General features: G+C 45.5%; 1 protein-coding gene across 1 annotated transcript; it reads left to right on the forward strand.

Annotated features, from left to right (window-relative positions):
- Positions 1-26611: 26611 nt before the first annotated feature.
- Positions 26612-209326, forward strand: LOC138264479 (uncharacterized). Its single transcript, XM_069212585.1, has 5 exons — positions 26612-26884; positions 63611-63768; positions 94538-94706; positions 143217-143352; positions 207938-209326. Exons 1-5 carry the CDS (start codon positions 26836-26838, stop codon positions 208191-208193), a joined length of 768 nt encoding a protein of 255 aa, XP_069068686.1. The 5' UTR covers positions 26612-26835; the 3' UTR covers positions 208194-209326.
- The last annotated feature ends 10021 nt before the right edge of the window (positions 209327-219347 follow it).

The following is a 219347-nucleotide window of genomic DNA, read 5'->3' on the forward strand; positions in this document are numbered from 1 at the left end:
GGGCAATTATAGAAGATTAGGAAAGGAAAGCCCTTTGGTCTCCCTTAGAGATCATTCAGTCCTAAAATTGTAAGGAACTGTTTGCAGTGTAGAAATCTATTTCGGTATTTCACCCCATGCTAGACAGGAAGAGGGTGGTGGTGAGACAGGACAATCAAGTAGCAAGATATTACTTGAAGAGGTGAGGGACAGGGAGTGATTGAATTAATCTAGTGGCAACTCTGATAAGAATTTTTTTTGGCTTTAAAGGCAGGTTTCATCTAGGGCACATTAAATAACTGGGCGGACAGCCTCATTCGTAAACTTCCACCATCATCTGTAATGTATGCTATGTCCATTCAACAATTCAATCAGATATGTGTCACCTGGTTGGATGTCTTTTCGCTGCAGCTAATGCAGTGTCCCAGACTTGTGCATGGAAATCTGATGCCCACAATCGTGGGTAGTTCATGCCATGTTGGTTGCTTGGCTTCAAGGGTTACTGTATGTCTGCACCCTGATCCCTCTTATTCCATGCTTCCTTCAGAAGATGTGAGAGGAGGGAATGGGGTGGTGCTGATAACACCCTATTGGCATACATGCTGTTGGCTGTCTCTTCCGCTAGCTCTATCCAAGAAATAGTACTTTCATCTCCCATACAACCCATGTCCATGACAGTTTTCAACTCTGACCATGGCCCATTACCAGTGCCTCAGATGCACAGATTGGCTCTTGAACAGTTAGCTCTGGAAAGGTTGAGTTGTTCAGAACAGGTTGCTCTGGAAATCTAATTCTCCCAGAAGAAATCAACCCTCTCTTCATATAAAAGGCATTGGTGTACCTTTTCTAAATGGTGTGTGGTTAAATCATAAGATCCTACTTCCATTAATCCCTTTCAGAGTTTAGATTTTCTGAGGGAGGGCTTTCTCCTGGGGTTGGTTCCATCTACATTATGGTTCCAGTGGGCTGCAATTAAAGCATTTTATCTTTTTTTCTGGGACCCTGGATAACGTATCTCCATTGGGGACAAGAATTAAAAGGAGATTTAGGTTGAAGATACTCACTGTTCATAGTTCATTACCATCTTGGGATCTATTCAGAGTACTCAAGGGATTACAGGGAAATCCCTTTGAACCTTAGGAGGATGCAACTCCTACTTGGTTACCAGCTAAGACCCTATTCCTTGTGGCTATAACATCAGCCTGTCCTTTAGGGGAGTTGGGGGCATTATGTGGGATAGAGGATGTGGCGTTTAGAAATGGCATCTCTATTTAGCAGTGGTTTCTACACTGTCCAAGTAGGGACCCTCACTCTATTCAGGGTAAGGGAGCCACACAGCTAAAATAACCCCTACTCACCCCTTTGGTAGCTTGGCACGAGCAGTCAGGCCTATCCCAGATATGTGTGTAAAGTATTTGTACATACACACACAGTAACACAGTGAAAACATCACAGAAGCACTCCACACCAGTTTGGAAGAACAGCCAATATTTATCCGAGTAGAAGAAGACCAAAACAGCAACAATGCAACATACACAAGCTAAAATGTGAATTTCTAAAGATTAAGGTGGCCATTATGACAATGGCAGTGACTGTTAAAGTGGCGGTAACACCGCCAACAGGCTGGTGGTAATTACCTCCAAATTATGACCATGGTGGTGATAACTCCCATAGACAGCCAATGTACCACACCAACCGCCACGGTGTAAACACCACTGACCATGGTGGCAGCCATCAACAGCCAGGCGGAAGACAAGATACCACCCACCATATTATGACATAGCAAACCGCCACGATTTCTGGGGTGGGACCAACGCCATCAAAAGCCTGTGGAAACAGAACACAGAAGACGAAAGACTCACCATCAGAGACACAGAGAAGATCAATGTTGCCATGGAACCAGAAATTCCCGTCTTCCCGATGATCATCTATGCCATGCTCCACCTCGAACACCAATGCTGATGAAGAAGATGAAGGGGAGTACAGCCGCCTAGCACACAGGGAGGGAGGGAGGAAAAGGAGAGTGACACACACACACGCACAACACACACCATCGACACACAACCCATCCACACAACCAGCTGCAGAGGAAAACCAATCTCACAGGACACACGTCATAATAATGCAAAGGACAACGAATATTAGAATTGATATATATATATATATGTATATATATATATATATATATATATATATATATATATATATATATATATTCTAAACAACTAATAAAACATTAAAAAAAGAAAAACCTACCTTAAAACTTGTTGTTCAGGCAATCGTTATTCAGGCAAAATTGTTGTTTAGAAAGTAGTTGTTCAGTACTTCATTGTGTAGACTTTTTAGTTGTTTAGCACTAGTGGTTTAGGCAAGTAGTTGTTTAGGACCTAGTTGTTCAGGATGTTTCCCAAGAACAACATTTACCCATAACTGATAGTGTAATTTGATGCCAACAGCCACCATATTGTCCATGTGATAAGAGATATTTGAGTCACTGATCAGAAAGGGCCAATGGCCAGTCCAAAGTACAAAATGCCCACATGGCCATAGGGCACAGTCCAAGGCCCAACTTGTTCCCTGATGAAATCCGCACTACACTGTGCAGGGGCATCATGTTGGGAATGGCCTGGCACCTCAGTGGGGAGGGGGGTTGGGGGCACCTCAGCTGAAGTGGGGAACTTGCCCACTGGTCTGGAGGGGGCTCCATGCCCATTTCCCTTTGCTGGGGAGTGCAAGGTCACAGTTTCTTAGGTAGAGAACCACTGGTTCTGGAGGGGGCTCTTTGTACTACAGTCCCTGGAGGGTGGCCTACATGCACTCTGATGGAGGTGAGGGCTGCTGTGTCCCAGCTGGAGGTGAGGGCTCCTTGCCCACTGCTGTTGGAGGGGAAACCCTGCCAGCCTTTGCTGGATGTGAGAGCTCTTTGCCCACTGCTGTTGGAGGGGAAACCCTGCCAGCCTCTGCTGGAGGTGAGGGCTCCTTGCCCACTGCTGTTGGAGGGGGCCTCTTACCTCTCTTAGTTGGTGGGGTGGGATCCTTCCGTCTCTTGGGTGGTGGAGTGGGATCCTTTCCTTTCTTCCCTCCACAACTAGGAGGTGCCTCACCTGTGCCTGTGGACTGTTTGGCTGAGGTGCTGGGCTGGGTCATTGTGACCCTACTCTTACTGGCAGGAGGAGGGGGGGGGGGGTGGAGGGGTAGGGAAGAGGTCAAGTTGGGCAAGGAAAAGATTCTTAGGAACTATGGGGCCGGATGAGAGAGGAGGGATGGGAGTGGAGGTTGAGGGAGTGATTGTTGGAGGTGTATGTCTGCTGGACTTGGGTGCAGGTGCATGGGCAGGGTGCTGATGTGAGGTGGATGGCTGTTGGGAGTCTGAGTGCGTGCGTTTGTGTCTCTTGGGGGGGCAGATAGGGTAGGAGAGGACACAGGGATTCGTGGATGTTTGTTGTGGAGGTGTCTGCAAGTGAGGTGTGTGTGCTGCTTGGTGTGGTGGGTGCTGATGCAGTGCATGCAGGTGTGATTGTGGATGTGGATGTGACTGTGAGGAAGGAGGAAGATGGGGAGACAGTGGAAGCAGTAGATGTTGTTGTGTGTGCAACTGACTGTTGTTTGTGTGAGTGCTTGTGGCCTGAAGTATGCTGTCTGTGTTTGTCTGTGCCACTCTTGTGATATGTTTTGTGTGCATGCTTGTCTGTATGTGTGCGTGGGATGGGTTGGGGTTGAGGAGACTGGGACTGGGAAGTGGTAGTTAGAGGGGGACGGTAGGAACAGGGACAATGGCTGCTGTCAGAGAGGAGGCCAGAGCCTGGAACGATCTTTGTTGGGCCGCCAATCCACCGTGAATGTCCTGCAGGAATGCACTGCATTACTGCATCTGGGATGTCAGCCCCTGGATGGAATTCACAATGGCTGACTGCCCTAAAGAGATGAATCTCAGGAGGTCAATAGCCTCCTCACTCATGGCAGCAGGGCTGAATGGGGCAGGGCAACTCCTGGGTGAGCGGGCATGGGCAACTCGGTGAGGGGCTAGTGGGAGGCGGTGCTGGTACGGGGGTGGCGGCTGTACCTATAGCTGTGGTGGTCCCAGAGGTGTCCGCCACAAACAGGGAGCTTCCATCTGAGGAGGAATCAGTGTCAGTGTTGTCACCTTCTGTCTCCGCCGTGATGATCTCCTCGCCCTCCATCCCACTGTTTCACTTGGTGTCGGTAGACTCTGCCTCCTGGGTCCTGTGGGATGCAGCTCCCTCTGTCGCCGGTGCCCCTGCTTCTCCGCCAGATGATGCTAATGCACACATGGACAGGATGACAGAAGAAAAGGGGGGGGAGAAAGAAAGGGAGCACTGGGTCAATTACAGCACCAACACCACAGATGGCATACACATTACCCTCACACACAGGGATCAGGATTGAGCACCATGCATCGCTCTGACATTCCATTGGCTATATATCACAGCAAGATGTGAGCCAACCACCGCCAACTGCACCTCTACTGGGAGTCACTAAGCCCTGTCTGACATGGAATGCAACCTAGTTAGGTTACCAGATTTTGCAATACACCCATTACCCTTGAGCTGGATCACGCTGCAAAGTCTGAGCTGGCATTAAGGGGCACCCACCACCAGGATCCCATGCCACCTACCAATTATAGTTGCAATGCCCACTGTACTCACCCCCTTGCAGCTGCTGTGATGCCCTCAAGCTCCCATCCAGCTCTGGGTAGGCCACCGCCAGTATGCGGGCGATCAGCGGGGTCAGGTTCCGATGTGCACCCCGCCCTCGTTGGGAGGCCATCCCCCGCTGGACCTCCACGGTCTTCCGGGCCCAGCATGTCAGGTCCTCTAACCTTTTACGACAGTGGGTGCTCTGCCTGCTGTAGACCCCCAGGGTCCCTACGTCCTTGACGATGCCACGCCACAGTCCCTTCTTCTGATGGGTGCTGACCTGCAGAGGAAACACAGACAAGAGGTCACCATTACACATACAATCCAACCTGTCACACATATGGCCCCCAAATCCCATTTCCATCTCCATTGGCACACACATCACCCAGCACCCACCATGTACACTACCACCACACATACCACCCCCCCAAATGGCACGCTGCTTGCACACACATCTCCAAGCAAACTTGTCACATGCATTGTGCCTAAGGTGTACTCACCTGTTGGTCCAGAGGCCCATACAGCTTTCCATACTGAGGTAGGACCCCATCCACCAAGCGCTCTAACTCTTCTGAAGTAAAGGCAGGGGCCCTTTCCTCAGTCACACGGGTCATGGCAGGATCCAGACACAGGTCACAGCAGCACACGCAGTGTAAGTGTTGTCCTGTGGAAAGTCAGGAATCAAGTGAGGATTTAGATAGAAAATGGTGGTCACGTCCGCGGAGGTGTACACTGTCACAGCTGCCGATGATCCCCATTGGCCACTGTACTCCATAGAGCCCCATATTAGCCAATGAAATATTGCACGGCAGTACAACACCCCCTTCCGCCATGATGCACAACGTTGATGAAGTTACCTCACTTCCACCTGTCCCTAGATACAGGACAGGTAGTCGTCATTTCATGGTGGTGGACTACATTCAGATAATCCATTACTGCGTCATTGCTACAATTTGCACAAACAACGACATTCCCATTGTCCCATCACATCAATGTTCAATGTACACTGAGGAGGTGGTTCCATTGCTCAAATTGTGACAGCCTACTCTCTCTTGTGTCCCTTAGATACTTACCACTGCGGATGAATAGGAGGAGGAGACAAGCCTCCTGTGTACAGACCCCTTGTGGAGTTGGCTACACTGGAGGAGAGGCATATAATACTCACCTATAGACTGGACCGGACCACAATCATAGAGCTGTGTGCTCAATTGGAGCCTGATTACATATCAGCTATCTGTCATCCCACTGGGATCGCCCCCTCTTGTGCAAGTTCTATCAGTGCTTCATTTCCTGGCAACTGGTTCTTTCCAAGTGACAGTGGGCTTGGCAGCAGGAATGTTACAGCCAATGTTCTCAATCGTGCTGGCAAGGGTTTTGTCTGCTTTGCTCAAACACATGTGCAGCTATATCGCTTTCACCCAAGTGGAAGATTTGGCCACTGTGAAGGCTGGATTCTATGCAATGGGACATATACCCAATATGATTGGGACAATTCCCAGTACACATTTTGTGTTTGTCCCCCCCCCACCCCCGTACAATGAACAGGTGTTCAGGAATCGGAAGAGTTTCCAGTCACTCAAAGTGCAAATGGTGTGCCTGGCAGATAAGTACATTTCCTATGTCACAGCCAAATATCCTGGGTTGGTGCATGACGCCTTCATCCTGAGGAATAGCAGCATACCAAATGTGATGGCACAACTACAGAGGCACAGTGTGTGGCTAATTGGTGAGCCTGACTCCCCACCCAATGTATGTCAGTGTATAGCTTCTGGTGTTAACCCCATACAGGCTAAGGCTAATGTTTGTCCCTCAATACTTGCAGGTGTCTCTGGCTACCCAAACCTATTGTGGCTCCTGACCCCTGTGAGGAATGCCAGGACAGGGGCCGAGAATTGTTATAATGATGCACATGGGCGAACCAGGAGAATTATTGAAAGGACCTTCGGCCTCATGTAGGGCATGTTCAGATGCCTCCATCTAACAGGTGGATCCCTGTGCTACTCACCCGGGAAGGTCTGCCAAATAGTAGTGGAATGCTGCATGTTGCACAACCTGGCCCTCAGACAACATGTGCCTTATCTGCAGGAGGAGGAGACTGGAAATGCCCCTGTGGCAGCAGTGGGCCCTGAAGACAGTGAGGATGAGGAGGCAAAGGATAAGGATGTGCACAACAGAACATCAGTTATACGTCAATACTTCCATTGACACACAGGTGAGACAGTAGAACTGACCATTCCTCTGAATATTGATGTGTTCTGTGTGGCTGTAGCAGGATGACATTCACTTCCTTTGCAGCTCAACCTACTGTCACCTATGGCTTCTCATTTTGCAGCTGTTCGTGATATAACACCTGTGTACTGATTTGATGACTACAGACAGCTACAGGTCATTAATTGTATGCTATCACAGAGTTCAGATCATTTGCACAAGATGTGACTATTTCCATAAATGCACATTTTCATCACATAAAACACCATCACTCAAGTTGTGTTCAAGGGTGTTTATTGTAGTGCAAATAATTGAAGGAAAAGTGCAATGGAATGCAGTGATAGTAGAGGAAAGTCCAGGGTTCTGTCCCAGTATATTTGTAGCACAGGTCCAGTGTCGTAGGAAAGGGTGCAAAGGCAGTTCCAAGTGGACAAGGTGACAGGGTGGAACACAAGGGCGACATTCAGGAGGGTCTCATTTCCTGGCAGTGGTCTTGGTCTTGGCAAGTGTCTCTGGCTTCTGTCGGAGTCACAGGGAACATTTGCGGGGTGGTTCACCTTCTGCAGGGGAGGGGTGCTGGTGGCCTGTGGGTCCTGTGGCAGGGCCTCCTGCCCACTAGCTGCAGCAGAAGTGGTAGGCTGGTCAGTAAACTTGATAGTGGTAGGGGCCCGCTGGTGTGCTGCCCATTCCTTCATGATGTTGGCCATATCTGATAGCACCCCTGCTATGGAGACCATGGTGGTGTTGAGGGCCTGAAAATCCTTCCTGATCTCCTGATGGTGTTCCTCCTGCAGCCACTTGTTTTCCTGCATGTTGGTAAGGATCTGGCCCATCTTGTCCTAGGATTGTTGGTAAACCCCCAGGACATTAGTGAGTGCCTCCTGGAGAGTCGGTTCCCTGGGCCTGTCTTCCCCCGGAGCACAACTGTCCTCCCAGTGTCCCTTTTCCCCTGTGCCTGTGTCCCCTGAATGGTGTGCCCACTGACCCCAGGTCCCTGATTGTCTTTGGGGTTGAGGTGTGGACTGGGGTCCCTGTACAGGTGGGCAGACAGCTGATTGACGTGTCCTGGGATAGAGGTGTGGGGACATTGGGAGGGTGCTGTGGCTACTGATGGGGGAGGCTCTGTGGTGGACTGTAAGTGGGCTGGGGTGGCCGACTGACCAGTGGTCCCTGATGGGCCAGGTAGTTCATCCAGATCCTGAAGTCCAGAGTTACTGTCATCACTGGGGGAATCTTCTGTTGGGGGACTGGATAGTCTTGGCACCTCCTCGCTGCTGAGATTGGCTGGGGAACCTGTGGGGATGTAAGTGATGTATTATGCTTCATGACTGTGACATATTTTACATCCCTAGCTTACCCTCTATTGTTGCTGTTATCCTGCCCCCTTTGTTTGTGTATGGTGATGTATTGTGGGATTGTTCTCCATGCTGTGCATGCTTTGGTGATGGGTGTACATGCAGGGCTGGGAGGGCTGTCCATGCATTAGTTTAGTATGCAGGGCTTGACATTGGGGTTAGTCAGATGTGTATGTGCAGTTTGTGGGATGGAGTGGAGTGATGGGAGTGAGGGGGTGTGATGGCATGCAGGTATGGGGGGTAAAGAGTAGTAAATATTGACTCACCAGTGTCCAGTCCTCCGGCTACTCCAGTGAGTCCCTCAGGATGCAGTACTGCCAAGAGTTACTCCTCCCACGCTGTGAGCTGTGGAGAAGGGGGTCCACCGCCAGTCCTCTGGATGGCGAGCCGGTTGCCTTGCTGCTACGGAACGTACCTTCCCCGTAGGTCGTTCCACCTCTTCCTGATGTCATCCATTGTTCTTGTATTCTGTCCCACGGCGTTCACCCTGTCCACGATTCTCCGCCATAGCTCCATTTTCCTGGCAATGGATATTTGCTGTACCTGTGCTCCAAACAGCTGTGGCTCTACCCTTAGTCTTGTGGCGATTACTGGTGTTCGTAAAGGGTTGTGTGTAATGTGGGTGTTTTATAGTGCTGTTGGTGGGTGTGGTGTGTGTATCAGTGTCAGGTGTGTGAATTTCATTTAGGCCAATGTTGTGTTGTTTTGTATTTGTGGTGGCCATGCTGAGCGCGCCGGTGGGTACCGCCAATGGTTTACCGCCATTGAATGTCCGCATTGGTAATTTGCGGGTCATAATTTGGTGGGCGTTGTTTTGTTGGTGTAATGGTATGGGTGTTCGTACCAACACTTTACCACTGCGCTTTGGGCTGGCAGATTTGTGTATGTGGCAGTATTCTGTCAGTATGGTGTGTGTGTGTCATAATATGGAGAACGGATATTTGCCACTGCAGCAGTATTTTGGCGGCCGTCATTGTGGCAGTAAGCGGCATTTACCGACAATGTCATAATGAGGGCCTAAATGTAGTATAGCGTTTAGAATCACAAGAGATTTAATTCGGGCTACCATGACATCTTGAAGGAGTCGTTTCCAACAATTCAATGTCACTCGCGAGGGGTGCGGGCCGGTCACAGAGTTGCACGGACCCCAAGTACAGTTCCTTGGAAAACGATGAGGAAACATAGATGGTGCACGGAATCGGGGAGGTGAGGAGTTGCTGAAACAGGTGCAGCATTGGTTCCTTACTGCTACCGGAGAGGTGAGGCATTGGTTCCTTATTGTTTCAAGGGAGGTGGTGTGGCGTTGATGGCAAGGTGTTAGTTCCTCACGACATGGCAGGTCGATAAATCCAGCAGGTCAAGAGGCAAGGCGTCAACTTCACGGTGCCATAGGTGCTGCGTAGAATTGGAGCCAGGTGCCATGGACGTCAGTGACACAGCGCTTTTGACTCATGGCTGTGGCGGAACTTCGGGGCGCTGCAACGGCATCGGTCAGGGTCACTCCACTCAGCATGGACCACAGTTCCAGTTCAGTCAGCGCTGTGGAGTTGGACAGCTGCGCTGGGTCAGAAGTTGCTCGAGTCAATGTGTTTGGTTTCTTCTTGGTTACAGCAGAACTCACTCCCACATGCCCAGGAACTGGATTTGGCACCATTGGCAAGTCAGGACTCTCAGCAAGACTGCTGAGGTGTCGGCAGATTAAGTCTTTGATGTCCCTGAGACTTATTAGCAGGACCCAAGCTTAGTCAAAGCCCTTGGAGAACATTTGTAGGCAGGATGCAGAAAGCAAAGTCCAGTCCTTTCACTCCCAGGATAGAAGCAGCAAGCAGCATGGCCAGCACAGCAAAGCAGCAGGCAGAGTGGCAGTCCCTCCTAGAGCATCCAGTCCAGAAAGATTCTAGCGCTGTGGTGTCAGAGGTCCAGTGCTGTATACCATTTCTGTCTCTGAAGTAGGCAAACTTAAAAGAGAAGTATTTGTAGTGCACAATACCCTGCCTGTCCCTGCCCTGATTCCATACACATGCTAGGGGGTTGGAGACTGCTTTGTGTGAGGACAGGCACATCCTGTTCACGTGCGTATGTAAGCTCCTCCCACCACTCTAGCTCAGGAAGAAACATCAGCCTGGTGATAAGCCATCGGGATATGCAGAGCACACCTCAGTTCCCTTTCTGTGACTGTCTAGAGTGAATACCCAAACAGCCTAACTGTAATCCTGACGTGTATTCAGCAGACAGGCAGAGGCACAGAATGGTTAAGTAAGAAAATGCCCACTTTCTAAAAAAAAAAAAAAACTTAACTGAAAGATGTATTTTTAGATTGTGAGCTCAGAGACCCCAGACTCCATATCGCTATCTGCTCCAATGGGAAGTTACACTTAAAAGATATTTCAAGGCAATCCCCATGTTACCCCATGGGAGGGATAGGACTTGCAATAGCAAAACAATAATTTAGTAGTATTTCACTATCAGGACACACCAGAATGTGTCCTACCTTTTAAATACACTGCACCCTGCCCATGGGGCTGCCTTGGGCCTACCTTAGGGGTGACTTACATGTAGTAAAAGGGAAGGTTTGGGCCTGACAAGTGTGTGTACTTGCCAGGTCGAGATGGCAGTTTAAAATTGCATACACAGACACTGCAATGGCAGGCCTGAGACATGTTTGCATGGCTACTCATGTGGATGGCATAATCAGTGCTGCAGGTCCACTAGTAACATTTGATTTACAGGCCCTGGGCATACCTGGTGCACTATACTACAGACTAACTAGTAAATCAAATATGCTAGTTATGGATAAACCAATCACCAATACATTTTAGAGAGACAGTATATGCATGTTAGCACTGGTTAGCAGTGCTAAAGTGCCCAGAGTCATACAGCCCACCAAAACAAGCCAGAATAAAATAGAGGAAGAGGAATAAGGCAAAATGTTCAGGGCTAAACCTGCAAAAAGGGCCAGGTCAACATGGAGTTACAGCCAGGGCTAACGACTTTGTAACTGGGGAACAAGGTTTGATTCTCGGCATTGGCTCCACATCCTGTGATTTTGGGCAAAATACTTAATCTCCCTGTGCCTAACACAAAAAAAATAATTTGTGCAATGAAACTGGTGCAGATGTAAAGTGCTTCAATATCTTCTGGTCAAGTTCATGCTATAACAAACTGCAATAAAACCCTATTTCCCACCTGTACTTAAAGTTTCTTTCAGATGGGGTCTGTATAGGGTTGATCCTTAAGTTTATTACTAAGACTTCAACAAGAAGTGTTTTTACCAGAGTTACAAGATGACAGAGGGGGAAATAGTCTTTCTTCATTAGATGTAAGAAGAGCCTTACTCATTGACTTGGGGCATGCAAAAGAGCCTAAAACATCAAACTACCTCTTTAATGCTCATGGTTCAGTAGCAAAGGGCAGAAAGGTATCTGCAGCTACTTTAAAGTAGGTGATCTGCCATGACAGGCAATTTCACAGTCTTACAAACATTAAGCACAGTCTCTCCCTGGTAACATTCAAGGACGTCCAAACTGGGCAGTCCCAGTCCTCCTGGAAAGAGGATTGGGGTTATATTTATTGGAGATATGCAGAACAGGCACCTAGTCATCATGCCACACCTTTGTCATGCATTATAGACTCAATGTTAGACACGCTGGGAATGAAAATACTGGTTCAGATGTTAGTTCTTCAGCAATTAAGTAATTGTTTGTAAAAAAAATAATTATTCTGTAGCTATGGTGTTGGTACAAGTTTTATTAGCTTGTGCGATCCGGGCTGTAGCACTAAAAATTTGGTTTACTGGAAGTTTGCATTAATGGTCGTTGCGGGTGAGAGAGTCTCAGCACAAACAGTCGTGAAAAGCCCAAAACTTCAGGATTTGACCTTTTCTTGTAGAGGAGTGCACTCTGATATTAGCCAAGGGTTCAGGTCCTAGGAAGACACCTCTTGGGGATTACAGTCTCAATCTAGCAGAGGCCAGCATGGGTCAAGTAGGTCCATTTGCTGGTCCAGACAAGTCCAGTCGTAGCAGGTCAGCTGGGCAGTTTCAGGGAACCCCCTGGAGCTTGTTGTCTCCACAGAGCTCAGAACAGGAGGTCAGCCAACTGACCCTTGGAGTCACTCAGGTAGCCTGGATAAAGAAAGCAGGTCCACTCTTCCTTCTCAGAGATCTGGGCAGGTCTCAAGCAGCAGGACAGTCCTCTGGGAGACAAGGCAGGCCAGAACCAGCAGGGAAGTCCCCTGGGGAACAAGGTAGACCTCAAGCAACAGAGCAGCCCTCTGGGGAACAAGGCCATCTTTCCACTTGTAATGTCTGCCGTTCCAGGAATGTACTGATGAGTTGCTCTGGAAGTACAAGAATCATACCTGGTGCCAGCCTTTGAAGTGGGGGGTTTCCCTATACTACCCCCACACCTTGCTCTGAGAAGTTCTTCCTTGCCCCTGTCAAGGCTCCGAGAAGTCTGGGGTGACAAAAGGCCAGTGTCATGTTCCTTTGTGTGTGCTGGAGGCACACAACTTTGAAATGTAAGTGCAGTAGGGTACAGCTCCATCCTCAACCATCCTTGAAGGATGGCCTATCCTGTCCATACCTATTCCCCTTGTGTACCTGTTTGGAAGGAATACACAAACCCCAACAGCAGAGCTATTCACATTCATGTGACCCAGGATACTGGCAGAAGGCACACAGAAATGGCAAGTTTCTAAAAGTGATACTTTCAGAATTGTGACTTAAAACCTAACTTTACCATTAGGGAGGATTTGAAATTGCAATTCATTTGAGTCTAAACATCACACTCTATCTGCTCCTAATGTAAAGTTAGCACTTATTAAATGTAATAAGGTATTCACATGTTAGTCAATGGGAGAGACAGGCCTTACAGTAGTGAATAGCCAGGACAAGTAGAACTTAAACACACATATCCTACTTCTCAAATAAAATGCACCCTTCCCTATCAGCCTTTATAGTCTAGCTTAGGGGTGAGTTGTAATTATTAACAAGCATTTGCAATGCAACGGGTCTCATGTTTGCTTGAGTTAGAGCTATGAGCGTTGTAAATCCTAACTGGACTTTTCTTGCCTTATACATTGAAAATGAAAAGTAAAACAGTTGACAGAAGGAAGCCGATTCAAAGCTCCAACGCTGCCATGAGTGTGAGTGCAGGAGTTATTGGCTCCCTGCCTGAATGTCTACAAAGGATCGCGGCTGGGATGAAAGGCAAACCGAAATCAGAGGAGGGGCCATCACACGTTGTAGCAGGAGGAAGTGTGACGTAGTGTGATGGCTAACAAAAAGGTTCATTTAGTTAAAACACCTGGGGAGGGAACTCAGCAGACAAAGGAGGGACATTTCACAAAATGCACCAATAAAAATGCTGCATTTAAGACAAGCACATCAGAGAATGAATAGCAAGAGTGCAAGAGTGGGCGTGGTTAAATGCCCACAGAAAGATTACAACAGGCTAGATCGCTTGCACACTCTACCCTAAAAAGAGAGGTTTAGGCCTGGCAAAAATGATTTTTTTGCCAGGTCGAAATGCCAGTTTAAAACTGCACTGTAGGCTGCAGTGGCAGGCGTGAGACATGTTTTAAAAGACTACTTCAGCAAGTGATGAAGAGTGCTGAAGGCCCACTAGTAGCATTTAATTTACAGTCCCTGTGTTTATGTAATATCATTCACTAGGGACTCACAATTAAATTAAATGTGACAGTTATATATAAGCTCATTTTACCATATTTGGAGGTGGCACTGCCATGCAATATCAGTAGAAATGTGTAGTCTGCACTATGGTAGTTATCTCACCCTCTGGAAAATGACTATTCCTTTGTGGCACTTTCCTGCAGTGATGACTACCAAGGAAAACACAGATGAAAGAAAATCATTTTTTTCCATTAAAACATATGGCAGGACAACAGGGAGAACTAAGTACAGAATATTGTCAATAGTAAGAGTACGAGGAGAAATAAAAGCGCGGAATTTCTAAGAGTGAAAATGATTTGAAAAGCCTTGGTGGTTAATGTATCAATGTGGAGAAGGCACTGTATCACACAGAAGTCCAAACCTAAAGAAACCGGTGACTTTCGGACTGTGCATACACATTCATTCCCAAACTGGAATCCAAGGTAGACTTCCTAGAGAATGAAGCTAAGGCATTAAAGATTAATATCTTGTGGATGCCTTTCAATATCTCCAATGGCCAGCAGGCTGATGTACAGTGCTTTACAATGCAGCGAGTAGGTCTAAAAGGATACACAAATGAATGCTGTGGAGGTCACTCGGATTCCTGCAAAAAGCCGTTCTGGTAAGTAGTCTGTAATGGGTGTGTTAACAGCAGAGCTGAGAAACATCAACGACATGAGTTGGAGACCAAGTGATAAATAGCTGAAAAAGAGGAACGTGCCCAAGGCAAGCCTAGAATTTACATATGAGGAGTCCTGAATGGACCATCAAGCAGGAGATTATAGCTGCAACTATGTTACCTCCTTATGCATTGGTGGCATTCTCAATGTAAGATCTATCCAAGTGCCCATGCACTCAAAGTAAAGTAATTGATTTAATCACAGACTATGTTTTCTTAAGATTTGGAGATATTTTTTGATAGAGAAGCATGGCAGTTCTTTAGCATATGGACATCATTAAAAGAGTTCATGAGAGCTTTTGACAAAAAAATATTGGACATCTTGTTTATCTGCACTGATAATGAATAGCAAATATAAACAGACAGAATCATGTCCAAAACTATGATCACACCATTATCATTCACATACTGGCCAAAAACTGGTAATGGCAACAGCATGTTTACTTGATATGCAATCCCTAAGAGGCCTTCAGATAGATCCATCCTAAGGAGCTTTATTGAGATAGTAATGCTTAAACGAAAATTACTTTTCCATAACATAAACTCGAGGGCATCAGAGTACTTGTTAATGACATCCGCTCGTAGGTTTAAAATAGAACAATTTTCATATTGTATGCTTGGATTAGTGATTACAATGACCAGCTGCAGTGTGGCTCCTAAACTTCTTTAAGCCACCCATGGTGGATCCAGCAGTTCTTTTTTGTAGTCAACAAAGCTTTCAAAGAGTGCGGATTATCCAATGTACGGGTGAATTAGTATGACAGAAGTATTCAGTCGTCACTTTCTGTTGTTAACCACCAAAAAATCACTGTTTAACCTCAGCCTTTCTTCCAAACTGCAAGATCATATGGTTGATCAAATTCATCTTTAACTTGTGGCATTCACAATAGGCTTGTCACCAGAACACATGAAGTCCTAGCCAAGGATGGTTTAAAGAACCATATCATCCACACAAGGCGAAGTTCAACAAGCCCATAACCCAGTTGTGCCATGTGACGGGCCGATCGGAGTCAGCCCGCACACAACACCGACTTGTGCTGCCCCAGATACCTGGGAACCTCATGAGATGGGGGCCAATCCGGAGCCTTGGCCGGCCGTGACCCTCCATTCAGGAAGCCGCACCGCGAGACCTGAAAACGAAGAAAAGGCGGCACCTCAGGGGAGAGCGCCGCACAATAAGGAGACGGAGGAGAGCGGAGTCATGGAAGTCCAGGCGGATTGCAGCGGAAAAGAGGACAAGAGGAGTGACGGAGAAACGGAGATCACCGCTGAGAAACCCAGCCACGCTTCTGGAGAAGCGTGGCAAGACCAGGTGTGTGAAACTATAAGAACTGAGGGGAACCAGGGTGGCGGGAGGACAGGAGTGAAGAGAGTATGAAGTAAAAGGGAGTGAGTGGTGGGTATAACAAATAGGGGAGACAATTCACTCAATTCTAGGCAGATTTGGGAAAAATAAGAAGGCATCCAGGTAGTGAACTGCTACAGTCTGAGATCCTATAATAGGGTACCACCGAGAATAAGGACAACAGCAATACAGAGACAAGAAAAACAGCAGAGGCAGGGGAAGGAGCCATTCAAAGAAAGAATACTTGAAAAGTAGAGGAGACCATAATAGGGTAGCAAAGTCTACGTGAAGGAAGGAAGAGTCGGTATAGCAGAAAAGAAGGGATACAGAGATTTAGTAACGAAAGATATAAAAGAGAGATAGAAACAGAATACCCAGCAACAACGAAATAGAAAACAAGAGGAGAGAAAGAGAGACTGAAAACAGAGGACGAAAGGAGAAGCAGAGGTAGAAAAGGAAAGAGACAGACAAAATACAACTTACTTACTGTGAGAAAGTAGCCTATTTCTAGCCTTGTTACCCCCACTTTTGGCCTGTTTGTGAGTATATGTCAGGGTGTTTTCACTGTCTCACTGGGATCCTGCTAGCCAGGGCCCAGTGCTCATAGTGAAGACCCTATGTTGTCAGTATGTTTGTTATGTGTCACTGGGACCCTGCTAGCCAGGACCCTAGTGCTCATAAGTTTGTGGCCTATATGTGTTCCCTGTGTGATGCCTAACTGTCTCACTGAGGCTTTGCTAACCAGAACCTCAGTGGTTATGCTCTCTCTGCTTTCCTAATTTGTCACTAACAGGCTAGTGACTAAATTTACCAATTCACATTGGCATACTGGTACACCCATATAATTCCCTAGTATATGGTAGAGGTACCCAGGGTATTGGGGTTCCAGGACATCCCTATGGGCTGCAGCATTTCTTTTGCCACCCATAGGGAGCTCTGACAATTCTTACACAGGCCTGCCACTGCAGCCTGCGTGAAATAATGTCCACGTTATTTCACAGCCATTTACCACTGCACTTAAGTAACTTATAAGTCACCTGTATGTCTAACCTTCACCTGGTGATGGTTGGGTGCAAAGTTACTTAGTGTGTGGGCAGCCTGGCACTAGCCAAGGTGCCCCCACATCGTTCGGGGACACCATTACACGCGTGCACTGTACATAGGTCACTACCTATGTACAGCGTCACAATTGTAACTCCGAACATGGCCATGTAACATGTCTATTCTGCCATTCTGGCATTGGGGGTGACAATTCCATGATCCCCCGGGTCTCTAGCACAGAACCTGGGTACTGCCAAACTGCCTTTCCGGGGTCTCCACTGCAGCTGCTGCTGCTGCCAACCCCTCAGACAGGTTTCTGCCCTCCTGGGGTCCAGGCAGCCCTGGCCCAGGAAGGCAGAACAAAGGACTTCCTCTGAGAGAGGGTGTAACACACTCTCCCTTTGGATAATGGGTGTGAGGGCTGGGGAGGAGTAGCCTCCCCCAGCATCTGGAAATGCTTTGATGGGCACAGATGGTGCCCATCTCTGCATAAGCCAGTCTACACCGGTTCAGGGATCCCCCAGCCCTGCTCTGGCGCGAAACTGGACAAAGGAAAGGGGAGTGACTACTCCCCTGACCTGCACCTCCCAGGGGAGGTGCCCAGAGCTCCTCCAGTGTGTCACAGACCTCTGCCATCTTGGAAACAGAGGTGTTTGTGGCACACTTGGACTGCTCTGAGTGGCCAGTGCCAGCAGGTGACGTCAGAGGCTCCTTCTGATAGGCTCTTACCTCTCTTGGTCGCCAATCCTCCTTCCTAGGTAGCCAAAACTCATTTTCTGGCTAGTTAGGGTCTCTGCTTTGGGGATCTCACGAGATAACGAATGCAAGAGCTCATCAGAGTTCCTCTGCATCTCCCTCTTCACCTTCTTCCAAAGGATCGACCGCTGACTGCTCAGGACGCCTGCACAACCGCAACAAAGTAGCAAGACGACTACTAGCAACCTTGTATCGCTTCATCCTGCCGGCTTTCTCGACAGGTGGTGCATGCTCTGGGGGTAGCCTGCCTCCTCTCTGCACCAGGAGCTCTGAAGAAATCTCCCGTGGGTCGATGGAATCTTTCCCCTGCAACCGCAGGCACCAAAAGACTGCATCACTGGTCCTCTGGGTCCCCTCTCAGCACAATGAGCGTGGTCCCTGGAACTCAGCAACTCTGTCCAAGTGACTCCCACAGTCCAGTGACTCTTCAGTCCAAGTTTGGTGGAGGTAAGTCCTTGCCTCCCCACGCTAGACTACATTGCTGGGTACTGTGTGATTTGCAGCTGCTCTGGCTCCTGTGCACTCTTCCAGGATTTCCTTTGTGCACAGCCAAGCCTGGGTCCCCGACACTCTAACCTGCAGTGCACAACCTTCTGAGTTGTCCTCCAGCGTCATGGGACTCCCTTTTGTGACTTCGCGTGAACTCCGGTTCACTCTTCTTCCAAGTGCCTGTTCAGGTACTTCTGCGGGTGCTGCCTGCTTCTGTGAGGGCTCCCTGAGTTGCTGGGTGCCCCCTCTGTCTTCTCCTCCAAGTGGCGACATCCTGGTCTCTCCTGGGCCACAGCAGCACCCAAAAACCTTTACCGCGACCCTTGCAGCTAACAAGGCTTGTTTGTGGTCTTTCTGCATGGGAACACCTCTGCAAGCTTCATCGCGACGTGGGACATCCATCCTCCAAAGGAGAGGTTCCTAGTCCTCTTCTTTCTTGCAGAACTCCAAGCTTCTTCCAACAGGTGGCAGCTTCCTTACACCCTCAGCTGGCATTTCCTGGGCTCCTGCCCACTCTCGACACTGTCGCGACTATTGGACTTGGTCCCCTTGTCTTACAGGTACTCAGGTCCGGAAATCCACTGTTGTTGCATTGCTGATGTTTGTTCTTCCTGCAGAATCCCCCTATCACGACTTCTGTGCTCTCTGGGGGTAGTAGGTGCACTTTACACCTACCTTTCAGGGTCTTGGGGTGGGCTATTTTTCTAACCCTCACTGCTTTCTTACAGTCCCAGCGACCCTTCACAAGCTCACATAGGTTTGGGGTCCATTCGTGGTTCGCATTCCACTTTTGGAGCATATGGTTTGTGTTGCCCCTATACCTATGTGCTCCTATTGCAATCTACTGTAACTTTACATTGCTTGCATTATTTTTCTTGCTATTACCTGCATAATTTTGGTTTGTGTACACATATCTTGTGTATATATCTTATACTCATACTGAGGGTACTCACTGAGATACTTTTGGCATATTGTCATAAAAATAAAGTTCCTTTATTTTTAGTACTTCTGTGTATTGTGTTTTCTTATGATATTGTGCATATGACACCAGTGGTATAGTGGGAGCTTTACATGTCTCCTAGTTCAGCCTAAGCTGCTTTGCCATAGCTACCTTCTATCAGCCTAAGCTGCTAGAAACACCTCTTCTACACTAATAAGGGATAACTGGACCTGACACAAGGTGTAAATACCTCTGGTACCAACTACAAGCCAGGCCAGCCTCCTACATTGGTTGTGCAGCGGTGGGATTAGTACTTGTAACTACTTACCACTTTGTCATTGTGTACTTTTCATAAGAGAATAATTTACAAAACAGTTCAGTGTATGTACACATAACCAAAATATTTTGCTTTTCTCCTCTTAAACTTTCTACAAAGTTCTGAAAAGTTTCTCTAAACTTCTAAAAGTTTTCTAAAAGTTAGAAAAAGTTTTTTCTCTGTTCTTTAAAAAGTTCTGAAACTTTTTCTTCCTTCTCACTGTCTCTAAACTTTTTGCTATCATGTCTGTAGAAGACTCTACTCTAAGAAATGGTCAATACTACTTATGACAATTTAAATTACAAGAGCCTAAGGAGTCTCTGCTTAGATAGAGGTTTAGTGATAGGAAAGAACCCTACAAAAGAGTTTTTATTTAACATGCTTATTGTGAATGATGAGTCCCAAGCAGGCACTTCAAATGAGAGGTTAATAGAAGGTTCCCATTCTGACTCAGGGGATCTCCTTGAGGGAGGTGGGGAGGGTTCTGTACCAGATCTGCCCCCTAGCAGGACACCTAGTAATGTTGCTAGTAATGGAGGCTCCCATCATAGTAAGGGAGTCTTTATTCCTGGAGGCCAAGTTGTTAGGGTTCAGTCAGTTAGGGACAGATCCCCCTCTGTTGTTTCCAATGTATCTTCTGTGTCCAAGCATTCCCAACCCACCCACCCTGAAGACAACATGTTAGAAAGGGAACTAAAAAAGTTGAGGGTTGAAGAGACCAGACTGAAGCTTAAACAGCAACAGCTGGCCTTAGATAGGGAATCCCTAGACCTAAAGAAGGAGAGACAGAGATTGGGGTTAGGACCCCATGGTGGCAGCAGCAGTATTCCTGATAGTAATCCTGTTAGAGAGCATGATTCCAGGAATCTGCACAAGATAGTCCCCCCTTACAAGGAGGGGGATGACATCAACAAGTGGTGTGCTGCACTTGAGAGGGCCTGTATGGTACAGGGGGTCCCTCAAAGACAGTGGGCTGCTATATTGTGGCTATCTTTCACTGGAAAGGGTAGGGATAGGCTCCTTACTGTTAGAGAAAGTGATGCTAACAATATTGCAGTTTTGAAGGATGCACTCTTGGATGGATTTGGCTTAACCACTGAACAATACAGGATTAAGTTCAGAGACACCAGAAAATAGTCCTCACAAGACTGGACAGACTTTGTAGACTGTTCAGTGAAGGCCTTGGAGGGGTGGTTACATGGCAGTAACGTTTCTGACTATGAAAGCCTGTATAATCTTATTCTGAATAACTGTGTGTCTGACTTCTTACACCATTATCTAGTGGACTCAGATCTGACCTCTCCCCAAGAATTGGGAAAGAAGGCAGACAAATGGGTCAGAACAAGAGTGAACAGAAAACTTCATACAGGGGGTGACAAGGATGGCAAGAAGAAAGATGGTGAGAAATCTCATGATAAGCATGGGGATAAAGGTAAAACCAAAGATCCTTCTTCAAACCCTAAACACTCTTCAGGGGGTGGGGATAAATCAAATTCTTCCTCTTCTTCACAACATACACACATTAAAAAGCCTTGGTGCTAGGTGTGTAAAAATAAAGGCCATTGGCAAGGGGATAAGTCCTGTCAAGGTAAACCCCCTGAACCAACCACCACTAATACATCAAGCTCTAGTGCCCCTGGCAGTAGTGGTACTAGTGGTGGGGCTGCTGGCAACAGTCAAAGTAAGGGTGTAGTTGGGTTCACTTATGGGTCCATCATAGAAACTGGGGTAGTCGGTCCCAAGACAGTTTCTGTCACACCTAGTGGCATTGGCCTTGCCACACTGGCTGCTTGTCCCCTTACAATGGATAAGTACAGGCAGACAGTTTCAATAAATGGAGTTGAGGCCCAGGCCTACAGGGACACAGATGCCAGTGTCACTTTGGTGACTGAAAACCTAGTGCCTCCTGAACAACATATCATTGGACAACAGTACAAGATTATTGATGTCCATAACTCCACTAAGTTTCTTCCCTTAGCTATAGTTCAGCTTAGTTGGGGTGGAGTTACTGGCCCTAAGCAGGTGGTAGTGTCACCTAGCTTACTTGTAGACTGTCTCTTAGGTAATGACCTGGAGACCTCAGGTTGGGCTGAGGTAGAGTTTTATACCCATGCAGCCATGCTGGGTATCCCTGAGGAATTGCTTCCTCTCATTTCTACTAAAATGAAAAAGCAAAGGAGAGGAACAGCCTGAAAACTCAGGATCCTTCTCCAACAACAGGTAAAAAAGGGAATCACAGTACCCACTACCCACCCTGCCATTCAGGATACCATTTCTGTGATAGGGGAAACCTCTCCTAGGGTGGCACCTGTACCAAGGGAACCATCAGCTGGCACAGCTGTACTCCCTGAGGTGGAAGTACCTCTCTGTGGGATAACTAATATTGGTGAGAAAAAGTCCACCATTGTAGTTAACATGGAGCATCCCTCCAACCCTCCCAGAGAACCTTTAGTGCAGCAACCCTGCACTGCCTCAAAACACTTAGGACAGCAGCCCTGCCCTAGTGTGGAGCTCATTGGACAGAATCCCTGCCCTGCTCCAAAACAAGAGAAACAGCATCCCTGTTCTCTCTTACAGCCATATGGACACAGTTTTTGCCCAGCTATGGCTTTACTGAGACAGCATCCCTGTCTGGCATTCTCATCACTAGAAATAGGTCCAGTGGACAATTTCCACTGTTCTAGACTAAAACTTGCTGATAGGAACTCTGAGAATATATCTTCACATTGTTGGTTAGCTAAAAAAACTTCAAACAGGGTGGTTCACATCCCCACAGGGAAGTAACCATATAGTGGATGATAAAGGGAGTAACCAGTCTATTGCAGAGCTACTCTCCACTTGTCACCACTTAGACAATAAAGACTTAACTGGCCAAGGTTAGCCTTATTGTCCTTCGTTTGTGGGGAGGGGGAGGTTTGTGTGAGAAAGTAGCCTCTTTCTAGCCTTGTTACCCCCATTTTTGGCCTGTTTGTGAGTATATGTCAGGGTGTTTTCACTGTCACACTGGGATCCTGCTAGCCAGGGCCCAGTGCTCATAGTGAAGACCCTATGTTGTCAGTATGTTTGTTATGTGTCACTGGGACCCTGCTAGCCAGGACCCCAGTGCTCATAAGTTTGTGGCCTATATGTGTTCACTGTGTGATGCCTAACTGTCTCACTGAGGCTCTGCTAACCAGAACCTCAGTGGTTATGCTCTCTCTGATTTCCAAATTTGTCACTAACAGGCTAGTAACTAAATTTACCAATTCACATTGGCATACTGGTACACCCATATAATTCCCTAGTATATGGTACTGAGGTAACCAGGGTATTGGGGTTCCAGGAGATCCCTATGGGCTGCAGAATTTCTCTTGCCACCCATAGGGAGCTCTGACAATTCTTACACAGGCCTGCCACTGCAGCCTGCGTGAAATAACGTCCACGTTATTTCACAGCCATTTACCACTGAACTTAAGTAACTTATAAGTCGCCTATTTGTCTAACCTTCACCTGGTGAAGGTTGGGTGCAAAGTGGCTTAGTGTGTGGGCAGCCTGGCACTAGCCAAGGTGCCCCCACATTGTTCGGGGCAAATTCCCCGGACTTTGTGAGTGCAGGGACACCATTACACGCGTGCACTGTACATAGGTCACTACCTATGTACAGCGTCACAATGGTAACTCCGAACATGGCCATGTAACATGTCTAAGATCATGGAACTGTCCCCCCAATGCCATTCTGCCATTGGGGGACAATTCCATGATCCCCCGGGTCTCTAGCACAGACCCCGGGTACTGCCAAACTGCCTTTCCGGGGTCTCCACTGCAGCTGCTGCTGCTGCCAACCCCTCAGACAGGTTTCTGCCCTCCTGGGGTCCAGGCAGCCCTGGCCCAGGAAGGCAGAACAAAGGACTTCCTCTGAGAGAGGGTGTAACACCCTCTCCCTTTGGAAATAGGTGTGAGGGCTGGGGAGGAGTAGCCTCCCCCAGCCTCTGGAAATGCTTTGATGGGCACAGATGGTGCCCATCTCTGCATAAGCCAGTCTACACCAGTTCAGGGATCCCCCAGCCCTGCTCTGGCGCAAAACTGGACAAAGGAAAGGGGAGTGACCACTCCCCTGACCTGTACCTCCCAGGGGAGGTGCCCAGAGCTCCTCCAGTGTGTCCCAGACCTCTGCCATCTTGGAAACAGAGATGTTTGTGACACACTTGGACTGCTCTGAGTGGCCAGTGCCAGCAGGTGACGTCAGAGGCTCCTTCTGATAGGCTCTTACCTATCTTGGTAGCCAGTCTTCCTTCCTAGGAAGCCAAACCTCCTTTTCTGGCTATTTAGGGTCTCTGCTTTGGGGATCTCACGAGATAATGAATACAAGAGCTCGTCAGAGTTCCTCTGCATCTCCCTCTTCACCTTCTGCCAAAGGATCGACCGCTGACTGCTCAGGACGCCTGCAAAACCACAACAAAGTAGCAAGACGACTACTAGCAACCTTGTATCGCTTCATCCTGCCGGGTATCTCGACTGTTTCCAGGTGGTGCATGCTCTGGGGGTAGCCTGCCTCCTCTCTGCACCAGGAGCTCTGAAGAAATCTCCTGTGGGTCGATGGAATCTTCCCCCTGCAACCGCAGGCACCAAAAGACTGCATCACTGGTCCTCTGGGTCCCCTCTCAGCACAACGAGCGTGGTCCCTGGAACTCAGCAACTCTGTCCAAGTGACTCCCACAGTCCAGTGACTCTTTAGTCCACGTTTGGTGGAGGTAAGTCCTTGCCTCCCCACGCTAGACTGCATTGCTGGGTACCGCGTGATTTGCAGCTGCTCCGGCTCCTGTGCACTCTTCCAGGATTTCCTTTGTGCACAGCCAAGCCTGGGTCCCCGACACTCTAACCTGCAGTGCACAACCTTCTGAGTTGTCCTCCGGCGTTGTGGGACTCCCTTTTGTGACTTTGCATGGACTCCGGTTCACTCTTCTTCCAAGTGCCTGTTCAGGTACTTCTGCGGGTGCTGGCTGCTTCTGTGAGGGCTCCCTGAGTTGCTGGGCGCCCCCTCTGTCTCCTCCTCCAAGTGGTGACATCCTGGTCCCTCCTGGGCCACAGCAGCACCCAAAAACCTCTACCGCGACCCTTGCAGCTAACAAGGCTTGTTTGCAGTCTTTTTGCGTGGGAACACCTCTGCAAGCTTCATCGCGACGTGGGACATCCATCCTCCAAAGGAGAAGTTCCTAGTCCTCTTCTTCTTGCAGAACTCCAAGCTTCTTCCAACAGTGGCAGCTTCCTTACACCCTCAGCTGGCATTTCCTGGGCTCCTGCCCACTCTCGACACTGTTGCAACTATTGGACTTGGTCCCCTTGTGTTACAGGTACTCAGGTCCGGAAATCCACTATTGTTGCATTGCTGATGTTTGTTCTTCCTGCAGAATCCCCCTATCACGACTTCTGTGCTCTCTGGGAGTAGTAGGTGCACTTTACGCCTACCTTTCAGGGTCTTGGGGTAGGCTATTTTTCTAACCCTCACTGTTTTCTTACAGTCCCAGAGACCCTCTACAAGCTCACATAGGTTTGGGGTCCATTCGTGGTTCGCATTCCACTTTTGGAGTATATGGTTTGTGTTGCCCCTATACCTATGTGCTCCTATTCCAATCTACTGTAACTTTACATTGCTTGCATTATTTTTCTTGCTATTACCTGCATAATTTTGGTTTGTGTAGATATATCTTGTGTATATATCTTATCCTCATACTGAGGGTACTCACTGAGATACTTTTGGCATATTGTCATAAAAATAAAGTACCTTTATTTTTAGTACTTCTGTGTATTGTGTTTCCTTATGATGTTGTGCATATGACACCAGTGGTATAGTGGGAGCTTTACATGTCTCCTAGTTAAGCCTAAGCTGCTTTGCCATAGCTACCTTCTATCAGCCTAAGCTGCTAGAAACACCTCTTCTACGCTAATAAGGGATAACTGGACCTGGCACAAGGTGTAAATACCTCTGGTACCCACTACAAGCCAGGCCAGCCTCCTACACTTACCAGTTCCTCTCTTGTTCTTTTCGCACGCATGCGCTTCCCGGACGAGCCCTGAAAGAGAAGAAAAGAACATAGAAGAGTTGAAGAACCAGAGAAAAGCAACAGACGATAATCAGGAAACAAAATAAGAAAAATAAAGAAAGACTTATTCACCACACTATTATAATCTTCAATAAAGCACAGTACTAAAGATAACCAAAGCTCTGTGTCGTCCTTTAACCCGACCAACCACATGCCAGTACTATAAGCATCAGGTGCACTGATAGAAGCTGCAGTAGCAATTGTAGTATTGGCACCAGAGGGTCAAGCAGTAGTTGGCACAGGCTTGCCAAGTATTTGTTTATGAGGATGACAGTGAGGATTAAAAATGGTCTAAGCCTTTGAAGTGTGTGGGGAGGGGTGATCGGAAGAGCCAAGAAGAATGAGGCGTATTGAAGGCAGGTAGCAAGATTAAACGCACATGAGCACAAGTTGCCGGAAACTAAAATATAAAAAAACACTCTGATTTAACTTCTTTACTGTTAGAATACATCTACATGCTGTATTCACTGATCTCACTTCTTGCTTCTTCCATAAAAGTAACAAAATGGCGAACGATCAAAAGCTTGCAATAAAGGCTAAACATTAGCTGCACGGCAAACGAAAAAAGTGTGGATATAAAATTCAGTAGAATTTAATACTCTGTCAACGTACGTTGCTTTTGTGATTACTTTCCGTCCTCTTTAACGTGAAGGGAATTCCAATGGGAGGAAATAAAGTCTGATAATTTTACCCTGTTGTGTGTTGATCTAAACCCCAAAACAGTAGGCAGTCGTGGAGACCTAAACACAAAAGTAACAGGAAAACCCGGCGTCTTTGCTTCGTTTGGCCTGCAGGCTTCTCTCAGACCAGAAAGATAACACGACCCCCTGCTATAGAGCTTGCGTGGTTTGGCGGCATGGTGACAAGCGAGTGGGGCTGTAAATATATCAGTCACAGTATTCCGAGCTAGAAAGCCACCAGCGATTTAGCACAAACAGTTATAAGTTTTGTTTTCGAAAATGATTGATTTCTCGTTCAAATCTATCCAAAGCTGCACTACCCAGGCATCGCGATGCTGGTAATCATATGCCAGCGTCTTCCCACTTCTCGTAGCAACGGGTTTACCTGCCTCGCCCAGGGAACTGGAAACCAAACACAGCACGATTACGTGCTTACCACGCCAGAAACCAGCTTCCAGTGTACACGTGCGTACGGAGGAAAAGAAATTGAGATAGAAAATTAAAATAAAGAGATCAAAGAAGATGCAAGGGGTACTACAAGCCAGTCGGATGCCGCCAACAGGAAGAGCAGCTGGACAACCCTGACCCCTGACCTGGCGGCGGGATTTCCCCAGCCACTGCCCAGTGTACCAAGAAGAATGAGTAACTCAAAAAAGAAAGTCACTTTCAACCAGAGGCCGATTTACGGTGAGTACTGCACAATAAGCACAAAAACGAGCCCCCAGGCAACAATATGAAAAGAGAGACGTATCTTTATTTCGAATTTCAACAAGACCAGTCGCTAGAGAAAACACATTTTATCGTCATTTTTTGTAACCGTACTTTTGTAGCATTGTGTGGCAAGAGAACATTTTTATGTAACCATTTAAAAAAATAATTTTTGATCCAGTGTTGTGGGATATGCAAGGTGGTATGACTCAAACAAATGAAAACAAGGTAGATGAAAATTATACAACAGTAAAAATGCTCGTGCGTTACTTACCACACCCGTTTTATGAGAATAGGAACTGTTACGTAATATCGGGTCAAGCACCCTAGTATTTTATGGCCACCAATCTGCTCCCGGCTGCGTCACTGCGTATCAAAATGGCAGCAGACTGTATTCATTTTGACCGATTGTGAGAGTAAGTCACCCAATTTATTTTAATAGGTTAAAATAAACATAAAATTAGAGAATATTATTCCAGTAACAAAATATTTTGTTCGAATTTAAGAATATCCATACAAATCTAAACTGAAAGCAGCGTACACTCATCACACAAAGCAATACAATGTATTACATACATTTAGACATTTAGATTTTATAAGATCAGTCTTTTTCAGGTACAGTCCCACAGCCAAACGTGATCAAATGCAAGGTGATATTATTACACAGATATGCTTACATCAGTCTTGATCATGTGAGCTCCACTGCTTCGACAAATGAATAAAGCATTTACTAGTTTTGCTGGAAAGAGTGGAAAACCAGGAAAATGGAAGAACTTAAAAAGGTCATCTTGTGGCAATGGCAACCTAAAAAGACATCATTTCACAAAGAAACTTTGTGATAGAAGATGGGAGAGTGAGGAAAGAAAACATTTTTTCCTTTACAATGGCTCGTTTTATTGAGTCAACATTAAGCAAAAGGCAGCAAGTCCGGATTGACTGCAATTGTCTCAGTGAGCTACAGGCCAGGGAGCTGCCTTGAGAGCAGGATGGGCCACTTCCACTTGAACAAGAAAGCAAGCATAGCTGCAGTCTTGTCACGACCATACTGCGGATGGCCCCGTCCACAGAGTTTGATGTGTTTCTTTCATATATAGGTGTCCCACCACAGGTCTGTCATCTTTTGTGTGAACATTTTCCTGGGTATTTCTCCTGGCTGTTTCCAGATTCTTTCCCTGCATGATCTATATTTTTGGCACCATATAACCTGTTCATTTCTAGAACTAGTATTATCAATGTCCCATGGGAGCTTCATCTTTGATCACTTGGCTCAGGTGTGGTAGGAGGGGCTCTGAAAGAGGAATAGGGAAAAAGACTGTGATTTGTTGAACTTTAGGTTCAATTTAATTTGATTTAGTTTCATAAAGCGTGCAAATAACCACCAGGGTGTCCTGGTACTGTCAAAGTAGGAGAAAATATCCGACTTATAACTGAAAAAGGTGAGTTTTCAATAATGTGCAAAAACGCAGCAGATGAAATTCGGCACACATGGTTGTTGGAAGATTGTTCCAGCCTGGGCAATAAAAACAGACAAAGCACATCTGTCAGTATGCATCCTGCTCAATTTTGGAATGCTTGCGAGATGTAAAAAGCTGGAACGAAATGATCTGACAAGTAAATATCAAGCGAACAAAGATGTCATAACTTCTAGGAACAGACCAATGTAAATATTTATGGTAGAAACCGAGAGCCTTGAAAAGACGTTGTTTCCATACAGGGAGCCAATGAAGTGTTGAAAGATGAAAAGAAATCCTGGTATATTTGCGATGATCTAAAATGAATCCGGCTGCCACATTCTGTATAAGTTAGAACCTACAAAAAAGTGTAGAAAGTCTTATAAACAGAGAGTTGCAATAGTCTAACCTGCAAGTAATGAGGGATTGAACCAAAGTTTTCTCTAAAGAACTAGGCAAAAAAAGCATCAATTTCCTCGAGGCCTTTTTGATAAAAAACAGGTGGTAGTTAATTTATTAATATGTACTTAAAGACAGTTTGGTGTCAAAGATTACTCCGTATATTGTGGGCACTGGAAGTAGGAGTAGGACAGGCAGCTTTTGGTGGAACAAATGAAGAGGTTGCCTACGGCCGGGACCTCAGTCTTAAGCCTTAGTAAAGTGGTGTTCATCCAGCCATTCACAGACTGCAAGCAGCATTTAAATTGGCCCAGGAGAGAAAAGTCCTGTACTTCTTCTAAACTCAACATAATTTGAGTATAATCTGTGTAAAAATAAACTTGAAAACCAAAGGAGTCAATGAGATTGGCTAATGGAGCTGCATACAAACTAAAAAGCGTAGAGCTCAATGAACAACATTATGGAACCCCGCCCAACTTACCTTTACACCTTCATTGCTCTTCAAGCTATAATCCTCCAGGGGGTGTGGATTACGAAGTAACAGAACAATACATGCAGAAACTGTGTAAGTAAGGGATTATATACATATATATAACCTAGTGGAGGTCGCCATTAGGTAGTTATAGTTAGGACCAAGTTTCTATAGGAAAAGCATTTTTTGTTTGGCGAATAACTTTGGCGCCCCTTGATGAATCTTCACAAAATCTTCCAAGAAAATACGACGCTCACTTGAGCTGCTGTCTGTAAAGTTTTGGGGTGGTCCATCTTGGAAAAAGGGGGGGGGGGTCCCAAAACACCTTTTCCCCATTCATTTTTCCATAGGGATTTTGAACAGCGATAGCACGAAGACTACTGGATGGAATTATACCAAATTTTACAGATTGGCAGATCCTGTTCCAGAAAACGAGATTTTGTTGTTTTGGTGTAAATTAATTCAGTAGTTTTAGAGAAATGAAAGAAAATCCACATTTTTATATCTAGGAACACAAAGGATTCCCGACTCCTTCAGATGTTGTGCTGAGATCTGATTGACTGCCAACACTTTAACAAGGAAGCTGTTGACATGTTGGCAGCCATCTTGGGACTCGGTTGAAGCCGAGTCCCAGAAAAAAAAGAATAAAACTACAAAAGGGACCAAGGTACGAACACCCTGACCCCTTAGCTCTGGTGCTGAGGTCCCAAAGGACCCCCTCAGGGCTAAAAAGCATATTTTAAAAACATTTTTACTGTGATTTGCACCAGGGTTGCAAATCTGCGGTAAAAAAAAAAAAAAAAGCTTGGGCTCCCGTGCTTTTTCTTAACTAAGGTCCTGGGTGGGCCAGGTCCTGGGGGAACTCTTTTCTTTTTAATAGGGGGGAGATCTCCTGCCCCCCCTGCACCCTAGGGATCACTGCCCACCGGGGCAAAAATGCTTTTAATAAGTGGGGGAGGCCCCGAAGATCACCACCTCCCTGGGGCTATAATGAAATATGAGCGGGGGATCTCGTGTCCCCTCTGTGCCCAGGGGACCACTACCCCCGGGGCAAAAATGCTTTTAGTAAGTTTGGGAGGCCCAATAGTCCCCCACCGACCCAGGGACCAATGTTCCCTTTAAGGTGCGCACACCATGCCTTTCTCCACTGCGCAGACACGTTTGCAAAGCACGCAATTTCCTACTACGTCACAGCCTGCATCACGCGAGAGCGTAAAACCGTTCGTCAGTGCTGCATTTAAAAAGCAAGCAGCATGAAAATATGCTCTTTTTGCAGCAGCACAGGACAATTAGCGGCAGTCCACCCTGAGGAGAAATCACTGAATAACGTTTGTGATTTTTCAGGGCTTCAGAGTTACAGCAGGTCACGGAATTTAGCTTCTTCTGGCTGGAGGGCATCGGGCAGCATTCAGGGCAATAAATCATGCTTATCAGCAGGCTGGCTGGCTTATACAGCTTGGGGTGATCGCTTGCTAGATAAAATGTTTATTTTGACTACAGTGCTGAGGGCATTGTGTTCTCTCCAGTGCGTAATTTGTAAATAAAAAACGTGCCAGTGCCCAAAGCCCTCCTCTTAAACATGCGGCTGCCGCAACTAAATGTGCGAACACGGAATACTAAGGCAGCATGATCCTCAAGCCATCTCGGGCCTCTTCAAACAATTTAAAGCCAGTCCCTGCCCCTTCATCTCACTCTTGCAGCTTTCTGTTTTCTCCCATTGTGATGCTTTTTTGTTTTTTCTCTTCCTCCATTTTTCCCATTTTGTCTTTTACTCACAGTAAATGCTTGAGTAAGAAAAATAAGTGCCGGCCCTCAAAAATAAGTGCCAGTGCTCTGCACCGGAAACAACAATCTGTGATATCATTCACCATGATGTCACTTGTATACTGCCCCACTTGGTTAGTCCCCCCACCTCTTATTCTTTTAGGACTTGTGTCCTGCATTTAAGAGATTTGAAAAACAAATTTTTATTTTTCGGCTCCTTGGTAAACTGTGAACATTTATTTTCAGCGCAAGACACTTGTACTATATAAATCAAGGCAACTTATTGAAGGACATGTTTGAAAGGCAGAACGAGTGACGTTTTAACCTTTGCTAGAATTTACATCAACTGGTGTGCTCTTATGGAGATGTGGCAGTTAGTACCATACGCTGTTCTGTCCCATTAAAGCTTGCCCGGTTTTGAAGCTTAGCGCAGCAGGATTGACACTGAACCTTCAACCCTGCATCTTAGTTACGGCTGAATGGAGTATACATGCCAATAGACCATGATTCAGGCGGAAGGCTCCATGTTTTCAAAGGATAAAATGGCTTTATAATAGCTGTTTTGCGCCGGAAATTGCCTCTGCTTTCATAGAAATGAGTGGGAGAAATACATTCTCATGATTATATTTTTTTTAAATCTGCCTCTTCTGAAATGCTGGCATTTTATGATGAGCCGTGCTAGAGTTAAGATAATGTGGAAGTACTGCAGGTGGGTGGCTGTAGAGAAATCACGTGCTACACTGGAACCTAGTTGCATTCTTCTTTTCTAGTGTTTTCAATTTTTTATCTTGTGAAAGAACAGCAAATGTAACTGTCCCACAGCCTGTCTGTTGCACATTATATTAAAGTTCCCCGATCTTCACATGCTGCAATTTTGCTAAGTGTGGATGATGGTCTACATTTTGTCAGGCTAGTATAGGATGCTTATTGGCAGTTCTGTGAAAAAAAGCCATACCAGAAAACAAAACAAGATTAAAAAAAATATCAAACGTTGCCCTTTCAGTGGTTTTTGGAGTGCAAGTGATTCCTAGCATGTTAAAAAAACAAAACTTTCCTTTCTTTGAATGGTGTAGTAAGGGAAATGTGCAGCACAAGGCCAAATGAAGGGAAAATGAAGCATTGCATAGTAAGCAAAAGAACAAGGAAAAGAGGATAGTGGAGTTGATGATGATGGAATTAGAGTTACAGACGAATCCCTGTAATTAACAAAAACACAAAAGGAGGATCCTCTTCAGATTACAAGCTTTGACAAAGTGTTTAAAAATGTAATGACATTTAACGTCATGTGTGGTCATCTAGAATATGACGTCACTTCCGCTATTCCAATTTGGAAAAGTCACCATTTGGAGAAGAGGATGATGTCTCTCTTTTCTTACAATGTCACTCGTGCTTTATTTCCCTGGTTGTGTTTTACCCCTGCTGCTTGTAATAACTTGTGCACAGCTGTTAAGATGGCACTGCAATTGTTTTCTTTCTTAAAGACTCTGGCGCCCTCAAGGCTTGGACCGTATGATTTAAAGACTATAAAGAAAGGGCGATAAATATAAGGGGTTTACAGTTTGGGATGGAAATATGCTTTTGGCTATTACTTTTTTAGATATTTTCTTAGAAACGTTTGCGCTTCTATAACTACAGTGCTTTCTGAACTGGGTTATTTGTTTTTATAAACAGTCCTTCTAATTGACTGATTTGGAACCGCACTATGGATAATCAGAATGCCTAGCCTTAATAACATGCTGCAAAACTGGAGAACACAAGAAGGATAGGTGCCAAATGCTGTACTCTGTACTTTAGGTCACAGATTAGGTAGCTGGTTATTGTGAGGAATTCCTAGGGTTATGGACAGGCTGAAGTCACTGTCCGCATTAGCGATCCTGGGACTAAGAAAACTACGCCTTAATTTTGTCTGTTTGTTGAGCCCCCACAGTGACATCAGTTTGTAAGATGCACTATATTCAGGGCCACTAAAATTATGCAATTGGTTCAAATGGTTCAAATGTTACTAAAATGCACCGACACATGAAGATGCACAGTGGAAGGCTGTTCTTATCACCTTTCTGTTGATTATAATGCTATTACAAAATGAGCTGCATTATGCTGCATAGTGTGCCTTTCCTTGCTGCATAATTTACTCATCTCTGGCATATAATTAGTCCCTCCCGTACCACATAAATCCAGGGACGCGCTGATTGGAGCAAGGTGGCAGGGGCGGGAGACGAGCCCCCTTTAAAACTGAACGCGCGCCCGCGGGACGTGCTGATTGGAGCAAGGCGTCAGGGGCGGGAGACGAGCCCCCTTTAAAACTGAACGCGCGCCCGCTCCCGCGGGATGCGCTGATTGGAGCAAGGTGGCAGGGGCGGGAGACGAGCCCCCTTCAAAACTGAACGCGTGCCCGTTTCCGCGGGATGCGCTGATTGGAGCAAGGCGGCAGGGGCGGGATACGAGCCCCCTTTAAAACTGAACGCGCACCTGCTCCCGCAGGACGCGCTGATTGGAGCAAGGCGGCAGGGGCGGGAGACGAGCCCCCTTTAAAACTGAATGCGCGCCCGCTCCCGCGGGACGCTCCCGGGCAAAGCCTGGGCCAAGTGCAGGCGAGCCAATCCTGCACCCGTCTGCGACCGGAGGAGGCCGGGCCGTCCCATTCCTCTTTATTTCTTCATCTTTGTGCCCAGCATCGCTAACCTTGACCTACAATAGCTGGGTCTGAGGAGTTTTAAGTTCACTCCAGGTGAGGGGTTCCATTGTAGTGTGCCAGTAGGGCCACAGCCGGTGGGATTAGAGGGGCCAACTGCATTTTTACCAAGTGTTCGAGTGAGGGGTTTGTAGAAAAGTACGCAGTTGGTCTGAAATAAGAGGAAAAGATGGGCAGATGGAAGGGGGCGGGAGCTCAAGATAAGCATGAGAACAACAAAACCCTATATGGATTTCTTCAAAAGGCCGTTGGAGCACTAGAAAAAGAGATAGAAATGGTCCAGCGTCACTTATCTGCCCCTGCACCCTCAACCCCTAGCTGTCAAGCCCCACAGCCACTTCAGTCATTAGACTTACAGTCTGGACCGACCACCCCTCCCATTATCCCCTCCAGAAACCCTCAGGAGCACCCAGTTGAAACTCCGGATGATTCCACTGCTCTTTCTGTATCGATTCTGCTAAAGGTGGGTCACAAATTATTGTCAATTCCAATAACAAAGGGAAAAGGAAACGAAGGGAGTCTATTATAAGGAATAAACGAACCTGTATTTCGAGCTCCCATAATCCGGGCTTGGTTTCTGGTAATGATGATATTACAATTCCCCAAGAAAGTGTAAATGGACGACCGGCAATTGATTGTATAATGGAATCCATAAAAGAAGTGTTTACCAAGATGCTTCACCCTATAGTAGCCCGTCTCCAAGCGATTGAGGAGAAATTGGAAGGGCTTATTAAGACCCAGTTGCCGGCATCTCCTCCCCCTGCAGAATTTCAATCTTACTCTCACCCCTCCCATTTGAGTCAGCCTTGCGTCAGTGATGCCAGACTTTCCGCATTAACGAGCAAGGGTCTTATCCTTTCCAAGAACCACGAGGGGGACTCACTTGACAGAGCGGTTAACATCTCAAAGGATAAGCATCCTAAGGTCCCCGCCCCTCTCTCAAAAGGATCTGGAGGCCCTGCTTTTTATAAGGATATTGCAGCAAATGTTAGTGCAGCTAATTCCATTTATGAGCATTCTCAATCAGGCCTTCCGAAGTCGGTGCAGATCAACGGCGGGACTAGATCAAGAGTGTTACATCTTCCACCGGATTCATGCTATACGTTCTTGTTATCACTAATGTGCCTGAACTCAAAACCAACACCCCGGAATCTTTCACTGAACTGAAAAACAAGGTCATACATTGGCTACATGTAAATGCTAGGTTTGCATTTCATATGATACCTTTGATACTGATGGTGAGGAGGGTGAGGTGGGTGGGATCGTTGGAGAACCTCGGCACAGGGGGCTGTATTGTTATTAATTTTAATTCACCAGCTCTTGTCCAGCAGCTCTCTTTAAATGTTCACAGACCCTATCCTACAGCAGGGGAAGTTTCCCTTTGTAGATTGCAAGTGTTCTATCCCCCAGCAGCCACAGCTGCTAATAGTGAGCCGTTAATGGCGCACAGAGTCTACCCCGGCATCCAGCCACAGTCTGCCCCCGAGTCAGGTCGTAGACCTACCTCAACCTCTCTCTCTGAGGTAGATTGACTCAGTGATGGACTACGGGGAGCAGGAATGAGTTGCTATGAGACTGAGCATATCGTCTACCCAGTTCCTAGTGGACTTACTCCATTCATACCATCCACTCTGACAGATCCCTGTATTCCGAGAATTAGTGAGAATATCGTCTTTGGAACCAGTGAGGAGGGGGGGATCCTGCAATCCTGGGTCTATTTCTCCTGTCAAGCTATTGGACATGAATATGACTGTTTTCGTACCTAGCGGGTGAGTAATCCACAGGGTAAGAAAGAAAAGGGTCAAGTCATGATCATGGGGGACACCAAGATTTTAAGCTGTATTCCCCCTATCAGAGCGCAACCCCCGGGTAAAACTTGGCAAGAAAAAACAGACGCATTTGATACTGTTCTTAGTTGGAACATAGCAGGGCTGGGGAGCAAAATGCAAATTCCAGGATGGGGCCAATTTATAGACGAACATCAGATATGTCTATTCCAAGAAACATGGGCATTGGGGCCCAAATATAGATCAGGCTTTAAAAGCTACTGGGTTGCAGCGCGTAAGGCGTCTTCTGGGAGACCATCGGGCGGGCTACTTATATGGCTAAGCTGTTCTCTAAGGTGTAAGGTTGAGGTTGTAGATATGAGCTGCCCTGATTTACAGGCCTTACTAGTATCGACCCTCAGGGAGAGATCTTTACTAATAATCAATATCTACTGTATAACAGGAGTGTGGCAGTAATTATGATTCTGACGCTCTGACCATACTGGACAGCTTTCTTCATAGCAACATTTCATCCTATTTCATCTTAATTGCAGGGTACTTTAACTTTACCTTCGAGTCCTACCCTTTGGTCCAAGAGTTATATAAAGAAGAGGACGCCTATTGGAGCATCCCTCAGTTAGTGTCAAGTAAAAGACCCAGATTGAATAGAATAGTGCACCAAGTTGCTGATATTACATTAACACATGGTCTCCGAGCTTGCAATGGTCGCTCCCGTTCAGATGGCAACTTGTACTTCAACTTTAGGCGTGGTGCTCACAGGAGTCAGATCGATTATATTTTATTTGACATCCGTCTGTGGGGCCATATGTCTGACATGAGGGTGCAAGAACATGAAGAGAGTGACCACGATCCACTGATCTTATTGACTAGGGGTCTGCTGCCTTCGCTTGAAGTTCCCCACACTAAGGCATATGCACAACAGCTCGCCCTGACAAATAATAGACGTAATGTCAAATGGGAGTCTGTTATTACCTCCTCTGGTTCCCTTTCATTAATATACAATTTATTAGCAGACCAAATGGAGCACATGCTTTTGCATCTAGAGGACGTTGACGGGCTTTTAGCAGCTCACACTGAACTGTTCAACTCTTTAAAGTACCTTCTCACAAAAGAGATTATTAGTAAACCTAGGAAAAAGTACAGTGCAAGGTGGTTTAGCAACACATGCAGGGAAGCCCAGCGTAAGCTATTGAGAACACTGAAAGAGAGTCATGCAGAGCATATAAGACAAGCAAGGAAGGACTACAAACAGGAATGTCGTAGGGCGCGCAGGAGCTGGGAGGAGGCCAGATGGGTAGCTGTCCTGGAGACTGCAAAAGTAAACGATATTTCCAGGTTCTGGAAATTGATAGCAGATGACAGTAGAGATTCATCCCCCCGCCTGGTACCTCAATCCTCTCTGCAGTGTGGGCTGAGCATTTTGGTCGACTATATGAAGGGCCATCCGAAGCTACCTCTAGGAACCTTGACGATAGCTCGATTTCCGGGGCCACCCCGATCAAATTCACTCTAGCTGAAACTAGAGCTGCAATAATTTCACTGAATTGGGGAAAGGCCCCGGGTCCTGATAAGATCCCGGGCGACTTATATAAGACAAGACATGATATATGGGCCCCTTACTTAAATTTAACATGTAATGCAGTTGTGGCAGGAGCACCTGTCCCACCCTCTTGGAAAGGGGCCGAGATAGTTCCCATCTTCAAAAAGGCAGTCCCAATGATCCTGCCAATTACCGTATTATATGTCTTCTTGACAACTCCCAAAAAATGTTTTGCAAAGCAAGTTTTGTTCCATCTTGACAAATTGATTTCAGAGTCCGAAGCTATATCCGATCTACAGGCAGAGTTCAGACCCGCAGTCAGCACCATAGATCAAGCCCTGAGGTTCCTGGCAATCAAATGGAAGAATGTGGACCTGGGGGGGGTAATCTGTGTGTGGTTTTCATTGACCTCAGAGCTGCATTTGATTTGGTCCCCAGGAACTTGCTATGGTTGACACTATCCAATATGGGTGTTCCTATAGGCCTCCTGAAACTCATTGTTCGATTGCACGAGAATACCTACGCACAAATTAGGTGTGGTAAGGGCGGCAAACTGACAGACCCTGTAGCTATCAAAAGAGGAGTCAGACAAGGTTGTGTTCTAGCCCCTACCCTCTTTCTCCTATACATAAATAATTGTATTCAGTATTTAGAGAATTGCACCAACGATTCGCCCAAGCTGGCTGGGAAGAAAATACTGTGTCTGCTATATGCGGACAACACTATCCTGCTAGCCAAATCACCGATGGGAATTCAAAATTTGGTTAATCAATTCTGTGTCTTCTGTAGAGACTACGGGTTGGATGTTAATGCTAAGAAAACAAAATTTATGGTATATAGTGCCTCAAGAAAAAGATTACGTGCAAGAATTGTAATGAATTCAATTCCGCTGGACAGAGTCTCAGAGTTCGATTATTTAGGCATTAGGCTAACGGACTCTGGCAGTTGGGAGGCTGCTATTTGGTAAAGGGGCACTCATTATAAGCCAAAGAGGTGTGGCATTAGTGCGCAAGGCTAGAACTGCAGCGAGCCCCCCCTTGAATCCAATCTCTGAGATTTATAAAGTCCAAATCTGTGCTGCGGCCCTGTACGGAGCAGAACTTTGGGGTTCCCACAGAAAATTGGATATTTTACAAACCAAAGAAAATCACTTCCTTAGACACATATCCAGGTTAGGGAAGGGCACACCAATGACCCCTCTCAGACTCGATTTAGGATTAAACAGCATCAAAGCCACAGCGGGTCTGAGACCGCTTTTATACTGGATCCGTTTATGGAAAACTGACGAACTTGAACCATTCAGGGTGGCAATAAGAGAACTTATAATATCCTCACAGGGATGGGAAAAAATCCTTTGGCTGAAGAAGACGAAATCTGCCTGGGATAAACTAGGTTTCCCTCACTATTGGAAGTACCCCGAGTTGATCCCTGCTAACGCTAGACAACTTGTCAAAGGGAGATATTGGGAGAAAACCAACGAAGAGCTTTTCCACCGTAATGGGATGGGCAGGTTAACAGTAGAATTTTTGCAAGTCAAACATGAACCCCGGCCCGAGAACCTCATGGACCTCCCTATACTTGCACGTGCCCGCTCTTTATTTCTCCAGCTAAGATACGGCACTTTGCCCGTTAATAGCTTTACGGCCCGTTGGTCAACAACCAATCCCACGACTGATAGATGTATATTTTGTCACCAATGCAAGGAAACAACTGAGCATGTGCTGATCTTCTGCCCCCTATACAAGAGCTCCAGAGGGAGGTGGATCATTCCTCTGTGTAAAGTCTTACTACTGCAGGACCGAGCTAATGCTTTCAGAATATGCAAATATGATACATCCACACTGGTTGTAAGCTCAGTTACCAAATATCTGTCTGTAGCTTGGTCCATTCGTCATAGGTTCACCTTAGCCCTGGGGCTCTAAGCCGGTCAGGTATTCTTTTGTCTATGGATGAGGATTTTAATTAGATATATCTATTTTCTCTTTTTAACACTTAGACGTGTCATGTATCTTAACTCTAATGGGAATTTCACTTAATTATTGTGTGGTTTTTAGAAAAACTCTCGGATCACTAGGTCTCTCTTGTGTGAAGTTAAGGCCTTATTAGTCCATATCGATGAATTTTTAGTTCAGTTGGCATGGCATCTTATTAATTATATATTGATATGATAAGAAATGTATCAGTCCACAAATCGATCATGTTACCGGTTTCAGTTTTATGGAATGTATTAACTGTATTTATTCGAATGATGGACATAAGTTTTTATTATTGCCATGTATGATTGTTTTAGTGTATCTACAAATCGATTACGTTATCGGTTTTAGTTTTAAGGAATGCACTAACAGTATTTATTCAAATGTTGGCTACAAGTTTTTATCATTGTTATGTATGATTGTTTTATTGTATTTTAATGGTCTAATTTTTTTAATCGAAAAAATAAATAAAATAATTCCAGTGAGCCTGCCTCACTATATTCTGACAAGGTGTGTACATGAAATGGGGAAGAAATGCAATTCCTTTTTTTTTTGTTTTTTTTGCTGATTACATTTTTAGGGTCGAGCCTGTGAATGCATGTGCTAGCGCCTGTGTCTTGGTTGGGAGACTCTGTTGTGTACATTAAAGGGCTTGGAGCCTGCCTGTTGCTTACTATTTGTTGGCTTGTGTGGCACTCTTCTCTACAGCCTTGTAATTTGTCCCTGGAAGCCAAGCATAATTTCCATTCCTCTGTGTGGAGCAGGTACCAAGCACTGATTGATTCAACTTAATCTGTGCCCCTCCTCTGCTCCTGACGTGATTGAGATACTATTTTGTTCTTTTTAACTTCTAATGCCCTGCAAAAAGTTGGCTTGTGACTGACAAATAAAATTGCAAAGGTTTATTTTTTAGAGCTAACTTTCTTTTATTTTTGGCAAGTCATCTTTTCTCACTTTGCACTTATGTTTTCTTTTGTTTTTGGTCATGGGCACTTTTCTCAAACTTTTCTCATCTTCTTCTCAGTATTGCAAAGCGACATTGTTTCTTTATTATGTGTAATTTCTGAAATGGTGGTTTAACACATAATCGTGCAGTACACCCCAATTCACCCCAATCCAATCCAGCCCACTCCAATCCAAACCACTCACCCCAACCCAATCCACTTCAGTCCATGACACTTCAATCCTCCCAACCCATCCCTATCACTCCAATCCATCCACTCCACCCTAATCCACCCCACTCATTCCAACCCACCCACTCCAATCCAGTCCACCCCACTCAGTCCAATTCACCCCACCCCAATCCAATGCACCTCACCTCAATCCAATCCACTCCAAGCCACCTTACCCCAGTGTCCCCCACCCCAGCCACTGTTTCAGGTTAAATGGCAGCAACAAAGCATATATTACACTTGTGAAACACTCATAACCGTTTAGAATATCACACCTTACTGAGTTTCAATTTCCAGAGTCTCCTTGTGGTTATGTCATACTTACTTCTTTTATTACCATTCTAACATAATAACCTACAAAGTTAGGATAATTAAAAACATATCTCCGTGTCAATGTCTGCCTGAAGGAGTTAGTATATTCTGGGCACAAAGCCCTGTGTACCATTGTGAGGAAATGGGGTTTCACGTTAAATATGCTGGATGTTAGCGATAAAAACTTTTATGTGGCCCACCCATCCCCATGAAGTTTCTAGTTTGCCTACCTCAACCACTCATGCAGAACAAATTCCAGGTCTATCATTTGCACATCACCAAGTAAAGTGTTCTGGTTTGTTTTGATCCTATTAAAATGATTGTTTCCATCACACAGAATTACCAAAAATGTGCTTTAGAATCTACTGAAATATATTTCAAAATATTTGTACAGTTGATTTGCAAGCTATTTATATGAAGTATGCTAGAAAAAAAACCTGACATCCTGCAGCTTTTCATTTCACACTCCCTGAACATCACGTTTGTCAGAAGGTTCACTTTACAAAATACTCTAACTTTGCAGTCAGAGACAGAAAAGTAACCACTAAACTCCAGGATGAAAAATCAGCAAATTGTAAGAAGAAATAAGCATTGGACTTCTGTCTTTGAACTCACAGCAAACGTGACAAAATAAAAACAAAATTTAAAGGCACTTTTCTTGCTCATTCAGTTTCTGTATGAACCGAATACCTGTTCTTTGTCAGCTCACCAAAAAGGGTCAGTAGGACCGAAAAATAGCTCATCCATATAAAAATTGATTAGTCCTAGCGAGTGGGCGAGCAGATCTCTCGAGGCCTGTAAAGGCTGCATCACAGAAGGTCTAATGCATGATGCCGGTTTTTAAACAGATGGTAATATGGAACCATGACCTCACCTGGGTTCATCTAAACTGAAAACCCACGTTTCAGTTGCTTTTTCTAGTGGAGCCTCTGGAACTGGCGTGCACATTGGGTTTGTAACTCCTATAACTTAAGCTAAATATCTTGCTTACAATTGCAGAGGGTAAACATTTAGATTTGAATGGGCAGGCATGAGTACCCATGAAGACCAGGTAATCTGTAGACATTCCAGGTGGGATTAGGGGACTCCTGATAAACCAAGTTCATGATCCACACCTCTTCTTCTCTTACAGGATGGTCGGACAGTGCAAAGTATAGATTTGAATGAGCTGGCGTATGTAGAAGAAGGACCAGGTAAATATTTGGTACACCCCATTCTGGGTCACCTGGCACTTATTAATATGACAACGTGCTTTAACCAACATTTAACCACTTTTTCTTCTATTGCAGGCATCTCAGATAGTACAGCTCATAGACCAGAAGAGGCAGACGGGAGTAGTAGCAGAAAAAGCTGGTTATTAGTTGCTAGTTTTTCCTTGTGGTGCATCTAAGAACCATTTTTAATTCTTTGCAGGCATCTCAAACAGTGTAACACAAATTTAAACAGGCACACGTGAGTAGAAGCAGAAAGACAAGGTAATTATTTGGTAGATTTCCCTTGTGGTGCACTTTGTGTATTATAATATGACACCATACTTCAACCATTTTGTCTTCTTTTGCAGGCTTCTTAGACAGTACTACTCATAGTAGATTAGAAAGGGCAGACATGAATACAAGCAGAAAGACAAGGTAACTATTTGTTAGATTTTCTTTGTGGTGCATCTATGAAATTGGAACATAACCATGTGTTTTAACAATGTTTTATCTTCTATTGCAGACATCTGAGACAGTGTTACAACTAAATTTGAAAGGGCAGGCGTGAAGCAGGCAGACCAAGTAATTATCTGGCAGACTTCACTTCCAATGCATCTGGTAGAATACAAACTGGCAACCTGTTTTAACCATCTTTTCTTCCATTGCAGGAATTACAGACAGTATTCATACAGAGTTGGACGGGCAGGTGTGAGAATAAATAGAAAAGTCCAGGCAATTACTTGCTACATTTTCCATGAGGTAGTTCAGGACTGTCTGACAGACAGCTTTCATGAGCATAAAAACCAACTTTAAAAAATCTTCCTTTTTTGCAGGCTTTGCAGCATAGTGGACTCAGGCTGATTTCCACCAAAATATTAATGCGCAAAGTTGTCACTTCTGTAGAGGACAACTCTTCACCACAAAGAAAGAAATGCTTTCTTGTGTTCAAAGAAGAATAGATTAAAGAAATTGTGGAGATTGAATCACCAAAGTCACGGAGCAAGATTTGCGTGCAATTGGGAGAGCTATTGCAATACAACCCAGATGTAGGCCTGATTTGTAAAGTATGTGCCTAAGCAAAGATTGCAGGAGACTTTTCTACCGGGAAGAAACGGAGCGATGGCTGCAGCTGGACTACTTGAAGCGCATCTATCTAGCAAAGTTCATGAATCTGCATTGGTGACCCTAAGAAACAAAAGTGCTGCTATCAGGCTATGTTTTGGAGTGCACATCATGCTGACAGAAACTGCCGCTGACAGAGCAAACAGACTCGAAGTGGTTTAACACAAAGATCCCTGCCTAAAGAGATAAAGATTCTCATCAACAATGTGTTGCAAGTGGTCAAGATGAACACTTCAGTGTTGTCTGTGCCAAGCTCACACAAGCTCCACCCCCTTTCACCAATGACCCCAACATTGCTGCTCACAACCTCACACAATGGCTAACAACCTGCACAGACTCCCTCGCCCCACTGAAAAGTAACAAAAACACCCGCAACATCAAGACCGCACCCTGGTTCACCACTGAACTCCAAGCGTGAATGCCGCAAAACTGAGAAAGCATGGCGCCAAGAGCCTTCCATGAACAACTTCTCCACCCTCAAGCACCACCAACCATCCGGACCACCAAAAGGGCTTCCTACAAAGAACACATAGATAGTAATTCACATAACAGCAAGGAACTCTTTACCATCATCAAAGAGCTCACCAAACCCAAATCCTGTACCATCGACCCCTCTCACACACAGAACCTCTGCAACTCCCTTTCCAACTACTTTCACCTCAAAATCTTAGACATTCACAACAGTTTCACACCATCCGCACCCACCATCACCACCACTGACACCACCGACATGACCAACAACACCACACACCCCACACCAACCAACTCCACACTTAGACCCCTACCGACGACGAAGAAACTGAAAAAAACATGAACTCCATCCACTCAGGCTCCCCAACTGCCCACTGCCCCCACCACATCTTCAACAAGGCCAGCCCAATCACCGTTCCCCAGCTCCGCGCCGTAATCAACAGCTCCTTCGACGCCGCAACCTTCCCAGACACCTGGAAGCACACCGAAGTCACTGCACTCCTCAAAAAACCCAAAGCAGACCCGGAAGACCTCACAAACTACCGCACAATTTCCCTTCTCCCCTTCCCCGCCAAGGTCGCTGAGAAGATAGCGAACGCCCGACTATCTCACTTCCTAGAGGAAAACAACGCACTCAAGTCTGGATTTCGCAAGAACCACAGCACTGACACTTGGCCCAGCAAATCAACACCATAACATCCTCCTGTTTCATTACGCTTCACATGCTACGGAAGACCTTCAAATGGATTCCCATAGAAACCAGAAAAACCGTCACCCAGGCACTCATCAGCAGCAGATTAGACTACAGAAATGCCCTCTACGCTGGTACCACAGCCAAACTTCAGCAGAAACTCCAGCAAATCCAGGATGCAGCCTCACGTCTCATCCTCAACCTCCCACGCCACAAACACATCTCCGCTCACCTCAGATCCCTTCACTGGCTGCCCATCAGAAAAAGGATAAACTTTAAAGTCATCATCCACGCTCAAAAAGCGCCCTCCCCAACACTGGACCAGCCTACCTCAACGAATGAGTGAACTTCCACACACCCACCGGACTCCTCCGCTCTGCTGACCTCACCCTCGCCACAGTCCCCCGCATCCAACGCACCTCCTCTGGAGGCAGACCCTTCTCCTGCCTTGCATCCAAGACCTGGAAATCCCTCCCCACCAACCTACGCAAGACCCAGGACCTCCTGACTTTCAGAAAGCACCTCAAGACATGGCTTTTTGAGCAGTAAACAGCATCCCTCCCTTCCTCACCCCGACACAGCGCCTTGAGACCCTTTTGGGTGAGTAGCGCGCTTAACAAATCTTTTGATTGATTGATTGATTCAAGACATCCATGACCACCTCATATTTTATGTGAAGATACCAGACAGCTGGAGGAGCAAGAACTATGCCTTTGAGTTTTTGGAGGCCATCAACAGCATGATACGCTCTGACACCATGGCAGAACTTCGCAGTGCTCAATATCATACATTGATAATTGATGAGAGCACAGCAGATATTTCAGTTACAAAAATGCTCATCGTCTACTTTAAGTCCGATCTGTAAGATCAACAGAACACAAAACGGTGTTTGGGGGAATAGGAGCTCTGAGTACATGTAATGCGGAGGCTATCACTACAGCTGTAAGAGACTTCTACATTGCCAATAAACTGGAACTTACAAGAATGGTCATGTTTACATCGGATGGTGCATCAGTGATGCTCGGAAAGAACAATGGTGTTGCTGCCCGTCTTGAACAATCCATTCCCCATCTAGTTGAGCAGCACTGTGTTGCTCACTGAGAAGATTTGGGAGTTGATGATGCCTGAAAAAAAGTGCAGATGATCCGGGAAATGGAGATGTTACTGTGGACTGTCTACACTGTGCTCTCCCTGTCTCCTGTAAAGAAGTCCAAGCTGGACGAAATAGCATTGGTCACCGAATGTGAAGCAGTCTCCTTTCAGCCACTAAATGAAGTGCAGTGGCTTTCAAGGCATTTTGGAGTTGGTGCACTCTTGCGTAATTATGAGTTTGCGCTTAAATATTTTGAGCATGAAAAGGTTGAGGAGAATGACCCAATTGCTAAGTATTGCTACAAGAAACTATCTGACTCAAACTACTGTATTTCACTTGCAGCACTGTACGACATTCTTAGTCAACTTGCATCTTTATGCAAGTTGTTTCAGAAAAGCTCTTTGACCACTGTATAAGCTGTGCAGTATTTAAAAGCAAACATTGACCAAATCAAGGAACAGTAGTTGGGCAACACTGTCTTTTGGAGTAGCTCAGTAAGAAATCTGATGGATTTGTACAGAGAGGACCGAGAGTATAACAGTGAGCTGATTTTATCTTTCATTAAACTTCTTTGTGAGCATATGGAAAGAAGGTTCCCAGCAGACAAATTGAAGGAATGGACAAGCAGCAACAACACAATCACAGTTTGATTTTGGGATTGAGAATGTACAAAGACTTGTTGAAAAGTATAAGAATGTCTTGGTCCTGGGTGATTGTGACACCCCTGATGACATTGTTCAGCAATACAGATAATTATGTGGTGGCAGAACATATAAAAAGTGGATTGTTTACGACCTTTCAAGACATGGTGATTTTCACTCTGTGGAATGCTGCACAGTATAATGTTGTATGTCAGCTTATTGATGTCTGTGCACCCTTTTCAGGCTTCAAGTGCAGACTGCGAATGAGTATTCAGCCTCATGAACTCAATCAAGTCCAAATTAAGAAACAGACTCGAGGAGAGTCACCTAGATATGCTGATGATGACCAAGGCCTACCTCTCAAATGTGAAAGTTGACTTAGACCGAGTTTATCAGCACTGGAAGAATGGCAAGGAGCAGCAAGAGAAACAAACATGTCACACATCTGATGTTGGCACCTGACTTGTCTAAACTCTGATGCGGCTCCTCCTACAGTCCATGTGTGGGTTGGGTAAGAACATTTCTCAGCCTGTCTCTTAGCAGGGGCATCATGGTATTTATTAGTAGTGTGTTCATCAAATTGTAAATGTTAACTAATTGTACAACTTGCTCTGTTTGATGTGCATGGCCCTCTGCAGCACTTTGAGAGTATTCATTAAAGTTTCATAATGGTTCAACCTCCTGATTTCTGTTTTCTCTAACTGAGGTGTAGGTGATACTTAATAGGTCATGTTCTTGGGGTGTGCCACCAGGTTACAAAATTGTCTTAATGCCCTATTACATGGAACAGTGTTTATAAAAATATCCCATATTTGCTTTAGTGGTAAAATAAAGCTATGGAGAGGCAAATGCCAAAGATCTTGGTAGTTATGCGCTGCGCTTGCGTGAATAGTCAATTTCTTGGTGCACGTATCCTTGGCTGCAGCGCACAGAGACCTTACTCTGCTGCACACAGAGACCTTACTCTGCTGCACACAGAGGAAAAAAATTTGAAGGAACATTGCCAGTGACCACAACCTCGCTGGGGCGAATAATGAAACATGAGCGTGGGCCGCACGGCCCCGTCTGACCCCAGGGACCATCCCCCCCAGGGCAAAAATGCTTTTAATATGTGAGGGAAGCCCGCTGGCCTCCCCCACAGCCCTGGCGACCACTACCTCCCCGGGTCTATAATGAATTATGAGCTGGGGCATTCGGCCCCTCCGCAGCCCTAGGAATCACTGTCTCCCTAGGGCACATACTAAATAATGTAAAGGGGTTATGTTACAGACCCCCATTAGCCCTGGAGACTACCACCTCCCCGGGAAATGCCTATGTTGGAGGGGAGCCTGCGGCCCCCTTCAAGGAACCACTGATAGCCCTGGGCACCGCCCACCCCCGGGATATAACTGTGTGTTGTAGCTTGGGCGCACTTTTGAGGCCTTGAGGCTTCCCCTGCAGTCCCAGCTAACCCATAAAGGGTTTGTTATAAAATAAAATAAAAAAATGCAGGGACCACAGTGGTGCCTTTGATGGCTTCCCCCGTTGCCCCAAATAGCCCATAAAAGGCAATTAATTTAAATAAAAAAAAAAAAGCTATAGCTGAAGTGTGAAGATCACAGACCTTCACATTGAGCGTTCAGGGTTCGAGTCCAGCCAGACTTAAGGTTCATACTGAAAGGTGAGCTTCCTCTTTTTCAGTACAATGTTTCTTTTCAAATTGTGCAGAAATATCTAATTCTAAGTATATCATACATCAAAGCCTAAAACACTTGCTATCTCTCTCCCTCCCTCTCACTTACTCTGTCTCTTTCTCTTTCAGTCTCCTTCTCCCACTCACACACCCACTCAAACTCTCACACACCCACTCACATATCCACTAACAGCCTGATGCACCCACTCACAGACCCACACACACACTGACGAACCCACTAAAACACTGATGTATGCACTTTCACACCCAGAGACTCTTACAGCCACCCTCACCCCCAGCTACACCCTCTCACACCCATGCTGACACCCAGAGAGGCCAAGGCCAACTAATGATGCACACGGCCAAAGGGCCGTGCACAGCATGGGGTTGGGCGCAGGTTCTGGCTGCAGGCCAGGTCTTGCGGGCAACTGCCGCTTCACACAGGCAAAGGCTGTGCACAGTGTAAGGTTGGGTGATTATAGGGGGTTGGCCTCAGGGCCTGGCCACAGGGCAGGCCTTGTGGCCAACCGCCGCCGCCCACGGCTTGGTGGTTGGATTAACATATCGTAATGCAAATTACTATACGTTAAAAAAAAAACATAGAAATTCACTGAAATTGTGGTTTCAGGGGCGTTATAGTTAGGAAATAAAAAAAAAAAATTTAACGCTTATATAGCTTCCTTAGGGCACAAGTTATAGTTACTTGAGATAACTATAACTATAACTGGTGAATTTCTATGGTCTGGTATGTTTCAAATGTGAGCCTAATTATAACCCCCCTGTAACCTTTGGTTGTTTAAGTGAAAAAAATAATAATATATATATATATATATATATATATATATATATATTTATATTACCTACTGGCAGTCGCCAGTTAGGACCATGTTTCCATAGGAAAAGCGTTTTTTGACTTGCCTATATTTTTGGCACCGTTTGAATAATCTTCATGAAATTTTCAAAAGAAAGTGTGCCAGTGATTCTAGTTGTGCATGGAAAGTTTTGGGGTGGTCCATCGGGGGGGGGGAGGGGGCGGATAGAAAAAGTGTTTTTTCCCATGTTAAAGTGTGTTTCCTATGTTAAATACCATAGGAGTTTTGAACATGGCTACAGCCCAAACCGCTGCATGGAACTTCACCAAATTTGGCAGAAAGCTAGATTTTATTCCGCAGATTGTGTTTTTTTTGTTATTTAGTGTAAATCCGTTCAGTAGTTTTTGAGATATTAAAGGGAAAATAAATTTGTATATCTAGGGCCACGGATCCGTCATGACATTTTTGCAGCAAATTCACAAATGTGCATACCAACATGGATGCTGTGATTCGCTGGTGGTAACCTGACCAGAAAGTTGCGGCCACCATTTTAGGCTATGGGACACAGTCCCCAGGGCTAAAAAATAAAATAAAAAGTGGTATAAGGGGTCAGGGTGGAGGTACCATGACCCCAGGGATGTGATATAGCGGTCTTTCAGGGTCAAATTATGACTTTAAAACAATTTTTTTACACCATGTGAGATATTTGCAAATTCGTCGCAAGGGTGAATTCACGAATATCAGCGAAAGCAATAAAAATAAACATTCACGAACAGCCCGGTTGCTCTTAAGCGCGACAGGTGCTTTTGCACCCCACGCATCTCAACATTGCCGCTGGCTCAATTATGAGTCGGCATCAATATTGTGGGCTGTTCCTCACTGGGGTGGGCGGAAACACCGCTTCTAATGGGGCCCATGGGAAGACGGCCGCACTGGCAGCAACCTGCCCGCGGGAGTTTGGCAGGAGGCCTTTTTCACCTGCCAAACTCTTAATGACCTCCTTAATCTCCAAAAATCTGATATTTACCATTTAAATATATTGTTTTAAGCTATACATCTCTCTGTGTGTACTTAAACTGTCTCCACATTCCACAAAGTATTTCGAGGTAATGCTTGTTTTTTTTAATTTGCATTAGGCATGTCCGAAAACATGCCTCAACGCGCATATGAAATATATAGACAATAACAAACAGGCAGACTACACACTAAAATAAACTTTTTTTTGTAAATCTATTTTTATTGTCAAAGGCAGTGACAAAGAAAAACATACATCAGTCAATACAGTTGAACAGTGCTGCCAAGGTGAGATTGCTGTGGTGAGAGAGCATAGTATCGTCAGGGGATTATCGCATAAGTATAGGAGTATGTGTCTGGGCAGAAATGAGTGTGTTAATCAGGAGCATACTAAAAGCTGTGTGGCCTCATACTCAACAGTAGGCACCTTCCTGAAGGGCACCCTGTGTTACTTACTATTCTCGGGGAGCGCGTGCAAAAGTGTATCGAGGATTTAACTCTGGCACAGTTGGTATCTTGCTATCAGCGGGGGAACTTGGGATAGCAGGGGAAGGACTCATGTGCGTGACCAGCCTACTCACTATAATATATAATGGATATATAGTAATTGCGCGTATGTGCTCATGGAGAGCGCATGCCAATTCTGGATTCCAATTTTACAACAAACATAGGGCCTGATTACAACTTTGGAGGAGGTGTTAATCCATCCCAAATGTGACGGATATACCACCAGCCGTATTACGAGTTCCATAGGATATAATGGACTCGTAATACGGCTGGCGGTATATCCGTCACTTTACCGTCACTTTTGGGACGGATTAACACCTCCTCCAAAGTTGTAATCAGGCCCATAGATTGCAATTGGCGCAACGTCAGCGCTTCCGCTTGAGACCACTGCAGCAAGTCTTGAAGCCATTTAGCATGGGCTGGGGCGTGTGGCGCTTTCCAGTGTGTGGCTGTCAGGCACTTAAATGTGACAAAGTCAAGGTCAATAAATCTGTGAGTTTGCTTGTCGCCCTTAGCACGTTGGCGCAGTCCTAATAGGCAGGACTCCGGGTTAAGCGCTAGGGCGTGATCAGTTATATCGGACGTACATTCAATTATTTGTTGCCAAGCTGCGTGCAGTGGCGGGCAATCCTATACCATGTGATAAAAATTTACTACTGGAGCTGTACATCTGGGACATGTAGGATTAGTCATGAGAAATATGCACTTAATTCTCAGCGGGGAGAGGTAGGATTGATGTATATAATTCAATTGGGTGTAGCGCAGCCAAAGGTTGCGTGAAACATGTTTGACTGTGGAGAGCGCTGCAACCCAAGCTTTCTGTGACAATTCAGTGGTGAGTACGAACTCCCATCGAGCACGAGCTGGCTCTAATCTCAGGCAAGCTGCAGATAACAGAGCACTGAGATATCACATGTTTGGTTTCAGTCATGGAGAGCATCAGTGTGAGTAGCTGGGAGGATTGTGGTTCCGTGTCCCCCATGTTCTATGTATTTTGTATGAGGTGTCTGATGTCAAAAAAACGCCTGTGTTTAAGTCCGAATTGTCCTTCAGCTCATCAAACGTCAGTAGTGTGTTTGCAGAGAAGAAGTCCCCCGTCCTCTCCAGATTGGCTGTCCTCCACGGAACCATACTGTGATGTTTGAGTTCAAGGTGGGCTGTAAGTAAGTGTGATATTATTGTCAGCGGTGAGTAAGGTATGTAGGGCTGATTACGTGTACGTATCTCCGCCGGCACATTTTAGCGGCATCCATTAGGATGTTTCCATTAACGTGGGGCCATTTGTTATCAGTTAACCAAGTATATATTTGTATCTACGCCAGGGAGTTGTGTACAACACTTTGTTTAACTGTGCGACGGTCTTGTAACCAATGGAGTGGCATTGTAACTGCGCGGCTACATAATAGAGTTGAAAATTGGGCATACTCAGGCCATAACCATCCTGTGGGCACTGCATTGTGGCTAGTGCCACACGTCATCTGTCCTTCCCATATAGAAGATCAGTTAATTAGCTCTGTAATGTTTTAAAAAATGAATGAGGGAGTACTATGGGCAGTGCTGTGAAATAGTATAATAATATAGGTAGAGTCAGCATTTTGCCTATGGCTACTCTGCCCATTGGTGACAATGGTAGCGAGCCCCAGAACACAAGCGAGCCCCGTATAGAGCGGGTGGAGCAATCAATGTTGCCCTCCTTAAGATCTTTAATAGAGTGATATACTTGTATCCCTAAGTATTTAAAGGTGGTGTGACACCACTTTAGGTTATAGTCCGGCAGAGTAGATTGTCTATCTATTGGGATAGGTGATAATGGGAATATGCACTATTTAGTCCAGTTTACCTTTAGCCCGCAAATTGCGGCAAAGGAATCCAACAAGGACATAACTGCTGGGACTGAGGCAGCATGATCCCTCAAATATATTAAGGCATCGACTGCATATAAGGAGACAACATGGAACGTTTGTAGCTCCAATATTCCCCATTGACGTGCACACTGCCGCAACCAGGCCGCCAGGGGCTCTATCGCTATTGCGAACAGCAAGGGAGAGACTGAGCACCCCTGTCTAGTGCCCCGATGTATAGTAAATCTGTCTGATATAATTTGCCCAGTCTTGAGTCGAGCCATCGGGTTAGAGTATAGAGTAGTGATCCAGGATATGTACCCTGAGCTGAAGCCCATCTTGTGCAAAATTGTGGTGAGGAAGTTCCAGTTTAGGGTTTTGAATGCTTTTTTGATATCTGGTGATATGGCCACACTGTTGTGGTTGTCTTTGCGGAACCATGGATAAGACGACGCAGTCTCCTGATATTCAGGAAGGTGTTCCATCCGTGAATGAAGCCAGATTGGTCCTCATGTATCAGGTGAGTAATTAATGGGGCAAGTCTGTTAGTATTTTCCCCAGAATTTTGCAATCTATGTTAAGTAGGGAGAGAGGGCGATAAGAACGCACATCCAGATCATCGCGGGCAGCCTTCGGCAAGACTACTATAAGAGCCTCGCGCATCGACTCCAGTAGACGGCCCAGTGCGTGTGCCTCCTTGAACACATCAAGCAGGGGATGTAGAAGGTGGTTTGCATTTGCTGCATAATATTAAACGGGCAGGCCGTCTCTTCCAGGGGCTTTGTTATGGGCCATTTGCGCTAAGGCTGTTCGGAGTTCCTCCATGCTAATGGGTTCATCCAGGGCCTGTGCCTGCCCGGGTTGTAAACTTTGTAGGGGTAGTGTATCTATGAAGGCAGACAATTGCCCTCTTGTGGGTGCTGGGGTAGCTGCAAATAACGATTGGTAGTAAGTGTAGAAGGCAGTGTTTATGGCCCCTGTGTATTAACCATTGTGCCTGAGTCTAGCCTGATTTCCCCAATAGGGGAGCGCTGTGGCGTGTCCCGCAGGAGCCATGCCAGTAGGCGGCCAGATCTATCTCCCTCTGCATACTGTCTCGTTATATAGTGTCTGTAATCATATGTGCCCAATCAAGTATCTGCTTCCCTGTACGCAGTCCGGATATCACGAAGACCCACAGGGTCATCTTTCCCACTGGCTACTTCCACCTCTTTGTCACGCAGTTTAACCTCCAATGCTGAAACCTCACGGAGCAATACTTATCTGACTCCCAAGGAGGCAACAAGGCGGTGTCCGCGCACCACTACCTTATGTGCATCCCATTCAATGGCACGGTGAGGCGTTGAGTTATTATTCTGTGTAAAGTATGTGGAGATACATTCGGCTAATTCCACATGAAAGGGAGGGTCCCCCAGCTTCTCCATACGCAAGCACCAAGTAGGTATTTTCAAAATCGTCCGGCCCCAACAGAAAGTCACCCTTAAGGGGCAGTGATCAGAAAAGGTGCGAGCCAGATAAGCAAAGCCATTGACCCTCTGAATCATGGGCACCAGAGCCAGCAAGAAATCTCTTTTAGTCTGGAGGTCGTGGAGGGGGAAGTAGGAGTAGTCACGTCTCATTGGGTATCCCTGTCTCCATAAGTCTTACAATCCACTTTCAGACCTCCAGGCTGTGAACTCTTGAGTGGTGTATGTACTAAGTGCATTCGGTAGCGGGGAAAGGAACGATCCAGCATAACATCAGGTACACAGTTGAAGTCCCCTCCCGTTAGACTGTCCCCAGCAGGATCACGGAGCACACCAGGAGTCAGTGTATTTGGGAGGCACCCCTGATTGATATTTGGCACGTATAGTCCTACAAGTGTCAGGGGTGCACCATCTACATGGCCTTCAATTACACCGTACCGACCATTAGAATCTACTTGAGTGCGGTCCACCACATATGGTACTCCAGGTGCTACTCACATGGTCACGCCCTGTGCAAAGGTGGAAGTCGTGGTGCCAAATATTTGCCCCTTCCAGCTGAAGCACAGCTTCTTGAGGGTGGCCTCTGATGTGTGTGTTTCTTGCAGCATTGCTGTATGTATCTGGTGGCATTTCAGATATGTGTGAATGCGATGCCTTTTATGTGGTGTTGCCATCCTCCGCACATTCGATGTCAACACATTATAACGCGTCATGATCGGTTGTGCTGGTGTAGCCATGAGTGTATAATGATCCAGTGGGGCCCTGACCTCGCCAGCCCCCTCCTCGCTCGAGTCTAACAGTAATGGAGTGCACTCCACATGATGCGTCACCCCTCAGCGTGTGCCCATCCTTTCTCCCCTCTCTTAATTCACGTACAATGTATGGCTGCAGTAACAGAGTAAAAGCAATAATGTGAAACAAGTATAGAGGACAGCTGAACAATGGCCCCAGTGAGAACTTCAAATGCAAATTTATACTATAGCATTGTGGCCTGGAAGCAGGCATAAGGGTCAACTGGTCCATATGGTATAATTCGGGGGGGAGTGCCCTGCATACTGTCCCGTGCGCTCGGCCCAACGAATAATGAGCCTAGCCCTCCCACCCCTCCGCGTCCATCCATGAAGCCCGGGACACACCAGCCAGTTAAAAGGAGTGCGCCCCCGGCCACAGAGCATCCACTATGAAGTAATGCAGTGGTGTCCGCAGAACATCAGATACCAAGCACCAACAACCTATGGGGATCTTCATTCCCCTAGAGATATGACAATGCCGGCAATCAGAGGGACCATGCTTTTCTTCCGTGGGGTTGAGCATATTGGCACCAGTCAACATAAAGCTGGAACCAGAGCCTGTGTTCTCAGGGATCATCGGCCGATCGTGGTGTGAGTGGTGGCCCCTGGGTAGAGCTCTCTGAATCACTGTGAGCTCTCTGTTTGGAGTCCGAGTCTGGGGACTCCCGCAGTGTCACAAACGTGTTAGAGATAAGCTGTATGGTCTCCAAAAGTGCGCAGATTCGTTCATCCTCAACTTGCGCTGGAGTGAGCCTAGTTCCAGCCCCCGTGCAACGTTTTTGTTTCTTCTTGGAAGTCAGCCATTGCTCACTAGTGTCTCCGTTATGCAGTGGCTCGGCCAGGCCCTTGGCGTGGAGCCAGGCCAGACGTCCGTAGTAGTCGTTAATATGTGGGTTTTTACACCGTTTTGCACTCGTAGTTTCGCAGGAGATAGGAGAGCATACTTGAAATGATGTTCTCAAAGATGTTTTTTTCGCCGCAAAGAAGGAGCTACGTTTCTTTTGGACGTCTGCCGTAAAATTGGGGTAGGCAGCAATGTTCGCTCCTTCAGTGTTCCAGAGCTCTTGCGACCGGGAGAGCTGGAGCACCAGGTCCCTGTCGCGATAATTAAGGAGGCGAGCTATCAACGGTCTTGGGTGGTCACCCGGTGGAGGTGGTCTGCCTGGCACTCTGTGGGCCCTTTCGATAGAATAGAACTTCAGCACTTTATCCCGCAAGACCTTTTCTGTGATCCATTTTTCCAAAAACAATTCGACGTTAGGCCCCTCCACTCGCTCCGGGGTGCCCACCAATTGGATATTGTTGCGCCTTGATCTCCCTTCTGCTTCTTCAGCTCTACGTTGTAATGAGGTCACCTCCGTGCTCAGTTGTTGCATGTGGTCCTTCAGATCCCAGATCGTAGGGCGACATGCTGCTATATCCGATTCAGCTTCCCCCACTCTCTCGGCCAGTTTACGGTGATCCGCTCGCAGTAAATTAATGTCTTGCGTGACGGCATCTATTTTTTACTCTAGGGATAGTTTGGTGTCTAATGTGGTCTGCAACACCTTATCAAACTAAGAGGAGTGATTCCAAAGGGTAGCTTCCATTTGTTGCAAGGCATGTGTTGTCCCGTCTGTCATCCTTGAAATATTCGGGGTTCGCATCTCCGCTGCAGGAGTTCTGGACGCCTTCGGTTTGCCCATCAGGTACTCAGCGGTGGGAACCTCTCCCAGCTGGTAGCTTGATGGTTGAGAAATAGGAGCAATTATCTCTTAGGTGCAAGTCAACAACCACTCTCAGTGAAACGCAGTACGACCAAACACCCCGCCAGCGTTCAGGGCTCCCCCGTTCTCACTCTCGTCCCATGCGCATCAAGATGCAGTTGAGAGGGCCAGAGGCAGCCCAGGGGCGCAGCCCGGGGGTGGGTGTGAAATGTTGGGCAACTCACTGTCCTGCGATTGGCTCACTTCCATTTGTGCGTCTTAATTGCCACAGAGGTCTCAGGAGTATGGGCAAGCAGGCCACATGTGCACCGGGCACCAAGTCACAGATGCCCCATAGCCACACCGGAACTGCGTGCCCCACGGATGCGTGGCTCTGCCACCATCTCCTTCTAAGCGCCATAGGACATCCAAGTCCCCAGTCCGGGGGCAAACACAAAGGCAGTGAGCTCTGTTACTGGAAAGGGAGTCTCGCCGCCACCCACCTCCAGGATCCAGCACCGATGCCTGCCCTCCGTCCAGGCACCAGAAACCACGTGGGGACCACCAGGCAGCGCCTCGTGGGTCCCCAGGAGTCAGTCGCCCAAACGGTGAGGCCTTCGTCCCCTAAGCCATCATGGCTCCCCCTGCCGGGACACAAGGCGGCGAAAGGCAGCCGGGACGTCACGCCGCAGGCCGATGAGTCCTGCCGGGAAGACGCACCCAGGCTCACGCCGCCACCTGAGGGGCGCCTCGGAACCAGTGCACTACCCAATGCTATCGGTTGTGGACCATCGGGTCCGTACTTGCCCAGGGGGGGGACTGGGTGCTCTAGAGCGGGCAGGAGGGCGCAGCAGGCTCCGTCAGACAGGATATTTATTGCAGCCGAACGCAGAGCTCCGAGTTAAGCTTCCGCTCTGGTCGCCATGTTGGACACGCTCCCACACTAAAATAAACATCACTGATGAAGTCACAATCACTTTCCACTGGTGATGCAATGCAATTTCAATGTCTGACAGGTAGCAGAAAAAAATGAAATTTGACCCCACAGATATTCTTTGTGAGGGGCCTTTCTAAAATATCAGAATACAAACTGAGGGCATTCGCTGTCAAGGTGCATAAAGAATAGTAAGAAATGCTTCTCCATAATTAACCCTACCCGGGGAGGTATAGTGATTAGAATTAAGATGACACCCCTACCAAACTGTTTTATATTTTTATTAATCCTCCTCTATGCATATATATGAAAGATGTTAATGATTATGAGAACGATTTCTGTATTTTTCCTGGGATAATAGGGAGTGAGCTCATTTGTCTTGGAAAGCACTCACGGGCAAGTGACACTTGATTGGATTTATTTTCTTTCCTTGATTTAGCAGTGCTTCATAAAGCTTTTATATCACATTCCATCCTTTACTGATTGAATAACACTGCAGCGAAAGAAAATATGTCAGTGGAAATTGAGAATTAATTTTTATCATTATTCAGAAGGAATTCGAATTGAAGGCGAAGATTACAGATCAATGCCTTAAATACTGCTTTAGCGACAGTCCAAAGTTATAAAGACCTTCTTAGAACATCCGTGCTTGTAGATCAGGTTTATTCTAACTCTCCATTGATGAATTCCTCAACATTGCAAAATCAGTGTAAAACATTATACTGGAAAAATGGGGTAAGGAATACATTTTCTCCTTGAACCAGTTTACAGAGAATTATCCTATTGTTACTTTTAGTTTTGAAAGTGTGATTATAATCTTCCTCAATGTGAATAAGTTATATGCTAAATCATAAAACAGTTATTAGTCATGATTTCCAAGAGGTCTGATAGCCCCTCAAAGTATCTCAGTCCTTAGAGCAGCTGAAAAGTGTTATATCCCTAAAATATTTATAAATTAATACACTTTTTTTTCTCACTTACGTTTTTTTCTTTTATATAAGAAAATAATGGGCTACAGCCAGGCGCGGCCTGTCCTTTACGGCGGAGGGGCCACCCCCCCCCACCTTTTGCCCCTCAAAAAGAGTGTCTGTCAGCCTGACAGACACTCTTCATGTTCAGGTCAGGCAGCCAGGAGCAGACATGCGCGATTTACGCAGACTCCTGGCTCCCCGATATGAACTTTGCTAGGCTGAGGAGGTCACAGCTCCTATGGGCGTGACCTCCTCGGCTCAGTAAAGGTGCCTCGAGGCCCTCCCCTGGGTGACGAGGAAAGCGTCACCATTGACTGCGACCTGGGCGCTTCAGGTTTAAGCCCTGAAGCGCCCAGAGCGAGTGTCAATCAGTGACACTTCGTCACAGAGTCGGGTGGGGTGGGGTCAGCAGTCTCACTTACCCCATCCCACTCTGTGAGGAGGCTGAGACTGCTGCCTTCCCTCAGCCAATGAGGAAAGGCAGCAGTCCCAACCCTCCTGGGACCTATGAGGCTGAAGGTAAGTGTGTGTGTGTGTGTGTGTGTGTGATCTTTTAAAATGAATGTTTGGTGCGTGCGCACATGTTTGAAGGTTATGAGTGTTGTTAATGGATGTGCGTGCATGTGTGTGTGAAAGAATGAGTGTGTGTGATCTTTTAAAATGAATGTTTGGTGCGTGCGCACATGTTTGAAGGTTATGAGTGTTGTTAATGGATGTGCGTGCATGTGTGTGTGATAGAATGAGTGTGTGTGTGTGTGATCTTTTAAAATGAATGGTGTGTGCGTGCATGTTTGAATGTTATGAGTGTTGTTAATGGATGTGCGTGCATGAGTGCGTGTGAAAGAATGAGTGTGTGTGTGTGTGTGTATGATCTTTTAAAATTAATGTTTGGTGCGTGCGTGCATGTTTGAATGTTATGAGTGTTGTTCATGGATGTGCGTGCGTGCCTGTTAGAATGAGTGTGTGTGTGCTTCCTGCCCACCCTCTCCCTCTTAAAACTGCTGGCCGACAATTTATTGACATTGGTCAATAAAATGTGGAAAGCTAACAGGTTACCATTTTCAACTATTCTCTCAATCAGGCAACATCCTGGCCTGATTCACATCTAAAATATATTTGAATCCCAGCTACAATGGCCTGTGTGGGTCAGATATAAGGATCTCAGCAGAGCATGTAGAAATTATATTGTTCCAAAGCTACTTCATTGTAAATTTCCAATTGCTAGGACATCAGGTTATGTAATTTTAGGGTATTTTGTGAGCTGCAAAAAGTTCACTCTTCAAATGTGGTGCTTACACCTAGTCCCTAATATTGGTATCTTTCTCTGGTAAATAATTATGCTTGTATGTTTGGAGATCCTTATCCTTAAAAGAAGAAAGCCCACTGATATGTTTGATAATGCCTGTAACAAATATTTGTATGTGTGACTGCATAAATACGTATGCATATTGGGTATGACTCTAATGTGTTATTGATAGCTGTTGTGTAGGTGTTAATAAATGTTTTGCATATGTTCCTTTATTTTTCCATTTCCTTTGCATTTCCACATTTGTGTTTTTTTCTTGTCAAATCAGAATTTTCTCGCAGTGTCTTGTTTTAAGTTTCGGCTTGTTAATAGTATGTTACTCATTTGTTGTAAAATGTTTAGATCCTTATCCTTAAAAGAAGAAAGCCCACTGATATGTTTGATAATGCCTGTAACAAATATTTGTATGTGTGACTGCATAAATACGTATGCATATTGGGTATGACTCTAATGTATTACTGATAGCTGTTGTGTAGGTGTTAATAAATGTTTTGCATATGTTCCTTTATTTTTCTATTTCCTTTGCATTTCCACATTTGTGTTTTTTTCTTGTCAAATCAGAATTTCCTCGCAGTGTCTTGTTTTAAATTTCGGCTTGTTAATGGTATGTTACTCATTTGTTGTAAAATATTTAGATATCTTCAATCTGCTGATGATATTTATGCCACAATATAACTACTCAATACAGTCTGAAGATGCATGTCACTAGCCCTATTGTATTTTTCTCTGTGTGGAAAACAGTGCCATTTAGGTGAGTCATGAATCGGAAAAGTGCCTGCAGGTTTTGCTAACTTGGCATGCCATTCAAGTTATGAAGGATTTCTCACGTTTAACAAAAAGCTTAAACATCACTTCATTTTAAAACATGGCTTTACTCTGATGATATGTGCTTACATCTACCATTACGATCCTCTTGTGTGCCTGAAAATATATATATATATATATATATATTTATAAAGCATAAACGTATTCTGGAATTCCCACTCCAAGTCAGTAGAGTCTACTTTGTGAATACAGATAGGCTTAACAGTCTTTTATTGGACTTCAAGCTAATTATTGCATATTCATTATTAGTTAATTATGAATTATTATTTAAGTCTCACTAATTAGTCATTGTTATTGTTATTATAATTGTTGTTGTTATTAATATTTCTACTTAACTATTAGCACTAATTACTTCATAGCTCTCTTCATTCTTATTAGCACATTGCATCACAGGCTACCGCTAAAGGCAATATGATTTATCAATTCTTATCCATTTATTCAACTAATATTATTTTACAAATACCTTAATCTAAAAATCTGTACAACTACCAAAGCACAGCATCAGCCCAAGGACTACACCTTTGTTTGCTAACTTTATCACACATAATCATGGGATCTACTACCACCGTTTTTTTAAGTGTCGGGCTAACAAAATAATTAATAGTTTAAAGCTTATTTAAAAAAAAAAAAATTCCATAAAATGTTATTTTCAATCAAATATATTAATATTTAATTTTCAACCTTAAATGTCTATTTACAATACTCCATTATAAAACAATTCTAAAATCACAATAAAAAGTTAAAACAATTCTATATCTAATTGGCAACTAATCACAAAAATAATTCTCCTTGGATTTACAATATACCCATGTATAAAAAAAACTTCCCATTTCCATCTGCTCTGCCATCTGGTAGTATATAATGTTATCTGGTGGCACACTTGCATCACACATAGGGAACATCCGAGAGGGATTTAAAGGTAATTAGATATCTTAAATAGTCATGTTCTTAAACTAGAGAATATACAATATGGCCAAGATATTCTAGCCTAAATCCCTAGGCCCTCACTTTCCTTATTAAACCCACTGAGAAAAAATACTTTTGATGAAAACAGTGTGACCCCCATATGCCTCCCGATCCCAAGAGATTTACACAGTTGACATATCCATTTCTGTCTAGGCTTTTTATACGCTGGGCAAAAAAACATTATGTGAGGTAGCCTTTCAGTGGCTGACAAGGAACACAGAGTGCAGACAGACGAGGATGCATCATTCCTCCTAGCTTCACATGATGTCATAAATGTTCCAATTGCAAGTTTTGCCATTTGCTGCAATGGGATGTCTAGAAATGGTTCATAGGATGGACTGTCCTTGGTTAACAAGAATTGGTTTGTCAATCTACCAAATATAAGGTTACATTAGAGGCTAGCCTGAATGTACTATCAGTAACAAGTTTTTAACTGACTTTTTGAGGATGCCTCCAGTGATTCAGGATCTATCCAAAATGAATTGAGATCCAGCTTGTCAAACCAAGGCTGGACTTACTTGAACCATGGGTGGTACAGTGACTATCAAGGGTCAAAGGTTCCTTTAGTGCACTCCGGTATGGCTTGAGCTTCTCCGTGGGCCAAATCCTCACCCAATATAGTAGGGGCCTTAATTTAGCGAGTTCCCCCACTTTTTTTTAGATCAATGCCAAGAAACATAGGTGTTAACAGAGTGCTCTTAGGGAGATGGAGGAGCAAACTGACAAACTTATTTTCCCTTACAGAACGCAGATCTATATTTGCATGGCCCCATATTTCAGCCCCATAGAGGGCAGCTGATTGGGCCTTTAATTTGTATAATTCTAGTGCTGGGAGTATTATTCCCAATACTCAAACCTAAACATACGCTCCAGACTTTCTTTACCCAGTGACAGGGCTTGTTCAAAAGATTTATAGGGTTTGACTGCCATGAATTTCATTTTTGAGGTATTAATCTCCAGGCTGTTGGTGGAGCAAAAAGTACTAAAATTCACCAAAAGCTGCTGCAGTCTCATGGGGGTCTGTGAGATTAGGAGGGTATTGTCAGCAAACAGTAATGCAGACACCTTATACCCATTCAGTTTTGGTGCCTTTGTGTTCCCCTGCAAAAGGGTCTCCACTACATCAATAACATATAAGGAAAAGAGAGTAGGGACTAATACACACCCCTGCCTCACCCCTCTAAATATTGGGATTTGATCAGTTAATTGCCACTGGGTACCCCATCAGACTTGGGCATAGTTTTTATTACGGGGGCTTATGAGTTGAACAAGGATGACTTCCTGGACCCCTTGCACCTTTAGAGATTCACAAAGCAGCCTTCTAGGAACCAAATCGAAGGCTGCCTTGAGGTCAACAAAGTTAATGTAGATATGACCCTCTTTAAGTCTAGTGTATTTCCAAATAATAAGCCACAGCCTTAAGACGTGGTCAATGGTGCTGATTTTGGGCCTGAAACATCATTGGTATGGAGTCATAACTCCTGTTTCCTCAATCCAGTCATTTATTTTACTAAGCAGCTGTCTTGCATAAACTTTCTGGAGGGAAATAGCAGGGTTCCCCCATCCCCTTTTTAAAGATAGGAACAATGTCCACCCCTTGCCATGTATTGGGGATTAGGGCTCCTGAAGCATTGGTCAGACAGTTAACATTGTGTACCCATACACAGTTATCATGACGCAGTAGATCTCCAGGGATTTTGTCTGGCCCAGGTGCCTTGCCCGGTTTGATACAGGCAATTGCTACCATAGTGTCCTCAAGCGAAAAGTGAAGCACAGGTGGGGGGTGTTGTTCTTAACGGAGCGAGGAGGCACTGCAATTTGTATGGGGGCCTGTTTATATAATTGAGTGAAATGATCTTCCCAGACCCTTAGGTTCGGGTGGCAATCAGGCTGAGGACATGAGGACCTACTGCCATGGACAGACATTTTCCAGACTGCCTACTGTCCTCCTTCTTTGCAGCCATTACTAAGTCACCCCAATAGACATCCTCCCATGCATGCTGAGAAGAGCTTAACATATTTTTACATGCTCCCTTATTATACAAACCTCTTGCATAGTGCATCAACTAGGCCTTTTTTTTAGCTTTGTGACAGTCCTTCGAGTACCATGGATTGCTTTCCTCACTGGGGGTCTTGACCAACTATTTTGTTGTTAAGGGTTTGGTCAAGATCGATTTCAAGGATTCTGCCAGCTCAATATGTATATTTGTCATAGGAATTGTAGAATTACCTGGAACGGGGGCTTCTGAGAGGGCCTTCACAAAGCATTATGGCCCTCATTACAACCCTGGCGGACGGCAGTAAAATGGAGAAAAGTACTGCCAACAGGCTGGCGGTACGTTTCCCCATAATATGAGCCAAACCGCCAATGTACCACACTGTCCACCACGGCAGTAATGACTGCCAGGCTGGAGACTGCAGTCTCCAGCCAGGTGGCCAGCACTAGCCCGCCTGCGGGATTATGACCCCGCCATGGTTTTCGTGGCTTCCTTACCGCCACAAAAACCATGGCGGTAGGCACTATCAGTGACAGAGAAATCCTTCCCTGTCACTGATAGGGGTCTTCCCTGCCTCCCTCCCCATCCCCTGGTTTCCCCCCTCAACCCCTTACCGCTCCAGACCCCCCCATGACATACACGCACCATCTAACACACGCGTATACACACTCATACCCACCGTCATCCATGCATGCATACATCCATTCACACACACATCCACACAGACATACATACATGCACACATGCATGCACACAACATACACGCACTCACACATACATACATGCACACACGGACAACACGCATCTCAAACCCGCATACACGCACGGACAGACATCCCCCCACACACACACAACAACCCCCACCCCCCCCGTCAGAGCACCCGACTCACCTGATTGCAGGGGGTCCTCCGGCAGGAGACTGGACGGGGCGCTGCTGCCAGCAGCAGCATCAGCCAGCAGAGCACCGCCAGCCCATATCATGTGTCATGATATGCTCTGCGGCTGCCAGCAGCACCGCCACCTTACCGCTATCCGCCACCATGGCGGCAGCCGGAATTCCACCATCCTTCTGGTGGTTTTCATGTAATTTTTCCTCTTGAGAATGTCTGCAGCCATTGTAATCTGAATTACTTTTGTTTTTTCAGTTGGAGCACGCGAAGGGAAGGTTGGGAACAATAGACACACCCAAATTTTACAGCACAATTATGCTTACATTGTCAAGAGTCTCCCTCTAAGTGGCTTGCTGTACAGAAGATTGAATGAGACAGGCGTTTTGACGACAGACCAGATAGGCGAGATTGAGGTAGGGTAAATAAGAAAATGTTATGTTTTTTTAACGAAATGAGAAATCGTTTTTTTTAAATGTTAGTACACTTCCTCTATCCTACACAGAGCTGACATTTACAGTTATTTTATACACCCCAATTAAATCTGAGTTGATTTATGTTTGCACTAAACTGAGTTCATAGTACATCATGAAAAGGCATAGTGAAAAAGTTACCTAATCACACTGGATTAAATCAGAAAATGCACCACACAAATAATTTCTGCCCCAGTTGTGAGTCAGGCAACGTTATTACCAATGTTCCCAAATAAATGGACAGTTAAGGTAACAAAACAGTTGCATCACCTGATAAGTCCTCCATCAATTAATGTAAATATTGCCAGCCTCCCAGGCAGGGCTGGCTTTAGGGCGGTGTGAGCGGTGCACCGCACAGGGTGCTGACCTGGATTGTGGGGGGGCGCTTTGTTTACCAAGAACTTACGAAACTTATGATTTAAAAGCACCTGCTGAAAAGTTCATTGTGCGTCCAGCCTTCAGGAAACAAATAAACGGTCAAGATACCTTTTGTGATTAATGTTTCTGCTAGGGAGAAAGATGGAAGTTTTGTCTAGCAGCAGCTTTGACTCGCCATAACGTAGCCTAGATGGTTAATATGCCTGTTGCAAAGAACAGGTCTATGTTCTGTGTGGACAGCTAAGTTGATTAGTAAAGCCAGTCTTTACAAGCGCCTTAAAACAAATGAATGTATGTGAGAGCGGCCATGGAGAGATGAGGGGCACATTTGCCAAGTGGTAGTGAGTGAATCCGAGGAGGTGGTCCAGGAGTGGAGGGGGGTACCTACAAAAATGTTGCACAGGATGCCACCTGCGCTAAAGCCAGCCCTGCTCCCAGGATCAACTGTACTAGACTCAGCATGCCATACAATTTCAAATAATAGAGAGGCAGCATCACTGTACACTAATTTGTAATAATCAGTTCATTCATGAATTCAATAAAATAAATCTTAAAGAACTTCCCAACTCGTTGGTACTAGTGAAAATTCTTTATTTATCTTCCTTGGGAAAAACATCAGGCAGCCAATGTGTTTCGCTCTCTGACATTAAGCGCTTCATCAGGGCTCCCAATTCCATAAGAAAGAATTGCTTATTGTTTGACTAAGCATAAGGTCCCTCATCCATTCTGTATATTGATTCCTATTGTATTAGTGCGTCATGGTAGACATCAGCTTGTTGCAGAGATAGATGGTGGAACGTTCCTTTAGTAAGTTTGTTAATGGGTAGAATGAAGAACAGCTGTTGTGATATATAACACCATTAAGGTCAGATTATGGCATCCACTGAATATATCCTGCTTGTTTCTTTCTGGGTTTCATCTGCTGAAGTGTGAATTCCCATCTCAATTTAACTGTTTCTTAACACTGGAAGACTTTCACTTTGAGAGAGTATTTAGTTTCTTGATTCTTCCTCAGCTACATATGAGTTCCTGTGTCTATTCTCGGAGCAGAAACCTGTGCAGACATAACGAGGCTGTCTCCTCCTCCGGGGGCTGGAGTGGGGCAGGCGCAGATTTAGGGTCTGAGGGGGTCTGTGAGGATCTCATAATGAATATAAAAGTACAAACCGGGGTTCCTCCCACCCCTGAACACAGACCAGGACTCCTTCCTTCTGTGCACAGACAGACAGGAGTTCTTTCCTGGACAAAAGAAGAGATTGGAGTGGGAGTGGCAAATTACTGTTCAGTGATGTTTCCTCACCATTAGTCGAAAACATTATCAACAATCATTAGCAAAGGCAATAGGTCTCACCTTTACAAAGTGTTGGCCAACCTTTTGTCTTTGCCAGTACTTGGTGGCGATATTAAATAACATCAGGGAAAAAATGGATGTTGCTTATTCCTGAACAGCAATGGCATATAATTAAGCCAGAATGGCTGGACCTAGCTTGAAGACGTATATGAATGTGTGTGTCTCTACATATGTGCGCATACGTGTCATGATGGTGCTGTGCTTGAAATATACAACAAAGAAAAGTGATGGTTGGAATGCTTACACTAATTTCAGTCTCTGGGCCGCATCCCAGTTCATCGATATCTTGCAACCCAGCCAAATGCATATGCAAATTAGTCTCAACCCTGTTCCAATAGGAACAGTCTCAACCGAAACACAAGCAAACCAAGGCAGATTTTACCCATATTGGGGCTTATCAGCTGGGTTTAGCATGATTCCTATGGCATAGTGTGCACAGGACCAATGTCTGGACATACTCGTCTCACTTAGGGTGTCACATTGAAGTATAGAAAAAGGGATGGACTGAATGCTTCAATTAATCTCAACCACTCGTAATTACGGGTGGCCGCATCCCAGTCCATCATTATTTGCATTCAGTGCCGCCTCAGTTTGGACCGAGCCATATGCAAAACATTCTCAGCCATGCTCCAATAGGAACAGTCCAGCCTGAACTGCCAGGCCAGGTCCTCCCTGGACTGGAATACAAGCAACCCAAGATCGTGTTTACCCTTTTTAGGGCTAATCAGCTGGGTATAGCATGGTACTGGGTCCATGCCTGGACATACCCATCCCACTTAGGGTGTCACACTGAAGTATACAAAACGTGGTGGCTGTAACGCTTGGATTAATCTCAGCCATTGGTAACTACTAGGGCCACTTTCCAGTCCATTGTTATTTTGCACACCATGCCACCACAGTTTGGACCCAGTCATATTCAAATCAGTCTCAACCTTACTTCAATGCTTCAATGGGAACAGCCTAGCATGATCTGCCTGGCCTGGTCCTACCCAAACCGTAACACAAGCAACTTAAGACCCCTGTGGCCATATTTGTTTTTTTAGGTTTAATTTATGATTTTCACATGGTGGACTCCCATCTTGAAAAAAGTATGCAAACGTGCATAATAGGTATAGGAGTGGCCCTGTAGAAAATTGCAGCAGCAATGCCTTCTGAAAAAAAAAAAACAATATAAACAGGATTAGGAAAAACAGAACAGGGTTGAGCAGGGGAACACTGGCTGAGCCAGGGAAGCACCACAGATAGTGTGGAGGGGGCAGAGAGCAAGAAAAAACATGCACTCCTTTGAAGTGCTGGACAAAACGTATTGCCATAATGTCAGCCATGAAAAGATACAAGTCACCCAGTCAAAAGGATGGTAAATACCCTATGCTCTAGGACAGACACAAAAATAGGAAGGAAAGCAATCAATCACAGCAAGCAAATTTGGATGACAAGAAACAAACCAGTGATAAGCTGTGGGCTGACTCATTGCTCACTTTAGTTATTGGTATTGTACACTATAGGTATTTCGATAACAGTACTGTCTGTAGGCAAGACTTAAACAAAAAAGGAGGTATTTCTTTTCACATTTCTTCCTGAGCATTGCTACTTTCAACTCACCGGGTTACAGATGGTTGCAGTGGTGGCAGTGATACGTGAATTGTGGCAGGGCAAGCCTTTTAAAAAGGTATTTTTGTCTCCTGCTAATGTGTCCTATGCCCATCTCTGGGGGGGTATCGATGTTGCATGTGTATACGCTATTGCGGTGCATGGACGATTTGTGAGGACCATGTGTGATGTATGTGGCCATAACCACGCTGGAATCCGTTTGTTTTCTCCTACATCTAAGTTGTACCTAAGCCAGAGGGTTGGTGGGAGCTCCAGCCAGCAATGTGAACAGCAGGGGTTTACCAGAAATTCCTGGGAACCTTTGTAGTGGGTCAGACGTTTTGGTGTCGAAAAAAGGAGACAAATGGTTCCTTTGAAACTTATAAAATTGTCCCTGCAGCGTTCTGCCCCATTGTTCACTGAAGGGATGCCCATCAAAGGTTAACAGTCGATTAAGTGAGGCGGCCTTGTTTTCTTTTGTACCCTTCTTTTAAGTCTCTTCTGACAGGGGACTTCCAACTCCACTTCATCTGCTTGCTAACACCTTACATCAAACTCCGTGGCTGAACCACTCTATGTAGACTAAGCAAAAGGGTCAGAACTGCCCATACCAGTTTTAGAGCTGACTGTTGGCCTATACAACAACTGTCTGCAAATGTTAGTATAAGGATGAGACAGAAATTTTCAACCAGAGTGCCAAGATTACTCTACCAGACTATGGGATTTCCACTCTAGTGGCAATAGAGAAACTCTGTACTCTGGTGATGAGAAAACTGTGCCAACTCCGTTTACCAGGTTTAGGACCAGTAACCTGGGAGTTCTACCAATTCTGCCAGGAGAGGCTGCCTTGACCTTGCTTGAAGGGAGCAGGCTGACCGACTGAACTAAAGCTGCCTGCTGCAATTCAGAGGAAGGACCTGTACTGCTGTGTCGAGGGTGAGGCCTGCAGAGCCATAAAGCATCCCTGATGTAGAGACTGAAGCATGTGCACCTGGAACCCAAGGGTATAGTAAAACATGATCCCCTTGCGAGTCCTCATGAAGTACATGAATTCCAAGATATTTCAATGGATAAAGAAACCAGACCACGGATATGGTCTCCTGCACAAAGACCTAAAGTGCTCTACATCGATGGAAAGGACCTCATCCCACCTGATATACTCCCTGCAGAGAGCCGGGGAGGGCATCTAGTTTGTTTGGGAGGTGTTTTGTGATTAGGTTCGAGGAAGTACTCAAGCAGCAAAATCAATCGTATTGCGAGTAGAGCTACTGAGGTACAACCACTCTTTCAACTGCAACTGTAATCGATCATGACAATATCAAAGGGGTTGGGGAAGAGACTAGTGTCTCCGCTCAGTGAGCCATGCCAAACACACGACGCATGTGCATTGTGTACAAACAAGACTGAGGTGGGCATAGATAAAGATTTTGTGCAAGAAGGGAAAAGATATTGAAGTGGGGAGATCTCATCCATATGGGAAGGACTGATTACCCTTCTCAGCAAAGGCCAGGTCAGTCTCCTCACAGACTGAACCCATCTCAAAACCCTGGAGAGTCCCAGAGACTGTTACTGCTTGCACTAAGGGTACCATAAGAATTGTTCCATGGGGACAGCCTCAAACGTTTTTCAGAATAATAATTGATGCCTTCTGCTATTCACGAATGGTAGAAAGTTTTGTGTGAACAGCATTTGCTGTTAGGTCTCGGCTAGATAGCGCATGTTCTGTCCCTTCGGGACATTTTATTTACATATAGGGGCTTAGGGTCTGCCCGTTGCTTACCATTTACTGCCTTTACAGTCACCCTCATTTGCTTAGTTGTTATTGGTCAGCTGTCTTAAGTATCTGCCCTCTTTCTGGGTTTGACTTTCGACTGGAGCAAGGATGCATTACTTGAGTCCTTCCACGGCACATTTTTGAAGCACTACTTTTATCTTTGAGTTGAAGCACTGTACCAGAGTGCATCTTTTCAGCTGGCTCCCGCGGGCACTTTTTCCATCGGTGTTCCTTTCTGGGCCGTCTGCCTGACCCCACCCGCCCTCCCTGTTTTAGTTGTTTGTGGTGCCCTCATCCCACGCACACCCTCTGTTGTCCCTAACCGCACCCTTCTCCCTCAATTGTCAGTTTTGGCCCCGTATCTGTCATAACAAGAAAAGCGCTATGACGCTGGCCGCATCATAGCACGTTTCCCCCTTCCGCATCTTCTACTGTTCTACTTGTCTTTAGTGGGAAGTCTGCTGCCAGACATTGCTGTCAGCGCTGCTCGTTAACAACGGGCAGCATTTAAACTGCTTCAGCTGGGGGTAGTCACCTTAATCAAGTTATGGTTGGATAGTATACCTTTTTGAAGACGCTCAGTTATTCTGTTCTGTCCCACGACTCTCTCTTCACTAGAAGAAAAGGCATTCATGGACGAAACATGATTTGCCTTTCGTTTGAAATGTTTTGAATCAAAGGCATTTTGGCAGCAAACATTTTAAACGAATATGTGTGTCTTCTAAAAACAACCATATTTTCAATTTATGTTTGAAACAGTTGTGATTAGTTAGTGCAAAAAGCTACTGACAGGACGTTCACTGTGAATGATATGATGATGCGTTTTTATGCACACCTTAGACATTAAATTAAAAAAATACATATTAATACACATATTTGCTTAGCTGGTTTTCATTATTAAACCAGTTTAATTTACTTTATTTAAAAAAGCATTTGGGGAAAAACTATGAATTGAAACTTAAATAATGCTTTAGTCTTCTGAGGTGGCCACACCAGTTGAAATAACACCGCACATAACGTCAATGGAACTTAAAAAACAAGCATTCGCAACGCAATGGGTCTCGCAATAGTTCTAGTTAGAGCTATCAGATCAAATTTCCTAACTGGACTTTTCTTGCACATAAATTAAAAATAAAAAGTAAAACATTAGTTGACATAAGCGAACCGATCCAAAGCGCCATGGCCTCCATGAGTATGAGCGCGAAGGAGAGACACAAAAGAAAAAAGAAGTTCGCTCACAGTCAAACATATCGCCATTCATGGAATTATCCCTGTAACAGGGTCAGTCTGCAAGGTGGTATCAAAACCTCCCCATGGAGGGACAAAGGTAAAGCATTTACCAATAATAACAAAGGATTTTTGATAGGCAAGCCCACGAACGAGTGAAAGTGATGGTCGTGTGGTGGGCGTGGTTAAAAGCTCACAATACTTAGAAGAGGTCAAAGCGCTTGCGCGCTCAACCCAAAAAAGTGGAGTGCTTCAATTTTTTTTCTTGCGAGTAAACATAAAACTATAATGCAACCTCTACAAATCTCATTATGTCTTACCTCTCTTTAGAGACCAGCATTCCTGCATCAAATGTAAAAACTGTTATACTTTCAGAAATGAGTTAGCGAAATTAACTGTAAATGTGCCACTCTTCTCACTGAGATTTTCAACTAGTACATGATAAAAATGGGCCTGACAAGCACCACTGCTCCTGAGGCCGAAATAACAAGCTCACTAGACATGTTGTCATCATTCTACTGTAAACAATTCATCTTTTTGTGTGTTGTCCAATGGCTCCGACTGCACCCCGTTTGGGACGGCCCTGGGGGTTGGGAGGTGTCTGCAGGTCTATCCTATGGACTTTCCAGAATTTTATGTGTTCTCCCTGTTGGGCCATTATTTAGTCCCGTGCACAGGGAACAAGTAACAGGGCTTCACCATAAGAGAAGATTATTTTCTTTGCCCTCACCTCTCTCGATATGAGATCTGTGAGCCCACCGGGCAGGGCCTGGCAATGGAGGGCTCGGACTCCAACGGGCTGCCATCTGTATCAGAAACCACATGTTGTTTGTTCCTCTCATCTCTGTCGCAGCTTGGTCTACTCGTAACCTACAGGCCTGCGGGCGCAGTGAGAACATACCCTAGGTCTCAGTTTTTCCTTCTCTGTCCTCTCTTTTTTCCAAAGGCTCCCAGTCACTCTACTTTTTGTCTCCTAGTATCTGCTTTCCTTTCATCCACGCTCTCTGCTTTCCATTCTCGTATGCTCTATTTTTCCATTCTGCTAAGTTCTATACTTTGGTTTCATTTTTCTACGTTCTCTGTCTTCTTTTCTACTATGTTATCATTTGTTTTTTCCCACACCAGTATTCTTTGCTTTCCTTTTTGCCACATAAGCTGCCTTCTTTTTTCACATATCTTCCTTGCTTTCTGTGATAGTTTGCATCCTTTCTCCTAGTCTACCTTACATTCTTTCCTATGCACTTTACCCCATGGTTCCCATGCACTCTACCATCCTTTTCCCCTTGTTGTTTGCCTTCTTTCTTGCCTATGCAGCCAGCCTTCCTTTTTTCTTGCTGCCTTTCTTCTTTTTAGGGTCAAGCCTGCGATAGCTTGCTCATGCGCCTCACTTGCAAGACACTGATGTCAACAAAAAGGACTTTGAGCCTGCTAGTTGCTTACCATTTGTTGGATTGTGTGGCACTCTTCTTCACAGCCTCATAATTGGTCACTGCAGGCCAAGCATAATTTCCTTTCCTTTCTGTGGAACAGGGACCAAGCACTGATTGATTCAACTTAATCAGTGCCCATCTGTTGCTCCCAATATGATTGAGGTACTGTTTTGTTCCTTTTATCTTTAACTAGTGCCTTGCAAACAGAAAGCGTGTGACTGCAAAAAGATGCTCAGCAGGACTAACAAAAGTGCAAAGTTTTATTTTCTATTTTATTTTGTCTAATTTTCTCACGTTGCACTCATGTTTTGTGTTTGTTCGTGGGCGCTGTTCTCTAAAGATGACGATTATCTTGTTCTAAATATTGCAAAGCAACATTGTTTCTTTCATACGTGTAATTTTTAAAATTATGCTTTAACACATTATCATGCAGTGCACCCCACTCCGAACCACCCCACTTCAGTCCAATCAGCCATACTCCCATCCATCCTACTCCACTCCAATCCAGTCCACCCCACTCTGATCTATTCCACCACACTCCAATCAAACCCAATCCACCCCAGTCCACCCAATACAATCCAGTCCAATCCACCTCATTGCAATCTGCTCTATTCATTCCACTCCACTTCAATCCACCCCATCCATTCCACCAAACTCCAATCCACCCCACTCCAATCTAATACATTCCAATCCAGCTCACCACAATCCATCCCACTCCTATCCACACCAGCCTACCCACTCTACTCCAATCCACCCCACTCTACTCCATTCCACCCCACTCAACCCACCCTGCCCTACCCCACTACAGTCCACCCCACCCTACTCCAACCCATTCCACTACACTTCCTCAATCCACTCCAACATATTCCACTGCACTCAACCCACTCTACAACACCCCATTCTACAACACTACACTCTGTGGCACTCTATGCCACTGAACCACTGAACTCTACCCCTCACCATACTCCACTCTACTCCACTCTACAACACTCTATTTCCTCTACTCTACGACACTACTCCACTCTGACACTCTACTCACTGTACTCCAATCTATGACACTATACCCCCCTACTCCACTATGACACTCCACTACAATAAATCCACTTTACAACAATCTACTGTCCCTACTTCACTCTATGACACTGTAACAAATCCACTATACAATACTCAACTCCCCCACTCCACTCCCTTCTATAACACTCTGACACTCTACTCCCCTTACTCAACTCTATGATACTATACTCCCCCGAATCTGCTCTACTATACCCCCCACCCTACTCCACTGTTGGACCTGGCCCTTTTTATAGGGTCATCCCCAAACTTTTTGCCTTTCTCTTCCTATTTTTTTAAATCTCTTTTTGTTGGCTCTAGCACTCTACGCACTTTATCACTGCTGATCAGATCAGTGCTAAAGTGGATGTGCTCTCCCTTCTAAACTTGGTTTGATTGGCTTACACCTGATTGGCACATTTAATATACCTACAACTCCCTTGTACAGTGGTATCCCTTATACCCAGGGCCTGTAAATTACATGCTACTAGTGGGCCTGCAGCGCAGCTTTCACCACCCACAGATGTAGCCTTTCAAACCTGTCTCATGCCTGCCACCGCAGGGCCTGGGTGTGCAGTTTACAGTCACAGGGACCTGGCATCTAAGTTTACTTGCCAGGCCTAGAACTCCCCTTTTACTACATATAAGTCACCCCTAAGGTAGGCCATGGATAACCTTATGGGCAGGGTGCTGTGTATGTAAAAGGTAGGACATAAGTCTTTATGTACTACATTTCCTAGTAATGACAAAAGGCATATTTAGTTTTTCACTACTGTGAGCGCTGCTCCTCTACCTGGATTGCATTGGAAATACCCTAACATATGTCTAAATGGTATTGTTTGATCTATGAAGGGTGGCGTAGGCATGTTTGCTGTGGTTGAAATGGTAGTGAGAAATGCTCCTTACTGGTGTAGGTGGATTTTTTACTACCATTATTGAAATGCCACTTAGAAAGTGAGCATTTCTCTGTGCTTATGACTCTAGTGTTTTGCAGCGTGACTCCAATCCATGTCTGGGGCAGAGGGACAGCTGGGCTTTGTCCATACATCTCAGACAGCCAGTACACAGGAAGGATGGACGTGTAAAAGGATTGCCTCTACATACTGAATGGTCTTCCTGTGCTGGGAGAGGGAGAGGCGGGCGCACTTACATTTGGATAGGCTGTGTCCTCACACAAAGGGCTGGTTTACCCCTTACTGATGTCGGGAGCCAGTGCTGGAGGAGAAAGAGGACATTCCTGAAACCGGTTAGTGCTGGTTGGAACTCCCTCAGCCCTTTGTGGAAGCTGTTCAAAATGAGTATAAGAACAGGGGGTGTCCCCTACAATTTTAGAGAAGAAGAGACACTGTAGTGACTTGTCGCCAGATGCTACTGGCTGGACGTGCTGCTCCTGAGGACTGTGGTGCTGTCAGGAAGGAACCACCATCTGGACTGCCGGGCTTGTATTGCTGCCTATACTGGTAGGGCTTCAGAGGGACTACTACTTTGCCTGACTGCCTTATGTGCTGGTTCTCTGCTGCTGTTCCTGCATTTGGTGTACCCCAGTTATCTCCAGGGGCGAGGTGGTGCCCCCCCACTGCCTGTTTCCTGTTTTATAGGGTGGAGTAGAGCGCTTTAGTAGCGCTGGAAGGGTGCCCCAGCTTTGCCCTTCAGGGCTCCCAGCGCGTGGAGAGAGCTGCCCTCTTGGTCTCTAGAGAGTGCGTGGAGAGTGTTATGGCCTTGATGGCCCTGGGGACCGTGCAGCAATGGTTTTCCCCTCTGTGAAGAGGCTGGGGTGGAAGGAGGAATCTCGTTGTGGCTCCTGGAGGCTGCAGATGAGCGCAGATGAGGCATGCTCTCTCAGTGCCCCAGGGCACAAGCTGGCTTTCCTTTCCTAGGTTGAGCCTGGGAAGACGATGACACCCCCCTCTGCTGTACAGCGTGTGTTCCTTTCACCGCCTGGGCCCGGGTGAGCCCGGGTCCCCTCTGTAAAGGGGAGTCCTTCTGCTTAATGGAAGATGCCGGAAAGCAAGAAGGAGCCAGTATCCCCTTTTTGCATTTGCGCCTTCAGCTGCCTCTCCACAGCCCCAGGAGAGTGGACCCAGCGTCCATTGATGTGAATCAATCAGAGCAGCGGGAAGCAGCTGCTCTGCCTGCCCCGGAGGTGAGGACGTCTCAGGGCTCCCTGAAAGTGCCCGTGACGGCAGGGAAGACCGAGCGAGGTTTTCCAGCGGAAGTCTGCCTTTCTGGGCATTTGGTGGTGGGCAATTATTTGGCCTTACTGGGGTGAGACAGAGCTTGCTGGAGCCACCCCTCTTCTCAGCCACAGTGCTGCATTCCTGGCGGTGGCAGCCCCGGCCGGGATCACTCGACAGGGAAGCCCAAGGAGGGTTTCCGCCATCATCCCATCCATACGAGAAGCAGGGCTGCTCCACCAGGAAAAATTACCTAATTGTTTGCATGAGGAGCACAGGAGCTCCTAGGCGGACATGGTGGATGGCGATCCACTAGCTAGCTCACCCACGGAGTGCAGGGGCACAATAGTGGACATGCGATGAGCATTGTTGGTGATTACCCTTTAGCCTGCTGTTCAATCTTGTGTTCCTTTTCACTTTTAGTGTTTCCTCTGTATTTAATCATGACCGAATACATATTACATGTCGCCCTACCATGATTGGGGTGATGTTCATACCTGCAGGATCTGCCTAACATACATTGTGGAGGTGGGTAATGTTTTATAGGATCTATGCCTTTTGGTAATGTTTTCATGATATGTGCATTCATGGTGATGTCTTGTCATTCATGATAAGGTGTTTATTATGATACGTTAATTTTTTGTGATAATGATGATCGGACTACTGCTTGTGTTGCAGAATAGTAGTAACCTATGTGTTACCTGACGACTGCTTACTTGTAGTAACTTTGTGGTGTATTTATTGTGTCATGTGTGTTGTGTGTGTTGTGCAAACACTTTACACATGACCTCTGGGATAAGCCTGACTGCTTGAGCCAAGCTACCAAAGGGGTGAGAAAGGGTTATCTTGGGTTTGTAGCTCTCTCGCCCTGACTAGAACGGTGGGTTCTTCCTGGCTGAGGTGCCTATCCTAGCCAACCAGAAACCCAATTTCTAACATCACGAGACAGTCCACACCACTAACCTTTAGCCATGCTGAACAGCAAGCACAGTGGTGTACATAATGGCTAAAACACATTGCCACTCCCAATAGCTCTTGCATAGGCCAGACCTATTGGCTTTGCCAATGCTTGTTTTAAGATAAGGCATTGACTGGACAATGAGTTAGTAACTTGTATTGGATAGTTTGTTGAGTTTTTAACCTCACACCGCCTCCCTGAGTAAACTAAGACAGTTAATCTTCCCTAACCTGAGTTATTTTGATTCCAAGACTGGTATCCCAAACATGGGGAGAGTGTAACTATTAAAATTATACTTGTTAACAAAGACTATATTGAACGTTCTGACTGTAAAAAAATCATACGAAGAGTAACTACATAAAGATACTCATATGAACACAGCGGCTGAAACATACAACTTTCCATCTAAGGACACAGTTCAGACAAGTATTTTTATGTGTCCTAGGCAATTTATGACAGCTATAAATTCAACAAAAAATTTACAACTCTAAAAAGGTATTGGAGATACTTTAATATAAAAACGTAAAACTAATGAATAATTGTATAACAAGAGGTATAGTAAGTTAGAATGAATAGTGATTTTAAATGTATACATTTGTTAACCAGCTTTTACCATTAATGTCATGGACAATGGTAAGACCAAATTGAATAGCACCAAGTGTTCTCCAATAATTTCACCAACTATAGATCCTCAATTACGCAAGATAAAAATATTCTATAGCACTAAACAAGTGGTTTATTTCCCCAATCATCTTTCCCTCACAATCTGTAATCAATAGTGGAACAAATTGAGTACTCTTAATCGTGTAGGATACAATACTTTTGGGAATTCCACCTCTAGATGTTCCAATAAGGCACTCCAGATCCTATCAAACTCCTTGTAGAGAGTATGTCTGACAAGTTTGCCATTAGTAATACTATCCAGTAATAGGTGGTGGTTCCCTCTTATTCCAAGTTGCCTCCATTGTGTTTTCTTTGTTGCCCCCAGGCTGGGCCGGGGCGGAGGCCTTGTTGGGGTCCCGGCTGACCACCGATGGAGTATTCCCACGTGCCCGACCGAGCTCGACTGGCAGGGTGGAGCAGAGGCACATGAGATCACGCGGCCTGGCTCTGATCCCGGGGGGGGGTTCCCAGTTCGGGCTCAACGGGGCATGTTGGGGGAGATCAGAGCCTGCCCTCCTCCTCCCCCCCTTCTGCCCTCATTGATGCTGGGAGCGGTACCACGGAGGAGCAGGGAGCCTGACCGGCACCCAAGGACACCTGTGGCAATGCTGGGGGCCTCCGGCGGGGGCCACGTGACTGTGTGGCAGCCTTCCTGAGCCCCAGGCCAGAGGAGGACACGAGGTGAGCGGCAGTGATTTAGGACAGCAGGGGGAGATAGGGAAGTGGTTGAATTAAAGTGGGGCGGTGCGGGCCCCTCGCGGGACAGGGAAGCCTGGCCTGGCAGAGGGCAGGTGACTAGGAGAGAGATACCCTGTGCAGACTCACCAGACAAGAGGCTGCAGGACAGCGATAGGAGACTCTGAGGCCGCAGGAAGCCGTCTGATGTAGTGGTCACCTGCCCCCCCGCCCAGCCGAGGCAAAGATATATTGGTAAGCGGGGCAGCCAACATAGGTGGCAAGCGGCCCCCCCTTTCCTTCTTTTCTAAATGGGACAGCCAGCGAATGTCCACGACGGGGGCCTACGCCCGGATCACATCTGTCGCTATTACCCCACAGCTGAGTCCAGGTATACTGAATACGAGAACTGACACCTTCAGTTGGGACAGTGATAGATAAGAACGGGGGACCCGCTGATGTTTTGTTCGCGACCATGCTTGTCTGATGCGCTTGGCATAGCTGTTTTGCGGCTGGAGGTCTTGGGGGCAGAGAGACGTTAACTGACTCGCTGGGGGCTGGATTGGAGGCCCCCATTGGAGCTCCTAGCTACGTCATGGATGACTACCAAAGGCAGGCAAAGAGCTAAATCACAAGGACAGCACCAGGTGAGCAGGATGGAGCAGCCAGATGCACAGGACCCTATCCCTGCCACTCTACAAACCACCCTGGATAAAATTTTGGGGCCATTGAGGACACTAAAACAGCACTCCAGTGCGAAATTGGCCAGGTCTCCGTCGAATTGGGCTGGCTGAGAGCTGACCACCTGAAATTAGCTGATAGGGTTGGGAACACTGAAACTGTGCTAACTGACCTTAACCCACCACATCAAGACATGTAAGCTCAACTAGCGCTGGTGACTCATCACGTCCACCAGTTGGAACGCAGGGCAGAAGATGCAGAAGGCTGTAACTGAAGGAACAATGTGCGCATCATTGGCCTCCCAGAAGGCACTGAGGGGCCAACATGGTGTCTTACCTGGAATAGTGGATGAGGACAGAGGTGGCACCAGCGCAGCTCACTCCTTTTTTTGCGTTGGAGCGGGCGCACTAAGTGCCGGCTAGACCGCTGGCCCCAGGCTGACCACCCTGTACAGTGGTGGCAAAACTGCTGCATTACAGAGACAGAGATGCGTTACTGCAGCGCGCACGGGGAACCAGACCTTTCAAAGTGGACAATGGCCTTGTGACCCTGTTCCCAGACTTTACTGATGAGGTCCAAGCCCGACGGGCCTCATACACGGAAGTGAAGCAAGCACTCCGAGAGGAAGGCATTAATTACTCGTTCCTATTTTCACTTCTATCAAACACCAGAGGAGGCATGGTCCTGGCTGGAGATGTACAAGGCTGGGACAGACGGCACCTATCGAGCAGAGAAAGAGACCAAGCGAGGGTGCAGGAGGTACTGAGGGCCGTGGGATTGTCTGCAGCGGGGACCAAGGCCTACCCCAGCGCAAAACGAGATGGATAGGAGGGCGGCCCTGAAAGCAGCGGCAACACTGCAGAGTACTAAATTGAAAGGTGACTCAAGTGGGGAAGATACCGATCGGCGGGCACCCTCTTCTGATTCGGGCTCACACCACATGAACAAGACCCCTGTAGTGACTCCCCAAACTGCAGACCAATTGGTATGGTCCAGCCTCTGCCACCATAGACTCCGTAAGTGGCCCTTGGTGAGTGCCTCTCTTAAATCAATGGGCTGAGACGGTTACGCCTTCCCCTGATTCTGGCCAAACAACTAGCTAATGGCGAGATTCCTACATGATTTGTTTCAACTGTTCAGTTTAACCTTTATAGTTTAGGCATCTGGCAGTTGCGGGTTTGACCTGGGATGTGGGAGTTGGGTACTGTTGTTGAACTTTCAATTGGCGCCTGTGGGGTTGAATATTGTTGAACCAAAGGAGATCCAGGTGGGCAGTGGGAGGGTATGGTTGACGGTAGAGGGGCTCTGTCTGGCTGATTATAAAATAGTGATGTGGAATATCAGAGGGATGGGGACCATTGCTAGACACCATAAGATCCTGCCATATTTTAAAAGGAAAGGGGTCCACATAGCACTACTCCAAGAAACACACATTACTGCACGCAAGGCTGACTGTCTGCGGCTCATGTGGGGGGGCCAGATATACACCACCACATAGTCTGCATTTGCACGGGGCACACTGATATGGGTGAGGGCGGGGTCCCTTTCGAAGTTATTACCACAGACATGGACCAGGATGGCCGATATGTACTGGTGGAGGGTAGATTGCATCGAAAACACGTTACCCTTGGATGTATTTTTGCGCCCAACAAGGACAAGGTCCTGTTTTTACATGCCCTCTTGGGCTGGATGGCTAGACTGCCAGGGGGGCAGCTACTGCTGGGCGGGAACTTTAATTGTACCCTTGACACTGAAATGGACCGCTCTATCCCCGCTGCCTGGAGCTGTGGCTCACAAGGCATCAAAGGGACTGGTAGACTGGGTAGCGCACTGGGGTATGGAGGACATCTGGCAAACACAGCACCCATAAGATAGGGATTACTCCTATTACTTGGGCCTCCACCGCCTACACACTAGAATAGACCATTTTGTGTGCACTAAATCTATCAGCCCTGATGTAGTGCATACTTAATAACTAGGGCTCACACTATCTGACCACAGTCCTTTATTATTAACCTGGCGCTGCACAAGCGATAGTCCCCTGAGCCTCATGTGGTGGCTCCAGCCGGCGGCACTGGAGGATGTGGCCTTTAGAGACTCTCTCAGGTCACACTTAACAGAGCACATAACTATTAACAAGGAGTCCACCGCATTCCCGGAGCATAGAGTGGGAGACTTTAAAAGTAGTGACACAGGACACTGTATGAGCTAGACTGTAGGGATCCGGCGATCCCTTGAGCGAGATCTTACCCAACAGGAGATACATGAAAGAGACAATGAAGAAGGTGCAAGCGAGGGGTGCACAAAGGCTGCTTCATACACACGAGGCATACAGTGAGACCTTGGAAAGACTAAGATGTCACATCTACCAGAGGCACCTGGCCTCAGTACATGAAGAGGAGGGTAAAACTGGCAGGGTGCTTGCCTGGCTGGTCCACCCAGCGAGTGAGAACGCCCCAGTCACTAGTCTGGGAATGGCGGATGGGACATGTGAGTACTCCCCTTCAGGTATCAATGCAGCAATTAAAAACCTATTATATGTCCCTCTACTGGCAGCCAGAAGACGGCCTGCCACTGACGTTGGAGCATCACGTGCGGGCACTACCGTTGCGATCCCTTTGCCCCGAAATGAAGGACTCCCTGGGGAGCCACTAACATTCGATGAGGTCAAAGCAGTCATTAAACAGCTGTAAGCGGGCAAAACCCCAGGTACGGACTGGCTTCCTATGGAGTTCTATAAGTCGTTTGTCGACATCTTAGCGCCCAAGTTGGTTGAGCTATATACGGAAGCGTATGCAAAAGGCGTTCTTCCAGAGGCAATGAGGGAGGCACTGGTGGTCCCCTTGCCCAAAACTAAATCTAAGGAGGCTTCAGTGACCAATTTCTGGCCATTATCCATGCTGAATTATAGTACAGTTCCCAGTGGCAAGGGTGTGTACCAGCAAGGAGATATAGTAGTAAAAAACATGTGTATTTCCGCTGCTCACGGATGCAGTCTGTCCCACCACCTGCCCCCTGATATTTCCTGGTCCCCTCCACATTTGAATACTTGGGGATACAAATATTCCACAACCTCGGGACCTTCGGGATGATGACTTGGGTAAAGCATTCAGATCTTTGAAATCCTGTCCGGCATTCTGGCTCTCCCTTAAGCTTCACCTGATGGCTCGGGTGTCACTGTCTAAAATTATTATGCTATCCCGTTTATTAAATTTTTTATTAACCTTCCAGTGTCCATTCCAGTATGCTGGTTCAGGGACATTGGTGCCCTCCTTAGGGAAATACTTTGGGATGGAGGTTGGCAGCGGACGTCTCTATCCACACTTCGTTGTCCTACAGACGAGGGCGGGCTTGGGGTGCCAGATTCGAATTATACTATCTGGTGGCCCAGCTTCAGCCCCTACTGTCAATGGTGAAGGTTCTCACTTAGTCACCTGGATTTATAGAGCCATAAACGAACTGGCCCTAAAGTCATTGCAGGCGTTGAGAACCAGATGGGAGGTGACCCTGGGTAAGGAGCTTACACATTCCAAGTGCAGAGAGTACTGGCTAACCCCCACAAGGTTTCTCATAACTCACAGTTTAAATACCTCCAATATAACTACATCCAGAGGATGTACTTAACATCACACAGGGTCAGAACAATATACGGAGGGGAGCCCAGGGGATGTCCAAGACGCAACGCTCCGGACCCAGACTTTGACCACATGACGTGGGAGTGCCCTGGTGTACAGCAGTTCTGGCTTAAGGTTCTGGGACTACTAGGGGACACTTTGAATGGACAGTTGACAACTGGCCTCTCTCTCTGTCTGTTAGGATTATTCCCTAGACCAACCCCTTAGAAGGTTGGCAACAGATTTCTGGACCTGGCATTGGTGCTAGCCCGACGCAGGATAGCCATGGCCTGCAAATCTCCTGTGGGCCCGACACTAGAGGACTGGCGGCGAGATGTGACGAAGTGGGCAGAGGCGGAGACACATGCATTGAGAAGGGAGGAAGCACTGGGGTACGTATGCGCCCCATTGTCTCTATGTGGTCTGAGGTGCTGGAGGTATGGGAGTCATGGGAGCAGAATAAGGACCGAGAGACAGAAGCTATAGTGCGTGCACCCTCGATAGACCTAGACCAGACTCCTGAGTAGATGAGACCCACTTAGCAGACACCCTATAAGTACACACTTGCGCGACCGGCAGCGGTAACAGATGAGTGGTGCCCACCGGTTGTGTGTTGTTGTGTGTGTTAACTACGCGCACAGACTTTGAATACGCATCACAATCAGCTAAAGTGGACACCCTCTAATATTAGAGATTATTCTGCCATAAAGTGATAGCTCCCCAATCTGGAGCCTTGCCCCCTAACAAAATCTACCATAAGAACTCCTGCAAGGATAAGACCCATAGGCGCTAGGTTTAGAGTTTTGTTTAAAGTTATGATTGGTTAACATGGGACAATGTTGTGCCTTTGTTCTCTGATATGGCATCCTCTATGTTATGATGTGCAGGTGTATGCATGTTATATGACTGATCCTGAATTGCTGCTCTCGCCTGCTGTGGGCAGGATCCCAATGCAATGCCACCCTGTGGCTAATAATACTGATGTGTATGAAACTAGTACTACACCATATGAATATTGACCATGAGATGTAATGTTTTTGAAAATGCCAATAAACAACGTTTAAAAAAACACACTGGCATTTGGATAGTATTTATGCAGTTTAGATGTAGGTAGCAGTATAGAACTGTTTAACAATATGGTCAGTTACCCGGTTTCCACCGCTCAAATGGGCTCTATTTTAGGGCTGATATGAAATCTGAATTGTGTTAGACAAGATTATGTAGTGAGGAAAATGTAAGTAAGAGTGTCCTATACTGCCAGGGTTGTGTTTGTAGGTGTACTAATACAGGCATTGAGAGGTCTGTCTCTTTGTGGCTTCCAAATAAGATCCCGAATGGTTCTGCTGACAACTGCCCTACCCATATATGTCCACAAATTGTCTGTCTCCCTCAGAGCTCAGTCTGTGATGACTTTAAGTTGGGCGGCTTTGTAATATAGCAGAAAATTTGAGGGAGCTAACCCTCCTGCCTGTGGTGTAACATAAGCCCCACAGCCCTGCGGTGCAGTCAAGCTCCAGGGGGCCCTCTCAGCAAAAGGGGTAGGTGACGGGATGGGGAGGGTTACCCTCGCCATGTACTTTGCAGAGGAGCCTCCTCAAGTTTCGGTACGCCACTGCCTTCTGCTACTTTAGGTACACAGAGGACTCTGCAGGCTATTCTGGCTCTTTTCCACTGCCAAACAAATTGCATTGTTATTTTTTGCGTTCTGTAAAGAAGGCTTCGGTAAGATTCACAGAGAGTGCTTGCAAAAGACACATAATTCTCGGAAGCACAATAATTTTAACTGCATTTATTCTACATAGCCAAGATAAGAAAATGGGAGACCATCTTCTAAAGTCACCTCTCCGTGAAGCTAGATGTGGGACATTTGCCTAGTAGAGATCTGCTGGGTCTTGATCGAAATATTTAATTAATTTAGTTATCTATTTAAATGAGGATTTAGCAGCCTTCATGGAAGGAAGTATAAGATTTTGGATCTCTGACCTAGATTAACCGGTTTTAAATTCAGTTGTGGATTCATATTTCATAAGATACATCTGTACACATGATAATGGTTTATGTGGAGATTTTAAGTCGAAGATCTCCTCTGCAAACAATGTGATTGTATATTGATCTTACCCACATTGAATGCCTTAAGTGTTCCTGTCTCCGTTTATCCTTCCCACAGAGGGATCAATATACAGAGAAAGGGAAAGGGGAAAAGTGCGGGTGCGGGCCAACATGCCAACAACATGGAAGTAAATCTGTGCCCAAATCCAAAAGCTTTATTTTCTTTGCTGAAAACTGCTAATCCACCCGGTCAACATCTTTCTCTGCATCTTTAGGTGCTAATACAGCCGGTATATCCTTCCTCTTGACTTTTCCGACCAGCTGGACTGTTTTGTGGATAGTGTTATTTGTTTGCCTTTCTTTGATAAAAAGAGCAGCCTAGCCTGAATGCATAAGAGCAAAGTATGAAGATTATTGGGCAATATTTTCACATTCAGGCCAATACTTATACTTTTTTAGCGCCGCATTTGCGTCATTTTTTTACGCAAAAGTGGCGCAAACTTTCAAAATACAATTGTATTTTGTAAGTTAGCACCGTTTTCGCGTCAAAAAGCAGCGCAAATGCGGCGCTAAAAAAGTATAAATATGGGTTAGTTTTGTGCCTATATTGAGTGGTGATATGTGTCTATAAAACTGACATAGGTGGTATCCTACAGCAGTTTACGTATTAAAGTAACATGCTTCACCCATGGATGGTGTTACCTTCCCCTCTTTTGTGATTGTGCTAAAAGAAAGATGTTAGGTGTGAGGCTAGAATGGAGACAACACCTGGTAAAAGTTGCCAGTAAAATCATCGTTGCATGCTTTAAGTTGGCAGTAAAATCATCTTTGCATGCTTTAAGTTTGATAACAATGAGGAGTTCTTCCCTGGTTCTTCCTGCTGATCTGGTGTTAATTTGATAGAATAGAAATAAGGCATTCTGTTTGGGCATCTTCATGTATAGCTTTAGTGGAATATAATATCTTATAATATTCTCAAAAAGCTTCTAATTTCTTCTCCCCTTTTGTGACCAGGAGATCCCTATGGTAGTGTTTTACACCTATTTATTTGCTCTCTGGGTTTGTAATAATTGTTTTGCTAGATGTGTGCCTACTTCATCATATGTCGTTTGTTGCTGTCAGAGGAGAGTTAAGCTCTATTTGTTGCTATGGCACTGAGTTAGCCCTTTTATGCCATGACCTGCCATTTTAGGGCTCTGGAGTGGTATTCTTTATGTGCCTTCTCTTCTTTTCAGAACTCCTCTTCCGGAAGGTCATGTGCCTTATATTGTATTTTAAGTGTGCAATTTGTAATTTTGTAATTTGTGTAATTTGGAATTGTATTTATATAGTGCTTACTGCCCCTGACGAGGCGTTGAAGCGATTTTTTTTAGTAGCACTTAACTTCAGAACCCAAAAGGATTAATGGTAGATTAGTATTGAGAAATTGCAATATAGTATTAGTATAGGGAGGTATGAGTTAATTTGAGTGGAGCACATGTGAGTCTGTAGTTGGATTGAATAGAATAGTGGAGGGATAGAGGCGGGAATAATCCAGAAGTGTTAATTGAGAGATCATAGTAGTAAGATGAGGGTTGGGATGAGTAAAGAAGAGATGGAGGAGGGAAGAGTCTGTAGAAAACGATTAGGGAGATTACAGTAGTAAAATTAGGTTTGTGATGAGTCAAAGGAGAGATACTGGAGGGTTGTCAGGGAGATCATAGTAGTAAAATAAGGTTTGGGATGAATCATAGGAGAGATACATGAGGTAGAATTTAGTAGGCTTGTTTGGGAGATCATTGTAGTAAACTGAGGTTTGGGGTGAGTCAGGAGGGGTAGAGGACGGAAGAGTTTAAGAAGGATTATTTTGGAGATCATAGTAGTAGAATGGGTTTAGGATGAGTCATAGAGTGGAGATAGAGGATATATTGATAGAGGTGAAGGGTAATGGTGAGGCAGAATTAATTTGCCATACTTAGTAGGTCATTTTCAATAGAATTGTTGCCTGCACGAATCAGCTGGTCCCCAACCTTTGATGTGGCTCACATCACATCCCCAAGTCACATGGAAGACATCTCCTTTATGATTCTGGCATGTGAAGCATTCCAAGGAAGAGATCCTTCCCATTTTTTAGAGGCACTCTAGCATCAAATATACTCTATGCATGTAGGATCAAGTGGAGCCTGTTTAGCTCCTTTGTGCTTTAGAAGTGTTATCTTCAAAAGAGCTGAATAATAGTTAAGTGAGACCTCGATGTATCCCACGAGTGTGGTGAGCATCCTAATGTATTTCTCTCACATGACCACCTTAAAGGTATCCTTGGTGCAAGTACAACCTGTTTCTGCTGGGGTGTTAAATTAGAAGTTCTCTAGAATATGTGGTTTTGGCTATTCTCTTTACTCAGCGCCTTTATAGATGGAGGGATGGATGAACCATCTACTTTGAGGTACCGCTCTAAAATCTCTGGTCAAAGGTAATTCTGTTGGGGCATGATCCACAACTATTATCAGGTGGCTCTTGCAGAACATCACTATCTTTGAGTAGGATCTACGCACAGGTAAGAAAAAGTAGTAATCTCCCAGGGGTTGCTTTCTCCATGGGCCTCTCAGTCTAATAGCACAAGGGATGTTTAAAGAATTTAGAGGAAGGTCCTGCATGTGGGCTGTTGCTACCTCATCTACCTGAGTTACATACTGAGTTGAGGTCACCCCCTAAAAGGTCATCATCTGTTGCAAATTCTGCCAGTTTGTTGAGGAACGATACTAAGTATGTATCCTGCATGTGTTTGGATTGTAAGATGTGACTATGGTGACTTGCATATTTTGTAGACATCCAAATACCATTATATATTTACCAGTCTTATCAGATGTATAAGCAGTAGGGTTAAAGCCCAAAAATCTATAAAAATAGAAATCCACCTAAAAAAAAGCTTCAATCTAGCTGAGAATCGAAAAGAAAGAGGATAAGATTTGAGTTTATTTAGCATTCATCCTGTTTTTGTGGAAGTGCTTTTTTTTTTAGCACTGTAGTTCTTTTGTTTGGGGGCATTGACTCCTTTCACATTTAATATTATCCAGAGTTTGTGGTCATGTGGGAAAGGTGTATGTTTATGTTATGCACTCCCCTGTCAGCTTCCCCCCTAATTCTCTTTTATGGTGAAGCGATTCCTGACAGTTTGATTAGAGATCTCTATGTTAGAGTTTGGTAACTTGTCTGAAAAGCCACCCAACCCAACCCCTAGCCAACATAAACAAATAGTGTAAAAACAAACACATCTTTTGACTCAACCCTTAAGATAAACTACGAGCTAGTGTGAGATGTGTCTATTCCTACTAAAGGGTGATTACAATCATATCTCGTTGTAGTCAGGTCCTTTTACCAGACTGAAAAAGGTGCAGTAACTTTGTCCTTCTCCCAGATACCTGAATAGGTGTCAGTCAAATGTGATTATGGTGCCTCTTTCTTAACATTCAACTGCATTAAAACTGAACATTCTGCTGCGTGGGATGGTGTTCTGTGTTATGGCAATCGAGAGAAATGTCCCTTTTTTACATAGAGTTAATGATCTATTCCAGATGAGGAAATCACTGTCATAACTAGTACCTATCCTTGTTTTATCTGGTCTGGCATCTTTCCTCCCTTTTTCACAAACCCTTGGTTTCGTTCATGTATTTGTGAATGTGTTTCTTCACCTGTGCTGCCCTCATACTGTGCGGGGTCCATACCATTATTCTTCAATTGGATTTCCAACAACTGTGCTGCTCTGCATATATCTGTAAAGTGATGTGACTTGTTTCGATATTCAGAAATGTTTCAGTTGGTTTTTGATCTATTCTCTCCTCAGCTTTCCAGCGATAGGGCAGAACTGATGTAGCCAAAGCAAGGTAGCAGGGGCAATATCTGAGAAATAATGTACATCTTTACCCCTGGTAGGGGAATGTTTCTTTGCACCATGATGATGTTAAAATATTTCTTTATCTTTGGAGCTATGCAGTTTGACCAGAACATCTCTAGGTCTTTCAGTTTCACCATTGTTTCATGGGCCGACACTCTCTGCGTTTTCTAGACAGATGTTGACTTGATCCTCTCGTAGTACAGACAAGAAATGGCTCAGTATGAAGGTTTTGAGATTAGCTCCCTCTGTTCCTTCCATCAGATCTTTATGTAAATATTTTTCTAGATCTCTAGAACTGCTGAGTCTGCTTTGACTTCTTAAAGTACCAAGGTCTGTATTTTGGTCAGACTCAAATCACTCCAGGCGTTTCAGTCTCATATCAGCCTTTAACACTTTTGTACCAACTGTTTATATATCTGTCTACAACTGGGTGATTTTGAGGCTAATGTCTGTAATTAGGTTTGTAAGGCTTTTGTACATATCTGATTTGATGCATTCCTTTAGTTCTTGGAGGATTGCAGCCTGTGCAGGAAGTCTTTCTTTGTTAGCGCCATTTTGCATGAGTCTGTGATAGTTCCAGCAGTATCAGTGCACCACACTTGGGAAGATAGTTTGTTGTGTTGGCAGCAGTATAAAAGCTGGCTGCTTTTCCTCATACTTGTTTCTTTGGAGGCATGGAATAGGACTTCTTCCATAGTCCATTATGACTTTCATAAAGTATCTCTTGCAACAATGTCAGTTCAGTATAGGTTACTGAGCATCTGGTTTAATGGGTCAAGTGATGTGTGTTGGATACTTCTTTGTCCTGAGTTAAACAAGCCTTTTTCACATAATATATCTCCCACAGTGAGTTCCGTCAACTTACTGTGGTCTCAGTTTTTAAGTCTGCTGTTTGTCTGGTATGCCGTTTCCCATTCATCACATTAAAGTCTCTTCCTATGTGCAATTCTTTTGTAAGTGAGTGCTTAGCGTTTCTTTTGTCCTCATACATTGTTGCCATTAAGGTTATTCAGGTGCGCTAAGCTCACAGGAAGCCCATGACCATCTAGATCCTGGATTGAGACCTAGTTCCAGACCTAGCCAGGTCCAGATGAATAATCATTGGAGATTAGGCAATAACCGTTTCAGTTCTTTAAGAGATCCCATATCCGATTACCAGTCCTCCCCACTTGGCTTTTATCTATATCTTTAAAGAAGAGAACAGAACTTCTCCATTCCTTCCAATTAGGGGGGGTGGTTTGAACCCAGCTTCTGCACACTTCCCTTTTCGCAAGTAAAATTAGGATAAACACCAACCCTCTTTGATAGAGGTTAAGCTTAGTTGAAGAACACGTGGGGAGTGGGGAAGAAGGCACATCAATATCACTAGCTGATACCCCAAATATGATTAACCGAGGGGTCATTTCAATCGAGGCACCTAGGGAGTTAGATATTGTCTTACCCACTTCTGACCAGAAACCCTGAAGTTTCAGACATGAGGCAAACATATTTTCATCATCTGCCCCTATACCGCCACACCGCTTACACTCTGAAATCACACTACTTCTCTTTATCTTCGCCATCCTTTCTGGGGTCCAATATGCCTTATGAAGAGTGAAGAGATGATTTCTCTTTAATACGGCTACTTTCACCACCGAATACAATGTGGCCAAAGATGTCCGCCAAAGGTTTTCCAACTCACCCTCTGGCAAACATCTGCTCCATTTCCTGTAAAGCGGTTGAGATACTGACTCGACTCTTAACAGTAGATGTTGGTACCATCGGAGACTTTTTTCTTTATGTCAGTCGTTAACAGTAAGTCCTGCTCCAATTGAGTCGGTTCCGGACCCAGGTCTCCCTGACTTTTGAGCCACCCATTAACCTGGAAGAACTTAAATCTAGACAGAGACCCTTGTGTCTTATGATTCCAGAACTCCCAACTCAGTGAAGACTCATCCCTGATTAACTGCCCCCATCTTATTACCATGCTATTTTTAAAGGGCAGTGCCAAACTGTCAAGCAGACACTCCGGGGTCCCTGGAGAGTCCCAAATAGGTGCTAGTGTGCTGTAATAACCAACACCAAGAAAGGATCGTACTTCATACCAGCTAGTGGCAGCAGCTCGTAAGCATTTCAGCCTAACTTTCTTAAAAAGTTTTGGAGCCCCAAACTTGTACAAGAAACCGTTTATTGGGTAGCCTGTCAACATTGCTCTAAACATAGATCCCCTTATTGAGGTGTCTGGGGATAACAGTAACATCCTAGTGTTTTTTAGTAAGTAAGACCAGCAATACAACTGGAGATCGAGAAGGGCCAGGCCACCCACGCCGACCCTCCTCCTCAATTTCTTCCAAGATAACCAAACTCCTTTGCTGGCCCATATAAAGGCTGTAATCTTTGCCTTTAAATTTAAAATAACTTTTTTTATCAAAATACAAAGGGATGCTATCAAATAAAAAAGTAATCTTCGGTAAAATAGACATCCTAACCAAGTTGACTCAACCATAGATAGTAAGCGGCAAATTTCCCCACTTTCTCAAGACAGCCCTAACCACCTTGACCACCTTATCTAAATTTTTAGAGACTAACTCTCCCAAATCTTGTGTTATCATTATACCCAAGTACCTCATCTCTAAAACCTTTCTGGGGCTTCATAATTTTGATTCCAGATCATTAGCTCAGTTTTTCCCTCATTCACTTCATAACCTGTCAAACTCAAAACATCATTACTTCTTTTTGAAGATTTCGGATTGCTGATGTAACATCAGAGGTGAAAACCATCAAATCATCCGCATACAACATGTTTTTCCTATAAAAAACTCCGACCACAAAAGGTCTTATATAGGCATTAGACCTCAAACTTTCTGCGAAGGGTTCAATGTACAGATCAAAAAGAATCGGGGAAAGAGGGCACCCTTGCCCAGTACCTCTGCCTATCTGCACACTCGATGATAGGATGCCATTAACCAGAATTTTTCGCAGTCAGAGCCCTATATATCTTTAGTAGCATCTTGATTAAAGACTCATCAATTCCAAGATGGGTCAAAGTAGCCATGAGATATTTCCAGTTCACTCGATCAAATGCCTTAGCGGCATCCACCGTCACAACTGTCAAGGGAAGATCTGAAGTCGTGGCCAGGTCAAAACTCCTATTAAAGTATGATTAAGATCTCTCATGTTCCTGCCCGGTAGGAAGCCCTTCTGATCCTGATGTATCAACTGACCAGCCACTCTATTCAGACGTCCTGCCAAAATACTAGTAAAAACCTTATAATCACACAATTCAGCAGAGATATCGGTCTGTAAAAATTGACATTCCACAGGATTCTTACCCGGTTTCAACAGTAATGTGATAACCGCCTCATTCCAGGAATATGGGCAAGGAGAACCCTCCAATAATATAGCATTGAACAACTGCACCCAAACTGGAATAATAACTTCTTCTAATGCTGCATAAAGCTAGCTGGGGATCCCATCAGGACCTGCCGGTTTCCCTTTCTTAACTTTTTTAACGGCGGCTAAAATCTCAGAACCAGATATTACTTGACCCAGACGCAGGGCATCCTCACTAGCTAATCTTGGAAGATGCTTCTCTCCCAACCATGCGTTTATAACCCCAACATCTGGGTCCAGGTCTTCCTTATAAAGCTTCTGGTTGAAAGATTTGATTGTGGCGACTATCCCGTGATTATCTTCAACCTCCACACCTATATCCTCGTCGATAACCCTCTTGATATTGTTCTGACGCAACTCCAGTCTGCTCTTCCATGCTAACAATTTTCCACAACTTTCACCAAGTATAATATTCCGCGCTCTGCTATCTTCACACTTCTGTTTGATCTTTACCTCCTGCATAACCCGGAATCTTGTCTGCAGATCTCCTAAATGTTCTAACACAGCCCCCCTAGCTGCCTCACTAACTGTACCTGCCTTTAACACCTCCTCTACCCTCGCCATCTCCCCCTCCAATTCAAGTTGAAGAGACCTCTTGTGCTTCACCCAGTGCACCGCCAGACTGGTTATAGACCCTCTCAACCACGTCTTATATGTATCCCAAACCACGTGAATTGGGGCTGAAGCAATATTACAGTGAAAAAACCCCTGTGACTGCTGTGAAATCTTATACACTAGTTGAGGCAGAACTAACATCCTTCTATCAAATGTCCACCTCCTATCCTCCCATCCTCCCTTCTGCTGAATTTTTAATAATAACTGAATGATCTGATAAATGGATTGGCGTCTGGACCAAGTCTATGACCCTGTCTAAAATTTGGCTCTCCATCAAAAAATTATCCAACCTTGAATAGTGACCATTTTGTTTTTGCTATGGAAAGTATATTTCCTACTTTCCGCCCTTAATTTCTGCAGCACCTCACATAACCCAAAATGTTCCATCATGTCTAGCAAGTAAGATCTCATTTTTGGAGAGTTCATTTGATTTGTATTCTCTCCGAGCACCTATCCAAGCTGTTATCCAATAAAATATTTAGGTTCCCCACAAAAATAATTGGGGCTTTAAAGCCAAGACGGCTATCAAATAATTTGGACAATGGTGTAGTATCATACACATTTGGCCCATAGTAACTAACTACTGTATAAACCGCCTCATAGACTTTTATCTCCGCGATTATCCAGCGCCCTCCTTCATCCACCTTACACCGAACTAAGCTTACCCCAGAATTTGCTTTAATAACCACAGTTACCCCTTTAGAACCACACATCTGATCGGTGGCAATTATGGGCTCCACCCACCCCAGCTTAGAGAAAAGGTCCTTACATTCCTGCCTCAGAAGAGGGGTCTCCTGCAGTATCATTATCTGGGCTTGACTATCTTTTAAATATTGCAAAATTTATCAACGTCTTTTAACAACCTGAAGTCTGTTAACATTCCAACAAAGAATAGCCCATGATTTCCGCATGTTTCTGTCAGACAGACCCATTCAAACCAGGCAGATATCAACTGCGTCCTTCCCCCAAACAACCCACTATACATATCACACCTACTATTGGGCTTCCTACTGATTATCTGAGACATCATCTCACTTGAATAGAGGACATTCAATAAAAAAAAAAAAAAAATTCCCACTGCTCCCCACCTCAAGTGCCCCCACCAGAGAACCCTCCCATCTAATATTAGGCATCTCCTGATGCCCGTTCCACCCACCTCCACCGCAGATTAACTTCACGTCTAGACTTTACATTTAGCTGCTACCCGGGTGCCCTTCCTTGGTTATCTGAGCAATAAAAGTGTCCAAAGCTGCAGGCTCAAGAAAATTATGCACCTTATTTCTCCACATGGCTTTCATTATAGGAGGAAACCTCAGTCGTGCTGTAGCCCTCAGTGTTTCTAAGTGTAGTTTGTGAGCGGCAATCCTCCTTTGCTAACCATTGCCTTTATTGTTTTACTTTAATTTCGCTAGTTGTCTGCCTTAAGTTCATTTGCATTCCTGAGTAAATTTTATGTGGGTTTTGCCTGGTTCTTGTGATGGTGGTGACACAAAAGGTGGACGGAGCACTGAAACATTTCAAACACTCACCCCTGTCACATGGCCGGGTTTAATCCATTGTTCTTTTGCTCACCATGCCACCTCAGTGTGGATCCAGCCTTATGCAAATCAGTCTTGACCCTGTTCTCCATGGGAACAGTCCAGCCCAAACTGCCAGTCCAGGTCCTCCCTAGACTGGAAACAAGCAACCTGGGACCAGTTTCAGGGTATCACCCTTCATCAGCCAAGGTAGCTTGAATCCAGTGGCACAGTAAGCACGGGACCCATGTCTGGGCATACTCTTTCCACTTAGGGCAACTTTAGCAACACAAAAGGATGATACACAGAGTGCTGAAACTTTTCAAACACTCCCCCCCAGTCACAGATCTGGGTTTAATCCATTGTTCTTTTGCTCACCATGCCACTACAATTTGGACACAGTCATATGCAAATCAGTATTGGCCCTATTCTCCATGGGAACAGTCCAGCCTGAACTGCCAGGCCAGGTCCCTGGACTGGAAACAGGCATCCTGGGACCTCGAGATATATAGCATTTCACCACACACTAAAGTTGAATTGCAGTCTTCAATGAAAAAGGTGCATCTGAAAAACCTAAGAAGTAAAGTAATTTTCTAATATTCCAGTTTTCTAATATTTCAGCGGTTTTGGTACTTCTAAATGCTTTGCACTTGTTCCTTTGACAAAACCTGACTACCCAAAGCCGCAGCCAACCAGGGCCGAGTTAAGGCTTTACAAATGAGCCTCACTGGGCCCAAGACAGGTTGGTGAGTGAGGGTATAGGGCCTGAGAGTACTAAGAAAGCTGGAAACGTATGCACTTGATGGAAATAGGTAGAGGCAACAATAATAACGAAAAAAAGCCAAGAATAAAGCTGGAGATCACATATGTTCTTTGAGCGAAGAATTGGCAGTAGCGTAACAAAGGCCCCCACAACCCCTGCAGTGCGGGGGAGGTGGGGTGAGCTCCAGAAGGCCTCCTCAGGCCAGTACCTGGGCCTGAGAGCTCCTGAGTGAGTTTGGACGGGGGCCCCTCTGTGTACTTTGCAGCAGACCTCCTCAAGGTTCGTTACGCCACTGAGAACTGGTTAGTAGAGGCTGGACAGCTGCAATTCTCAGTAAGACAGCTCACGGAATGTGTGTTCTCTGTAGCAAGAGCACACTGTCAGTATCTGTGAACTGATATATGTCACATGATGTGATACTATTTCCTGTGATGTCATCATAATGATAATTAGCATATTTGAAAACTGAAAAATCCTACCGGTTTTGGTCATAGAAAATTGGCAAATATGCAGTAAAGAAAGTCATAAACTTAGGAGTCCCGCTGCTCATGATGACACTTTCTACAACACATTGAGGTGGTTTTCTTGTGGCAGGAAGTGTTTCGTGTTTTACTTTGGCTTCCTTCACGTTTGGCAATGCGCCCCAGGGATGCAGGTTACTGAAAAGGTCATTTGTCTGGGGTGGCATTACCCAGTGCCGAAGTACTATTTTGGACAGGTAGACGAAATAGAACTCTCTCATTTATTACTGCCTTAGGGCTACGTAGTTATACAAAACGGGAGCCATTTGTCGTAGTTACTTTTCACCACATGGTACTAGAGACATCACAAAATAATAATGAACAAAGGATAAATTACATGTTCTGAACCAACCAATACCTAGACTCAAGTGTAACACATTAGCATATCTTTCTAAAACTGAGAAATTGAAAGTTGGGTTTGATTTCTGTTATACAGTTGGAAGATTCTACAGAGCGTAAAGTTGCAAAACTTCTTGAAATTCTGAAGAAAGGAGATCAACATATGTTCGCATCTTTCTGTGATGTGCTTCATGAGGAGGGATTCCAGCATCTAGCTCAGACACTCATTACAGAAATAACCAGACAGGTGCCGTCGTTTTCTACAGGTGAGAAACAGTGTTTAATTTAAAAAAAAAAAAGAAATCACTGCTGCCAAATGCCAGGGCTGTCAAACACCAAAGTAGCCTAGATTTGATTCCACCTCATGTCTCTTTCTTCCACCACCATACACCTCCTATTTCTTTGCGTATCCTTACAGGTTTTTTTCCACGCCTCCTTTGTACCATTGTCACTGTTTTCCCATGTTTCTTTTCCTCCTTTTTTCCCTTTTCCTACCCCTCTCTTTTGTGCTAGGTCAAAGTCTGATGTTGAAAAATAAGCCATGGTTCTCAAAAATGAGTATGATGCCCACCACTTGCATCGATGGCACAAACGGAGCCTTTTTAAGGATGACTGATTTGATTTTTATGAACATCACATAAGTTGTTTGGAAATGTTGCAGGCCTACAAAAATACATTTGAAATTACCATCTTTAGCAGTTTTTCTCTCGGGTCTTTTTGCCAATTTCTTCTTGAAGTGTCACTGAGAACTTATTAGATAACACCAACAGGCCAATTAGATTATCATGCACTGGGCTCGTCCACAAAGCAGGTGGTGTTCACCAGGATGATCCACCTCAACCTGACACTGCTTCAGGTCCTCCCAGGTTCCCGTCTTCCTTCTTTCTCCAGTGCCCCAGAAAATAAGGTAGGGAGTGAGACCAAACTTAGTTACCCAGGTGAGTAAAGGGAGGACAGGGAGTGCCGCTGCCCTCTGCCATAGAGAACCAAGTTTATCAGATGGGAATGACTAGTGACTTCCTGAAAACCAAAAATACATAAACGTATGCTCACATATTTATTTAATTTTGGTTTCTAATATACAGGAAGGGTTGTGTCAAAGACGAGCTGTTGTAATAGAAATAGTATCTCTCCAGGTTTGCTCAATGTCTGACTGTAGGCCACATTACCATGCTGAGGGCTTTCGTAGCAGCTGGAGCTGCCACCACTTGATTAGAAGCAGGGGGGTGATTCTGCTTCCTCACCGCTCCAGCTGAACAAACCTGAACCAGCAGCAGAGTCCACCACCTTATGCAGAGATGGGTGGAGAGGGTCGCAAGCGGTGGTAGGCCAGCTATTGTCTCCACCACTACCGTAGGGATAGTGAAGCCTCAGACCTGACTTTCTTTCAAGGTGGCCTTGGGAGGTCTTCATCTGGATATGTCAGTGAGGTCTTATTGAAATGTACAAGAAGAAGACACACACAGGCTGGACAGACAGATGAATTAAGAGGGAGCATTGCATCATATTAGTGCATTCAAACAGCTCTGAAATACCTGTATACCGTCAAACGAACAGTGCATCCACTGCCCAGTCCTGCAACAACTGAGGCAAGAAATCCCAGGAATGGCAGCTTTCTGTACCCTCAAAGACAGAAAAGAATTTGAAAATAAAAAGAACTACAGCATTAAAGAACACATCCACGAAGATGTTAACAAAACACACTGCAGGTGCACACTGCAAACTATTTTCACAGTTTGGAATTTGTATTGCTAAGTTTCTCAGTAGATAATGCCTTATCCACCTTAAGAACTTGGTGCAAGGTCGACCTGATTCCGCCTCATCCAATTGAATACCTTCACAGGGTGTACCTTACTAGGCACAAACTTTGACGCATGGGGTGATGATTTCTCCTACTTGTCTATGGTGTGGGACTAGAAAGGGAGACCTTTTACATGCTATATGGTCGTGCGGAAAGGTGGAGTCATTTTGAAGGAGGATCTTATCTTGTCTGGGCAGGGTTCTGGGGAGGGCAATCCTCTCCGATCTAAAGTTAGCCCTACTCCACATCACAAAGGACTTTGACTGAGATTAATATAGCCTAGCTCTGCTACGTCCAGGCCTCACTGTGGCCAAGAGAGCTATTGCGCTTACGTGGAAAGCTAGCAACCCTTCCTCTGTGGAGGAGTGGTGTAAGAGTTGTGACTAGTGCATGAGTGTAGAACTATCCATTTACAAGGCTAGGGGATGCCCCAGAGGCACGCTTAGATCAGGAGGAGAAGGACGGATCAAAGAGGGGACTCCATTAGCCCCAGGGCTTTACTGACCACCAGCATAAAATGTGAAGTAGAAACATTCAGGTGCTGATCGATGCTTTTTCAAGATGGAGAGCTTGCTGTGGGATCTCAGGAGGGAGGGATCCCTCAAGAGGAAGCAAGGGGCAACTGAGTGGAATTAATGTGCCATTGTTCTTGTTACTAGTGGTACTCTGTTTTACTATAGCGATGTTTATCTTCTTAAACTCAATTAAATATATTGCAAAAAAAATTGGTGCAAGGTCAGTCAAAGAATAAATACCAGCCACCCATTTCATTAAAATATCTACCATTTTATCAACTGATATCACCCTTCCATGTGATAACTGACTGCATATTCATATGACTATGGATGGAGCAAAACAAAATAACCAGTGAAACATACATGATTCAACAACCTCAGTCCAATTCTGTCAAAAAAAGATCCAAACCCCTGCATCATACTGTGACAAAGGTAAATTGCAAACTGCATTGGCATTTCTGGCTACCAGCACTTTAGAGAATTGGTGGCCAAAGGTGTAAAAACATCAAGGAGCTATTTACCCTGAAGCAAACACTATATCTGACCAGCATGCTGGCTGAATCTGGAGTAGCAGACACAGAGTCGAAACAACCTTAAGGGGACTTTGACTCATGATATCGCACAAGGCCACTGAGTGAATCTGTCTGCATAAGTAGATGCTTGACTGTTGAAACAACTAACTGTCACCAGACCACGACAGGGACATGTAGGGAGTATTGGGACAGACCTCTAATCTGAAAACCACCCATATTGGGTAATAGTGCAATATGGAGGTCATCTAAAATGAATGGATATGTTACCAATTCTCCAAAGGGTTTTTCCTGAATAAAAGGACAAACATCATGATGATTTTCATGCCAAAAGCATAGCATCCCTGCGAGATCGTGGAAAAACCGAATGAAATGAAAAGAACCAACTGAATAGCACTGCATTCCATACCCAGAAGGCGAGGCTGGTTGAAAGTAGATTTTCCTATCGGTGAAGGGAAGTCATGATTCCATTAAGAACCCAGAGGCAGGGGCCATACTTCAATTTTTTTGTACCGAAGTTGCTGCGCTGGCATGCTCCCTCTCCTTGTGAGAGGGAGAAGGCAGGAAAGCACCACACCTACTAAGGTATTGCACCATCCTGCTGTCCCCCCAGTGCTGGTGCACAATCAGGCTGACGAGCACCACACACACACCTTTGCACCATAGTGCAAAAGTGTCTGCGTGACTCTAGCATTTGTTTTGTATTGGAAATGTACCCTTCCAGTACAAAATACTATGCTTAGACAAACATTAAAACGTTTCCCACTTCAGATGCGGGCCGTACAGTGCAGCACACATCCAAAGTGGGAAATGTTAGGAGAAATAAAAACATTTCTTTTTTTTAACCCCTGCTTCAAAGTGATGTTATTTTTTGGTGCCAAACTCTGTCTTCCATTGTTAGTAGATAGGGTACTACATTAAAAATAGTGGGTGGTTGCATGGGAACGCCCATTTACCAACTATGGCACCCCCTCTTGAGGCCCAGTAACATAAATCAGCACTATTATCTACTTTGGGTTACTTTGTTACAAGTGTTGCACTACAAAGAAAATTTAAAAAAACTAATTTTGTTTAAGTTTGCATCACCTTTCTGCTGCAGACCCAAAACAAACTGTTTGTAAATCTAGGCCCTAATGTCACCAACTTAAAAAACACCTTGTTACCCAGAAGGGGGAGTGAGGGGAATTAGAGGGCCGAAGGTATATCGTCCCATGCTCATAGTCAAATAAACAAGTAACTAGGTCGGAGAAAGGAAATACACACATTTCTATCCTTATGCATTGTCTTACAAAACTGAATTAATCAACCGCTGTTCTATAAACCCCACTTTCATCAGTATAACCACATATCTGTCCATATTTCTATCCTTTCACTCTAACTCTTCCTTCCTCTGTGTTTTCACCCATATTTCCATTCTTCCATTCATTCATAGTTTTACTCAATCCTTTCATGCTTCAATCCATCAATTTTTAATTTCACCCTTTTCACCCATGCTTTTATCCTCCACTTATTCATCCTTTCACCCTGACATTCATTCATACACTCTTCCTTCCTTTCGCACTTCCATTCTACTTTTTCCCTTTGCTCCTTTTTACCTTTAATCTTTTTATCATTTCTTTTACCCTTTCTTCTTATTCTCTTTCTTTCTTTCCCATTGCATCTACTTATCTTTTTTCCATCCTCATGTTAACATTCTTTTCTTTCTTACACTTACTCTTCCCATGCTTCTCTCTCTCCCTCTCTGTTTCCCCTATTTTCATCACTTCTCATTTCTGTTTTCCTCCCTGTACATGTAAGCCTAAGGAGAACAGTCCTCTGCCATAATATTCCCTAACAACTTTATGTATGAGCATTTTGTCTGTAAAGGAGCACAGAGAATAGGCTTGCAAATAACTAATTACTGTTTTAGTGAAACAGCTAACCAGCCCATAGGGCCCAGTGGTGCCTGGCTAGGTGGTGGGGTGGGTTCGCAATGTCACTGACCCAGACCTATATCACAGTAACATGTTTTCAGTGAAACCTTTTAGTCAGATCACAGGAGTTTTACCCACAACCTGTTACCATGAGTGAAGCGACAGCATCTTGAATGCATGAGGACAAGTTGCATAAAGGCTTCAAAGCAATTACATCCTGTTACAACTGTCAGGATATCTGGCTATAAAAAGCAAAGGATAACATTCTAGCAACACCTGTTCAAGAACTCTTATCTTCAGTTCTTTGATCATATGTGTCAAACCATCACATATCTTCACAGCATGGTGAAGGCTGGCATGCATGCTACAGCTGGGCAAGTCAGTCGCAACAACGAAACACCTCTGCTGCGCACTGCATGAAGGGGTAAATATTGTTGACCCACTCCCAGAAACCACACCATTTACAGAAACATGGCTCAGCAAAGACTATGCCCCCATGTCACAAAGATATCCCACCAGATTTGCAGGTCATCAACAAAAATCGCGTAGGCACAATTGGAAGAGACCTGGCCCTCATCCATTAAAAAAATCATTCAAAATAACACACATTAAAAACTGCACTACAGACAACTGCAAATCCCCCACTATCAGTTACTCCTCCCCCTTAATATGTAGACTTCCAACGAGCAATGCTAAGCTGTCTTACTAGATACAAATGGCCAGGACCCACCTGGACCATTCAAACCTATACATTCTAAGAGAACTCAAAATATGGACTGACAAAAATAATCTAACCACAACCTCAGGTATGACAACCAGCCTTGAGTCCTTCAACTTCCAACAGGTTATTTCCAGTCCAACACACTCCACTGGTAAATTCACAGTTACAGACAACTCCCTAGTAAGCTGGAGTATACACAACATCATTACCTTCAAGATCAACACACCTATCAATGACAGAACTTCAAAGCCACCAAATAATAACAACAACAAACCGTGATACAGACAATAGAAAAACATAGACATTCACAAACTCATCTCCCATCTTGAAAATCCCAATAAATATCCAACCAAAGATATACACACCTTCTACAACTGGATCCCCAATACACTGGACAAACAGATACCAATAAAGACCACTTCCATCATTGACCACAAAAATATCAACACATGGATTAATGACAACATCAAAAGAATGCAAGCACAGCTCAATATATTAGTTGTAGGCGGAGAAAATCAAGATTTAAACAGACAAAAGCACACCACACCACTATTATAGAAACTACAGAAGAGCCATCAGAACCACAAAAGGCAACACTGCACCACATGCATAACTGAAGCTAACTGGCCTCCTAAAGAACTCCACAGTTCCAAAACACACATACACCACAATCCCAAGACTTATGTAACAAAATCTCCATTTAACTTATCTCAAATATTTGATAGAAGTTTACCCAAAGGAGAACACAGACAACACCACCAGTGGTGGCCCGTCCTTCAGGGCGGAGGGGCCACGCCCCCCCACCTTTTGCCCCTCATGAAGAGTGTCTGTCAGGCTGAACAAAGGTCAGCCTGACAGACACTCTCCGTGTTCAGCTCAGGCAGCCAGGAGCAGACATGCGCAATTTGCGCACACTCATGGCTGCCTGAGCTGAACTTTGCTGGGCTGAGGAGGTCACAGCTCCTATGGGCGTGACCTCCTCAGCTCAGCAAAGGTGCCTCGAGGCCCTCCCCTGGGTGACGAGGAAAGCGTCACCAATTGACACTCTCCCTGGGTGCTTCAGGTTTAAGCCCTGAAGTGCCCTGGGTGAGTGTCAATCAGTGACACTTCGTCACAGAGTGGGGTCAGCAGTCTCACTGGCCCCATCCCACTCTGTGACGAGGCTGGGACTGCTGCCTTCCCTCATTGGCTGAACCCTCCTGGGACCTGGAGGCGGAAGGTAAGTGTGTGTGTGTGTGTGTGTGTGTGTGTGTATGTGTGTGATGTTTTAAATTGAATGTTTGGTGTGCGCGTGCATGTTTGAGTGTTATGAGTGTTGTTAATGGATGTGCATGCGTGTGTGTGTGAAAGAATGAGTGTGTGTGATCTTTTAAAATGAATGTTTGGTGCATGCCTGCATGTTTGAATGATATGAGTGTTGTTAATGGATGTGCATGTGTGTGTGTGTCTGTGTGTGAAAGGATGAGTGTGTGTGTGTTTGTGTGTGTGTCCCGCCCACCCCCCTCCCTCCTAAAGCTGCCGGCCGCCACTAAACATCACACCAATACATGACCCAACATGGAAAGAGACAAAAGCAATTTCCCATCACTACATACCTGCAATACCCACTTAGAAAAAGATTTCAAGAGTATCATCTCAAGCAGACATTCAGGATGACTTTCAGAGTCAAAACCTCCAACGGTTTTTAACTGTATCATTTGTACAACCACATCTAATAACTCATTCATCCTCACCTGTAACAACTATGCAGATGACACCTAAATCATTCTAAAATGGATGGCCCAGAAGACCTCTACAGCTCAAATCTTGATGACTGCCTTCATGCCATAAACACACACATTTTAATAAACGTAAAGCTCAACACCACAAAGTCAGTGATCATGACCTGCAAACAATGGCAAAAATACCAGTCTACCTCCATATGGCTCAAGGAACCAAATGCTCCTGCAGCATCGATGCTCCTCTGGCAACATCAAGAGAAGTCAGATACCTAAGGGTAACCATGGATTCAGACCTGTTTTTTGTGCCACATGTTAACTCCACAAAGAGGGTCTCCTACATAATGAAAGTGATGTGTTACAACTTTCAATACCTTGGATGCCAATGGAAACTGCAAGTCATCCTCACACGTAGAATTTCTGAGGTCGACTGTGCCAACAGCCTACACCCTTTGTGCACACACATTCATTATACGCAAAATAAAACTCATTCAAAATACCGCTACAAGACTTTTCTCCACCTTCACCCAAGAAAATGCATGACTCCAGTCATGCAGTCACTCCACTGGCCAACTATATCAAGGCGCTCAGCACTGTCCACGGAGCCTCCCAGGAGCACTATACCTACAAGGTAATTTCGAGCAATGCAAACAAAACAGGACACTGTGCTCCGGAATTGCACACTTATCATCTTACCACGTTACCATGAGAAATCCAAAGAATGTACTACTTTCTCAGTACAGCTGCCAAATTCTGAAACTCACTACCAGTCAACATTCAAAGCATATAGAAGCATATGTGCACCAGAAGACAGTTGAATTCCTGGCTATTTACAAGAATACCACATCATCCCACATCCCCGGGATAGAACCCGGAATGCCTATTGCACCTTCAAGATCAAGTTCAATCTTCAATTTACAACCCACAGAAGGGGACTGACCCAAACAGCAAACTACTTTCTACATGCAGATAAAGTAAAAGAGCCAACCTATGGTTCAGCCGGGTATTATATGGTTATGTCACTTTTTATATAACATTTGTGGCCTGCACTTCTGGTAATACTATAATACTCAGCAGTCAGCAGCCAATTGTAACTTATACTTCTTACACTCACATGACACATATCTGCTACAGGGCTTGTCCATCACTAGTACAACTTCAAGCTAATATATTAGCAATCACCAAGCAAACTGGGATAACTGTAATGATGGAATAACTGTAGTGATCTATGACATACTGCTGTTCAATCTAAGGACTTTTATCTAGTCCTTCACTGCAGTTCCTAATTAACTCTACGCTATAACCGCTTCTTTACACCTCATAATAACATTCATATTTGGAATGATAGTAACTAAACACGTCCTAGCAGATCTCTGAAATGTTTTCTCCTGCCAACCATGTACGCTCAAGACCAAAACCATAAAAACAGTTTCAGGATGCAGTAATTAGCTTAGTAGACTGTGATCATAGGAAATACAATCAAGGGACCTGAAGAGCTTCTTAAAGATGCCAGCACCATAAACTGTGCATTTATAGTTCACACCTCCTCTGCCACCACACTGCTAAGCACTGCATCCCAGAACATGTGACCCGCACCTGTGGTTATCACCCACGACATGGAAACTCTTCACACGCAGGATTACAAAACAAAAACAACACCCTTCCAAACACTTACTCTACAATATGTAGCTTGCAGCCCAAGTAGGAAAGTGCTTCGATGCCTCACATAGGAGAAGTAAGTGCCATATAGATGATCCTATATGATACGATGCAAGAGAAAGGGACGAGATGGAAATAATGGATTAGCAATGCCCTGTTTCACACTAGAGTTGCTACCAATGTATAAGGAGAATTAACAATTAGTCTATTTTTTATTTAATATGTTAGCAGAGTTTGCACAAATAACAACAAGCAAAACATCTTTAGTAATTTTATGTGCTTCATTCATGGAGCACTGGTGCACCATTTGTGAAGGCCCCTTGTGCTAAATGTGCTATACAGATGTTTTTAGTGTGATTAGTTCTGCCACTTATGGTGGGTCTGCAACATTTGTTGACTGCACAAATTACCTCTTCATCCATTCCTCGTCCCATTACTTACTCTATGCATTTCCAAGGAGAATCCTCACTCCTGTCAACCCTATCAGGCACCCCTTAGAAAACAAATCAAGAAAATAACCATATCCTTCTAACTATTAAAGGTTAACAAGACTTCCAGTCTTCCTGTTCTTTTTTGTGTGCACTCCTCGAGTACACCCTTCACAGTGCTAGGTGTAGTGTCTCATGAGTTAGAGATGGTGGGACCCTTTTGGTTCCTGACAGACTCCGTAGAACTGTGATGTAAGTGTTTGGATGTGGTGAATAGAATTCATGATTTAGAATGTTGAGTTTGCAGTTACACGCTGAGGAATTAGGACATGTAATATCAAGCTCTATGTGAGGCATAATAATTTTAAAAGTACCGAGGCTGGGGAGGACACTACAACTGAGGGTTTGCCGTGGTCCAACAAACTGCTTGTGCGTGCCACATACGCCTCAGTTGAAGTGAAGATTGACAATCGACGTATACGGAGTCACAGCACCACTCCAGCCAGTGCAAAGCTTTTGAAGAAGAAGACCTTACTGAGAAATTTGTGTATTATCAGTCAGAAACCTGCTAGGGAGACTGTGAAAAAGGGAATTGCATCGGAAAGCACTACAGAGCCATACACCATAAGGAACAATAACTCCAAGTGACAATCAAGTACAGCAAAGCGCTAAACGGCAGTGATAACCAAGTGCAAGGAAGAATTAAAAGAGAAATAGCCAGATACAGAGGAACATTAAAGATAGTGGGAACCAGGTACAATACAGAATATAAAAAGTGGTGATGAACACCCGAAAGAGCTAAAACAAACACTTACTGTAAAAGAGGCCATATGATCTCAGATCAGCAGCGATGACCCTGATGCAAGCATGTCTCAGAGTCTTAGAGATGGCTTGAATGGAATGAGTTCCAGCGGGCAGCCAGCATCGCCAGAGTGGGCTCTGCTCTCGACAACAGAATAGTCCACCGGTTATAACGCCCCCGTTTTCTTGAAACTTCCACTTCCATTCAATACCACAAACAAGCAGAATATTGGCACCAGATGGACTGCCTGGATAGGAACTTTTGATGATTTCATTGATGCACTGGAATAAGCAGATGACAAAAAGATTATCAAATATCTGAAGAATCTTGCACGTGAAGGGGTAAAAGAAGTAATAACGAAAATACCACATGCTGATGAAGTTTCCTACCGTCTGTCAGGAAAACTATTGCCAGTGTTGTTAAGTTCTTCCCTCAGCAAAAACGATTCCCCTTTTCCTTGTACCCACATTGGTTGCAGCGGCATCCTCACTCCCAATGTGGCCGCAAATCTTTGTGAGGTCAGCACTCTAGTGTTTCTACCATAGTCTTGTGCTGAAGCTTCCCTCTAGCTGTTTCTCTCTGGGAGCTGTGCACTTCAACTATCATCCTGAGGAGAATGAGCCGTGTTCCTGAGGCGCTTCGTTTCATAGAGAGTTCTTCCAGTTTTGAGTAATTAATTCTTCTTGTTAATGTGTGCACACCAGCTACTTTTTCCCTTCTGGAGAAGCTGAATTTCTTCCAACAACTGGCTATCGGCATTCTGAGGGGAATTCGTTTTGGCTTAACAGAACTTCAAGCAACTGCAGTAAGGAATCTTTTTGTATCATTTCCAGACTTGCCAATATATATATGTGCATATATATTCAAAAACTCTTTGCCTTGCAGACTTGCCAGTCTTAGAGACAAACCTCAGTGCTCAGACTAATTCCTAGAGACTGTGATTGAGAAAACTGAACCTTGAGAAAGAGTTTTCGTTTCCTGTAAAAGACATTAGTAGATTGTATATTTGTGAACCTTTGAACTGTTCTCCAGAGAAACGTCGATACCTCTGACTCCTGGAGAAAATAATATATTAAGTTAACATTGTTCTCTTAGACAGGGGCTAGTCTCTCAAAAGAGCCAGATTAGGAGAACGATAGAATTAGGTGAATGTGAATGGCTGAACAGTTGAATGTACAGTAGGAATGTACTTAATTATGCTCTTATCACCCGACTGCAGGTCCTTCCTTTAAAGAAATCCCAATAAGAAGAAAGGTGCAGGTTACAGAAGCACACACTGAATATCCTCTCTTCAAGTCGGAAACACAAGCTGGAACTGGATCTGGAGGCGGTCTCTCTTTTTCTGTTCCTATTCCCCCCTAGCGGATGCAGAGTTCAGATAAACAGTAAAGTCTGAGCACGCATCTGTTAGAGGGAGTTGGATAAAAGGCATCTGCTCCTGTAGAAGTTTGATTTAATGGGTAATCTCCTGACAGATTGAAGTGCCTAGAAAATACTTATTTCCACACGAGCAGAGTGGCTGAAGGTTTAGATTTTAATGCCTTGGCGGCACTTATGGATGAAATGCAAAAAAACTTTAACCCTTGCCCAGAAGAAAACAAAAACTTGAGAGAGGGAATAAAAAGATCCTATGTTGAGACCCAACAGCTCATGGCCAAATTAAATAACTTAACTTCTGGGAATACCGCTGGGACTAGTGGGGTTTCAGGTAAATCCTTCCCTATCTCTACCTCAGAAATATCCATACAAGTCATTCATTCCATCTCCCCTATCATTCCCCTGGCCTCACCTGAAGGTTTTAGTGGAGATCCTTACAAGGCGCAGATATATTTAACCCAGTGCTCCTTACACTTCCTTTGTCGACCTGTTATTTCTACAGAGGATCAGTCAGAAACAGCGTTCATTTTGTCTTATTTGAGTGGAGATGTGGCTTCATGGTCCATGCCTTTGGTGTCACGAAATGACCCTATATTATATGATTTTGAAGTTTTTAAAACCGAATTCCTTCGAATTTTTGACCGCAGAACAATTTCCCAAGCCACAGATAATGAATTACTAGACTTGAATCAAGGAAATAGGGATTTAATCTCTTATCTAGCCCAATACAACAAATTAATTGTGGAGACTGGTAGGCCCGAGAGCAAAAGGGTTGTGTTTTTTTTACTGAGGTTTACGAGAAGAACTAAAAGATGTGCTAGCCCAGATTCCAGATCTACCTATGATGTGTCAAAATTAATTGATTTAGTCTTACAGATTGATCAGCGTCTGTTTGAAAGAAAAGCTGAGAGAAAGAGAGAATTTTGTCTTATCCCACCATGCTTCGACAGGAGTAAAGTGGAAAGTATCAAGACCTTCGAGACACACTCTTCGAAAGAGCCAATGCAAATCAGCAGTGTTAGAGGTTCCCTGTCTAAAGAGGAAAAGGACAAGGGAAGAGCTAAGAATCTATGTCTCTATTATGGGTTGTCTGGGCATTTTGTAAGAGAATGCCCAAAGAAGCTTAAAAGAGATAATTCAGGAAAAGAGAAAACTCATTCTACTAAGAGAGTAATCCTGGTTGACTCACCAACCAGCCCCTGAATCCCAATTAGTGGCAAACACCTTACAGGCTGCTTCCCCTCATCTAACCATCTCCTTTGACCTCATCTTCAGAGAAAAGAAGCTGCAGGAGGTTTCAGTGATGATTGACTCAGGAGCTATGGGAAATTTCTGTGACATCCAGTATGCCACAAAAATGGGAATACATTTTGTCAAAAAAAGAATTGCAGAGCCTTTTAGTGCGGTGGATGGAACAACCCTGTCTTCAGGCCCTATCACAGATGAAACTGAACCTATAGTTCTGAAAGATCATCTAGGACACCAAGAAAAGATATCTTTCAATCTCATAGATGCTCCTCAATTTTAGCTGATCTTGGGTTTACTGTGGCTTACGGAGCACAACCCTGAAATTAATTGGGAAAAGAGGACTGTCCAATTAAATTCAAGCTACTGTCGGAAACATTGTTATGGCCCTCAAGAAATAAGTAGTGCACCATCTCCCACTCATGTTTTAGCTACTAAATCGAATGTGGTTTGTGCTCTGGAAAAGGTTGTCATTCCCCCAGAATATAAAGAATTGTCTGCAGTGTTTGACCAAGCAGAGTCAGAGAAGCTACCTCCCCGCAGAACTTATGATTGCAGGATCGAACTTGAGCCAGGTGTGAATCTACCTTGAAGTAGAATCTATGCCCTTACTGAAAAGGAGAACAAGTTCCTAAAAGAATATTTGGCAAACATTTTTACTCGTCCCTTGCAATCCCCAGTCTCTTCCCCTCTTTTTTTCCTCCCAAATAAGAAGAATGATGAGTTAAGAACTTGTATCGATTATAGAGCGTTAAATCAAGTTACGGTGAAGAATCAATATCCCCTGCCCTTGATTTCAGTACTGCTAGATTAGGTAAAAGATGCTAAAATCTACACCAAACTAGATCTTCGCGGAGTGTACCATTTAATTCGAGTTGCTAAGGGAGACGAATGGAAAACGGCCTTACGCACCCGGTTTGGTCTATACGAGTACCAAGTGAGATGCCTTATGGGCTATGTAACGTGCCGGCCGCTTTCCAGCACTTTGTGAACGATGTACTGAGAGAGTTTTTAGATCAATTTGTAGTAGTCTACATTTATGATATTTTAATCTTCTCCCAGAATTTGCAAGACCATGTAGATCACATGAGAGCAGTTCTAAAGAAATTGTTGGAAAATAACATATATGAGAAGTTGCAAAAGTGTGCCTTTCATGCAAAGGAAGTAGAATTCTTGGAATTCGTCTTATTGGAAAATGGAGTTTCCATGGATCATGCTAAAATTCAAACAATCCTGAATTGGCCTTCTCCTAAAACAGTGAAGGAGGTGCAAAGTTTTATCGGCTTTACCAATGTTTAACACCGGTTTATAAAAAAAGTTTTCTGAAAAGGTGGTCCCAATTACAAAACGTTTGATAAAAGGAGTACCCTTTCATTGGTCAACTGATGCTGAAGAATCTTTTGAGTTCCTCAAAAGAGCCTTTATGACAGCCCCGATCCTTCTCCATCCGTTTTGAGTCAGTTTCCATTGTTGTTTCATGGATTAAGAAAACTTAAGACCACGAAAGTACAACTGCATATTATTTAGGCTGTTTGTGCTGTTGCTCAAAGACAATGTTGAATTGCTTTTCATGTACAGGAAGCTGTTGAAAAAGAACTTGGTCCTTACTAAAATATTATATAATTGAGCAATCTACTGGCCCAACACCATGGGTTACCTTTAGTGGTAATACCCAAAAAGGACCATGAAGGAGTTGTACGCATCTGTGTTGCTATGCGTCAAGCTATCAAGGTAATTGAAAGAGAATAATGTTGAGGTCCACACATTGTTGACATGATCGCACAGCTAAAAGATGCCAAAATCTTGATCTGAACAAGGGGTATCAATTGAAACTTGAAGAAAATTCTAGGTACTTTTTACACTCACACTCCACTCACATTGGTTTTTCACTTATAAAAGACTAAGGGCCAGATGTAGCAAACGTTTGCGACTCGCAAACGGGCCGATTCGCAATTTGCGACAGTGCAAAATCGGAAATGGGATGCAAAAAGCCCATTTCCGACTCGCAAAAAGCGATGGGACCCGTTTGCGAGTCGCATCCGTTGCGACCCCATTTTGCGACCCGCAAATTGCAAGTCGCAATTTGCGAGTCGCAAACCTTATGCAATTGCAACTCGCAAATTGCAACTAGTCGCAAAAAGCCCAGTTTGCAAGTCGCATTTACCACTAACTCAGAGCAGGTGGTAACCATTACCAAAGTATAATAGGAGACCCAGAAGGCATCTGGGTCACTCAAGATGGCGGACATATACCTGATAGCAGTGAGGAGGAGAGTCTACGCAGCCCAGCAGAGGAGGAGGAGGGGCAACAGACAGGAGAAGATATATAGAACAAGGCAGACCCTTTTCCAGCAAACTGAAGAGGAGATCTATGATAAATACCGCCTTAGCAGCGCTGCCATTCTAGAATTAATAGATTTACTAAAACCACAGCTAGAACACAAGACTCTGCGTGGCTGCGCCATCCCTACGCATGTGCAAGTACTATGCGCACTGCACCTCTTGGCCTCAGGGAGCTATCAGGGGGTCATTGCCGTGGCAGGTGGGGTATCCCAAAGTGCAGTGTCAAGGTTCCTCAGGGCATTCCTAGATGCCTTAGTAGCGCACAGGTCTCAGTTCATATACTTACCAAGGAATGAGGCAGAAATTAACAGCACGAAGCTGGACTTTTACCGCATTGCCCACTTCCCCCATGTCATTGGATGTGTAGATGGGACACACATTCAAATATGCCCCCCCGCTAATCTGGAACATATTTTCCGCAACAGAAAGTGTACCCACTCACTCAACATACAGGTTGTTTGTGATGCCCATTACGTCATCACGGACATCGTAGCTAAGTTTCCAGGCAGTACCCATGACTCATACATTTTTAGACATAGTGGGATACATCAACGCCTGGAACGTGGGGAGTTTGGAGACGGATACCTCCTAGGTAGAGCTGCATACACCTTGCAGACATACACACAGGTCACTGTGCACGACTATCTGGACTTACTAACAGTGTACTTTTGTGCCCAACAGGTGACAGTGCATATGCTCTAAGGCCATGGATCATGACTCCATTTTTAACACCCAGCAATGATTCAGAGAGGCAATACAACAGTGCGCATAAGAGGACCAGGAACCTCATAGAGCGCACCTTCGGACTCCTGAAGGCAAGATTCCGATGCCTCCACCGCAGCGGAGGCGCCCTCCAATACACCCCCATTACCGCTTTCAAAATTGTGGTCGCATGCGCCATCCTCCACAACATAGCCACCCGACGTGGGCTACCTCTCACCCCTGCAGACCCAGATCCTGATGATGAAGAGCAAGAACGACCACATCGCCATCATGGGGATAGGAGTCTAGCTAATCAAGGCAGACTGAGACGGGACCACATTGCAACGCAATATTCTGGACGGTACGTGTCAACTCCCACCTAACTCACCTATTAACCATTTGTTAAGTGGAACAAACATAACTGTTTTATTAATGTCATGAAGAAACTATATACAAGTTGAAATTGTCCATGGGCAGGAAAATGCCAACCAGTCATGTGGCACATTAACGCCATGTGCCACATGAATCTGTCCTGGCTGTTATCTATGATCTCCTGCCCCTCCTGCCAGCCTGGCTGGTCCCTGCTGCGTCCATGGTGCTGTGCCTACCACTCCTCAGCACCCTACTGTGAGTGGCAGAGACACTGCTCACTGTTGAGCCCTCCTCCCAGGTGTATTTGTTAACTTCCTGGCTGTGATGTCATCATCATGTGCCAGGAAGTGTTTCCAGGGTGTTCTGGTATGCTTTCTGGAGTGTTCTGCTGCATATGCAAGCAATTTTGAAGGTATTCGCAATTTGCGACACCCACTCGCTAATTGCGAGTTCGTTTTTGCACACTCGCAAACAGCGACCTCGCAAACTGCGGACTCGCACACAGCGTTGCGAGTCCGGCTGCGAGTCGCAAAATCGGATCGCTTTTTTTTCTGGCATTCCAATTTGCGACTCGCATTTTGCGAGTCGGATCAACTCGCAAAATGCGAGTCGCAATTTTTATTTTTGCTACATCTGGCCCTAAGGGCCTAATACTATTTTGACGGATGGAATACTCCATCACATATGTGACAAATGTTCTGTCCACCGTATTACGTTATCCATAGAATATATTTGGATCGTAATACGGCGGGCCAGATATCCGTCACATTTAGGACGAAGTAATCCCATCCACCAAGATCATAATCAGGCCCTAAGTTTCATTGTGTCATCAGCTGCAGAACTTTTTCAAGATGTCATTGGACATATAATACAGCCTGTCACGAATGCCATATTTTCTCTGGTGGAGGACTGACTCCAGATCCGGTTAAAGTACAGGCATTGTCAGCCACCTGTCCCCCACAAGATGTTACCATGTTACATTCTTTTCTTGGCATGGCCAGTTACTCTTCTAGGTACATACGTGACTTTGCCACAGTAAGTGCTCCCTTAAGAAAGTTAATAAAGTTAAATGCTTCATTTCACTGGTCACCTGAGCCTGAACAAAGCTTCAAGAAAATCAAACATGCAATGGAGAATGCCACCAAAAAACCTACTTTGATTCGAAGCTTCATACAGAGTTTGTTGTTGACGTAAGCCTGGTCAGGTTAGGTTTGATTCTTGCCCAACATAGTGGACACACAAATGCTAAAAGACGTACTGTGACATAAGCTAGCAGAAGTCTGTCACAGACTGAACGTGCCTATTCACAACCTGAACAAGAAAGTCTTGCAGCGGTGTGGGCTTGTGAACACTTCCACATATTTTTATATGGAAAGCATTTCACTCTTGTCACAGATCATCAAGCATTGCTTACCATCTTTTGCAATCCTAAGGCTAAGATGCTTCCTCATATTGAACATTGGGGTTTGCGATTACAGGGATATGACTACACTATTGCGCACCAACCAGGGAAAGATCAAAACCGTACTGACTATTTCCCATTAGTGCCAGTACAGTGTCCCAGTAACTCATCCAAAGTAGCTGAAGCATACATTAACTTCATAGTAAGGTCCAGTACACCTGCCGCTATTTCGTTGGAATACTTAAATCGATTATTGCACATCAATCCTGGAAATAGCCCACTCAACGTCTTACAAATGACAGTGAATATCAGAAATTCAAAAATGTGAAAGATGAACTGTCCATTACTCAGTAAGGTATGGTCTTGCAAGGTTTGAGAATTGTCATACCGGAAAGTCTGCGACAACAGGTAATGGAAGCGGCACATGAAGAACATCATGGAATTGTTGCCACTAAACAAGCTCTCAGAGATTGAGGGGGTGATTTTAACCTTGGCGGACGGCGGAGGCCGTCCGCCAAGGTACCGCCGTGAAATGACCGCACCGCGGTCAAAAGACCGCGGCGGCCATTTAAACATTTCCGCTGGGCCGGCGGGCGCTCTCCGAAAGAGCGCCCGCCGGCCCAGCAGAAATGCCCCTGCAACGAGGACGCCGGCTCAGAATTGAGCCGGCGTATTTGCAGGGGTGCGACGGGTGCAGTTGCACCCGTCGCGTATTTCAGTGTCTGCAAAGCAGACACTGAAATACTTTGCGGGGCCCTCTTACGGGGGCCCCTGCAGTGCCCATGCCATTGGCATGGGCACTGCAGGGGCCCCCAGGGGCCCCGCGGCACCCCCTACCGCCATCCTGTTCATGGCGGGTTTCCCGCCATGAACAGGATGGCGGTAGGGGGTGTCTGAATCCCCATGGCGGCGGAGCGCGCTCCGCCGCCATGGAGGATTCAATGGGGCAGCGGTAAACCGGCGGGAGACCGCCGGTTTACCCTTTCTGACAAATGCCCTCGGGAGCACCGCCAGCCTGTTGGCGGTGCTCCCGTGGTCGGTGACGGGTCAGAATGACCCCCTGAGTCTGGCTTCCTCCACTTGACGAAACAATTGAAAGGGAATTAAAGACCTGTCGTGTACAACTGTGTGACAGGGCACAGGTAACCAGGGGGGGAGGAAGTAAAGTATCCCTGGGGCACTCCGCTTAACGTTGGACCTTGTTTACATCCAGCACGGCCTGACGGGAGCGAAGTGCTGAGAGGAGACACGCCCAGACCCAGGAGGAGCAAAGCCGGTGAAGGGAGAGCGAGGAGGAGGACTCGCGTCCTGGAGGAACGGGACGAGACTCAGTGTGGTGCAGTTGGGCCGGAGCGGACGGAAGGCGAGCAGAAGGAGGAAGCGACGGAAGGAGGACGCCACACAGAGCAGAGTGCGTTCGTTGAGAGGAGGCCGAGAGGGAGAGTTGTGGACGAGGAAGCCAGCCACGTTCCTGGAGGAGCATTTCTTATCCAGGTACGAGGACGGGCAGGGGAAGGAGGTATAATTATCAGAAGGGAGGGAGAAGGAGACCTTGAAGGGGTGGGGAACACACTGGGCACTAATGAACTAAAGAAAAGGATAAGAGCACAAGGGCACAAGGTGACAGATGAAAGGTGATACACATGTGTAAAAAGAAACAAAGAAACAAAAGAATAAAACAATTCACTGTATATTACTAACATATGGAATATCAAGAAAATAAAGGAATTAACCAGTGCACAACTCACCCAAAGGCACAAAAAAAGTATAAAAGAAATCCTTTGGGGAAACGACAAGTATAAAGAAAGTAGCAAATAGCCCTGTACTTACCTACTAAAGGCCTCACATTTTCTTTCCTCTCTCCCTCTCTTGGTTTGGATGATGTTCCGGAGCCTTGGAACAACAGTACCGGGAAGAAGAACCAAAGGAAGATATGTGAGGGACTTACTAGAAGAAAAGGAATACCCTAAGGACATATATAAAGGCTGGAGAATGTTCTGACCTATAGGGATAAGGAAAGAACGATAAACAATGTAGAGAAAGAAATAAAGACAAATACCAAAAGTCCCTCAACTAGTATCCTGACCTATTACTTTGCTGTCACAGTGGTGTCAGAAGTGGGATTCAATAATCATCTAAGACAGGAAAGTAATATGGAGGACAAACCAAGTTAAGCGGACATGATAGCTCAATTGGCGGAGGGCCAGAGACACCTACAACTAGTATGGGAATAACAGATAAATGAGGCAAGAGAAGATCAGGAGGCTCTACAGACGGCATTAAAAAGCCAGGCTACGATTATAGCAAACAATCCGCTTGTACACAAAACTGCATTAGGAAAACTCATGGAGACAATCGCTACCAGCAGAGTCCATCCTACTGTCCCTAGCACTGTATTACAAAAGTATCAAGAGGGAGAGGACCCAGATGCATTTTTTACAAATTTTGAGAGGGTGGCGAGTTCGGCTAACTGGCCACATGAGCTCTGGGGCCAATATGTTGCCCCTCTACTTACTGGTCCCTTACAGGCAGCTTATCAAGCATTAAACCCGGGTGGGATAACCCCATATATTGACATTAAAAAGGTTTTCTTAGAATGGATAGGACTAGATCAGGAAAGCTGTAGGGTACGGTTTCAACGCACTAAGTGGATAAGCACTGAGAACCCCCGGACTCTCTATTATCGGATTCAACATGAAGCATGTAAATGGCTGACACCTACAGAAACCACCAAAGATGAGATGTTCCAAGCCATAGTGCTTGAACAGTGCTTAGAAGCCCTACTGACAGCCACTCGTAGTTGGATTAGACTACACCCATCATGGACAACTCATCAGCTATTGAATTAGCCTGTGCTTATCACAGGGCTCCAGAATTTAGGGGTACCATGACAAGAACAGTTCCACCACTCCCTAAACCACCTCCTCAACCATCTGCTACAAAACACATGACAGGACCAAACACGGACAAAAGCTTTCCTTTCCAACTGCCACTGAAGAAACCCATGACTACACCCCAATGTTATCACTGTGCAGAGTGGGGACATATTGCACAGTATTGCCCACAGAAACGGAACCAGGTAGAACCAATGGAAATAAGGATTGCCAAAGGAAGGGTTTTGTGGTTGGGTAATATCAATATACGGTATACCACATACCTACTCATAAACCAACAAGTAAGGCTGACCTTGGTAGACTCAGGCTGTAGTCAAAGTGTAATAAACCAAAAATACGTACACCCAGAGCAGTGGTTGAAGAGAGAATAAGTAGTCATCACGTGGGTACAAGGTGGTAGCAAAACCTATCCAGCGGCTGTCATACATGTGAGGTGGAGGGGAGAAGAAGAGTGAGTTGTTGTGGGGGTAATACCAAATCTAGTAGAGGAGCTCATCATAGGGACTGATTACGTGGCATTTCAGGATCTTCTAGACAGCCTAAAACTTAATAACAGTGTAGAATCCTGGTGGACCGAAGCCCCCTTCTCTAAAGAAGAAATAGAACAGAATACATCTAGGAAATGATTAACCAAGGCCCAGAAGCGATCACAGAAGAAAACATATCGAATGGAGCATAGTGATAAAGAGGGAAGGATCACTAACCTAATGAAGAAAGTACTATCCGTTGCGGGAGAATTCAGACAATGCCAACGGAATGACCCCACCCTTAAACAGGCATGGCATACTGCCCTCACGGATACCAGTCCTACGGTAGGTCCTTATTTCCTAATCAGAAACAATTTGTTCTACTGAGTTATCACCCAACAAGGAAGTGAGAAAACACAGTTGTTAGTCCCCTAGGACTTTCGAGACCAGGTTTTAAACTTAGCACATGGGGAGACCGGGGAAGGGCACCTAGGAAGGGAATAGACTGAAGAATACATATTGAGATGGTTTTATTAGCCAGGGATATATGGGGACATTCGAAAACATTGCCAACAGTGTCCCAAGTGCCAATTGTTAAACCCTTCAACAGAACCCAAGGTTCCTCTTCTCCCTTTACCCATTATAGAAACCCCGTTCTCAAGAGTAGGAATGGATTTGGTGGGCCATCTATTAGAATCCTTTAAAGGTCACAAATATATCTTAGTCCTGGTTGATTACGCTACCCGATATCCTGAAGATATACCTCTGTCCAGCATGACAACTAAAAGTGTGGCTCAAGCGGTGATAGGATTTTTCTCCTGTGTCGGATTTCTGAAAGAATTCCTGACAGATCAGGGAACTTCTTTCATGTCGCTTTTAATGACTGAAATATGTCAGAGCTTGGGCGTCCAGAAAATCCGGACATCAGTTTATCATCCACAAACAGATGGGTTTGTAGAACGCTACAACAAAACTATTAAGAACTTATTATGGAAAGCCATAAATGACACCGGGAGGGACTGGGATAAAAAGTTGCCCTTGGTGTTGTATGCTATACGAACACATATACAATTTTCCACTGGACACAGTCCTTTTGAGCTACTGTTTGGAAGACAACCTAGAACCATTTTGGATATGGCGGCCGAACAGTGGGAAGAAACAGAGGAAGAGACAAAAGACATCCTTACCTACACTAGGGAGTTGAAAGAGGCTTTACATTCAGTGTGGGAGGACTTACACTCTCAACTGGAAGAGACCCAAAAGAGACAGAAGGCCCATTATGACGTGTGAACCAGGATACGTGACCTACCCATAGGTAAAAAGGTATTAATACTACTACCCAGGACCGAGAACACATTACTAGCCAGATGGCAGGGACCCTATGCAGTCATAGAGAAGGTGATACCGGATCGAAATTCCTGCAGGATCCAATAAGAGTCAGATTTACCATATTAATTTGTTGAAAGCATGAGAATGAGGACATTAATAGGGGCAATGGCTTGAATCTATGTATTATTACAACCCAAAACCTAGATATTCCGGTATTCCCTACGCTTATCAAACTAGACCAAGTAGTGGAACCTCATTATGGCAGTTAACTAACAACATCCCAATGAAAACATATAGAGGGGGTAGTAGAGACTCATCGGGAAGTATTTTCTAGACATCCTGGTAGAACACACCTCATAAAACACCACATACGCACCATAGATGGAAAGGTAGCCCGACAACGACCATACCGTATACCTGAAGCTAGAAAACAACTAGTAGAGAAAGAAGTCACAGAAATGTTAAAAGCAGGCATTATTGAACCGTCTTCAGGTCCCTGGTGTTCTCCGGTAGTGTTGGTTCCCAACCCCAATGGATCTATTCGTTTTTGTATAGATTTTCGACAACTCAATTCCTTATCACATTTTGATACCTATCCAATGCCTCACATAGATGACCTAATTGAACGACTAGGGCAAGCCCGATACCTCACCACATTGGATTTGACAAAGGGATATTGGCAGATTCCGCTGCAGGAATCATACAGGGAAAATACGGTATTTTCAACCCCCTCAGGACTGTATCAATTCACAGTCTTACCCTTTGGGTTACACGGGGCTCCTGCTACCTTTCAGAGGTTAATAGATTTAGGGGGTCATTCCAACCCTGGCGGTCGGTGTTAAAGCGGCGGCCAACCCGCCAACAGGCAGGCGGTGCAAAAAATGGAATTCTGACCCTGGCGGAAACCGCCAACACAGACCGCCACTTTAACCCCTTCGCTGCCAGGCCTTTTCCCCCTCCTGTGCCAGGCCTTTTTTTGCCTATTTGGGGCAGTTCGCGCTTAGGCCCTCATAACTTTTTGTCCACATAAGCTAACCAAGCCAAATTTGCGTCCTTTTTTTCCAACATCCTAGGGATTCTAGAGGTACCCAGACTTTGTGGGTTCCCCTGAAGGAGGCCAAGAAATTGGCCAAAATACAGTGAAAATTTCGTTTTTTCCAAAAAAAATTGAAAAAGTGGCTGCAGAAGAAGGCTTGTGGTTTTTCCCCTGAAAATGGCATCAACAAAGGGTTTGCGGTGCTAAACTCAGCAGCTTCCCAGCTTTCAGGAACAGGCAGACTTGAATCAGAAAACCCAATTTTTCAACACAATTTTGGCATTTTACTGGGGCATACCCCATTTGTGCAATTTTTTGTGCTTTCAGCCTCCTTCCAGTCAGTGACAGGAATGGTCATGAAACCAATGCTGGATCCCAGAAACCTAAACATTTCTGAAAAGTAGACAAAATTCTGAATTCAGCAAGGGGTCATTTGTGTAGATCCTACAAGGGTTTCCTACAGAAAATAACAGCTGAAAAAGAAAAATATTGAAATTGAGGTGAAAAAACCATCAATTTTTCTCTACGTTTTACTCTGTAACTTTTCCCTGCAATGTCAGATTATCGAAAGCAATATACCGTTACGTCTGCTGGACTCCTCTGGTTGCGGGGATATATAGGGTTTGTAGTTTCATCAAGAACCCGAGGAACCCAGAGCCAATAAATGAGCTACACCCTGCAGTGCGTTTTCATTCTATACCGGGTATACAGCAATTCATTTGCTGAAATATAAGGAGTAAAAAATTGCTATCAAGAAAACCTTTGGATTTCCAAAAAGGGCACAAGATAAGGTGTTGAGGAGCAGTGGTTATTTGCACATCTCTGAATTCCGGGGTGACCATAGTAGCACGTGAATTACAGGGAATTTCTCAAATAGATGTCTTTTTTACACACACTCCTATATTTGGAAGGAAAAAATGTAGAGAAAGACAAGGGGCAATAGTACTTGTTTTGCTAATCTATGTTCCCCCAAGTCTCCCGATAAAAATGGTACCTCACTTGTGTGGGTAGGCCTAGCGCCCGCGACAGGATATGCCCCAAAACACAACTAGCTCAGCCGCCACCTAGGGACACCTACCAAACCTGTGCATTTCTGAAAACTAGAGACCTAGGGGAATCCAAGGAGGGGTGACTTGTGTGGCTCGGACCAGGTTCTGTTACCCAGAATCCTTTGCAAACCTCAAAATTTGCCTAAAAAAACACATGTTCCTCACATTTCTGTGGCAGAAAGTTCTGGAATCTGAGAGGAGCCACAAATTTCCTTCCACCCAGCGTTCCCCCACGTCTCCCGATAAAAATGATACCTCACTTGTGTGGGTAGGCCTAGCACCCGCGACAGGATATGCCCCAAAACACAACGTGGACACATCACAGAAAACAGAGCTGTTTTTAGCAAAGTGACTACCTGTAGATTTTGGCCTCTAGCTCAGCCGCCACCTAGGGAAACCTACCAAACCTGTGCATTTCTGAAAACTAGAGACCTAGGGGAATCCAAGGAGGGGTGACTTGCGGGGCTCGGACCAGGTTCTGTTACCCAGAATCCTTTGCAAACCTCAAAATTTGGCTAAAAAAACACATGTTCCTCACATTTCTGTGGCAGAAAGTTCTGGAATCTGAGAGGAGCCACAAATTTCCTTCCACCCAGCGTTCCCCCACGTCTCCCGATAAAAATGATACCTCACTTGTGTGGGTAGGCCTAGCGCCCGCGACAGGATATGCCCCAAAACCCAACGTGGATATATCACAGAAAACAGACCTGTTTTTAGCAAAGTGACTACCTGTAGATTTTGGCCTCTAGCTCAGCCGCCACCTAGGGAAACCTACCAAACCTGTGCATTTCTGAAAACTAGAGACCTAGGGGAATCCAAGGAGGGGTGACTTGTGTGGCTCGGACCAGGTTCTGTTACCCAGAATCCTTTGCAAACCTCAAAATTTGGCTAAAAAAACACATGTTCCTCACATTTCTGTGGCAGAAAGTTCTGGAATCTGAGAGGAGCCACAAATTTCCTTCCACCCAGCGTTCCCCCACGTCTCCCGATAAAAATGATACCTCACTTGTGTGGGTAGGCCTAGCGCCCGCGACAGGATATGCCCCAAAACACAACGTGGACATATCACAGAAAACAGAGCTGTTTTTAGCAAAGTGACTACCTGTAGATTTTGGCCTCTAGCTCAGCCGGCACCTAGGGAAACCTACCAAACCTGTGCATTTCTGAAAACTAGAGACCTAGGGGAATCCAAGGAGGGGTGACTTGTGTGGCTCGGACCAGGTTCTGTTACCCAGAATCCTTTGCAAACCTCAAAATTTGGCTAAAAAAACACATGTTCCTCACATTTCTGTGGCAGAAAGTTCTGGAATCTGAGAGGAGCCACAAATTTCCTTCCACCCAGCGTTCCCCCACGTCTCCCGATAAAAATGATACCTCACTTGTGTGGGTAGGCCTAGCGCCCGCGACAGGATATGCCCCAAAACACAACGTGGACACATCACAGAAAACAGAGCTGTTTTTAGCAAAGTGACTACCTGGAGATTTTGGCCTCTAGCTCAGCCGCCACCTAGGGAAACCTACCAAACCTGTACATTTCTGAAAACTAGAGACCTAGGGGAATCCAAGGAGGGGTGACTTGTGTGGCTCGGACCAGGTTCTGTTACCCAGAATCCTTTGCATACCTCAAAATTTGGCTAACAAAACACATGTTCCTCACATTTCTGTGGCAGAAAGTTCTGGAATCTGAGAGGAGCCACAAATTTCCTTCCACCCAGCGTTCCCCCACGTCTCCCGATACAAATGATACCTCACTTGTGTGGGTAGGCCTAGCGCCCGCGACAGGATATGCCCCAAAACACAACGTGGACATATCACAGAAAACAGAGCTGTTTTTAGCAAAGTGACTACCTGTAGATTTTGGCCTGTAGCTCAGCCGGCACCTAGGGAAACCTACCAAACCTGTGCATTTCTGAAAACTAGAGACCTAGGGGAATCCAAGGAGGGGTGACTTGTGTGGCTCGGACCAGGTTCTGTTACCCAGAATCCTTTGCAAACCTCAAAATTTGGCTAAAAAAACACATGTTCCTCACATTTCTGTGGCAGAAAGTTCTGGAATCTGAGAGGAGCCACAAATTTCCTTCCACCCAGCGTTCCCCCACGTCTCCCGATAAAAATGATACCTCACTTGTGTGGGTAGGCCTAGCGCCCGCGACAGGATATGCCCCAAAACACAACGTGGACATATCACAGAAAACAGAGCTGTTTTTAGCAAAGTGACTACCTGTAGATTTTGGCCTCTAGCTCAGCCGCCACCTAGGGAAACCTACCAAACCTGTGCATTTCTGAAAACTAGAGACCTAGGGGAATCCAAGGAGGGGTGACTTGCGGGGCTCGGACCAGGTTCTGTTACCCAGAATCCTTTGCAAACCTCAAAATTTGGCTAAAAAAACACATGTTCCTCACATTTCTGTGGCAGAAAGTTCTGGAATCTGAGAGGAGCCACAAATTTCCTTCCACCCAGCGTTCCCCCACGTCTCCCGATAAAAATGATACCTCACTTGTGTGGGTAGGCCTAGCGCCCGCGACAGGATATGCCCCAAAACACAACGTGGATATATCACAGAAAACAGACCTGTTTTTAGCAAAGTGACTACCTGTAGATTTTGGCCTCTAGCTCAGCCGCCACCTAGGGAAACCTACCAAACCTGTGCATTTCTGAAAACTAGAGACCTAGGGGAATCCAAGGAGGGGTGACTTGTGTGGCTCGGACCAGGTTCTGTTACCCAGAATCCTTTGCAAACCTCAAAATTTGGCTAAAAAAACACATGTTCCTCACATTTCTGTGGCAGAAAGTTCTGGAATCTGAGAGGAGCCACAAATTTCCTTCCACCCAGCGTTCCCCCACGTCTCCCGATAAAAATGATACCTCACTTGTGTGGGTAGGCCTAGCGCCCGCGACAGGATATGCCCCAAAACATAACGTGGAAATATCACAGAAAACAGAGCTGTTTTTAGCAAAGTGACTACCTGTAGATTTTGGCCTCTAGCTCAGCCGGCACCTAGGGAAACCTACCAAACCTGTGCATTTCTGAAAACTAGAGACCTAGGGGAATCCAAGGAGGGGTGACTTGTGTGGCTCGGACCAGGTTCTGTTACCCAGAATCCTTTGCAAACCTCAAAATTTGGCTAAAAAAACACATGTTCCTCACATTTCTGTGGCAGAAAGTTCTGGAATCTGAGAGGAGCCACAAATTTCCTTCCACCCAGCGTTCCCCCACGTCTCCCGATAAAAATGATACCTCACTTGTGTGGGTAGGCCTAGCGCCCGCGACAGGATATGCCCCAAAACACAACGTGGACACATCACAGAAAACAGAGCTGTTTTTAGCAAAGTGACTACCTGGAGATTTTGGCCTCTAGCTCAGCCGCCACCTAGGGAAACCTACCAAACCTGTACATTTCTGAAAACTAGAGACCTAGGGGAATCCAAGGAGGGGTGACTTGTGTGGCTCGGACCAGGTTCTGTTACCCAGAATCCTTTGCAAACCTCAAAATTTGGCTAACAAAACACATGTTCCTCACATTTCTGTGGCAGAAAGTTCTGGAATCTGAGAGGAGCCACAAATTTCCTTCCACCCAGCGTTCCCCCACGTCTCCCGATACAAATGATACCTCACTTGTGTGGGTAGGCCTAGCGCCCGCGACAGGATATGCCCCAAAACACAACGTGGACATATCACAGAAAACAGAGCTGTTTTTAGCAAAGTGACTACCTGTAGATTTTGGCCTCTAGCTCAGCCGGCACCTAGGGAAACCTACCAAACCTGTGCATTTCTGAAAACTAGAGACCTAGGGGAATCCAAGGAGGGGTGACTTGTGTGGCTCGGACTAGGTTCTGTTACCCAGAATCCTTTGCAAACCTCAAAATTTGGCTAAAAAAACACATGTTCCTCACATTTCTGTGGCAAAAAGTTCTGGAATCTGAGAGGAGCCACAAATTTCCTTCCACCCAGCGTTCCCCCACGTCTCCCGATAAAAATGATACCTCACTTGTGTGGGTAGGCCTAGCGCCCGCGACAGGATATTCCCCAAAACACAACGTGGACACATCACAGAAAACAGAGCTGTTTTTAGCAAAGTGACTACCTGGAGATTTTGGCCTCTAGCTCAGCCGCCACCTAGGGAAACCTACCAAACCTGTACATTTCTGAAAACTAGAGACCTAGGGGAATCCAAGGAGGGGTGACTTGTGTGGCTCGGACCAGGTTCTGTTACCCAGAATCCTTTGCAAACCTCAAAATTTGGCTAACAAAACACATGTTCCTCACATTTCTGTGGCAGAAAGTTCTGGAATCTGAGAGGAGCCATAAATTTCCTTCCACCCAGCGTTCCCCCACGTCTCCCGATACAAATGATACCTCACTTGTGTGGGTAGGCCTAGCGCCCGCGACAGGATATGCCCCAAAACACAACGTGGACATATCACAGAAAACAGAGCTGTTTTTAGCAAAGTGACTACCTGTAGATTTTGGCCTGTAGCTCAGCCGGCACCTAGGGAAACCTACCAAACCTGTGCATTTCTGAAAACTAGAGACCTAGGGGAATCCAAGGAGGGGTGACTTGTGTGGCTCGGACCAGGTTCTGTTACCCAGAATCCTTTGCAAACCTCAAAATTTGGCTAAAAAAACACATGTTCCTCACATTTCTGTGGCAGAAAGTTCTGGAATCTGAGAGGAGCCACAAATTTCCTTCCACCCAGCGTTCCCCCACGTCTCCCGATAAAAATGATACCTCACTTGTGTGGGTAGGCCTAGCGCCCGCGACAGGATATGCCCCAAAACACAACGTGGACACATCACAGAAAACAGAGCTGTTTTTAGCAAAGTGACTACCTGTAGATTTTGGCCTCTAGCTCAGCCGCCACCTAGGGAAACCTACCAAACCTGTGCATTTCTGAAAACTAGAGACCTAGGGGAATCCAAGGAGGGGTGACTTGTGTGGCTCGGACCAGGTTCTGTTACCCAGAATCCTTTGCAAACCTCAAAATTTGGCTAAAAAAACACATGTTCCTCACATTTCTGTGGCAGAAAGTTCTGGAATCTGAGAGGAGCCACAAATTTCCTTCCACCCAGCGTTCCCCAACGTCTCCCGATAAAAATGATACCTCACTTGTGTGGGTAGGCCTAGCGCCCGCGACAGGATATGCCCCAAAACACAACGTGGACACATCACAGAAAACAGAGCTGTTTTTAGCAAAGTGACTACCTGGAGATTTTGGCCTCTAGCTCAGCCGCCACCTAGGGAAACCTACCAAACCTGTACATTTCTGAAAACTAGAGACCTAGGGGAATCCAAGGAGGGGTGACTTGTGTGGCTCGGACCAGGTTCTGTTACCCAGAATCCTTTGCAAACCTCAAAATTTGGCTAACAAAACACATGTTCCTCACATTTCTGTGGCAGAAAGTTCTGGAATCTGAGAGGAGCCACAAATTTCCTTCCACCCAGCGTTCCCCCACGTCTCCCGATACAAATGATACCTCACTTGTGTGGGTAGGCCTAGCGCCCGCGACAGGATATGCCCCAAAACACAACGTGGACATATCACAGAAAACAGAGCTGTTTTTAGCAAAGTGACTACCTGTAGATTTTGGCCTGTAGCTCAGCCGGCACCTAGGGAAACCTACCAAACCTGTGCATTTCTGAAAACTAGAGACCTAGGGGAATCCAAGGAGGGGTGACTTGTGTGGCTCGGACCAGGTTCTGTTACCCAGAATCCTTTGCAAACCTCAAAATTTGGCTAAAAAAACACATGTTCCTCACATTTCTGTGGCAGAAAGTACTGGAATCTGAGAGGAGCCACAAATTTCCTTCCACCCAGCGTTCCCCCATGTCTCCCGATAAAAATGATACCTCACTTGTGTGGGTAGGCCTAGCGCCCGCGACAGGATATGCCCCAAAACACAACGTGGACACATCACAGAAAACAGAGCTGTTTTTAGCAAAGTGACTACCTGTAGATTTTGGCCTCTATCTCAGCCGCCACCTAGGGAAACCTACCAAACCTGTACATTTCTGAAAACTAGAGACCTAGGGGAATCCAAGGAGGGGTGACTTGCGGGGCTCGGACCAGGTTCTGTTACCCAGAATCCTTTGCAAACCTCAAAATGTGGCTAAAAAAACACATGTTCCGCACATTTCTGTGGCAGAAAGTTCTGGAATCTGAGAGGAGCCACAAATTTCCTTCCACCCAGCGTTCCCCCAAGTCTCCCGATAAAAATGATACCTCACTTGCGTGGGTAGGACTAGCGCCCACGAAAGGAAAGGGCCCAAAACACAACGTGGACACATCACATTTTTTTATAAGAAGCAGTGCCTACCTGTGGATTTTGGCCTGTAGCTCAGCCGGCACCTGGGGAAACCTAGCAAACCAGCGCATTTTTGAAAACTAGAAACCCAGGGGAATCCAAGATGGGGTGACTTGCGGGGCTCTGACCAGGTTATGTTACCCAGAATCCTTTGCAAACATCAAAATGTGGCCCAAAAAACACTTTTTCCTCTCATTTCGGTGACAGAAAGTTCTGGAATCTGAGAGGAGCCACAAATTTCCTTCCACCCAGCGTTCCCCTAAGTCTCTCGATAAAAATGGTGCCTCACTTCTGTGGGTAGGCCTAGCGCCCACGAAAGGAAATGGCCCAAAACACAACATGGACACAACATATTTTTTCACAGAAAACAGAGGTGTTTTTTGCAAGGTGCCTACCTGTGGAGTTTGGCCTGTAGCTCAGCCGGCCCCAGGGGGGGGGGCAGAAATGGCCTAAAATAAATTTCTTCCCCTCAACCCCCACCCCCCCCCCCGGGAGCAACCCTTGCCTACGGGGTCGCTCCCCCTGCGTGACATTGGCGCCAAAAAACAAATCCCAGGTGCCTAGTGGTTTCTGCCCCCTTGGGGGCAGATTGACCTAAAATCGGCCAATCTGCCCCCAAGGGGGGCAGAAATGGCCTAAATACAATTTGCCCCCCAGGGGAGCGACCCTTGCCTGATGGGTCGCTCCCCATCTCGAAAAAAACAAACAAACAAAAAAAAAACCACAACAAAAAAATTTGCCCTGGTGCCCTGAGGGTTCTGCCCCCCCCCCCCCCCCTGGGGGCAGTTCAGCTTAATAATAGGCCGATCTGCCCCCAGGGGGGGCAGAAATGGCCTAAAATAAATTTGCCCCCCCAGCCCCCACCCCTTCCCTGGAGCGACCCTTGCCTACGGGGTCGCTCCCCCTGCGTGACATTGGCGCCAAAAAACAAATCCCAGGTGCCTAGTGGTTTCTGCCCCCGACCTAAAATCGGCCAATCTGCCCCCAAGGGGGGCAGAAATGGCCTAAATACAATTTGCCCCCCAGGGGAGCGACCCTTGCCTGATGGGTCGCTCCCCATCTCGAAAAAAAACAAACAAACAAAAAAAGAAACACAACAAAAAAAATTGCCCTGGTGCCCTGAGGGTTCTGCCCCCCCCCTGGGGGCAGTTCAGCCTAATAATAGGCCGATCTGCCCCCAGGGGGGGCAGAAATGGCCTAAAATTAATTTCCCCCCCCCCAGCCCCCACCCCTTCCCTGGAGCGACCCTTGCCTACGGGGTCGCTCCCCCTGTGTGACATTGGCGACAAAAAACAAATCCCAGGTGCCTAGTGGTTTCTGCCCCCTTGGGGGCAGATTGACCTAAAATCGGCCAATCTGCCCCCAAGGGGGGCAGAAATGGCCTAAATACAATTTGCCCCCCAGGGGAGCGACCCTTTCCTGATGGGTCGCTCCCCATCTCGAAAAAAAACAAACAAACAAAAAAAAAACACACAAAAAAAATGTGCCCTGGTGCCTAGAGGGTTCTGCCCCCCCCCGGGGGCAGTTTGGCCTAATAATAGGCCGATCTGCCCCCAGGGGGGGCAGAAATGGCCTAAAATAAATTTGAACCCCCAACCCCCACCCCCCCCCCGGGAGCGACCCTTGCCTACGGGGTCGCTCCCCCTGCGTGACATTGGCGACAAAAAACAAATCCCAGGTGCCTAGTGGTTTCTGCCCCCTTGGGGGCAGATTGACCTAAAATCGGCCAATCTGCCCCCAAGGGGGGCAGAAATGGCCTAAATTCAAGTTGCCTCCCAGGGGAGCGACCCTTGCCTGATGGGTCGCTCCCCATCTCGAAAAAAAAAAAAACACAAGAAAAAAAAACAAAAAAAAAAATTGCCCTGAGGGTTCTGCCCCCCTCTGGGGGCAGTTCGGCCTGATAATAGGCCGATCTGCCCCTAGGGGGGGCAGAAATGGCCTAAAATAAATTTGACCCCCCCAACCCCCCCCCCCCCCCGGGAGCGACCCTTGCCTACGGGGTCGCTCCCCCTGCGTGACATTGGCGCCAAAAAACAAATCCCCGGAGCCTAGTGGTTTCTGCCCCCTTGGGGGCAGATTGACCTAAAATCGGCCAATCTGCCCCCAGGGGGGCAGAAATGGTGTAAATACAATTTGCCCCCCCCCCCCAGGGGAGCGACCCTTGCCTGATGGGTCGCTCCCCATCTCTAAAAAAACAAACAAACAAAAAAAAAAACACATAAAAAAAAAACTTGCCCTGGCGCCTATAGGTTTCTGCCCCCCCTGGGGGCAGATCGGCCTAATAATAGGCCGATCTGCCCCCAGGGGGGGCAGAAATGGCCTAAAATAAATTGCCCTCCCCCCCAGGGAGCGACCCTTGCCTAAGGGGTCGCTCCCTTTGCGTGAAATTCACGCAAAGAAAAAACTCCCTGGTGTCTAGTGGTTTCTACCCCCCTTGGGGGCAGATTGGCCTCATTAAAATAGGCCAATCTGCCCCCAAGGGGGGCAGAAATGGCCAAAATATAATTTTACCCCAAGGGGAGCGACCCTTGCCTAAGGGGTCGCTCCCCACCCAAAAAAATAAAATAACACATAAAAAAAAAAAATGGTCCCTGGTGCCCTAGAGGTTTCTGCCCCCCCTGGGGGCAGATCGGCCTAATAGTAGGCCGATCTGCCCCCAGGGGGGGCAGAAAAGGCCTTCCAGAAAAAATGCCCCCCTGGGAGCGACCCTTGCCCAAGGGGTCGCTCCCTTTTGTCAATATCATAAAAAATAAAAAAATCCCTGGTGTCTAGTGGGGTTTCAAAAGCCGGATTGCAAGCAATCCGGCTTTTGAAACCCTCGGAGAGACTTCAAAGGGAAGGAAATACTTTTCCTTCCCTTTGAAGCCCCTCCGGGCCTCCCCGGTGATTGAAAGAGAAATGCTTTTGCATTTCTTTTTCAATCGCGCTGGAAGCAGAGCTTCCAGCGCGACGAGGGAGGCCCCTGTGACACATCAGCGCGCGCGCGCGCGCTGACGTCACAGGGGGGGGCGGGGGTGGAAGGGGAAGGTCTTCCCCTTCCATCCCCGCCTTTGGGGGGGAGGGGGGGTGCACGGGGGCGCGCTAGCGTGCCCCCAAGTTCCCCTGTGCCATGGACGAGATGATCTCGTCCAAGGCACAGGAGAACTGTAGCCTTGGACGAGATCATCTCGTCCAAGGCACCCAAGAGCCACGGCGGGACAAACAAACACCGCGGCGGTCACCGCCAACAGACAGGCGGGAGACAATGTACCGCCCACCCTATCACAACCCACCAATCCGCCACCTTTTCTGGGGCGGGAGCCCCGCCGATAAAAACACGGCGGAAACAGACTACGAACGGGAAAACGCTCACCTCTACACACTCCACGAGGAATCTGGACAGCATGGAACCAGAACTACACATCCTACCAGCTATTGTCTACCTGCTCCTCTACCAGGAGCACGAACGCCGGCGCAGAAGACAACGGTGAGTACTGCACCTACAACACAGGGGAGGGGGGAGGAGAAAAGATTACGGGCACACACATACGCGACACACCCACCCTCACCCACAACTACCTACACATCAATGCAGAGCAACAACTCAGAGTGACACCCCCCGGAAGAATGCAAAGACAAAATAAAATGATCATGAAATTCAAATATATTGTAAGGCTACGTAAAAAATTTTTTTCAAACATCTATAACTATATACACATATGTAAATTGTCCTGTCCAAATTGGGTTTCAGTCATTGTACGTGGGCCGATGGGCCTCAACACATGGGCAAAGCCCACACAGGAGACCCGAAGCCATTGGAGAGAACACTGCAGGGGCATCAGATAGAAAAACTACAGGCACCTCAGGGGGAAGGGAAGGGGAGGCACCTCAGCCACATGAGTCCACGACGCCAGATCCACGAGGGGCCTCCATGCCCACTGTGCCATCCTGGGGAGTGCAAAGCCACAGTCTCACAAGTCTCTATAGTGGGTGGCTTGCCCACTGTGCCATCCTGGGGAGTGCAAAGCCACAGTCTCACAAGTCTCTACAGTGGGTGGCTTGCCCACTGTGCCATCCTGGGGAGTGCAAAGCCACAGTCTCACAAGTCTCTACAGTGGGTGGCTTGCCCACTGTGCCATCCTGGGGAGTGCAAAGCCACAGTCTCTCAAGTGGATTACAGACTCCACTGGTACTGGAGGAGGCATGGTGCCCAGAGTGCATCGGGCAGCCCTGCCCGACACAGATCCGGGCCTGCCCCTTCTGCCAATGGGCCAGCGGTGCTTGAGACGGCGGTGCCCACCGGAGCTGTGCTTGAGACGGCAGTGCCCAGCGGAGCTGTGCTTGAGATGAAGGGCCCAGCGGAGCGGTGCTTGAGATGAAGGGCCCAGCGGAGCGGTGCTTAAGATGAAGGGCCCATCGGAGCTGTGCTTGAGATGAAGGGCCCAGCGGAGCGGTGCTTGAGATGAAGGGCCCAGCGGAGCAGTGCTTGAGATGAAGGGCCCAGCGGAGCGGTGCTTGAGATGAAGGGCCCAGCGGAGCGGTGCTTGAGATGAAGGGCCCAGCAGAGCGGTGCTTGAGATGAAGGGCCCAGCGGAGCGGTGCTTGAGATGAACGGCCCTTTTCAGCGGTGCCTGTCTTGAAGGGCCCTGTTCAGCGGTTCTTGAGACGGCGGTGCCCTGTTCAGCGGTGCCTGTCTTGAAGGGCCCTGTTCAGCGGTTCTTGAGACGGCGGTGCCCTGTTCAGCGGTGTCTGTCTTGAAGGGCCCTGTTCAGCGGTGCTTGTCTTGAAGGGCCCTGTTCAGCGGTGCTTGTCTTGAAGGGCCCTGTTCAGCGGTGCCTGTCTTGAAGGGCCCTGTTCAGCGGTTCTTGAGACGGCGGTGCCCTGTTCAGCGGTGCTTGTCTTGAAGGGCCCTGTTCAGCGGTGCTTGTCTTGAAGGGCCCTGTTCAGCGGTTCTTGAGACGGCGGTGCCCTGTTCAGCGGTGCTTGTCTTGAAGGGCCCTGTTCAGCGGTTCTTGACACGGCGGTGCCCTGTTCAGCGGTGCCTGTCTTGAAGGGCCCTGTTCAGCGGTTCTTGACATGTGTCTCCAGGGCACCATATCCGGCCAATATATGGAGTTCACTCGCCATCCGACTTCTCGCTTCCGGGGCCCTCCTGTGCTGGAGTCCCGGGCCCGTGGGTGTCCTCCTTCACACCCGGAATGGGGCTGGTGGGGCCCTCCTGGGCACCTCGCCTGCTGCCGGACGTGTCAGCCGTGCTGCCCTTGCCATCCTTCCGTGGTTCCCTGTGGCCCTTGCCTCCCTTTGTAGATGTGCCAGGTGGCACCCCACATCCTGACGGTGCCAGGGTAGTGCCTTTGGAGGCTGCCGTCTCTGACCTCTCGCGCCGGGCATTGCCTTTCTTGGTTTTCTTCCCAGGGGGTGGGCTGGCTGTCCCTTTACTGCTGGCCGCTGTTGCTGCCCTTGAAGGTGGTGGACTCCAATATCCCTGTACTATGGACCTTGTAGGTCCAGGGGTTGTGGTGGCTGAGGTGCTGATTGGACTCTTACGAGATGGAGGGGGTGGGTCAGGTGATGGAAAGAGGTTAATTTTGGACAGGAAAAACTTTTTAGGAGCAGTGGGAAGGGTAGGTGCAGTGGGTATGGGAGTGGAGGAAGAGAAAGAGGATGTGGTTGTAGGAGAGTCAAGTGTGGTATCTTTGGGTGCAGGTGCTTGTGACGGAGGCTGTCGTGAGGTGGATGGCTGTTGGGTGGGTGGCTGCCTGCGTTTGTGTGGTTTGGAAGAGGGGGTGACAGACACACTGGGAGAGGACACAGGGGACGTGTAAATGGCAGTGGGGGTGGTGACTGCACGTGTGCGGAGTGTTCTGGTGGGTGTGCTGGTGATGGACGTAGTGGCTGATGATGTTGTGCATGCAAGTGTGAGTGGAGACGTCACAGGGAGGGAGGAGGGAGACGAGGAGGAGGGGGACACAGAGGAGGCAGTGGCTGTTGGTATGTCTGCATGTGGCTGTTGCTTGTGTGAATGCTTGTGTGATGTGTGGTGCTTATGTCTGGATGAGCTGCCCTTGGGTATTGAGGTGTGTGCAGGCTGGTCTGTAGGTGTGTCTGGGATAGGCAGAGGATCAGGGGAGTGGGACTGGGTGGAGGAAGTTGGAGGAGGGAGGCAGGAGACAGGGACAATGGCTGCCGTCAGTGCTGAGGCCAGAGCGTTGAACGATCGCTGATGGGCAGCCTGACCCGAATGAATGCCCTCCAGGTATGCATTGCTCCGGTGCACCTCCCTTTCTACCCCCTGGATGGCATTCAAAAGGGTAGACTGCCCAACAATGAGCGTCCTGAGGAGGTCAATGACCTCCTCACTGAGGGCAGCAGGGGTAACTGGGGCAGGGCCTGAGGTGCCTGGGGCGAAGGAGATGCCCGCCTTTGTGTGCAAGCGGGCACGGGGCGATCGCAGAGGGGCTGCTGGGAGGGCGGAGCTGGTGCGCTGGGTGTACCTGTTGTTGCGGTGAGCACGGATGTTGCCGCCACCACAAGGGAGCTCCCTTCCGAGGACGTGTCTGTGTCGCTGATGTCTCCACGTGTCCCCGTTGTGGAGCTCCCCTCGCCCTCCGTCTCACTGGTGAACTCCGAGTCGGTTGCATGGCCCTCCAGGGCCATGTGAGATGCAGCTCCCTCGTGCTCCGATACCACTTCTCCTCCGCCTGATGATGCTAATACACACATGAACAGGAAGAGCAGCAAAAAAGGCGGGGGGTAATGAAGACATGTTGAGTGCATCCATTGGCAACACAGTTGGCGGAGAGGACAGACACAGAAGCCCCCTGCACTACGCCGCGCACTTGGGGTACACTACTCAATCATTGGGACTTGGCCTACAAGCCTATGGACAACTACTGCACACATAGGTGACACAGGGCCATGGATAGCTGTACTTGGCACCCTACAGAGGTGGGGGGCGGGGGCACAGGGCCATGCCTTACGGAGGAGCCTAGCCTACAGAAATCGCCCTGGCCTAGGGATACCCACAGCCCTCCTCCCCCACCCAGGTGCCTCCACTGCGCGCAAAGTCAGCAGAATGTGTTTGTACTCACCCCCTTGTGTCTGCTGTGATGTCCTCACGCGCCCATCCAAATCGGGGTAGGCCACCGCCAGGATCCGGGACATCAGGGGGGTCAATTGACGACTGGCACCCCTCCTACGTTGGGAGGCCATCCCCAGCAGAGCCTCCGCGGTCTTCCTGCTCCCGGGGCGGATGTCCTCCCACCTCTTGTGGCAGTGGGTGCCCCGTCTGTTGTGGACCCCCAGGGTCCGGACGTCCTTGGCGATGGCACGCCAAATGTCGATTTTCTGGTGGGCGCTGACCTACGTGACATGTACAGGGAGAGAAGAATAATCATCACCTTCTGCATGCTCGATGTGAGTGGCCCCCCATCCCCACCCTTGCCATGTGGCACATGCTCTCATCCGTTGTTTGATGCATGCCTCAATCGCTCCCCTCCCCACCATCTTTCATCCACCCGACTCAACACAGGCATTGCCCCCAAAGCATGCTCCCAGTGTACTTACCTGTTGGTCTGGAGGACCGTAGAGTAGCGCATACTGGGGGAGGACCCCATCCACGAGTTTCTCCAATTCTTCAGAAGTGAAGGCAGGGGCCCTTTCCCCAGTCGCAGCAGCCATTGTATCTTCCAGACCGAGGTCACAGCAGCACTTGCAGTATAGGTCCTCTCCTGTGGATGATCAGGTCTCGAGTGATTAAGCAGATAGAAAATGGCGGTCACGTCCGCGGCGGTGCGTACCGCGGCGGTGAGTACTGCGACCGCCGTCGCACTTCGTCATTGGCTCCTGAAATGCATAGGGTTCAATGTTAACCAATGCAGCTTAGCGCCGCGGTCTTCGACCGCCTACCGCCACGGTGTGCCACGCCAGCGCATTGACCTCACATCCCATTGTCGCACTTCACAGGTCAGGCAGCCGCCATTTCAAGGGCCCACATGGCTTAATTTCTACTGCGTCACACATGCCTAGGCCTTGCATCGACACTCATACAAGCCATTCAATGCATATAGAATCGTGTACTGTGCAAGCTGTGGGAACTTACCTGTGGGTTGATTGACTCTGTGCTCGCTGTTGTCCTTCCTAGGCACCGTCCGCTGGGACTTGCGAGGAGATGGAGGAATGTTCCTCTGTACAGACCGCTGGTGGACCTGTCGACAATGGAGGAACGACATGTCATTCTGACATACAGGCTTGACCGAGCCACTATACATGAACTGTGTGCCCAGCTGGAGGCAGACCTAATGTCACCCATCCGCCAACCCACAGGGATCCCCCTCTAGTGCAGGTGCTGTCAGTACTCCATTTCTTAGCAAGTGGGTCATTTCAAACAACAGTGGCCATTTCATCAGGGATGTCTCAGCCTATGTTTTCCAAGGTGTTGTCCAGAGTGTTGTCTGCCCTGCTCAAACACATGTGGAGATACATCGTTTTCCCTGAGGTGGGGGATTTGCCTACAGTGAAGGGTGATTTCTATGCCCTTGGACATATTCCCAACATCATTGGTGCCATTGATGGGACACATGTGGCTTTGGTACCCCCCAGTGAAAGTGAACAGGTGTACAGGAACAGAAAAAGTTATCATTCCATGAATGTCCAGGTGGTCTGTTTGGCTGACCAGTACATCTCCCATGTAAATGCCAAGTTCCCTGGGTCAGTGCATGACGCGTACATCATGCGAAATAGCAGCATCCCTTATGTGATGGAACAACTACGGAGACACCGTGTGTGGCTAATTGGTGACTCAGGTTACCCTAACCTGTCGTGGTTACTGACCCCAGTGAGGAATCCCAGGACAAGGGCAGAGGAACGCTACAATGAGGCCCATGGGCGAACTAGGAGGATTATAGAAAGAACCTTCGGCCTCCTGAAGGCCAGGTTTAGGTGCCTGCATATGACAGGTGGATCCCTAATGTACTCACCAAAGAAGGTGTGCCAGATCATCGTGGCCTGCTGTATGCTTCACAACCTGGCATTGCAACGCCAGGTGCCTTTTCTGCAGGAGGATGGTCCAGATAGTGGTGTTGTAGCAGCTGTGGAGCCTGCGGAGAGTGAAGAGGAGGAAGACGAAGAGGATGACACAGACAACAGGGACACAGTGATACAGCAGTATTTTCAATAACACACAGGTAAGAATCAACACCGGCATTTTACATTTACTTACAGTCTCCTGCCTCTCTACTGTCTGTCCTTTTCAACCAGTGGATGCTAACAGAGTTGTGACTTTCCCTTCCAATTTCAGAGATGTGGGCCCCACTGCGCGACCTCTGCTTTGTTTGCCCATGGACTACAGCTGTGTGACAGTGGTATGTTGTCATCACAATGTAACTGGTCATTTTTGCACGTTTATGTCTAATACATATTTTCAATAAAACAGGCAGACTCCAGATTATTTGTGTGCAATAAGTGTGTTTATTAAAGTGCTCAATTTTGGGACATGGTTGAAAATCTGTGATGGGTGATGGTGGAGGAATGTCCATGGCAGAGTCCAGATTCTCAGTCTCACAGGTGCATTGTCCATATGCCTGTGGAAGGTGGAGCAGGGGCAGTTTAAGGTTGGACAGGGTGACAATGTGGGACAGTGGGATGACATCAGGGGGTATCCTTTCCTGGCGGCGGTCTTCGACCGCCTACCGCCACGGTGTGCCACGCCAGCGCATTGACCTCACATCCCATTGTCGCACTTCACAGGTCAGGCAGCCGCCATTTCAAGGGCCCACATGGCTTGATTTCTACTGCGTCACACATGCCTAGGCCTTGCATCGACACTCATACAAGCCATTCAATGCATATAGAATCGTGTACTGTGCAAGCTGTGGGAACTTACCTGTGGGTTGATTGACTCTGTGCTCGCTGTTGTCCTTCCTAGGCACCGTCCGCTGGGACTTGCGAGGAGATGGAGGAATGTTCCCGTGTACAGACCGCTGGTGGACCTGTCGACAATGGAGGAACGACATGTCATTCTGACATACAGGCTTGACCGAGCCACTATACATGAACTGTGTGCCCAGCTGGAGGCAGACTTGATGTCACCCATCCGCCAACCCACAGGGATCCCCCCTCTAGTGCAGGTGCTGTCCGTACTCCATTTCTTAGCAAGTGGGTCATTTCAAACAACAGTGGCCATTTCATCAGGGATGTCTCAGCCTATGTTTTCCAAGGTGTTGTCCAGAGTGTTGTCTGCCCTGCTCAAACACATGTGGAGATACATCGTTTTCCCTGAGGTGGGGGATTTGCCTACAGTGAAGGGTGATTTCTATGCCCTTGGACATATTCCCAACATCATTGGTGCCATTGATGGGACACATGTGGCTTTGGTACCCCCCAGTGAAAGTGAACAGGTGTACAGGAACAGAAAAAGTTATCATTCCATGAATGTCCAGGTGGTCTGTTTGGCTGACCAGTACATCTCCCATGTAAATGCCAAGTTCCCTGGGTCAGTGCATGACGCGTACATCATGCGAAATAGCAGCATCCCTTATGTGATGGAACAACTACGGAGACACCGTGTGTGGCTAATTGGTGACTCAGGTTACCCCAACCTGTCGTGGCTACTGACCCCAGTGAGGAATCCCAGGACAAGGGCAGAGGAACGCTACAATGAGGCCCATGGGCGAACTAGGAGGATTATAGAAAGAACCTTCGGCCTCCTGAAGGCCAGGTTTAGGTGCCTGCATATGACAGGTGGATCCCTAATGTACTCACCAAAGAAGGTGTGCCAGATCATCGTGGCCTGCTGTATGCTTCACAACCTGGCATTGCAACGCCAGGTGCCTTTTCTGCAGGAGGATGGTCCAGATAGTGGTATTGTAGCAGCTGTGGAGCCTGCGGAGAGTGAAGAGGAGGAAGACGAAGAGGATGACACAGACAACAGGGACACAGTGATACAGCAGTATTTTCAATAACACACAGGTAAGAATCAACACCGGCATTTTACATTTACTTACAGTCTCCTGCCTCTCTACTGTCTGTCCTTTTCACCCAGTGGATGCTAACAGAGTTGTGACTTTCCCTTCCAATTTCAGAGATGTGGGCCCCACTGCGCGACCTCTGCTTTGTTTGCCCATGGACTACAGCTGTGTTACAGTGGTATGTTGTCATCACAATGTAACTGGTCATTTTTGCACGTTTATGTCTAATACATATTTTCAAAAAAACAGGCAGACTCCAGATTATTTGTGTGCAATAAGTGTGTTTATTAAAGTGCTCAATTTTGGGACATGGTTGAAAATCGGTGATGGGTGATGGTGGAGGAATGTCCATGGCAGAGTCCAGATTCTCAGTCTCACAGGTGCATTGTCCATATGCCTGTGGAAGGTGGAGCAGGGGCAGTTTAAGGTTGGACAGGGTGACAATGTGGGACAGTGGGATGACACCAGGGGGCATCCTACTCTGTCTTCTTCCTAGATCTCAGGCCCCGCTTGCGGGGTTGTTCTTCTTCTGCAGGAGGTGGGGTTCTGGTGGCAGGTTGTTGCTGTGTCGGGGCCTCCTGTCCACTAGCACCGGCGGAGGTGGTAGGCTGTTCCTGGTCCATACTAGTGACAGGGGCCCTTTGTGGTGCCACATGGTCCCGCAATGTGGTGACAATCTGGTTGAGAGCCACAACGATGGTGCCCATTGCGGAACTAATGTTTCTCAGTTCTTCCCTGAACCCCATAAACTGTTCCTCTTGCAGTACCTGGATCTCCTGGAACCTGGCCAGGACCGTCGCCATCGTCTCCTGGGAGTGGTGGTATGATGGAGGTGAGGGCCTCGTGGAGAGTGGGTTCCCTTGGCCTGTCCCCCCCCTGTTGCACAGCAGCCCTCCCAGTTCCCCTGTTTCCCTGGGCCTCTGTCCCCTTGATCGTGTGCCCACTACCACTGCCGCCAGGTCCCTTTTGTTGTTGGGGTGGTGGGTTCACCTGGGTGCCCTGTAGTGGTGGACACACCGCTGATTGACGTGTCCTGGAGACAGAGGCATGGGCCCGCTGGGTGGGTGCTGTGCTGGTGTTCCCAGAGGGGGGTAGGTCTGCTGTAGCCTGTGGCTGTCTGAGGGGAACCGACTGTCCCGAGGTCCCCGATGGGCCGGGCTGGTCATCTGGGTCCAGGGAGACAGAGCTGCTGTCATCACTGAGGGCCTCTTCTGGGGGTGGGATGGACATTTCCTGACCCTCCTGGGCGGTGTGGTGGCGTTCGGGTCCTGCAGGGGTCTAAGAGTATGGTTATTGCTTCTGTGTGTGCCATAGCGTGCAATGGGTGGGTTCCCGTGTACCCCAGTACTGGCATTCCTTTGTAGGGGCTGTGGTGACGGCGGTTTGTGGGGGAGATGTGTATGTGCAGTGGGCATGCTTAGGTGATGGCTGTCAATGGTTTGTGGTGGCATGCAGGGTTTGGTGTTGGGATGGGTGGGTTGTGATGGTGAGACATGAGCAACGAGGATGTGTGATGGTGGTGGGGGGGGGAAGGTGGGGGTATGAGTTGGCATGCTGGTGGGGTGGGGGGGATGAAGTAGTGGAGATGAGACTTACCAGAGTCCATTCCTCCGCCTACTCCTGAGAGGCCCTCAGGATGCAGGATGTTCAAGACCTGTTCCTCCCATGTTGTAAATTCTGGGGGTTGAGGTGGGGGTCCGCCGCCAGTCCGCTGCACCGCGATGTTGTGCCTGGATACCATGGAACGCACCTTCCCCCGTAGGTCGTTCCACCGCTTCCTGATGTCGTCCCGATTTCGTGGATGCTGTCCCACAGCGTTGACCCTGTCCACTATTCTTTGCCATAGCTCCATCTTCCTGGCAATGGTGGTGTGCTCAACCTTGTCCCGAAAAGCTGGGGCTCTACCCAAACTATTTCCTCCACCATGACCCTGAGTTCTGCGTCTGAGAACCTGGGGTGTCTTTGGGGTGCCATGGGGTGGTGTGGATGAGGTGTGGGGTGGTGTTTGCGGGGATGAGTGTGGTGAGTGTAGTGGTGTGTGGTGTTTTGTGCGTGGTTGTTGTGTGGGTGATGGTGTAGTGTGCCTCTGTGTGATGGTGTTCTCTATTCTGTGCTGTCTCTCTCTGGGCTTCTTCTCTGATTTGTGGTCGTAGGGGTTTGTGGGTGATGTGGGTGTGTGTTTTATAGTTAATTGGGTGTGTGGGAGTGTTGTGTGTATGTGTCTCAGGTGTGTGTATTTCAAATTGTCCAATGTGGCTGTGTTTTGGAGCTGTATGTGTATTTTGAGCGCAGCGGTGTGTACCGCCAATGGAATACCGCGGTTGAAAGACCGCCGCGTGGATTCGTGGGTCGTAATGGCATGGGCGTTTTTCTGTTGGCGTGACGGTGGAGGTTTGGTCTTCGCCAGTTTAACGCTGGCTGTTGGTGTGGCGGACTTTTGTTGATGTCGGGTTTTTGGCGGTTTGCCTCTTGAGGGTCAGAATGACCGTGGCGGTTTACCGCGACCGCGGCGGTGTTGTGGCGGCCTTCTGACCGGCGGTAAGCGCCTTTTACCGCCGTGGTCAGAATGACCCCCATAGTGTTACCCCCTCATCAGAAATATGCAACAGCATACCTGGATGATATTATGATATACAATCACACCTGGGAGAAACATCTAGAACACTTTTCAGAAGTCCTTCAGGCCCTCCAAAAAGCCGGACTAACCGCTAACCCAGAAAAATGTAACATAGCGAAGAACTTGATTAAGTACCTGGGTTATGTGATAGAGAAAGGAATAATCAAACCACAAATGGATAATGTGGAGGCCATCAAACAGATTCACATCCCAAAGAATAAAAAAGATGTAAGGGCCTTCCTAGGAATGGTTTGTTACTATAGACAGTTTATTCCCCATTTTTCTGCCATAGCTGCTCCTCTCACGGCTTTACTAGAAAAAGGACAGCCAAACCACATAGCCAAACTATCTGAGCTAGAATATCAACGATTTATGAATCTTAAATCTCTACTTACCACGGAACTGATCTTGCGCTGTCCTGCTTTTCAGAAGCCCTTTCAGTTGCAGGCAGATGCTTCGGATCAGGGACTGGGGGCTGTGTTATCCCAGGAAGGGGAAGATGCACAGTTCCATCCGATTTTAGAGAGACACTATCCTACGGTTGAGAAGGAATGTCTAGCTATAAAATGGGCCATTGAATCCCTTCAATATTAGCTCTTAGGGAGATCCTTTACGCTCCTCACTGATCACACCCTGCTGACCTGGTTATCAAGACTTAAGGACACGAACGCCCAGGTGCTACGGTGGTTCTTCTTGTTGCAACCTTTTATGTTCCAGATGAAGCATTCCCCAGGATCCTTACTTTCCAATGCGGATTTCTTATCCCGATACCCTACCGATTCGTGGCTCCAACAGCCACTCGCAAGGGAGAGCGAATGTGAAAGGGCACAGGTAAAGGGGACTCGGGTGTAAAGTTCACTTGGGGCAATCCGCTTAACACCAGACCTTGTTTACATCCAGCATGGCCTGACGGGAACGAGGTGCTGAGAGGAGACATGCCCAGACCCGGGAGGAGCGACGCCGGTGATGGGAGAGCGAGGAGGAGGACGCGCATTCTGGAGGAACGGGACAAGACACAGCGTGGTGCACTCGGGCCGGAGAGGACGGAAGGCGAGCAGAAGGAGGAAGTGACGGAAGGAGGACGCCACACAGAGCAGAGTGCGTTCATCAAGAGGAGGCTGAGAGGGAGAGTTGCAGAGGAGGAAGCCAGCCACGTTCCTGGAGGAGCGTGGCTTTTCCAGGTACGAGGGTGGGCATGGGAAGGAGGTATAATTATCGGAAGGAGGGAGAAGGAGAACTGGTATGGGGTGGAGAACGCACTGGGCACTAATGAACTAAAGAAAAGGATAAGAGCACGAAGGCACGAGGTGAGGGAAGAAAGGTGTTACACATATGTGAAAAGAAAACAAAGATAAGAAAGAACAATAAACAATTCACATATAATACTAACATAGAGAATATCAAGAAAATAAAGGAATTAACCAGTGCACAACTCACCCAAAGGCACAAAAAAAGGATAAAAGAAATCCTTTGTGGAAACGACAAGTATAAAGAAAGTAGCAAATAGCCCTGTACTTACTTACTAAAGGCCTAGTATTTTTATTCCTCTCTCCCTTTCTTGGTCTGGATGACGTTCCGAAGCGTTGGAACAACAGTAGTGGGAAGAAGAACTAAAAGAAGATACGTGAGGGACTTACTAGAAGAAAAGGAATAACCTAAGCACATAAATAAAGACTGGAGAATGTTCTGACCAATAGGGTTAAGGAAAGAACGATAAACAATATAGAGAAAGAAATAAAGACGAATACCAAAAGACCCTTAACTAGTATTCTGACTTATTACTTACCTGTCACAAACTGCTTATCTTTCAAAACAACCTAGCATCTTTTGAACATTGTCTGATCTCTCGAAGTATGTGTGGGAAAGAATTGCTTTTGAATTCTTTGGACCCCTTGACAATGGACATCACCTGATGGTCGTCATTGATGTGTACTTTCACTTTCCTTTGGCAGAAGACCTCTAATCAATCACTTAGGAAAAGGTTATCAAGAGGTTAGATGGCCGTTTTGCAACATGTGGTGTTCCTTGAATTCTCAAATCTGACAACGGTCTTCCTTTCAACAAGTTGAGAATTCAAAGAATTTCTTAACCATCTCAATAGTAAGCATCAGAAAAGCACTCCTCTTTGGCCACAAGCATATGGTGTTGTAGAGCATTTTATGAGCACACTGAAGAAGGCAGTTCAGAATGATATACTGGAGAAACATGACCTAAAATCAGCTCTTCATTCTGCCTATCTGTTGACTCCTCATTCAACAACAGGTGAAAGTCTTTCCACCCTGATATTCGGTAGAGCCATGACAACCAAGCTGCCACAATGGACCAATGAAAGATCAACAAATGATGGTAAACTTCATCACATACATTTGTATCTCAAGCACAAGATGAAAATGTATGCAGAGAAATGCTGATGTGCTAAGAGCACTGTGTTTACAGAAGGATATCGAGCCCTAGTAAGACAAAGGAAAAATACACAAGTCTGATGCTCCATTTGATGTTGAACTCTTTAAAGTTATGACTAGTAAAGGACACATGGTGACTGCTCACCGTTCTTGAAAATCCATTACACAATATTCTTCGCACTTCAAGCATCTACCTCATTATTCGCCAATTCCAGATGTCAGAAATAAGCCTGTTTCATCTGAGACTTCTCAGAGCACCCACTGATTGCACCTGTTTATATATCACCAAATGCCAGTCATGAACACCTCTCCTATCTCTTCGCAGCCTCATAGGACATGTTCTGGGAAACTAATTTGAGCTCCACAATGACTTACTCAAGTATTGTGATGTATATGTGTAATATTTGTACTTTTTATTTTACAAGGGCGGAGATATAGGCCCTCATTCTAACCCCGGCGGTCTCAGACCGCCGGGGCCAGGGTCGGCGGGAGCACCGCCGACAGACCGGCGGTGCCCCGCAGGGCATTCTGACCGCGGCGGTTTGGCTGCGGTCAGAAAGGGTAAACCGGCGGTCTCCCGCCGGTTTACCGCTGCCCTTAGAATCCCCCATGGCGGCGCAGCTTGCTGCGCCGCCATGGGGGATTCTGACACCCCCTACCGCCATCCTGTTCCTGGCGGTTCACCCGCCAGGAACAGGATGGCGGTAGGGGGTGCCGCGGGGCCCCTGGGGGCCCCTGCCGTGCCCATGCCAATGGCATGGGCACGGCAGGGGCCCCCGTAAGAGGGCCCCACAAAGTATTTCAGTGTCTGCCTAGCAGACACTGAAATACGCGACGGGTGCAACTGCACCCGTCGCACCTTCCCACTCCGCCGGCTCAATTCTGAGCCGGCATCTTAGTGGGAAGGTTGATTTGCCCTGGGCTGGCGGGCGGCCTTTTGGCGGCCGCCCGCCAGCCCAGGGCAAATCCCAAAATACCCTCAGCGGTCTTTCGACCGCGGAGCAGTATTTTGGTGGGGGAACTTCGGCGGGCGGCCTCCGCCGCCCGCCGAAGTTAGAATCACCCCCATAGTGTCTTGTGACTTAGAGATGACAGGACCCTTTTTGTTCCTGACAGACTCTAGAACTGTGATGTAAGTGTTCGGGTGTGGTGGACAGAATTAATGATTTTGAAAGTTGAGTTCACGGTTACACGCTGAGGAAAAAAGACATAATACCAAGCTCTGGGTGTGGTGTAATCATTTTACAAGTACCGAGGCTGGGGAGGACACTACACAAGGGCCTGTGTTAATTGAGAGGTCGGTGCATGAGCATAAATTCCTTAATTTATTGGGTATTTCTACATTTTTTGATGACTGGTTTGTGATAAATGTAATCTTTTTAGAGATCACGCTGAGCAAGTCTCCTGTACCTCATTGCAATGGGTTTGCATGACTGGGTCCACTTTTACTTTTGTTTGGGAGGCTGCATATTTTTGTTGTTTCCTTCTCTGTTAAGGTCTGCCTCTTTGAATGGGAAGGAGCCAATCAGCAGGGAATATTTGTATATCTTTCGGCTGTTGAGATTGCGCTGGTATGTTTATTTTTCTTTGATGTCTGCTTCTTAAATGCAGTATCCTTGGCCTGTGTGGGCTTGTAGAAGCCTAAAGGCTTCCCCTTTCTCCTTGTTAGAGCAGTGCCAAGGGTGAGAAAAGTTTATTGGAAGCTGTGGTGGATTGCTCTGAGCTGAGGCTTAATGTGGGTGTGTATATATTTTTTTAATACATATTTAAGTATTCCTGCATAGAATAAGTAATGGGACAAGGAATGGCTGAAGAGGTAATGTATGAATTACTTACCGGTAATCTTCATTACTTCAGTTCTTTATTACACGTTCCATTACTTACATTTCCACCCTCCCTTCTTGGTTTGGAAGTGTTAGCAGTAAGACTGGAAGCCTCTTTCCCCTTTAATAGTTAAAGGGGGCTGGGTTATCTTCTTCATTTGTTTTCTGAGAGGTGCTTGATAGGGATGAGGGGAGTGAGGATTCCCCTCAAGAATGCATAGAGTAATTAATGCGCTGAGGGATAAGGAACTGGAGTAATGAAGATAACCGGTAAGTAATCTAGACATTATACAACCTGTCATTTATCGTGCATCAGTGAAACAATTTCCCCAGGGAATTTGAAAAGTAAATTATGAGAAATTCCTTATCTCCCATTTAAAGGTCAGTCACTACCATATCAGAAGCAGAATTTGAAGGAAGTTGTGCTTGCACACAATGAACATGAGTGGGCTCTGAAAGAAGAAAACATGAGACTCCGCCAGAGAATACAGTATCTGAAAAGCAAATACCAGCATAAGTAAGTTTCCACTGAAGCTTTCCTTACCCACTCACCTGCTTTGTTAAATCTGTTTATTGAGACTATGCACAGCAACAACAAACCTCAATTAGTTCACATTTCTACAAGGTCTTAGGCACCACCCTTTTTCCAGAGTTGCTTCTAATTTAGATACTCCCAAATTAAATTGATGACATCTTTAACAGAATACCTAGAGGTCTGGGTGGGGGTGGTATGGCTGGGGTGGTGTTTAGCAGAGATTTAAAAATAAATAGAATAATATCACAGCCATACTGTCTCTTATGGGATAACGCCTCCAACTCTGACCACGATCATGCCAAACACCCATCCATAACCTCTGGGGCACAACATCATGCAAATGAACAGTTTAGTTAAGTCAAGAACTTCATCATCAGTATGCTACATAATATCCTTCGCAGCCTCATCAAAACTGACAGCAGTGTCAGCTCCCTGCTTGCTGAACTTAATCTCACACTTCAGATCACAACTGACTCCCAAGCCTGATGAAAGAAACTACAGATCATAAAGCAAGCCCTCCGCATCATGGTAGGCAAGAACACACAGAAGTCAAATGAACCAAAAGTGGATGGGCGAAGCTCGGATATTGAACGCAGCTTCAAGAAGGCATGCGCAGGCCTCTGTGCATTACTCACAGTGCTCAATACAGAAGAGACCAATACTACATATTCCACCTTTATCATCTGTGAAGTAGCCGAAAAAGGAGCAGTAGAAAATAAACATTTAAAGCAATTAAACATTAAGCATTACATGATCCAGCTTTTAATTTGAAAATCCCTTATGTCTTGGCTCAAAAAAGTCTCAACAACAAACAAAATGCAAAAAAGTTGAGTTTAGATTAAACATGCTTCTACATATCTATAATACTAACTATGGGGTGAAATAACTAGGATTACCAAGGCGCTCAGGATTCAAAAGGACCAAAGATCTCAAAGTAAGAGGGAACCTGCACGAGGGTAATCACCCGACCCTCCAAAAGGTTCCAAAGAGAACCTACAACCTAAACACATCAAAGTGCGGTACCCCTCATGTAACAATTAAATGGATTGTAATCTGAATCCTTGAGTCCTAGTTTTACCACCAATGCAGTGGACAAATCATGGTTATCCACTGGAATAGTAGGTTTCTATAAGTGCGGTAACTGTGGGGTGTGTCGTTGGGCATGCCATAATATTAAAGATCTGGCACACGGTGGCAAACACTACATAATAAAATCATTGATAAATTGTAACACTACCTTTGTGATATACATAATACGATGTAAATGTTCTAAAATGTATGTGGGAAGTACAATACGTGCACTCAAAGTGAGAATAGGCGAACATGCTCGGGCTCTGAAGAATTTGGATATTAGATACCCAATTGTTTCACATATTATGGAATGTGAGTCACAGATGACCCATAAAAGCTTTGAGTTTTTTGGACTTGAACACGTTCATAGAGACCCAAGAGGTGGTAATAGAGAATTGGCCCTTCGGCAAAAAGAGGCATTATGGATTATGAGATTTAGGACTGTTGAGTGTGGTCTTAACACGGATAGGGAACTAGAGTTTTTCTTGGGAAAATGAAGAGAGGACTGAAATGACCCGTTTGTATCACATTGGTACACTGTATATTGTGATGTCTGTAACAATTAGAATTTTTCTTGAGAAAATGAAGAGGTTCTGAATTGTTTTTTTCTGTGGGGAAGTGATTTTTATTCAGATTACAATCCATTTAATTGTTACATGAGGGGTACCGCACTTTGATGTGTTTAGGTTGTAGGTTCTCTTTGGAACCTTTTGGAGGGTCGGGTGATTACCCTCGTGCAGGTTCCCTCTTACTTTGAGATCTTTGGTCCTTTTGAATCCTGAGCGCCTTGGTAATCCTAGTTATTTCACCCCATAGTTAGTATTTTTGAGTATAGGGAGGCTGCTCGGATTGTGACCATAATTTATAGTTACTGCAGCATGGATAGAACTAAAGTAGCTGAAGAGCTGTTTGATAGCCTCGCTAGAGGAGTTTTTTCCCCTGGAACCTCTCGTAATAATTCACTTGTACGTAATGAAGGCTTGAAAAGTAAATTTATGAGATTAGAAAAATTTAAGAAAAGTGAACTATCCAAATGGTGGGATGGGACCACACTCAAACAATATAAAAAACGTAATCGTATTCCCGTGGGTTAAGGTCACAGATTTTTCCAACATATGATGACTTAGATTCTGACCTACTAGCTCTATGGTATGAAGAACTCACGACTGGTTCAATGAAACTTATGGACATTTTAATTACGAATGCAGAGAGGAAAGTGAGTAAGCTACAAGCTGAGATTAAGGATCTAGAAAAGCAGATTGAAGATTTGAATGTAAAGGAAGCGACTGATAAGAACTACAAGATTTTAGAAGAGGTTTTACTCAGATTCCAAGAAGATATCACACAAAGGAAAGCTCGAAAACTTAAAAGGGATGAAAGGGATTACATGACAGGAAGAGTTTTTACTTTTGCTAGCAAATATGACCATCTGATACACAGTAATCTGGTGTCCAGTAAGTCTAGTATCTCTAATATTTCTGATGTGACATCAAACAGCACTTCTATAACCAGTGACAGTGAAACAGAAGGGGCAGCAAGCACAACAACCCAGGGTCAAGATATTAGGGATGGGAATACTTTTTTACAAGAACTTATGAGGATGAAACGGGGCAAATTTATGCAAAACAGAGAAATAAGAAAACAAGGAGAGGTAGCAGAGGAACAGGGAGTAAGGACAAAAGAAATGGACGGAGTCCAAACGAGATCAAGGTACAAGATAACTTAGATTGTGAAACATCCTCATCTATAGGTGTCATCAATCTTTCTAAAATGGAGTTAAACACAGGAACCATTACTCTTTTAACTAAGGGACTTAATTTTTGTCCCAGGAATTTGGGTGATCCATGTAGATCAAAGATAGACCTATTTAAATTCGTTCGAAAGTTAAAATTAAAAAGGTATTTTCAATTACATCCGATGGAGAATCCTTTACTTGACATACCCACTGTTTCATTAAGCACCCTTTCAATTGAGGAAATACGTGACACCGCACTTATTTTATCTATTGCGGAAAGAGACCATGACCCAGGTATGTTTCCAAAAATCCTACAGGAATTGGAAATTGATCCAAATAGGAGTGTCTCAAGTGGTTTAAAAAACAAATCTTGCTGGACTTCGAGGTCTGTGGGCTTTAACCCCTTTGATAAATTTTTCGATTTGGTCTGCCATGATTTTGAAAAACATTTGTTGAAGAACAAATACAGACAATCTATCAAACATAACTTGAGCTTGGAAGAAACAGCAGCACTTAATTTACTGAAACAAAAGAAGGACATCATCATTAGACAGGCTGATAAGGGAGGCAACGTGGTTCTCATGGACAAGACTGATTACGACAATGAGATTTTGTCTCAACTAAATGATACTATGTGCTATGAGAAGATTACTGGCAATCCAATTCCGAGTTTAGTGCGTACTATCAATGGGAAGTTATCTGGATGGAGAGATCAAGGGTTACTTAGTAAAGATGAATTTCTTTACTTGAAGGTGGATCATCCTAGATATCCATGTATTTATACCTTACCTAAAATACACAAGGGTCTACCCTTTCCCCCGGGTAGACCTATAGTGTCAGGTTTATCAGGACCTACTGAGAAGCTCTCTGAATTTGTGGACTGTTTTTTAAAACCATTGGTGTGCAACCTTCCGTCTTTTATCAAGGACACCACTCATATTTTTAGCATTTTAAACGATTTGGAGTGGGACAGTAACATGTTACTGGTCACTCTGGACGTAGTGGCCCTGTATACTTGTATTAATCATGAATTGGGACAAGAAGCTGTTCAGTTCTTCTTGAACAAGAGATCTGCAAGTTTGTGGGAACACACTATGATGGTAGTGGACATGATTAATGTGATCCTAACTAACAATGTTTTTGTGTTCAACAAGGATTGGTATAGACAAAAACAGGGTGTGGCAATGGGTTCCAAATTTTCCCCCTCATATGCGAACTTATTCATGGGGTGGTTCGAGCAGAAATGGATTTGGGGCCCGTTGTCCACTCAATGGCAAACATATATATTATTTTGGGGACGATATATTGATGATTGTTTTTTAATATGGACTGGCGGTGAACAGAAGTTAATTGAATTTTGTACCTTTTTAAACTCAAATACTATGAATGTACAATTCACGTACCGCTTTAGCGCAGATAGTATTGAATTTCTGGACGTAGAAGTTTACATTGCTGAGGGTAAAATCCAGAGTAGACTTTTCCGCAAAGCGACCTCCTGTAACTCTTTATTACATGCTGAGAGTGCTCACCCCAGACACCAAATAGCATCAATCCCTTATGCCGAATTGGTAAGGGCCCGACGTAATTGTAGTGTGAAAGAGGAATTCTTAAATCAGGTGGAAGATATGAGTACGAGATTTTTAACACAAGGGTACTCTAAGAAGGTGGTAAGGAAAGCTCAGATCAGAGCTAAAAACCTTGACAGAGGGGATACTTTGAAAAACAAGGGCCCCATTAAAAGGATGGATCATGATTCCAAAGTACGATTTATTACAGATTATAATGACGCTTCTTTGTTAATGGTGAAATCTATGTCCAAACATTGGGGTATTTTATCACAGGAACCTTCACTGAAAGACTTCATATCTGAAAGAATCCTAACGACATATAGGAAAGGCAGAAGCTTGAAGAATCTTTTGAGTCCTAGTTTTACCACCAATGCAGTGGACAAATCATGGTTATCCACTGGAACAGTAGGTTTCTATAAGTGCGGTAACTGTGGGGTGTGTCGTTGGGCATGCCATAATATTAAAGATCTGGCACACAGTGGCAAACACTACATAATAAAATCATTGATAAATTGTAACACTACCTTTGTGATATACATAATACGATGTAAATGTTCTAAAATGTATGTGGGAAGTACAATACGTGCACTCAAAGTGAGAATAGGCGAACATGCTCGGGCTCTGAAGAATTTGGATATTAGATACCCAATTGTTTCACATATTATGGAATGTGAGTCACAGATGACCCATAAAAGCTTTGAGTTTTTTGGACTTGAACACGTTCATAGAGACCCAAGAGGTGGTAATAGAGAATTGGCCCTTTGGCAAAAAGAGGCATTATGGATTATGAGACTTAGGACTGTTGAGTGTGGTCTTAACACGGATAGGGAACTAGAGTTTTTCTTGGGAAAATGAAGAGAGGACTGAAATGACCCGTTTGTATCACATTGGTACACTGTATATTGTGATGTCTGTAACAATTAGAATTTTTCTTGAGAAAATGAAGAGTTTCCGAATTGTTTTTTTCTGTGGGGAAGTGATTTTTATTCAGATTACAATCCATTTAATTGTTACATGAGGGGTACCGCACTTTGATGTGCTTCTACATATCTAATATATTTTTAAAAATAAAATGAATTACAAATTAATTTGGAAAAGGTTTTATTTTTAAAAGTAAACTACAGGATGGGGTACTACAGGATGAAAAATATATAGAAAATTTGATAGTTTTCGGTGAAAATTATTTCTTATAATTCGTTTTTTTATAATGCAGAGAGTCGTAACTGATGAACTACTCATGTTGCACCTGAAATTATTTACTTAAGACAGTGGTTCCCAACCTATCGTCTGGGGACCCCAGGGGGTCCACAAAGCCTCCTCAGGGGGTCCGCGACGGCTTAGCAAAATTAAATAATTTGAACAAGTTAATAAAGTGTGTATAAATAAAGTGGCTAAATGTACAACTGAACATTTTAAGTTTCCAGGTAATGTCAAAGAATTTGAAAGTGGGGACTAAAAATTTAATTTGTATCCTCAGATTAATTTGTGAGAGCCATGCAGGTGCATCAGACATAATATAGTATGGATGATGTGTAGCTTCAATTGAATTTAGAAAAGCTCTAACCTTCCTAGTAAAATTATTATTATTTTTTATTTATATTTGTTTGCAAATTAAATAAAATGTGTTATCATTTATGTATGTGTAGATGAATGCTTGTGTCTGTATTTTCTGTGTATTGTTTTATTTTTCAAATCATTAACGTTTAGGCCGGGGTCCCTAACTTCCAGTAATGACTCAATGGGTGGTCCCCGTGATTCCAGTAATGATTCAGTGCGGGGTCCACCAGTTCCAGTAATGATAAAGTGGGGGTCCACAGCAGTCAAAAAGTTGGGAACCACTGACTTAGGTCATTTAAAAAAGTAGATAATGAGAGAAATAGTTATGCTAAATGTTCGTGCAAGACACTATTATATCTAATATCGATGTAGTTTCTGATGTTCTGTTCAACCACATCCTGCTCATTCTTCCTCCCAATCAGTGTCCCGCTGATAAGCCATTTCTCCCTTGTCTCTGCAGAGCACCAAGCTAATGAGGTAAAACTGATAGTGATGTACAACAGTTTTAGAAAGCCTGTATTGTGAATGAAGCTTCCACCATGTACCCAAAGTATAATTTTCAAGGACTTCCACTGGAAGTGGTGGTGTGGACGTGCAGATTCTATGAGCCATTGTTAGAGGATATATCATTTTGTGTTGTTCATCTTCAGAGAGTGGTTTCTCAGGGAGAAGGTGGAAGATTTATCTTACGTTAGAAAGTGGGATAGTTTTACTCTCTTCTTAAAATACGTGGATGATTCTGATTTGCCCATACGATCCTAACCATGATCATATTGTGCTGAATTTGCTAAACCTATTTTTAGAAAGTGTGATTTGTGTATAAAAGTTCTTGAACTTTAGCTGTACAAGTTTAGTCTGGGTTTAAGCTTTAGTTAGGCTTGGGTTTCTGTTTGATTTTACAGCTGTCATAAGGACTGCTGTTCCTGGAGACTTTGATATTCTATGTCCATTTGACTTAGACTCTCTATGGAATGTGTCTATACTCTTTATGAGTTTGACACTTAGAATACTTACTTGATTTTTGTTACTAAAGATTAATGCATTCTATGGTTTTGTATTTATTTTGTAACTCTGTATTTTGAGCCTTTATGGCATTTCATGCATAGTTTCTCTATACTGCCTAACTTTTCTGTATTAAAAATGCACTTTTTGCTTTAGGTTTGGCCTAGAACTCAATTCTTTACACTTCCAATATTTATTTCTGTTTAACTCCGCTAACTTGTATTATTCTCATGAGGAGTCTAGTCTCTAAACCCTAGATCAACTTGAGATGCTGGAGCCGAATTACATAGGTAAATTTTATGGTGATCAAATTTTGGATTTCAGATGATTTTTTGGGGTTCCGCTCCCACAGGGCTAAAGTAAGGTTATGGTGAATGTAAAACTTAGAATAAGAAATTGTTTTATAGTAAGGGCTAAGTTTAAAGTTTATGGTAAGCGTTAGACTAAGTGCCAGGCTAAGAGATGGGATTAGGGTGAGAGATGCGGTTAGAGTGAGGTTTACGGTTAACAGTAGGTTTAGGGACAAGGTATCTAAAAGCATTATGCTAAGTGGATAGTGTGAATATTAGGGTAAAGATTATTGATGGGTGAGGGTTAGGATTAGGGTCGTAGTAAAGGCATGGGTTAGGTTCAGGTGCTAATGCCCCTAGAGGGATGGGTGAAAGGTCTGCTAACTAAACAATAAATTATACCCTAAATGTAACTCTGTGTCTACAACAGCAAAGCCATCCTGTGAAATTATGAGAAAGGCTTTACTCATAGGCCTATATAATCTGAATACTATTAACTTTTCATACTGTTACTGATGTCATACTGTAATCTACTTTAGCTAATTAGAAGCATCATTTATTTCTTCTTTAACCAGGGTGCAGGTGCATGTGTCAAGGTTTTATGATAGAAATTGTATTCCCTTCTTGAGTTGAATCAGTAACAAATCATGTGCACCATTACGCATGCTTCACCTGCACGGAGCCTACATGGAGTCACTAGTGCAATTTATTCTTTTGACTTACTATTGTACAATGTCTGGAGGGGCCTGGCTCCTGTGCAAAAAAATACAAGAACATAATAAAGAAAAAATAAATACATATGTTCTTTATCTAAACAGAGATTGTCAAGTCACTTTTGAGCAAACGTAACCAACAATAGATGTCTGTATGGTTATGTACCAGCTCTGGTAATTTACCATTAAGTATTGTGTATTTTCCTGTAATTGCTAACACTTTTTAGTCTGAGAATTGGGATGGACTCTGGTGTTTTGTGTGGCCCTGATCCTTAAGGATCTCTATGCAGTCTCTCACTCCATTCTTCTTGATTATCTTGATGAATGCCAATTTGTGAAATCATTCCTCATGACCATGAGGCAAGCTTTTCTAGGATACTTCTTCAACATCTTTGAAAAGCTCTTTGGCAAGACAGTGTGATCAAGTTACTCTTGATTCTGTTCTTTATATTGATTTAGACTGGCAGATATATCTCATTGTGTCCTGCAATCTCCAATGTAGAACTTAACCCTCTGAAATTTCGGAATCCAGTGAAAATCTCTCTTTTTAGTTGTTAAACTGTGCCTGACTGAAATTCTGCTATTAGTCTGGGTCTCTGCAGCACCAGGGTACCCAGCTTTGGATACATGTTTACTTTATGTCTTGAATAGAATAGAACAGATGATCATTGTGTACCAAGTCCCAAGCAATTCGATATCGAGGGCCAACCAATCCAGTTCTAACTTTTGTTTTTGTCACCACTTTAACTTGTTTCCATATCTTCTGCTATAATCATTCAACGACACCCTCTGCTTGCTTCGTATCCTTGATAACTCTGCTTAAACTCCAAGCCTAAAATCACCAATTTGCTAGTTAATGGCACAAGTATTAAGTAGATTAAAAGTTTCACAAAAGAGTGAGCCCAAAGCATTCCACAACAACTTAAATCACATAACAGTCTGGTTACAACTCTACCTCCAATCATTAACCTCGTCCCCTCAACTCTATAAAAGCTCCTCAGCATTTTAACCACCTTTGTCAGATAGTGGTCCTCGTGTATCTACTCTGCAGTCTTGGGAGGAAGGCACATAGCTGGTTCAGTCAGCCTACCTTTGTGGTCACACTTTCAGTGGTAAGACTGCTTTTCTTATTGTGTTTCATCCAGTGCTCTCTTTGGAGATAGTTGAGTATTCCCTTCTCTCCAGTTAATTTCTTTGCCTTCTTTGCCTGTTTTATAATTTGTTCTCTAAATAGCATTTTCAGTTTGTGAATTATGCATGCTTGGGCTGTTGTGTTCTCATTAGATTTAGGCCTTCCAGTTCTGTACACACTGTCCATTTTCAGCACTCAACACAGGGTAAACACTTTTCATAGTACCTAGAAGAAATCATTATATTTTGTCCATAAGCTTCTACCCGATAAACCTGCTAAATATATTTTGCTAATCCAACTTTTTGATTCTTACTTTCAGGTTTTCCTCTGGAGCCCTCTAAGATTACAGTATTTAGCCGAAGGCCTGGATTAGAATCCTTGGTTAGGGCTCTTTTTCTGACTTCCTAAAAGATGTGAGGTCTTCATCCAGAGAAGGAAAGATTCTCACCATTCCTTAAGTCTCCTTAACCCAATATTTTGCAGATTGTCATTGAGACTGATGGATATTTCGGGTCAGACAAGCTTTCCTTTTTATGGATCGGTAGTGTTTCAGCCCCAATCCATGTTAAAGGTATCAGGCCCCATCAACCAATACCTTGGCCACAATTGTATAGAAGGGGCTTATACTGTTATCTCTGACTTAAACAAATTGCCTGGGGACTTTTTCCATAATAATTTTTCTACATATTATGTTGAGTTGATTTGTGTCTTTTTGGACTTTGAAGTGTCAAAATTATTCACTGTTTATAAGTGTATCATGAAGCCATGCTGTTGGTTTTTGCTAAGTGTAACAAATTCATGTTAGCAATTTTACATCATTTAGATATATGACTTTGAATACACTAAATGTTTATGATTATTGTTGTGTGTTGTCGATTTCATTAGTGTGTCTGGGGAATGCTGAACGAGACCCGCATTCCTATAGATTTTTGTAGATCAACCATTGATCATTCAGTTGTAGGTATGGCATTCAAACACCACTTTTCACGCAAAGTAATTGTGATACCAATTGAACTCATTGTAGTTGATAATATCGAATACCCAGGTTCTGAGGGACACAGGGAAACCCCATTATTGTGATGGTCTCAGTGAGATCTGGCTGTAGTTGATGTTGCCATATCAGGCCAGCTTTATAAAACATCAACAAATAGGTGACGGCATTCGATTGGGCCTCAGCATAGGCGACAAGGCAACAAGCATGAACTCAGAGGTACTTCTCCTCTTGGCTGATGCAGAGAAGGCCTTTGACCGGGTCAACTGGTTACTCCTTACAAAGACACTGGACAAATCCCCCTGGGCTCACAGGTGAAAGCACCTGTACTGGCCAATTATGCTCAGCCCTCAATAAAAATTAGGATAAACTCCAACCTCTTTGAGTTGATACCCCTTACTAGAAGCACACAGCAGGGTTGTCCCCTCTCACACCTGATTTGTTCCTTCACAATGGAACTTATGAATGACCAAATTATGGCTAATTTGTCAACTATGGGCCTACTGACCAAACGGAAACTGCTAAAATTTGCATTTATTTTTTCAGACAACGTTCTTTGTTTTTTTACCAATCCGGTGAGCTTTGTGCCCTCACCTTTGGCAGTGTTAGAGTGCTTCGGCCTAGAGGCAGGATTCCAATTGAATTGCCAGAAATTGACTTTTATAGGGGTGGGTGGAGACTGTGCCACAGCCAAGGCGATCACAGCGCAGAATGGATTCAGACTGACACCAGAGGGAATCTAATACCTAGGTATCCCTCCCTCACTGGACTGGACGGTTTCATGCAACATCCTGCCATTTGTGAACACACTGTTTAAAGACCTATACACATGGGGCAGGTTAGAGATTTCTTGGGTAAGCAGGATTAATTGTGTGAAAATGAACGTCTTGCCCCAAGTCCTATACCTCTTCCACTCCCTCTGGTTCGAATTACCCCAGATACTTTAAAAACTTTACATAGGAGGATGTGAGCCTTCATGTGGGATGGGGGACTGACACATGTATCCAGAGCTTTATAATTGGGGAGCCTGGATGAGGGGGGGGGGCTAGCAGTGTCCGACATTGTATGATACCTATTGGCAGCACAGATTTCCCCAGCACTAGTGTGGTGTTCTCCAGATGCGGACTCGCCTTGGAGCCAGATTTAGCAAGAAAACTGCCCACTCCCCTTTCACCATTTGCTATGGTTGAACCCATGGTCCAGAGGCTGCACACTTGCCTTGAGATGGTCCACAAACGTGACCCTACACTAATGGACAAAGGCCAGAGGATGAGGGGGATCTTGATGTACCCTTCACCCCTCACCCCAATGATAAAGAACCCAGTGTTTCTGCCGAGGATAATGCACAAACACTGCCAATCCTGGGGTGGGGCGTTATGCCTGCAGCAATGATATACAGAGTGCTTACACAAGATGAGAGTTCAATGCACAAACGCAACTTTCAGTTAGGTCCCTGAGATCTCTATTAGATTACACAGCTTCTATATCGTGCCAGACAACCTGAGGTTTGTGTGTAAGGAGCGCGTGATACAACAGTTATTGAAGACGTGTTCGGAAGGGAATACCTCCAGGATGCTGTCACGTCTCAACGAAGCTTTGACTAACACTATTTCCATGACACAACTTCCATATACAGGCAAGTTGGAGGAAGACCTAAACTTAGAACTAATGGAGGGAGATTGGATACTAAATATGGAACAAGCCGCTCAGTCCTCCATATGCCTCCAGAATAGGGCAAATGCCTTTAAGATAATGTTATGTTGGTATTTGCCCCTCGGAAGCCTCAAAGCCATGACTAAAACCCTTGACATCAGATGGAGATTCTGTGGAGAAAGAGGGATGTATCATCACATGTGGTGGGAATGCTCACAAGAACAGAGATTTTGGGTTCAAGTCATAGAAGTAATAAGGGATATCATGAATGTCCACCTCCCCCACGCAACCGTCCCTGGCCCTATTGGGCAGTGTAGATGATGAAGTCTTGTCCCCTCACTCCCCTTCCACGACTAGATTACTTACTTCCTTACTCTTGGTGCCCGCCTTGTATCGGCACAGCATTGGTGTACCTCAACTTCCAAGACCCTGGGTATGTGGTAGACCAAGATATGGAATATTCATGCCATGGAATGGCTCACGGCTCTTGTGAATGACACCATGCCCAAGTATGGAAAGATGTGGACTCCCTTTCACACATATGTCAAGTGTGACGGAAGGACACCATGCCCACCAGAGCTGGTCTGCCTGGTGGCGGTGCGGCATACAGGATTGGTGGAGTTGTGAGTCTGGGGAGAGAGACTCATGGGAGTGAACAGAGTGTCGGACAATACTTAAAAGATGTGTGGCTCGAACACTGCGGGTGGCAACGTGTTGAGATTTTATTTCTGACAGTATTAATGTTTCACAGCCCAACCTAACTTGGGGACTGAATATGTTAAAGTTGTAAAAAATAAATTAAAAAGAAGAAGAAGCCACCTGACTACAAAATTATGAAGGTGCATGAAAGGTGCACAGAGGACTAAAATGATGGTGCAGATTTTGATAAAATATTCATGAAGTGATAGGGAAAAGATCTTTAAGGAAACTGACCATATCCTGCAGGTTTCTTTGGGTCTGAAGAATTACAAATCTGGCAAGATATTAGCATTCAATAAGAAATAAAATAACTTACAGAAGGAAGAAAGGCAGAACTAGATCCAGCTCAGAATAGAAACAATCATATCAAGTGTATCTGGAGATTCTCTTAAGATACTCTTAATGAGAGGGATGTATCTGAACCAGGGGAGATAAGTACATTAGGTAGCAAGTAACCAGTGAAAGGTACTTTTTAGACGAGTTCTGTATCTTGGGGCAAAAATTACAATCAACAACGAAGAAAGAGGAGCAAGAGGTGGAGGAATCAGTAGAAAAGGAAAACAAATAATGAAAAACACCCCAGTTGGAAGAGAATCAAGCTGGAAAAATTAACAAAAATAATGTATTAGCGAAACAAACTGTTGTACATCTCTCAGTGAGCCAGCTAAGATGATATCAGATTGCTTGGGTTTGGTCTATATTTTTGCCTGCTAATTTTAATTAAACACAAACTACACTGATTTATGTGCAGTGTACCATCAATGAAGTCATCTCATGGGTTTCTTTTCTCCAACTACTCTTCCACTGAGACTCAGAAATGGACAATGCATTTTGGGGTTTTCCTGGAATAACATCACAGTGGGTGGGGATTCTGAGCTGCTTCTAAAGCTCCCCTATCTTGCAGAATACAGAACAAGGAATTAAGACAAAGAGATGTTGATGCAATCTCAACAGCTTACTTGAGGCCTCAAGTTTAATTTGATCATATGCTGTTCCTGTCTGCAGTCTTGACAGAAAGTGAGTCTGTTTCCCTTAGCTAATCCCTACTTTGCAGCTGGGGACCTAGGCTACATTCCCCAACATACAACTGCAGGTTTCTGGACCTTCCCTTTCCCCAGCACTTTAAAGAGTGTTCTGTTATCCTGCTGTACTGGACCCTACTTTGCTGCTGGGAACCTAGACTACATCTTCCAATGTGCACCAAGAGGAGGCAAGACTCTCCCTTTTGCCCAGCAATATAAAGTGCATTCTGTTATTCTGCTGTGGGGGACGCTGCTTTGCTGCTGGGGATGTGGACTACATCCCTAAATGTGCACCAAGAGGAGGTGGGACTTCTTTTTTGCTCATTGCTGTAAAGCACGTTCTGTAATCTCACTATGCAGGACGTGCCTTGGTGCGCCTTCCTCCAGAACTGGAAAGTGGCTTAGCCATCTTTTTTCGATCGGGGCTGCGACAGCGCTTCTGCTGCATTTGCTCTCACTTGTGAGAGATACTGTTTACAATAAAGGGCTTGGAGCTCATCCATTGCTTACAGTTTGTTGGCTTCTGGGTCACTCTACTTTGCTGCCTCCTAATTGGCTAACAGAAGCCAAACGTCACTTCCATTCCTTTCTGTGGAGCATGGACCAAGAACAGATTGATTCAGGTTAATTAGTGCCTGTCCGCTGCCCTCACTGTGATGCAGTACTATTACTTCTTCCCCCTCCCACCCATCTAATCTGTGTTGCAGCCTCCATCTTTTGCTCCCTCCACCTCATCCGCACCTCCCTCGTGTTGCTGTGGCTTTTCCCATTGCCTGTTGTTGCTGCTCCACCCACTTCCCCGTGCCTCCCTTGTGTTGCTTCCCCCCACTTTGCGCACAGCAAACATTGCACAGGCTGATGTGCAATATGGCTTTAAAAAAGCGCTGACATGGTCAACACTGGTAGCATCATAGCGCTTTTTTGCCTTGACCTCCAGCCATATTGCACAGCAGGTTGCGCTGCTGTGCAACACGTCTAAAAAACATTAACAAAGCCAATAGATCTCGCATTAGCAAGATCTATTGGCTTTGCCAATGCTTATTGATTTTATCTTTAAGAAACTGTGGTCCTCTTGGAACATTCATGAAGACTTTGAAGTTTTTTAACACTAATTTAAAAGATGATAATGGGAAGGCCAATATATTGGTGCTGGCCTCCTAGCAAGAAAGGCTTCTCTTGTTTTTCTATTGCATTAAACTATTTGAATTCAAGCATTGGCTTTTATCTTGGCTTTTAGCTGAGTTTTTTTTTTAAAGCTATGGTTAGTTATTTACTTGGAGTAAGGCTTTGCTACATTAAAGTCCCAAAAGTTACAAACTAAGCTTCTATGGGCAAGACTATGAGGAGGGTTAGTGCACACCCAATCAGGCCTTGTCTGCACCTCAGATTGAACTTTTCTCTAATCCTCTAACTAGGATTTGTTCACGTTGTCACTCCATTCTTCTCTCCGGTCAGCAGTTTTCGTACAAAAATTACATTAAAAAAAGAACAGAGAAACATGACAGGTTGCTTCCTGCCAAAGACTAAGGCTTATTGTAAATGTTGCAACTATGAACTCGAGGAAATGCAAGAAATGAAACATGAGCACACGACAGAATGTTCCACTCTGCAAGTCTCGCAGGATGTTTGAAGAAACGTTATTTGCAAAGTTAGCACAACATTTAAACATCGTACTTCTGGAAAAATAGTAAAACATGGGGCTTTTAACTAATGCTATACATGAAGAATAAAACATGTCATAATAATTTCAAACTATTCGTTTTTGCAACACATATTAATACTCTTCTTTTGTCAGAACATGTAATTAGGATTAAAAAAATAAACTTCCATTACTATTTATTATTTTCACATTGAACTTCATTGTGGCTGACACCATGGCAATCACTTTTAAAAACCACACGTTTTTTCTAACATATGTTTTTTCAGTTAGGCCTTTTAATACACGTTATTACACATTATGTTTAGTGACAAATTTTTATTAATAATGTTTGCTCTCTAACAATCCCTCCTCTGACAACTATGTGTGTCGACACAAAAGAACATACATTAATATTAGTGAGACAAGTCAAAACAGTTTGTTTAGTATATTTACTATTATGTTTTCTCGTTTTTTTCAATTCTTCAGAATTTCTCAAATCATGAAAGTATTTACTTCTCATCTTTTCCATTTTTATTTCATCCCTCCTCTGTTCATTTTTCACCCTTTGTCTTTGTATGAATCTATATAATTTGTAAAGTCTGATTATGCAAATGAGACATACAACCACTATTAATAATGGTTTCAGTATCATTCCCACAGCACCCTGCCCAAGGTTTCCCAACCAATTTTTCATTTCAGCAAAACATTTGCCTATATTTTCCCACACACTTGGCTCTTTCAGGTCTTTCAAGTAAGAATTTAGATTTGTCAAATTTTTAATGAAGTTCCTAATTTCTTTAATATTGTCAGAGATAAAAGTGCAATAAGGTTGTGCTTTAAGCATCCTACAGACTCTGCCCTCTTTTGCTAAAATGATGTCTAACGCAAGACGGTTCTGAAGAACCATCGAACATACCGCAACCATTTCAGTATCCATCAGTAAAATTGCTCCCGAAAAAATTGTTAGCATTTATCTACAATGGTAGACAGCTTACTAATTTTCATGTCATTCAGAACAACACCTACAGAAGGAATAATTGCTCCAAATATATCTCCAACTATTTCCGAATAACTTGCCCTTCTTTGATCTGGGTCTTAGGTTCTCATGTGTATCATCTATGTTGTCAATATGATACATTTTAGGGAAAACTACTCCCAGATAACAAGTCCCATACCATCCCAAAGGGAGACAATAATAGGCATTTCTTCCACCGATGTAATAAACCCCAGGAATCGCAGGATCTTGTCCATTCAGCATAAAGTCCCATGTATGCTTGAATAGAAATACATGTCTACAGTCACCCGTTCCCACAAACTTAGCATCAGTTCTGGATTTTGGTCTGTATATACAAAGCTTTCCTACATGTTGTTAGTCTAAAGCAAGCTTCCCTTGTGTGTTAGTTACACTATATGCATAGTCATTCTTAAAAGTGTGTTTCACTAAACCCTTCTATATTTTCTCTTTCATTGCCTTTCTTCTCTCATCAGTTTGATCCAGGAAAGTTTTCTCAACTGGTGAAAGTGTATATTTTAGGTTATTGCGATGAGCATAAGCAGTCCCAAATGTTAGTGAAGGCTCAAAGAAACCTCCTACAATGTCTATGTTCCTAGCTTTAGCAATACTACTCAAATGTTGGTTAACTGGAACAAAAGAAAAGACCAGATCGAAATTAGAATGGAAATACTGTATGTATTCCTGATTGTAAAGCCTTATTAATAGAAGACTGCAACTAATCCCATATGTTTTTGGTAAACTATGAAATGTAATTCCTTCTTGTACTGATGAAGGAATTTGTGTACATAGATTACATTTTCTCACATCCATTGTCTCAACATATTCATACAAGCAATAGAACTTGTGAACTGCCTAAATGTAAGTATTTCTCATTTTATAAAGCTTTCCTAATTTAGAAAGAGTATTAGTCTCAGGAGAAGGTATATACTTAGTTTCAGCTTTATCAGAAACATTCAGACTTACAATCAACAACAAAAATTATCAACACACTTACAAATGCCAGTCCAACACACGTACATTTGTAGCACTCATTGTTTCTATTGCGATTGGTATCCATGGCTTCTTAAAGAATTAAAAAGCGAAAGTAAAAAGAAACATAGATTTAACTATGTAGCCAAACAAAAATCAAAATAATCTGCAGTCTTCTTTGCGACTATTTAGAGCAGCTTTTAGACTTTCTCCAGAACATTGTAAAAAATCGGTTTAGCAGCTCTGTCAAATCAGTTTCAATGTCTCTTACTTGATCATAATCTGCTGATCACTATCTATCACTTCCAGTATATGCGTGTTCAATTGGCAATGTGACTTCAGAACAGTTCAAATGCAATTTCAAGTTCCAAAATGTAGAACTGGATTCTCACGGTCAAAACAAAAGGACATAAACTTGTGTCCCCATTCATCAGCTGCGAGATATGCCATTCAGGACCTGAGTATCTTCAACTTGTAACTCTCTTTCTTTTTGGTCTTTGATTTGCACCTGTTTCTCCTTCACTCAGATCTGTTTCTTTTGTAGTTTTCTGCTACCTCATTTATGCTTGACAGTACATCAGGAACCTCTTCAGTTGTGTAGCGTCTTTCACAGTGAGGACAAAACTGGACTTAAGATTCTTCTTGATTCAGGATGGTTTAGACAAGCACTTCTTTGACTTTGACTTGCTTCACCTGCACCATTAGCCACTTCAGGAGGAGTCAAATTTGCATGACCTTGATTTAACTCAACTCCACTTTCGGCTTTTTCAGGAAACAAGATCTGCTTTATCTCTTTTTCCCAATCATCTGCTTCTGGGAAAGTCCTCCTCAGACTTAACTCTCCTGCTACATCTGCTTCTGCTGATATAAGAGTATCAGGATTGTTAGTGACCAGCAATCACTTGCACCACATCCCAATCCATCATTTTTTTGCCCACTATGCCACCTCATTTTGGACCCAGCCATGAGCAAATCCCTCTTGACCCTGCTCCTCATGGGAACAGTTCTGCCCGGACTGCTAGGCCAGGTCCTCCCTAAACCGTAACACAAGCAAACTAGGACCAGTTTTGCCCTATTTAGGGCTTCTCAGCTATGTATAGCTTTGTTCCAGTGGAACAGTGAGCCCGGGACCCAAGTCTGGGCATACATGGCACAATTAGGGCAGCAAACTGAGGTGACATGGCGTGCAAAATAACTATGGATTGGGATGCGGCCCAGAGTATTTACCAGTGGCTGAGATTAATTCAAGCACTCCATCCATCACTTTTCTTGTACACTTAGGCCCTCATTTCAGAAAAGACCGCCGAGGGTCTGCTGGGCCGAAGACCGCCAGTGGTGGCGGTCTTCCACCAACCATATTATGACTGCTGGCAACCCTCTGCCCATACTGGTGCTCAGCGGTGAAGTGGAGGCTGCTCCACCGTCACTGCCACGTCATCAGAACACCGCCCACCATAATTCGACCCAGTATTTGGCATGGCGGTGTTCTGGTGACGAGGTGCTGGCGGCGGAGCAGCACCCATGGATCCCGTTCCCTCCCGGATGATCACCAGAACAGGTAAGGTGATCGTCCGTTAGGGGCTGGGGGGTTGTCTGGTGTGTGCATGCATGAGGGTGTGCGTGTGCGTGTGTAGAGGGGTTGTTTGAGTGTGTGTATGCATGCGGGGTTGTAATGTGTGTAAGGAAATGTAATGTGTATGTATGTGTGCATGTATGTGTGTGAGTGGTGTGAGCGTGCGTGTAGGGGTGTGTGGGGGGTACGTGTGGTGGGTTTCAATGGGGGTGGGGGGACTGGGTCCTACCACCTTTGAGGGGTAGTAGGGGGGTCGTGGGTGTTGGGGGAGGACTCAGGGGATGGGGCAGGGGGAAGGGGAGACCCCAATCAGTGCCAGGAAAAGAAATCCCTGGCACTGATGGTACATAACACCATGGATTTCGTGGCGGTACAAAACCCCATGAAATCCATGGCGGTATGCGGGGTCCTGATACCGCCGGCAGTCTAGTGACGGCCGCCGGGCTGGAGACCGTTGTCTCCAGCTTGGAGGTCCTTACAGCCGTGGTGGACGGTGCGGGCATGCCAAACCGCCAATGTCATAATGGGGCGGTAATGACCGCCGGCCTGTTTGCGGTCTTACCGCCCTTTTTCCACCATCTGCCAGGGTTGTAATGAGGGCCTTAGTGTGTTGCCTCAGTGGGAAGGGTATGCCCAGACATGGGCCCCATGCACACTGTGTCACTGGTACCTAGCTGTACCCAGCTGATGAGCCCATAACTAGTTCAAAACCAATCCTGGGTTGCTTTTGTGCTGGTTCAGGGAGGATAATGAATTATAGTTACCTTATATAAATGTACATATATATATACATATATATATATATGTGTATTTTTATATATATACATACACACACACACACACACACACACACATATATAGTACTCTATTACACTGTGGCAATCACCATTATGTTATGGTTCTACCACACTTTCTATTCAAAGGCATTTTTTAAATTTGCCTATATCTTTCGCTACTGTGCACAGATCTGTACCTAATTTGGCAGTCTCTTAGCATAGTTATCCAAGACCTAGAATGTACAATTTCATGTAGTTCTGTGCAACGATAACAACTACAGGGGAAATCAAAATGACGCTTGACTTTTTTAGCTCCCCTAGGAACTTTTGCTCACCGCTACTGCAAAAATCAAAGAACGGATTTATGCCAAACCTAGAATGGAAATAGAACTTGACTCAGATATTGGGCTTTTATTATTTTGGTGTAAAGTCATTAGTAGGTTTTAAAATATTAGCATTTAAAAATAGGTGCCAGATGTGCTTGAAAGGGTCGATACTTTTGCATATCTGGCCATTTAAAATCATAATTAGAAAAGGCCAGCCCCCTCTGCATTGCCTTCCTGTAGGAGGATTTAGCCGATTGGGCACTGGACCTGGCTGTAGGCCCTTGGTGCATATGGCTAAAAACACCAATAACACTAGAGCCCTATTACCGTATTAAATATAGATACTTTAATAATAGCCACAATTAAGTCTAAGAGACTGAGTTATTGACAAAATGTATTATGACCAAGTTGGTTTAAATGAAAGTGACACAGCATGAGAATATTTAACTCCATATTAGTATTATTGTGTTGCAAAAAGATAATTCTACGCCTACTGCCTTAATATATTTGGACTCAGAAAAAGCTTTTGTTAACTGGAATTTGTGCTTCGTAATGTTTGGTTTTGTAACAAATTTATGAAATTATTTCAAACTTTAAACTCCTGTCCTGTGCTAGTGCCAGGGAAATCACTAATGCCGTTATATCTGAATCTTTTTATCTTCTGATATATTCTGATGATTTGATGCTTGCAATTAACAATCAAGAGAAAACTGGTAGCTATCTACTACAATTAATAGAAGAACGTGGTCCAGTACCTTGGCAGAAAATAAACTGGGGGAATCAGAAGGCCTCCACGTTACACTGGCCTGTTTTCTGCCACACTTATTAACTGAAATCTAAAATGATCTGGGGAAGGAATCAAATATTTAGAAATTCTTTTATAGACAACCTTAAAGTAAAAAAAAAAAGAAAAAAACTAGACTCTACTTTTACTGTAATTGAAACTGATTGAATCAGATGGCAATTGTTACATTTAACTCTTTGAGGAAGGTTGTGTGTTTTGAAAATGTGTATTCTTCCAAAGGTATTATATGTCTGACAGAAACTCTCTTTACCACTGCATAGTTCACTTTGTAAAATAAATTTATAAAATTGTCGGAGATTTCTTGTAGAGGATCTTGAAAAAAATCCAAAGAACTATGGGCCATACATAGTTGAGAGAAGTCTGAGGGGGGATTGGGTTCCCCTCAATATATAATTATTATAAAACTTTTGTAATTAAAAATTCTCACTATTGACTGAGAGAAGATAAGACTAAGAAATTGGAAGTATACTGAACAACAATGTGCACGGCCATTAAACCTTTTGTCAATTTTTAGTACAACATATTTGCCTTACCAGCAGATCATGCTATCTACTGTTAAGTTAACTTAAACTGTTTAGAAGCAGATTTTCTGCGAAGGTGCGGCATCTTATTGTATGTTTTTCATTCATAATTGTGTTGCAATCCGGCTTTAAAGCTAAATAATTTCATAATACTTTTTTTGGTAACCTTGGGTATCAGTGGAAAGCTTGAGAATTGAAAGATATGTGGCAACATAATTAATTTCAAACCTTTGAGTTTTAAATTTTATTTATAAGCTTATTAACCAAGAGCAGGCTTGATAATGAAATTTCTGGGAACAAGTCAGGCCATTTATGGCATCTAACTTGGAATCTTGGTAAGGATTGTGAATGGAGAATGTACACCAAGATTCTAACTGAGGCAGTGGGGCCTGGCCTAACGCTGAACATGGCAGACGCGTCTCTCTAGAGCTCTCGCGACCCGCCCTGAGACCACCAATATCTTGCCATTGTTGTGCCTAAAAACCCGGATATGCCCCAGTAAAAAACCTCTGAGCTGATCATTTGCCTTTTCAGGGACCAATGCTTGTTTACAAAGACCAATGCTTGTTTACAGAGACCAATGCTTGTTGGAACTAATGCTTGTTAGAGACCACTGCTTGTTTGGGAACACGTGTTGCACACGCCTCTAGCATCCCTATGACTCAGACTTGGTGTGGCCAGATACAGCAGGTATTTAAAGCACACCCAGGTTGAATGAATTGCATGCTGTAAAGGTCACCCGCTGCAAATAAGTAGTCTCTGCTCCTCCGCTTTCGGTCTTCACATTCTGTTCTGTCCAGTATCCCGGAGGCCGCTTCTGGAAGTAGAAGAGACCGACGAAATTAACACTTAAAAAGGCAGTAACGCGCTGCACCCGATTTAAGGACATTTATTTGTTAAAACTTGATACCTGGCTGACTTGAAACTTGATAATCGAATGTTCCAAGATGTGATGGGTCTAAAAAGGCATATCTTTTGTTTTTAGGGTTTTTAAGGTCATTGGGATGTTCGACGCCTGTCATACAATAACGCTTATTGTAGTCGCTCGCATTATATCACAGAAAGTAGTTTCTATTGAACAATTATTATGAAAACAATGTACTGTGAATGCCTTTATTATCGCTGAGTTCAATGTGGCATTACTATTATTGTTAGCGATACAATGTTCTGTGAATACGTTTATTAACGCTGTGTTCAAGGTGGCATTTATTCCAAATTGTTGCTGGTGATACTGAGCATTCTGTGTTTGCCGCTTAAATGAAGTTGCAGCTTATCTTTGCCATGCTCAAACTTACGCTGTGATGTAACAGTGATAAAGCCGGTCGCTAATGAAGTTGAACGCTATTGATTAACCCTATGTTTTCATAGTGATTCAACTTGAACTGTAACCTTGATATTAACCCTATGTTTTCATTGTGATTAAAACACTAATTACATTCCTTGCAATACTAGCACAGTACAATGATTAGCCAATCTAATTCCCTGCAAATCTATTGTTATTATTGTTGCCTATTTAAATATCTATGAGTCGAGTGGGTCAGCATCTTGGGAAATCTCATCAAGATGAAACACGTAATATATACACTTAACATCAAGGAACATCTAGGTAGGCTTAATTGAGGTGACGTGGGACTAATCTGGGATCACAGTGGTAGCAGTTATAGACAGTATAGGAGGTTCAAGGCTCTTATTTAATTACAGGTAATCCACATTGTTTCAGAAAATTCCTAGAGAGAGGGAGAGCCATCAAAAGCGGGAAAGGGAACCCCAGCAGGTACATCTAGGTTGCACATCATAGTTTAACAGTAGTGTATATATGGGTTATGAGATATTAGTTATTTGATTGATGTGTAATTTATCATAGTAAAGACTAACTCTTCAAGAACTTTCACTAGGCATCCGGATCTGGCCCTGCAACTCCAGTGTATCTCTCTTTCTCTCATCCGTCCTCTTTCCCCTGGGACGTTGCCGATCACGTGTATTTAAGTGGGAGGCACGCAACATTTAGGTGGAATTGGGAGCAAGGAAATTGGTCAATATTCTGTCTCCGTGGGCTTGACAGCCATCCTCCCACTGACCCGCACACATCATGAGTTGGGAGACAAAGGCAAGCCCACCGGGACCCTGCGGGGCCTCTGGGAGGAGGCACAGAGGAGTCATTTCCCTGTTCCAGAGGTGGTGGGCTGAGGTGCCCGACTGCGCCGATCGCACAGCAGCCTGGCAGAAAGGCTTGGTATCTCCTCGGCACAAGAGGCCGCATCTGGTGGCGATCGGTGGTGCGGCTCCCTGGGCAGACAGAGGGGAGCCCGGCCCAGACCGCATGGTGACTGGCAGTGATGGCCGTAGCCGGCAGCAGAATGAGGATGAGCCTCGATCCGGCTGCGTTGAGGGCTGCAGGCCTGAAGGGTCCACCATGAGGTAGGCTGCGGCCTAGTGTACACAGTGTGAACCAAGAGCGCGAGCCGCTCCAGCGATCGGGCGCACATCTAGGTTGCCCCTGGCGCTTGGGGCACTCCATCAGACCTTTGGGTGCGGCTCTCCCCTGCCTCCAATGCTCTTAGATGGGTGTGTGACCCGTGTTGGCGACTGCTGAGGTTGGACCCCTAACGATGGGCTGACTGGAGGCACCCAGCTGGGACACGGACATGGCTAGGGTCTGGAGGCAGCCTGCTGGCTTGTGGGGGCCTCTCCTAACTCCCACGGGCCCCCACCACAGCCAGTAACTGTGCCAGAGAGAACATTGGTGCCAATCTACCCACTCTTCCCATGTTGCGACGGGTACTAAAGTACAGGCAAGGGCACTTGGGAGAATGCTGTCAGCCACCAGCTTAATAACAGCAACAGAACAACACCTGCAATTAATAGATCATCTCACACAATACTTAGACAGAGTGCCCGCTGCATGACGAGCCACCCATTCAAAAGCTCACGTTCCAGCCTCTACCCCTATTCCCATCAGTTAGCACACGCTGCACCCAATACCATTGTACAGCACAAAGAACTGTTGCTATGGGGAGCACCAAGGCGGCACGCACTCCGTCATGTCATCCATGGGGAATCAATTTCCCCCTACTGACAAGCTGTATCTAATCTTGAAAGAAATAATGGACTCATACACCACCATTGAACATTGTATAGACACTATTGCTATTTGAACAATGCCACAATTTCTCTATTTCCCGACTATGCACTTGAGGTAGAAAAGCAGCAGGCATCTTATCAAACAGTGAAAAAACAACTGCGCAATGAAGGTCTTAGTTATGTTTTGCTATTCCTGGCCCATCTGAAAGTTATACATGGAGGTCAATCTTTGTTTGTTTTGACTCTCCCGAAGCAGCCTGGGACTGGCTGGAGTGACATTTCCCTGCAGGCCGTCATCAACTGCCCATGGTGCGCACCCCAAGGGACAAGTCCAAACAGGCAAGACAGCAAAAACGTCCACAAAGGCGAGTACTGGCTGCCTTACCTTCATCCATGGAAGCTTGACCGGTTTGGTAGCCCTTGTGCTCTTCAGCAACATCCCACTCTGACTTGAAATTGATTGCCAGTTTGCCACTCTTTCCCACAGTGACGCCGCAAACAGTAGACTCAATTATATGAGCAATGCACAAATATGCCATATGTTTGCTTGGGTTAAATGTTACATGTTAATTATAATCCTTTAAACTACATTGTCTTTAACTATTAGGTTGCATCAAGGTCTGCTATTCTATTACCTGGTCCGCACACTGCAGACTCATTTATTTAAGCAACGCACACATACACCATATGTTTGCTTGGGGTAAATGTTACATGTTAATAATGATCCTGTAGTCTGCATTGTCTTTAACTATTAGGGTGCATCCAGGTCTGCTGTTCTGCTACCTGCTTGCTTTTTATTACTCCTTATTGTTTCTCTATCAGAAATTTAGAAGGTGTTGATAACGTAACTGAAGAATATTCCAAATGCTGTCTAAGATTAATGTCTTTCCATCCTGCACTAGGTTTCCTGGCACTTGTATTCCACATTTATTAGCAGCCAATTAATGGGGCCTCTCGGGGGATATGGGGAACTGACCGGGAGGCTGCTTTCATACCAACACACCTGGGTTTGCCCACTCACTCTAAGGCTTTTCATGCCCCCCATAACAATTGCACACACCGTTGTTACCAGTTAGGAAAAGTAGAGTTTGAAGTTTATGTTTGGTCAAACAAGCGTTTTATGTTGGACCCAATAGTTTGGGTTTACCTTTTGTGGCTCCAATTGTCTTTTGCAGCCCAGTGGTCTACTGGGAAGATGGTAAGGTATACCAAAAACTACTCTCCTACATAGCTAGGATCATGGCGACACGATTAAAGCAATATAAGACGCTGACATGAAACGTCAGAGACCTGGGTTCCCCCCCACAAAAGGCACAGAGTACTAGCACTACTACACCGCTGGAAGGCCTCCATAATTTTTCTACAATAAACACACCTCTTCGCACCTCATGCAGTGAAGTTAAAAACAAAATAAAGGGGCCAATTAATTGCCACACCATATTCAGGATTTGCCAGGAGTGCGGCTATATGGATTCATGCTGGGGTCCCCTTTGAAGTACTAGACACCAAAATCGATGCCATAGGTTGATATGCCTTCTCACTGGGACACCTAGATGGGACACAAGTAGTCTTGGGTAGCATATACAGCACTTGCACTGAATAGGACCTTTTACTACAGGACACAAGTAGTCTTGGGTAGCATATACAGCACTTTGGTGGGGGGATTTCAGTGTGGTGATGGATGGTATGTCACGGTCTGCACGTCTCTTACCACCGCTGGCTGAAGAACTTGAAGTAACACCCGGTCTTTTACTGGTTAGGGGTGACCCTTTCTAGTAGCCACGGTGCTGCTGACTGGACAAGACGCCAAGGCAGATCGTACCCTCCAGAAGGAGTCCCAGAGGAAAAACCCTAAAAGTTGGGGAAAAAACTCTACCACAGGAACTCCTGAAAAGAAGAAAAAGAAACAATGAAAAAAGGAAAAAAATTGAATATAATCTTGCAGGGAAAAACAGGAACGCGGAAAACACAGAAAAAACAGGAGTGAGGATCACCACCAAGCGGAAGTGTTTGCAACACAAGGAAGACAAGAACTGAGGTGCTTATATACCAGAAAACAGGAAGTGACACAACAGGAAGAAAGTACGACACCATCTTGGATTGGGAAAGACCATATAGAAAAGAATAGGAAAAAAGACCAAGTAGAAAAGGAAAAGGAAAAAGGCATGCTGGGAAGAAGAACAGCAAGGAAGAAGACAACATGGATACCAAGAAAAAGAAGAAACGAAGATGGAAGAAAAGGAGGAAAAAAGAGGAAAAAACCAAAGGAGGTAAGTATGGTAGAAATCAGGGAGGCTGGCAAGGGCTGTGGCGTGACCCAGAGCACTAAAGGTGCCTCCTGGGCTGCCCCGTAGAAAAATGTAATGCGGTGCCGGCGTCCCGAAACACGGTCCGTGATCCGATGAAGAGATGCAGCTGTAGTGCGCGGCGTCACAGTAGGCTCCCTTCCGAGGCCCCAGGCTTGTCAGGAAAAAGAGAAAAAAGGGGCGAACCAAACGGGGTGCATGAACTGAGGAAGCATCTTCCCATGAACATTCACTGAGGGGATAACCTTTCCAGTGGAAAAGGAATTGTAGTTTGTACCGAAAGATTAGTGAATCACAGATCTCTTGTACCTCATATTCAGGATGGCCTTCCACGGAAAGGGGAGGAGGACAAAAGGTTTAAGCTGTGAGACATGAAAAACTGGATGAACCTTCCAAGCCTGTGGTAAACATAGCCAAACAGCAACAGGATTCAATAGCTGCAGTATGTGAAAAGGACCATAAAAGCAAGGTTTGAACTTGTTTTGAGAAAAACGAAGGGCAGAAATTTAGATGAAAGCCACACTTTGTCTCCTGGTTGATAAGATGGTGCTACCCGACGTTGGCGATCAGCCTTTCTTTTCATAGTATCCTTAGAAGTCGAAAGAGTGGTACAGATCAGGTCTTGAATGTGGCGGAGTCGTCGTGCAAATGATGTAACAGCAGGAACAGAAAACAACACACGAGTGTTAGTGGAAAAAGTCTTGGGATAGAAACCATAGGTGCAATAAAAAGTTGTTGATCCTGTTGCACTATGCACCGTATTATTGTAGGAAAACTCAGCTAAGAAAGGAAATCCGGCTAGTTACTTTGAGTGGCATTATAGAAACAAAGTAAATATTGCTGGAGTTCCTGATTCAAGCGTTCAGTTTGACCGTTGGTTTGTGGATGAAATCCTGATGAAAGGGAGAGATCAATATGCAGTAAGGTACAAAAAGCCTTCCAAAAACGTGACACGTATTGTGGTCCTCGGTCTGAATTAATCACTTGTGGAAGGCCATGTATGTGAAAAATATCTCACATGAATAGATGACTCATTTCTTGAGCTGTAAGCAATTTCTATAAGGCTGTGAAATGCGCCATCTTGGTAAAAGAATCAACAGTTACCATGATAACATGATTTCCTGAAGAAGACTGTAATGAACATATGAAATCTGTTGCTAGGGTGTGCCAGGGAGCAGAGGGAACAGGCAGGGGCATCAATAATCCTGCTGGCTTGGTTCGAGGTGTCTTGGTTTGGGCACATACAGGACAGGATGTTGCATAGGATTCGGCATCGTCCTTAAGAGTAGGCCACTAAAAAGACCGTAGAAGCAACTCCTGTGTCTTTTTAATTCCACGATGTCCAGCTACAGGAGAATCATGGCACATTTGTAACGCCTTGGTTTGTACTTTCTTAGTTGGCAAAAAGAGGGTGTTTTGATTATAGAAATAGTCCTGATTCTTTTGTAGTTGAGGACTCAATTCTTTCCATTCTTCTAGTGGAAGATACTGGCATTCTGGTTTAACACAATCAAGAAAGGACTGAGTAACCCCGATGATTCGACTGGATTTGATGATATTTGGAGAGGAAGTGTTAGCGCTCTCTGGATAACGATGGGATAACGCATCAGTTACTAAGTTCTGGGATCTGGGAATGTAGGTTACAATTAAGTCATATTGGCTAAAAAAGAAGTCCCATCTTGCTTGACAGCTGTTATGACATTGAAAATTCCGGAGACATTGTAAATTACGAGTTCTTGCTTCAAACGGTTCTTTGGTACCCATTAGGAAAGGTCTCCATTCCTTACAGGCAGCCTTGAGAGCAAGTAATCCCATTCTAATACTGAATAATTGCGTTCGGCTTCTGTCAGTATTTGGGATAAGTAAAAGATAGGATCTTCCAATCCATCATCTTCTTGTTTCTGAAGCAAGACTGCACCAATTGCTCTCTCAGAGGCATCAGTAACTACTATAAACTTCTTAGTAGTATCCGGGTGTTGTAATGTAGGAGCTTGGGTAAAGGCCTGTTTCAGATTTTGAAAGGCCCTTTCAGCACTGTTAGTCCAGACAAATCCCTTCTTCAGATTTTCTTCCTTGATGGTCTGGGTGATAAAACTTTTTTGATGGGCAAAATCTTGTATAAGTTGTTGATAAAAGTTTGAGAGACCTAGGAAGCATTGGGTTTCTTTAACAGAAGAGGGAGAGGGCCAATCCAATATGGTTTCTACTTTGTCTGGATCCATAGCTATTCCAGTCTGATTTATGCAGAACCCAAAATACTGTACTTCAGTTTTGTTAAATTCACATTTTTCTGGTTTACAATATAACTGATTCTCTCTGAGTCTTTCCAAGACCTGGCGTACATGTTCAGTATGCTGTTCAGGTACACAGGAGTATACTAGGATATCGTCCAGATAAATTACCACACTATGATTCAATAAGTCAGAAAACACAGAATCCATGAATTGTTGAAATATGGATGGTGCATTGGTTAAACCAAAAGGCATGGCTCGGTATTCATAATGGCCGAATGGAGCACAAAAGGCTGTTTTCCATTCATCTCCTTCTTTGACACGTAAGAGATGATAGGCACCCCTCAAATCCAATTTTGTAAACCTTTTGGCACCTTGGACGGCGTCAAGTATATCCCTAGTAAGGGGTAAGGGATAACGATCCTTGATGGTTATTTTGTTAAGTCCCCGAAAGTCAACACAGGGACGCAGATCTTTTGTTTTCTTTGGAACGAAGAAAAGAGGAGCCCCTGCAGGAGATGAAGAGGAGGCGATTAGCCCATTCTGTAGATTATCATCTAGGTATTCTTTAAGTACCTTCTTTTCTTGTTCAGTCAACTAATACATCCGACCAAAGGGAACCACTTCTCCCGGAATCAAAGGAATGGCGCAGTCATTCGTCACGATGAGGAGGTAAAACGGGTTTGCAAGGCTTCTGGAATACATCACAACATTCTTGGTAACAACTTGGTACTCCCTGTATCATGTTGATAGAGCAGTTTGCATCTGTGGGAGAAAGACTTAACCCTTTTGGAGACCAATAAGAGTTCTTGGAGTAGCAGTTCTGTTGGCAAAACTGGGATGATAAAGAAATTGTTCATGTCTCCCAATTGATAGATGGGTTTTGTCAAGTTAACCAGGGAATTCCTAATATCATGGTATGATTTGGAGAGGATATTAGATCAAAGGTAATGTGTTCCTGATACCTCCCAAAATGCAGAGAGTGGGTGTAGAATCCACCACTGGTCCTGAAGTTAAAGGAGAACCATCAACTGTGTGAACTTGTTCCGGTGTTTCTTTAGGAACTTGTGGGATACTTCTTTTTTTGGCCCAGGTCTCATCCAAATATATACCGCTGGCTCCACAATCCAATAAAGCAAAAACCTGCTCTTCTTGACTTTGGGAACACTGTATCATAACAGCTAGTATAAACAGAGTGGAGATATTCTCTCTGGAGGAACATATAGGTGGAGAAGTGTGGCTCAATGGTTAGAGCGGCAGACACTGATGCAGAAATCTGGCCGGGGACCAGGGTTCAATTCCCGCCTCGGCGGGTCTTGGGCTCAATTTCCTCGGACCTGATAATTCTTGCATCAGTGCCTAATCTAATTCATGGGTCCCACTCTGTAACTCTGGGCAATAGCTTGCTTAATCTCCACAACGGCCCCAACAGTGCTGGGATGCCTGGCTTCACCTTGGAGGTTGCCCAGGAGTGGGTACCTCACAGGGAAAAGCCAGGAGGGGTTCCACAGTGGTATGCGTACAGCGCCTTAAGACCCTAACGGGTGAGTAGTGCGCTATACAAGTATGAAGTTTACAGTTTATATTGAAGGTATGTCTACTCCTCCCATCCCCTTCCTCCTCACAGGGGGCGGGAGCCTGTGTTTCCCAAGGGTCTGGAAGGACGGACAGGACACATCCGGATCAAATGACCAGCTTTGCCACAATGTAGACAAAGACCCTTTCAACGTCTATCCTCTCTTTCTGAGTCAGATAAAGGACCACAGACTAGATCAGTCCGCATGGGTTCTTCTCCTGTAGACTTAGTTGCTTCAAGATGGACTTCGTCAGAACAACAGTTTGTGGAACGGGGTACTCCAGACTGGTACTGTAAGCAAGTCTTTCGCCTTTCCATCTTATGTTCCCACAATCTATACTCTATATTCAACGCTTGATCCATCAGTTCTTTCAGAGATCTAAATTGAGTGGAATGTCCCAATTCATCTTTTATTTCTTCTCGAAGTCCTCGGCGAAACAGGGTTACAAAAGTACGTTCCACCCAAGTGGTCTCAGCTGCTAGCTGTTTAAACCAGTTTTTATATTGTAATATATCCTGATTGCCTTGCTGTATGTCACATAATGCCTCTTCAGCAACTGCCTCCAACCCGGGTCACTCGAACATCTCTTAAAGAGTTTAAGAAAGGCAGGATAATTATCTAAGACAGGATCTTCAGCAGAGACCAACGGGGTCTCCCAGGCTAGTGCGGGGCCAGACAAGGCACTGATCAAATAACCCACCTTGGCTTTGTCAGATGAGAATTGTAAGGGTCGAAAGGCAAAGAAGACTGTCAAAGAGTCCAGAAATTCCTTGACCTTATGCGGATCTCTGGAATATCGAGGTGTTGAGGTAGACACAAGAGGTATATCCACAGGTCGGGAAGTCAAGGCTTGTCGTAGTGCAGTATTCTCTGCCCGCAGTTGTTGTAATTCTTGAGCTTGTTGTTGCACAGTATGGAGCATGGATTGTGGATTTTCCACATCATCCTGTGGTCCTTCCATGGTCATCACACAAGCTGATTCTTTTGGCGTTGCAATCTGTCACGGTCTGCACGTCTCTTACCACGGCTGGCTGAAGAACTTGAACACCAAGAAAAAGAAGAAATGAAGATGGAAGAAAAAGAAAAAGAAAGGGAGGAAAAAAGAGCAAAAAACCCAAGGAAGTAAGTATGGTAGAAATCATCGAGGCTGGCAGGGGCTGCGGCGCGACCTAGAGCACGAAAGGTGCCCCCGTAGAAAAATGTGAACAGAAAAACGGGCCATGGCGCTGCCGGCGACCCGAAACACAGACCGCCAGCCTAACCGTGGTCCGATGAAGAGACGCTGCAGCAGTGCGCGGCGTCTCTTCTTAACCTAGATCGCTCCTATCCACTTTGCCCCATACAAACGCGACTAGGCAGGCTCACGCTCTCATGAACTGGATCTTTCAGTGGAACCTGGTGGATATATGGTGAACACAAAATACAGGGATGCTGGAATATTCCATCTTTTTCGCTCCACACAGTCTCCATGCCCGCCTAGAGTGCATCCTTTGCCCCACCCGTATGTCATGGCTTTTCACAGTCACAACCTATTTGGCTAAGACCTTTTCGGATCATAATCCATTGAAAACAACACTACAATGGGGTCGAGTCCCCACACCCATACCAACATGGCGTATTAAACCTTCCCTTCTGGAAGACGCAGTATATAGAAACACAATTGGCACTACCATTGATGACTACTTCTCTACTAATGAGGGTATAGCCTCATCACTGCTGACGGAATGGGAGGCTCTCAAAGCAGTGATTAGAGGAGTGTCAATGAACATGGTGATGGGGACCAGGCGCACCCTCCTAAACGACCTCACCCGTATAGAAAATAGCATGGGCAAATTTGAACAAAAAGCAATTGATGACCCCAATCAATTGATGGAATTGCAAGAGCTTAAGATGCAACACGCTGAAACACAGGAACAATTACAGGTCCATGACCTCGCCTCCTACACACACTGCAAACACGCTGAAGGGGACAGAGCTGCTACATTTCCGGCACACATGATACAACTCCCCAGATCCCTCATTCCGATCCTCAATGTGTTCTCAACTCAGGCCAACGATGCTCCACACAGCTGACAGTGAACCAAGCATTCCAGGAATATTACAACACGCTATAAAAAGCTGGCCCTCCACTTCCCCCTGAACTTAATGAGTGCTTCCTGAGGGACCTTCAGCTCCCTCGATTGGATAAGGAGGCCCGTATATGGCTGTCAGCGCCAACCGCAGAGGAGGACATCCATGTGGCCATAAGGGTGATGCCCCGCAATAATACCCCTGGGGTGGACAGCCTGCCTGTTAAATTTTACATGGCATTTGCTTCACAACTTACACCACGGTTAGCTAAATTATATAAAACAGTAAATGGCATAGGGACACTGCGAACGACCCAGGCCCTCGTCACCTCCCTATTGAAAGTAGGCCTTCCACCTGATGCATTGTCCTCATATCGATCTTAACCACAGACTACAAGATCCTCAGTAGGGTCTTGGTGCAGAGACGACTTCCCCTTCTTCCCCGGTTGATCAATGTGGGCCAATGCGGATTAATTCCAGATAGAAGCACATCTCAGAATATTAGACATTTATGTCAGGTCATGGAATCAGCCCACACTGCCTTTCCGAGAGCAGGCTGCTATTCCTTAGACCTACAACAAGTGTTTGATTCGCTGGAATGGGAATACCTGTTTTCAACACTCTGGAAATGTCACCTCCCAGCTGCATTCATCAAATGGGTTAAAGTACTATGCGCTCTCCCAACGGCCAGGTCAAAAACTGGAGGAAATATCTCGCCACCCTACCCAATATCCTGAGGTACGTGCCAGGGCTGCCCTTTGTCCCCAATGCTATTTGTCCTGGCGATGGAGCCACTGGCACAAAGGCTGGGACATGAAGGAGAATCATGGGGCATAAGGGATGAACACCAATTACATACAGCCTCCTAATTTGCAGATGGCATACTCATCTACGTGAAGGACATGGTAATGAACCATACACGGATAGGTGACACCCTCCAAGTGCAATCCCAGTCCCTCAACACACTTTTAAATACTTAGGAATCAATATATTCCAATCCCACACTGATCTGCTGCACAGTAATTTACAGGAGGAGATAACATCCCTAAGAGCCAAAGTAAAGTTTTGGATCACTCTCCCTCTGTCGATGGTCGGCGGCTTAGCATTGGCCAAAATGGTTATGTTACCCAGGTTGCTGTACTATTTTGTAAAGCTCCCCATACTCGTACAACAAAGTGTCTTTCGAACATTGACACACTACTGATAGAACTAATCTGGGCTACAGGGTCGCCACTGTATCGGCCTCCAAAAAATGCAGCTGCCCACAGATGAGGGTGGGATGGAGCCCCATCCTTTCGTGCCTATTGTCTAGCAGCACAGTTGCAATGGCTTTCCCATTGGCTGGAGGGTATCCACTTCCAGGAAATTAATTATACACAAGCTCACCTAAATAGTGGGGAACTGCATGCGTTACTTCTACGTGGGACGCTCACCCGTCTGTGGAAGTTACTGTTATTACTACATAATGCACTATGATATTGGCGTGCAGCCATCTGTCAGATGAAGAACATGCCTCTGTATGCACCCAACATACCCCTATGTGGTGTCCCCACCTCATCGGGAACGTTGTCTAGATCCAGGCTACCCTGCTGGAAGGCCCAGGGCATCTCCACCTTAGGAGACTTGTTCGAGGAGGGTACGCTGCTCCCACACCATGAGTTCATGACCCAATTCTCACTACCTGGGACTCTTTTTCTAACTCATGCTAACATACTGCAATATATACATCAGCAGTGGTCAAATACCAGGGACGAACCCCAGACGCACGCACTGGTACAAACACTCTACAACGCGGGAAGGTAAACACTTGGTAAGAGGTTATACAAAGCCCTGTGAATGCACTTTCACAAATCCCTGGCCCCACTTTGAGAAAAATGGGAATCAGACTTCTCCCGCCCACTCTATGACAAAGAATGGAATTTTATCACGGAATATGCAACCCAACCCATATCGCCTGAAACTCACATTTCAAGTTTATACAATACACAATATTCCATAGAGCATATTTAACTCTGTTAAAAGTGCGCATTTTCTTCCCTTCAGCAGCTTCCACCTGTCCCCACTGCCACGTGGAGGATGCTGACCTCCTACACATTTTGTGGGCATGCCCCTCCTTGAGACCCTTCTGGGAGAGTGTACATGAAGCACTAAGAGCAGTAATGGAATTAACACATTGGGGCTCAGCCGAACAAAGCATATTGGGACTATAGCCGAGACCCAAGGGCTCCCGCATGATTGCGAGATTCATAGATCTGGCCTTGGTACTAGCTAAGGATCGGATAACAAGTCGTAGGAAATCTGCATCCCCTCCAGCGGAATCATCGTGGGAGGCGGATATGATCCGTTGGGGTGAAGCAGAAAGTGCACCACTATGCCGTGAGGAATAGAGAGGATGGCGGAAACGCCCAATTTCCACGGCCTGGGATTTGATGCTAGAGCAATTACAAAAACGAGGCTCTGAGGATGAATAGTTCAAAGATCCACATTTCCAGGTTGACCCTTCTAATTGGACAAGATGACCTCAGCAGTCATAAAACTCAAGCAGCTTCCCTACTTCCTGAAAGCATATACCGATCAGGGCACTACACATTACCAGGGGTGCCCGGCATCGGCTGTTCTCCTTAATCCTAAAGTGCATGCAGGCTGCAAGTGGACATGGTGTAGGTTGGGGGTAAGGAGTTGCTCAGTTTTATATGAGAACAGAAATGTATTCTGGGTAACAGGGTACGTACAAGTGACACCATACAGATAATTCATGAATCAACATTCTTGCAATTTGATCATATATTGTTCCTATAATAAGATCACCATATTATGTTAGTTCTGCTCGTACTACTCAATATATTGCTTAATACTGTTTCATGTCTGTTGTAAACATGTGTTTCCATAAAATCTAATAAAATCTGTTTAAAAAAAGATTCCAACTGAGGCAGATGGCCCAAGCTTTTTTCCTTCGAGAAAGGTTTTACTTTGATCTCTGAATAAACTTACCTTATCTGAACCAGACTTCTTGGAGTCGTACTTTGGAAACTGAATCATCATACCATCCCAATGAAAGAGAAGCAACTGCTTTCTGTGCCATCTCTCTTTAGAATTATCAAAACTATCAAAATGATCTACTACCATGATTATACCACTCCTTTGAAGAGAAGAAGGTGGCTATTAGTCATAATTTGGGAAGAAGATTTGGGAAATACATCTTGTAGGAAGTTGGCTCTGTATATACTATTTCAAAGTAAGAAATAGTGTGCACAGAGTCCAAGGGTTCCCCTAGAGGTAACATAGTGGCAAAATTAGATAATTCTAATGCTCTATTTTGTGGTAGTGTGTTCGAGCAGTAGGCTTATCAGAGGGTAGTGTTAAGCATTTGTTGTACACACACAGGCAATAAACGAGGAACACACACTCAAAGACTTACTCCAGGCCAATAGGTTTTTATATAGAAAAATATATTTTCTCAGTTTATTTTAAGAACCACAGGTTCAAGATTTGAAGTAAACACATAAAATGCAAGGTACTTCATACAGGTAAGTTAGGAACTTTGATTAAAAGCAATATCATATACAGTCTTTGTTACAATGGCAATAAGCTATTTTAAAAGTGGACACTGCAAAAATCAACAGTTCCTGGGGGAGGTAAGTAAAGGTTAGATTGTGAGGTAAGTAAGACACTTACAAGTCTCAGTTCCTGGGCGTAGGCAGCCCACCGTTGGGGGTTCAGGGCAACCCCAAAGTTACCACACCAGGAGCTCAGGGCCGGTCAGGTGCAGAGGTCAAAGAGGTGCCCAAAACACATAGGCGCCTATGGAGAACAGGGGTGCTCCGGTTCCAGTCTGCCAGCAGGTAAGTATCCGCGTCCTCGGGGGGCAGACCAGGGGGGTTTTGTAGAGCACTGGGGGGGACACAAGTAGGCACACAAAACACACCCTCAGCAGCACAGTGGCGGCCGGGTGCAGTGTGCAAAGCAGGTGTCGGGTTTCAGGTAGGAAACAATGGAGGGACCCGGGGGTCACTCTAGCGGTGCAGGCAGGCACGGGGGTGCTTCTCGGGACAGCCACCACCTGGGCTAGGCAGAGGGTCCACTGGGGGTCACTCCTGCGCTGAGGTTCGGTTCCTTCAGGTCCTGGGGGCTGTGGGTGCAGTGCTGGTTCCAGGGGTCGGGTCCTTTGGTACAGGCAGTCGTGGTCAGGGGGAGCCTCTGGATTCTCTCTGCAGGTGTCGCTGTGGGGGCTCTGGGGGGTCGTCTCAGGCTACTCACGGGCTCGCAGTCGCCGGGGAGTCCTCCCTGTGGTGTTTGTTCTCTGGATCTCGAGCCGGGGGCATCGGGTGCAGAGTGTGAAGTCTCACGCTTCCGGCGGGAAACGTGAAGTCTTTGAAAGTTGCTTCTTTGTTGCAAAGAAGTTGCTGGTGTTGAGCAGGGCTGCTGATCACTGGAGTTTCTTGGTCCTTTAGTCCACAGCAGTCCTCTGAGGCTTCAGAGGTCGCTGGTCCCTGTCGGATGCGTCGCTGGTTGCAGGTTTTCGAATCAGGAGACAGGCCGGTAGGGCTGGGGCCAAAGCAGTTGTCGTCTTCCGTCTTCTCTGCAGACTTGTAGGTCACCAGTCCTTCTTGTTTCTTCAGGTTGCAGGAATCTGATTTCCTGGGTTTAGGGTCACCCATAAATACTCAATTTAGGGGTGTGTTTAGGTCTGGGGGGCAGTAGCCAATGGCTACTGGCTACTGTCCTTGAGGGTGACTACACCCTCTTTGTGCCTCCTCCCTGAGGGGAGGGGGGGTGCACATCCCTATACCTATTGGGGGAATCCTCCAAAACCAAGATGGAGGATTTCTAAAGGCAGGGGTCACCTCAGCTCAGGGCACCTTAGGGGCTGTCCTGACTGGTGGGTGACACCTCCTTGTTTTTCTCATTATCTCCTCTGGACTTGCTGCCAAAAGTGGGGGCTGTGTCCAAGGGGCGGGCATCTCCACTAGCTGGAGTGCCCTGGGGCATTGTAACACAAAGCCTGAGCCTTTGAGGCTCACTGCCAGGTGTTACAGTTCCTGCAGGGGGGAGGTGTGACGCAGCCTTTGTTTCTGGCCTCAGAGGGCACAAAGGCCCTCACCGCAGGGGATCAGAAACTCGTCTCTCAGCAGCAGGTTGGCACAGACCAGTCAGTCCTGCACTGAAAGATTGGGTAAAATACATCTCTAAGATGCCCTCTGTGTGAATTTTTTAATAAACCCAACACTGGCATCAGTGTGGATTTATTATTCTGAGAATTTTGATACCAAACTTCCCAGTATTCAGTGTAGCCATTATGGAGATGTGGAGTTCATTTTTGACAAACTCCCAGACCATATACTCACTATGGCCACACTGTACTTACAATGTCTAAGAATAGACTTAGACACTGTAGGGGCATATTGCTCATGCAGCTATGCCCTCACCTGTGGTATAGTGCACCCTGCCTTAGGGCTGTAAGGCCTGCTGTAGGGGTGACTTACCTATGCCACAGGCAGTATTTTGTGTGCCTGGCATCCTGAGGGGGATGCCATGTCAACTTTGCCTTTTTCTCCCCACCAACACACACAGTCTGCAATGGCAGTGTGCATGTGTTACGTGAGGGTGGCACAACACATGCTGCAGCCCTTAGAGACCTTCCCTGGTCACAGGGCCCTTGGTACCACTGGTGCCTTTTACAAGGGACTTATCTGTGTCCAAGAGGTGTGCCAATTGTGCAAACAATGGTAAATTTTTTGTGAAAGAACACTGGTGCTGGGGCCTGGTTAGCAGGGTCCCAGCACACTTCTCAGTCAAGTCAGCATCAATATCAGGCAAAAAAGTGGGGGGTAACTGCAACAGGGATCCATTTTCCTACACTTCTGCTTTAAAATACATATAAATTATTATTTCCATTGTTTTGATACCAAACAGAATGTTGAAACTTAGATTATCGTCGTCAGATATCTGGTGGGCAAATAATGAGGGAAAATGTACTTTGGGTCATATATTATAGCCACTCAATAATTTAGACATTTCTGGCATGACGTTCTAGGCCTACTTGTAGATGCTGTGTTAAAAAGCCCATCGATGATCACACTATTTCATCTTCTACCTTCAAATCTGGATTTAGGGCGTGGTCACCAGCAGTGGATCTATACGGCTTTGAAAGTGGCAAGGCAGTCACCCTCTGTTGAGGAATAGTTTAATGAGCTATTGATTCTGTCAAAATGTGAATATATAATCAGGTCACTGGAATTATGCGCAGAGGAGAACCAAATTAGGCTGCATGGTTGACTAAGTTATGTGGCAAAATAAGACAAATTATGCAGCGTAATGCAGCACTATTAATTCGCTAATTTGTCATTTTTACATATGTTAATATTGCCTGGACAAAGGTTTTTCCTCATGAGTATTAGTGTAATACCTAAATACAGCACATAACAACTGAAGGGTGTCCAGATAACTATTGAAAGGCGTCTGCCACTGATCTGTAACACGTGTGGAAGTATATTCAGGAACCTTTGATCGATTCGAGTTACCTACTATTTTTGGTTAAAATCTGCACATTATGTACCACATGATGAATTAGATAGCAAGTGTGGCAAATCCATAATTCTGCAGGAGAGGCTGCGGCTGCAGAATTGCATAATTCCAGCGGCCCTAGATATACTGTACTTGAAACAAAATGAAGAAGCCACCTATAGCACTATGGAATGCTTTTAGAGATTTGTATGCTGCTAATTGAAACACAAATACTATTCACTCCTCTCTCTCTTTTTTAGCATTTCGTTCTCCTATTTTTCCCCACTACTACTGTATTTGTCTGTCATACTAACAGAGATTGAGAGTTAATATATTAATATATAGATTATTAAATTGGTATTATCACCTCATAATGGCACAATAAAGATATTAATACTATAGTTTGGATGTTTTCACTTGACGGTTTGTATATAAATGTAAACATTTTTATAAAAATAGTATTTACAAAAACAAATAACATTGTCTAACATCCAGCTTTTAGATTGGAGAAACGGTTGTGTCATGTCCTCACCACTCTCCTACACCCACATTATATCAGGCCACTTCCAGCAGGCAGCTATGACTCCAACTTGAATGACTAAAGCCTGGGTTGTTTGGCTTATCTCACATTATGGCTAATGTTTTGTAAGCTAAGATTTGTGTAAGCGGCCATTTTGCAAATCAGTGACAAAATCAACAGACCTCCACAAAATCCAGTATAATTTTTCATTCCCTCAGGTCCTCTACTATGTAATCCTTGTGGTTGCTTTCTACAAAAGCCCAAGATGTGCTGGGCCTTTCAGCAAGGTATAACAAATGACAGCTTCTAGCTATCTATGGCTGAATGTTCCTTCTTTACCATTTTAGTTTCTTTCAATAGCATCCCTCATTATTTGTGTCTTTGGCACCCTGTTTTGGAGGAGGAATGCATAACATATGGGCGTATCGGAAAATATGGATTTATCAATGTTTTTCTGTTTACACTAATGGGGGCTAATTTCCTTTTAGTATGGTTTTACTGCTTTATAGGTTTAAAGAGGAAATCCTTGTAGCAAGTGCTTTGATATGCTTGTCTTTTCTCCTGTTTTGTCAGACACCCATAGTGTTCCTTGGTTTCATCACAGGTGGCTCAGAATCTACAAACGTAGTCCAAAAACAAAATATCCCAAAACATCACCACACTGATCAAACGAGATAGCACGCTTTCAAGGATTTGAATTTAGGGTGCCATTAGGACTAGTCATCTAAATTCCTGGTGCCAGGTTTCAGCTTGTGTATAAGCTTTTCCAGACCTCCAGGCAAAATAATGTTTTGTTGTTTTGGTGTTCCGCATCACTTAGCACCAGGTCCACTTGTGATGTGATTTTTTTCACTATTGCACCCTCGTGTGGCAGTGGTATAAGACTACTGTCTACGTTGACGTCAACGTTGTACTGGTCCTTTCTAATTCAGTGGGCCCACCAGGACTCTCAAGGTCGATGTCTAGGGCACTGGACACAGTTGAGGCCAGTTACTGCCCCAACCAGGCTCTAAATCACTGTTCAGGACTACTGATGCTCATTTTGAACTCCCACTGAAAACACTTATCCTGGGGGTACCAGGCTTCACAGACTCATATCTCAAAACTACTCATTAGTGGTGGTATAATGAGTTGGCAGTGGCACCAATTGGATGAGAGGTATCCCTGAACCCACTGGTTTTCGAGCTGAAACTGGAAAACTGGACTTTAGAGTTAGGATCCAACTCAAAGTTGAAACCACAATATCAGTGGGACCTTAAGGGTTAAAGGAATGAATCTCATGTTTCCAAAATGAGTACCACCAACTACAGACGTAGGGTGAAGAGGAAAACGTGTCCAATATGGCTGGATATGCGCAGTTATGGTCTCCTTCAAAGTGAGGAATGAAACATGGAGGTCAGGAATGATAAAGTCCAATAATCCTTTAGTCTTGGGATACTCTCTAGAGGCTCTAGATCCTCTTAATGATGCCTATATTCACATTACAGTTCTAGCAAGCTAGGCTGTGTGGCCTTAGTGGCTCCTCAGTGGCTTACTTTTTATCACACACCTAGCTTCTGTCTTTTGAGCCTTTTTTTGTATTCCTAGTTCAAACAACTGGACTCCTTTTCATGCAAGATTATCACAGTAGCAGGGCTTCTCCAGATCCTAAGCCTTGAAGGAAAACTGAAAAAACAAAAAGGCCTGTTCCTGGCTAAATCCCCATGTGTGGCTACAACAGAGTTTTCCAGTAAAGGCCTGGGGGCTTATTTACCAATGGTTCATACAACGCAGGGCAGCAAGCAAAGGTGCTGTGGTGCGTTCCGTGAACAGGATAGAGCTGAACAGCGCCATATCTACTAAGATATGATGCTCTTCAGCTCCCTACCAGTGCTGGCGCACTTGAGGCTGCCTAACGCCATCACAGGCACTCTTGCACTTTCTATGCATGATGCAGAATGGATCACACTTAAAAAGAGCAAATGGCGAGGAGAAATAAACATATTTCTCCTTGCTACAGATGGGTGGTGTGGTATTCTATTTTGGTGCAATTCGAGGTGTACTGGTTTCAGTAAACCTGGGGTTGCGCCAAATTCCATGAGTGGATGCATGGGAATCCCCGTGCTCCAACCACGAAACACCTACCACTACGAAATGTAGTGCAACTCAGGGCAAGCCACTGCGTAATGTTACATCTCTTTACAAAGTCATGCCAAAGCGGTGCAAGTCCCCCCTTGCATGTCTTTGTAAATCTTACTTAAGCCTTTGCGTTGCCTTGCATCGACGCATGGACAAAGCAAAGGCTTAGTAAATCTGGACCCAAGTTTAATATGAGTTTTTGACTTGGGGAAAGTCAGCAGTGCACATAATGCATCCGATAGGCCGGAAACAATCTAAACCTGCTTTAAAATTTCAAGATGTAAGCAATGCCAGCCGAGTTAATCTCTACAAACTTTAATCCTGGGCCTCCTTGGAGGGCCGGGGCGAAATGGCCCGTTTAAGTATCCAAGAGACAGAATCCAGACACACATTCCAAACCAGGTCTCCCTATTGCTAGGTGATACCAAGAGGGGAGAGGCAAGCAAAGGTGTTGTTGCTGGGCGGATGTATTAGGCTTGGCTGAAAGAGGATGTGCATTCCTTGCCCGGGACCATCTGTATGGAGTCTTAGTGCTAAAACTGCAGCAGTAGCATGTAGATTGGAATTGCTCCCAAGTACGAACAAGCATTGGCAAAGCCTACAGGTCTCGCCTTGGCAAGCTGGTATTTTGGTTTTATATTGTATGGCAAACATATGCCACAATAATAAAAAGAAGAACAATGAAATCATGCTATCTCTTAAATGTGATAGAAATACGCTTGCAATACACCTTTTAAATTAAAAAATAACTATTGCATACAATTCTAATGGGGTAGTATTGGTGCTTCTTAAGAAATAGAAGTACTTAGAAAAGAAACAGAAAACTGTTTTAATTTTAATGCATTTCATAAGAAAATGTGATTCTTAATGGTGCAAGTAAATGTCTCTGTTGGCTTTGAGTTACTGTGCCCTTATGACATAGTTGAAGCACACAATGATGATGAAACTAAAAAAAGATAAAGAATGGATAGTAAAAAAAAAAGAATTGGCCCACCGGCCCTGGCACCGAAGTACACATCTTTTAGGTGGATGTACACAAGGGACTGTGAAAAAATGCCAAACTCATTGTGCTAGAGGAACAGTGGCTGAAGTGGCATGACCCACTGCTGATGGGCCGAATCAAAATGTAAACTATAGTCTAACAAAACAATGGATGAAATGGGCTGACTGAAAGCGTGTATATGTATGTATGTATGTTTTTTTAATATATATATATATTTATTTTATGATTTCTTTAACTAAAGGTAGGCGAGAGAGCTGAACCGTCTCTATGCCAGATCTAAAGAAGGCAACCTGGGGAGAACCTTCTCATGTGATACATTCCCTTTGTACTCAGTCTCCACAACCACAGAACATACATGTAGCATGTTCCACAGTGCACAAAGTGCATACTTGGGGGAAGGTATGGCCAAAGTTATGGTGACCGGATGGACTTTACATGAATGGGTATGTAGGCATTTCAGCACTTGAATATAGGTAACCATACCTTTGCCTCTGAAGTATAGCAAACTGTCTTCAACTAATAGTCTCACCTTTGTCTAAGAACAGAAGTACTTCTCGCATGTGCTCTTTGGCGAGCAGGTCTTGCTGTTTTCTACTGAAACCTCATCTAACTGGGATCACCTCCGTCGGACTCATAGATTTTCAGACTTATTGTGGGACAAATTTATGCAACAGGCCCAAAAGTAAAATAGAGGTGAGGGTCAGTTTTCCATGCCATAAGAGAATGTTTGCAGAAGAGATGCTTCAAGGTAGAGCACCATTCACAGTCAAACTGCATCACATTAAAATGATACAGGTCCCTGGGTGATTATAGCTATTGGACATCACGGGCTTCACAATTTCCTTGTGTTCATATAACAATAAGGGGATAGGACCCTCAGCTTTGATGTGCAGATGTCTTCTCACCACGTGTGGTAGAGACATTATGCCCAAGATAGGGACAGTACAACAGACAGATGGTTAGACACTGGGACTTTAATTGCCCTAAAGTGACTGATGACCTCAAGGATCACCTGCATCGAAACGGCTCTTCAGGGTGGCTTCAGTTATGAACCAATGAAAATAAAAAAACAATGGCCCCTATGGATTAATGTAGCAAACGACTGTAAAGAAATCCAAGATTATCAGCATAAACCTGACAATGTTATGAATAGGCTGACTCTACACAATACCGCTATTTAAATAAACATGAAACCTACTGGAACATGACGTTCACTGATCATTTTGTGGACTTGCGACCAGACTATTACTTTATGAATCTGTATTCTTTTAACTAATTTGCAACCAACTTCTATCATGTTTAGTACTTGAAGGTAATGCAGTGTCACCAAATTTACTTTTTGTAGCACCTTTACCATGTTTTTCAAATTCAAATTAAGAAAAAAACGTTCATGATTTTTTTGCTTCAGTTCCTTTCATAACCCCACTGTGAGAAGGTAGCCTCTTTCTAGCCTTGTTACCCCCACTTTTGGCCTGTTTGTGAGTGTATGTCAGGGTGTTTGTCACTGTTTTCACTGTCTCACTGGGATCCTGATAGCCAGGCCTCAGTGCTCATAGTGAAAACACTATGGTTTCAGTATGTTTGTTATGTGTCACTGGGATCCTGCTGGTCAGGACCCCAGTGCTCATAGGTTTGTGGCCTATATGTATGTGTCACTGGGACCCTGTCACACAGGGCCCCAGTGCTCATAGGTGTGCATGTATATGTTCCCTGTGTGGTGCCTAACTGTCTCACTGAGGCTCTGCTAACCAGAACCTCAGTGGTTATGCTCTCTCATTACTTTCAAATTGTCACTAACAGGCTAGTGACCATTTTTACCAATTTACATTGGCTTACTGGAACACCCTTATAATTCCCTAGTATATGGTACTGAGGTACCCAGGGTATTGGGGTTCCAGGAGATCCCTATGGGCTGCAGCATTTCTTTTGCCACCCATAGGGAGCTCTGACAATTCTTACACAGGCCTGCCACTGCAGCCTGAGTGAAATAACGTCCACGTTATTTCACAGCCATTTTACACTGCACTTAAGTAACTTATAAGTCACCTATATGTCTAACCTTTACCTGGTAAAGGTTAGGTGCAAAGTTACTTAGTGTGAGGGCACCCTGGCACTAGCCAAGGTGCCCCCACATTGTTCAGAGCCAATTCCCTGAACTTTGTGAGTGCGGGGACACCATTACACGCGTGCACTACATATAGGTCACTACCTATATGTAGCTTCACAATGGTAACTCCGAATATGGCCATGTAACATGTCTATGATCATGGAATTGCCCCCTCTATGCCATCCTAGCATAGTTGGCACAATCCCATGATCCCAGTGGTCTGTAGCACAGACCCTGGTACTGCCAAACTGCCCTTCCTGGGGTTTCACTGCAGCTGCTGCTGCTGCCAACCCCTCAGACAGGCATCTGCCCTCCTGGGGTCCAGCCAGGCCTGGCCCAGGATGGCAGAACAAAGAACTTCCTCTGAGAGAGGGTGTGACACCCTCTCCCTTTGGAAAATGGTGTGAAGGCAGGGGAGGAGTAGCCTCCCCCAGCCTCTGGAAATGCTTTGTTGGGCACAGAGGTGCCCAATTCTGCATAAGCCAGTCTACACCGGTTCAGGGACCCCTTAGCCCCTGCTCTGGCGCGAAACTGGACAAAGGAAAGGGGAGTGACCACTCCCCTGACCTGCACCTCCCCTGGGAGGTGTCCAGAGCTCCTCCAGTGTGCTCCAGACCTCTGCCATCTTGGAAACAGAGGTGCTGCTGGCACACTGGACTGCTCTGAGTGGCCAGTGCCACCAGGTGACGTCAGAGACTCCTGCTGATAGGCTCCTTCAGGTGTTAGTAGCCTATCCTCTCTCCTAGGTAGCCAAACCCTCTTTTCTGGCTATTTAGGGTCTCTGTCTCTGGGGAAACTTTAGATAACGAATGCATGAGCTCAGCCGAGTTCCTCTGCATCTCCCTCTTCACCTTCTGATAAGGAAACGACCGCTGACCGCGCTGGAAGCCTGCAAACCTGCAACATAGTAGCAAAGACGACTACTGCAACTCTATAACGCTGATCCTGCCGCCTTCTCGACTGTTTTCCTGCTTGTGCATGCTGTGGGGGTAGTCTGCCTCCTCTCTGCACCAGAAGCTCCGAAGAAATCTCCCGTGGGTCGACGGAATCTTCCCCCTGCAACCGCAGGCACCAAAAAGCTGCATTACCGGTCCCTTGGGTCTCCTCTCAGCACGACGAGCGAGGTCCCTCGAATCCAGCGACACCGTCCAAGTGTCTCCCACAGTCCAGTGACTCTTCAGCCCAAGTTTGGTGGAGGTAAGTCCTTGCCTCACCTCGCTGGGCTGCATTGCTGGGAACCGCGACTTTGCAAGCTACTCCGGCCCCTGTGCACTTCCGGCGGAAATCCTTCGTGCACAGCCAAGCCTGGGTCCACGGCACTCTAACCTGCATTGCACGACTTTCTAAGTTGGTCTCCGGCGACGTGGGACTCCTTTGTGCAACTTCGGCGAGCACCGTTTCACGCATCCTCGTAGTGCCTGTTTCTGGCACTTCTCCGGGTGCTACCTGCTTCAGTGAGGGCTCTTTGTCTTGCTCGACGTCCCCTCTCTCTGCAGGTCCAATTTGCGACCTCCTGGTCCCTCCTGGGCCCCAGCAGCGTCCAAAAACGCCAAACGCACGATTTGCGTGTAGCAAGGCTTGTTGGCATCCATCCGGCGGGAAAACACTTCTGCACGACTCTCCAAGGCGTGGGGGATCCATCCTCCAAAGGGGAAGTCTCTAGCCCTTGTCGTTCCTGCAGTATTCACAGTTCTTCAGCCTAGTAAGAGCTTCTTTGCACCAACCGCTGGCATTTCTTGGGCATCTGCCCATCTCCGAGCTGCTTGTGACTTTTGGACTTGGTCCCCTTGTTCCACAGGTACCCTCAGTCAGGAATCCATCGTTGTTGCATTGCTGATTTGTGTTTTCCTTGCATTTTCCCTCTAACACGACTATTTTGTCCTTAGGGGAACTTTAGTGCACTTTGCACTCACTTTTCAGGGTCTTGGGGAGGGTTATTTTTCTAACTCTCACTATTTTCTAATAGTCCCAGCGACCCTCTACAAGGTCACATAGGTTTGGGGTCCATTCGTGGTTCGCATTCCACTTTTGGAGTATATGGTTTGTGTTGCCCCTATCCCTATGTTTCCCCATTGCATCCTATTGTAACTATACATTGTTTGCACTGTTTTCTAAGACTATACGGCATATTTTTTCTATTGTGTATATATATCTTGTGTATATTTCCTATCCTCTCACTGAGGGTACACTCTAAGATACTTTGGCATATTGTCATAAAAATAAAGTACCTTTATTTTTAGTATAACTGTGTATTGTGTTTTCTTATGATATTGTGCATATGACACTAAGTGGTACTGTAGTAGCTTCACACGTCTCCTAGTTCAGCCTAAGCTGCTCTGCTAAGCTACCATTATCTATCAGCTTGAGCTGCTAGACACCCTATACACTAATAAGGGATAACTGGGCCTGGTGCAAGGTGCAAGTACCCCTTGGTACTCACTACAAGCCAGTCCAGCCTCCTACATTGGTTGTGCAGTGGTGGGATAAGTGCTTGAGACTACTTACCACTCTTGTCATTGTACTTTTCATAAGAGAAAAATATACAAAACAAGGTCAGTGTATATACACATAGCCAAAAAGTTTTGCATTTCCTCTTTTCACTCTTTTCTAAGTGCTGAAAAGTACTTCTAAACTTTCAAAAAGTTCTTAAAAGTTTAAAAAAGTTTTTTTCTGTCTTTCCAAAAAAGTTCTGAAAACTTTTTTCTCTTTTTCTATCACTTTAACTCTCTCTAAAAAATGTCTGGCACAGGAAAAAATGTTGAACTGTCCAAACTTGCATATGATCACCTTAGCTGGAAAGGAGCAAGGAGTCTCTGCATAGAGAGAGGTTTGAGTGTAGGGAAGAATCCTTCCTTAGAACTGTTAATTAATATGCTTAGAGTACAGGATAAGGCCATAAGTGCCCAATCTGGTGAAAAAGTAGCTAATGGTTCTCAATCTGATCCAGGGACTCCCCCAGGAAAAGGTTCAGGAAAGAAACTTCTCAGCCTGCCCATTACTAGACAGTCTAGCATAGTTGGTACAGAAATTGAATCACACCATACTGATGGTGTGCTCTCACATTATGCTGGTAGCCAAGCTGTTAGGGTGCCCTCTGTAAGGGACAGGTCTCCTTCTGTTCATTCCCATCATACCTCTGTATCTAGAAATGTCCCTCCCACCCACCCTGATGACAGATTGTTGGAAAGGGAGCTCAATAGATTGAGAGTGGAGCAAACCAGACTGAAGCTCAAGAAGCAACAGCTGGATTTGGATAGACAGTCTTTAGAAATAGAGAGGGAAAGACAGAAGTTGGGTTTAGATACCCATGGTGGCAGCAGCAGTATTCCCCATAGTCATCCTGCAAAAGAGCATGATTCCAGGAATCTGCACAAGATAGTTCCCCCTTATAAGGAGGGGGATGACATTAACAAGTGGTTTGCTGCACTTGAGAGGGCCTGTGCTGTACAGGATGTCCCTCAAAAGCAGTGGGCTGCTATCCTATGGCTATCATTTAGTGGAAAGGGTAGGGATAGACTCCTTACTGTGAAAGAAAGTGATGCCAATAATTTTACAGTTCTTAAGAATGCACTCCTGGATGGTTATGGCTTAACCACTGAACAGTACAGGATAAAGTTCAGAGAGACCAAAAAGGAGTCTTCACAAGACTGGGTTGATTTCATTGACCATTCAGTGAAGGCCTTGGAGGGGTGGTTACATGGCAGTAAAGTTACTGATTATGAAAGCCTGTATAACACAATCCTGAGAGAGCATATACTTAATAATTGTGTGTCTGATTTGTTGCACCAGTACCTGGTAGACTCTGATCTGACCTCTCCCCAAGAATTGGGAAAGAAGGCAGACAAATGGGTCAGAACAAGGGTGAACAGAAAAGTTCATACAGGGGGTGACAAAGATGGCAATAAGAAGAAAGATGGTGAAAAATCTCAAGATAAGCATGGGGATAAGGGTAAAACCAAAGATCCCACTTCAAATCTTAAACACTCTTCAGAGGGTGGGGATAAAACAAATACTTCCTCTTCTTCCCAACCTGCACACATTAAAAAGCCTTGGTGCTTTGTGTGTAAAAATAGAGGCCATAGGCCAGGGGATAAGTCCTGTCCAGGTAAACCCCCTGAGCCTACCACCACTAATACATCAAGCTCTAGTGCCCCTAGCAGTAGTGGTACTAGTGGTGGGACTGCTGGCAACAGTCAAGCAAAGGGTGTAGTTGGGTTCACTTATGGGTCCATAGTGGAAACTGATGTAATCAGTCCCAAGACAGTTTCTGTCACACCTAGTGGCATTGGCCTTGCCACACTGGCTGCTTGTCCCCTTACAATGGATAAGTACAGGCAGACAGTTTCAATAAATGGTGTTGAGGCCTTGGCCTACAGGGACACAGGTGCCAGTTTCACTTTGGTGACTGAAAACCTAGTGCCTCCTGAACAACACATCATTGGACAACAGTATAAGATTATTGATGTCCATAACTCCACTAAGTTTCTTCCCTTAGCTATAATTCAGTTTAGTTGGGGTGGAGTTACTGGCCCTAAGCAGGTGGTGGTATCACCTAGCTTACCTGTAGACTGTCTCTTAGGTAATGACCTAGAGGCCTCAGGTTGGGCTGATGTAGAGTTTTATGCCCATGCAGCCATGCTGGGCATCCCTGAGGAATTGTTCCCTCTCATTTCAAGTGAAATGAAAAAGCAAAGGAGAGAAGGCCTGAAAACTCAGGATCCCTCTCCATCAACAGGTAAAAAGGGTATCACAGTATCCCCTAACCACCCTACCATTCAGGATACTATTCCTGTGGTGGGAGAAACCTCTCCTGGGGTGGCACCTGTTCCAAGGGAATCATCAGCTGGCAAAGCTAGACTCCCTGAGGTGGAAGTACCTCTCTGTGGGATAACTAACATTGGTGAGAAAAACAGCACCATTTTAGTTAACATGGAGCATCCCTCCAACCCTCCCAGAGAAACTTTAGTGCAGAAACCCTGCACTACCTCACAACACTTAGGACAGCATCCCTGCCCTAGTGTGGAGCTCATAGGACAGCATCCCTGCCCTGCTCCAACTCAAGAGAAACAGCATCCCTGTTCTCTCTTCCAGCCAGATGGACAAAGTTTTTGCCCAGCTATGGCTTTTCTGAGACAGCATCCCTGTCTGGCATTTCCATCACTACAAATAGGTTCAGTGGACAATTCTCACTGCTCTAAACTAAAACTTACTGATAGAAACTCTGAAAATACATCTTCACATTGTTGCTTAGCTAAAAAACTTCAAACAGGGTGGTTTACATCCCCACAGGGAAGTAACCATATAGTGGATGATAAAGGGAGTAACCAGTCTATTGCAGAGCTACTCTCTACTTATCACCACTTAGACAATAAAGTCTCAACTGGCCAAGGTTAGCCTTATTGTCCTTCGTTTGGGGGGGGGTTGTGTGAGAAGGTAGCCTCTTTCTAGCCTTGTTACCCCCACTTTTGGCCTGTTTGTGAGTGTATGTCAGGGTGTTTGTCACTGTTTTCACTGTCTCACTGGGATCCTGATAGCCAGGCCTCAGTGCTCATAGTGAAAACACTATGGTTTCAGTATGTTTGTTATGTGTCACTGGGATCCTGCTGGTCAGGACCCCAGTGCTCATAGGTTTGTGGCCTATATGTATGTGTCACTGGGACCCTGTCACACAGGGCCCCAGTGCTCATAGGTGTGCATGTATATGTTCCCTGTGTGGTGCCTAACTGTCTCACTGAGGCTCTGCTAACCAGAACCTCAGTGGTTATGCTCTCTCATTACTTTCAAATTGTCACTAACAGGCTAGTGACCATTTTTACCAATTTACATTGGCTTACTGGAACACCCTTATAATTCCCTAGTATATGGTACTGAGGTACCCAGGGTATTGGGGTTCCAGGAGATCCCTATGGGCTGCAGCATTTCTTTTGCCACCCATAGGGAGCTCTGACAATTCTTACACAGGCCTGCCACTGCAGCCTGAGTGAAATAACGTCCACGTTATTTCACAGCCATTTTACACTGCACTTAAGTAACTTATAAGTCACCTATATGTCTAACCTTTACCTGGTAAAGGTTAGGTGCAAAGTTACTTAGTGTGAGGGCACCCTGGCACTAGCCAAGGTGCCCCCACATTGTTCAGAGCCAATTCCCTGAACTTTGTGAGTGCGGGGACACCATTACACGCGTGCACTACATATAGGTCACTACCTATATGTAGCTTCACAATGGTAACTCCGAATATGGCCATGTAACATGTCTATGATCATGGAATTGCCCCCTCTATGCCATCCTAGCATAGTTGGCACAATCCCATGATCCCAGTGGTCTGTAGCACAGACCCTGGTACTGCCAAACTGCCCTTCCTGGGGTTTCACTGCAGCTGCTGCTGCTGCCAACCCCTCAGACAGGCATCTGCCCTCCTGGGGTCCAGCCAGGCCTGGCCCAGGATGGCAGAACAAAGAACTTCCTCTGAGAGAGGGTGTGACACCCTCTCCCTTTGGAAAATGGTGTGAAGGCAGGGGAGGAGTAGCCTCCCCCAGCCTCTGGAAATGCTTTGTTGGGCACAGAGGTGCCCAATTCTGCATAAGCCAGTCTACACCGGTTCAGGGACCCCTTAGCCCCTGCTCTGGCGCGAAACTGGACAAAGGAAAGGGGAGTGACCACTCCCCTGACCTGCACCTCCCCTGGGAGGTGTCCAGAGCTCCTCCAGTGTGCTCCAGACCTCTGCCATCTTGGAAACAGAGGTGCTGCTGGCACACTGGACTGCTCTGAGTGGCCAGTGCCACCAGGTGACGTCAGAGACTCCTGCTGATAGGCTCCTTCAGGTGTTAGTAGCCTATCCTCTCTCCTAGGTAGCCAAACCCTCTTTTCTGGCTATTTAGGGTCTCTGTCTCTGGGGAAACTTTAGATAACGAATGCATGAGCTCAGCCGAGTTCCTCTGCATCTCCCTCTTCACCTTCTGATAAGGAAACGACCGCTGACCGCGCTGGAAGCCTGCAAACCTGCAACATAGTAGCAAAGACGACTACTGCAACTCTATAACGCTGATCCTGCCGCCTTCTCGACTGTTTTCCTGCTTGTGCATGCTGTGGGGGTAGTCTGCCTCCTCTCTGCACCAGAAGCTCCGAAGAAATCTCCCGTGGGTCGACGGAATCTTCCCCCTGCAACCGCAGGCACCAAAAAGCTGCATTACCGGTCCCTTGGGTCTCCTCTCAGCACGACGAGCGAGGTCCCTCGAATCCAGCGACACCGTCCAAGTGTCTCCCACAGTCCAGTGACTCTTCAGCCCAAGTTTGGTGGAGGTAAGTCCTTGCCTCACCTCGCTGGGCTGCATTGCTGGGAACCGCGACTTTGCAAGCTACTCCGGCCCCTGTGCACTTCCGGCGGAAATCCTTCGTGCACAGCCAAGCCTGGGTCCACGGCACTCTAACCTGCATTGCACGACTTTCTAAGTTGGTCTCCGGCGACGTGGGACTCCTTTGTGCAACTTCGGCGAGCACCGTTTCACGCATCCTCGTAGTGCCTGTTTCTGGCACTTCTCCGGGTGCTACCTGCTTCAGTGAGGGCTCTTTGTCTTGCTCGACGTCCCCTCTCTCTGCAGGTCCAATTTGCGACCTCCTGGTCCCTCCTGGGCCCCAGCAGCGTCCAAAAACGCCAAACGCACGATTTGCGTGTAGCAAGGCTTGTTGGCATCCATCCGGCGGGAAAACACTTCTGCACGACTCTCCAAGGCGTGGGGGATCCATCCTCCAAAGGGGAAGTCTCTAGCCCTTGTCGTTCCTGCAGTATTCACAGTTCTTCAGCCTAGTAAGAGCTTCTTTGCACCAACCGCTGGCATTTCTTGGGCATCTGCCCATCTCCGAGCTGCTTGTGACTTTTGGACTTGGTCCCCTTGTTCCACAGGTACCCTCAGTCAGGAATCCATCGTTGTTGCATTGCTGATTTGTGTTTTCCTTGCATTTTCCCTCTAACACGACTATTTTGTCCTTAGGGGAACTTTAGTGCACTTTGCACTCACTTTTCAGGGTCTTGGGGAGGGTTATTTTTCTAACTCTCACTATTTTCTAATAGTCCCAGCGACCCTCTACAAGGTCACATAGGTTTGGGGTCCATTCGTGGTTCGCATTCCACTTTTGGAGTATATGGTTTGTGTTGCCCCTATCCCTATGTTTCCCCATTGCATCCTATTGTAACTATACATTGTTTGCACTGTTTTCTAAGACTATACGGCATATTTTTTCTATTGTGTATATATATCTTGTGTATATTTCCTATCCTCTCACTGAGGGTACACTCTAAGATACTTTGGCATATTGTCATAAAAATAAAGTACCTTTATTTTTAGTATAACTGTGTATTGTGTTTTCTTATGATATTGTGCATATGACACTAAGTGGTACTGTAGTAGCTTCACACGTCTCCTAGTTCAGCCTAAGCTGCTCTGCTAAGCTACCATTATCTATCAGCTTGAGCTGCTAGACACCCTATACACTAATAAGGGATAACTGGGCCTGGTGCAAGGTGCAAGTACCCCTTGGTACTCACTACAAGCCAGTCCAGCCTCCTACACCCACACCCTTAGTTTAGATACAGGCATTGGTTCATACGTGATATCCTGGAACATCTTTACAATAATTGAACAAACGAATCCATAGGAACCATTGTTTCTTTATATGCACTTATATACCCAAGTTCTGAGAAATAGAGGGATGTCTCATCCCTTCATATATATTCAGTTTGATCCTTACATTTCCACTCAGGACAGCTGTGTGTCAGGTTTTAAAGCTGCAGACCTGCTGGAAACTACATCGGCAGTCAGTTGTAGACTCGCTGGTGGTGATAGGAATTTGGAGAAAAATGTAAAGGGAGTGAGACAGAAACACTGGACTAATGTTTTTCCCTGTTGCAGAATTGTCCTAGTAAAGGGGCAACACAAGCTACCTCAATGTTGTGGATATAGGTTAAAACAATACCAGCTGGAAAACTGAGGGTGATAGGTAAGTATACTTGACCAGCCTAGTTGGAAATATAACATACTAAAAGGTTTACAAGACTTACTGGCTTCAGCAGCGAGCATTGTCATGATGACCCTTAGGGCTGCCCTGGAATCCAACTATATGCCCCAGTCTCCTGTTGCAAACACACCAAACTGAAAAACAGAACAAATGGTGAGGCAAGACACACCACAAAATGAGGTCAGGCTAAAGGGAACTAACAGGGAAACTGAGGGGAACCAAAAGAGAAGAAAACAATAAACTAGGGACAGCTGCAAGTGTGAGCTGGTAAGCATATTGAGAGCCAAAACAACTAGCCACAAGCTGCCAGGCAAAGACAATGAGCCCTGACTAGCCTTAAATAGGGCTTGGCCATCATTAACCCAGACATGACCTAAACCCCAGGAAGTGAGTAAATGATCTTGATCATGCAATTATCAGTCTAGTGTTCCCATTCTTATGAGTTTCCATTAAACTGCCTTCCATTGTTTCAAGCCCCCATGTACTCAAGAGTGCCTGCGTTTTCCCTTAATATTGACACTGTGATTCTTAGTGCTGCAGATGTCTAGACAGAGCGTCTGAATTGATATTCATTCTCCCACGTCTGAACTGGAATTGGAAGTCATAAGTGGACAAGACAGCTAGCCACCAATAACCTATTATGTCTACCTTGGCTGCTGTCTTTGAATAGATGACGGGATTGTTGTTGTGCCTTCACTGTGATCTTGACACAAAACAGACTACTTTGGTAAATGCCTATTTCATGGGAAGAACGTATGGACCTTTGAGATTCTCTTGTTTTGTTTTTGCAGAGCCTCCAATGTCGTGGGTGCAAAGCACCCTGATGCACTAGGTCAGTGGTTCCCAACCTGTGGTCCGGGGACCCTTGGTGGTCCGCAAAGCTTCCTCAGGGGGTCCGCGACTGCTTAGAAAATTAAATAAGATTAACAGATTAGGTCCCCAGCTTTCAGTACATACTCAGTGGGGGGTCTCCATATTCCAGTAATGATTCAGTGGGGGTCCCCGGGATCCAGTAATGATAACATGGGCATCCACAGAAGTCAAAATGTTGGGAATCACTGCACTAGGTTACAGTTACTTAACACTTTTCATTACACCGTTATACAATATGTTGACCTTCCTGTGGTAACAAATGCTAACACTTCAGAATTGAGGTGATTTTATTTTGTTTGTTCACTTACTGTAGTAAACACTCTGGGTAGGAAACACCAACTCGTAATCAGGGCCCAATAGGCTACATCTTTATCAACTTCTCTTGGATATTAAGTGCACCAACCTTTCTCTGAAAAGGATGCCATTTATATATGGATTTTATGCTTCATTCATGTGGGTTCTCTTGGGTTGCTCTTGCAGGATCAGAGCCAACATGCACCACAGGTTCATTGTTAACCATCGTATATATATGATTTGGATCGAAAGGCAACACATTCTTAGGAGAAGCGGTCTCCTATGGCACTGTGGCTGACAATGGTGTTTGGGCCAATGGGATCCCCAAAGACAGAGTGATGTGAATTCACAAACCTTCCCAAGAGTACTCTTGGAAACTTGCAACAATCGCAGGCATGCCAATAAAAGGCTTATGAACTATGGAAAGGCAGATTCGCATGCATAATTGTATATAGTGTACAGTTGTGGATGCAAATATAGCTTTCCTTGCATGCAACCGTAATCCAAGAGTGTGTTGAAAAACCACTTCTCTTTTAATCCCACCAATGTGAGGCTTGTGTTCTTTTCATTCCAACTGACACAGATGTACTTGTGCCCATGAATGGAGTAAATCTGTAATTGTTTGTGTGGAAGGGGTATTTGGTAAGTCAAAGACAAGTATCCAAACTGTGAATCAACCAGCCGGTGACAAGTATTCCAAACTATGGGAATTCCTGGATGTTCCCAAACTTTCCAGGGCATCCATGCCATGGATTGGTGTAGGAAATCCACTTTTAAAGAGTAGCCATCCTATATCTTTTGCCTTTTGCTGAACCCTATATTTTTGAGGCTTTAGAACTCTATGCACCTTTTCCCTGCTAACAAGCAATTAAGTACCTGTGTCCCCTCTTTAAACATGGTCAGATTGGAATATTCCTAAGTGGTATATCTAACGTACATGTAAGTATAATTATATATTATGTCAATTGTGCCCAGGGCCTGTAACTTAAATGTCACTAGAGGACTGCAGCACCTATTGTGCTATCTACTAGTCGCAGTGTAAATCAAGATTTCAGGTCTATTAGGGTAGCCGGACTGTAACAGTGTAAATACTGCAATTCGATAAGTCAAAATAGCCGCTTTTGACAGGTAAAAACCTTCCTTTTAAATAATAAAAAGGGTGGACATGGGTAAGATTGTGGCCGAGTAGGACGTGCCTCTCATTGCTCTGTCCTCGCCACGCCAAAAGAATTACCAAGCGCCCCATCAGCCTGGTACCTCAGCTTGTCCGGGACTGTTCAGGCCCGGGGGGGCTGCCTCTGTGCTTTGAGTGCCTGAACACCCACTGCAGTCCTGTCGGGGCCGCACCGCTCCAGGCAGTGGCTCTCTCCAGCCACATGGCTCTGCAATATGTAGCACACTGAGGGCCGGAGAGGGAAAGCCAACTGCACTCTATGACTGGGTGGTCATGGCACCTCTGGCCTTCCACCTGTCCCTTCAGGTACCACTGCTGACAAACTTGGGGGCTGGCAGTCATGGCCATGCCCACATTGGAAGATGGTCTGCCGCCCCCAAAGCACTGGTGCCTTGCTGAGGCCTGCCGCATGCCTGCCACCTTGGCGCCCCCTCTCATGATTGCAGGGAGGAGGACGCAGAGGCCCTATGAGCTCAGGTTTATGCCCGATTGCACCCTTGGGTGGGGGCGGGCCCAGGCGGGACCTGAACTGTCCTGGGACAGCACTGGACCCCTGCTAGAAGTCCTCGTCAGCGCCCCCTCAATCAAGGTGCATCTACACAAGGCCAGGAATGGGGTAATAAAAAGTGCACTTGCCTGCGGCACCACTGCAATCACTTTGGACTTCCCTGTGGCTCAGCCTTTGGTGACAAAATTCAGCGCCCGCCCTGCCCAGTGCGCCCTGTCTTGCACTAAGGACTGTGGGGGTCAGCCCATCTGGGCACAGCTGGGGGGCACCAGAGAGGCGCTGTGGGCTCATTGCACAGGGGGGTGCATCGCCTTAGCCTGTGGGGGCCTCAGGAGATGTCACGAGCTACCAGCCCTCCCACCCCCACTACACACTGTACCAACCTACTGGCCTAATGTCCCTGAGTGGTCCTCATCTCTCCACCATCCTCCAGTGATTGAGAACCACACGCATAGTATCAGGGGGCTGAGGCCCTTGGCCAGACATCAGGCCTAGTGCACCTCCAGCCAGCGGGGGACATGGCGGCCTCCCTCTGATCGCCGGATGCTTGGGCCCTTCAGGGGTGACGAGACTGGAGGTTGGGCGGGCCCTTCTCCGAGTCATAGTACCCACAGCTCGCTCTCGGAACTAAGCCCAAGGTCTCAACCATAAAAGAGCACCTCCCTCTCATGGCGGCCGCCAGGGCCAAAAAAGACTGCTCCCTCTAAGACATGTTAACAAAGCCTCCAAGTCCCTCACACAAGGGTAAGTCCCCATCCAGCAGTACTGACTCTGACCGAAAAGGATCTGGAGGGCCCTGTGACCAGGTTCTTCATGGAGACCCTCTTCTCCTCTCTTCACGACGATATCCAGGCAGTGAAGAAGGGCCTTTTGGCAGACCTAAAGGACGTATGGAGCAATTTGGAAGAACTTGGATACCAGGTATCGGCCATGGAGGACCACAAAGCCAGACGTGAGGGGAAGGTCCTCCCTTAAAAGAACAGCACGTTGAACATCCGGCCAATGCAGAGGACCTAGAAAACCTGTCCAGGCGGAACAGTGTGAGAATTCGGGGCGTCCTACCACATGCCGAGGGAACAGACCTTAGGGAGTATGTGGGAGTCTATCTCACTACATCTTAGGATCCTCAGATGAGGTCGGCATCTAGCTGTACCGAGTGCATTGGGTGGGCCCCACCAGACCGGAGAACTCCTCACCTGCTGACATCCTGACATGTGTACACAATTTCCAACTGAAACAAACCATTCTCCATAAGGCCAAGGAGGCCCATCCACTGCAATTTATAGGACACTCCCCCATGCTGTATCAGGACTTAACGTCCATAACTTAGAAAAAATGGCGGGAGTTTTGCCCCGTCACAACACATCTTCAGCTGATGGGAACCTTGTACTCCTGGGGCCATCCCTTTCACCTTATTTTCCGGCACAATGGCAAATTGTTACAACTCGGCTCCCTCACTGAGTCCTGAGGCTTGTGGCCTCCTGGGCATAGCTGGAACTGCACTTAAAAGTAGCCTGAACAGTCACCAGCCCAGAAGAAAAGTAAACCAATGTGCTGGCATAGGGCGGAAAGGACCAAAGCATGCAACAAGCCGGATCCTGTAACGATGGCAAGGGGCGGTTGGTCGGTGCTCCAAATCTTGGCAGCAGACACTGACAGACCGAGGACCTACCTTGTGGGGGTCCACCTCTCCCGGCCTGGTTGTTGCTACAGGCCAAGGGGCACAGATCAGGCGAGGACAGAGGGTATTCCACACTGAGGAATTGACATACCTCTCGTTCGCGGCGTTAACATAGCTAACGCTTACCTTGTAGACTTGCTTAACTAGATTGAACCCATTGTGGAGGGACATTTTTCTAAATGTTATATTGAGTTGGTTGTTATTCATTTCTCAATGTTTTATGGGTACCATTCCTCCACAATGCATGGGAATATTCTCCTATCCCAGGGACTGGTGGGAGGTGGGCCAATATGCAGGCCCGATACCCTAGCCATGCACACTCTCAGACTAGGCCAGGGAATGCTATCACTCCCATTAGTAGGACATGACCAAAAGGCCGCCCGCCAGCCCAGTGGAAAACAACCTTCCCACGAGGACGCCGGCTCTGAATGGAGCCGGCGGAGTGGGAAGGTGCGACGGGTGTAGTGGCACCCGTCGCGTATTTCAGTGTCTGCAAAGCAGACACTGAAATACAAAGTGGGGCCCTCTTACAGGGGCCCCTGCAGTGCCCATGCCACTGGCATGGGCACTGCAGGGGCCCCCAGGGGCCCCACGACACCCCATACCGCCATCCTGTTCCTGGCGGGCGAACCGCCAGGAACAGGATGGCGGTATGGGGTGTCATGGAGGATTCATTTGGGCAGCGGAAAACCGGCGGGAGACCACCGGTTTTCCACATCTGACCGCGGCCAAACCGCCGCGGTCAGAATGCCCTGCGGGGCACCGCCAGCCTGTTGGCGGTGCTCCCGCCAACCCTGGCCCCGGCGGTCCATGACCGCCGGGGTCAGAATGACCCCCATAATCTCTAAACATGCGGAGCTCAAGGGACACCTCTTAGCTTATTGCTTTCAACTAGGGTTAATCTACACTCCAAATGAAAAGCAAGAGCCATTTATTCTAAATGCGCTGGCTCCACTCCTCGAGTTTCCTGATGCATCTAGCCTAATAGGTGGGGATTTTAACTTAGTGTTGGACAATACCATGGATCGCTTGGCCCAGCGCTCTGAACAAATAGGTGCCTTATATCCACGGGGGGCACGCTGGTTCTCTGACTGTGGCCTTGCGGATGTCTGGTGCATACACCACCCCAACACAAGGGATTTCACACACTTCTTGGCGGCCCACAAAACATACGCCCGCATTGACTATTTTCTTGCTACTCCTGCTTTTTGCCAACTGGTTACAGACATTGCCATCGAGCCTAGATCTCTGTTAGACCATGCCTCCTATAACCTTACTCTACGGTTAAAATTCCCTCACACTCCCCCTCCCATCTGGCACCTCAGGGACTTGTTGTTTCACCGTCCCTCTGCAGCAGCGACTGACATCCAGAAAACCATCACTGACCCTGGAAGTAAGTGACTCCGGAAAGGTTGCCCTGACATCCTGATGGGAAGCTCTAAAAATGGTGGTCAGAGGGGAGTTCATCACACTTTCAGCCCCTGAGAACCAACCCCGGAAGGAGAAACAATCCGAACTAGAACACAGAGTCACAGAGCTTGAGGCGATTCATAAACGCACCGGGGCCCAACATATAGACCCTCCTAAAGTGACTAGACCGAGACAGGGCAGACTTCGCCCTCATCTGCCTTAAGCACAAGTACTACCTGGGTGGAAATTGCAGCGTGAGCTGCTAGTCCATCGCCTGCGGACTAAAATCCAATCGCGGGCCATCCGCTCCATATGACCCACTCCCCAAATGAATGTCTACTCGGACCCACAGATTGCTGAAGCCTTTCATAATTTTTACAGAGCTCTTTACTCCAACACTCCTGACTTGCCGGCTGACTCTTTGGATTATTTATCCTCATGCAACATTGTCCCTCTCCCCACACATTGCGCAGACACCCTGGACTCCCCTATCCTCATTGAAGAGGTGATCTCTGCAATTGCCCGTCTTAAGCCCTTGAAGTTCCCAGGTCCTAATGGCTTATCCCCCGCATTCTATAAGACATTCTGCCACAGTCCTCACTTGCCTATTCAACTTCTTCATGACCTCTGGAATGCTCACAGACTCCATGCTCGAGACTTCCATCTCGATGATCCCTAAGCCCTGTAACAATTGTGGATCCAACTGGCCCATATCTCTGCTCAACGTGGACGCCAAAATCTTCACTGGCATCTTGACCTACTGGCTGAATCTGCTCATGTCAGGTCTGATATCGCCCGATCAGGCTGGCTTCATACCCACAAGACAGTGAGGCGACAACACCAGACTTGTTTTTCATCTGCTAGACAAGACATCACAAGCCCTGAAGGAGCCTCTGCTCGATCTATAGATGCAGAGAAGGCCTTCAGTAAGGTCCGTTGGCCCTATGTGGACCAGACCCTCGAGCTTTCTGGCTTTGGCCCCCGGTTCCGTGGCTGGATCCGTAACATCTATAGCTCCCCCAGAGCCTCTGTGAGAGTGAACGGGCACTCTTATTTGCTCTTCCCCATTGGCAGAGGTACATTTCACAGTTGCCCCCGTCCTCCCTCCGTTTCGCTCTCTACATGGAGCCTCTGACCCAATGCATTCCGGTCGCACCCTGACATCACAGTATCCCATTTGGAGGAGAGCAACACATAATAAGCCTATATGCCGATGATGTAATTCGAGCTCTTACCGATCCACTTACCTCGCTTTCCGCCCTGATCTCCAAACATTTAGCACCTATTCCAGGTTCCAAGTCAATATGCAAAAATTGCTTATCCTGAACCTCTCCGTTTGGCCCAGACTGAGACCAATATACAATCTCTCTTCCCGTTTGAATGGGCCTCCTCACACATACCCTACCTGGGGATTCAACTAGCCAGCTCTCTCCCCTCATCTCTTATAACTACAGTTTCCTGGCACAGCAAGTCAAAGCAGACGTTGGCTCAGGGGAAAATCTTGGGCTCTCCAGGTTAGGTCTGACAGCGAATATTAGGATGACCACCATGCTATGTGTTTTCTATCTTTTCCAAGCCTTACCGCTGTCCCAACCCAAGGAGGCCCTTCAAACCCTGCAAGAAGACATTAACTGGTGAGAGGGAGGCCTGGCTGTGCCTTCCTTGCAGCAATACTAACAGGCCTCTCATCTCCGGTTCTTAGTTGAATGGAATACGCCCTTCACAGAGAAACATTGGTGCATTATGGACCAGAAGGTGGCTGGTTCCCATATTCAGAAGGAGCCTTGGCTCCCCAAGAAACACGGAGCATGCGATCTTTACTTCTCCCCGGTCACCAGTGCCATATTCCAAGTATGGGACACAGTGGCAGTGATAGCGGGCCTAACGACCTTCCCCTCACCAATGACGCCGATCCTTGGAAACCCAGAGTTCACTCCGGGTCTCGAAACGGATAGTTTTGCAAATTAGCGGTAGGGAGGTTGCAAACGAATCAGTTGTCTTTTCGATCCTCAAGGGATAATTCAGTTTGGGCAATTCAGGGAGGATTACGGCTTGGTAGAGGCTGAGAGAATCAGGTATTTCCAGGTTCGCCATTGGGTGCTTCACCCGTCCATGTGTCCATTCACGAGGCTGTGGTGCCACAGGAACCCTACTACACCTGCTTTGGCACTGCCCCAAACGTGACGCTTTTGGACTCACGTTTTGGATGACATCAACACTGTCTTTGAGACCTCCATCCCACGGTTCCCTGCCTTGACTGTCCTGGGGCTCCCCAATCCTCTGACGTTCCCACTCCGCTCTCGAAGGGGAAAGCAAAAGGCTCTAGCATTAGGAGCTGCACACCAAGTGATATTAACCCTATGGGGCACTGTAAGAATCCCCCAACACAAGGTATGGTTGCATAAGCTGTGGCTGATCCTGGGTATGGAACAGATGTTGATGGCCCTAGACCAAAGATTAGATGGTTATGCCTCAGATTGGGTCTCCTTCATAGGCATTTTATCAAAGGAGTTTAGAGAATTAACTTGCCCAACATATCTTAAATTACTACGCTTGATTCGTTTCTCCAAGCTAACAACCCTCATCTACACCCACAGGCAATGGCATGGTATTTAAAAGTAGGACATGTAGACTTTTAGGGAGTCATTACGACCCTGGCAGTCTTGAGACCGCCAGGGTTCTGGTGGCGGGCGGACTGCCGCCAATGTGGAGGTCCGACAGCCACATTACGACTGTGGCAGTAGCACCACGGTCAGACTGCCAGCACCGCCACTTTTCCTCCATAGGAGGGACTGGCGGTGCTGGTGATCCTAATCTGCCCTGGGGATTACGACCCCCTTCTCCGCCAGTGGTTACATGGCGGTAGCATAGGATGCAGGGGTGCTTTGCAGACAATGAACATCACGACGGATGCTAGTTCACCCCGTGCACTACAGCATTGCCACGGCTCTATTATGAGCCAGCATCAATGTTGTAGCCCATTTCCCGCTGGGCAGCAAGAAACTCTTAATGGGGCCCGCGGGAAGGCAGCCGCACTAGAGGCAACCTGACCGTCGGGACTTCGACAGACGGCCTTTTCCGTCCGCCCAAGTCGTAATCGACCCCTTAATGTTAACATGTCCTTACAATGATTAGCACTCAAAAACTAATTTTGACTGCAGCAGGCCTTGCTGTCTTATTTAGAAAACCAGAGTCTAGATTAAAAATCCTAATACTGCATCTCAGGAATGGGACTAGCTAGAAAATAATTTAACAACTATTTTTAACAGTTATTAAAATTTCAATTTAATGATGAAGTGGGTTAAATAATAGGGAAAAATAACTTTGGAAAGTTACCTTTTCAGTGGCTGAAGTTCCTGGAGGCTAACTTTTCATTTGCTCTCCCACTTCTGACAGCTAGTATTTAACATTTGAATAAGTGTCAAAAAAAGTGTGAAGGACCATATAATACGCTGACCTGAATGGGCGGTAATGACTCCTCAGAACCTGATAGAATATTCAGGGTGGGAATGCGAGCATCATTTATGACATGAAGTAGTGTCAAATCCTACTTCAATGTCAAGTCCTGCTTGATAGGTCTGCTAGGGTATACATATAATATTAGGGGTGCATTTGAAAGGAAGGGAAACAAGATGACCACACAATTCTCATATATCCACTGTCTGGCTGGAAAAAAAAAACTACTTTTGTTCTAACAGACTTTTGCCTCAGTGTTTATTGTGGTTGTTACAGTGACTGTCCCAAACTGGATTTCAATGTTCAATGTGAGAGGACACTAGGATTGTGATAGTACACTCCACACACACACACAACCCTCAGAGCCCACGTTTAGTGTGACTGATAACTTTCACCATCCTGAAAATGCCCTAAGTGTTTGGTCAAGGGAACGTTTACCCCATTGTTAGACCATGCCCAGGAGTCATTCTCACCCACTAACTTCTGCTAAGCATGTTCCTGCAACTTCCAAGCTGACCAGTGACAACTGGATCTGTACTGGACCCTGCTGTTTGCCCTAGAGGCCTACCGAACTGACCAGTGACAACTGGATCTGTACTGGACCCTGCTGTTTGCCCTAGAGGCCTACCGAGCTGACCAGTGAGAACTGACCTGCACTGGACCCTGCTGTTTGACCTTTGCCTAACACTCTGAGTGCCTCCGCTGAGGTCCTGGGTGGCTTTAGAATTATACTTCTGAGGTGGATTGAGACTTAAACAACTACAGTCAAAAGGCAAAATCTTTGGCCAGGATGATTCTGGTTGGTCTATCTGACCCACAGTCTATAGCACCTAGGCTCTGGTCAAAATGACGATCATTGGCATTGTATGCTTCTTGGCTCTATTCCTACTTAAAAATGTAAGTAAATCACATATATGTTTCCTCTTATTGGATTTTTGTAATTCTAATGTCATTTTGTTTAATAAATTTTACTCTATTTTTTTAATTCAGTTTGGGATTTTTATTGTTTTGCTTTTTAATGTTATGACCATTTCGGGTACTACATAAATACTTTACACATTGTCCTTAATTAAGCCTATCTGCTCTGTGCCATAGCTACCAGGGGGCTGAGCTCCCGTTAATTTAGTGACTTTGAGATATCCCTCTAACAAGAGTTGTGATTATTCCTCGAAGTGTGTGGTCATGCCCCCCCCCCACACACACACACACACACACACTCCACCACCCAAAAATAATAATTCAGTTTGTTACAAGTGGCCACTGCAAGCCCTGGAAATAGATTTACAAATATGTAATATTACACCATAAGTGATGATATTATTAATGAGTAAATTAATTTATCAATGCAGATGAACCTTTTGTCAGTAGCTTGCACTAGTAAGCCAAGCCACCTGCATGTAAATTGAACCGGTACTTCGAGTCTGTCACCTCGTTCCTAGCTCGCTGGGAGCAGATGGACGATGTATGTGTATATGTTCCAACAAACGTTAGCAACTTACGCATAATTCTTGTCTGAGTAACAGTTCTTACAAAACATATTACAAACTGCCTGATCTACTAAAGCCAATTCTGCTCTTCTTTAGCCTGAAACAACTTGAAGAACAAATAGCCTTCGTCCGGTGGCAGCGAGATCTGGCATTAAACGAACACGAAGCCAGAAGGAGAGAAAACGAAGAGCTGCAGAGCCTGAACCGTGAGCTGCGAGCCCTGGTCACAAGACTGGAGGGAACAGCCGAATCCAGGGTGACTGTAACGGACTTAGGACTCAGTGTGGATTTCTTGCCTGGAAGCGCCCATGCACCCCAAAGAAGGACCCACTTGGCACTGATGTTTCGCTGAATTCTAAAGTAGAAAACCACAAAGCATTATACCCTATACATATGTTACAAGAAAAATACATGTTTTGATAGATTCCTTTGAAATTTATTTCTTACTCTCAGGTTACAAAATGTGCTTCTTTTAGATACAGTTTTTATTTGTATACGTTCTCAAATGGGAAAGTTTGGAGTTTAAATGTAAACATTCGAATACAAAATGTGCATTTTGCCCACAACTCAAGGAAATAATTGCTACTCTGCGATCTCCTGCGCCCTAGATGTCTGGAGGAAAACTATGTTGGATAAAGGATTCGAGGAGTGTGGACCCAAGAGGAAGCATCAACTAGAGACTCTGGCAATCAGCTAACTAAAAAGATATGTCTGTGTTGCCGGCATTTTCTGCTCATTAGTACATGGGCAGCTCTGGGCCTTGGCATAGGGCTGCTGTCAGAAAGAAGGGTAGACACACTGGAGCCCGATTTACAAAGACATTTATGGCCATTAACCATGTTTATGCTTATTTGTGCTTCACGAATCCACAGAATGAATGCCTGGCAGGCACAGATGGTTTTACTAATGCCTATCTGAACCCCCACAGCAGTAGCAGTAACATCACCCAAGTGGAGCCGAGCTGGGTGAATCAAGGCGAGGTTTGCCTTGAGAGCATTTGAACGCTCAATAACTTGCGTTCTTGGGGCATTTACAAGCATCTCTCTGTCCCCTTCCTCCGAGGAGCAGTTGTAACTCCTCTCCCGGTGTGAGAAGAAGAACACCACCAAATTGGTTTCTCACAGACAACTTGCTCTTTCTTGTGGAGAAAATATGTAGAAGAAAACAATATGTATTAGCATAGCAGGCTGCTTTCCCCCAATGAAGAGTAGTAAGGAAAGGAGGATGGGAATCTCCTCTCCCATCTGAATGTACTCTTGGTTATGTATTCATGTTTGATGTGTAATCAGGAAACTTTCCCAGGTCCTGCTTGGAAAGCTGTGCCAGTCGGTGTTTTCCGGACGTACTGATGGGAAAGTCTGGCTTTTCTATCCATGGGCATTTCCCTGGTGCGGAATAGTATAAGTCGGCTTTGGGAAACGATCCTATGAAGAAAGTATTTTGGATAACGTGGCGTCAAATGTTCCAGACGTAGCATTATGTACATCTTGGCACAATTAGAACATTGGAATGCTGGAGGCTCCATTGAAAACAATGGAGTGCTGCGGGCTTTTACTGGCCGGTAAAAGCAACCAGCGCCAACATTCCATTGTTCGCTTTGTTCACAGCAACAGCTGTGAACAAAGCCTCACGGAGCCCGAGGGCTCCGTGAAATTTTTTTTTTTTTAATAGAACATTCTGCCCTGTGTGGCAGAATGTTCTAATAGCCTTAGAACCTGCCGTAGCGGGCTCTACCGGCTATTAAAGTCCCTCTTCCTTGTTAAATGCCCTCGCCTTCGGCTCGGGCATTTAACGCGGGGAGCGGGCCTTTAATAGCCGGTAGAGCCCGCTATGGCGGGTTCTAAGGCTATAGTAATCACTCACTAGTGGCATGTTAAGGGCATCAGCATCGTCACCCAAGGTCGGACCGGGCATCTGGAGGTTCCCCAGGAGGCTGGAAGGTTGGGCTGCTGCTTTTGTTACTGGGGGAGCGGTTTTGTACCAGCACAGCAGTTTTAAAAGCACTGCAGAGTTCCTTCTTGTCCAACAGCAACAATAAAAGTGCTAAGATAACTCTGGTGATTAATGCACCTGCTGGAGAAAGACCAGTTTTGCCTAGTGCCAGTTTTTACTCATCTAAGATAGCGCAGAGGGTTAATATGCCTGCTGCAAAGAACATGTACTATGCTGATCACAGAGCAGTATTTTATGTGCAATACTGAGTGGGATACTGCTTTGGCACAGAGATCCTTTTGTTACTGTGCAGTTCATAAGTTACAATCATAATCTAGTGAGCTATGGTCGGCCACAAAAGAGCTGCATGCAAACTGCATGCTACAGGTTAGAAAGTTTAGTTTTTCCTCAGGCTTTGTTCCATTTGTGTTTCTTTGATCATCCTAATTTTGCCAAAAGTGTTTGTTTGGGTAAAAATAGATTGTAATTAGTAAAGTCAACTCTAACCACAATGTTACGTTCTGAATCCTGAGTTTATGCTTCCACAGACCAAGCACTCTTTGAAAATACCTACCAGTGTGGATTACGGGTGAATCTTACACCTTGTAGTCCCATTTGTCTTATGTAAAAAAAAAATCTACACTGATTTACACAGGTATGATTCATTGTCTCTGTGTGCGTGTATAATGTAAAGTGCTCCAATGCCCTACGCTGGTAAGAAATTCGATATAAAACAAATTAAATACATGTGAGAGAGGAAATATGGAGTGATGAGAGGCACTGTTAGATGGTAATGGTGAGGGAATCATTGAGAGCCCCAGTAAAGATTTCCATATCCCGGTGCACTGTAAGGTCATTACTTGCTATGCTTTAAAAACCAATAGAATTGAATATGTAATGAACGATGTGTGGTACAATGCACCGTTTTTTCCATTTTCCCCAAATGTTCTTGGAGGGGCCCATTGTAGTGGTCAGGCAGGCTCCCTCCCTATGCACCCTTTGGGGGCTGTTCTAACAACATTTGCCAGGGCTGCTTTGGGTTCCCAGTCCGCCCTGCTTGCAGCCGACTAGGTAAAACTGTAGTAACATTCATCTCCAAAGCTGTTGGCCACTGTGGAATGTACCAGTAATGGAGTTACTTCTGCATAATGAGAACTACAAACAGCAGAAGGTCAATTACACATGGCGACCCCATATGGACAATAGGGTCAGGACTGACATTCAAATGACATGCCCACATAGGTTGCAATCTCTCCCATCTGTTTAGGTAAAACACTTATAGGACGTGTGACAAAGATGTCTTGTAAGAATTATATAGTGTTGATGAACCTTGTTCTTTCATTCATTTTATATGAAAAGAACACACTCTGGTAAGGGAGGAGTGTGCGTTCAAAGTAAGGGAGCAGGTGAGACGGATGCTTCTTTTCTGAGATGCAACAGGTTAAAGATGGTAGTCCAACTCTGATAGACATATGTAAATAGAATAATGTATTCATGAGCAATATTATTCAGTGCTGAACCTAAGGGTGTGGGGAATTATCTGCTATCTCGCTACAAGAATGGGGCAACCCTAGTACCACTACACCCAAAGGATTACAGAGTTTTCCTAAACTTCAGAACCATAAACAAGAAGGTCCCAGATGTGAAATGACCATATGAAGGAAGATAGGGGTAACCAACCTTAAATGCCAAGGTATCCGTTCCAAGAATGCGATACAGCGAGCATAATACTACAGGCCAACGCTTTCACTGAACACCTAAAAGATAACAGTCTGCAATGGGAAATAGGCAGTCATAGAATGCCAGTAGAACATAGTAATAGTAGGAATAATTGCTGACGATGACTCACTATATATTAAAGAAGCAGCTTCAGTGCCATATGCTTGGAAAAGCTCAGTTCTCTCCGAGAGGCAATTGATTTAGAGCTCTTGTTTCTTTGCGAAACATGGCAACCTCATCAGTTCAAAATCTGACACCATCAATTTAGAGATGCTGACAAGGTACCATGTGTGACTATGTTAAGTTGATAAGAAAGCTGTGGGGCATTAGCACCTTGTAAACTTAAGGAATGTCTTACTGTATCTTGTCCAGTGATGCAGCATGAATCAACCCATCAACCAAGTACGAGAGTACTTCAATCCTTAGGTGCAGATCTATCACTGGCAGAGCCATTTAAATCAGATTTCAGGCCAAACAATAGAACCTGGACTTGGAAGTTCAAACCTTGGGTGACAAAATAGAGAAACCACTGTTGGTCCTCCGGGATCGGGATTTGGAGATTTGCAGTCTCAGATCCAAGAACTACTATGTTCAAACAAGTGGAATAATTCATATGAAAGTCTTAATTTTGAAATGCATTGTACATACAAACATGTTGACTTCCTGGTAGTTGATTATAATCCTGAAGTCTCCCTGTGCATTCTGTATGAGGAAGACACAATCGTATACACCCCGTAAGTGTTAGGGTAACATAATGATTGCCTTCTCTCTGAGTAATTTTCTGATACTTCCTTGGAAGATCTGCTGTCTTATCCTTGCTTGTATATGTATTGGGAATCATATTCAATGGCTTTGAACCAAACTCTATTCTATAGCCCACATAGTCCTAGTCCAGTTGGGTCCAAAAGTCACTTAGGCTTTCCCCAACCCTCTTTACCCCAGCCCCCTGTCACAGGGACCTCTCCGCCTGAATGATAGGCTGGAATAATCAGGGGTTTTTGGGGACTCTGGTAATCTTTCTAAACTGAGATCATAATGTTTCTGGAATGCCACCATGTTTTTATAACTAGTTAAGCCTGGGCCAAGGCTTCCAATGCCTGCGTGGTAAGCATATTTAACTGGTTCATTCCCCATTCTAACTGTGAAAAACCTTTGCAGTTATGAACACCCCTTCAAACATTTGTAAAAGACATTGTAGCTCATCCCTCCTGCCCCGATAAGGCTACATCAGAACTTTTATTTGGCATTCATCAAAAGTACTACTGTGACCCCACAGACATCCAGGGATCCAAAACTGCCTTAACTCACAGTGAGCAGATGAAGGCCACAGTGATACAGGACAAGGATCTCATCTGCACCAGTGACAGCTTCCTCGACTCTTTCAACTTTGTGTGTTCCAGGGTATGGTGGTCTTATGTTAACTGCTGCTGGGGGTATATGGGCAAGCTATGAGGACACCTATCCCAGCAGCTATTGCTAAAGTGGTCCCTTCAGCGCTTTATCATCTAATTTTGTGTTGCAACTGGGATGATATGAATTGGAATGTTTTTCTCAACAATTATTTGTGATAAGAAAGACAGGCATTATGAATTTTCATTTTGAAAAAGTTGATATGCATGTTGTGTACATCACTGACCTCAATTCGGCTAATTTTCCAACGTCCACGTCTGCCAGGTAGGGGGCGCTGCCACCGCCGGCAGTACCACGCCAACAGGACACCGCCAGGCTGTATTAATAGTCTTAATACGTCTGGCGGTGACCTACTGGCGCGGCAGTGCAGGTGGTAGCAACGCCAGAACACCACCACCCACCAGCATGGCTACTGCTGGATTAAGCGAACAGTGACTGGCCCTTGGTCTTCGATTCTGGTTGATTAGCACACCTGACTAGTGCATGCCAACAGAATTCAAGCCATAAGGTAGGTTCTACCTGATTATACTGAGTTAGAAGAGGTGATAAAGAATGAGTTAATGATCCTGGTCTATGAGCAAAATCATTGGTTTTCATTATTCTACTGTATTCTATTCTAGTCTAGTTTTTTTGCATAGCGCATGACTACATACTCAGGCCTACCAGTACCGAGACAGACAGAATTAAGTTATGTTTAAATTAATTGTATAACTGCACGCCTGTGTTTACGAATACCTGTGTGCTATGTTGCTTGGAGCACTCACCTGTGTGTTATTTGACATAACTGTTTAGTCCTCTGTGCTATGTTGCTTAGTGAGCACGCACCTGTGTGTTATTGCTCTTGTGGGACAAAATGAAGGTTCAGAATAGATATGTCGGAACATGCCACTGTCATATTTCCTTTTCCCTGCAGAAATATTAGTGTGTGTGACTGTCACTACTTCAAGGAGAAAGGGCCTGTAGTACAAATCATTCAGCTGGGCCACCAGTCATTGTAGGTGGGGACACATTGGACACAGTAGAAATAGCTCCAACCTAGGTTCAGTTTTCAAGCAGGAGAACATGGTTGTTTGTGGAAATATTCAGAATATGTCACATATTTTTCTGCAACTAACATAAAATAGGTATATCACACCAAGTGTGCTAGGATCCAATAGTGGGGCTTAATTGATTCGTATAACCTCAGGAAATCTTCAAGCATAACATCCTGGAAGTGGAACAGAATGGCTTCTGGCCATCACCTGGAATGGAGTAAGCAGTAATCCTGACCCTGGATGAGTTGAGGATGGCAGTTGATGGAGGCCAAATGGCAGTGCTGATATTACTAGATCTATTGGCGGTGTTTGACACCGTCAATCACCACCTACTGTTACAGAGACTCAACGAAATAGGAGTCGAGGGAACCTGTTTAAAATTGTTTGAATTATTCCTGACCAATAGATACCAAGCGATCTCTATTCCCCCTTTCAGTCAAAGTTTAGGAAAATAGAACATGGGGTACCTCAGGGCTCAACCCTGAGCCCCATTCTATTCAATATATATAAGTCCATTACTGCCTCAGCCTGCTCGAAGACTGGTGGTACAAAGCAGAATCTTGAGCAGACTACTCTAATGCACTGCTCCTTGGAGCTCCAGAGTATCTAACCAACAGACTGTATAGGGTACAAAAATGTGCATCAAAATTGGCCTTGAATAATGCAAGAAAGACTCCTCATCAGCAGACTTAAGAGCCTTACACTGGCTGCCAGTGAAGGAAAGAATTACCTTCACGGCTTTGTGCATAGCACACAGAGCATTAAATGGCAGTTGACTAGTACTGCTACAAAATAAGATTTGCAACTACAAACCAAGTGGGAACTTATGCTCTGCTTCAGCAAATCTGATCCATATGCAAAAAGTCAGGAAAGTCAGGGTGGGAGGGAGGACTTTCAAGGTCAAAGCGGTCCAGATGTGGAACAAGCTACAGCTGAGCTTAGAGCCAACAGAAATCTGAATAGTTTCAGGAAAAACCTAAAAACCTGGCTCTTTTAAAAATAGGGTCAGAATTTGAGGAATTGGGGACGGGGGGTTTGTAAGCTAACAGATTTCAAATCATACGGTGTAGTTTGGATCCTGGCATTGACGCTATAGCGCCAAGGTACCGGTAATAGTGAACACTAATGGATTAGTACAGGTATAAGAACCTTACACCTCATGACTTTGCATGATTAGGATGTAGAGTAGGCAGAGATTATAATAGCCCTGAAGAAAACCATTGACCCGTATTTTACATCTGTAAGGCCGAAACATCCAGCAAACTAGACTGTTTTTGTCAGACATCCACGTAATAAATGTATTTTGATCATATCTAGGGTACCCTATTATTAAGGAGAAAAATCTGAGTGGCCATGCCCTGAGACAGAGGTTCCTAACCTGTGGTCCCTGGACCCCCAGGAGTCTGTGACACATTCCCATGGGGTCCAAAGGCCTGGGCTGGGAGGAAGGAGCTTCTCCAGCTGGGCCCTCTGACAAAAATGTGTGTCTTTTTATATTTATTACTTCCTTTGTGCAGTAGTTTTAAAAGCACTGCAAAGTTCCTTGTGTATCCAGCAGCTTTCTGGCAAAAATAAAAGCGGCAAGATAACTCTAGTGATTAACGTACCAGCTGGAATGAGATGGGAGTTTTGTCTAGTCGCAGTTTTGACTCAAAGATAGTGCATATGGTTAATATGCCTGCTGTAAAGAACGTGTATCATGCAAAGAAGAGTATTTTATGTGCATAGCAAAGTGGGTTACTGCTTTTGTCACAGGGGTTCTTTGGTTACATTGCAGTACATAAATTACAATCATAATCTAGCACAGTGAGCTATGAACTGGCATTAAAGAGCTGCATGCAAACTGCATTGCACAAATTAGAAAGTTGTTTTTTTCTCAGTCTTTCATTTTCCTTATGCTGCTAATAAAAGGTTTGCTTGCGTCGAAATACTGTGTTGTATTCTGAATCCTGCGCTTGTGCTTCTCCAGACCAAGCACTCTTAGAAAATGTGGATGACATGTGAATCCTACAACTTGTAGTCCCCTGTAAAGTGATCTCACACCCTACACTGGTATGAGAGGTGATATAAAATCAATGAATTCCATGTGACAGAGAGGCTATGAAGAGATGAGTGTCCCTTATGATTTTACTTCCTTTTCCCACTACATATTCGTGAAAAAGCTTTCTCAGATCTTGTGTACCTAAAAAATAAAAACAGAAATCGCTTGGGAAATGTAGAATCCGACCTGAGGATTCAACTTTCCCAAACATTGAGATACAGCGCCAACCTTCCCATTAAACGTTTTTAACTTTTGAATATTTTTTCAATATAAAATAATTATATCTTTAGTAATTTGAGTATTTGTTTGGTGTGTACTTGTTTGTGCATTTTTTGTGAATTACTGTTTTAATATTTGAAATTTAAATTGTACAAATTTCTTGGGAGTTCCCGGCTTCCAGTAATGATTCAGTGTGGATCCTCAGGAGTCAAGATATTGGGAACCACTGCCCTACGATATTTTCAGATTGAACTGGATCCCTGCTTATATCCAGAGGATACATATTAAGAACTCCTGGCTAGCAGTTGAGTCCAACAAAGTAGTATGTACTCATTGGAGAATTAGGTCACCAATGATAAAACATTTTAGGATAATCTGTTGGTGAAGTCACCTGTCCAAAATAGTTTCCCTGAGGGCTTACAAATCAGTTAAGCCCTGGTATTGGGTCCTGGTGATATAAACTGTAAAAGAGGTTGTGTGTGGATCCTAGGGCTCTTCCTCTGCCTTTGTGTAATTATTGGTAAACCACTAAAGCTGCTCTGTGGGATGGTGGGAATACTGAATACTGTTGAGATCTCTGTGCAACTTACATTTTCGATTTAGATCAATTACTATCACTTTCTTTCATCTTTCTGAGGTGAATACAATAGTTACCACTCATTTGGCTAACATCAATGTGCATTTCATTGGGCTGTAAAAATGCCAAACAATGTGGTTGTAAGCACCACAGAAAACACACATTATTACTTATTTAATTACAGAAAAATATGAAGGTGCAAGTGTTAAATATGGTGGAACCAACCTATTGTGTGCATTGCACAGACCGTGGGCATTAGGCAACCCCTTTTAACCACTTGGTTGTTTGGGTCAGCTGCCTTCAACCACTGTCTAGATATATTGTTAATCACATCTTGTATCATCCCAGAGAAGTACTTTAGCCTCACTGACATGCTATGGCTATTTAGGTGTACCATTTCACCTCTTTGGAAGTGCTTCTAGTGGATCACATAAATTGACATCTGTCTTCCTGCCAGGCGCAGAACTACCATTAGTGCAACAAACGCATTGACGTAGTAGTCAAGGAGTCTTTTGCACCTAAATTATTGCTAGCTTTTATTGATCAATCAGTCGGTGGTGGAAGGCATTTTCCTTGCAATCATTGGGGCATACAGCAATCTGATTTTACTGCTGCCCCCTGTAATAGTGTCCTGTTTTGACTGGCTCCTCAGCTCCATGGTGCTTCACGAAGCTCCTGAAACCTGTTGTGGAGACCTTTCGGATGCAGGGCATCAGGGTGATCATCTATCTCGACGATATCCTACTAATGGATCAATCTTGCACCCAACTGATGATCTTTTAGGTCTAGGTGGACTAGCCAATCGTCCTGAAGAAGGAGGTCTCCTAGGAGGTGGATGTCCTCCATCTTGAAGTGGCGGTAGACCAACCACTCTTTGAAATCCTTTAGGTTTATCACCGGTCGGAACCCCTTGTCCTTCTTTTCCACCAGGAAAAGGTTGCTCAAGAAGCCCCTCATATGAAGAGTGGTCAGGGTGATAGCTGCCTTGGAGAGCAGTTCCTGGACTTCTGTGTTGATCAAATCTGACTCCTGTATTGGATGTGGCCTTGCATTTTGAACTGGAATCAAGTAGAAATCTATGTGAAAGCCTTTGACTGCCTCCAGCACCCAAGGGTCCGAAGTGACCATGGTAGGCGGGTGAGGGGACAGTGGCAGCTCAACAGAACACTCAGAGTAGATATGGTTTTGTGTGTGTCAAATCTGAACCTAACTATAAAGTCCCTGCAACCTTTAGTTTTTTAGTTCGTTTTTACTGAATTTATATATATGTATATATATATATGTATCCAAGAAAGAAGTGACTCAAACAGATGATCTCACTAAAGAACAAAAATATATTTCTATATCATCTGTTTGAGTCACTTCTTATATCATCTGTTTGAGTCACTTCTCTCTTGGATATTACATTTTCTTGTGACTCGTATCCTTTGGGATCCAGATTTTTGCCCTGGCTGGCTGTTGTTTTCTTGTGATCCTGCATCTTCCAGTATATATATATATATATATATATATTATATGCAATATATTCATTATATATATTTTATCTATAAATATATACACATACTATGTAAATAGGATAGATAGAAAGATAACTCACCGATGGAATTGCTGTTTGTATATTAGGTTGAACAGCCAGTGCTTGTGTTAGTTATTCTGTTATTGCCAGGAACTCATGCCCAAATCAATTGTAAGCTATTACTTTAACAACACCTATGACCCTGCCCTTCCAGACTATTTGGATCTGTTGTACCCTGAACTGAAGCATTCTCTCTGTATAAAATATAGGTTGGGTGTGCTGCCACCAAGAGGCTATTTGGGCTGTACCCGCAGGCTAGCGGCTGGACTGGAATACTGCGACTGTAGGTCTGGGGAGGTAGACAATGTTGCCCACTTTGCCCTGTTTTGTAGGAAATTCGATGCGGCTTGGCGTCTGTGGCTCTACCCCCTCTTTAAATCTAGTGGGGCTAACTGTACCAAAACTGTGTGGCACTCTTTGAGGGAGTTACCAGCTGAGCTGGGGTTGACTGAACTATAAGATCTTGTAAGACCCAGCTCTGATGCTTACATGAGATGGAACTATCTACTCCCTCCCGTATGGATGGGGCGCGTCTCAGTAGCCTTATTCAATGCCTCACAGCGGCAAAACCGATATATGCCTAAATACCCCCTATTTGTACTTCCTATCACACCTACCGACTAGTGAGGGTTGGCACAGTAGTAGTAGATGTTTTTCTATCATATTGTTACTATCAATTACTGTATGCACAAGTACTTTCTCCAGGTCCCCTTCACACCAAGTTCTTGGTTTGGATGGGGGGGTCGTTCTTTTATAGTCATAAATGGTGGTACTGTCTTCGCACACATATGTGCAAGGTGGTTCTAGGATCAGTGAACTGCCTAGGAGGAGTTGCTTTGCTGCTTTGTCTTTTTTTTTATGATTAGCTGTTTTACATGTGAATTAAGCTTTCGTATTGTTTTATGTACATTGTTCGTATACTAGTGTAAGGCATGTAGCTGAAACAATTAATTAATAAAGGAAATTATTGTTATTCAATGAATGTTAGTCTGTGGAGT

This window comes from Pleurodeles waltl, chromosome 1_1, assembly GCF_031143425.1.
Source record: "Pleurodeles waltl isolate 20211129_DDA chromosome 1_1, aPleWal1.hap1.20221129, whole genome shotgun sequence".
Lineage (NCBI taxonomy): Eukaryota > Metazoa > Chordata > Amphibia > Caudata > Salamandridae > Pleurodeles > Pleurodeles waltl.

What these genes read in the sequence shown, in the direction of transcription:
- LOC138264479 (XM_069212585.1), top strand. Translation starts at nt 26,836, where the DNA reads ATGAGTAACTCAAAAAAGAAAGTCACTTTCAACCAGAGGCCGATTTAC. An exon ending in CAACCAGAGGCCGATTTACG is followed by an intron (nt 26,885 to 63,610) that starts GTGAGTACTGCA and finishes TTGTTTTTTCAG; the next exon opens with TTGGAGCACGCGAAGGGAAG. An exon ending in AAAAGCAAATACCAGCATAA is followed by an intron (nt 143,353 to 207,937) that starts GTAAGTTTCCAC and finishes GCTCTTCTTTAG; the next exon opens with CCTGAAACAACTTGAAGAAC.